Genomic DNA, 288358 nt, shown 5'->3' on the forward strand with positions numbered 1-288358 from the left:
TTCGAACCATCTTCTGCATGTCCTATCAGAAACTGTACCTTCACCAAATACTTTCAATAAATTTCTACATGCTTCTGTAGCATTTCTTCCTTGTTGAAATTCGTTTCAAAATACAGTGGCGTAAATGAACTTTATCAGTAGCCATGGGTACACTATCGCTTCACACATAAGACTAACGTGAATCAACTTTGTTTTAGTTAATTTGCTACATCAGTATGTATACATTAAGTGATAAAAATAGAGAAGCACACATGTGCCAAATAAACATGTGCTTACGTGTCGAAACTTGTTGTGATAGAAACGGACAGAACTTTCCGGTAGACCTTATATATATATATATATATAGGCATTCACTGTTTGATACTGATAGTAATAGTGATAAGACTGATTAATTTGGAGGTCAAAAACAACATGGACAAAAACCTGTAAGGTGAGGAGTAATTGCAGTTACATTATTCTCATTATTACATAGAGGGAATGTAGAAATTTTACTTATTTTTGTTAATTATGTATATGAAAAATTTAAGTCTATTTATGAAAATGATAGAAAGATAATGCATAACTTCCAAACCAATGAAAGTTGAGGAAAAATGGAGTAAAGAAAACTTGACTAGTCAAATGGAGGGTGGAAGAGGAGAAAAGAGATGGACAGAAAAAACAATATAAAATGAGATGGTCAAAATCATTCAAAACATACCATTGAACATAATTAACACATGATTAAAAGCTGAAAATTGTAAGATTTAAAAAAATCTAGCTATACATATTATCCAGCAGAAGCACACCTAAATGTAGAAGACATAGGAAGGATAAAAGGAAAATGATGAAAAAATATATATGAGGTCAATACTCACACAAAAAAGTGCTGTGGTTATATTACTTATTGGGAAAAAATAAAACATAAGGCAAAAAGCATTATTAGGGCTAAAAAGGAGTACCATTTAATGATAAAAAGAACAATTTATCAGGAAGCTATAATAATCCTAAACACCTCAGCTTTTAAAAATAAAGTCCCAGCCTGGCCTGTGGGTGTGCAGTGGATAAAGCATCGGCATGGAAAGCTGAGGGGTGGGTTTAAATCCCTGGTCAAGGCACATACAAGAAGCAACTACTGGCCCCGGTCGGTTGGCTCAGCGGTAGAGCGTTGGCCTGGCGTGCGGGGGACCCGGGTTCGATTCCCGGCCAGGGCACATAGGAGAAGCGCCCATTTGCTTCTCTACCCCCCACTCCTTCCGCTCTGTCTCTCTCTTCCCCTCCCGCAGCCAAGGCTCCATTGGAGCAAAGATGGCCTGGGTGCTGGGGATGGCTCCTTGGCCTCTGCCCCAGGCGCTAGAGTGGCTCTGGTCGCGGCAGAGCGAGCCCCTGAGGGCAGAGCGTCGCCCCTGGTGGGCGTGCCGGGTGGATCCCAGTCTGGCGCATGCGGGAGTGTCTGACTGTCTCTCCCCGTTTCCAGCTTCAGAAAAATACAAAAAAAAAAAAAAAAAAAAAAAAAAAAAAAGCAGCAACTACTATAAGCTGATGCTGTCCGTTCCTCCCTTCCCCCACTCCTCTCTTTAAAACCAATAAATAAAATCTTTAAAAATAAATAAATAAAAACAAAGTCCCAAAATATATAAAACCAAAATTGGGAAAATTTCACAGAGAGACTGCTAAAGCCACTATCACAGGAGTGGGATTTTGACCTACCTCTCTTGGTAATTTGTAAATCAAGCAGGAGGAAAACTTGAAAGGGCACAGAATATTTGAATAATACAATTAACAAGCTTGATACACACACACACACACACACACACACACATATTATACATTATTGTTAATGTGTATCTATAAAGCTATATATATATATAAAACAATACCTAATAGGAAAGCTTTAAAAAAAAATAGACCATGCCTATGGCTACAAAACAGTTGTCACAAAACCCCCAAAGATTGGTATTATTCAGTTTACCTTCTCTGACCATAATGCAATAAAATAAGAAATCAGTATCCAAGGGTTAGTCATCCTTCCAAAAAACAAAACAAAACAAAACCTAGTATACTTTTGAAAATATGAATAAGTATACTTTTCAGTAATTCCCAAGCTAAAAAAATATAACTGATATTAGAAAATCAGAACGGGATAAAATTTAAAATACTACTTATCAAAACTTAAGGGACAGAACTAAAGTAGCATTTGGAAATTTGTAGCCTTAAATGCTTATTGTTAGAAAAGACAAAGACTAAAAATAGAGGTAAGTATCCATTGAAGAAATCAGAAAAGGGATCACAGTAAAATAAAAGAAAAACAGAGAAAAATGAACAGAACAGAATAAAATAGAAAACAGAGATGATTAACCAGATGAAAAGCTGATTCTTTAGAAATAGATTTGTATTCCTAGAAAAATAAAATTTAACAAACTAGACTCAGGATGAAGTAGAACCTAAATATACTGATAGATATTAATAACTAGGAGCAAAAAAAAAAAAAAAGACGAAACCAAAAAAACCCCCACAACAACAACAAAAAATTGCCTACAGAAAACACACCTGATCCAGACAGTTTTATAAATAACCGAACCTTCAAGGATTCCTGCCTCATACAAACTGCTCTTGAGTTTGGGAGACGTCTGACCTGAAGGAAGGTGGGTGTGAACAGCCTAGAAATGAAGGTTGAAGCTTTGATTTATCCACTCAGCAAATATATGTTGAGCACATACTGTGCACCACGCACTACTTCAAAGCTTTGGACACGTTGGTGTACCAGGCAGGTCAAGCTCCCTCTCCAGAGACCCTACATTACAGTGATAAGACAGACACTAAACAATAAACACTAAACAAAGGGAGTCAGAGAGCACGTTTAGGAGACAGTTGGTGCTGCAGAAGCAAGAGAAGTAGGCGGAAGTGAGCAGTGGAGGATCGTGAGGGAGGGGGAGGAGGGACCACCTGGGGAGAAGTGTGTAGACTGGGGAGAAAGGAAAGGCAGACAGGAGAAAAGAAAGCCTATTGCAGAAGCCCCTATCCCCATGGGACATCGTGGAAACCAAGGGGGTAGGGATTCAAGGGGGAGTCAGGTGAGAAGGGAGAGAAAGCTTATAGGGTTAGCCTGGGGGCACTGTGGCTGAGGCTTAAGAGAGGGTAGGGTTGAGATTCAGTGAAAAAGTAGGTCCCTTGCCTGACCTGTGGTGGCGCAGTGGGTAAAGCGTCAACCTGGAACCCTGAGGTCGCCGGTTCAAAACCCCAGGCTTGCCTGGTCAAGGCACATATGGGAGTTGATGCTTCCTGCTCCTCCGTTCGTTCTCTCTCTCTCTCTCTCTCCTCTCTCTCTAATAATAAAAATGAATAAATAAAATAAAAAAAAAGTAGGTCCCAGGGTGGTAAGAAGAGGGATCAAGAGAAAAAGGGACACCCCTGAGCTGCAGTGAGGCTCAGACGAGGCAAACACCTCGCCACAGAGGCACTTGGGGCATCAAGTGGCAAAAGTGGCGATGGAGTAAGTGCTGGAGCAGTGAGAGGCATTGCTGCAGGTGGTGGGCAAGTCCATCAAGGGCTGGGTTTGCCCTGTGCCAGGCACTATTCTGGGTGTTTAGCCTACATGAACTCCCCCAAGCTCAGTCTGTGATGGAAGAATGTGGGGAGGAAGGGGGATGGAGAAAACAATGGATCTTTTGGAATGCTGGTCCTGATGGAAGGAGGGAGGCCATGGTCAAGTGAATCCACACCTTCAAGGGCAGACTAGGGGTCTGAGGGGGCAGGGCTGGGCCAGGAAGGTAGACAGGGACAGGGAAGCGGTGGGGGGGTGGTGGTGGCCAGGAGCCTGGGATCTTTTAATCTGAGCAAAATTAAAAGCAAGAAACCCCTGTCCCTTGGCTTCCTCCTCCATAAACTCACCACACACTGCAGGGACAGTGCAGGGACGGAGGCCGTGAATGGTTGTGTGCTTCTGGGTGTGTTATTTTTGCTGTTGCCAGGGTGGTAGAGGAGCCGGGGGAGTGCAGACCTCGATTTTTGTGTGTTATGTGCTATCCTGTGTGCTAGGCATTTTGTGGAACCAGCACTGAGCTCTGGTATCACCCTGGGCTGTGCTGGGCCACCAAGCCTGAAGACCATGAGTCCAATAGGTTCTGTCCCAAGGGTCTGGGCATGTGTGTGCAGGACTCGAGTGGGGGATGCCTGGTTAGGCTGAGGGGGTCCCCACGAGGTCCAGACTAGGTGGGCAGGTGGTCTTGTGGCCATCAGGCCCAGGGCAGGTTTGCAGGGAGATGGCAGAGGCCTAGGGCTACTCTGAATCTGGGTCTGGAGCCTCCTCCTGGCCTCTTCCCTGCAGCCCCATCAGTCAATGACTCTGTTGAGATTGTCCATGGCCTTTCAGTGGCCACAGTGGGAGTAAAGGCTGGGAGCTGGGAGCAAAAGCAGGTGGAGATGGTGGTGGGATGGATGGGAGGTTGCAGGGTGGCTCTGGGGTAGGTATAGAGTTGGGGGCCTGGGTGACTTGGGGAGGGAGGAAGCGGGAAGGGGCAGGAAGATGGAGACACAGAGCACCGGAAGCAGTAGTTTCCTCTCTCCAGGGCTGGGCCAGGAAATCCAGCCCTCATGCTTCCCAAGGTGCTTCCTGCAGATAAGTGAGCTTCCAACCGCCCCTTCCTGCTCCCCGCTTTCCCCACCCCTCCCATCCTGCTCCAGCCCCCAAGGGACCCTCAGCTCCCTCACTCAGGCCGGGCCAGTGGCCTTGGGAAGAGCCTGGATAGGGGGGTGGAAGGTCTGGGCATCCTGCAGCCACACTTCCAGGCAGCAAGGGTCCACAGAGAAAGCAGGACCAGACCCACAGACAGTGCTGGAGACTCGGCTCTGTGGGGTCAGTGGAATCCTGGTAGGCAGAGATTTTCCCTGAAGTATGGTGGATGTGGGGTGGAGAAAGCCAGGGGTCCCCTCAAGGGTCAGGGCTGGTCCTTGGGAAGAGGCCCCTGCTCTGGGGTGGACCAGAGGCTGTCCTGGAGACAGAGGGATGAGTAGGGAGGGGGTTGTGGTGGGCAGAGAGTGGTCAAGGCAGCTCTGTGGGGAGCAGGTTGTTCTTGGAGGGGGTGTCAAATACTTCCGTGTGGAGTTAAGGTATTTCTAGGTTGTCCTGGGGAGGGGCAGGGAGGTTTTCTGTGTGTGGGTTCATTCAAGTTTATTCCTGGGAGGCTCAGGGAATCCAGGGCTGCTCCTGGAGAAGGCAAGGGAGTCTGAGGTCAACGCTGTTTACCAGGCGCCAGAGGGTGTCCCATGCTGGGCTATTCCTGTGAAGGTTATCAAATGTGCCCTGTGAGAGGGTGAATGGCTCTGCTATAGGGGTCAGGGACTGTTTCTTGGAGAGAAATGAAAGCGTGTTGGGAGAGTTCTGTGGGAGTCAGGAGCTGTTTCTCTGGAGTTCAGGGATATTTCGACGTTAAGTTACTGCAGTTTGCTCTCGGGAGCCCTAGGGGCACAGTGTTTCGCGGCACTGGGGTAGTTCCATGAGGCTGATCAGGGTGGGGGGCCTGGCGTGCTCCAATGGGGCGGTGGTGCCTGAGCTAGTTTCTTGACTGCGCTCTCATCTCCTCCGCCCACTCATCACCCCCTCCCGCGTTGCCACGACAACGGGTAAAACTAAAATTCACTTCCTGCTGCTGGTGGAGTCTAGTAGCGCCCCCTCCCCTAAGCCCTTCCTCATAGGTCGCGCCCCCATCTTGTCGTCGCTAAGGTGACGGGGAGAGGGCGACAAACGTTGGTCTAGAACCGGGGCCAGGAGAGGGATGGGGGAGGATCAGAGGCGGGTCTCAGAGTCGGGAGCGAACTCCCAAAAGTCGGCTGGGGTGGGAGAGCCGCGCGGACCACTGTGGCCGTCAGGGTTAAGTCGCGGGGTTAACTGGCTCTGGCAGTGGGAGAACACTAGGCCCGTCTCGGCCCCGAGGTCTCCGCCATCCTGACCTCAGGGCTGGGGCAGGTTCAGTCACTGTCATGTTACCCCCGGCCTTGAGTGGGGTGAGGTGGGATGGGAGATCGGTAGAGTGGGGGAGAAGCTGCCGTTCCTGGAAACTAAAGCTCCCGATTTTCTCTCCCCTTCCTGCCCTTCCTCTGGTCCTTGCGTCCGACGCGGCCCCATCCCAGGTCCAGGACCGCTCCTCGCCTCGTCTTCCGCGGTTGTCCGCGGACGCTCGCCCGCAGCAGAAGGGCGGCGCGGCGCTAGCTGCTCAGCCACTCCCCCGCGAGGCCTAGGGCTCCCCACACCCCCCCTCCGTGCAACCCCACGGCCCCCACCCGGTAGCGCGGCCCCTACCCTCCTCACGAACCCTCTCACCTCACCCCGGGACCCCCACAGGCCCTCTGGCACCCATCCCAGGGGTGGCCCTGAGCCCTCCCGGCCCCCGCCTTCGGCGCAGCCCCCTGGCCACCCCCGCTTCCCTCCCGGCGCAGGCCCCCTCCCCGCGCCGCCCCCGCCCCCGGGGAAGGCAGGCGCCGAGCTGAGTCGGGGCCCATGCAGTTGAGCCGCGCTGCTGCCGCCGCCGCCGCCGCCACCCCTGCGGAGCCCTCGGCGCCGCTATCCCCCGCGCCGGCCCCGGCCCCGGCCCCCCCCAGCCCCCTCCCGCACAGCGAGGCCGACGGGGCTCTGGCGGGGGGCGGGGGGGGCCCGGGGAACTGCGCGGAACCCCCGTGCTCCCTGCTCCCGGCCGCGAGCAGCCCCAGCCCCGGCGCGGTGATGGACGGCCCCGGGGCCAGCGCCGTGATCGTGCGCGTAGGCATCCCGGACCTTCAGCAGACGGTGAGCCCCGCGGCCCCGGTCCGGGCAGCTACCCGGCCTTCACCATCCACCCCCTCCCCCCCACCACCGGCGCGCTCGGAGCTGGGTGCGGGAGACCCCAGGCCCGCGGCTACTCACCCCTCCCCCGCCACCTCCGCGGGGACCCTCTCCATCGCCCGCGGGGGCGGGGCCCGGGGAAGCACCGCCCTCCAGGCGGTGCCTCGCCCGCTGGCCGCGGAGGCGCGAGGTTCGCGGCTTGGGCTCCCGAGCCCCGCATTTCTGCGGGGACCCTGGGGCTCTGTGCTCTGCGCGCTGCAGGGCAGAGCCAGCCCACACTCATGAGCCCGCTTCGCCGCAGAAGTGTCTGCGCCTGGACCCGGCCGCGCCCGTGTGGGCCGCCAAGCAGCGCGTGCTCTGCGCCCTCAATCACAGCCTCCAGGACGCGCTCAACTACGGGCTTTTCCAGCCACCCTCCCGGGGCCGCGCCGGCAAGTTCCTGGACGAGGAGCGGCTCCTGCAAGACTACCCACCTAACCTGGACACGCCCCTGCCCTACCTGGAGGTGAGCAGCGGGAGCGCGGCCGGGGGTAGGAGGAGGGCGCGCATGGTGGACCACCGAGCTCCGAGGCATCAGCAGTGAAGGGCTTGGCCGTGAGGAATACGGACGGGAGGAGTTCGTGTGGAAGCAGGGGGGTCTGTGCGCGGCGAGTGCAGTGAGCAATGTGTATTGTGTGTGCGGTGTATGCAGCGAGCCGTGTGTGTGGTGTGAGTGAGCAGCGTGCCTGGCCTGCGGTCAGCAGCGTGTGCGGTGGGTTCCTGAGAGTGGTTCTGCGGGGTTGGGTGTGAGCAGGAGTGCGTCCAGAGCGTGTGTGGAGTAAGCCAACGTGTTATGTGTGTCCATCAACCCCATCCCCGGGAGTCTCTGAAGGCAAATCGAAGCCTTGCTCATTTGCTTACCCATTTATGATGTAAGTTAGGGCCATGGAGTGCCCTGTTAGACATGGGACACAGACCTGGGGTTTGGATGGAGGGATGTCAAGTGTTTGAGCAATGAAATAAGCATTATGGTAGCTGAGCTAAAACTTGGCTTGGCTTCTATGGCAGTTCAGGGAAGTGGGGTCAGTTCTACTCAAGAGAGAGTGAGGTAAACCTGAAACCAGGTCTTGGAAGAGGAGTGGGATTTTCCAGGGAATTCTAGGGGTGGGAATGAGACAGACAGGCCATTGCAGACCATGGACAGTTAGGCACGAGCCCCCTCTAAGCTTAGTGTTGGCTCTGTGTCCATGGTAGTGTGGTTGGGGATTGTGTGACTGATGGGGAGGGGTATGTGACTGCAGGTGGGTGATCAGTGTGAGGCCTGACTGCAGAGGTAAGCAGGACTCGTTTTTTGTGCATGCATTCACTCAGCCCAGGTGGGTGCCTTTTCCCTGCTTTTTCTTTACCTGAGCAGTTTCGATACAAGAGGCGAGTTTATGCCCAGAACCTCATCGATAATAAGCAGTTTGCAAAGCTTCACACGAAGGTAAGCAGGCAGCCACCGGGAAGGGACTCTAGAAGTTACCTTTTGCACCCAGGGGCTGTATTTCCTTGCTTCAGCCTTGACTGGGTTTTGTGATGTCAAAATGTCATTTAAAAGCTCCTTATTGAGGCCCTCCCCTGTCTCCCAGCGCCCCCACCCCAGCCTGGGGTTGACCACAGTCCCTCCAGGTTTGGCTCAGTCTGTTTGATCCTGTTGTCAGGGGGCCAGAGCAGTGTTGGGGTGGCTGGAGGGCTGGGCACAGACTGCGGGCATTGTGGCTATGAGGTAGATGGTCTGGTTCCGGTCATATCAGACTCTTGCTGACTCCTCTGCTCCACTCCTGGCTTAGTGGGAGTGGAGTGTGATAGGGCATGTGTCTTGGTGAGAACCTGGGTGGGAGAGAAGTGAACAATCACCTGATATGGTCATTGGCGGAGAACAAAGAGACCAGCACTTAGTGGTCACCAGCACTGGGCACTTGGAATCAGGCATCTTCTTAGTTTCCTCCTGGGTGGGACTGTTATCGCCTTTGGCACATGAAGATACTGAGCAGTTAAGTGACTTGCTTACAGATGTGCAGCCAGTGAAGCTGGGGCTGAACCCAGATCTGTCTGACTCTGGGGCCCTGTGCCTGAGGCACACCTTTGGGTTACTGCTGGGCACCATTGCTAGGTGGGCCTGACCCCAAATGCTCTTTGGGGGGGTACCTCACTGTTCTCTCTGAACATAGAAAGGGCAGTGTAGGTGCTATGGGTCCTCCCCACAGGTAGACCCCCTGAGCTCTCACCTCAGGCTCCCATGGACCAGGGGACATTTGCTTGCTGGACACTTCTCTGGAGCCTAGAAAAGGGATCTGACCACTGTTACCCCTGTTCCACAGTGACCCCTCTGTGACCTTGGAGCCTCCATGCCAGACTTCTCTGCTGCCCTAGAGTATAGGGTGGTCAGTGGACATGACTTTGGGACTGTGGAGACTGTTGTGGAAAGGTCACTCTCTCTCTCCACTGGCCCCTGTGTGTCTATGTTACCTTGTGTTCTTCCCATGGTTACCTCTCCTCCAAAACTGTCCCCAGGTACCCACAGGACATTGGTGACCCTTGACCTTTAATGAGTCTCACTTGTTTTTAGGATGAATTTCAACCTCTTATCACTGCCCCATGTCTGCCTGCCTGGGCCCCAGCTGCCCCACCATCACACCACCCACCCTGGGTCCAGCTGAGGTCTCTCCCTTAGTTGTCCTGACCCACCTCAGGAGGCCACCTTTTGTGGCATGGTCCCCATGGCGCTCTCTCCTATTTCTGGTGTGCCTTGGGTGTTTCTAAAAGGCCTAGGGCCTCTGGTCAGGGCACCTTGCCTGAACATGAAGTGTCTGTAGCACCAGCAGGGCTAAGTGAGGCTCTACTGAGTGAATTCATATATGGCTGAGTGAATGAATGGAAGGCAGGCAAAGTCCTCAACGGAGGGACCACCTGGGGGTAGAGAAGGGCCCCTGGGGTAGGGGTTTGCCATGGGGTGAACACATGAAGAAGATGGACCAGAGAGGGAACAGGTCACCTTGAGAGTGATAAGCTTATAGGGCTGGTCTCTGCCTGGGTAGCTTTGGGCTCTTCCAGGCTGGGCACGTTGGAGCACTAGGGCCAGGCAGAGGAGCTGGGGCAGTGCAGTAGATGCTCTACAGGTGGTCTGAGGCTGGCTGATGGAAGGTGGGTGATCGTCAGATGATGGTGGCCGTGATGCAGGCTGACAGGATGGTCGGGTATTCTAGGCGAACCTGAAGAAGTTTATGGAATACATCCAGCTGCACAGCACAGACAAGGTGGCCCGCCTGCTGGACAAGGGGCTGGACCCCAATTTCCACGATCCTGACTCAGGAGGTGAGAAGTAGAGCAGGAAGGGGCATGGTCTTGAAGTGACTGGGCCATAACCTTTCTCTGTCTCTTGAACCCAGAGTGTCCTCTGAGCCTTGCGGCCCAGCTGGACAACCCCACAGACCTGCTGAAGGTGCTGAGGAATGGCGGTGCTCACCTGGACTTCCGCACTCGCGATGGACTCACTGCAGTGCACTGTGCCACACGCCAGCGAAATGCGGCAGCTTTGACGGTCAGCGCCAGTGGGATCCTGGCCTGGAGAGGCATATGGACCAGGATGGGGAGGAAGTTGGGCTAAGCATGAACACTGAGGTTCCTCACCCTCAGACCCTGTTGGACCTGGGCGCTTCACCTGACTATAAGGACAGCCGTGGCCTGACGCCGCTATACCACAGTGCCCTGGGCGGCGGGGATGCCCTCTGCTGTGAGCTGCTCCTCCATGACCATGCTCAGCTGGGGACCACTGATGAGAATGGCTGGCAAGAGATCCACCAGGTAGGGCATCCTGCCTCTGTTGGAGGAAGGGGGAGGTCCTAGGCTCTGTAGGAGTAGGGGGATTCCTGGCTTTCTCTGCAGAAGCGGGGATTCCTAGCTCTATCTGCAAGAGTACGGGTCTCAGGCTCTGTTGGGGGAGCCAGCAGCATCTCCCTCCTCCCCTAGGCCTGCCGCTTTGGGCACGTGCAGCACCTGGAGCACCTGCTGTTCTATGGAGCTGACATGGGGGCCCAGAATGCCTCAGGGAACACGGCCCTGCACATCTGTGCTCTCTATAACCAGGTGTGACTATAGGTGTATATGTGTGTGCACACAGGTGACCCTGTGCAATGATTGCATGTTTGTGCATGTTTGACTCTGTGTCCCTCCGTGCATGCATGTTATGTATCCTATAGCAAGTGGTAACCATGTAGGGCTATGTGTGGATGTCTGTTCCCTAAACACACGTGTTCTGAACAACCAGGTATGAACTGTGCACGTCTGGGTCCTCTGGGCCAGGCAGGACCTGATGTGTACACCTGGACTGCTCACCCTGTGCATGTGCCCCTTATGTGCATGTACCACACCCTGACCCCCAATCCAACCCTACCAACAGGAGAGCTGTGCTCGTGTCTTGCTTTTCCGTGGAGCCAACAAGGATGTCCGCAACTACAACAGCCAGACGGCCTTCCAGGTACAAGAGTGGTCTACAGCAGTGAGAGGCTGCTCCAGGGTGTATCTGTCTCTCTTTGTGGCTGGACCTCTGTGGACTTTGGTTCTTTCCTGAGGCGATTGCCCCTGGGTGAGGGGCAGGGGACAGGGTGGCCAGCAGTGGCTTGCTCATGGAGGTGGTCACTTGGATGGTGAGCTCTTTCACTTCCTGGGAGAAAGGAGGGTCAGAGGGCTCTGGGGCCAGGGGTGGAGATTGGTGGGGTACAGAGGTGAACCAGGGGTCCAGGGGGTGGTCCCAACTCCTGACTTAATTTAGGTGATGTTTCTGAGCCCTTTCTCTGGCCTAGTTTGATCCTTGGCACCAGTATGGCTAGATGATGGGTGGCCATGTGGCCTAGAATGTGTGGGAGGAATTGGGGACTATGTCCTGGGGACTTTTGGACCACAGAGGGATCTGGGGCCCACAGGGGAGATGTGGGGAGAACGTGTCTGGCACTGTGCTGTCCAGCAGGTACAAAGACTGTGGAGAGCCTGCTGGAGGAGCAGATGCTGGGACGAGGGAAGGGTTGAGGGAGGGGGAGGGGAAGACAGTGGGGGCCATGGCTGAGATCTGGGAAAGGTGGTGGGTGGGGGGGGGAGGGCCATTGAGAGAATAGGGGTGGTGACCAGCATACCCCAGTGTGTCCAGGACTGTCCTGGTTTTAGCTCTGAAAGTCCTTGTCCCAAGAGATCCCTTAGTCCTGGGAAGACTGGTGTGGTGGGTTAGACAGGGGCAGGTTCCAAGCCTGGGGCCACCAACCACAGAAGACAGGAGCCTGAAGAGCTATCAGGGTGATGAGTGTCATGTAGCTCAGTCTACCATCCTGGTCCTCCCACCATAGGTAGCCATCATCGCAGGGAACTTTGAACTGGCGGAGGTCATCAAGACCCACAAAGACTCAGATGTTGGTGAGTTCTACACCCCAAGTTCACACTGAATGTTGGTTTGTGAGGGTTGTCAGGGGTCAGTGGGGATGTTACAAGGGAGCCACTATGCTCTAAGCCTCTTCTTCCAGCTCTGGTTGCCAGCTGCACTCCGTTTTGTCAGTCCATCCGTGGCCCCTGCAGGGATGGAGAACGTGCTGATGCAAGGGCTTGTGCAGAGGGGACAAAGGGTCAGGATCAAAGTCAAAGGCATGGTTAGGTTAGGGCTGTTGGTTGGAGCCAGTGCTGGGTTTAGATATTGGCTGAGATTGAGAGGGGTTGAAGTTAGGGTCAAAGCACATTTCCCAGTAGGTCATGTGAAGGGCCAGCAGGGGATATGGGTCAGTGGATATCAGCCCCTGTCCCTCAGCATATTACTCCAGAGCAAGAACTAGGTCCAGTGGCCACAGCATGCCTCCCCAGAAAAGGTCGTATCAGTGTGCATGCAAGGAAACACAGTGATGGGAGTGATCTCCTCAGGGTCAGGTATGTGAGTGACTTGTGGTCCCAGAAGAAACACCAGGCCATGCCATGTAGTCTCAGCTCCACGACAGGCAGGAGGATGGGCTCAGCTGTCACCTGTAGCCTCAAGGAGGTCCCTACCCACTCCCAGGTCACTGGGTATAGGGCTGGTCTGGGGCCTGTCCTCAGAACTGTGCCATCCTTTTCCAGTGTGGGGTGACAGGGGCTCTAGGAGTGGGGGGCCTCCCCATCTAAAAAGAGTATTTCTGCCAGAAACCACTCTCCAGCCACCTAGCACATAAGGGGCTTCCTTCTTAGCTTCCCCGTGTCCTGATTGGCCCAGACCGTTCTGCCCATGACTCTGGAACAGACTCCCAGGTTCCCCTTTCTGCCCTGAGTGACAGTGAATAGCAGAGAGCTGGTGCTGGTCTTAGGGTTAGGACCCTTTCTTCTTAGTTATAATGTGAGGTTACTATCAGGGCTGGGATTGAATTTTGGATGGGTGTTGAGATTATGGCCAAGTTCATGGTTAAGGACCTTTTTCCCTAGGGTCTCCTCTGAGTAGACCTCACCCAAATAAGGCTCAGTGCCCCTGACACCCCAAGTGGGGTCAGGACCATGATAATGGATAGCAGGTCCAGGGCGTAAGGGGTTCTAGGGCAGCAGTGTTAGCTGAGTGAAATGGTGTGGGATTGAGGTCCAGGTTCTGGCTGGACAGAGCTGTTATTCTGTCTGGACAGAGGTTTGAGGTTTGTATCAGGGGCAGGAGACAGTCTTGGTCTGGGTGGGCCTGAGTGCTTGCAGGTGGTTGTTAGCCTGGGGCTACCTGAGTTTGTAGATGTATGGGGTCTTTCTTCTACCTGTGGTAGTCTAACCATGGGAAAGCTGTTCAGGGTCTCTGTGCCTCAGTTTCTCTTAAGAAAAAAATAGTCTTTTATGGTTATTTGCATCCACTTCTCACCTCTGACCATGTGTGGGATTCAGTTCTGTGGGTTTGTACTCTGGCGGTGACATCGGTCCAGCTGACCTAGGCTGAGTGAGGAAGGCCCAGCTGCATCTCACAATTGTGGCGTGGACAGAGATGCTTGGGCTCCTGGGGGAACTGTTATCACAGCTTACTGCCTGGCTGACCCAGGGTGCATTCACCTGGTTGGGGTTAGATGTGCCATAGCTGGGCCAGGGTGGAGTGGGCATCCACTCTGCTGGCCATGCACCGTACCTGCTCACTTGTCACATACACTCTGATGATGCAGCCAGATGTCCCTGAGCCATGGGGTAATGTAGTCATGAGCATTTACTATAAACCCTGTTATCTTAGCTCCCCTTCTCAGCACTCCCCATGAGTAATTATTAGTCCACATTTATAGAGGAGGAGGCAGGCACAGTGGGCTAATGGCAGAGCCTGCCTTCAAACCTAGGCCGCCTGGGGTTCATTCTGTCACCCCCACTCCCTCTGCACACATTCACTCCAAGGACACTCCCTCAGTGACAGGCACAAATTGCCATGTCCCACCCCAGCTCTAGGACCCTGGGTGGGGCCTATGCACAGAGGAGGAGCTGGAGGAGGCTTTGCCCACCTACCCCCTTCCTATTCCTCAGAGAAGGAGCCCAACTGCAGGGGTCTGCTAGGCTGGGACCTGTCACCTTCAGGGGACAGGATACTTGAAGCCGCAGGGTAAGGATACTTGATACTTGTCACCCTCAGGTGTAACTGGGACCTGTCACCCTCAGGGGCAGCTTCACCCACTCCTCTAGACTGACAGGCCTGAAGTAGGGCCTTTCCACCTGGGAGTGGCCACCTTGGGTCGCCTTTGACCCACATTACCCCACTCACTTCCCCCACAATGCACATTCAAGCACTTGTTCTTGTGGACTTATATCCCACAGTGCTTTGACCATGAACTAGGGAAGTGCTTCTCACATCTGAGTCACATCTGACTCAGCAGGTCTGGGTGGAGCCCGAGACTCTGTATTTCTAAACAGTCTCCAGCTGAAGGTGAGGCTGCTGGTCTGTGGCTCACACTTTGCGCAACAGGAGTCTAGAATAAGGCTTGGCAAACAATGTCCTGCCGGCCAAATCCAGCCCCCAGTCCGCTTTTTTGTTTGTTTGCTTTTAAACTGGGGCTTTAAAATTGAGGATTTAAATTTCATTTAAAATTAAATTCACATAAAATTAACTATTTAAAATGGAATAATTCAGTGGTATTTAGTACATTCATAATGTACAACCAACTCTATTGAATTCCAAAACATGTTTCTCCTCACAAAAGAAAACCCTATATAATTAAGCAATTATTCCACATTCCCCTCACTCAAACGATGGCAGCCATTACCATACTGCTGTCTGTATGGACTTGCCGTATAAATAGAGTCACACAATATGTGACCCTTGGTGTCTGGCTTCTTTTAACTCAACATATGTTCAGGCTTCATTTAGATTATAGGAGGTTTCACTACTTTATTCCCTTTTATGGCTGAGTGAGGTTCTATTGTTTGTAGATATGACATCTTGTTTATCCATTAATCCTACGGACATGGGTTGTTTCTACCTTTTGGCTATTGTGAATACTGCTGCTATGAACATGTGTGAAATGTATTTGCTCGAATACCTGTTTTCAGTTATTTTGGGTATATACTTAGGAGTGGAATTGTTGGGTCATATCATTCTTTATTTAACTTTTTGAGGAACAATCAAATTGTTTCCCACCATTTTATACTTCCACCAGCAATGTAGAAGGGTTCTAAATTCTTCACCTCACCAATATTTGTTCTTAATTAGTTTTTATTTTTTAAATATATAGCTATTCTAGTTAGTGTGAAGCAATATCTCATGGTAGTTTTCAAATTGCATTTCCCTGATGGCTAATGATGTTGAGCATCTTTTCATGTGCTTGTTGGCCACTTGTATTCTTCTTTGGAGAAGTGTCTGCTCATATCCTTGGCTCAGTTTTTAATTACTTATAGAATGAATTAGATAGTATTTCTTTCTCTCCTATTCTTTGGAAGAGTTTTAGAAGGATTGGTGTTAGTTCTTTAAATGTTGGTAGAATTTATCAATAATGCTATCTGATGGGTGATTTGTGATTACTGATCTTTGCTTGTTATAGGCTTGTTTAGATTTTCTATTTCTTCTTGAGTCAGTTTCAGAAATTTGGCCCTTGCGTCTAGCTTATCTAATCTGTTGGCATATAACTGTTCACAGTATTCTCTCATATTTCTTTCTAATTCTATAAAATTGGTAGTAATGCCATATATTTCATTTCTGATTTTAGTTGTATGTGTCCATCTTTCCTTTTTTCTTTGTCAGTCTTGCTAAAAGTTTGTCAATTTTGTAGATATTTTCAAAGAAACAACTTTGGTTTCATGAATTCTCTGTAGTTCTATTCTGTATTTCACTTATCTCTAACTTTTATTTCTTTCCTTCTCCCAACTTTAGGTTTGGTTTGCTTCTCCTTTTCTAGTTTCTTAAGCTGTGTAATTAAGATCTTGATTTGAGACCTCTGTCATTTTTTTTTTTTTGTATTTTTTTGAAGTGAGAAGTGGGGTGGAGGCAGACAGATTCCTGCATGCACTCCACTGGGATCCACCCGGCATGCCCACCAGGGGCGATACTGTGCCCATTTGGGCCATTGCTTTGCTGCATTTGCTGCTTTGGAGCCATTCTAGTGCCTGAGGCGGAGGCCATGGAGCCATCCTCTGCATCTGGGCCAACTTTGCTCACATGGAGCCTTAGCTGCAGGAGGGGAAGAGAGAGACAGAGAGAAAGGAGAGGGGGAGGGGTGGAGAAGCAGATGGGTGCTTCTCCTGTGTGCCCTGGCCAGGAATTGAACCCAGGATTTTCATATGCTGAGCTGATGCTGTACTGCTGAGCCAACTGGCCAGGACTGAGACCTCTGTCTTTTTAAAACATAGATGTCTACAGCTATAAATTTACCTCTTAGAATTGCTTTGGCTGCATCTCATGTTTTGCTATGTTGTATTTTTGTTTTCTCAAAGTGTTTGCTAATTTTCTTTGTGAATTCTGTTTTGACACATTGGTTGTTTAAAATTGTGTTGTTTAATTTTCACATATTTGTGAATTTTCCAGATTGTTTTTTTCTGTACCTGATTTTAAATTTCATCCTATTGTGAGTGGAGAAGATATTTTGTATGATTTCAGACTTTTAAACTTTATTGAGACTTGCTTTGGTCTATTCTGGGGAATGTTCCATGGGCATTTGAGAAAAATGTGTATTTTGCTCTTGTTTTCCGGAGTGTAGTCTCTTTCTCCCCCTCTCCCTCCATATATATGTCTTTTAGATCTATTGGTTCAAGTCTTCTATGTCCTTATTGATCTTCTTTTTAAATGTTCTATCCATTATTGGAAGTGGGGTGTTGAAGTTTTACGTATTATCATAGAACTATTTCTCAAATGTGTCAATGTTTGTTTCATATTTTTGTTTGATCCATTATTGTTTGATAAATATATGTTAAGAATTGTTAACCCATTTATGAACTGACCCTTTTATTAATATATAATGTCCTCTGACTTTTGTAATACTTTTTACCTTTAAGTCTATTTTGTCTAATAATTAATATAGCTACTTAGCTCACTTTTGGTTGCTATTTATTTGAAATATCTTTCCTTATCCTTTTATTGTAAACTTACCTGTGTCTTTCATTCTAAGGTCATTCATTTGTAAATAGCATATACTTGGATCAAGTTTTCTTAATATTCATCTGCTTTTTAAATAAAGCTTTATTGGGGCTCAGCCACACCCATTTGCTTCTATATTGTTTGTGGCTATTTCTGTGCTCTCATGGCAGTGCTGGGTCCTGCAACAGAGACGATGTGACTTACAAAGCCTGAAATAGTGACTCTCTGATTCTTTGCAGAACTTTGTCTGCCCCTGGTCCAGATGTTCTTGTATGGTTTTTCCAGCCATAGTTAAGTACAAGTGGTCTCATACAGCAGCAGTCTGGTGAGATCTGTCACCATATTTGCAGCCTGTTCTGTCTCTCCTGAAATGAGCAGTTCCAAGAGCAGAGCTGAGCATCCCCAAGACCTCATCTTCTGACAGGAGGTGCAGGCTTCTACCCCTGAAGCTACAGTTAGAGACACTTTGGAATGTGATCCCAGAAGTAGCTTCCTGTCCTGGTTTTCTTAGGACTGAGGCAGCTCCTGGGACATAGGATTTTAGTTTTAAAATATGGAAAGCCTGGGAAAGCCAGGACAAGTAGGTCACCTTATCCAGCTACCCTGAACCTCACCTATGTGCCACCTCCCTCAGTACCATTCAGGGAAACTCCCAGCTATGCAAAGCGACGGCGGCTGGCTGGCCCCAGTGGCTTGGCCTCCCCACGGCCCCTGCAGCGCTCAGCCAGTGACATCAACCTGAAGGGTGAGGTGCAGCCGGCAGCTTCTCCTGGACCCTCACTTCGAAGCCTCCCCCACCAGCTGCTACTCCAGCGGCTGCAGGAGGAAAAAGACCGGGACCGGGATGGTGACCAAGAGAACGACATCAGTGGCTCTGCAGCAGGCAGGGGCAGCCAGAGCAACCTCAGGTAGGAGGGGCAGGGCATCCCTGGCAGGGTCTGGGTGGGTTGGGTGCCGGGATGCAAGCTGGAGGAGCCAGCATGGGGAGGCAGGGAGAGGTCTATGGTGTCTAGTACCTCTGCAGTGGTGGGCTAAGGCTTGGGGTGGGGCACTCCAAGCCCTCCAGATGGACCTCCCTGGATGAGGAAGGGAAGGAGGTGAGGTCCTCTAGCCTGGGACAGGCTCCCCCATACTGATCTCTGGTTGGGACTGGACTTGCCCTGAGGACAACAGGCAGCTGAGGGAGCATGTTGGGAGGGGAGGGTCTGGTTAGACCTGTGGTTTAGAAAGTTTCCTGCCGTGCCAGGGAGGAGGGCTGGATGGTAGGTAATAGGGGTTATGAAAGGAAGCTTCCTCTCCAGGAGGGCTTGAAACTTGAAGGTGACCCTTAGTCTTGTCCCCAAAGGGGAGTCTTCATCTTTCTCCCACTTCTTCAACCCAGGACTATGTGGTTCTACTCTTTACTTTTGACCATAAGTGATGGGACCCTGAGAACCAGGGACATGTGAGGGCCTTGGCATCCTCAGAACACAGAGCAGGAAGCCTGGCTGGAAACCCGCTGCTGCTGTTGACTGTGCAGTAGGGAGTGTGAGGGAGGCACTGGCTCCACAGACAGTCAGCTGGGGTCCAGTGCAGTCCTTGCATCTGCTGACTGTAGCCTTGGACAGGTCAGCTGACCCCTCAATGCCTGGGTTCTCTTCAGTAAGGTAGGACTAATCCCACCTAAGTCGTTTCCTTCTGGAAGCCTTCCAGAACAGGAGCAGATGAGGGGTCCCTGTTGGGAGCCCCTATCCCACAGTATTGGCCAGCTGCCACTGGTTGAGGCATTTCTCCTCCCCGCACCTTGAGGGCAGCAGCCATCATTCTTGCTTTCTAGTTTTCCCAGAGCCAGTTACATGGAAGGTTCTTGGGAGACATTGTTGAGTGAGAGTGGCACAAACAGCCCTGTTTCATGATGACAGCTGGGTTGCACTGTCTCACTTAACCTTGATCCCACATTGGGCTGTGCTCTATTAGCACCATTTTACAGATGAGGGTCCTGACGGTCACGTGGGATAAGTTACTTGTCCAAAGTCTGAGAGCTAGGACTCAGTGTATTTGGAGCCCCAGGTAGATCTAATTCCCAAACTTTTTAAGCCTGTGTTTAGCATAAGGCCTGAGGTGCAGCAGGAGCTTATAAAATCCACTTTATTTCTGCTCATGTAGCCTTGATTTGTGATGTCTCCTCTGTCTGTCTTTGCCCAGACTCCAAGGCTGTCCCTCTAACCCCATATCATCTCAATTGTCCCCAAAGCTTGTGGATGTCCCATGGCTTTTTCTAAGAGTGGAATGGTCCAGTGGCTGAAAGATCAAACTTTAGGATGTTTCAATTTTGCAGAGGATCACTCCTGTGCTGGAGCTATGTGGATGCCCTGCTTTCATTTATTTTTTGTATATTCATTCACCTTTCAGCAAACACAAAACAAAGACCTGCTATGTGCAGGGCTCCAGCTCACTGCTCCGTGGGGACGGCAGATTGATTATCAGTATTATTTTTTTACAAACATTTAGTTGATGCCTAGGATGCCGGAAGTGGTGGGAGCTAATAGCTGGAGGTCCTGAAAGTCTCAGAAGGACATTGACAGCTGGGTGCAAGGCTTAGAATCAGTTAGGTGGGTAGGAATCCAGGTAAGGGGGCCGTCCTGTAAGTGTCCAGGCAGGGGCTGAGGAGGTTTGGTGCATCTGGAGGGAGAGGGTCTCTGGAGGAGAGATCACCTTTGGTCCAGGGAGAGATTGCCTTTGGTCCAAGGAAAGTGGCATTTGAACTGAGATAGGGGAGGAGGCGGTCTCCCCTTGCGCCCCCTGTTGGTAGAGCCTGGCATGGAGCTCTTACCCCCAGAAATGTGGTCCCAGAATTCCCACCAGCATCACAGAGCATGGCAGAGAAAAGTGAGTTTGTGGCTGAGAGACAGCAGCCACTGGCTGGAATAGCGTGATTAGAATAGTTGTGTTGGGAACGCTATCATGAACAACCCAGAGGAGGGAAAGGAAGGTACCCAAGCGTGTGACTGGATTCTATTTAATTCTCAGTCCCAGAGAGATTCGCTAGTTGTTGAGAATGTGGACCTGGTATACATAGGTACTAGGGAGCAGTGCAGGCTTTTAAGGATGATGAAGGTGGAGGACCGAGGCCTCAGGCTTGGTGTCCAGGTGGGGACAGCAGTGCAGGTTAGCTGGTCAGCACGAGTGTGCATGGGCCTCAGGGGCAGGTGTTCAAGGAGAGGACATAGGTCTGGAGGAGGATTCAGGCGCCCAACACATGACAGCGGTCAGGATGTGAAGAGGCCAAGGCCAGAGCAGGGGACGGTAGTTGGGTGGGCGGACCTGCTGGGGGAACTCCTTCTGGCCAGGAGGTAACCTTCGCTATGGCTTTTCCTTTGAAGCGCACCAATGCCCTCCTCAGTTCCCACCTGGCCGCTCCGACCCTGTCCCGCCTCCCCCTCCCCCGCCCTCCTCTGCCCGACCCCCCTGCTCTCTCGGTACACCGCAGTCCCCTCGCCCCGTGGCCTCTCCCCCCGTGGGGGCGCGCGAGGGGCCACGGAGGAGAGCGGGGGAGGGCCGGCCCGCCGCCGCCCGCAGAGGGAGGAGCCGGGCCGCGGAGGAGGCGGGGCGCGCGGAGAGCCGCGGCATGGAGCGAGCCCGGCGCGCCCGGGAGCGCAGCCCCGCGGCCCCGGAGCCCTGAGCGGGCGCGGCTCGTGCGCTGGCGGGAGCGGGCCGGGCGCGGCGGCGCGGCCCATGGAGCGGCCCCGGGCCGGGCCCCCGGCGGGCGGGCGGGCGGCGGGCTGGCGGCGGGCGCTGCGGCGGCGGCTGCGGTGAGGCCGGCGGCGGGGCCGGGCCGAGCGCCATGGAGGCCCCGGGCGCCGGCTTCGCGTGCCCGCTGCCCCCCGGCATCGCGTCCGTCACCTACGTGTTCGTCTACAGCCCCAGCGGGCCCGGCGGCCCCGGCCCCGCGCCCGGCCCCGGCCCAGCGGCCCCCGCGCCCCCCGCGCCGCCGCCCCGGGGCCCGAAGCGGAAACTTTACAGCGCCGTCCCCGGCCGCAAGTTCATCGCGGTGAAGGCGCACATCCCGCAGGGCGAGGGCGAGATCCCGCTTCACCGCGGCGAGGCCGTGAAGGGTGAGGGTCGCGGGGGGCGGGGTCGGGGGGGTGCGCCCGGCCGGTGCTCTGCGATCGCGGAGGGGCTGATGCCATTTTGGGGTCCCCCTGGGAACTTGAGCCAGGGTGTCATTATGGGATGCATCTGCCGCTGGGGATTCCTCCGTGTCAGGGAGGGTGTCTGTGTTTATGGGGTTTCTGCCTATCTTCTATCGTTTTGTGTTCCTTGTGTCACCACAGAGGCTTCTCTGTCAGGGGGGTGTTTCTGTGTCATGGGAGATGGTGTCATTGGGGTTCTGTGTGTTTGAAGGACCCTATCCCGTTATAGAGTTCCATATGTTGTGGGGTTCCTACACCCCTTCTGGGACTTTTTCATTGGAAATTCTTGTGCTCTGTGGAGACCCTGTGCCATTGTGGGCGATGTCAGTGGCAATATGTGGGTGTCTGTATAAGGAGGGTTCCTGTTACTGGGGCTTCCTCTGTTCTTGGGGACCCTGTGCCATGACAAGGTCCTCTCAGTCTGGGCTTCTCTGCTTTCATCGGGGCCCTATCTTCATGATGTCTTGTTTTCATGGGAGCCTGTGGAAGAAACAGTTTTGAGGGTCAGACCTCCGTGGTCCATCTGTGGCCTAATCCCCAGGCCACAGCACAGTGGCCCCTGGGACAGGCAATAGTAAGGGTGGGATGAGTTTCAGAGGCAGGAGAAGGGTCACCTGGGAGAGCTGGAGCAGGATGGTGGCCCCTGCCTCTGCCTCCTGCCCGCCTCGAGTGTGTCCATCTGTGTGTCTCTCTGTCCCACACATGCCCATCCTGTGCTGTGCCCATCTGTTCTTTCATCTTCCATGTGGATCCCGAAATCTTTCCAGGGAAAAAGCCAGGAGGATGAAGGAAGGGAAGGGAAGAGGGTGACGGGTGGGTGGGCAGAACCTGAGCCTGAATTAGTGGTGAGGGGAGATGGTGGGAAGGGGCATTCCTGCTGCCCTACTCTGCCCTGACACAGTCTTTCTGTCTTCTCTCCCCTCAGTGCTCAGCATTGGGGAGGGCGGTTTCTGGGAGGGGACCGTGAAAGGCCGCACGGGCTGGTTCCCAGCCGACTGCGTGGAGGAGGTGCAGATGAGACAGTATGACACACGGCATGGTGAGTGACCCCCACATTCCCTGGGCTGCTCCCTAGCTCACCTTTAGACTTGCGTGAAGCTGAATACATGTGGATATTCAGAGAAAGGATGAGGGTAAAGTCAAACACACATTCAAAGTGGATGCAAACTTGTGTGCATGACAGACATACAGCATGCACACACCCTACAAGGACTAACAGATGCTTCACAGCAGCAGAGACACGTGTGATGTGCCCACAGGACATGCAGGTATGAATGTGCATCTGTGTGGATCCCACATATGCTTCCTACTGACTATACACCCCCCAGCACATGGTCCTCACAGAGATACTGGGTGCTTGGAGTGCATGATTCCTGCATGGCTAGCAGACAAGTAATGAGGTCAGTATGAGGAAAGAGATGTCTTTCCAAAGCGGACAGATTGTCCAGGTGGGCAGTGCAGGGAGGCCTGGATCCGCCAAGAGGAAATGAGGCCAGTTGGGTCTGGAGGGGCCGTTGTGGGCGCCTCGGGATCGTGACGGTCTGAGGGCAGCAGGTGGGGATGGCCTTGGCTTCCAGGAAGGACCCCTCTGGGTGTTGGGACCCGAGGTGGTCCTGCCAGTGGGAAGGAGTGGCTGGTCCTTTTGAGGTCTCAGGCCAGAGCTGACTACACGTCTGGGAGATGAGTCTCCCATAGCCACGAGTGTTATTTCTGGCCTGGTGAGCTGGTGGGACGAGGAAGTCCTCTCCTGAGTGGTGGCTAGTGGACCAGTGCTATCTCTGGAACAAGGGGTTCAGGGCCCCTTCTGCTGTACAGGGCTTGGGCCCAAGATTGCTGTGCCCTCTTCACCTGGGTTGAGAGTTTCCTGTGTGGCCCGGACCTCTGCCCCATGTGACATGTGGCCACTGACCAGGTCCTGAGCAGGTGCCTTTATCTGTTTGCTTGGCTGTTCCCTGCCTCGTCCTGATGGCTCTCTAGGTGGTGACTGGGAGTGTGGCAGGAACATAGTCCCCTATTGTGGGCCTATGGAAGATTAGTGGGGAATGATTTCAGAGTTTTGGGCCTTGGTGCCAACCTGAAGGAGGAGGGGAGAGGGAGGAAGGACCTCCAGACCTGGTGAGTTGGGAGTGGTTCTGTGCTTCCCTCATGGGGGGCGTGCAGTGAAAGTTCTGGTTTGAGAACTGTGTGGCTCCGGGACAGTTGAACCTAAATCTGAGGCTGGGGAGGGTGGCAGGGAGGTCTGGACTGGAGTCAGAATTTGAGAATAGCATATGTTGATGAGGTGTTTGATGTGTGTTGGGCCCTGTTGTGGGAGCTGGGATCACAGAGGCTGGCTCTGTGCCTGGAGAAGAACAGGCAGCACAGTGGTTATAACAGATGCGTTTGTGTACGGCTGTGACGCAGGCGTGAACACAGGATGCTCCCTGGTTGGCCCGAAGCGTCAGAGGGAGCTTCAAAGCAGAGGCGTTTGAGCTGAACCCTGATGGATGACCAGGAGTCATCTAGGTGGTCAGCTGATGGTGGCGGGGGGCAGAGTCTTTGTACAGAGTGATGTGGCATTCCAACTGCATGTGCTGGCACCTGGCGTGCTCTGAGCAGTGTCCCGGTGCCTGGTATGGTTTTAAGTATTTCATATATAGGAATCGACTCACTCTTCCTAGCCGGTCTAGAAGGAGGACAGTGGATATTGGTCCATTTTTAGGAGGGCTGGTTCAACTGCCCAAGGGGCAGAGTCTTGTTTGTGATGTAGGCAGTGGCTGCAAGGTCTGGGCTGTGGCTGACACAGTTCACAGGCCCTGGATGAGTGAAACTCGTGTGTGCAGTCAGGGGCGGCATAGCTGGAGTGGGTGTGTAAGGCCCGTCACATGGCTGTGAATCCAGGGGGAAGACAGTGGGACAGGAGGAGACGGGAGTGCTGTCTTGAGTGTACAGATTGTTCAGGGTTAGAGTGAGGGCCAGGCAGGGCAGATGGAGGTGGAGGCCAGGGGGTGGGTACAGGTGGACTGAAGTCTTGGAGAAGGGAGAGAGTGCAGAGTACAGTGATACTGGACCTCCAGATCTCTGGGCAATCGCAGGACTGTTAGACAAGGTTGGCTTTGGGGTTTGTCACCTGAAGGAATGTCAGAAGGTACCTGGGTAGACAGAAGTGTGTCATGGGTAGGTAGAGGGAGAGAGGCCTGTGGAGTCTGCCTGCTGGGAGGGGTGGGAGTAACCTCTGTCCTCAGTGCAGGCCTGGCCTGCCAGCTACTCTGGGCAGAGTCTGATCTTGGACCCAGGGGCTGGGTGGTGCCAGCGACCGGGGGGCAGCCTAGGAATGATAACCTGCTTCCAACAGGCCCAGATCCAAAGAAAAATCTATTTCTGAGACTGGAGTGGGGACAGAGAGGGAGTTAGGGCCAAGGAGGGAGCACTGCCAGCACATGCAGGCCAGACTGATGCCCGGGGTTAGCAGAGAGGGTGCCTCCCATAGCCCGTCTGGAGTGTGATGGTGAAAGGAGCCATTGCAGCAGAGAAAGCTGAGGAGTGAGGGAAACGATGAGGTGAAGCCCTGTGTGTTCCAGAGCCTGGTTCGTAGGACACCTGGACAGCTGTGGCTCTGGCAGCTGTCCTCCCCCTTCCCCACTGCCCCCTCCCTCTCTCCATCCTTCCCTCCCTTTCTTTCCAGTATTGGGAGACTGGGGGAGGGGTGTGTGTGTGTGTGTCATGCTGTGCGTTTTCACTTCAGCTGGATTTTATGTGTCTGATTAATGAAACTGGAAAATGAATTTATGTTATGTAATAAATACAGTTTGTTTAGTTGACAAAATCTAAAAATGGGAGGCTAGTGAACTGCGGAGTTTATGGTCCTTTTTGCAGGCAGGCGTTGTGAACGTGTCTACAGTTGGGTCAACGTGAGAAGGGTGTGGTGGAGGCAAGGAGGGGTCTGGTGCCTGACCTGAGCAGTGATGAGGTCTGGCCTGCTCGGCCATGGGATGGTAGGATGGTGAGTGCAAGGGTGTCACAGAGGGTCTTGGTCATGATGGCACCGTGTGGCTAGGGGAGAGAAGGGAATAGATCAGAGCTTGAGAGTGTGCCAGGGTGATAAAATTACAGGCCATCAGAATCTAGGGGACCCTCCAAGGTGAATTTTCCTATTCCATAAGGGGAGGCTCAAAGGAGACCATGAACTTCCTGAGAGTCACACAAAGTAGTGGCAGGATCTTGAAATCCAGACCAATTCTTTTCCTGACATCTGTGTCTGCTGGTATTACAAGGAGCATCTTCTTCCTCCCATCCAGCCTCTGCTTTGTCTACTTTGATATCCATTTATCCTTGACTCACCTACCCAGTCTGCTATTACCTACTCATCCATCAACCCATCCAGACAACTCAACCCCTCTTTCCTTTTATCCACCCACTCACCCACACATCCTTTCATCCATCGATCCATTTGTCCTTCTGTCCATCTATCTTTTCCTCTCTCCCTCTGTCTGTCGATCCATCCATCCATCTATCCATCCATCCATCCATCTCTCCTTCCCTCCCTCTCTCCATCCATCCATCCATCCATCCATCCCTCCATCCTTCCATCCATTTATCCACCCCCTATCCATCTATCCAGCTATCCACCCCCATCCATCCATCCACCCCCCTCCATCCATCCACTCCCATCCATCCATCCACCTACCCATCCACCCAGCCATCTCTTAGTCCATCTGTACATCTATCCATTTGTCCATCCCTCCATCCATCTGCCCATCCATCCATTCATTTCTTTTTCTATCCTTCTATCTGTCTGTCTATCCATCTGTTATTCATCTGTCCATCCATCCATCCATCAATCCCTCCATCCTTCCATTCATTTATCCACCCCCTATCCATCCATCTATCCATCTATCCACCCCATCCACCCACCCATCCACCCATCCATCGTCCATCTGTACATCCATCCATCTGCCCATCCATCCATTCATTTCTTCTTCCATCCTTCTGTCTGTCCATCCATCTGTTATTCATCTGTCCATCCATCCATCTATCCATCCATCCATCTATCCATCTTTCCACCCACCCACCAATCTAGTTATCTCCTCTCCATCAAACCACTTGGTCCACCTATCCATTTGTTTCTATATCTACCACTGTCCATGGATGGATCCCTTCATCCACCCATCCTGCTCTTTGTCCCTCCCTCCATCTATCTTGTTCTGTTCATTCTTTCCTTCATCCATCATATATTTATTTATTCATCCATCCATCCAGCCACCCACCCACCCAGCCAGCCAGTTCTCTGGCCATCTATCTTTCTAATTAGCATTTGCAGTGCCCTGTATGTGCCAGGTGCTATGCTAGGTGCTAAGATCACAGAAATAAGTGAGATGTGGTTCTTACCCACAGGGAGCTCACAATTAGTGAGAGAGTCAGGTCATCAAAAATCATAGGTTCTCATCTGATCTCATTTCCTACCTCTCTCTCTCACTCCTGCTCCAGTGGCACAGACTGCTTCCTGTCCCTTGAACACCCAGGCCGATGCCTGCCATGCGGGCTTTGCCTTGCGTGCTCACCCCTGGGAAGTCCTTTACCAATGTCATCCATGGCAGCTGCCTCATGGCCTGTGCCTTTGCTCAACTCTTTCTTTCTGGGAGGCTTCCACATGACCAGCCTAGAATTGTGAACTTTCTCTGTACCACACTGTCCTGCTTCCTCATAGCATTCATCAGCATTTGATATATTATGTATGTACTTAATCCTCTCTCTCTTCCAATATATTGTAAACTCTATAGGATAGGATAGGGGCTTTGTTCAGTTCTCTGCTGTATTTTCAGTGCCTAAAACAAACAGTGGTACATGGTAGGAGTGTCATAATACTTGTTGAATGAAGAAAGTAATCTTGAGAAATGCTAAAATGATAGAGAATGAGGGCAGAGTTAAGGATTGAAATGCAAGTGGTGGTGGAACCATCTTGGGGAAACCACCTTGGAGACAGAGGTGCTGGGAGAATCTGGTTCATGGGCAGCTGCAGAAGTGAGCCTGGAGCAGGAGGATCATGCTGGTGGCGTGCATCAGACAGAATCTGCCTGCTTATAGGAAATGAGGGAAGCCAAGGGTGGGGCAGCAGGCAGACAGCTGGCTAGCTCTGCAGTGGCTGCTAGGGACTTTGAGTTAGAGCAGGGGTCGGGAATCTTTTTGGCTGAGAGAGCCATGAACACCACATATTTTAAAATGTAATTCCGTGAGAGCCATATAACAACCCATGTATGGTAAGCATTATCCGATAAAAATTTGGTGTTGTCCTGGAGGACAGCTGTGATTGGCTCCAGCCACCCGCAACCATGAGCGTTAGGAAATGAATGGATTGTAATACATGAGAATGTTTTATATTTTTAACATTATTATTTTTATTAAAGATTTGTCTGCGAGCCAGATGTAGCCATCAAAAGAGCCACATCTGGCTCGTGAGCCATAGGTTCCCGACCCCTGAGTTAGAGTATAGATGGGACAAAGCTCTGTGCGATGCAGTGACATCAGGGAAGGGGAGACTCAGCCCCTCACACTAGGATTCCCTGTGCACTCAGAGGCAAGACCTGGAGCAAGGGACCCCATGATGTTGAGCATCAGTGGGCTGTGTGCAGGGTTGTGAAGACACAGTGCCACTTCCATGGCAGTGCACGTGGGCACGTAGCATGACATTGGCACATGACTGGTCACGTACAGGCAGACATGCACATGCATAAGCACATGTGTGAGCACAGCACTTACATGTGTCAGTGGGTCACACATGCATGCCTCATACATGCACATCTTTTCTGGTAGCTCTGGGGCTCTGGCTCTCTAAGGATGATGATAGCCTTGTCGGGTCTGCTGTGTGCATCATGGAGAGATGACCCACAGCTCCTGCCCTGTTCTGGACCCTGACACCAGAAGCCAGAATTTCCCCCACATGGTTCCCTCAGCCCTCTGACCTCAGGACCCAGGATTTGCTCTCCCCCACTTCCATGTGCCAAAACCAGGGCAGGGGTGTGTGTATGGGCAGAGGAGGGTGAGCACTATGGTTGAAGGGCAGTTCAGGCCACTTAGAGGACATGGCCCTTCATCAACAACTGAAACTCCCCACAGAAACCCGAGAGGACCGGACAAAGCGCCTTTTCCGTCACTACACAGTGGGCTCCTATGACAGCCTCACCTCACACAGGTATGGCAGGGGTAGGTGGCAGGTGGGCACGCATGCAGATGGGACATCAGATGTGGACGGAGGCTGATAGCTGGTCAAGGAGGTTTGGGAGGGAGAGCTGGTGCCCATTCCTCCTCCCAGGTCAGTCCAAGGACAACTCTGGTGGGTCATGCCTGAGGGATCCTTTCTGAGGCATACATGGGGTTCGGACTGGTCAGCTGTGCTCTCCAACAGACTTCTCCTGACCCTTTCCTACTTTCTTCCTTTATCAGTGATTATGTCATTGATGACAAGGTGGCCGTCCTGCAGAAACGGGATCACGAGGGCTTTGGTTTTGTGCTTCGGGGGGCCAAAGGTAATGCAGGGTGGGGGCGGCGTGAGTGTGTCTGAGGCGGGCGGCAGGCTGGCAGGGGCTGCAAGCTGTTCATGGCATCTTCTGTCTTACCTGTGTTCTACCCCTCTGCTCTTCTCCCTGCCTCGCCCTGTCTCCTGTTCCACCCCTGCCTGGCCCTGTCCCTTGCCCCCTGTGTCACTTTATCCGCTACCCTGGCCCTGTCCCCTGCCTTGTCTGCTGCGTTGCCCTTGCTGCTCTCTTTCTGGCTCCACCCCTCCTTGTCCCTCTGCTGTGACTGTATTCTCAGTTGGGAATGTTTCAATACAGAAGGCAATGACTCCTCCTCCTGGAAGTCCAGGGTCTCTACTGTAGTGTGTCTAACCAAGTGGGGGGCCTCTCTGGGTGGTGAGTGGGAAGTTTCTCAGAGGGATGTGTCCTGGATTCCTGGGCTGGGTCTTCTTGCCCTGGGCAGCCTCTAGCTGCTGCCCCAGCCTCAGCCCCAGGTCACTCTGTCCTGGTTGTCATCTGCTCAGCATGTTGAACCACTCTTGGGTGGTTGCTGCGTGGCAGCTGCCTCCACCCGGACACGCTGGTGAAGCACCTTCCTAATGTCCCGCCCACCCCTGCAGCAGAGACCCCCATCGAGGAGTTCACGCCCACACCAGCCTTCCCCGCGCTTCAGTACCTGGAGTCCGTGGATGTGGAGGGCGTGGCCTGGAGGGCTGGGCTGCGCACAGGAGACTTCCTCATCGAGGTGAGGCTCATCCTTACCTGTGTAGCTAGGTGGGGTACTGACCTCTGAGCCCTAAAGAGGACACACCTGGACCGTCCTCACCCACTTGCCTGTCTGTCCCAGGTGAATGGGGTGAATGTGGTGAAGGTTGGACACAAGCAGGTGGTGGCTCTGATCCGCCAAGGCGGAAACCGTCTGGTCATGAAGGTTGTGTCAGTGACAAGGAAGCCGGAAGAAGATGGCGCTCGGCGCAGAGGTGAGGGGTCAGGCTTCAGACATCAGCCCAGACTCTCCCTTCTGGCTCCTGACCTTAGACCTTTGATTCTAGGCCCATGTTCCTCTGCCCACCCCCTGACCCCAGACTGCTGACATCAGATGTCTGACTGAGCCTAGGCGAACTGTGCCCATTCATGGCCTCAGTCCCTTCCTAGTCCCTGATGTTAGACTGCCACCCTGGCCTCCAGCCTCTGACCCCTGACCCCAGGTTGCCCCTCCTCAGATCCCCGTCCCCTGCTTCCTGGCGTCCCCCCAGCCCCTGGTGTGGAAGAGCCCTCCTTCCCTGCACTGCCAGCAGCTGCCTGGAGGCCGGGGTTGCCATAGCAACTGTGAGGTTGATGCTGCCTTCCGCTCATTGTCGGAGGGAAGGGGGAGGCGGCACCTGAGGGAAGAGGAAGAGCGTCTTCCCCGCGGCGCGATGTTGCGGCTCAGCCTGGGCCCAGGAGGCTTTGCTGACTGGGCCCAGCCCAGGCCCTGACTTGGCTGACCATACCCTGGTCCCCTGAGGGGCAGTGGCCACCAGGGCCTAGGGAAGCCCTGGAGCAGCAAGAGCCCAGCCTGCTGGGGACCCCTCCCAGCCCCCACCCCATGGCTCTGGTACCCCTTGCTCAGCCTTTGGAGTCTACAAGGTGGGCACTCAGGCTGGAGCTGGTCAGCACTGTTACCCCCAGTGGGGCTTTTGACCACCTCCCGAGGCCCCGCCTGCCCTGGCCCAGCCCTTCCTCGGCACCCCCTGAGCTCCCAGCGCCATGAAGAAGTTTGCATCCAGCCGCAGCCTGAACAAGATCCTGGCCCAGTGCGACGCGTCCTCACGGGAGTACGAGGAGATCCAGGCGGTGGAGCGCAAGTGGCACCTGCACCTGGCCACGCCGCGCTGCCCGCTGCTGGACAGGAGGGCCAAGGCCTCCCTCTTCTTTGCAGCCCCACCACCGCCCAAGAGGGCCCCCAGCACCACACTGACCCTGCGCTCCAAGTCCATGACGGCTGAGCTTGAGGAGCTTGGTGAGCAATGGAGGCAGGAGGTGGCGGGCAGCCCAGGGTGGGAGGCCGGGTGGAGTGAGCTGGGGCCAAAGCCAGGCAGAGGCAGAGGTCAGGAAGGACCGACAGACAGATGTTTGAACAGGTCAAAGTAAATGGGTGGGTGCTGGAGGTGATGTGAAGATAGAGCGAGGGCCAAGGGGCTGGGTGACAGGGCTGGAGATGATCAGCGGGACCACCAGGATGGTGGTGGGAGCTGGGCCTGACCCACCAGTGTGTTTGTATGCACGTGTGCCTACTGCCTGTGGCTCAGTCTGACTTGACTCCTTCATTTCATCCGAGTGAGAAAAGGGCAGGAGTCAGGGGCTCTGGGCCCTCTCCCAGCTCTGCCAGGCACGAGCTGCGTGACTTTTGCATTTATTTTAGCCTTTCAGCACCTGCTCACTCACTGGCTAAGCAGGGTGATCACAGTGAGTGGCTGACCTCACGACTGTGTGAACCTCACTGGTGCAGTGACAGCACAAGCCTTCATGGGCTTCAGGAGGCACACAGAGTATATCAAGGCTTTGATGGGCATGTTGTGGGCATGATTGCAGAGTGACTATCAGTAGCCTCATTGTGAGCATGTCTTGAGAAATGTGACTGTTAATAGCTTCATCATAGGCGTGTCCAGATACACATAGCCACGTCCTAACATTTGTTACTATCAGCGTCCTTGTCATGAGCGTGTCCTGGTACATGTGACTGTTAATGTGCTCTGTTCTTGTACAGTCCAAACCCTGTTCTGGTCCCAGACTTTACTCTGGCTTCAGCTACACAAGGAGCATTGACATTGGTCCCGGGCTGGGAGCTGACCTAGTTCTGACCTTGACCCTGGTTGTAGACTGAGCTTCAGCTCTGGCTTCTGGCTTTGTTCTTCTACAGCCATAGAAAGAACCCTTGCCTGTCCCCTAACATCATTCCTGACCTTAGTCGCTGCTGAGTCCTGACCCTGTTCTGGCCACAGGCTGAGCCACCCTGGCCAAGCAGGTCCTCTGGACTGCAGTTTAGTTTGGTGTGGAGGACAGCCACCAAAATCAAGTGGGCTGACATGGTCAGAGTTTCCTTCCCCATAAATATTATGAATAGAATTAAAGTTTAAAAATACATAGCCATCTCAAAACAAAGAAACAGGAATTCCCTAGGTCTCAAAAATGAAGAAAGAAATCAATGCCAAGGAGTGAGGGGAAGCTGATGCCTCTAGAGGCTGTGAGGGCTTGGGGTAGGATGTGGGTTCTCAGGGCAAAGGTTGGGGTTCTCATGCTCCCACAAAGCCAAGTGATATAGTGTGGGCCACTGAGAAGTGGGAAAGCTAGAACCAAGCCCAGGAACTGTAATTAGCATAAAAATTACTGAAAATCATAGAAAAATATTAAAGAGATAAAATAGGGTGATTAAATACCAAATTTAAGAGAAAAAACAATTCATAGTGAAAGAATAGGACAGTACCAAAAGAAAAAGAAAAGGCTGATTTTAAAAGGATCTTAAAGAACTGTTATTGAAACAGAAAGTATAGCCACTGAGATTTAAAAAACAAAATCTCTGTCTGGGATAAACAGGACTCCCTCTGCTGCCATGGGACAGGGTTGTTCTGCAGACCCAGCTGAAGAAAAAAAACCAGTGAATTAGAAGATAAGTTTGAGATCACCCAAATGCAGCACAGGAGACAGGGAGATACAGGCTGTTAAAGGGCAGATGAGACATAGAGAATAAATGAGAAAACCCCCAAAGAATAAAAAGGTCAGGGAAGATGCGATATTTGAAGAGTAAATGGTAATAATTTTCCAAAATTGAAAAAAGGGGTTGAGACTCCAATTTGAAGAAATATAAGACCCAAGCAAGGAAACACAAAATGAATCCATACCTAGACTTGTCATAGTAACACTTCACAATGCCATAGACAAATAGACAAGTTGTAACGACCAGACAAAGAAGCTGGATGACTGAGGAGGAACAGGAAGACCGACAGCTGACTTATGGTCAGCAATAGTAACTGCTAGAAGACAATGGAACTGTAATTTCAAAGCCCTGTATGAAAATGCTTTCCCACCTAGAATTTTATATCTAGATAAACACACTCCTTCAAGAGTGAGGCAGATAAACTAGCAGACTTCTGGCCCCAAGGTTACAAGAGCCTGAGGTAGTCATGGGAAGTTGATCTATCACATTGAGGATCCAAACTGATCAATAAACCAGTGCCGCTAGGCAGCTGGGTCTGGCCAGACACCATAATAGCCATGCTCAGTGCATGTTCAGAAGGGACCCTGCCAAATCTCTGCAAAGATGTGCTTGGGCAGTCTGAGTCCTGTAATCCAAGGACCCAGGGACTCTGGGCTGCGTCTGTCTGAAGAAACTCGTGAACAGCAGAGCCTCCTTCCTCTCTGCTCTGGCCCTTGTCTTCCAGGGGCTCGGTCTTTCAGCTTCGGGTCAGCCTTGTCTGCCCACTTTTCCTGAGTAGAGTTTGGGGAGGGATGATGAGGGTATGTCTTAGTACAGAACTTCTGTCCACACTGCTGGGTGAGGGGTCACAGCTTTGACTGAAGCTGGACACAGGCTCTTTATGTCTCTGCATTGGGAGGAGAAGCAACTCCTGCCCTCAGAGGACTGCTGTCCTGGGAGGCAGCCCGGTTGCTGACCTCTAGAAACAATGGTTTGAAGAAGTCAGGCTAACATCAGGGTCTTCTCATGTACCACAGGGCTCAGCCCATGATCCAGAATTTGTGCTTTTGAAAGAAATAAGACCTGGTGGCTCATTGCCAACATTAACGTGTCAGTTCTGTGTCAATTTGTTGAGAACTGATGGGACCCTGTAGGGTCCTGCAGTCTCTTGAGAAGATGACATAAACAGCTGGGAAGAAAGGAAAATGTGAGGTGACAGGAAAGGCAGGTGGCAAGGGTGGGGGCTCATGCCCAGGTGACTGCTTGCTGCTCAGAGGGTCTGGGGGAGAAACAAAGTCCTACAGGGTGGAGGTGGGAGGCAGAAATGGGGCGGAGAGGGTGGGATGGGGTAGGGACCTTTCCCTGAGGTAGGTGGTAGGAGAAGCAAGAGCAGGACACCCTCAGTGTCCTTCAGCAATGGGTGCATCAAGGTTCCCATGTGCCCATCTACTCAGCATGAACCAAGGATGTGGTAGGGCTGCAGAGGTCAGGGGGGAGGGGACCCAGGTCAGGGATGGACCTGGCAGGTCTGAGCTCCCTCCTGTTCATCCACTTTCCCTATGATAAATCTGGGGCTTCTGGGTCCCTTTTTCTTTGTGATTAGAATGTTGAGGCAGATGCCATGCCAGTGTGTGGTCTCTGACTGGCCGTGGTCAGACGCACACAGACTTGCCCTTTATTGGAAACACATTGCATAGAAGCTCACAGGTGACCAGTGCAGCCATCAGCAGCCTCCAAACTTGGTTTTCATGGGATTTTTCCCTTTCCCTGAAAAAAATCTGATTTACTTGTCCGTGGATGTTTCCACATATATGTGCATATTTGCGTGTTTATGTGTGTGCAGATGTGCATGAGCATGCATGGGTGCACATGTGTGAGTGGATTGTATAGAGGTACACAGGCATGTATGAGTATCAGATGTGTGAGTGGATGTGCAGAAGCATGTGACTGGGTGTGCACAAGTGTGTTGTATGTGAGTGGTCATGTGTGAGTGGATGTGTGTGGACATGTACAAGTGTTTACATAAATGAGTGGCTATGCATGGGCATCATATTTGCACATGTGTGAGTGGATGTGCATGAACATGTGAGCATAATGTATGTAGACATGCACAAGCATGTGCACATATGTGAGTGGACTGCATTAACATGTGTGAGCTGATGTATGTGGATGTGCACATGCATGTGTGAGCATCGTGTGTGTGAGCATGAACAAGCATGTATGGGCATGTGTGTGAATGGACATGTACAAGTATGTGTGTGTGCATGCACATAAAAGCATATGTCTCTGTTTGTACTTGTTTCTACCTTGAGTTTCAAGCCATGTACTGACTTGGCATTGGGCAGATTTGCCCCTTCGTTCTGGTAGGGAGCGTAGATTGGGGTTATGGAAATCTGGGAGGGCCTGATTGTTGGGAAGGGTTTGGGGGGAGAGATGGGGCAAAGGGAGTGGGGAATGGGGGCTGGATAGCAAGAATGAAGCCTACCTCTTACCCCCTTGCTCTGTTTCTTGATTCCAAGCCTCCATTCGGAGAAGGAAAGGGGGTGAGTCATCTGCTGTGTCCCCAGGGCCTGCTTTGCCTGACCCCTGTCCAGGGAAGTGCCGGTGTGTAAGGAGGCTCCAGTTCAAGTCAGGGTGGTCTGGAATCCTGGGCTGCACCTTCCGATGGCCTTCTCTCTGGGATCTGGTGGGGGCACAGTAGAAGGACCTGTAAAGGGACAGATAGGGTGTTCCCAGGGTGTGGCCACCTGGGGATGTGATAAGCTGGGTCACAGGCCTTGGGGCTCTGGTGAGCTGGGGCAGCCTGGTGAGGCAGAGCTGAAAAACTCCCATGGTGGAGGCCTGGAGCCAGGGAGGGAGGGTTCAGAGGGTCCAGCTGTGGCACTTTGCGGGCGGGAGCATCTGTCATTGACTTGGCCTATGTTGCTTCTTTCTGTCTGCACTGGAAGCTCCCTTGTTCCTGGCATGCGGGTCCTATTTCTGTGTTGATCTGTTTTGGGGTCAGCCCAGTGCTTTAGAGCCAGGGTCTGGGCCCCACAGCATTGGGGAGGAAGTTTGGAGCACCCCTGCCCAACATTGCCCAGCTGTTGGCTTCACTACCCTTTGCTCCTACCTTCAGTGTCGCCTAAGGCTCCGTCCTCTTGTGTTCTGTGTGTCCAGCCTGGTTGCCAGGGACACAGCATCCGTGTGGGGACAGCATCTGGGCCTGGACACTGAGGTCCAGCATCTGGTCAGATCTCAGGGCCTGGTTTCTGCCAGGTTCCTCCATCTCTCGGGTGAACTGGAGTCCGGGTCAGTCGGAAGCCAGAGGTGTCTCTGCCCTCTCATTGTTCGTGTGCATGGTGTCCACTGGTCTCTCACTCTGGGACCTGGGGCCTCCCTGTGCCAGCACACATGTGCCCACCTGCAGCTCAGGCTCTCGCACACAACCTGCAGCTTTTCCCTCTTGAGTTCCCGCCGCCCTTTCCCCAGCCCAGAGGACGTGCTTTCCTTGGCATCTCTTCAGGCAGGGAAACAGGTGACACTTTTGTGCACACCTTTGAGGCTGACACACAAGCTATTTCTGGAGCACATCGGTTCTGTCCTCTGCTCATTAGCGGGGCTCCCAGGGTGCTGTGCTGTGGCCTGCCCGCTTCCACCAGTTGTAGGGGCAGTGACCGCAATTCATCGCCCCCGCAGGCCCGCTTGTTCAAACAGCCGCGTCCTGGCTGCAGCCACCACGCAGTGCATCCCAGCAGCTGCGTCTGTGAGGCCGATTGGGGGTGAGCCATTCCAGTGACCCAGACCCGCTTCCTGAGGGGCTTTGTTTCCTTATTTAAGTGTCTAAAATGACTTATTTAAGGCTATATCTTCTGATTTTGTTGGGGATTAGTATCAATCTCACCAGCTTGTAGTGTGCAGAACTCGATTCTTTCCCACTGGAAAATAATTCTCGTCTGGCAACAGCCCCAGAGCCCTTGCCCAGCAGTTATGCTCGGCTACCTCTATGAGCATGTCACAGTGGGTCTCGGACTGAGTTCTGGACCTGGATATTCAGCCTCTAGATTCACAGCTCAGGTGAGCAGGTGCCCATGATCCCCATGGAATGTTTCTCTCCACTCTTCTTTCTTTCTTTCTCTCTCTCTCTCTCTTTTTCTCTCTCTCTCCCTCCCTCCCTCCCTTTTTTGTAAGTGAGAGGAGGGGAGATAGACAGATTCCTGTATGTGCCCCCTACCAGGACCCACCCAGCAACTCCCATTTTGGACCGATGCTTGAATCAGTCGAGCTATTTTTAGCACCTGAGGCCTATACTTGGGCCAATCGAGCCACTGGTTGCAGGAGGGGGAGAGGGAGAGAAGGGGGAAAGAAGCAGATGGTTGCTTCTCTAGTGTGGGAATCAAACCTGGGACATCCATACGCCAGGCTGATGCTCTACTGCTGAGCTAACCGGCCAGGGCCCACTCTTCTCTTTCTGTCTGTGGTTTCTGGACAGCCTGGCAGCTAAGTCTGACCTTTCACTTATTGCATGTATGATCTGGTCACGCTTTTCTTTCAGAGCTTGTTTCTTGGGTGGAATGAGGGCAGTGACAACATCTCCATTTAGTTGTGGATGAGAGGAGAGGGTTCAGGTAAAGCTCTTCTAACTCTGCACCGTCACCTAGGACGTGATGATGGTGATCTCTGCTCCGAAGGGAGTTACTCACTTCATCTCAAACACAAGAGGGCCTCTACAGGCCAGCTGTGGTCAGAACCTGGCAGCACTGGGAGCTGGTCCTCGTGGGGGCGTGTTTGCTGGTGAATTAAAACATTGGTTGACCTGTGCCAGGACCAGGATGGGTGCCCTGGGCCTGTGGGGAAGGGCACTTGCTCTTCTGGGAGACTGTAAACAGTTTGGGAGCTGAGGCGTGTAGACAGGAAGGATTGTAGCGAATGTGAGCTCAGTACCTGCTCAGAGCCAGACACTTCTTAGGTAGATGTTAGTTCTCAACACTCAAGCAGATGCCGTTTGTATGCTGTTTTCTCAGGTGAGGAAACTGAGTCTGGGTTGGGTACTGGACATCTCAGGAATTTATTTACTCTGCACGATGGGGTGCAGAGGCGGAATGGCAGGTGCTGGTAGGAGGTGTGAAGGCTGACCACAGACGTCCTCCAGTGGGGGCACTCGGGTAACCTGACGCCGGGTGTCCAGGGTTGGCACAGTCCCTGAGTCAGGAAGCGCTTGGAGATCTCGAGCCTGAGCTAATAAGGGTGGAGTGAGTGGGGCTCCTGAGTGAGTAAGAATGTCCCTCTGACAGCAGATAAATACCCTGCTGTGCCCCACTTACTGGCTCTGACCAGGCCCACCCCAGCCCTCCACCCAGAATTCTTGGAGTTTAACAAAACTTCCAAGTCGTGTTGATAATGAAAAAACACCTTTAAAAGCATCAAATAACTTGGCCCTGGCCGGTTGGCTCAGCGGTAGAGCGTCGGCCTGGTGTGCGGGGGACCCAGGTTCGACTTCCAGCCAGGGCACATAGGGGAGGCGCCCATTTGCTTCTCCACCCCCCCCCTCCTTCCTCTCTGTCTCTCTCTTCCCCTCCTGCAGCCGAGGCTCCATTGGAGCAGAGATGGCCCGGGTGCTGGGGATGGCTCCTTGGCCTCTGCCCCAGGCGCTGGAGTGGCTCTGGTCGCGGCAGAGCGGTGCCCCGGAGGGGCAGAGCATCGCCCCCTGGTGGGCAGAGCATCGCCCCTGGTGTGCGTGCCGGGTGGATCCCGGTCGGGCGCATGCGGGAGTCTGTCTGACTGTCTCTCCCCGTTTCCAGCTTCAGAAAAATACAAAAAAAAAAAAAAAAGCATCAAATAACTTTAATAAAAACAAAAGAAGCTTTTCTTTGGTCATAGATTTGAGAACAGTGCCTGAGGCTTCCAGGTGCCTTTCTGCCTGGGCCTTTTCTGGTGTCAACCCCCTGGGGGGTCCTCCTTGCCCCACTCCCAACTGCCTCCCACACCCTTTTCCCACACCTCCTACCCCAGATGATATTAGTGGCCTCCTAACCAGCCTTGGGCTGGGTGATGAGTTGTTTTCCGAAAGTGCCACCATTCACTCTTTTTTTTTTTTAAACAGAGAGTTAGAGGGACAGATAGGGACAGACAGGAAGGGAGAGAGATGAGAAGCATCAATTCTTCCTTATAGCACCTTAGTTGTTCACGGATTGATTTCTCATATGTGCCTTGACCTGGGGGCTACAGCAGAGCAAGTGACCCCTTGCTCAAGCCAGTGACCTTTGGTTCAAGCCAGCAACCATGAGGTCATGTCTATGATTCCATGCTCAAGCCGGTGACCTCAGGGTTTCGAACCTGGGTCCTCTGCGTCCCAGTCTGAAGCTCCACCCACTGTGCCACTGCCTGGTCAGACTGTTCACTCATTCTTGATTGACTCCCATCTTTTGTGAGCACTGCTGCTCCTCAGGGCCTGTCCTGGTGCAATGAGGCCTGGACAGGGAGACCTTGTGCTGAGGGGGAAATGAGAGGCAAAGGAAGCAGGGAAACTCGGGGGGACTCCAGGTTCTTATAGCATGTCCGGGTCCTCTCCCTAATGGTCAGTTAGCCTTTTTCCAGGGTCTCCGGGGTCCCCTGGAGCCTCCCCGAGGATGGAGCGGCAGGCTGGAGCAGGGCCTGGGCTAGGTGTGTAAGGCCCGTCCCAGGTCTGAAAGCATGCCCTGGGAGTGCGGGTCTGAGGTGGCCTCAGCAGCACAGGGGACGGAACAGGGAAGCTACTCAAGGTCTTGGCAGCTGAAATAGCACCTGCTTGGCTGTGCAGAGAAACTAGACGAGATCCTGGCAGCCGCGGCCGAGCCCACACTGAGGCCTGACATCGCGGATGCTGACTCAAGAGCGGCCACCGTCAAACAGCGGCCCACCAGTCGGAGAATCACCCCCGCCGAGATCAGCGTAAGCCAGCTGGATGTGAGGGGGGTGCTGGTGATGGAGGGTTCTGGGGGTGGGGGTGCTGGGCATGGGTTTTTTTGGGGGGAGAGGGTACTGGGAGGTGGAGGTACTGGGGACCGGGCAGAGCATGGGCGTTTGTGCATCTTCTGGGGTAGGGGCCCATCATTTGGACCTCACTCTCCAGGGGTGGTTGTGAAGGTCCCCACGGCCCATCCCAGAGGTACTTGGGACCACTTCAGCTCCCAGAATGGCCACAGTTGACCACGTGCTGAGTGGCTTTCAGTGCCTGAGTCAGGTTCTGTGACAGCCCTGTTCACCCCAGAAATGATGTCTTTGTCCTCCAGCCCATGTCTTCCACTGGGCACCTGCACCGCTCCCCCAGCTTCACCTGGGCCACACCCAGGGCCACTGTCTGCTTTGGACACCCTTGCATCAGCCCTGCCCAACACTCTCTGTGGCCGGGCCCTGCTGGCTGGCCCTGCTGGCTGGCCCTACTCTGGACGCAGGCACCTGGGCACTAGCATGTTGGAAATAGTGCACGGGGTGTGTGATCTTAGGCTTAGGAAGAGCATGGGTGGGGCTGGGTTCATGCTTGGGGGCTCCAGTGTCCTGTAACCTCCATGGACCCTCCCTGACTCCAACAGTCATTGTTTGAGCGCCAGGGCCTTCCAGGCCCAGAGAAGCTGCCTGGCTCCCTGCGGAAGGGGATTCCACGGACCAAGTCTGTAGGTACGGCTGGGCTGGGGTCTGCATGGGGCAGGGCTGGGTTGGGGCCGGGGTGGGTGCAGGGCTGGAGGACCCCTCTCACCACCTTCAACTAGGGTTTCCCTCTGAGTCCTGCCTCTCCCTGGTCCCAGCCCAGAAATCTCATGTTTGTGGATATAATGTGGGGGTCAGTCCTTCATCAAACCCAGAGATAGTTTGCTAAAACAGACCCTTGAGACTCCCCCATACCCATCCGTGGCTTCTCATCCCATGGCTCTCCCTCATATACCTCCCATAAGTGCAAGCATCTAATCCCTGGGTCTTCTTCTATTCTAGATGCCTGAGTACATGTCATGTTTCTGATCCTAAAATGACTCTCCCCTTGAACCTGCCCCCCACCCTACCCCCTGTATCACTCAGTGCCTCTCTTCTTCAAGGCCAGTTTTATCCAAAAGTCACCTATACTTGCTGTCTCCCATCCCTTACCTGCTCTTCAGCCTGAGGAAGGCTAGCCCTATTTGTACTTAAAACTGAAATTGCTCTCACCATGGTCACCAGTATTTCCCAGGGCATTCCTCCCAGTGGACATTTGACCACCCCTTCCCTTTCTGATTTCAGTTAAAGTTTTTCTGCTCCCTCATCCATGAAACTCCTCTCACAGTTTTAGGACAACACTTCCTGGTTTTCCAATCGGTTATCAGCTGCACCTGTTCAGTCCTCCTCCAGCACCGCACTGCACCACACCACACCACACCGCACCGCACCACACCACACCACACCACACCACACCGCACCGCACCGCACCACACCACACCACACCACACCGTACCACACCACACCGCACCGCACCGCACCGCACTGCACCACACCACACCACACCACACCACACCACACCACACCACACCACACCAATGTGGGTCCTTCTTAAGGTTGTGTCCTTGGTCTGGCTGCCTCTGCACCTGTTCCCTTGGGACCTCATCGCAGCCCAGCTGCTGTCATGCCTCACATTTGGCATGTCTTCTCTAGCCCCGGTCATCTAACAACTCCGGCCCACTGCTTGTCCCTTTAGACATCCAATGCCTTTTTCTTGCTTACTTGTTCATCCATCGACCCCTAGACCTGTCCACTCGTCCATTTATTTGTCCTGTACAACTCCCCACACCCATCATCTGTTAACCAGGAAATGCCCATGTAGAACTCCAACACTGTTTTGTGCTCACTGCTTCATGTAGTACTTAGTTACTTCCCTGTGGAAGTAACACTACTAGGATCCCTGTGTTACAGGCGATGAACTGAGGTAAAGAGGTCAAATGACTCACCCAAGGTCACACAGCTGCCTTCTCTGTCTTCTGTTCACCTGTCTGGCCAACCAGCTACCCCAACCCCAATCCCTCATTCACCCTAGGACCTCTGATGATTGATCCTACTCTAGGCTGACCCTGGGACAGGTGTGGGGCTCAGTTGGGGGAGGTGACACGTGTGCAGACAGCTCAGCTTGGAAGTTACATGGTGAGTGTGAAGGAGCACGTACAGTTGGAGACATGACTAGCCATACCTGGGAATAATGGAAGACCGGAGGGGGAAGTGTCTGAGCTTAGACATGTAGGATGAGTGGGGGTTTCTGGGAGACCATGTGGTGAATTGGTAATAAAGGCCATCCATCGTGTGTGGCATGGCCCTTCAGGGACTGCTATGGGTCATTTCTGTAGGGGGGAAGGTGGGGAAGAGTGTAGGTAAGACTGCAGCCACTTTGGAGCTCAGAGGCACACCCCCTACCCCCTTGGCCTAAGCCCTGGGTGTCCTCCATGGCTTCCTCCTTATTCTGTGCTCCCCCTGACAAATTAGGGTGGACTGCCTCCTTAAATACCTTCCTCCTGACTCCTCGCCGTCCTTGCAGCCCTGCCCAGCCAGGCCTGTGTCTTGTTCTTGGACCACAGCTTTGCTCTCCTCCTGACCTTCTGCCCCAGCTCCACCCTCTGATCAAATGGGACCTTCTGCAGAGCAGATATTACCTTGCCCCTGCAGCTGACCCTTTGTGGCCTCCTCATTGCCTTGGGGTCCTGGGAACCAGTCCAGCTCTCTCCTGCTTCATCCAGGGACTTCTGTGTCTGCTGCCCTCTGATCCGGGTCTACCAGACTCACTGTTCTCCATCTGCCCTCACTGCCAGAGGCCTATCCTCACATCTGTCCTCACTTTGCCAGAGGCCTGTCCCTCAGCCACACCCAGTCCCAGGATTGACAGGTTCAGATCTTAAGTGCATGCCCATCGTTACATAAGCCCAGGTGGCAGCTCTTCCCCACTCACCCCTCCCAGGCCCTCTGGTGCTCAGGACTGGTCCACAAGTGAACTGAGAGGAGCTTGTCTTTAACCTCCTCTCCTTGGCCTGCTGCATAAGTTATCTGATTGCTAGGGCGCTCACCCTTTGTTCTGGCTGTGTGGCCCTGGGCACAGAATTCAATCCTTGAAACCTCAGGGTCCTTATCCATAAACATGGGGACCACCTAGGACTTACCTGCCTCGAGTGCCACTCTGAGGCCCCCGCAGTGGGCTGCACTCACAGCTGAGTACCAAGCGCGATGGCCACTGCTAGCATTAGCAGCTTCAGCCCAGCATCTTGAGGCTGGCGCTCAAGTGCTAGGGAGATGCTTGCTGCTACTGTTGGGCAGAGGGCCCTGCCCACCCTAGATGGCATCAGAACAGGCTCCCCGTTTCATCCTGAGGCAAGTGACTTTTGTTCTCCTGAAGTTAGAACTTGGCATGCCAGACCCCCTGCAGCGTCTAGGAGCACTGCCCTCCACCCCCCACCCCATAGATCTGTTTCATGCACTTATGGGGGTTTACACACAGCGTTCTCATGTCCAGCAGTGGGACCTAAAAACGATGATGATGATGATGAACTTGACTTCCCACCTGGGTCACCTTCAGGCACTTAGCCCTGTGCTATGAGCTTTAAATGACTCCAGCTCACAGCCCCACAGGGGCAGCAGGCAGTGCCAAGAGGTTAAGAAATGTCAGTAAAGCCTTTTCACACAGAAGCCCGCCCTTTTTGGGCCAGGGATACAAGAGCTGTTCTGCAGGACAAGATGCAAACAAGGCGTGGGTGGCTTGGCGAGAGCGTAGTGGTGGTGAACGGAGGAGGTGGCTGGGGACAGGCAAGCTGCCTCGTGGTGGGTTCATAAAAATATCACTTAGCCCAGAGGGAGGCCAGGTGTAGATCCCCAAGGCACTCCACCAGAGACCTGCGTGTGAACATGGAGGAACCAACCGTTCATCCACTCTCCTTGGGTTGGGTTGTCTGCTCCTGCAGCCTAAGTGAACACACTTGCAGCACAGGTGTCCACACTGTCTACAAGGAGGGTCTGCCAGGTTCTAGGCAGGCAGCAGGAAGATGAGGTCCCTGAGCACTCCGCCCTACTCTTGCTCAGATCCTAATTACGTCTGAGGCAGGCAAAGGGGTTCATTCTAGCCTGTGCTTCTCATAAGAGAACTGAGGCTCAGAGGGGCTCAGTGCTTGGCTTGCGGTCACATAGCCAATAGGGAATAAAATTGAGACAGGTGAGGTGGTCAGCCTGCAGATCTATTTTTATCTTTTCTCCTGTCCTCCCTTCCACCCAAACTTACCAAATTTTAACCACTAGGGTAGTATCAGTGACTGGCGGCCTCTCCTAGTTCAGTCTGTCCATGTGGCTCTGCACTGGATGTGCACAAAGCAGCCCCTCTCTTCCTACCAGAGGCTTAGCTCCACTGGCCACAGCCCTGCTGTCCCCTTGTCTACTGTATATCAGTTCTGCTCAGGGACAGCGTCCCTCTCATTTCTGACCATCTCCCTCCTGCGGCTGGCTGCCACCAGGGCCTCCCAGTGAAACCTACCTGTTCCACAGCTGGTGGTTCTGATGTGCTCAGTCTCCAGTGGGAAGCCCCCCTACCCTACCCCTCTGACTAGCGGGCTGCCCGTACCCTCTTTGGGCAGGTCTTGGCCCCAAGTCGTGGTCAGTTTGGGTCGTTTCTCAGAGCTTCTGCTGATGGGCCCCCCTACCCTATATATCTCTCCCCAGCCTTCACAAGAACCCCCCTGAACCAGCAGTGGTCTTGTGCAGATCGTGGGCCTTGCTCAGAATCCCTGCTCTGGGTTCCCCCAGCCTCCCCTGCTCTCCAACCCCAGACCCCATGCCCGCCCTGATTCCATCCTCCTGGTCAGGTTAGCACCTCCTGCTGACTTCTAAGGGGCATCCCCATACTCTGGGACCCGGGCTGCACTGGGATGGAGTTGGGACAGGGTCGCCTCTGCGTAGGGCGGGCGCTGGGTTGCAGAAGGGCCTCCTCCAAGTCTCCAGCTACCAGCGCCTGTGCTGACCGGGCCCCTCTGTCCGCAGGGGAGGATGAGAAGCTGGCGTCCCTGCTGGAGGGGCGCTTCCCGCGGAGCACATCCATGCAGGATTCGGTGCGCGAGGGTCGCGGCATCCCACCCCCGCCGCAGACCGCGCCGCCACCCCCGCCCGCTCCCTATTACTTCGATTCTGGTCCTCCCCCCGCCTTCTCACCACCTCCTCCGCCTGGCCGGGCCTACGACACGGTGCGCTCCAGCTTCAAACCCGGCTTGGAGGCGCGCCTGGGTGTGGGGGCCGCTGGCCTGTACGAATCCGGGGCGCCGCTAGGTCCGCTGCCCTACACCGAGCGGCAGAAACGCGCACGCTCCATGATCATCCTGCAAGACTCGGCGCCTGAGGCGGGCGACGTCCCCCGGCCCCCGCAAGCGGCCACCCCGCCAGAGCGCCCCAAGCGCCGGCCGAGGCCTCCGGGCCCCGACAGCCCCTATGCTAACCTGGGCGCCTTCAGCGCCAGCCTCTTCGCGCCGTCCAAGCCTCAGCGCAGGAAGAGTCCGCTGGTGAAGCAGCTGCAGGTGGAGGATGCCCAGGAGCGCGCGGCCCTGGCTGTGGGCAGCCCTGGCCCAGGAGGCGGCAGCTTCGCGCGTGAGCCCTCCCCAACGCACCGCGGGCCTCGGCCGAGCGGCCTTGATTACGGCCCTGGGGACAGCCCCGGGCTGGCATTCAGCGGCCCAGGCCCAGGCCCAGCCAAGGATCGGAGGCTGGAGGAGCGGCGCCGCTCCACCGTTTTCCTGTCGGTGGGAGCCATCGAGGGCAGCCCCCCCAGCGCAGACCTGCCTTCTCTGCAGCCCTCCCGTTCCATCGATGAGCGCCTTCTGGGGGCCAGCGCCACCACTGGCCGCGACCTGCTGCTGCCCTCCCCTGTCTCTGCTCTGAAGCCATTGGTCAGCGGCCCCAGCCTTGGGCCTTCCGGCTCCACCTTCATCCACCCGCTCACTGGCAAACCCCTGGACCCTAGCTCACCACTGGCCCTTGCGCTGGCTGCCCGGGAGCGGGCTCTGGCCTCCCAGACACCCTCCCGGTCCCCCACGCCTGTGCACAGTCCTGACACTGACCGCTCTGGGCCCCTGTTTGTGGACGTTCAAGCCAGAGACACTGAGCGAGGAGCCCTGGCCTCCCCAGCCTTCTCTCCCAGGAGCCCAGCCTGGGTTCCTGTGCCTGCTCGTAGGGAGCCGGAGAAAGCCCCCCGGGAGGAGCGGAAGTCACCCGAGGACAAGAAGTCCATGATCCTCAGTGTCCTGGATACGTCTCTGCAGCGTCCAGCTGGCCTCATTGTTGTCCATGCCACCAGCAATGGGCAGGAGCCCAGTGGGCTGGGGGCTGAAGAGGAGCGCCTGGGTACCCCAGAGTTGGCCCCAGCACCCGCACAATCTGCAGTGGTGGCAGAGCCCCTGCCCAGTCCCCAGGCCCAGCCCCCTGGCAGCACCCCAAAAGACCCCGGGCCAGGCCAGGGCAGCTCAGAGGAAGAGCCAGAGCTTGTCTTTGCTGTGAATCTGCCACCTGCCCAGTTGTCCTCTAGTGACGAGGAAACCAGAGAGGAGCTGGCTCGCATTGGGCTGGTGCCACCCCCTGAAGAATTTGCCAACGGGCTCCTTCTGGCCACCCCACTGCCTGGCCCAGGTCCCTCACCCACCACGGTGCCAGGCCCGGCCTCAGGGAAGCCAAGCAGTGAGCTGCCCCCAGCCCCCGAGTCTGCAGCTGACTCTGGGGTGGAGGAGGCAGACACACGCAGCTCCAGCGACCCCCACCTGGAGACCACAAGCACGATCTCCACAGTGTCCAGCATGTCCACCCTGAGCTCTGAGAGCGGGGAACTCACTGACACCCACACCTCCTTCGCTGATGGACACACTTTTCTACTCGAGAAGCCACCAGTGCCTCCCAAGCCCAAGCTCAAGTCCCCGCTGGGGAAGGGGCCGGTGACCTTCAGGGACCCTCTGCTGAAGCAGTCCTCGGACAGTGAGCTCATAGCCCAGCAGCACCACGCCACCTCCGCTGGGTTGGCTTCTGCTGCCGGGCCTGCTCGTCCTCGCTACCTCTTCCAGAGAAGGTCCAAGCTGTGGGGGGACCCCTTGGAGAGCCGGGGGCTCCCTGGGCCCGAAGACGACAAACCAACTGTGATCAGTGAGCTCAGCTCCCGCTTGCAGCAGCTGAACAAAGACACGCGCTCCCTGGGGGAGGAACCAGTCGGCGGCCTGGGCGGCCTGCTGGACCCTTCCAAGAAGTCGCCCATCGCGGCAGCTCGGTGAGCAGGGCAGTTGGGGAGGGTCCTGTCCCATCTCCACGGGCCTCCCTGTTTTCCTGTTGCCCATATGGTTCTTCTGTCCTCCCCTTGCCTGTCCTCCCCCATCTGCCCCTCTGTTCTTCATCTGGCCTTGCCTTGTCTGTCTGAATCAGAAGGCTTCTCAGGGATTTGAAATGTCAGGGCTGCTGTTTTCTTGATCCTGCTGGTGCTGAGAGTGAGAGCTGCGCAACTGCCAGAGGTCCAGGCTGGGCATGAGCACCTCCATAGCCCTCTGGAGGCTCCCTGCCTGGGGGGCAGCTTTCTCTTGCTCTGGACCAAAGCAGCCTCTACCATTAAGGGTCATCTGTGGTCCACCCTAAGTCGCACCCTGCCTGCCCAGTTGTTTGACTTCCCTGTGGCCTGGTGTACTCCCCCCATCCTCATGTGTTCACGTGGCTGCTGTCCACCTTCCTGTAGCTACCTCTTGCCTCTTGCCCTTTTCTTTTGGGACCCACACCAACTTTTCGTTTTCTGCCACAGAAACATTTCTGTCTCTCAGCACTGCCTCAGAGCCCCTCAGACACAGACTTCTGTGTGTGATCTTGATAGGACACGAAGAAGCCATTCTTAGATGGAGTCATACCATCTCTGCGCCCTGCATCGGCCCTCTTGCCTTCTCCGTACTTTCCCTCGTCCCTCTGTCTATCCTCCCTCCCACCTCCTGCCCAAGGTGGGGACTTGTGTCTGGAAAAGGGGCAGGGGTTGCTTTGGCTGGGCAGAAGCTGCCGGAGCACTTGGCTCGAGCCCATTCCCACGGCTCCTCCTCCACGGGGACCCGTGTCTCCAAGGGTGCTGCTCTGAGGTACAGTGGTTAACCCCTGGCTGGCCCTTCTGTGCCCCTTAGGGGCTCCTCCCCTTTCAGACTTCTTGTTATCTTGACCAATGTTGCAGGCCCTTGACTGTCCACTTGGAAGGCAGAGTTCAAGTCTTCCTCACAAGGGCTTGTTTGATCTGCCCTCTTCCAGTTCAGGGTTCAAAGGATGAGTGGGAGCTTGGGGAGCTCACGGTGCCAGATGGAGGTCCTGGAGTGTGTCCCCAGCTCCTGAGTCCCCAGTAGCTTGTTCTGGGGCCCTCTCTTTTTCTTCCTCTTCCAACTCCCAGTGGGATGTCTGCTCCCTTCCCAGCAGGGCAGTGTCAAATGTGCCCTTAGAGCATGGCTGTGGTCCAGCTGGGCTGAGCAGCCAGGGTCCTAGGCCTTTGCAGGCCCAAACTCTGGAAAGTGGGCTTTCCTGACCAACCTCACCTAGCTCCTTCCTCTCCACTTCTCTGCCCTCTGTTCCCTTTGATCTCAATGAAAAGTAAAGCCCTTAAAAGTGGGTAGCACAATGCTTAGTACAGTGCAGACCCTCAATAAACATTTGACAAGTGGATGAAAGAATGAAGCCAAATGCAAGTGCTGTCTTTGTGGTTTGAGATCCGGGGAGGTGGCTCAGGACAGATCCCACAGAAAGACAGGTACGTCGTTCAGTTTTACTGGTTGTCGAGCCAGACACTGTCATTTGCTGTGCTGGCTCCTGTGGGCTGGCTGGGACAGTTACAGGGCAGGACAGAGGGGATCGCTCAGCTGGCCTCTTCCAACATCCCCTCTCTGAACTCATGGTCCCACGGTCGTCTTCAGCATTTCTTCTCTGTCAGAGTAAGGGGTTCTTGACCCTGACTCTGGGCTGTACCAGGATCCTAAGCCCGTTTCCTTTCTTGGAGTTCACGATCTTTATATTCTGTTTGTCTGCACCCACTGGAAAGGGAGCCTGTTTCACTGAGCTCTCCCCTGATTCAGTCCCTGGGATCAGGGAGACACAGGTGTTGTCAGCCGGGCCTAAGTCATGTGCTCTCCGGGGAACCTGGGCATGGGGTCCTCTCACCTAGTGAACGGACATTGAAAGGGAGGGAGGGAGGTTCTCCAGGGAAAATCAGGTGCTGTTACAGGGATGCAGGCACCAGACAGCCTAAAACAACATCCTCATGACATGGCCCTCACCAACTTTGGCAACTTACTTCGTTGCCAGACATCAGCTTGGGGTCAGATGGCTCTGGGTTTCAGCCCTCAGCAGGTCATGGCTGAGCTCTCTAGTCTTGGGGAAGCCACTTAAACTTTGTGAACTTTAGTCCCTTCCCTGTGAAATGGTGGGGGTAACAGGCAGCGTCACCCACGAAGCACCAAGCCAAGGGCTGCAGCAGTGAGCTGTGGTCTTCGCTGTCGTCATCACCCAGCGCTCAGCCAGGTTCGCTCTTGAAGTCCTTGGGGGACAATGAGTGTTGGGTGTGACCCCAGATGCTCTACTTCATACTCACAGCCATGCTGCCAGTGGACACCAACACTCTTTATTTCCAGGCAATAAAACTGATATTCTGTTTAAGTACCGCGCGCTAACTGATTGCGCCACTGGAGCTCCAAAAACTGATATTCTAAAGAGATCCAGTCCAGCTAGTAAGTGGTAGCATCCGTCTGACTCCAAGTACTGCTCTCTGTCCAACGTCTGGAGCCTCTGTCCCCCAAACCTTCTGATGGCTGACCTGGGGTTTATGTGCAGCTGTCTCATGCAGAGTGTGTGCTCGCTCTGTAGACAACTCTTATTTATCTGTGGTGTGTACCCAGTGCTCCCCACTCCATGCCCTGACCAACCTTCCCTCTTCATTTCCCGTGGCTCCTGCTCATACTTCCTCCCTCTCCCTGTGTTTCTGATCCCCACCTCAGACCCAGAGAAACCACGGCCTTCTGAGCAGAGGCACCGCATGAGCAGTGGCTTTGGCCACAGCGACTCCCTCTATGGCCAGCAATGGCTGGTCCCATTGGGGCTGCCCTTGTCCTCCATCCAGTGGTAGCTAGAATCTGGCAGTCACTTTTCATTTTGTGACGAAACTTCTGATACTGCCTTTTAGGGAACTGTCCAAAGTGTGGGAAGTTATGATGTCCGGAGGAAGCCATTTCCTTCCCAGAGCTGTTCCTGGCCGAGGCCCCAGTGCAGTGGCCATAGCCCCCTGGAACACCACACTTCTGCCCCTCGTCCCCAGTCCCCTACGTGTTCCAGCCCCACCTTACTCCTCACCTCTGACACGCCCCTCTCTGCCCACCTTCCCCCCAATGGCTCAGTCCAGACTCTGATGTCCTTTAGCCACAAGATACTTAGTGGCTGGAAATCTTTCTGGGGAGTTAAGCTGCCCATGTGTCATGGATTCGAAGCTCAGTAACTTATGAAGATGATCGGCTCATCTGCTTGGGGCATTCTTCGTTTTTTGGATAAAGCTGGAGGGCGCAGCAGCCGGGTGCCACCACTGGAAGGTCCAGGACCTTTAGCTTTTGGGGACATTGGTCCCAGGCCATCCACCTGCTCTGTGCTTCCAGCATTGGGTCAAGCCCTGGGGGACAGAACTTACACTGTCTCTGAGCCCCCCATCTGTTCTGAGCTCCATTTGTCTTTCGGGCTCCATGGTTAGATCTGAGCCCAGAAGTGGTGTGAGGTTGTGTCTCTGAGCCCCACCGCAACACTCCCTTCTGCTGTGGCCCTGCGTTTCACAGCTGTGCAGGCCTCACATCTGGTTTTATGAGAAAGTTTGTAGTGACACAGCTTTGGACATACAAAGTTAAAAGGTTTCTTTCCCTGCAGTACTTCCCAGTGCCTTTGTGTGCTGCGTGCTGTGGCCTCACACCCGTCAGCTTCTTCAGTGCCTCACAGAAGTTCCTGTGACACCGGAGAAGCCCTGTCCTGCTCAAATGCTTGACAGGGACTCGTGAGTGCAAGTGCCTCAAGGCCAGCAGGGCTAGTTCTTCTGAAACCTGGACTGCCGCCTGCTGTGTGCTGGCTGGTGTGGGGGCACTGGCTCTAGGGTGTCCTTTCAGGACACATGGGGTTGGGACACGTGCAGGTATGTCCCCAGGAGATGTGATCAGGGGGCAGGAAGGATCAGGAAGAGGAGGAGGTGCAGGGGTGTTTGTAGGCCATCAAGGTTGGAGACGTCAGCAGGTATGGACGCGGTGACCAGAGGGTATGGAGCTCACAAGCCTGTGTCTAGTTTTTTTGCTCCTATTCAGGATTATCTTCCTAAACAAGGCTCCCAAATGACAGGCCTTGGGCCCTAACCTGTCCTGTTTGACCACCACAGCCAAACCCCGAGGCAGAGGCCAGGCCAGGGTTTGGACCTTTTCTTGCCTGTTGGTACCAATAAGCTGACAAGTGGTCAAGCCTGGAAGTCACGTGTCATGTTACTTTTGCTTGATGATGTCTTGTCAATGCTTCTGGGTTCTTGGCTCTGTGATACGTACCAGGAGAATAGCAAGGCAGTGAGGTCCTGGGTGAGACCTTGAAAGCTCTGGATGCAAGGTGGCTGAGGCCGAGCAAGGGGGCAGGGCTACTGCCGGAGCTGGCTACCCGTCAGCCACAAGACAGAAAACACGGGATGCTGATGGTGGCTCCCAGGCCCCTAGTACAGGAATGACTGGGGCAGTAGGAGCTTGTTGGAGACCCAGTAAAGGTCTGGTGCTCAGGAGAGACTGGCTGGGCCTCCATGTGGCATTCTCGGACACATTGGTTGTACAAAAGGGGGTGGGGTAAGAAAGTGCCAACTAAGAGGGCAGCTTGGGAAACCTGTATAGGGCGGAAGTTTGGAGGAAAGGGTACCTTGAAGGGAAATGGGTGGATACGTCATCAAGGGGGTCCTGCTGGCAGCCTGGCAACTGCAGGGCAGTGGGGCAAGGCCAGACCTCACTGGCCAAGGCGTCAGGAGGATGCAGGACAGTACAGCATTCAGACATTGGTGGAAGAGACACCATGGGCAGAGGGCCTTGCTGAGCTGCCTGGAGGAGGTGTCAGGGGTGGTAGTGTCATGTGTTAAAGGGTGGGAGGCTGGTGGGTGCTGTGATGTGGCCACACATGGTTGGGGCCTGGCTGGGGGGCAGTCAGACAGCTGAGAGGGGTGATGGACAGTGATGGTGATGGGTGTGTAGACACAGCTGGGACTGTTGCCCTCGGTACGATGTGGGCAGTTCTCTGTCCCCAAGAGGAAAAGGCAGGACAAGCAGACACTTGGGCATGGGTGACCCCGACCACTCCCTGCTGTGCCCCGGGTCATTCCTTAGGCTCTCCTAGGCCTCCTGCCATCACCAGCATACTTTGGTGGCCTTGGGAGTATGGCCTGGTAGAACACAGATAGCCCTCAATCCTAGCACTTCCTGGCCCAGCCCCATTCTCTGGCTGATACCCACCTCCCCACACCCAGCACTTCTCCAAAGGAGAGTCTCTTTGGATGCTCTGGAGACTACCCACCTTTACCCCCAGTCTCCTGATCACCCCTGTTGGACAGGAGGGCTCCAGGGCTGCCCAGACGGGCCTCCTGGATCCCAGACCCTACTCTGGTCTCAGGCCAAGCCTCTCCAACATGTGACCCAGTGCCCATCCTATTCTCTCCACCTTTGCGGCTTGGCTGTGGTCCTACCAACTCATCAATACAGTCACACCTCAGACTCCAGCTACACCTCAGATGGCTCCACTGAAACGTAATCTTTGGAGCGGGGCCAGGCTGGATTCCACGCTAGTGCAGGTCTCAGGCTGGGGTTGCTGTATGAGGGCCCTAGTGGGGTGCTTGTGTTGGCCCAATCCCACAGGTCCTTCACTCAGCATCTTCCCAGCACTGTCCTCTCATCATCACTGCCCCTGACGCCTACTACCCCGGGTACCCACCAGTCCCTGGCACCCATCATCCCTGCCATGCCCCCTTGGTCATCTCCTGCCATGCCACTCCATGGTGCCATGTGGCTGGGCAGGCGTTTCTTCTGGTTGGTGTCTATTCCCTGGGCCCACTCAGGTGTCCTTCGAACTCCTCTCCACCAGGATTGGGAGCATAGTCTGGCTTCTTCAAGAGGCTCCACTCTGGATCTGAGCAATTGAGAGGAGACAGTAGGGAAAGGGGTTGAGAGGAGAGAGCCAGAAATCAGTGGAAACAGGTCTGGTGGAGGAACAGAGCTGGGTCTTCAGGGAGAGGCTCCCCTGCATGGTTGGGAGATGAAAAAACAAAACCTGTGTGAAGGGGAGGAAGGATGCTGAAGACACCCTGTGCTGTGTGGGATGCGCGCCAGTCAGGATGGCCCAGAGATGGATAGGGGAACCCAGAGCAGGGCTCTCAGCCCAGCCTAGGCAGGGGCACAGAGAGGCAGGTGGGATGAGAGCTGGAGAGGGGCCCATCAGACAGCAGAGAGCTTTGGGGGTCACTAAATGTCCCCAGGTGCCTGCCGACACTCAGTGTGGCACAGCATGGCGTTCCAGTGCAGCCCATGGGTGGGCTCTGTGGTCTGCTTCTTACAAACCAGAGAACAGGTGGCCCTCAGGCGAGGAACCACCTAGATCTGACCCAGTCTGGCCTTACCCCCTGCCCCCAACAGCTCCAGATTTGCTCCCTCCAATCACTCCTGGGCCCACTGCACCCGAGTTCCTCCCACTAGGTATCCAGCCAGGGGTCCCTGCACCTGGTTGCCCTTACTGTGGTCGTGACTGTGGGCCGTGTGCCTGCTGTGTGGGCCGGGCTGCTAACACTCTCTCTCATTGCTCTCTCCTGCCCATCTGCATGTGGCTGCTCTGTCTAGCTGCGCGGCGGTCCTGAACGCCGGCTGTGTAAGTGAGCATGCTCATCCCATGCCTCTGTCCATGCGCTGCACCTGGCCATCGGGTCTCTGCTCTGCTCAGCTTTGCGGGGCTCCTGGCCACTGACAGGCTCCTGAGGCTTCCTGCGGCCACAGGAGCAGATGGGGTGGGGGGCATGAGGGGCTTTCTCTGGAGGAGATCCCAGGCAGGCCTCCTGCCACCACCATGCTGGCGAGAGACTGGAGAGTTCTGCCAGGTGATGTTGGGAAGCACCATCTGTAGATTTGTCTGTGTGTGTGCGTGCATGCGTGTGCATGCCTGCACACATGTGCTGTGTCCCTGTCATGAGCAGGTCCCGGCCATTCCTGCCACGCTGCTGCATGTCTGTGACATGTGTGGGTGCTGCTGCTGTTGCTGCGTGCTGTCCTGTGCAGGGAGGCTGAGTGTCGTGGTGTGCCACTGCCTCACGCCTGCCTTGCATGTGCTGCTTGTAGTGTGGTCTGTCTTTTGTCATGAACTTGTTCAGTCTTATGCTGCAGCAGCCTGTACATGACCCAGCCGTCCCTGAAGCCAGCCCAGGTTTCTCTGGGTCCCCTTCTGAGAGCAGAACTGTGTGTGGGGACTGGTGAGGGTACTGCCAGAGTCTCGCCCTCCAGGGCCTGGGTAGCTGGGCAGTGCTCAGAGCCAGTGGCTGTGGCTGTCAGGGATGGGCAGTCACCCTGTGCCATGAGACGCTGTCTCTCCTTTGGTGGGCTGGCTGGTCATGAAGCCCCTGTGGGGTGGAGGGGCTGCTGGCTTTAGTCCTCCTTATGCCATTCAGTCTAGAAGTCAACCCCTACACCAGCAGGGCACTGGTTCGCACCCAGGGGCCAAATAGCGAATAGCAGAATCCCACCCTCTTTCTTCCTCTGGCCTCAGCGCTACCCCATGAACCCAGCTCCCTGAGTGTCCTGGCCACCGGCCCCGCTCCCCTGAGCCCTCTCCCACCCTGCCTGGCGTCCCTCACCTGGCCTTGAACCCCTCTCCCTCCGCAGGCTCTTCAGCAGCCTCGGTGAGCTAAGCTCCATCTCAGCGCAGCGCAGCCCTGGGGGCCCGGGCGGCGGGGCCTCCTACCCGGTGCGGCCCGGCGGCCGCTACCCCATGGCGCGGCGCGCCCCGAGCCCAGTGAAGCCCGCGTCGCTGGAGCGGGTGGAGGGGCTAGGGTCGGGCGCGGGGGGCGCGGGGCGGCCCTTCGGCCTCACGCCTCCCACCATCCTCAAGTCGTCCAGCCTCTCCATCCCGCACGAGCCGAAGGAGGTGCGCTTTGTGGTGCGCAGTGTGAGCGCGCGCAGCCGCTCGCCCTCGCCGTCGCCACTGCCCTCGCCAACACCTGGCCCCGGCCCTGGCCCCAGCCCCGGGGCCCCCGGCCCGCGCCGGCCCTTCCAGCAAAAGCCGCTGCAGCTCTGGAGCAAGTTCGACGTGGGCGACTGGCTGGAGAGCATCCACCTGGGCGAGCACCGCGACCGCTTCGAAGATCATGAGATCGAGGGCGCACACCTACCGGCCCTCACCAAGGACGACTTCGTGGAGCTGGGCGTCACGCGCGTGGGCCACCGCATGAACATCGAGCGCGCGCTCAGGCAGCTGGACGGCAGCTGACGCCCCACCCTCACCCACGCCCCGGCTGCGCCCTGCGGGCAGGGCAGGGCCACCCACCCCACCCCCACCCTCGGGCCGCGGGCTCGGCCTGCTCCCTACTACGGCGCCCGGGCCAGGAATGTTGCATGAATCGTCCTGTGTGCTGTTGCTCGGAGACTTGCCCTGTACATTGCTTAGTGCCCTCCCCGGCCGGCGGGCCCCACCCCAGCACACGGTCAGGAAGGGCCGGGCCCGGGAAGCTGGAGCCAGAGGGGTTGGGGGCAGGGCTCTCCACCCGGCCGTCTCCTACACAGCTCCCGGAGGCTGCTCTCCCAGAGGGGATCTAGTTCAGCATGCGAGGTCAGGACACACCTTGGTGACTCGGGGGGAGGGGGGAGACATTGGGGTTCTCGGTTGGGGGCCAAGGAGCCCTCTTGTTTTGCATATTTTAATCCACTCTATATTTGGAACGAGAAAAGGAACAAATATCTCTGTCCTTAATAGCTTCCCTTCCCCTCCCCCCAACCCCCTACTGGTTACGCTGTGGCTGCCCAGTCTTCCATCTCTGGCCCCTCACTGCCACTGCCACCCCACGTGGGGCGGGGGACGCTCCAGCTGGTCTGGGGTTGGCTAGGATCCTAGTATAGCCGCCCTGGGGCCCTGCCTCAGCCTTCTCCCCTCGCTGAGCTATAGTGTGCCCCGCGACCCTTCAGGTGCTGCGTGGAGGAGGGGCGGCAGGCAGCCAGGCCTGCTGGGCACTAGCAAAGTCTGGTGGTCTGGGAGACCATTGCCCTGAGGGAGGGGGCAGGGCCCTGGCACCTGCCCCCCAGCCATCTCCCTCACAGGGTTCCTTGCCCAGGAGGGGGTCTATCCTCCTCCCCACACTGTTGGGCAATTACAGCAGAGAAGCCTCTGCCTCAGACCCCAAAGTCTCCCGTTCCCGCCCTGTGTGTGCACACAAGTGCGCGTGTGTGAAACTCTGGGTGCAACCGAGTGCACCGGAGCCCTGTGTGTGCCTGAGAGGAGAGCTGTCCCATGGGGCCGCTCTGGTCTAGTGTGAGGGCTTCGGGAGCATGCACAGGGTGCGTGCCTGTGAAAGCACCCCACCTCCACTTCCAAAGAAAGTCAGAGGCCCCCCTGTCCCCTGGGACCTGCTGTTTGTCCAGCCTGCCCTTCCAGAGCATCACCTTGCCTGAGCAGGCCACCCTGGTGAGCTCTGCTGCTTGGGAGGGCCCTGAGGGCTCTCAGAGGCAGTGCCGCCCACCCCATCAGACTTCTGGGGGCATCCTAGGGAGACCCCCTAAAGTCAGGCTACTGCAAGCCCTGGGGAGAAGCAGAGACCCCAGAGGGCACCCCAGCCCCCCTTACTGTGACTCCTCACACTCAGCAATGACCTGTGGGGTGGGGGGCCCTGGGACGTTTTTAAACCTAGGGTTTGGAGTCTGGACTAAGCTCCATCCACGTCACTCACAAGTTTCTGTTTATATTTCTAGCTTTTTTTAATAAAAATATAAAAATCCAGAAAACAGAAGTTTTCACAGCCCAGGGGCCTGGCACACCGGTCTGTGCCCACCCGCCTGTCCCAGCCCACTGGCCCCATTCCCTGGGCAGAGTCACACCCAGTTACCCTTTCACTAACAGACCAGGTCACACTACAGCAGTCACTGTAACAGACTGTCACATACACTCAGTCTCACACTCACCTGTGGGTTTTTGGTTCCGTTCAATTTGGGTTTTTAACTTTACAGGGTCAGTACCGCTTCACCCTCCTTTTGTATGGAGTTCCATCCAGGGGATTTCACCCCTGCTCCAGTCCTGAGGCCTCCTGACCCTGATGTTGTGATACACCCCACAGAGATCTATGTTTCTTATATTATTATTATTATTGATAATAATTATTATAATATTATGTAATAAATTTATAAGAAAGGAATCTATTTCTCAGTTGCCTGCTTGAGGAGATATTGGGAGCACATATCCTGCTGTGGCTTCGACAGGTCACAGGGACCACCCCGCCTGGACATGAGCCTTCAGCCACAAGCGCTGCTGACTCTTGGGTCCCTATGTCTGACTCCTGTCTCTCTGTTGACCTCCAAGCCCACTCGCCTGGCTTGTTGCATTTTTCTGACTCCTGCTGGATCCCAGGCTGTGCAGAGTGATTCTCTGCTCCCTGAGTAATCTTTTCTGAGCTGGAAGTCTGGTTGTCCTCTGGCCCTGTCCTCTTTCCTCCCAGTATCTAGTCTCTAAATCCTGCTGCTCCTGTCTGTGAGCCCTCTCATGTCTACCCCGGTTGTCCTGCCCCCACAGTGGCTGCCCGTGTTCGGGCCTCACTTCTTCTCCCTGAGCTGACAGTCACATGAGCAGCCAGCTGCCACTGGCTGGCGACGTGGCTGGTTCTGCGTGGCCCCTGGTGGTGGGTGGCCAGCCTGGTGAGTGGAAGGAGGGTGAACAGAGGTGAGTGGGGGGACACCTCCCTCGTAGCGAGAGGCGGAGACTGCGGGGTCCAGGGCTAAGAGAGGGCGGGGCCTGCAGAGGTGCGACAGCAGCTGAAGTTGGGCCACCAGTCAACTGGTAGGGTCACAGGAAGGACAGTGGGTGCAGAGCCTGGCCACCCGGCTCGGTGCAACACGATGTGACACAGTGAGAAACGCAGACTTTGACTCAGGTTCCCATTGCTGGGCGAGGCCAGTGGGGGATGAGACCCCAGAGGGAGTAGGGGTGGGGGGTGCAGAGAAGCCTGCAGAGGAGTGGACTTGGGTGTCCTCGCCCAGAGGCAGTGCAGTGGCGGATGTGCTGGGAGCCAGTAAAGGTCTGGATGGCTGGGTAGGGGGTGGGAAGGGAGGCCCTGGGGAGGCAGTGGCACCTTGAGAGGCTCACTGTCTAGAAAGTCCCACAATTTCAAATTTTCAACAATTTGTTTGATTTTCAAGTTAGAAATTGTGATCATCATACTGAAGGGGCCATGAAGGAAGTCCAGGAGTGGGGCCCTGGCAGGTCTGGATATGGGGTGGGGGGACCTGGCTCAGTCTGGGACCGAGCGCTGTGGCACCAAGGGGCTGGTCTCTGAGCTGCACCTGGAACCCTGGCCGAGCTGGGGAGGGGCCCGCAGCAGCGAGGGAAGGAGAGCAAGAACAAAGAGGCAGCTCCCTCGATGAGGGTGTGGCCCCTGACCCCCCTCCTCCGCCCCGCCATCTCTGGGAGAACATAAATCTCCTCAAGACTGAAGCCACCCCATTCCTCACAAGATGAGGCAGAACCCCCAAGGCTTGCAGCAAGGTGTGCGAGAGGAGCTGGAGAAGTGGCAAGCTTGGCACCCAGTGAGTGAAGCCCTGGTGCGTTAGGGCGGAGCTTCTCACTCTGGGCCAGGACTCCCCTGCCCCTTCTGGGCTCCCCTTGACCTCAGAATGTCCCAGCTCTGCCTTCTCAGGGTCCTAAGCGACTAACTGACACCCTCTCTGGAACCTAGAACAGAGGCTATAGCCCCTCCGCCACCACCAGTCACCCACAAGGCCCCGGCACCAACTCGGGGGTGGACCTGGATGTGAGGCTAGGTGGACAGGCTAGGTGGACAGGCAAGGTGTCTGCTCTGCAGAGGGCTGTGCTGGAGGATGGGTGGGTGGGGTGGGGAGCAGGAATGGAAGAGGCCAGACCTTCTGACCCGCAGTGAGAATACAGTTCAGGATGCTCGTGTAGAGAAAAGGATCGCTTCCTGACAATCAGGCTTGTGAGGTGAGTCTCAAGACCCTCCTCTAGAGTGAGATGCGCTGACAATTAGCTAGTAGACTGGAAATGCCCGTCACTCAGGTAGGGAAGATAAGACCCTGTGATGCTCAAATAGGGAAGACGAGGTCATGCTTATACACAGAATGGGAGATGAGATCCTTCGATCACTCAGGGAGAAGAGACTGAAGCTCCAGCCATAAGCAGAAGAGGCCAGGCCTATCAGAGACGAGATCCCCTGACACCAGGTAGAGGAGACAGCGTGGTGACACCCAGGTAGGGCATAGATCTTCTTGCACTCAAATAGGGGCAAGAGATTTCATGACCTCAGGTAGGGGAGATGAGACCTTAAGACACCCAGGAAGGGGAGAGAAAACCTTTAGACAGAGAACTTCAGGCAAAATTTATCTCCAGGGTGAGGCAAAAAGAGGTTTACAGTTGTGAGTACATGAAACACAGAGTTTATTCTTGTATCACAATTTATTATTATACTTTTTTTTTTTTTTTTTTTTTTTTTTTGCGAGAGAGACAGAGAGAGGGACAGATAGTGACAGACAGACAGGAAGGGAGAGAGATGAGAAGCACCAAGTCTTCGTTGCGGCTCCTTAGTTGTATATTGATGCTTTCTCATACGTGCCTTGACCTGGGGGCTACAGCAGAGCAAGTGACCCCTTGCTCAAGCCAGTGACCTTGGGCTCACGCCAGTGACCATGGCGTCATGTCTATGACCCCACACTCAAGACAGCGACCTCATGCTCAAGCCGGCAACCTCGGGGTTTCGAACCTGGGTCCTCTGAGTCCCAGTCTGACACTCTATCCACTGTGCCACTGCCTGGTCAGGCTTCTGGTCACTTTCAAAATCCCACAGCATATGAAGGTCTAGTTTGTGGAGGTTTAGGGCCTTCCCATCCCACTAACTACAACCATAGGCCCACTCCAGGTGATGGACTGAGGGACAGCTCAGCTCCTCTGTGACAAGCAGTTAAAGGGAGTGGGGCTCCGCAGAGTGACCTGAATACTATGTTGTACCGGCAAACTGTCCCCCTCTTCCAAGTGTCCCCCTCTTCCTCCAGGGAAGCCTGTGCAGGATTGTGACCCAGTTGACCTAAAGGGCTCCCACAGGCCTGGCTGCTGGTGGGTGGGGTGGGAAGTGGCCTTGCTGATTGGTCAGGATGCCACGGAGCTTTGTGAGGTCAGCAGTTCCGGGCAGGAGGGCAGGCTGGGGTAGGACTATGATGGAGATGCTGCCAACTGCCGTTCTGCTGGTCTTGGCAGTGTGTGTAGTTGCCAAAGATAACAGCACGTGTGAGTAAGTGTCCAGGACCCTGGTGGGGGATGGTGCCTTCTGAGGAAGACTCTGACGGCCTCTGTCCAGGGCTAGAGGGCCTGTCAGGCTGGACCTTAGGAGCCCCCTGGGTCTCACAGCCTCAACTCAGACCCTCCCTGCTCCCAGAATCCTCAACCCAGAGACCCCAGGCCCCAGGTGTCCAAGGTGTCCTCCTGAGACAGACCCCTCAGCTCCCAGGATGCGCACAGTACATAGATCTGTGTGCCCTGCCAATGCGTGTAAGACTTGATGCTCAGGAGTCCCTGTCTTCCCACAGATGTGAGCTACCCCAACCTGTGGCTGACCCTCAAAGCCCCAGGGTCTTGTCCTCTGTAGTTCTAGGGCCTTCTTAGACCCTCTCTGCCTCTCATACCTGGGCCCTGCATCTGCCTTCGGTCCTTCTCTCTCCTGTCGCTGTTCAAGCCAACCCTGCAGCCCCAAGACTGGTTCTGAAGACCTCAGGCCGTGACACCCTGCACTCCCATGTCAGCTTCCCCCAGCCCAGGGGTCCCCACACTTCCCAGATGCCTGTGGCTCCCTCTTTCCCTGCCTGTGACTAAACCCGCAAGACCCAAGAAATCATACCCCTCCCAACCTTTCCTGGAGCTTCTTGCTTCCTGTCTTGTCACAGCCTCACAGCCGGGCTCTCACAACTCCCCCTTTGACCCCACCTCCAGGCTGCCCAGAAATTGCTCACTTTTACCAAACCCCATGTCCCTGTACTTGGTTGAGGCACAAGGACAGGCTGTGCCGCTCTCCGTTCGATCGTGCTCGTGGTCTCTCCTCAGCTCCTGTGGGCGGCGGTTCAAGCACACCCTCTCCCTGCAAAAGAGCACACGCATCGTTGGAGGCCATGACGCGGCTCTCGGGGCCTGGCCCTGGATGGTCAGCCTGCAGGCCTTCAACTACCGCGACAGCCGCAAGTATCACTCCTGTGGAGGAACCTTGCTGAACTCCCAGTGGGTGCTCACTGCTGCTCACTGCTTCAGGGTCAGAAAGTACGTGGGGGATGCGCGGGGAGTCTTCAGAGGGCTCTAGTCAGGATTCTCTGTGCAGGGGTCTCTGCATTGCAGGAGTCTGTGTGCAGAGGGGCCCTGGAGCTCTGGGGCTAGTGGTCACCAGACTGAGCGTGCTGACCCAGACCCCTATTAGGGAAGGGCTTTGAGGATCATGGCCACCAGCCAGCGCACAGTGAGAATGACTGGTTCCCTCTGTGCCCACAGAAGAGCGTATAGTTGGAGACTGATTATCGGAGCTAAGGAAATTATGTATGGCAGCAGTAAGCCAGTGAAACCACCTGTCCAGGAGAGATTTGTTGAGCAAATCATCCTTCATGAGAAATACGTCCCCATCACCGAGATCAACGACGTTGCTCTCTTGAAGATCACCCCTCCCGTGGCCTGTGGGGACAATATCGGACTAGGCTGCCTGCCACCACTGAAGTCAGGCCCACCTAATGCATCCCAGATCTGTTGGGTGGCCGGCTGGGGGTACTTAGCTGAGAAAGGTGAGTACGGAGGAGTATCTGGGGGGCATAGCAGCCATTCCCCTGGTGCAGTTTGAGGTGGAAGGGGAATGTGTGGGTGCCGGCTGAGGGTCTGTCCTTGTCACTGTGCCTAGGCAGGTCCATCACTGCCCTTTTTCTGCTGCAGAAACTGTGGGTGAAAACTGAGTATCCTGTCCAAGGTCACACCTGGTGGAGGCTGAATGCCAGGCATAAGGACCACCTGGCATTTTTAGAATGGGGTCAAGACTGGCTGCCCTTGGGGTGTGGAGCACAGATGCTGCATTCTGGAAATGAGAAAGCTCTAGATGGGGTTTTGGGGCTGTAGGTCAGTCCTTTCTCTCTCTAGGCCTCAGTTTCCCTCCCTGTGAGTGGAAGGGCCAGAGCCAAACCCTTCCACCCCCCACCCTCGGCAGTAATAGCACCAAATTCACTCCACCCATTTTAGCTACTCCAGGGCTTCTTTGCGGACCGAGAGAGGGGCAGAGGTGTGGTTTCTGCTGGGCACAGTGCAGTGGCAGCAAGGTTTGGCCAGCAGGGCAAGACCAAGTTGGGCAGACCTCACGTGTGAGCTGCCCTCTTAGCTTTGCACAGGTGGTCGTGAGAATTGTTCCTGGGGATGTGAAGATATGATTGAAATTAACTTAGTGCTCAGTCTCTTCTGTTATCTGATAATGGCAGATTTAGGCTTCCTAATTCGAGTCAGTTCAGTCATGTGGGACTTGAAACTCAGCCTTTTTTGGTAACCCCAAAATCAGTAATTTCAGAATCCTTCCCTACCTTTTCTTTCCTTCTCTGGAGCTTGCTCTCATTTTCTGATAGGGTTGCCACCTGCCCACCCACCAGCAAGGGTGTCTCTCACAGGTACCCTTCCTTTGACTAGCTTTTGCTGGCCTGGGTTTCGGCCTCTGGCCTGCTGTTGATGTCAACGCTCTGCTATGTGAGTGCGTGTCTATGGTACCACTCCCTGGCCTGCCCTGCTCTGCCCACCTGCCCAACCATGTCCAGTTGCTGGGCATTCTTGCAGTTTCTGGGAGGCTGACGTTAGGGGTCCCCTCTAGACAAGTCACCCCAGCCTCACTGTCACATCGTGTGGCTCAGGAGGAATGCAGGCTCCCAGCTGCATCCTGGACATCATGCAAGATGTCTTTTTTTCCAGAGTTCCTTACATTTAATGGGATTTCTATCATTTTTTTGGCACACACATTCCCACACCCCCACCATGAATTTTAAACCTTAAAGAAATCTCAGGCTCCCAGACCTCCCTTTCCTGTCTGCTCCTTGAACCATGTGCTCTGGGACCACCCTCTCCTTTCCCCTGGAGGCTGAGCTCCTGCAGTAATTAGCAGGTGTCATTTAGAACAGGTTGTTGGGCTGAAGAAACCTTTCTCTGTTTGAGGACACCTGGCTCTTAACAAGACTGCAGACTGCCATAGATGGAGACGGTCACCTGAGTGACTAGCCAGCCAGGCTGTGGCCATACATATCCTCAGTGTCACGGCCACCTCCAGGGCAATGTATGTACAAACAGTCACTGCTGCTTGGATGGCAGGGAAGGTGGGGGCTAACACGACTGGAAACCATCAAAGCTTCCCGCTGTGTGCCTGGCCCTGCCTACATGCTGCACGGTGTCCTGTCTTCCCGATGGGCCATGCAGTATGCTCCAGACGCACCTTGTGCCAGGCCTGACCTGTTCACTCCCTGTCTGCACTGCACACGGTGTTCAAACCCACTCACTGGGCTGTGGGGCCGGAGCAGCGGCTGCTGGCATGACCCCTCTGCCTGTGGGACCACTTGACCAGGAGGAGCCAGCTGTGTCGGCTCTTGGCTCTGTTTCAGCCACTCGCTATGGCCTGCTCAGGCCCAGCACAGGTGTAACCTTCTTAGCCCAGAGGCCGTGATGGAGCAAATGGGCTATAAGGGACGTTCTGACCCGGTCCGACAGGTGTGCCTGGGTATGGAGGCACGGCCACAGCTCTTCTCTTTCCATGACCTTCTCAGAACAGGTAGGGGCACCTGGGGAAGGACCTGCCAGTCCCAACCCAGCATCCTGTTCATGGAGGGCGGAGACGTCCTGACGGGGATAACAGGGAGGGGGGCTTACAGCCATGGGGAATGAGAGGTGTGCTGTGCACTTGGTTCTGGAGAGGAAAATCTGAGTCTGAATGCAGCCACACCACATGCCTGCTGTGATGTTGAGTGGGCAGCACTCCAGTCTCCCGACTGGAGCGCAGGGAACTCACAGAGTCTAAGTCATGAGGTTTGTGCGGGGACTAAGTCAGATGACGCCTGTGTGACTCATAGTGCTCAATACATCCTGGTTATAATTGCTAATATTACAGTAACCTCCATAATCAACCACTAAGCACTAACACATGCATCTTTGCAGCTACACCCCTCCACCCCCATGTCCCATCCGTCCATGGTCCAGAGTCTCCCTCTGTCCTTCCTCTATACACCTGATGACCTCTTCCCAACCTCTATCTCTTGTCTGTGGTGCAGAAGGACAGGCCAGGACCTCTGACTTTCATAGGTCTTGGTTTGAATAGAGCATCATAGGATGATGTGGGGCCAGTGGAGGGGAGGCGGGGCTTTCCCAGGACTTGTCTTCTGTAATCACTGACCACTGAAATCCTGGTTACAGCAAACAAAATGTCACCTGTGCTGCAGGAGGCGGCTGTGAAGATCATTGACCCCGAGATGTGTAACTCGTCCCGGTGGTACCGCGGGCTCATCCTCCCAACCCACCTGTGTGCAGGCTATATTGAAGGCGGCATTGACGCCTGCCAGGTAACTGTCCCTGGAGTGCCCAGGCCCTGGCGAACACCTCTTTCTTGAATCTCTTAGCTCCACTTGCTTCAGGGCCCTGCTCTAGTGACCCTTCTCCTGGTCCCGTTTCTACAGTCACAATCAGCATGGGAGGTGACACCCACCAGGTGCCCCTACAAAGAACAGCATCCCCCCCATCCTAACACAGAGATTACATGGCGCAAACACAGCCCCTCAAGAGAGCATTTACTTTCACATCTGCTTGTACGCACAAGCTCCCGTGAACCCTCCTCACTGCGAGGGAGCCCACACTGCCCTCACCCTGCACAGGCAGCTGGCCCTTTCCCACAGCCAGCTGGGCTTCTGGAGCAGGAAACCCATGATCGCCAAAGTTGTCCTCCCAGAGCCTGGAGCCCTCTGGGCAGATGAAAGGTGGCTCAGACACAGAGTGACTCCGGTGTCCTCCCTACAGGGGGACAGTGGCGGGCCTCTCATGTGCAGAGGCAGCCCACAAGAGCCCTACGTGGTCGTAGGGGTCACCAGCTGGGGGATAGGCTGTGCTCGAGCAATGCGCCCGGGGATCTACACGGCCACCTGGCCCTATCTAGACTGGATTGCTTCCAAGATCGGTCTCAAGGCCTTCAAGGTGATTCAGCCAACCACCACTCCCTCACGCCTTATTTCCCCAGCCGTCTCTAAACACACCTCTGTTTACCCTGTTTGGTACAAACACTTTCATCGAAGACCTCGACCTCAACGACCTCCGCTCCGAACAGGAGCAGACCAATTCGGACCCTTTGCCCCTCGCCAACCCCCACTTTCCACTAACCTTCCCCAAGCTCCTTCTTTTGCCCAACGACTACAGCAACTCATAGAGACCCTCAAGAAGAAAAACTTTTATAACGAAAGGAGCAATAATGAAAATGAGACCACAGACCTCCCAGAGCCGACCCCACTGTCAACATACCCAGCGAACCCTTCATCCCTGAGGGCAGAGGGAAAGATTAAATAAATAAATAAATAAATAAATAAATAAATAAATAAATAACTATTTCTATACGAAGAGATGCGCTCTGGACTTCTTATCTGTCCTCCCCAACTCGACCCAAACCCACATCAACTCTATGCTCCCTCCTTTACCCTCCAACAGGTGGAATCATTGTCAGTTGTGATTTTTAATCTTGATGTTTATTTTATTTATTTTTTATTTTAAAGATTTTATTTATTTATTTGGGAAGGACAGAGAGAAAAAGGGAGGAACAGACAGAAAAGGAGAGAGATGAGAAGCATCAACTCATAGTTGCTGCACCTTAGTTATTAATTGATTGCTTTCTCATATGTGCCTTGACCCAGGGGGTTCCAGCTAAGCCAGTAACCCCTTACTCAAGCCAGCAACCTTGAGGTCATGTCTATGATCCCATGGTCAAGCTGGTGACCCTATGCTCAAACCTGAGTCATCAGCATCCTAGGTTGATGCTCTATCCACTGTGCCATCATCTGGCCAGGCTTAAATCTTTATTTTAGAGAGAAGAACAGAGAGAGATAGAAAGAGACAGAGAGAGCAATATCAATCTGTTCTTGTATGTGCCCTGACCGGGGATTGATGCAGTAACATCTGTGCTTTGGTATGATGCCTAACTAACCGAGCTATCTGGCCAGGGCTAATCTTAATTTATTTTTTAATTTTTCTTTTATTAATTTTTAGAGAGGAGATAGATAGATAGATAGAGAGAGAGAGAGAGAGAGAGAGAGAGAGAGAGAAGGGGGAGGGAGGAGCAGGAAGCATCAACTCCCATATGTGCCTTGACTAGGCAAGCCCAGGGTTTTGAACCGGTGACCTCAGCGTTCCAGGTCAATGTTTTATCCACTGTGCCACCACAGGTCAGGCCTAATCTTAATTTTTAAAATGAACAAATTGACCTGAACATGTGGGCCAGGTATAGTCTTTATTTCACATATAGCCCTTTGCCCATTAAGTGAGTGAAGATGGGCCCAGAAGCAGCTCCTGTGAGGTCGACTGACTGGGAAGAAGGGTGTGGGGGAAGCCCACAGGGGATATGCTGTCCAGGTGGTATAAAGATAAGGACCCATGAGAGGACTTTGTGGGGAAGCTTGGGTTCTCTAAACACAAAAGGTAACAGGTAACTGGGTAGTCAAACAACAAATGTCCACTATTAGACACATTTTACTTGTGGCTCTGGTGGTAGGCTGAACGTTGTTCAAGCTCATTTCTATCCTGTGGATTAACCCTATTACTTCCTGGATTCAAGCAAAACAGAAAAGTTATTTGCCAAAGCCTTGAAGGAATTGCAATGGGGAGTAATTTTTGGATGCCTGTGAGTGAGCTTTTAATGGTTTCCTTTCCACTTGGGAGTTCATATTTTAAAATCTTCCACTTCAAGGAACAGAAACCAACGTAAGCTATTTTAGTGAGAAGGGGCAATCACCTATATATTTTGAGGGTACAAATGTGCCACACAGAACCAATAGGAAAGGCTAGCTGCAGACACCAAGGATGGTGAGGAACCTGACAGGGAGTGACCGTAGTCTAGAGTTTTTGTGGAGTGGCCAGCCCAACAGGAGTCTGCACTCAACCAGAGTTTTATGTCCATCTGCAGATTCCTGGGAAAGAAATCCTAATTGGTCCAGGTCAGCTGCCCACTCTGGTTGGGGTGGAAACCAGACACCTCATTAACACCTGGCGGGGCTGAAGGGAACGCCTGGGTGCTGGCGGGGCAGTTGCTGCTGCAGGCACCCACACTGTTCCTGGGAAGCGAAATGTGTGCGCCAAGTGCAGGGTGGTCCTCGGAGGACAGTGCAGGAGCAGGCGGGCCAACCCTGGGCAAGAAAGGCTAAGAGCCAGTCCTTTCCTGGCCCTGGCCTGTTGGCTCAGCGGTAGAGCATCGGCCTGGCGTGCGGGGGACCCGGGTTCGATTCCCGGCCAGGGCACATAAGGAGAAGCGCCCATTTGCTTCTCCACCCCCACCCCCTCCTTCCTTTCTGTCTCTCTCTTCCCCTCCCGCAGCCAAGGCTCCATTGGAGCAAAGATGGCCCGGGCGCTGGGGATGGCTCCTTGGCCTCTGCCCCAGGCGCTAGAGTGGCTCTGGTCGCGGCAGAGAGACCCCCGGAGGGGCAGAGCATCGCCCCCTGGTGGGCAGAGCATCGCCCCTGGTGGGCGTGCCGGGTGGATCCCGGTCGGGCGCATGCGGGAGTCTGTCTGACTGTCTCTCCCCGTTTCCAGCATCAGAAAAATACAAAAAAAAAAAAAAAAAAAAGAGCCAGTCCTTTCCTGGAAGGTGTACTGAGGAAACAGCCATGAATCTTCTTTTTGGGGACTCACCCATCTGCCTGGGCTCAAACCAATTCCCTGCTCTCCCCTCATCAGCTCTGTGGCCTTGGGACGATGGCCAGGTGCAGAGCAGTCAGAGCAGCACTGGCTCCCTGCAGGTGTGCAGACCTGTGGGCTGAAGTTTGAGATGAGATGAGATGAGATCAAACTGGTGATGAGATGTGGCTAGATATCTGCTCCCCTGCAAGGGGCATTTGGGTGCCCACTGTTTGTTCACTAGGATTCCGTAAATGCTAAGACCACATAGGAAGGCTTGCATATCAGTCTGAGTGGGCCATAGCTCTTCAGTGTAGTGACATTTGCTTAAACTAAACAAACAAACAAACAAAAAAACAAAAAAAAAAAGAAAGAAAAATTTTATCTGCCTTGGCTAAAAGCTGCCATTACTAAAATTGGAGCTGGCATGATAATTCATTTTCTAAAGTCCATTTCTTAAAGAAGACCTGGTACCACAAGTTCTCCTCACCCCTTCTCTGCTGAGCCTTCTGGGGTCTAGAACGGATTCTGCAGCACTCTCTCCCCCCTCACACACTTGAACCCTTGTCCTTAATTCACCCCACCCCTCATGGAGACAGTCGTTGTAGTGGACGCTTGGGTCTCCTCCCTGGAGGGCTACCTATGCTCAGGGAACGCTGTGATGGGGTCCATACATCTGCGCACCTACAGGGAGCCAGGTCTGGACTGCTCTGCACCTGGCCATCGTCCCAAGGCCACGGAGCTGACAAGGGTAGAGGGTACATCAGGGCATTGGTCTGAATCCAGGCAGATGGATGAGCCTTCCCTCAAATGTGCCTACTCCTCACACCTATGCCAACTCTGGTTTATATCAAATCCATCAATCTTGCCAGTCTAATAGATGTTATAATTTTCATCTTTAAAAATGATGAATAAAACTGTTTATAAGTGGAGAGGTTCTGATCTGCCCTCATGTCCCTGTGGATAGTCGAACTAACTTTGAAAATGGCTCTCAGGTCCCAGAATAGGTTTTCTCGATCCCAGGGACAGGCAAGATGGAGAAGAAAGGACAGGCATGCAGTAAACTCATCAAAAGGCATGTAGGTACCTGAGGGATATGCTCAATGCCTCCTTGTAAAATGTTGTAGGGAAAACAGCTGTGTTAGGCTTGCTCGCTTGCATTTTGCATGATTAGTGTGTGAGCATGTGCAGAGCCACATGTGTGTAGCCTAGTAAGGCTAGGGTGCTCTCCCTCAGCGGGGACTGTTTGCCTGCCACTGCAAGGGACTGGGACGAGGGGTCGAGGGGTCGGGCTGTTTTCGTGTTCTCAGGCCTGCCACTGCAGAGGTGATTTTGCTCTTTGCTTACCTGCTGCTGTGAGAAAGTTTTCCCCTGTTTGCTTCCCACCATTGGAAGATGCATTTAAACGGGAATTGGCCACCGCTTTCTGGCTCCGCAGTTCCTCTACTGTCTGCCTGAATCCAGTGTGAACGTGCCTGGCTTAGACCACCGGCATTACAAATGTTTAGGCAGGCAAGTGAATAAGTATTTGTTTAAATAGATCTCATAATTAGTCTTACCTGCTAGGAAAAATAAAATGATTGACAGCAACTGAAAATGCATATGGTAGAACTCTGACACCCAAAAAGGTGGGTGTATCATGAATAACAGACAATAATGACAGGGATTTCTGATCGTGTATTTGATTGATATATAAAATCTTATGTTTTCCAGGAATAAGCATCCTAATGAGCATAATTTTAGTAGTATTTATTTTTATTTTTTAATTGAATTATTGGAGTACAGGTTTCAAGTGTGCAACTCAACAAAATATTATCTGCACACTGCATGGTGCACCCATCGCCCCAAGCAAGGCCTCTTTTGTCCTAAACACACCCTCACCTTGTGCCACTTCCACCTACCTCCCACCCACACAACGTTAGTAATTTTTAAATGGCAGTGGGAAAATGAAGCTAGTTCATCTTTAATGCATAGAAAACTGATCAAGAAACAGGTTACCGCGTGAGGCTTCCTGCAGAAACTGTATTCTTGGTAACAAATCATCAAGGAACTACCTACCTACCCTTGGTCTCCGTACAGGAGCCCTGGAATGGGCATGTGCTTCCATTTCTCCGGAAGATGCTCAGAAGTGGAATGTCATCACCAGCTCCCATGTGGGAACATCCCCGCCACTCCCAGCTCCCTGTGGCCCTTGGTAAGCCCTCCAGCCCCAGGCAGTCTCTGATTTGCTCTCACTACGATTCCTTTGCATTTCTAAGAATTCACTCTAAAGGAATCACACTGCTCGCACTGGGCAGTCGTTCTGCGGTCTGTCCCTGTGGAGTGTGTTCAGCAGTTCCTTCCTCTGTGCTGCTCAGCATCTCACTCTGTGGCTGCACCACTGTTTGTCTCCTGTCCAGCTGTGGCTGGGTGCTGGTTTGTTCCCAGTGTGGGCTCACACAAGGACAGTGGCCAGGAGGCTCTCATACAAATCATACTTTAGAATATTTAGGCTAAGTGCTTGCATGCAGAATGGTCGGATCGTATGGTAGATGTGTGTTTAGCATTTAAAAAAAACTGCTCAAATGTTGTTGTTGTTTTTCCCCAAAGAGGGTGCAACATACTGCATTCCGACCTGCTTGTATGAGAGTTCTGGTTCCTCAGGTTCCTCACCAACACTCAGTATGGTCAGTCTTTTCCATTTTACCCCCACTGTTAAGTATGTGGTCATATTTCACCCGTGGGTTTTTCCCATAAACAAATGTGGCTTATGAATAATGTTTAAAGCATTCTGAATGAATACAGTTAAGATTTCTATCGGTGAGGTAATAGGGCAATAACTTTTGACAGTAACAAAATGAGGAGGGCACCTAGGGAAAGAGGGAGGTAGAGGGAAAAACATATAAAGTTAAATTTATCCAAGCGGCATTTGGATTTTTCCAGCCTCACAAACATCAGTGGCAAACATCTGGAAGAAATTCCACTTTATCCCGCCAGGCACGCTGTATACGCTATGCCCAGTTCATGCCCAGTTTGCTCAGACACTTGTTAGCTTGGCCAGAATCAAAGGCTTCCTCAGTCTGTATACTTCAGGAACATTTGTAATATTTAGCTAATTTGATTGTGTATTTTTAAATTTTTGAGATAGGAATCCAAGATTCAATAAGTTTTCATGTTAATTAAGATGACTTAAATGTCGCATTATATTAAAGCAGTCAGATAAAACCATTCCCGTTGCATAGAATGACCACCATGACCCAGCTCTGGTGCTTATCTGAGAGTGAAGTTCCACACGGAGGACTGATAGGCTCTGTAAATGCAGAAAGACTGTTCCCCTACTTCCCAGGAGGTCTTTACCTGACTTCCAATCTGGCGATGTTTCTTTAAAATGAAATTTTTCTTTTGCCCTTGACCAAGGAGATGTATCCAAAACAATATTACTAAGAGCAGTGTAAGAGAGTTCACTGCCTATGTTTTCTTCTAGGAAACATGTTTTCTTTTGATGGTTTCAGGTTTTACATTTAAGTCTTTAATCCATTTTGAGTGTATTATTTGTATATGGTATAAGAACGTGGTTCACTTTCTTTTCTTCTTTTTTTTTTTTTTTTGCATGTATCTGTCCAGTTTTCCCAACACCATTTATTGAAGAGACTGTCTTTACCCCATTGTATGTTCTTGCCTCCTTTTGTCATAGATTAATTTACCATATAAATGTGGGTTTATTTCTGGGCTCTCTATTCTGTTCTATTGATTGCTATGTCTGTTTTTATGCCAGTACTAGGTTGTTCCAATCACTATGGCCTTGTAATAGAGTTTGATACCTACAACTTTCATTTTCTTTGTCAAAATTGCTTTGGCTTTCTGGAGTCTTTTGTGGTCCACATGTTAGGATTGTTCTAGTTTTGTGAAAAATGCTGTTGGTATTTTGATAGGGATTGCGTTGACTCTACAGATGGCTTTGGGTAGTATAGACATTTTTATGATGTTAATTCTTCCTATCCATAAGCACAGTATATGCTTCCATTTATTTGTGTCTTCTTAAATTTTTTTCTTCAAGGTCTATGGCTTTCCAAGTACATGTATTTTACATCCTTAGTTAAATTTTAGAGAGAGAGGAAAGGAGAGACCGGGGAAGGGAGAGAGACTGATAGAGAAACATCAATTTGTTGTTCCACTTATTCTTGTATGTATTGGTTGTGTCTTGTATGTGCCCTGACTGGAGATCGAACCCGCAACTTTGGTGTATCAGGATGATGCTCCAACCAACTATGCTACCTGGCTAGGGCATTTTTACTTTCTTGATAATGTCTTTGATGCACAAAAGTAACTTTAAGTACAATTTATTGTTTTGTTTTCTTTTGTTGCTCATGCTATTAGTATCATATCTAAAAATTTGTTGCCAAATCCAAGGTCATGAAGACTTACCTTTTGTTCTCTTCTGTTAGTTTTATAGTTTAACTCTTACATTTAGGTCATTAATCTATTTTGAATTAATTTTTGTAGATGGTGTAAAGTAGGGGTCCAGCTTCAAACCTTTGTATGTGGGCGTCCAGTTGTCCCCACACTGTTTGTTGAATGGTTTTCTACCCTTGTCATAGATACACATGTTTATTCTGGTCCAGAAGTTCTATCCCACTGGTCTGGATGCCTGTGCATGTCCCAACACTACACACACTGCTTTAATTGGTGTAGCTCTGCAACATAGCTCTGAAATTGGGAAGTGCCCATCCTTTACCATGGTTCCTTCTTTTTTATTTTTTTTACCATTTAAAAAAATTTTAATCATTTTGACGGGGGGGGGGGGAGGGGGAGGAGCAGGAAGTATTAATCAACTCCAGATGTGCCTTGACCAGGCAAGCCCAGGATTTCGAACCAGCGACCTAAGCATTCTAGGTCGATGCTTTATCCACTTCACCACCACAGGTCAGGCCTTACCTTTGTTCTTTTTAAGGATTCTTTTGACCTCTAAACAATACAAAATCTTCCAATCCATGAGCACTGGCTAACAAGCACATGAAGAGATGTTCAACATCATTCATCATGAATGAAATGCAATTCAAAACCATGAGGTAACATTTACAACCACTAAAATGGCTAAATTGTTCTTTAGAAATGACTAATAAATGCTAGCTAGAATGCAGGGAAATTGGAAACCTTGCACATTGTGTGTAGGGCTATAAAGTGGTTGTTCCACTTTGAAAAACTGGCAGTTTCTCAAAAGTGTGAACATGTCACCAATGACCCTGTGACTGTTCTGTGCCATGGACTGAGTTATGTACCCTTAATGTGACTGTATGTGGGAACAGGCTCTTTAGGAGTAGTTAAGGTTAAATAAGGTCCTAATCCAGATGTCAATATGGGGTCATAGGATATGTGAGGTTTGGGGCGTGGAGAGAAGAAGAGCATCAATTCGTAGTTGCTTCACTTCAGTTGTCTTCTGCTCGGGCTCAGGCAGTCAGTGATCCCGAAATCTTGGACTTTCAGGCCTTTGGGATCATCAGGATCATGCTGATCCTATGCTCAAGCCAGGAGGTTTCAAACTAGTAACCTCAGTGTTCTGAGTTGAGGCTGTATTCCTGTGCCACCACCAGTCAGGTTAGGATGTATGGTCTTTTAAGAAGAAACCACTCTCTCTCCCTCCAACACAGAGAGGTCATGTGAGTGCACAATGAGTTAAGAGAGAGGTTCAGAGTGAGATGTACCGCACTGGTACCTTAGAGTCTCCACCTGCAGAGTAGGGAGAAATAAATGTTGTAAACTGTCCAGTCAGTGGTGTTCTGTCACAGCAGCCTGAGCTGAGACCCTGAAGAACTGAAAACTGAGGCTCATATACGTACATGTATAAGAGTGCTCACAGCAGCACTGGTCACAATAGCTAAAAGGGAGAAACAGCCCAAATGTCCATCCACCATCCATGGCATGAATACACACAAATTGTTATGTATAAATACAATGGGTCATTATTCAGCCACAGAAAGGAATGAAGGACAGGCTAGCTGGATAAGCCTAGAAAGCATCCTGCTAAGTGAGGGAGAGATACAGAAGGTGACATACTGCACTATTCCATTTATAGGAAATGTCCAGAAGAGATAAACCCATTGACACTACTGCAGACTGGTATTTGCCAGGGGCTGAAGGAAGAAAGTGCTTAATGAGGACTGGTGCTACTTATAAGTGACAGAAAGGTTTTTGAACTGTATAAATGGCATTGTATTGTTTACTTTTAAATGGTTAATTTTTCATGTAAATTCCACTATAATAAATTATGATATAACAGCCTGACCAGGCGGTGGCATAGCAGACGGAGTGTCAGCCTGGGACGCTGAGGACTCAGGTTCAAAACCCCAAGGTTGCTGGCTTGAAGCCCAAGGTTGCTGCCTTAAGTAAGGGGTCACTGGCTCAGCTGGAACCCCCTAGTCAAGGCACATATGAGAAAGCAATCAATGAAAAACTAAGGTGTCACAATTATGAGTTGATGCTTCTCATCTCTCCCTTCCTGTCTGTCCCTGTCTGACCATCCCTGTGTGTCCGTGTGTCCCTCTGTCTCTTAGTCTTGCAAAAAAAAAAAAAAAAAAAGACAACAGATTTGGTGTGGCACTCCTTGTATCCTTCAGGATAGAGTGAATTTTAAGCAGTAGGCGAATGTGAGCAATGTAGGGGAGGTGGCTATGCATGTTGGCATCCTGAGCACCAGCTCAACTGTTTTGTGCTGACAGGTAACACTTGTAACCACCCTGTCCTGAGTGCCGCCCTTGCCACAACAGGAGCCCCTTTGCCCTGGAGGCTATGAGCTGCCCCTCCACTCCTGCTCTCACACTTGGCTGAATGCACGAAAACCCGGGGCTCACCGCGGGACCAACTCTGCGGGGCAGCTTGTCCTCCAGAGCTTTGGGGTGGGGTGGGGGGACCGACGCTGGAGTGGCTGAGACCACACCTTGCTTAGCTTCTGCTCCTGCTCTGTCTTGGTCCCCTGTCCACGCATCTTCTGAGACCTGCCCCAGTAAGTTATGTGTGCAAGAATTGCCTTCTCAGGCTCTGCCTCTAGAAATCATGACACGGAATTGTTGTGTGAAACCAATACTAATGGTGAATTTTAGGGTATTTGAATTATGTCAAAAAACCATTATATTTAAAAAATACTGACTTGTTCTTTACAGTAACTCGGGTGTTTTGTTTTTGTTGTTTCTAAAAGCCCACCTCACCAGGGTAACACATTCCTGAAAATCCATAGTCAGATTTAATCTCTTAAATTGAAATTGTAATCACTGGTAGTTTAAAGGGAAAAAAGTTTGTTCTTGCCTCCCAAAACTCATTTAAACACTAAAACACATTAAAACACCAAATTGCAGTGAAATGGTCTCTGCTGAAGTGAATGGAGAGCTAACCTGGGTGGTCCCTGTGTGACATCAAGGCTATCTCCCCCTATTAATGTAGCTGGTGACCTGCAAGTTCCTTTGTGCTGTTTGTCCAGTGAATTCCAGACCCACAAAACATGCACGTGACTCAGTATTTATGTAATTCAACCTTTACTGTGTGAGAGAAAACAGAAAAATAAATAAGCACCGTGCAAATGACATACAAGATGATGATGAAAGCACACGGTGAGCCCAGGTACTGGAGAGAAGCGGGAGGGGCAGCGGGACTCGGGCCCTTGCTGCCTGGCACCATCTCCACACTGACCCTCGGAACGTGAAGAAACGCCTCAGGCTGAAGATGTGGTTTTAAGGAAGCTCTCCTTAGTGTTTCTCATTGAAACTGGTGTGTGCAGGCTGCACTGACCCTTGATGTCTACCAACAGTTGTGTATCCCCAAGTATGACAACCTGTGCCTGTGACGGGCCCCAGCGTGCAGAGGTACTGGCTGTACCTAGAATTGCTCCTGACACACCTGTGGAATGAACAGCTGTCTGCTCAAAACCATTCTTAAAAAGGTGTTTGGGAGACTGATGAAAAGGGTGGAGCCCCAAAATTCTGCAGGGATGGGGGTGGGGGCAGTCAGGGTTAGAAATCATGCCCTTGATAGACATGCAACAAATAGGCCCTGAGGTCAGTTCTGGGAGACAGAAAACCTAAATTTCCTTTTATTTGAGAGACACACAGCATGTTCCCTGATTCTCTTCATTGTCCAACCCTGAGAGGATTACAATCCCTAATTCTGCTCCAGTGTCTGGCGTGTCAAGGCTGCTTGCTGGTGCTGGCCCAGTCAGGGGCCCACTGTGGAAGGGTCGGGCATCATGGGCCAGGAAGTTTCTCTGTTCAGAGCTGGAAGGCTGCAGGAGGGAGGGAGGGGCCTGCTCGGGCTCAGGGGGGACACGGGCTCTCGGTGCCGCCGTGCTGTTCTTGGTCTGGCAGGTCCTTCTCCTTCTGCTCCAAGTCAAAGTTCTGTGGACAAGGCTGCAGGTGAGGCCTGGCCCTGCGCCTACCTACCTACAGGTACTGCCTGCATGAGCCACTATATTGGCTTGTTTTACACTCTCTGAAGAGAAGCCTGACCTACCTCAAGCTCCTGCAAAACCTCATCCATGAAGTCCTGGGAATTCTGTTTGTAAGACACAGCTGATCGAATTGCATCATTGAAGAGCTGGGGTGGGGGGTGGGAGTAGGGAGGAAAACATGGCTGTGGGTGTCAGTGACCCGGGTGCTGCCTGCCTTGGACCCACCACTGGTCCGATCCTAAGTCCACACAACACTGCGCCCCTAAAATGAGCAAGGTCATCCTTCAACTCACCTTTTCCCCCTCACCCTGACTCCAATATGACCCATGGGCCCAACAGATCCCCTACTGTCCATACCATGCCCTGCTCATTGCAGCCCCACTCACAGCTCACAGACCACAAACCCTGTAGCCAGCTCCACCACCACCTGGCTGTCCCCCCTCATGGCTGCCTCTGTAGCTGGCCATTACCTTCACAACGTTGGTGCCGTCAGCAGCTGAGACGAAGTACAGGGGTAGGGAGTACTTCTTGGTAAAAGCGAAGCTTTTTTGGGTCATCTTTATGTCTGCTGTAGAGAGAAGGGAGGATATTGGCCTGTCCATATAGGGAGAGAGGGGCTAGCAGGGTGGGTCACTGGAGGCCCCACTCCAGAAAGTGGGATCTGTCTGGGACGGAGTGATGGCATATAACCAAGGGCTATGTGCTGGGAAGGAGGGTGGATCACTGAAGGTTCCTGTCCCAGAAACGGGTAGACGTGTGGCAGTGGGCTCCCCAGGCACTGCTGACACCAGAGGCAGGGATGGCCCACCATCAATTTTGTTGGCCACCACAAGGCATGGGATCTCTGGTCTGAACTCCCGAAGCTCTGTGTACCAGGTGGGCAGGTTCCTGTAGGTGACTTTCCTCTGCACATCAAACACCTGCACCAAGCAGAGAAGACAACTCAGATGTCTGTGTCTCCGCACATCACCCAGGTGACTCACCCACACGGGCAGTGAACCTGGACTAGGCCTCTGCTCTGAGCAGCAGCTGTTCTGACCACAGGCTGTATCTGTGCCCGCCCTTCTCAAGGGGCCCACAGAACCGCCAGTTCCAAGAGTGTTTTAAAAATCTTTATTTTTTGTCACTTAATTTACCTACTTTAACCAAGTTGTATCTTACTAATCAATAGTTTGTAAACCTTTTGCCTATTATTTTTATTTAAGTTGTTTTAAAATTCATTTGTAATAATTTTAAATGTTTCTATCTAGAATTTCCCTTTAGTTACTATTATTCACTTCAATTGTTTTTTAATTTATTGATCTGAGAGAGAAAGGGGAGGAGGAACAGGAACATTGATTTGTTGTTCCACTTATTTCTGCATTCATTGGTTGACTCTTCTAAGTGCCCTGACCCAGGATAGAACCTACAACCCTAGAGCATCAGGTCAATGCTCTAACCAACTGAGCACCTGACCAGGGCCACTATTATTTACTTTTAATCCTAAACTTTTAAATTTTCTGTTCAATTTGTATTTTAAACTTTTAAAAAGTAATTGATATATATATACATTTTAACTTTTCCATTGATTTGAGAGCTGGAGAGAGGAACGGAGGAGGGAGTCGGAGGGAAGGGGGGAAGCGGAAGGGGGCACCACTTAGTTGTGCACTCATTGGTTGCTTCCCATATGTGCCCTGACTAGGGACCGAACCCATGACCTCAGCGTGCCGGGACAGTGCTCCATCCACTGAGCCACCAAGTCAGGGCTATATTTTATTATTTTTTAGATTATAATTTCATTAACTTCTTGAAACTTTTACTCTACACTTATTTTAAAATATCAGCAGGAAGCATGAGCACCTTTGACTTCCTCTAAGGGCAGGGAGGCCAGAAGTCCTGACACCTCAAGTTGCTGCTGCAGGGACGCCTCAAGCCCCTCACAACAGCTCCTCAAAGGCTGGCTTGCTTCCAAGCTGTCTTCCAGAATAAACTCACAGGCACCACCCACCCCGCAGACAGTGGACTGAGATGAAAGCCTGTTATCTGCTGGAATGGTTGCTATTACTTCTAGATAACCCAGCCCTTTGTGAGAGGAACACGGACCAGGCCCAGGGCCTTGCGTGCATGCAGTAGGCCTGGGTCAACAGCTGTCACACGTCACACCCGAGGCAGCAGGAGGACACCTGGAAGGCTCATTTGTTTACTTCCCAGGCCCAATGTCAACAGATGACCAGGTTGTCTTGAATTCCCAATAAAGACTTTTTTTTCTTTTTTGAGGAGGGGGAATAGTGAGACATATTCCCACATGTACCTCAACCTGGATCTACCCCACATCTGTCTGGGGCTGATACTCGAATCAACCAAGCTATTTTTAACACCTGACACTGATGCACTCAGACAAACTGAGCTATGCTCAGCGCCCAGGGCCAATGCTGAAACCAATAGAGCCATAGGCTGAAGGAAGGGAAGAGGGTGAGAAGGGGGAGAGGGAGAGAAGCAGATGGCCACTTCTCATGTGTGCCCTGACCAGGAATCAAACGCAGAATGTCCATATGCCAGGCTGACGCTGTATTCACTGAGCCAACCAACCAGGGCATAAAGACTTCTTATAAAGCATTCTTGAAATGAAACTTCTGGAAACTGCTTCACACCAGGCTTCCTCCTATGATCACTATCCAACAGTTGCTTCTGCCCATGTCTGGTTTCCGGAGCTTCCTCCCTGTTCTGAAAGAGCTGAGGAGCCAGCTGGGATGAGGAGAATCTCCATCAGGCTCTCAAGGTGGAGGGTGGAAGCCAGGCTCCCTCTGGGATTGTTGGATCCTCACGGGCTTTCCACCTGCCCAGCCCCACACAGCTGGCTGGCGCTGGCGGCTGGCAGCCACAGATACAGGCCTTAGAAGACGGTCCAAAACAAGCCCGGAGAGATCTGTCGAGCCAGGAGGTCACTCCCAGAGAGAAAAGAGGCGTTTAAATCTCTGAATGCCAGTGCAGAACTGAGTCCCAAGTGGTGGGCCCCACTTTCCCAGTTCTCAGGGGTCACAGAGGCTGGAAACGCAGGACTTGAAGTTGTCTTCTGGAACGACATGGCCGTCACTCTGTCACCCTCTTTTGTTCTGTCCACTTCTAAGTATCAGTTAAAAATTTGAAAAATTTCTAGGGTTTTGTGCTTAAGGGATAGTAGGGTCTTAGAATGGAGCCGTGGGTTCATGTGCAGGTCCTACAGGACACAGGCTGACACGAATCTTGTCTCCTGTCCGGACTCTCCTCATGGCCGAGCTTCATGTCCCGTCATGGCACCACTACCCCCAGCTGTGGGTGCACCATGGATGCCTGTGTTCTAATCAGCAAGGTGAATGCTAGGAGGGAGGAGGGGCTGGTCTGGGAGGAAAAGTCCCTTGAGAACTGCAGGGTCCTCTCGGCCCCAGCACATGTACCTAGCAAGCAGCACCAGGGGACAGTCATGGGAAGTCTGTGGGGCCCTCAGTACTGTGTGTCCCTTCATCTCCTCCTCCCTCAGGCCTGACTTGCCCGTGCCTTCTCTACCCGCCTCCCAGCTGGTCCCGTACCAGGATGCAGGCGTGGGCCTTGTGGTAGTAGGAGGCGTGCATACTCTGGAACCGCTCCTGGCCTGCTGTGTCCCAAAAGTCTGCAATGTGAACACAGCTCTGACTGCCTGATGGGGCGAAGGGCAGAGGCCCAGAGCCCCCCCCACGCAGGTCTCTGTGCAGAAACAGAGAGGGTATAGAGACCACACACTCACATGTGCATGTCACCAGGACCCAGGGAGTCTGGGCATGCGCCTGTGTGCCCGCAGTAGTGAGAAGAGACACAGGGCAAGGAGGACATGAATGCAGACAGGAAGCCCCATGAGGAGAAGGCAGGTGCTCCCCTTCCCTCACCCACAGATGCAGGCCCTCCAAGGTGAAAACTAGGCTGACTTCCCCCCTACGGTGACTGCAGATGCTGAACAGTCAGGATGCGAGGCCTGGCCAAGGGGAAGGCTGTCACTTCATGGAAAGGCAGAAGAACCCTCTGGGGAATGTAATATTCAGACCACAGTTGTTACTTCTGGACTGGCTCTATCAGAACACCAGGTCAGACACGAGCTGTGCCCTGTGACCTCCCCCCCACTCCCAGACCTCCTCCCTACCACCTTGTCCCTGCCGGGGTCTCACTACCCCCACCTGGCTCTCTCCCATGGCCCTAGTCTCTCCCTTCCCTTCTCCCTGCCTGAGAGTTGGCGTAATTGGCCTTGTGCTGCTTACCCACAAGCACGGTCTTGCCGTCCACCATGGCCGTGTGCTTGAACAGGTTCAGGGCGTACGTGGACAGCTGCTGGGGCTGACTGTGGTCAGGTTAAGGAGCGAAGATGAAAAAAAGGGAGGGGAGGAGGGTACTTGGTGGGCGGTGCTCCTTTCCTTTTTGGCGTTATTTAGACTTTAAATTGAATGTATGTTGTGGCAGAGGATCTACCTTAGATATCCCTGGCGCACGCTCCATGGAAGGCAAGGGGTAGAGTCTGGCAGTGTGTCCTGACCACCTAGGTCCGAGGAGCCCTTGGAATGGAATTTTACAGGCCGGCCGTCATAAATGGCAACACATGTTTGGAAAATGCAACTTTAGCAATATAAGTTTTCCACATAAGAAAGCCAGATGGCTCTTCAGCTGTGAACTGGAGTTTACCGGTGTGTGAAACCTCAATGAAACCACTGGGGACAACCCTTCCTGCAGTTGCAAGATGCTAGCGGTTTACCTGCAAAGCCGGAGACACATAGGTGTGAGCGAGTGAGACCTGCTGAAAGGTGAGGCAAGACACTGTCCGGCTCCCCGGGAGGCTCTGGGGCTCTCCTTTCCCCAGCTCTCAGTAGGTTCTCCTGGGAAGCCCTGCACACCACTCTGGTTGCCAGGCAGATCTCACTCCAACCCCGCAGCGTGGTACAATTCATGGAAGTGGGAGGGGCTGGCAGCTCATATTTTACAAAGTTCACTAACACCAGAGAATTTTTAGGTATTAGGGAGCCCGAGCTTTGAGGTTAGAGAGGTTAAGTGATTTGCATAAGGTTCCAAGCATTTGACCAGGTGCTATTAGCCATTCTGCCGCCCTGCTAATATAATGCAAATCTAACTACAAGTAAGATCCAAAATACGTAGCAATGATTACGTGTGGTGCATGTTGTCAGTGAGAAACTGGCAGGAGTGAAACCTATGCACTCCCTCACCTGTCCCTCGTCCCTTGACTCTAGCGCAAGGGGTGGATGGGCTGGGAGGAGGTGGGGGAGGCCACAGGACAGGAGCCTTTCCAACCTTGAAGGATACAATCCATCCATGAGAAATCTCTCCATGAGTCTGTGAGGAGAACGTGCACAGTGGTCAGGAGCATCCCCCCAGGTCCGCCAGCTGACGTCACCTGTGGCTTCCCCTCCCATTCACCACACAGCCACAGATTCCTTGTAAGGGCAATGCCCAGGACCTCCCTCTTCCTGACTCCCCGAAAGTACCCAGTACCCATAGCTGCTCTGCCCGCAGGCAGGCACCACAGCAGCTGGTCACCAACATTAGTTGAAATAAAGATCTGTTGTCTGAACTCTGTTGTATGTCTACACTGGAGAACTGTGTGAACATAACAAACTCAATAGATGTACAACTGAGTTTGTGTAAGGAGCTAACCCTGATCCTGCCTATGAATTGTCTAGTTAGTGCCGTCAGCTCATTCCCATGCCTGGAACCTGGGATCACCATGACTAATCCTCATAACAAAACAGCCCACTTTGTGACAAGTATGTGCACCAGCCAAGTGAGGTTCTGAGATCCATCATCCCTACTCTGCACACTGTGGACACCATGGTCACCCCTGCTTTATACATGGGAAACAGCTGTATCCCCAACATTTTGCAGGTCTTCCAGGGCTTTGGTCAAATGACCCCTGAGCAATAAAACTCTCCCTGATGATGTCATCTATAACAAGCAGGCAAACTTTATTTCATCTTGTGCTGTATTGCTGCCCTGTGGGTAACACCAATGGAAACATAGGGCTTCTACTTATTGACTCTCTCAGATAGAGTGGAATGCTCACGAAAGCAGTTTTTGAGTTTTTAGTATATTACTCCATCCCCAGGGCCTAGGTCAAAAAACATTTAGACTATAACCATCATCCAAATGGAAAACTGCAGCCACGCCTTCACCCCCATGAGCAAAGGCTAAAGAGAAGCCTAGATTTCCATGCTTTGGAGACTTAACGAGGCTCCCACAACTTCCCCAAGGCAAGCTAGTGTCAAACAAAGCCAAGGAGGGAGCCGGCTTCCTTCCCTCCCTCACAGCGTCAGCTGAGACCACATAGGCAGAGGTGGTGGGTGTGGGTGGTGCAGCCTCTCCTTCCTTAGATGAAGCAGCGCCACAGAAAGCCAACTTAGAGGTTTAAATAACATGATAATCAGAATGTCCAAGTTTCAGCAGAAAATCATTCATCATACCAAGAACCAGGAAATCTTCCAACAGAATGCAAAATGACAATCAGCAGACGCCAACACTGATAGTCCAGATGTTTCAATCATCTAACAAGGCTGTTCAAGCAGCTTTCTAAAAATGCAGCACTGAGCAAGTGCAGATGTGCTTGGAGTGAATAAATACGCAGAAAGTCTCAACAATAGACTCTTCTTCGGCACAGAAAGAGAAGATATAAATAAGGACTCAATAATAGGAAGAATTAACATCGTTAAAATGTCCATTGTGCCCAAAGCAATCTACAGATTCAGTGCAATTCCTATCAATATACCAATGGTCTATTTCACAGAACTAGAACAAATAACTCTAAAGTTTACTTGGAACCAGAAAAAACCCCCAAGGGCCACAGCAATCTTGAGAAAAAAGAACAAAGCTGCAGGATTTGTGCTACTTGACATCACACTATACTACAAGGCCATAGTAATTAAACAGCATGGTACTGACATAAAAACAGACACAAAGATCAATCAAACAGAAAGAGAACTCAGAAATAAATGACCAGGACTTTATGGTCAATTAATCTATGACAAAGGAGGCAAGAATATGCAATGGGGTAAAGACGTTCTATTCAATAAATGTTGTTGAGAAAATTTAACAGATATGTGCAAAAACATGAAAGTGGACCCTTTCTTACACCATATGCAAAAATAAACTAAAAATGGATTAAAGACTTTAAAATCTGAAACCAGAAAACTCCTAGAAGAAAACATAGGCAGTGAACTCTTTGATTTTGATCTTAGTAATATGTTTTGAATATGTCTCTTTGGGCAAGGGCAATCAGAGATAAAGTAAGCAAATGGGATCCCATCCAACCAAACCAAAGCTGCACTGGGTGCTGTGGGCATAACTTCATGAGCATGGCCTGAAAAGGCAAAGCCTTAAAGAATCAGTCACCGCTACCTCAGTCCAAGAACACGTCAGTGAAAGTGAAGGCAGAAATGGAGCTGTGCCCTCACTAGCCCAAGACAGGTGAGGAATAGGAGAAAGCTCCTGAGGACAAGCTGCCAGCCCTGCAGAGCCTCCATTCAACTGTCCACGTGTGGCGTTCCACACCTGTGCACATGGGTAACAAAGTCAGTTAAAGGAATGAGCCAATCTTCACATGGAGTATGGTCAGTCTGCACTTCTAGTCACTCTTTTCAATCTCAATGGGTCCCTCTAGGAAAAAGCATTTTTACCACCTTTACTTAATTTGTCACTGGTTGTGTTAGTCACACCTGTCACATGTTCCTGTCTGCATTCCCACTGTCTCCACTTTCAATCTCTCAGCCCATAACCACAAACAGGAACATCCCAGTTCTCACATCACCCTAGACTGCTTCAGTACTCTTCAAGGTGACCTGCCCACACCTCTGCCAGGGCTCATAGGAAAAGCTCAATTTCCTCAGTCCTATGACTACCCCACACTCAAGGTGCTGATGTGATCCCCTCCTCTCGCTGTTCCCCCAGTGCACACCTGGGCTCCAGCCAAGACTACTCTCATGACTCCCACAGAAGACTCCCACAGAAGCCATGCTCCTGTGTCTCTCGAGAATGTTTCTGAAAGCCTAGACCCACTGTGGGCCTGGTCTTTCCTCCCTCATCTCCCAACATACTTGGACTTGCCCACAGCACTGTCTCCCAGGCAGATGATCTTCACATTGTCATCAGCATCATATTTCTCTTGGTCCAGCTCACAGGGTCTGGCTTTATCCCCAGCCATTGGTTTTTGGCTCAGCTCTCGGGAGGGGCTCTTGTCAGTCTGGACAGGGAAGAGAATGGGCAGGTGAGAGAGGCCCAAGAACACACTTACATCCTTCCCTATTCACCACTACCTGGCCACCACCTGCTGAACCACAGTTGTAATCTTGTCCCCAACAAGATCACCTTGGGGTGGTCCACTCTGCTCATTACAACCATGCTCAGTGCACACTGCCCACTCCCATCTGAAGAGACAGTTCGAGCTTTACAACCAAATTTTCTCACTTGTAAAACAGGGACACCAAACTGCCCATGTCATACGATCAACGTGAGACACTGTCTGGCAAAGACACCCTCTATAAGCCTGAGCTGTCATCAATGAATGGCAATGACAGACCACGCAGCCAAAGACGTCTCCTCGCCCTCTTGGTCCTGTCTCGTGCACCCCACCCCGCCGGCAGCACTGCATCCCCTCTCAACCCCGCTCCTGCGGCCCCTTCTCCGGGCTTTTCCACTTCCACTAGTTTCCAGTGTCTCCCAAAGGCGGAAGCCAACGTGGCGGTCCACCGCGGTGGCTCCTCTCAGGGCTGGACCTGGACACAGAACTCCCACCGAACTTGGACCCGGACACCACGCACAGTAACGGACGGCGCGCACAGCACAGACCCCGAGGTCCTGCTCACCTGCGCGTCCTGTCCACAGCAGTCCCCGCCGGCCACCCCGAGCGACCCGATATCTTCACCTGCAGCTCCGTCCCCCGTGCTCACGCCCGCGTGTCCCCGTGCAAACGCAACTGAGCACGCGCCGCCCGGTTGCCGCTCGCGGGCTTAGGGCGGGGACCTGCGAGTCTGTCGCCGGCCCCGCGTTCCAGGGCGACGCTCCACATCCGACAAATACCCGGGATCAGCGAACAAGCCGGGGGCCGTCCCCGCCGCCCAGCCCCCTGCGAGGACCCGCAGACTAGGGGCGTCCCCCCCGCCGCCCTCGTACCTCGCCCCGCAGCCCAGATTCCGTACCGACCGGGCGATGCCGCGCTCAACTCCCCACGCACCGCGTCCCCGCAGCTGCTACGCAACCGCGCCAGGACCCTGGGGCTGCCTGGCCGGCGCCTGAAGGACCCACAAGAGCGCGGCTGCCCCGCGCGGTGCCGGCGCACCTCCGAGAGGCGGGGGTCTGGGTGGGCGCCGGTCGCGTCAGAGCTGCTGCGCCGCACGCCTCGTCCGGTGGCGGGGCTCGGGCCTCAGGCGTAGGGGGCAGGACCTCAGGTGAAGGAGGGCAGGACCCAGGTGAGGAAGGGCAGGACCCAGGTGAGGAAGGGCAGGACCCAGGTGAGGAAGGGCAGGACCCCGGAGAGGAGGGGCGGGACCTCAGGTGAGGCCTCCTGCGGGATTTAGGGCACAGGTACGAAGGCCACTGCTACTGACCCCTTGCTCAAGCCGGCAACCTTTTTGGGTTATAGCTGTCGAGCTTTGGGATGTGGATGATTACCCCGCTTAAGCCAGCGACCCCGTGCTGACGTGCCTGCGCTCACAGCTAGCGAGCTCGGGGTTTTGAACCCTCGACCTCAGTGTTTCCAGTCGACCCTTTACCCACCGGTGGGGCATGTACTTTTGTCACTTTTTTCTTTTTCTTTTTTGTATTTTTCTGAAGTGATAAGCGGGGAGGCAGAGACAGACTCCCACATGCGCCCCACCGGGATCCACCCGGCATGCCCACCAGGGGGCGATGCTCTGACCATCTGGGGCATCGCTCTGTTGCAACTAGAGCCATTCTAGCGCCTGAGGCAGAGGCCACAGAACCATCCTCAGCGCCCAGGCCAACTTGGCTCCAACGGAGCCTTGGCTGCAGGAGGGGAAAAGAGAGAGACACAGAGGAAGGAGAGGGAGAGGGGTGGAGAAGCAGATGGGCCCCTCTCCTGTGTGCCCTGGCTGGGAATCCAACCCGGAATGTACTTTTGTCTTTTTGAAGACACTTTAAACTTTTTTTATGCGGAAGCTGCAGTAATTTACATTCCCATCAACAAAGTAAGAAAGTTCCAGTTTCCCCACATACTAGTCAAAACTTATTTTCAATTTTTAAATTATATTCCTTGTGGTTTTTCTCTTCATTTCAATCATCATTATTAATGTAGGGTTTTTTTTTTCAGGTGATTGTTGTCATTTGTGTGTCTTCTCTGGACAAGTGTCTATCAAGTCCTTTGCTCATTTTTAAATTGGCTGTGTGTCTTTTGGTTGTTCATTTGTAAAAATTCTTTATTAGGGCTAAACTTAGGGGTTAGGGGTAAAAGTAGGGATCAGGGTTAGAGGATCAGGGTCAGGGTTTAGAGTTTAAAGGGTATTGTCAGGGGTCTAGGGGCCCAAGGTTAGGGCTATAGGGTTTGAGGTTATTATAGGTTAGGTGTTAGGATAGAGGTTTGGGGTTTAGGGTGAGCTTCACTGGTCCACTCTCCCCCTTTTCATCTCTTTAAGGCTTTTGGGATGGACAGGACTTGCCCAGGGTCACACATGAGTCTGGGGTTGAGAGGATCATTGGTTGCCTGCCCCCAATCCATCCCGTACATCCTGGACTCTGACAGTAGAAGAATAAAATGTCAGTCTAGGATTGTGCACGGCCTCAGAGGTCACGAAGGGTTTCCTTCCCCTTGAACCTGGGAAGGGTGGTGTGATCCCACTGTGCCTGGGAAGCCTCAGGTTCCAGCTCAGCCCTGACACACAAGGCCACTCAGTAGACATGTATATATACAGGAATGGGTGCAATGACCAGCCAGGCCCCAGGTGCAGCCTTCATAAGTCTGGATCCTTTTTCCTGTCTGGTGGGTGGGGTATGAACAGACACCTGGGCAGAGTAGACAGCCCCTTGGGAGTTTTCAATTCCAACAATCCATGTGGGTGACAAGTGACTCCTCCCTCACAGCCTCAGCCTGCCAAGAGAAGAAATAACCTTACAAGCATTGAAAGTGGCTCTGGCCACAACCACACAGCAGACTGTAATTCTTTTCCTTCTGGTTGTAACAAACCTCTGACATTTATAATTGGTGATAATCAAAGATATGGGAGTGACTGTCTCTCTCAATGGGCATTTTCACACTGAATGCCACTTGTGCCCGTGGTCCAGCCCCTGCGGCCTCCAGAAAGTGGCCCTCTGTGGATTCCACGGTATGGAGTAACCCCTGAGCCTCTACTGCTTCACTGAGCAGGAATTCCCTTGCCAGCCTCGCCTTTTTCTCTGATATCTGTAAAGGAGGGAGAAGAGACTGGAATGAGCCAGTCTTTGTGGATGGCTGGTTAGTGTGGCTGGGGCAGGTGTGACTCCTGGACTCCCTCCTCCTAGGGACACGAATGGATCTGCCTTCTAAGGGCAAACTGAGCCATTCAAACTTTAAGGGCATTCTGGGCCAGTCTCTGGAATGCAAGGACCCAATGCCCCAGGCAGGAGCCTTGTGTTTTCCACCAGCAGCAATGTTGAGTTTTCATCAAGTTGAAGGGCTTCTTGCTATTGTGGAATGGTGGCTGTGCCCCTGACCCTGTGAACCCCACCCTTCTGTGCCTGTAGATCCCACGGCTGTGCACGCGCCTTTAGTGATGAGGTTCCTTTGCTTTCCCTGACCCACGTTGTTCATGCCCAAGTCTGGCACCTTAGCTTTCCTTTGGGAACTCATCTCACCTGCTTCTAGTCCACAGAGTTCCCAAGGCCTGACCCTATATCTAGCCAATCCCATGTCCAGCCTCTTAGGTGTTCTGGTGTGTTCAAAAATGAGAATGTGACTAAAGCCAGGTCAACGTCATTTAAAGCTGTGACTTTTAGGAAACCCAAGGGGAGGAGAAACCCCAGGAAAAAGGACAATGCGGTGGTGTCAGCCTGGAGGTGCTAGGGCCCTGATTCAGTGAGAGAGACAATGCCTGTGAAGGGGGCCTCCCAAAGGCCCTTGGCAGGACGGAGGGCTGGAAGGGACCCAGTCTCCTGCGAGAATGTGAGAACTTGGAACTGCCAGGTCCAACGCATTATTTAAAAAAAATTTTTTTTTATATATTCATGTTAGAGAGGTGGGTGGCGGGGCAGAGAAAGAGAGAGAAAGAAGAGCAGAGGGAGGAGCAGGAAGCATCAACTCCCATATGTGCCTAGACCAGGAAAGCCCAGGGTTTTGAACCTGCGACCTCAGCATTCCAGGTCGACACTTTACCCACTGTGCCACCACAGGCCAGGCCTCTGACCCAATCTTAAATTCACCTATTGCATGTATTAATTTTTTTCTGCCATTAAAATTATTAATTTATTTTGCTTCAGTCATTGTGTCCAGTTCCTTGCAATCAAAGGGCCTCAGTGACACATCAGAATCAGTATTCCCTGAGACTGCCTGGCGTCCTCACTGAGTGGGGCACAGCTCAGGGAGATGAAGACAGGATGGGGGCAGATCTCAGGGGAGCTGCTGGCAGCTCTGTCCCTGTCCCTTCCTGTCCTAGGAGAGGAAAACCCAGGATAATGTCTGGAGAAGCAGCAGGGGGAAGCAGACCCTGGTTGGCTAATTTATCTGTTTGTATTTTCCCTATTTTAGGAAGTTTATTAATGTGCATTTTCACTAGGAAATTCTCCACTTCCCTTAAGTTTCCAGTTTGGTGCAATAGGTTTCTCTTATTAGACTGTTACTTTCTAATCCTTTTCTATCTTTTGCATAGAATTGTTACAATTAATAAATATTGATATATTTTGTTAACTAAAGTTTATATTTTATCCAGTTTCCTGCATTCAAGGCTCAGTCTCAGTGCTGCTGCCTTTGTCTGTTAAAGCACTCACCGCTCTGTTGAGTGACAGGGTGATGCTGACACAGGCATTCCTGGGGACTGCAGGGGGTGATCTGACAGGAAGTGAGACCAGCAGAAGAAATGAGCCTGATAGAGCTTCAGCACTGGGCTGAGGATAGAGATTTTATTCTCTAGGCTGGGGGAAGCTGTTGGTAGTTTTTACACATGGGAAGTGATTAGATCCCTGATGTAGAAAGATCAAACTTGTCACAATGTGAAGGTTGAACTATACAGCAGAGGGACAGAAAGCAGAGAGACCAGTGAGAAGACTGGTGAGAGGTGGTGCTGGCCTGGGCTGAGACAGGGACAGTGAGGTTGGAGAGAAGAAGGGGTATAAAGGTCAGAGAGTGAGGGTGTGGTCAATGCTAGCCTGAGGCCTGACCAGGTGGTGCCGCAGAGGATAGAGCATTGGACTAGGATGCAGAGGACCCAGGTTTGAAACCCTGAAGTTGCCAGCTTGAGTGCGGGCTCGCCAGCTTGAGCGCAGGGTCACTGGCTTGTGTGTGGGATCATAGACATGACCCCCTGGTTGCTGGCTTGAGCCCAAAGATCACTGGCTTAAATTAAACCCCAAGGTCGCTGGCTTGAGCCCAAGGTCGCTGGCTTGAGCAAAGGGTCGCTCATTCTGCTGTAGTCAAGGCACATATGAGAAAGCAATCAATGAACAATTAAGGAGACTAAGGAGCTGCAACGAAGAATTGATGCTTCTCATCTCTCTCCCTTCCTGTCTGTCTGTCCCTATTTGCCCCTCTGTCTCTTTCACAAAAAAAAAAAAAAAAAAGAAAGAAAGAAAAAGAAAAAGAAAAAAAGCTCTCCTGAGGATAAAGGCAGCACAGTGGCAAGACTTTGGCTGTTTGGACACAAATATAAGACGTAATTCTGCTAAAAGGAGACTACTTGCTAAGCTCCTGATTTATCTGACCCAGAGAAGGTAGGAAAGGACTAAGAAGGGAAGGAGGGAGAGTGAGTGATCACTTACTTGTTGGGCAGGAGCTAGATGCACTATCTCACTGAATCCTCACACCCACCGTGAGAGGGAGTGGTATCCCCATCTGACAGGAGGAGACTGAATTTCCATTTCTTTTTCTAAAGTCACACAGCTGGTAAGTGGTGCCACCAGAAATCAGTTCTGTTCCTGGTAGGGGCTCAGGCACCCCGCATAAGCAAACCGCTACCCTGGACTCCAGTCTAAGCTGGTGGGAAGCTCTTTTCAGTTGAGACCTCAGAGGAAGGGAACATGGACAGAAGCAGGCCAGTGATGAGAAAACAGATGTTAAAAGGCTGGAGGACAAGCAGGGAGTAGAAGTGGGCAAGTTGCTGATATAGGGATCTCCATTGGTGGTGCTTCTGTGAAGGACCAGGCCACATCCTCCCATCCCACCTGTCCTTTTCCCCGAGCTGCTTGCCCGTCCCACCCCAAGCGCCAGCTGGACCACGGTGCATGGCAAGCTGGACCACTAGGTTATGTACATGTTTTCTCCAAACAGAATAACCAAGATTCAGCCCAAACCTGCAATGACTTTAGTATTACTGTATTAGTCCAGTGAACCAGGTGTGCATACTCTGCTGGTCCATCTTGGCCCATTTAGGGCTTAGTTCTACACTCAAAACTGTTAGACTCAGTCTTCAGTCTAAATACCTACAAAATAAAAATAATAATTGCCCCTGACCCACCTGGCAAACGGAAATAGTAGGTGAGATGAGGCATGTGAAGAGCCTAAAACATGAATGATTGATTATCATTTTTAAACACAGTGAGTGGTGCCCTGGCTGGATAGCTCTATTGGTTGCAGGCGTCCCCAAACTATTGCCCGTGGGCCGCATGCAGCCCACTGAGGCCATTTATCCGGCCCCCCGCCGCACTTCCGGAAGGGACACCTCTTTCATTGGTGGTCAGTGAGAGGAGCACTGTATGTGGCGGCCCTCCAACGGTCTGAGGGACAGTGAACTGGTCCCCTGTGTAAAAAGTTTGGGGACCCCTGGTAGAGCATTGTCCTGAAGTGCAGAGGTTGCCAGTTCGATTCCCAGTCAGGGCACAAACAGGAGTGGCTCGATGTTCCCGTCTCTCTTCTCCCCCTTCCCCTTTCGCTGAAGTCAATAAATACAAAAAATTATAGTGAGAGAAGCCGTTGAAGCAGGGAACTGTTCTTCATTGCCATCTCGTGTGCAATTTGGGAATAACACCTGAATGAAAATGATTAGAAAACACATCTCTCTGCTGCCATCTAGTGTGCATCTTGGAAATAATTCCCGAGTGGAGATCACCAGGGTTAGTTTCTTTCTTCTCCCTTCCTCCCTTCCTTCTTTCCTTTCCTTTTATCTCCCCTCCCCTCCCCCCTTCCCCCTCCCCTCCCCTCCTTTCCTTTTCTCTTTCCTTTCCTTTCCTTCCAGTTCTGTCTTCATGGTTCCAGCAAGGGTGTGATGGGCACACGGCATTCTGAGGGAAAGGGTGAGGAGAGACCTGGAAGCGACTTCTCCATATTGGGGGTTCCTGGGGTAAGGGGTGCACCCCAGCCGGCTGCGGTTCTGCTATGCCGCTGCCAGGCAGCCCTCAACTAGCACAGCTGCTCAGCCAGGCCTCACGTGGTCCTGAAGCCGCTCCCCGCCGGCCAGGTTCCAGAGGCACTTCTCAGATCGCAGCCCCTCCCACCCTTTGCCTCCCTCTCCCCCATCTTGCCCTCCCAGCAGTGGCGGGAGCCTGAGATCCCCAGTGTGGATGAATCCCACAGGGTACTGGTGTGGTGGCAGAAGTTGCTAGGGTGTCAAACCAGACAGGGCGCCTTCTGCCGAGGTCCTAGGGGAGGCAAGTTGAAGGGAAGGGTGATGATGTTGAGATCAAGAACCCGAGAGAAGGAAAAGACTAGGACGCTGCCAGGTGGGGGAGGGGAGGGGCCAGGCAGTGGGCGAAGGCTGCAGCACTGGTAGGAGGTGAGAGAAGGGTCTATGCTGGGCCAGGTGAGGGGTGTAGTGTAGGCGGGGGTGGAAGCCCGGGGAGGGGGGCGATCCCCTCACTTTGGGGCTGAAGAAACCCAGGGTAAGAAAGGGAGGGGCCGTGGCCTGTGGCTGGAGGGAGGATGGGGCAGCTGTGAGGGGTGTCATGAAGAGGTGAGTAAAGGAGAGGATTGGACTGAAGACCTTAGGGAGGAGGTTTTGAAAGTGTGCCATTGGAGGTGGGAGGGGTAAGTGCCTATGTGCGAACTTGGGTGGAATAAGAGAGAACTGAGGTTTTCAGAACAGAGAGCCTGTCAGTTTGACGCGGTAATGGAGGAGGAGAGAATAGGAGGAAGGAAAATGGGATGGAAGCCAGGACAGTGGAGCTGCCAGGGGATAAAGGTTTCTGGGCTCACGCTCCCCTGCAGAGAGGAAGAGAGAGCAGAGTCCAGCAGCATCAGTTGTAACCAATTCTAATTGCCAGTACTTTTTCTTTTTCTTTTTTTAATGTTTATTTATTGATGAGAGAGAGAGAGAAACATTGATTTGTTGTTCCATTTGTTTAAGTATTTATTGGTTACCACACTAGCAGAACTCAGACCTGACATGACAGGACCCCTAGTATCTCAGTTGGGACCTCTGCCAACAGTCATGGGGCCCAGGTCTGATAGGTCAGGGCTTCATACTCTCTCAGGGAAGACCCTTGCCTCCAACACTCAGAGGAGGCAGAGCTGATGTGACAGGACCCTCTACGATGTCTGAGGGGACCCCTCCACACACTCAGATGCTCACTGCCAGGAAATGCTCTTCTCTTCTGCCATCTAGTGGACATCTTGGGAACAGCACCTATTTACTAACCATCTGCTGTTGTCATTTTGCAAGGACGTAATGAATGTCCAAAGCATCCTCCATCGTCCCCAACACCAGATGTGCTAGAGATCCATAATGGTAGGGACCAAAGCGCATGTGAGAAAAACCAATACTCTCCCAGGAGGAACTCCTCTCCCTGGAGACAAAAATGCAAAGCTCACGCGGCCCCTCTTAGGTGGCGCCCCTCCACATAGTAATAAGACCCAGCAGTGATGGAACAATCCTGACTCTCACAAGTAGAACCCTGTGCTAACATCACTGGATCCAGACTTGATACTTTCAGTTATGAGTCTTCCACACCATCACAGACAGGATGCCCTACGGTCTCAGGGAAAGTCTTTTTTGTGCTCACTGTTGGAATCCATGGGAGTCCGAAAAGACTAGAGTAACAGGTTTTTATTGAAAGGAAAAAAGGAACCCTGCTGGGCACTTCTCCAGGGAGAAGAGCACCAGTTACAGGCTATGAGCATATTTTATAGGGCTTGGGAGAGCCTGAGGGGGTACTGAGTCAAAAGTTCTGGTATGTTCCCTTTTACAATTTTAGGATTTCAGCTTTCTGGAATGCTCCTTTTTGGGGCAGGTTGACCAGCTTTCTGGAATTCCTCTGTCTCAGGGGAGATAGTCCAGTAAGGGTGAGGTCTGACAGATAAGCAGAACATCAAGAGGGCAGTTTGGAATTCACGGATCTATCATTTCTCAACTCTGTGGTTACATATAAAAGAAAGGCAGTTATTAACTTTATAATATATGGTGAGGAGTGATGAGGAGAAAGAGGAGAAAAATTGGAAAATTATTGCTTCTTCTGGAGAGAACTCAAGAAAAGAACCTTGCTAAGCCAAGTTCCCCATTCAGTTAAGGAGGTAATCAATTTCAGTGTTGTAAGGTCTGAACCAGGCGATGTCTTCGAAGACCTGAGTGAGGAAGTAAAAAAAATCTTGCGAGGTAATAATTGTGAATTGCTTGCTGCGAGTGCTGAGTGGATAGAGTGACATGGTGATACATGTTCTCCTGGATGAGCCTCATGAGACGTGCTGGTCTGGTTCCTCTCGAATGGGAGGACATGTGGAGATTTTTAGAGACAGGGAACCTGTTGGTGTAAGTTTTAGAAGGACTGAGTATGTGTGGTTTAAAAGGAAGGAGGGAACTTCTCGGGTTGAGGGGCGGCTTCTTCCTGCTGTCATTCCTACCTATTTGATATTTCCCTCGTGAAGTTCTCCTTGGGGTATTGGGGAATAGGAGTGTAGGAGTATTTGATTGTAGGTAATCCTAGAGATTTCTCTCATCCAGGCCTATAGGAACTTGATAAAGAAGGGGGCAAGTATTTGGAGATCAGGACTGCAGAGATAAGGAGGGTTGTATAGCAGGGGGTGAAAGTTCTTCCATGGTAAAGTTAGAGATATTTTTTTTTTCCTGGCAGCCCTGGAGAGAGCAGTTAGCTTGAGCTAAAAGAAATGTTTCATGTCCATTTGTAGGCTCTTCTTCAGCCAAGAAGACCCAGCGATCTTGTCTCCTTACTATGTGAAGGGTAAAAAGACTGAGAAACTTTAAGAGGTGAATGCTATTTATTCTCCTAGTTCTTCAGGGATATGGGAGAGCTTTAGGGTTAGGGGACCTGTAAGGGTTGAAAGATAGGATTTAGGAGATTTGCTTATATAGGGTTTCAGATTTTTCTGTTTCACGAGGGCAGGTTTCACAGTTGGTGTGTAGGGTTAGGTAGATTTTTCCAATTTTCTGATTGGCAAAGGTCTGTATGTGGTTCTGTAAGAAACTAGTGAGCAAACATAAGAGGTAGGGTCCAAAAGTTATAAAAATAAATAGGAGAGTGAGTGGACCAATGAAAGGCAATAGTCAAGACACCCAGTTTGTGTGAAGCCACTGATTCCATGTTTACGAATTCGCTGGGCTTCAGAGAGAGAGAGAGAGAGAGAGAGAGAGAGAGAGAGAGAGAAGGAATAAAACAGGGTAGTGGCCAGTCCCCCTGCCCCTAGACCTACTTTTATAGAAATTTTTAAAGCAACAAGAAGAGAAATTACCTGTATAGCTTGTTTGGTCCTTAGATTGATGGGTAGTATACTAGGAATTGAAAGAGGCTCATGGGGTGGGATTAGGTTGATATTTGGGGTGAGATAGACTAGGGTACATGTTTATGTCCAATTAGTAGGGAGACACATATAGGTGTTTGTCCCACTCAAGTAGAAGGCCCCTGATTGGGTGAGGCAGGCTGAGAGGTGAATAGAGAATAGAAGGACAAAGGGTCGGTTTTGTTTCTCTGTTTCTGAGCTCTAGATGGTCAGGGTGGAGGAAAGAGCTGCCCTAATAAGTGGGGAGAGTAGAGGATTGTTAGCTAGGGTGACTGATTAAACATTCTTTGTAAACTAGTTTTCTGACTGTACAAATTCTTTTCTCTCTGTACAAACTTCCTACAATCTGCACAAACCTTCTACAACTTACATAAACCTTCAGCTTTCATACACTTTCTTATCCAGAAATAACTGGCCTTCATAACAACTTGCTTTCTCCATTTTCTTTCAAAATTATTTCCATACCTCATACCTTCTATTATCAAAAACGTACAATTCCTTTCTAGTCAGAATTCTTGATTTAAAAATCTTTAACCTTTAGTGACAATTAAGTTGACTTTCTTTTTACCCTAGTTTCCCTTTTCCCAAAGTCTGATTAAAAGAGTCCTTAAGGCCCTGGTCGGTTGGCTCAGTGGTAGAGCGTCGGCCTAGCGTGCGGAGGACCCAGGTTCGATTCCCGGCCAGGGCACACAGGAGAAGCGCCCATTTGCTTCTCCACCCCTCCACCGCGCTTTCCTCTCTGTCTCTCTCTTCCCCTACCGCAGCCAAGGTTCCATTGGAGCAAAGATGGCCCGGGCACTGGGGATGGCTCTGTGGCCTCTGCCTCAGGCGCTAGAGTGGCTCTGGTCGCAACATGGCGACGCCCAGGATGGGCAGAGCATCGCCCCCTGGTGGGCAGAGCGTCGCCTCATGGTGGGCGTGCCGGGTGGATCCCGGTCGGGCGCATGCGGGAGTCTGTCTGACTGTCTCTCCCTGTTTCCAGCTTAAGAAAAATGAAAAGAAAAAAAAAAAAAATAAAAGAGTCCTTAGTTTTTCATATATTTTCCATACATAGACCAACCAGCTTCAGGTTTGTGGTTGGAGTAGGGCACACTGTTTTCTATTTTAGCAGCAGTGGGAGTTGTCAAGATTATGGTGTGTGGACCTGTACATGTGAAAGTCAGTCCTTGGGTGATGTAATGCTGGAAGCGCCTCTTGGACAGTCTTTGAACAGTTTTTTTGAGTAACCTGTAAATCCTGCAAGTGCTTAGGGAAAGGGTGGTTACATTTCTACACTTTGCAGTTAGAGTTTAAGTCCTAATGACCACTGCTTCTAGCTGGAATTAGCAGCAGGTCCCAGCCTACAATAGGCATGGGGCATTGAGACAAGAGGAATAAAGGAGATACTATACATTAAATAAATTAATAAAATCAGACTGTCAATACCCACAGTAGAGATCTTTGAGGGATAAATAAAACTTAAATATTCAGGCAAGGCATAGTAGATGGCCCTTGTGTTTACAAGAAATGATATTAGTTTATCTGCTACTTGGAAAAAATACCTTAGGCTCATGAACGATATCCTTGGACCTTCAATGGCAATTCCCAGCATGCTGGGCAAGGTCAGGTCACAGGTAGCTGGAGCAGAGGTAGAAGAGACTGAACCCTCCTTCCATGGAGCAAAGGGGCAGTTTACCTTCTCGTGTCTCTCTTCCACAGCACAGATGTGTAAACCGGTGGGGCCGGGAAGCCTGGCAGGCTTCAGGTCAATGACCTTTCTTTCCACTCTGGAGCAGGGCCCTGATGGAATCCTATGAAGCCCTTTAGGGTGCTGGAACCTTTAAGAGCATATGCCAAAAGCTGGTATTTCCTGACTTCTTTTGGGCCTTATTTGCCTTTTCTGTTACTTCCTTGGCTATTATAGACCTTAAAAGCCATGCTCAGAAGATCTCACTGAGGGGCTTGACTAAGAGAGCAAAATTGGGAATTCAGTGTCTAAGGAAGCCTATTAGACTGAGGAAAGAAAAGATTTGATCTGCAGTGGTAGCTGGTTGGAGACTGCAGAGAGTCTGAGTTTGATTTAGGGTGAGACCTCAGGTGATGGGGGTTAAGGCGATGCCCAAATAAGCTATGGACTGAGAGTGAAGTTGAATCTTAGCAGAGAAGACATGATATCCCTTTACAGTGAGGAAGTTAAGAAGGGTGGTGGTGAGTCTCCTTGAGGCAGGCAGGGAGGGGCTGCAGAGGAGTAGGTTATTTACATATTGTAAGAGAGTACTAGTTTTGAGATTACATGCTGCTAAATCCTGAGCTAGTGCTTGCCCAAACAGGTGTAGGCTGTTTTTGATCCCCTGGGGTAAAATAGTCTATGTAAGTTGCTGGGCTGCATTAGTGTCCGGGTCAGTCTAGGTGAATGCAAACAGAAAGTAAGAGTCAGGGTGTAGAGGAATGGTAAAGAAGGCATTCTTGAGGTCTAGGACTGTGAAGTGAGTGGTGTTTGAGGGAATGTGTGACAGTAACTTGTAGAGATTAGGGACTACTGGATGGAGGGGAACTACTGCCTCATTGATTAGGTGTAAGTCTTGTACGAGGCGATAAGCTCCTGAAGGTTTTTGAACAGGAAGGATGGGAGTATTGCAGGGAGAGTCCATGGGGATGAGTAAGCCTTGATTTATGAGGTGGGTAATTACTGGTTTAAGGCCTTAGAAACAGACACAGTTACACATTAAACAAAGATTTTTTACAAATTATGAAATAAGGAATTTAAATGAGTGCGCTTTACTTGTTTCAATTAAAATTATACTAGAGATGTTTTCTGACAAAGAGACAAAACAGATTACTCACTCACATAGCTTAATATACAATTCTGCTTTTTTAAGTTTTTTGAGATGGCAGGGAGTTGCCAGCATAGAGGTGAGGAAGAGAGAAAGCGGACGGAGGGACAGCGTGAATAGCTGGATGGAAAAGAAAGAGGGTCAGAATCTGCAGGAGGAGGAGGGAGAGGTTGAAGTACTGGTGTGACACCATGTGGTCAGAGGAGTCAAAGGATTTAGAGCTCTGAAGAGAGGGGAGAGGATGTGGGGTAGTGGAAGACACAGTCAGTCTCTGAGGAGGGGTAAGGATGGGTCAAAGAAGAAAAAAGTACAGCTGAAGCTGGTGGGGTGGGGGATGGGTCAAAGAAGAAAAAGAGACAGAGCTGCCAGTCTATAAGGAGGGAGGAGGGGTTTAAGAACACTGTGGAGAAGGGAGGGGCCCCTGGCCAGCAGGGGAGGAGAAAGACTGGTATTTGCGGGTGAATGAGAAAGAGGTTTCTGCAAAGGGAGGGGGCTCTTGGAGGGAAGAGACTCGAGCGAAAGAGATTTGCAGAGGGACCAGAGAGGGGTACCAAGAGAGAGGTGCTCCGGGGGTCAGGCAGGAGGGGAAGAGAGTTGGGAACCCATGGAGAAGGAAAGATTAGGAGAGGAGGTTTTAGGTGAGGTTTCTTTGGCCAAAACCGGCCTGTGTTTAGAACAGAAGGCACAGATATTAAGGACAGGAGTGAAAGTAAAAGGAAGCCTGCACGTAAGGAATCTCTGATGCTTTCCCTGTTTGGTGGCAAAGATTGTCAAGATTTCTTAGGATATTGTAATTGAATGTCCCGTTTTCAGGCCAATGGGAGTCATTGTCTAGTTTATATTGTGGCCAGGCAGTATGGCAAAAGAAAATGAGTAGAAGACAGCCCAATGGGGTTTGGTCAGATGGCTTTGACTCCAAAGAGCCCAATGTGGAGATTAGTGATCTAGAGAGGGCGTCCCCAGCTCCAATCACAATCTCAAAGGAGAAAGCTCTCCTGGGAATGTGGAGTCATCCTACTTAGGGGTTGTCACCACCTAAGAAGGAGCTCAAAGAGAATGTGGAGGGATTTGGCTAAGTGCTTAGACTTTTGGAATGTGCTGTCCCTGGGACAGAAAAATGGCAAACCCCTCAAAATGTGAGGCTGACTGGAGAAAGCCGTCTGACAATGGATTAGGGACTTATGGGTCAAATTAAAGCCAACCGGGAGAGGGAAGGGAAAAACGTCTTACCTTTCTGATCTGGCAGAGGTTCAGGATAGGGTTAGACTGCCAGCCAATCAACCTACAATTACACGTCCAAACAGAATCAGGGAGTAATCCCGGGACAAGCTGCCGCTGTCCATTGCTTCCCTGGTTGTAAGTTTGGATGGCAAAGAGGGATCGTCCAGGCAGTTAGTACCCTGACCCAGATTTCAGCACCAAATGTTGGAATCCATGGGAGTCCGAAAAGACCAGAGTAACAGGCTATTATTGAAAGGAAGAAAGGAACCCTGCCGGGCACTTCTCCGGGGAGAAGAGCGCCGGTTACAGGCTATGAGTATATTTTATAGGGCTTGGGAGAGCCTGAGGGGGTACTGAGTCAAAAGTTCTGGTATGTTCCCTTTTACAGTTTTAAGATTTCAGCTTTCTGGAATGCTCCTTCTTGGGGCAGGTTGATCAGCTTTTTGGAATTCCTCTGTCTCAGGGGCGATAGTCCAGTAAGGGTGAGGTCTGACAGATAAGTGGAACCTCAAGAGGGCAGTTTGGCATTCACGTATCACTCACAAGAACCAAAAGTGATATGACATCCTCCCAACTATCTCAGGAAGTGACTGACCTCTCACGCTTACAGGTTTCAGAGCTGAGGTGATAAGAACCCCTGTTCTCCCTGTTAGAAACATTTCCCATGCTCACAGGAAACAGAACCTATGTGACAGGACTCCCTAGTATTTTTAGTGGGACCCTTTTCTGAGATGGCAGGACCCAGGGCTTATGGGCACAACTCCTTCCTTTCATAAATCAGAGCCTTCTTCCCTGTGAGGAAACCCCCTACTCCTGTTATCTCACTGTCTTTTATTCTATGGAATATGAAGTTGCCTTGAGCATGTATTATACTTTGAGTGTCTAGTTCATGTGATTAAGTTCATTTGATTGTTAGCCCAGTGTTAGAACTTAGGAGGTAAAGGCAAAAGAAATTATTTTCAGCCCACACAGTGGGTGAGCTTGCCATGTGTGAGGTGTGGGGTGGTCAGCAATGGGGGATGGTCACGTGAGGAACCCAGACACGGGAACTTTGGCTAGAACCGCCCACATCCAGGTGCACCAAAAGAACTTCCCAGGAGTCCTTTGGAAAAGAGCGACTGTCCATCAGCCAGTGAGATTTCACCACATCATATTAGCTTGACCACCCTAGAGACCCTCTAAATATCCCCCACGCGGGTCACCCTATGCGACTTCCCTAGCCTCTGTCCCCGGGATTAGGGAACCTTGTCGGGCGAGATGCCCGACATTATATTTGTTCATTGGCAGCTTTTTGGTTTATTTCTGTAGGGTTTAGTAGAATGTGGTAGTGCTGTGAGTTATGTTTCTCTCTCCTTCCATTAAACTGGCATTAAAATGTGTTGGAGAAGCTGCCTGCTTGGACTCAGAGAGTCATGAGTTTCCTTTAGGGAGTCCTGGCTGTGTTCACATTGCAAGCATGTGGTTCAGCATCTGTCATGCAGCAGCTGGGGTTTGTTGTCCTGCTTCATGTCTGAAGTTTGGCTGTGGGGCTTTTGGTTACAGATCCGGATTCTGTCTTCAGGGTCTGTGGAAAAATCTGCATTTTGCTGAGCATCTGGGGTGTTATTTTCATCCCACACAGTGGGTGAGCTTTAGTGGGACCCCTTTCCTTTGCATGTAGCCTCGTGTCCTAGTTTCAAGCGTGGGGCCCATGAGCAGCTCCAGTTCTAGGGTGTGATGTATGGACTCTGGTGTCCAAGGTCCCGTGTTGGTCTCCATGTTTGTTAGTCTTGCTTGGGTCCAGATACCAGGGTTCAGTGTTTGGCCCAGAGTCCCCCTTTTGGTTTGGGGATCAGTCCAGTGTTCAGGTTGAGTCACCTAGGGCCTGTGGGGTCCTGTTCTGTCTGTGCCCTCTGGGGTCTGTCCAGTAATGGTTGTTGTGTTCATTTTGGCAGGAAGCAGATACTGATGGGGAAAGAGAGCCAAGGGAGTCGGACATTCTATTGTATAAAACTTGGGATGCCTGCTCCTGATCGAAACCTCAAGGCTCCATTATAGTCTAATCTGATAGAAGGCTCCAGTATTTATAAGCTTGATGGCACATTTGAGGAATCTATTGCTTCCTCAGGAACCCATTGTTCCCTGAGGCCTCCAGACTCAGGATTGGGAGGAGATTCCCCAAGGCACAGCCAGTCAGGTGTAGGGGAATGCAAGGGGGAGATAGTCCCATTGTGGAAGAGGTACCAGGGAAGTCTAAAGTGGGTGGGAAACACTGTGAGGTTCAGAACTGAGATTGTTTATGGTAAGAAAAGGAAGTCCTTCCTAGGTGAAAGATAAAAATATGGTCTTAAAAGAGATCTGGGTCTTTTTTATTATGTTTGTTTTTTGTTGTTTTGTTATTTTTTCTGCCTTTCTGTTGAGAAAAATGCACTAGTTATGTCGCAGATTTTTTTTTGTTGTTTTTTTCTGAAGCTAGAAACGGGGAGAGACAGTCAGACAGACTCCCGCATGTGCCCGACCGGGATCCACCCAGCACGCCCACCAGGGGGCGACGCTCTGCCCACCAGGGGGCGATGCTCTGCCCCTCCGGGGCATCGCTCTGTTGCGACCAGAGCCACTCTAGCGCCTGGGGCAGAGGCCAAGGAGCCATCCCCAGCACCCGGGCCATCTTTGTTCCAATGGAGCCTCGGCTTCGGGAGGGGAAAAGAGAGACAGAGAGGAAAGAGAGGGGGAGGGGTGGAGAAGCAGATGGGCGCTTCCCCTGTGTGCCCTGGCTGGGAATCGAACCCGGGACCCCTGCACGCCAGGCCGACACTCTGCCACTGAGCCAACCGGCCAGGGCCTATGTCGCAGATTTAATACACCTATTTCCATTGGATTTACATTTTTTCCATTGATTTGAGAGAGAGAGAGAGGGAGGGAAAGAGTGAGCGTGAGAGAGAGAGAGACGGAGAGAGAGAGAAAAGCATCAGCTCATTGTTCCATTTAGTTGTTCCATTTAGTTGTTCATTTATTGGTTACTTCTTGTTTTCTTTGTGCCCTGATGGTGGATCAAACCTGCGACCTCAGCATGCCAGGACAACATTCTATCTACTAAGCCACCCAGCCAAGGCCAGTATGCTGGTTCTTTCGTTTATTGGTATAGTGCTTGGATCATGGAAGGTATTTAATACATACTTCTGAATGAATAAATGAAATATTTATTCATAAATCTTATTTGGGCTATATGCCCAGTGACTCTCTTTGACTCTAATAAGTTGATTTTGCTGATGTTAACATTATTTTTGTGGGTTTTTTTTGTGTGACAGAGAGATAGAGACAGATAGGGACAGACAGACAGGAAGGGAGAGACGAGAAGCACCAATTCCTCACCGCAGCTCCTTGGTCTCCTTAGTTGTTCATTGATTGCCCCCCCAACATGTGCCTTGATGGAGGTGGGGCTACAGCAGAGCTAGTGACTTCCCGCTCAATCTAGTGATCCTGGTCTCAAGCCAGCGACCTTGGGCTTCAAGCCAGCAACTTTTGGGCTCAAGTCAGCGACCATGGGGTCACATCTATGATCCCACGCTCAAGCTAGCAACCCCGCGTTCAAGCTAGTGAGCCCGCGCTCAAGTTGGCGACCTTGGGGCTTCAACCTGGGTCCTCTGCATCCCAGTTCAGTGCTCCATCTACTGTGCCACCATCTGGTCAGGCTTAATATTGTTTTTTGATGGTTAATTTTATGTGTCCACTTGGAGGGCATTTTTGGTTGAGATGAACATTTAGATCAGTGAAGTCTGAATAATGCAAATTGCCTTCTATAATGTGGGTGGGCTTCGGCAAGTCACTTGAAGGCCTAAATAGAATGAAAAGAATAGCAGGAGGGAATTCTTCTGCAGGTTGCCTTTAGACTGCATCTGCACCATCCACTCTCCTGAGTGTCCAACCTGCCCACCCACACTACAGATTTTAAATTGGACAGTCTCTATAATCACATGAGCTCCTTTTTTTTTTTGTAATAAATCTTTATCTATGTATGCATACTACTGGTTTGTTTCTTTGGAGAACCCTGACTAATATATATAACAATACCAGATATTTTTAGTTAGTATTTATTAGGTATATCTTTTTTTCCCATTTCCTCTTGGAAATGGTGGTCTCCTAGAAATGGTTGTCTCTAGGAAACAGCAAGTAGCTGTTTTGTTTTACCTTTTCATACAATCTAAGACCTCTGTCTTTTAATCACTGCATTTACTTTGTTTATATTTTCTGTGACTATAGCTATGGATGTATTTAGACTTCTTTCTACTCTCTCTCTCTCTCTCTCTCTCTATATATATATATATACATACATATATATATGTGTAATATTTATTTTGTTGATTTTAGAGAGAGAGAGTAAGGGAGAGGGACAAAGATAGGAACATCAATCTGTTCCTGTATGTGCCCTGACTGGGGACCGAACCGGGAAATCCTGGGAAGAAAAAAATTTATAAGTGACAATCTATAGTAGCATTCTTCCAGCGCCTATGCTCTGTGGTGAACAGTGACCAGCATGGGGAGTGATGCCCACCTTGGGGCCCACTGGGGACTCCTTCCCCTGCACATAAACTCCAGACTTGGTGCCCACAGGACATTGGAAGTAATTTATGTGGAGCAACAGCTTAGGGAGTGGTGATGATAACAGGGACTGAAATGCTAGCTTCTGTCTAGCAGTGGGCAACTTGACATTCTGAGTGGTATAGGGAGGCCAAGAAAGGTTGGAGCATTTCTAGTTGAAGCCAGCTTGCAAAGGGTTGGGCATAGCCCAGATTGGCATTCCTTGGGAGCTTTGACCTCTCCACCTTGTTGCCAGATTGATTAGGTCTCATCTGAACCAAGTGGATAGGAAGTCTACACTGAGCCTGTTGCACCACCAGCACAAATGACTGATAGCTGCAGATTAGAACTGATTTAGGATGACATTGGCAGGGAACACCCATGGCAGCCACCATCTGCCACCATCTGCCCCTAAATAGACTGGATGGGGAGGTGAGACTCTCCTCCTTTGGACCAGCCAACATACATTATGACCATACCTGTGCCTTTCATGTCAGGAAACACCTTGCCTCCCTGAGGAAGAAGCTGTGAAAGTCCAAGTTCTTTGCTTCTGTCTTATTGTGGCATCATCTTGGTACTGCTTATATTCAAGAAGAGAAAATTTCCTCATCTTTTCATTGTCAGTGTGTTATCCAGACTCATAATCACACACATGGGTTAATTCATTCATGTTTCCATTGCTCAAATTTCTGTTTTGCCTTGGCTTGTGCTCAACTTCTATGTGGAGCTGACAAATATGATCTCCCCCAACTGATTTCCTTAAAATTCGTTTCTTTCACACTTTGTCGGTATTGTCAAGGTTTTTGCAACACAAAGTCAGTCTGTGGATTTCCCAATAGGGTCTGTCTTCACCTTGACACTTCAGCATTGTACCAAATAAACTAAAATATCTTCCCCAAGAGTTCAACTTTGTATTAGGTGCTGTGGTAAGTAGGGGAATATAAGACACAAGACAAGACAGAGTGAGGTCCTACCTTTTTGAAGTTACCTAGCAGGAGAGACAATCAATCTATGGTTAAGTCAATTCCAAGGAGGAAAATATGTATTCTGCTTTTGCATTTGTTTGACTTTATTACTCTTTAGCTCTGACATATGAAAATAGTATAATATTTCAACAGTTCATGTATCTGAAAAACAAATGTACCAAAACCAGGATGATGTTTATTTTAAGAACCATGCAAATCCCCCATCTGCTCCACAGGACAGTGATAAAACTGAATGAAGGTCAAGGAAGTGGCTTCGTACAACTTTGGAGGACTAGAGGCAGGGGATGGTGATACCCGGAAAGTCTCTCCAGGAACTCGGGGGTACGCCCAGGCGTGGCATGGCTTTCCGCGCATACTGCACTACCCGGTTTCTGCGCTGCCGACCAAGAAGTCACCGGCGTGCCCAGCAGGGTCCGCCCGAGTCGTACAGCTGGGCCCGCTCGGAACTACGGTTCCCGGAAGGCCGTGCGAGGCCAGGCGGGAAGAACCGCGGCAGATGGAAGAGCTCGAGGCGCGGCGGTGCGGGTGTTCCTTCGGTGGTCGGTCCGGCCACCCCCCGAGATCCGGACGGAGGACGCGGCACGGAGCGGTCCTCGCAGCCCCAGATGCTGGCGGGGTCGGGGCGGGCTGTAGGGCGCCGGGCGCGGAGGCTGCCGGCGCGGCTGCGGGAGTGCGGAGCGCGCGCGGAGGATGGAGAGAGCGATGGAGCGGCTCACCTGCCTGACTCGCTGCCCCGCCGCGGGGCGGGGGCGGGGGCGGAGGAGGTCGGCCCTGGGGAGGGCGGTGGGAAAACTCAATGACAGATGACAAAATGCCCAGGCGGGGACCTCCGACTCTCTGTCACCCGCCACTGCCGCCCAGGCAGTTGGGAGTTTCTGGGAGGGGCCGGGGCGTGCGAGTTCTGCTGGTGGAAGAAGCAAAAGAAACAGAAGTCTCTCTCGACGGATGGCTGAGTTCCCGATTCCGCAAACATTCCAGCTGTGGGCATTTTATTGTCGCTGCTTTCTGGGGATAGAGAGATGCTCCAAAAATGGTATGATTTACTTCAGGCTGCAGAGGGGCGTTAAAGCAATCTTTTATTTATTTATTTATATTTATTTATTTATTTTTACTTTATTGATTTTAATTTATTGTGTTTACATAGACTGAAGTGTCCCACTGAATACATCCCCCCACCCCCGTGTCCCCCTAACATCCCCCTTGCCCCCTCCCACAATGCCCTCCCCCCTTTCCTCCAGGATTTGCTTTTCTGCCTCTATAACGCTGTGTTATGTATATATAATTTCACCAATCTCTTTCCCTTCTCTGATCCCATCCTCTCATCCCCTCTCCCTCTGCCCTCTTTTCCTCTGGTCCCTTTGATTCCTCCTCTGCCTCTATTCCATTCCTCAGTTCACATTGTTCATTGGATTCCTCAAATGAGTGAGGTCATATGGTATTTTTCTTTCTCTGCCTGGCTTATTTCACTTAACATAATAGTTTCCAGGTCCATCCATGTTGTCACAAAAGGTAAGATTTCCTTCTTTTTCATGGCCCTATAGTATTCTATTGTGTGTATGTACCACTGCTTTTTAATCTACTCATCTACTGATGGACACTTGGGCTGTTTCCAGATCTTGGCTATTGTAAACAATATTGCCATAAACATGAGGGTGCATTTCTTCTTTTGAATCATTGATGTGGTGTTCTTGGGATATATTTCTAAAAGTGGGATGGCTAGGTCAAAAAGCAGTACCATTTTTAATTTTTTGAGGAATCTCCGTACTGTTTTCCACAGTGGCTGCACCAGTCTGCATTCCCACCAGCAGTGCAGGAGGGTTCCCTTTTCTCCACATCCTTGCCAGCACTTATTCTGTGTTGTTTTGTTAATGAGCACCATTCTGACTGGTGTGAGGTGATATCTCATTGTGGTTTTAATTTGCATTTCTCTAATGATTAGTGATGTTGAGCATTTTTTCATCTGCTTATTGGCTATCTGTATGTCTTCTTTGGAGAAGTGTCTATTCATTTTTTTTGGTCCATATTTGGATTGGATTGTTTATCTTCCTGGTATTGAGTTTTACAAGTTCTTTATAAATTTTGGTTATTAACCCCTTATCAGACGTATTGGCGAATATATTCTCCCATTGTGTGGTTTGTCTTTTTATTTTGCTCTTATTGTCTCTTGCTGTGCAAAAGCGTTTTAGTTTGATAGAGTCCCATTTGTTTATCTTGTCCTTTATTTCACTCACCTGTAGAGATAAATCAGCTAATATATTGCTGCGAGAGATGTCAGAGAGCTTACTGCCTATGTTTTCTTCTAAGATGCTTATGGTTTCCCGACTTACATTTAGGTCTTTTATCCATTTTGAGTTTATTTTTGTGAATGGTGTAAGTTGGTGGTCTAGTTTCATTTTTTGCAGGTAGTTGTCCAGTTTTCCCAACACCATTGGTTAAAGAGACTGTCTTTACTTCATTGTATGCTCTTACCTCCTGTGTCAAATATCAATTGTCCATAAAGGTGTGGGTTTATTTCTGGGTTCTCTGTTCTGTTCCATTGATCTGTATGCCTGTTCTTATGCCAGTACCAAGCTGTTTTGAGTACAATGGCCTTGTAGTATAACTTGATATGAGGAAATGTGATACCCTTCGCTTTATTCTTCTTTTTCAGGATTGCTGAGGCTATTCGTGTTTTTTTTGGTTCCATATAAATTTTTGGAATATTTGTTCTATATCTTTGAAGTATGTCATTGGTATTTTAATAGGAATTGCATTGAATTTATAAATCACTTTGGGTAATATAAGCAGTCTTTTCTTTTTGAAAGTGTAGAGCGCTGTTGTATTTTGACAATAGATATATAAAAGGCTGTCAGATATCAAACCTGTACTCTTAAAATACTGTGTGTATACATATTTACACTTTCCTTTGATATGCCTGCCTGCCTTAATTTTATCTATTTGTCAGACATAGGTGGGGGCTGGGGAGCTTCCACAAAGGAACAAGGTGTGATTTCTGAAGTTTAGAAATTTCCGTTCAGTGTGCCAGGGTTTCTTCCTTCAGGACAGGTAAAGTGCTAAAAGGAGAAAGAAAGTCATTTTGTTGGCAGCCTCATGAATTCAGACTTTTCTTGTGTGTGTGACTGAGACAGAGACAGAGGGACAGATAGGGACAGACAGGCAGTAAGGGAGAGAGGTGAGAAGCATTAATTCTTCATTGTAGCATTTTAATTGTTCATTGATTGCTTTATCATATGTACCTTGATGGGGGGGGGGGCTACAGCAGAGCGAGTGATCCCTTGCTCAAGCCAGCGACCTTGGGCTTCAAACCAGCCATGTTTGGGTTCAAGCCAGTGACCAAGGGGTCATGTCCATGATCGCACACTCAAGCCAGTGACTTCGTACTCAAGCCAGATGAGTGAGTGCTCAAGCCAGTGACCTGGGAGTTTCAAACCTGGGTTCTCTGTGCCCCAGTCTGACACTTTATTCACTGCACCACCACCTGGTCAGGCTCAATTCAGACATTTTAATGGCAGTAGGAGTTGGCAGCTTTTCAGAGGCTTCCTTTATGTATGCCCAAGTGTGGTAGTGGTCAGGGGATTATGGTTGGTGTTTTTTTTAATGCATTGCATTAGTTTATCTAATTTTCTTTTTGGTAAACTTTACTTGAATTGCTGCTGGAGAGGTGATTTTAGGTTAGGGAAGGAGACCTTCAGAGGGAGCCATCAAAGAAATGTGGGTCAGTGTATTTTGGGGATAATTTTCTTGAAAAAACTTTCCTTAGTTTCTACTTACAGTTCAGAATAGAGATGGATGATTTGTGGTCACTGTTTCTCAATAATTTTGTACTTGATACTTTGCTAGTGAAGTAGTTGACTGAAAATAATCCTGATTTTAGTAACTAGAATTCCAGCTTCAACTTTGTTTTCTTTCCAGGTTCCACCTTTCAGTTTGTTTCTTAAGTTTTGCTCTCACTCATTTTCCAGTCATATTGTTGCTATAGATTGGTGAAGAAGGCTGCTTGTGTAGGTTTATTGACACAGCAATGTGTATTGCCTAGTTTTTAAAAAAATTTATTTTAAATTTATTGATATTTAGAAAGAGAAGTAGGGAAAGAGACAGAGAGAGAAACATTGATTTGTTGTTCCCCTTATTCATGCCGTCATTGGTTGATTCTTGTATGTGTCCTGACGGGATCAAGAGATTGAACCTGCACTTGGCATAACACGACAACTCACCAACTGAGTTACCAGCCGAAGGCCTGCATTGGCTAATTTAAATCCCAACGCTTTTTAATATAAGTGTGATTTAGAATTTGAATAATGTTTCCTGGTTTTGAATGTAGTAATATATGTGCATTGTAGAAAATTTTGAAAAGAGAGAAAAATAAAAAGTTCTGTATTCTGCCACCCAGTACTCAACAATGTTAGTATTTTCTGTATTTCCATCCATTATCTCTTTCTCTACCAAATTAAGATCATACTGCATATATAGTCTTTTATTTTGCTTTTAGAAAACATGTCACTTTCTTTTTGTATCTTTAAACATGCTTAATGACTTTGTAGGGTCTTATAGGATATACCGTATTTCCCATGTATAAGACACAGCTTTTTTGGGAAAAATTTGAGGTCTAAAAACTGGGTGCGGCTTATACAGTGGTGGTAGATTTTTTTACTTGCCTTTCCCACTTCTTCGAGCTTGTTGTCTTTGCGCTCATTGTTTCGCACTTGTTACCGGTTTATTATTGTAGTTTACATTTTGCCATGTTCTGCCCAGAAATGGCTCAGAAAAGATTTTTGTATAGTGCAGAATTCAAGTTAAAAGTGATCCAGTTTGCAAAAGTGAATGGAGATCACGCTGCTGAACATAAGTTTGGTCCTACTCCAACTGAGAAATCAGTCCAAGACTGGCTACAGGAAGAAGAAACCCTACTGAAAACGCCACGGCAGAAGAAAGCCATGAGAGGCAAGTCAGCAAAATGGCCTGATTTAGAGAGGGTATTGAAGATATGGATTGAAGAGCAAAGGGCAATCGGAATTCCTTTGTCCACAAAGGTGGTTCAGCATGAGGCAAGAAGAATTGCTGATGAAAAAGAAGTTACTAATTTCAAGGGAGGACACAATTGGTGCTTCAGGTTCATGAAACGGAATGGACTAAGCATGCGTACATGTGCTAGACTTGCCCAAAAGATGCCTGAAAGCCAGGAGCAGAAGGTCCTTGAATTTTATCATTTGTTATTCAATGTTGGAAGACAGATCAGTTTGAGTTGGGACAGATTGCAAGCATGGATGACATCGCCCTTCAATTTGATGTCCCAAGTTAACAGAACTACTGAGAAGAAGGGGGTGAAAACTGTAACTGTGAAGACAAGTGGACATGAAAAGAGCCATTATACAGTTGTTCTAGCTTGTCATGCTGACGGAAGCACCATGTGAGCTGAGGCCAAAAGGACAAGTAGAAGTTAGCATGTTGAAAGTGGTGCTTGTGGGAGTGGGAGCGGATAAGAGAGTTCTAGTTCTGTGGGTAGATTGGCAAAGACTTGGAAATGAAGGAGAGCATGCTACATTATAGCAGTGAACTTAACTGGTATTCAGATACCCTGGGACTTCATAAATACTTCCAAAGGCCTCTGGCATGGATGGTTAAGAGGATCACTTTACAGATCATCAGCTTCTGTATATATGTGCTCTTTCTCAGGATGATCTGCTCAAGAACATCCTGTGGTAGAGAGCCAGCCCTTCCCACCTTCACCTTCAGAATCACTCTTCCCACACTTTTTGAACAAGGTACATTTTTTACTCATCCGTTCTGAATATTGCCAAGACACATCGTCTAGGATGGGCTGGGGATTGGTCAAACACACACACATAAAAAAAAAACAACACTTCAAAATACTGGTGTCTGCAAAGGCTCCATCATTCGGCACCCTTAGGCTTTGTAGACTGACTTTTCCCTGCCTCGTTTGTATTGCTTTTAAGGGTGAGGTATTTAGACTTGAGTTACTTTGTTCTGAATTTAGTAAAATTAGAAAAATGATGCAGTAGGAGTGATGTAATATTTGTTTGGTTCGTTGCCAATACCATCCCCCAACTACTGTCAAAGAATTTATTGCCTCTAAGAGAAAGTTTTGTGAGAACAGAGCAAAAGAAAGTCACTTAAATACTGAAGTTGCCCTGGCTGGTTAGCCCACAGTTGTTTAAGAGCGTTGTTTCCAAAGAACAAGGTTGGGGATTCCATCCCCAGTCAGGACACACATGAGAAGCAACCAAAAACTGCATGACTGAGTGGAACAACAAATGCTCCCCCCCCACCGTCTTTCTGGAAAAAAAAAATTAAGCGTTGGCTGGATGTTCAGTTAGTTGTCATCCCAGAGCGTTCTGGAGCGATTCCTCAGTCAGGGCACATACAGGAGCAGCCTGATGTTCCTGTCTTTCTCCCTGCCTCTCTTGGGGAAAAAAGAAAGAAAGAAAGAAAGAAAGAAAGACTGAAGTCAGTGATGACTTGTTTCACCCAGGTGGCAAAGACGGGGTGACTTCCTCTTTCCTCTCCCCCATCTTCCCTCTCCTCTCCCCCTCCCTCCCTCCCTTCTTTCCTTCTTTCCTTCCATCTTTATTCATGTTTATATCTATTTATATTTTTCTGTATTTTTTATCTACCTCAGGAAATGGGCAGTGACTGCTAATGCGTACAGTTTTTTTTTGGGGGGGGATAAAAATATTTTAAGATTGATAGTGATGATGAATGCACAGCTCTGAATAAACAAAAAACCTACAGGTTGTGTACTTTACATAAGTGAATTGTATGGCATTATACCTCAAGTAAAGATACATATACCTTATGACACCCCCATCCTCCCCCAAATAAAACATCTTCTTGCTCTTCCTCCCAACCCTCAAAATTCTCATTCCATAGTCAACTCCTCTCAATTATTTTTAATGATTTAAAATTTTTGTTTTCATGTATCTGAATAACATGCTAACATATTGTTATAACAACATGCTAGTTTTTCTTTCTTTTTTCTTCAGCTTTATGCATCACCTACTGACTTTCTGGAAGATAGGGTTATTTCTCTCTTTTTTAGCCTGTCTTTCCCATATCCCATCATGTACAAGCACATTTTCCTCATTACCTTACATTATAGTTGTAATTTTAGTTATATCATTTTTCAGTATTATAGTTTTTGATATATAAAAACTATTCAGTTATGCTGAATTGTTTTCTACAGTTACTTTTCTTTCTTACAAAGCATTTTATTTTGTTTTACTAATTTTTTTATTTTATTTATTATTATTTTTTTTGTATTTTCTAAAGTTGGAAATGGGGAGGCAGTCAGACTCCCACATGCACCCTACCGGGATCTACCCAGCATGCCCACCAGGGGGCGATGCTCTGCCCATCTGGGGCGTTGCTCTGTTGCAACCAGAACCATTCTAGTGCCTGAGGCAGAGGCCATGGAGCCATCCTCAGCTCCTGGGCCAACTTTGCTCCAATGGAGCCTTGGCTGCAGGAGGGGAAGAGAGAGACAGAGAGGAAGGAGAGGGGGAGGGGTGGAGAAGCAGATGGGCGCTTCTCCTGTGTGCCCTGGCCGGGAATTGAACCTGGGACTCCTTCATGCCAGGCCAATGCTCTACCACTGAGCCAACTGGCCAGGGCCTGTTTTACTATTTTTTTTTTTACAGTTTATTGATTTTGGAGAGAGGGATGAGAGAGAGAGAGAGAGAAAGAGAGGGAGAGTGAGAAAGAGGGAGGAGAAGCAGGAAGCATCTACTCGTAGTAGTTGCTTTCTGTATGTTCCTTGACCGGACAAGCCCAGGGATTTGAACCGGCGACCTCAGAGTTCCAGGTTGATGGTTTATCCACTGTGCCACCACAGATCAGGCTCATTTTATTATTATTTTTTGTGCAGTTAATAATTGCATTTAAAAAATTGTGATAATAGTAGATTCATATGCTGTTGTAAGAAATGATACCAAAGAATTCCATTATTTTGCCTACAGTTTACAGAGCCACAGTATAATATCATGACCAGAATATTGACTTTGATACAATCTTATTCATTTCCCCAGTTTTACTTGTTTGCTTGTACCCAATTTTATCTGTGTGTGTATGTAGGTATATTAATTCTATACAGTTTTATTACCTGTGTAGGTCCATGTGTCCACTTCTGTAGTTGGTATTCTAATCATTTCCAATTCTACAAAGATGTCATGTGTTGCTCTTCTTTTATAAACACATGTTCCCCTTAACCTCCATGTCTAACTTCTGGCAACCATTAATCTATTTTCCTTTACTTAAATTTTGTTATTTCAAGAATATTATATAAATGGATTCACACTGTGTGGAACATTTTGGGATTGACTTTTGTATGCTCATCATATTATCTGGAAATTGATTTCAATTTCTGTGTGTATCAATAGGTCATTCTTTTATGCTACTGACTAGTGTTCCTTGGTATAGTGTACCACTGTTTGTCTAAACATTCACCTTTTAAAAATTAAAAATTTTTTTAAATTTAGTGAGAAGAGGGGAGGCACAGACAGACTCCCACATGCATCAGGACTAGGAACCACCCCGCAAGCCCACTAGGGGCGATGCTCTTCTCATCTGGGGCCTTTGCTCCGTTGGGAGCCATCCTCAGCACCTGGGGCCAACTCGCTCCACTGAGCAGGGGGGGAGGAGAAGAAAGAGAGATAGAGAGAGAAAGAAAAGCGAGAGGGGGAAGGGTGGAGAAACAAATGGGTGCTTCTTCTGTGTGACCTGATCGGAAATTGATCCTGACACTTCCACATGCTGGGCCGGTGCTCTACCACTGAGCCAACTGGCCAGGACCTTTAACATTCACATTTTGAAAGGACATCTGGGTTATTTTCCTTTTTGGAACTATTGTGAATAAAGCTACTATAAACATGAACATTAGGCTCCCTTGGGATTTTAAAAGCATTGCTTTGTTGTCTTTTAGCTTTCAGTTTTGAAATTTGGTGTCATTTTGATTCTGATTCTTTTTGTGAAACCTGATTTGTTTTTTGCTCTCTAGAAACTTAGAGAATCTACTTTGTCTTTAGAGTTCTAAAATTTCATGATTATATGTCTTGGTTTGGGTTAATTTTATTCATTTGACTGGTTAATACTGATGTTCTGTCAACCTGAAACTCATGTAATGGGAGAGTATGAGATATTTTCATAAATGGTTTTTTGATGATTTCCACTCCTCTGTTTTCCCTGCTCCTTTTTGACTTCCTGTTAATTAAATATTAGAACCTCTTCAGGAAGCCTTTTAATTTTCTTACCCTTTTCCCTCCCTCCCTCCTTCTCTCCTTCCCTCCCTCCCTCCTTTGTTTTGTGCTTTCTGGGAGACTTTTTCAGTGTTTTAAATTTTCTTTTGAGTTTGCATGTTTCTAATTATAGTATTAATTTCTGAGAGGGTTTGTGTGTGTCTGTGTGTGTGTATATGTGTGTTTTGAAATACTCATTTAAAAAATACATAGTATTCTAGTATTGATATAATGAAGTAGTCAGCATGTTCTCTTTCTGAGAATATTAAATATAGTTTATTCTTTTGGAGTTTTTTTCTTCAGTATTTATGGTTCTTTTTCTTCTCTATTTTGCTTTTTGTTTGTTTATTTTGTATTTTGTGTTACAAATTAGATGAATTTGTCAAATGTTTGTTGGAACAGGAAAAGCTATTCAAAAGCTGTGAATGGGTGAGGGTTGTTCACTGTGAGCTTCAGGTTAGGGTGATCTGCATGGGCATTTGCCGTTAGAATTATTCATGATGTAGTTTCTTTAGGCATTACTCTTTAGCTGGTTAGCGTTCTGGATGTTGGGTAGAGGAGAATGCTTTGGGATATCAGTATTCGGTGTGTAAACTTGTACTTCATCTCCCTTTTTCAGTATGTTATTCTTGCTTCAATGTACCTGGTGTCTTTTATCTAGACATTTTTGTTTTTAAGCCTCTTGTGTGTTGTCAGATTGGAGAGGGGCATTTACTGGCCACATGGAGTGCAGGAGGGATGGGGATCTAAGTGTCTAAATCTTATTAAGTAATCTTTCAATTGATCAGGTTTTTAGTACATATTCACTTCGGCTTCAAGAGGTAATTACTACAGATTCTTAAGGCTTTGCGAGTTCTGTGATCTGCATCACCATCCTTAGCCTTTTCTGCTGCTTGTTTAGGATTCAGCTTTGGTTCTGACACGTGAAACAAAAGCTTCCAGCTTCCAAAATTAGTTACTGTTGTATTTTGTTTATTGTAGTGAGTTTATCCTTTAAGATAAAGTACTTTTTACTGTCATTTCAGTGGCATTTGGGGGGATGCGTCTGTTTAAGCTGCTGTTTTAAAACAGAAGTTTCATGATATATATAATATATATATTTAAAAAATTTAATATCAAGCAAGAGGAAATTTTTGTTAGCACCGCAGAACATTTCAAGGCTTGAGTTACAGAAGAATACCATATTATTTGCACTTGTAATGGGCATCTCTTTTTACACATTTTGGCAAGAGAAAAAAAAATTTAGCACACGGCTAAAAGATAAAATAAATTCTATGGAACCATTAACATATCAGTACAAGGTGAGGCTTGTATTAAGGATAAATTAACATATTTAGTAAACCTATTATTTTGTTTAATGTTAGTTAATTGAAGTTATTACTTTTGTTTTGATGACCTATCTCTTCACAGACAGGCTGGAAACAACAAAAATTTTATGTGTTTTTTTTTTCTTTCCAGGTTGATGTTTCTACAAAGTAGTTTTAAGTTCCATCCATTTGGATTTTAAGCATTTTGATTTATTTAAAAAAAAATTATTGGGCCCTGGCCGGTTGGCTCAGTGGTAGAGCGTCGGCCTGGCGTGCGGGAGTCCCCGGTTCGATTCCCGGCCAGGGCACACAGGAGAAGCGCCCATCTGCTTCTCCACCCCTCCCCCTCTCCTTCCTCTCTGTCTCTCTCTTCCCCTCCCACAGCCAAGGCTCCATTAGAGCAAAGTTTGCCCGGGCACTGAGGATGGCTCTGTGGCCTCTGCCTCAGGTGCTAGAATGGCTCTGGTTGCAACAGAGCGCCGCCCCTTGGTGGGCATGCTGGGTGGATCCCGGTTGGGCGCATGCGGGAGTCTGTCTGACGCCTCCCCGTTTCCAATTTCAGAAAAAAAAACGACAAAAAAAACAAAACCTTTGGCCCTGTCCAGTTGGCTCTGCAGTAGAGCATTGACCCAACATGTGGATGTCCCCAGTTTGATTCCCGGTCAGGGTACACAGGAGAAGTGACCATTTGCTTCTCCCCCTTCTCTTTCTCTCTCTTCTCTTCCCGCAGCCTGGCTTGATTGATTCAAGTGTGTTGGCCCTGGGCACTGAGGATGGCTCTGTGGAGTCTCCTCCTCAGGTGCTAAAAATAGCTTGGTTGCAAGCCTGTTTCCAGATGGGCAGAGCACTGGCTCCAGGTGGGATTTATTGGCTGGATCCCAGTTGGGGCAAATGCAGAACTCTGTCTCTGTATCTCCCCTCCTCTCACATAAAAAAAAAAGAAGAAATTATTTATAGAAAAAAATTTTGATCTACAGGACTGGTGGAGATAGGCTACTTTACAATATCAGATAGTACAGTTGGTGTCAGCCATGTGGCGTCTCTGTTGATGTCTTTTGCTCTCCTTGCTGAAGGTGCCTTGTGTCTTGAGTTAGTCCACTCTTCTTGTCTATAGGAATCGTATGTCTCATCCCTGAGTCCATGTCCATAATCATTATGATATATTTTTTAACTGAAAAATGTCAGATGAAAATGTATGATTAGTATAGTCCAAAGTTTTAACATTGACTATCTTTCAATAGTATACTTATTGGTGTTTTGTGCTTTTTTTAATCCTCCCTATATGTTTTATTATTTTATAAAACATGCATTACTTGTAAAATACAGAAGTCAAGAATGTGACACCTATTGTGTTAATTACTCTATATTTAAGTTCTGTTTGCTTCTGGGGAAGGAAAAATATTCAGTTCCTTTTCTCTAGAGACAAGCTATACACAGAGTCCAGGATCATTTAAAAAGCAGAGTATTTGGTGATCTTAAATCTTAACCACTTTGAACCATGAAATACTTGATTTTAAAATGCATGGTTATAGGCTTAAGTTTTAATTTTAGTCTTTAGTGTGTATTATGCCCACAGTTAGGAAATAATAGCATTATTTATCTGCTGTTTTATATGAAACTCTCTTGCGTAGATGTTAAATAAGTAAATGGCTGCACAGATACACTGGCTGGCTGTGAGTAGGTGGACAGAACTACTCCTTGACCTTGTACAGCACGTTAGTGACGTTGATGTTGAGGATGCAATGGGGCAGATAGCACTGCATGTGGCTGGCCTGCCAGAATGGTCACAAGATGGTAAATTCAGCTCTGAGACTTTTAAGTTGCATGTGTTTATTTTTGAATCCTTGGAATCATGACAAGTTCTTCACTGTGCATAACCGAGAACATGAAGCATCATGGCAATATCTTGTTATAACATTTTCTGTATCATACAGACTTCTGATTAATGTATTTTATGTGGAAAAAAGGAATAGAAAATAATACTTTTAAATCTGTACAAAATATTTATTTGGATTTTAATTGTATTTTTGATTCATGGATTTTAATAGCTGAATATATTAAAATTCTGAATGTATTATGTTCACATATATATTTTTATTTAGTTCCATTTATTTTTTAATTTTTTATTCTTAGAGTTGTGATTTTTTATTATTATTAATTTTACTAGGGTGACATCAATAAATCAGGGTACATATGTTCAAAGAAAACATGTCCAGGTTATCTTGTCAATCATGTTGCTTACCCATCACCCAAAGTCAGATTGTCCTCTGTCACCTTCTATCTAGTTTTCTTTGTGCCCCTTCCCCTCCCCCTTTCCCTCTCCCTCTCCCCCCACCCCCCGTAACCACCACACTCTTATCAACGTCTCTTAGTCTCGCTTTTATATCCCACCTACGTATGGAATAATGCAGTTACTGGTTTTTTTCTGATTTACTTATTTCACTTCGTATAATGTTCTCAAGATCCCACCATTTTGCTGTAAAAGATCCGGTGTCATCATTTCTTATGGCTGAGTAGTATTCCATAGTGTATATGTGCCACACATCTTCTTTATCCAGTCATCTACTGAAGGGCTTTTTGGTTGTTTCCATTCCTGGCCACTGTGAACAATGCTGCAATGAACATGGGGCTGCATGTGTCTTTACGTATCAGTGTTTCTGAGTTTTTGGAGTATATACTCAGTAGAGGGATTGCTGGGTCATAAGGTAGTTCTATTTTCAGTTTTTTGAGGAACCACCATACTTTCTTCCATAATGGTTGTACTACTTTACAGTCCCACCAACAGTGAATGAGGGTTCCTTTTTCTCCACAGCCTCTCCAACACTTGTTGTTACCTGTCTTGTTGATAATAGCTAATCTAACAGGTGTGAGGTGGTATCTCATTGTAGTTTTGATTTGCATTTCTCTAATAACTAAAGATGATGAGCATCTTTTCATATATCTGTTGGCCATTTGTATTTCTTTCTGGGAGAAGTGTCTGTTCATGTCCTCTTCCCATTTTTTTATTGGATTGTTTGTTTGTTTGTTGTTGAGTTTTATGAGTTCTTTGTATATTTTGGATATTAGGCCCTTATCTGAGCAGTTGTTTGAAAATATCATTTCCCATTTAGTTGGCTGTCTGTTTATTTTGTTATCAGTTTCTCTTGCTGAGAAAAACTTCTTAGTCTGATGTAGTCCCATTCATTAATTTTGCCTTCACTTCTCTTGCCTTTGGAGTCAAATTCATAAAATGCTCTTTAAAACCAAGGTCCATGAGTTTAGAACTTAGGTCTTCTTCTATGTACTTTATTGTTTCAGGTCTTATATTTAGATCTTTGATCCATTTTGAATTAATTTTAGTATAAGGGGACAAACTGTAGTCGAGTTTCATTCTTTTGCATGTGGCTCTCCAGTTTTTCCAGCACCATTTATTGAAGAGGCTTTCTTTTCTCCATTGTGTGTTGTTGGCCCCTTTATCAAAAATTACTTGACCATATATGTGTGGTTTTATTTCTGGACTTTCTATTCTGTTCCATTGGTCTGAGTGTCTATTTTTCTGCCAACACCATGCTGTTTTGATTGTTGTGGCCCTATAATATAGTTTGAAGTCAGGTATTGTAATGCCCCTAGCTTCATTCTTTTTCTTTAGGATTGCTTTGGCTATTCGGAGGTTTTTATAGTTCCATATAAATCTGATGATTTTTTGTTCCATTTCTTTAAAAAATGTCATTGGAATTTTGATGGGAATTGCATTAAATTTATGTATTGCTTTGGATAATATGGCCATCTTGATTATATTTATTCTTCCTAACCAAGAACAAGGAATATTCTTCCATCTCATTGTATCTTTTTTGATTTCCCTTAACAATGGTTTGTAATTCCTTAACAAAGGAATTATATATTCCTTTACATTCTTTGTTATGTTTATTCCTAGGTATTTTATTTTTTTTGTTGCAATCGTGAAGGGGATTATTTTTTGAGTTTGTTCTCAAATGTTTCATTGTTGGCATATAGAAAGGCTATGGACTTTTGTACGTTAATTTTGTATCCTGCGACCTTACTGTATTGGCTTATTGTTTCTATTAGTCTTTTTGTGGATTCTTTGGGGTTTTCAATGTATAGGATCATATCATCTGCAAAAAGTGATACCTTTACTTCTTCTTTTCCGATATGGATGCCTTTTATTTCTTTGTCTTGTCTGATTGCTCTGGCTAGAACCTCTAGTACCACATTAAATAAGAGTGGAGAGAGTGGACAACCCTGCCTTGTTCCTGATTTAAGGTGGAAAGTCCTCAGTTTTATGTCATTTAATATGATGTTAGCTGATGGTTTATCATATATGGCCTTTATCATGTTGAGATATTTTCCTTCTATACCCATTTTGTTGAGAGTCTTTTTTTTTTTTTTTTTTGTATTTCTCTGAAGCTAGAAACGGGGAGAGAAGGTCAGACAGACTCCCGCATGTGCCCCACCGGGATCCACCTGGCACGCCCACCAGGGGGCGACGCTCTGCCCACCAGGGGGCGATGCTCTGCCCCTCTAGGGCATCGCTCTGTCGCGACCAGAGCCACTCTAGCGCCTGGGGCAGAGGCCAAGGAGCCATCCCCAGTGCCCGACCATCTTTGCTCCAATGGAGCCTCGGCTGCGGGAGGGGAAGAGAGAGACAGAGAGGAAGGAGAGGGGGAGGGGTGGAGAAGCAGATGGGCGCTTCTCCTGTGTGCCCTGGCCGGGAATCGAACCCGGGACTTCTGCATGCCAGGCCAACGCTCTACCACTGAGCCACTGGCCAGGGCTTCTTTTGCTACTATTAATCTTTGTCTTCTCCCCTTTTTTGTTTTTGTTGTCACAGATTAATCTTGTTTTCATTGTGATCTTGTTGGAGCTTTTACTTGTGATTTTATTTTCTTTTGTCTTTGTATCTGGTTGGATAACCCCCTTTAGTATTTCCTGAAGTGGGGGTTTTCTGGTGATAAATTCCCTCATCTTTTCTATATCTGAATGTTTTTTATTTCCCCTTCATATTTGAAGGGTAGCTTTGATGGATATAGTATTCTTGGCTGGAAGTTCCTCTCTTTCAGTACTTTAAATATTGGGGTCCACTGTCTTCGGGCTTGTAGAGTTAATGCTGAGAAATATGATGATAGTATAATGGGCCTTCCTTTATGTGTTGTATTCTTCTTTTCCCTGGCTGCCTTGAGGATTCTTTCTTTGTCATTGGTTTATGATAATTTCATTACATTGTGCCTTGGAGTAGGTTTGTTAGGGTTAAGGTAACTCGGTGTTCTGTTTGCTTCTTGAATTTGAGGCTCTAATTTTTTCCACAGGCTTGGGAAGTTCTCATTGATTATTTGTTTAAATATGTTCTCCTTTGCATTTTCTCTCTCTTCCTCTTCTGAGATACCCATTATTCTTATGTTGCTCTTTCTGATGGAGTCAATTTCTGTAAGGCTTTCTAATTTTTTAAAATTCGTGAGTTTCTCTCCTCTTCTCTCTGTAGTATCTCTTGTTGTGTGTCTTCTATGTCACGAATTCTCTCCTCTATCTGATCTGTTCTATTAGCTAAGCTTGTTACCTCGTTTTTCAATTCATGTATTGAGTTTTTCATCTCTGTTTAGTTCCTTTTTATAGTTTCAATTTCCTTGGTGAAGTATTCTTTTGGTTCATTAAATTGTTTTTGAGCTCTCTAAATTGCCGTTTTGTGCTTTCTTATATTTCCCTGAGTATATTTAGGACTTCAGTTTTTAATTCTCTGTCATTTAACTCCAAGGTTTCCAAGCAATTGAAATTTTTTTCTAGAGATTTTTTGTCATCTATCTGAGCTACATCTCTGTCTTTTGTGTCTATGATACTTGATTTCTTTTTCCTTAATGGCATTTGAGAGTGGTATTATTAACACCAATAAGAGGTAATTAAAAAATAAAATAAAATCTGAAAAGATACAGTGAAAAAATGAAAATTCTATAATGATAAGTGGAACAAAAACTACAGAAAACAAGGAGTAGGAACTGAGGAAAGATGACAAAAGAGATAAAAAATGATGTAAAAAATACGCAAAATGCCATAAAGAAAAATATGAATCCAAAATAAAATAATTTGTTTATAAATGACAATCAAATGAGAGGAAAAGAAAAAGTAAAAAAAAAGTAAAGGTTTTTGAAATGAAACCCTCATAGAAAACAAGAATGAAAAATATAACAACTATGGATAATGAAATTCAAAAGGAAAAGAAAAGAGTAAAAAGGAAAGAAGATAAAATGACAAAAATGAAAAAAAAAGTTATAAAAATGTAATTTTTGTTCTAGTTTTGAGAGGTAGTTTCTTTCTTTTTTTCGTCAGGTGGCACTGCACTACAGGTTTTGCCCCTGTGGGTCCCTTGGGCAGAGGTTTACTGTTGTGTCACCATGGTGATTAGGTAGGCTGGGTCTCAGTCCCTCTTGGTAGGTGGGGCTTGTTAGGGCTTGGAGGCTCTGACAATGGGAGTCTCAGTTTTCCAGGTGCCTCTGCCCACATATCTCCCACCTGAGCTAGCAGCATGGGGACTTAGCTGTGAGGTTTGCCCCAGCCACTGCTTGCAGAGCAAGAGGATGTAAGAACAGTCAGGTCCTTCCCCCACTACTGCTCAAGCACAGTTCTGGGGAAGAGTATGCCAACCAGAGCCACCTGTGAAAGCAGGCAGGGCTGGGAGCCGATTGCAGATCAGGTACCTTTCTAAGGGCCCCCAGGCATGTCTAGTATGCCTCAGTGCTTCAGGGGGCTAATCTCCGCAGGCTTCTCCCTTGTGCACTGTTTGGTAGCCCACAACAAGCCACGTGTGCCCAGCCCCCATGACTTCCTCAGTGCACACAGAGGCCTGCACCCGCCCACTTAGGCGCACAGCGCCTCTGATCTCAGTCAGAGCCAGGAATGCAGGAATGCACTTTGAAGCCTGTATCAGCCCTGTGCGTAGGCGCCCCGTCTGGGCAGTCCCAGGCCCTGGGATCCTGGCCTTTGCGCATGTACAGTGCTGGTGGTTGTGGAGCTCAGAATGCACAAAGATGCTGGCAACAGCCCACGTGGATGTCTATTGTTGATAATCTTGGGCCAAGCGCTCCAGCCTGCGAGTGCACGCGCCCACGCCAGAGGTGCCAGGTGGAGCCACTCGCACACCACCCGTAACCGCGGAACTGGGGGCACGCAAAGCTGTTGGCGCCAGCACCGGCTCCCGCAAGCACCCCGCACCAGTAACTTTTGTCACAGCCTGCTGCCGTGCGTGCCCCTAGTCCATGATCTCAGGCAGAGTTGGCATGTTCTTTCTTCTGCTTGATCATTCACCCTAGCTCTGCTCCTTCCCTCTGCCCCAGACCCTCCACTTCGCTCAGCTTCAGATGAAAGTGCCCCTTCCTCAGATCAGTGAGGAAAGCGAAATACCCCATTCTAAGTCTTACTTCCTTCAGAGTGGGTTATATATTCAGCCACCTTCTCGCCCAATCATACCTTTGTCTGGTGTGTTTATATTTCAGATACTCCTTAGATTTTTTTCTTTGTCTTTAGTTGTTGAAATTTCAAGGGGAGATATCAGGAGCATCCCTCATGGCGCCATTTCTCTGACGTCACTCTCCAGGTTTTTTTTTACATTTATTATTATTGATAATAGAATGTTATTTACTTACTAATCAAAACAATAACAACACAGACCAACACCAAACAAAGATACCACTTCCAACTACAAAGATAAAAAATTTGTTTGTTTATTTTTTTGTATATTGTCTTTTGGTGGGAGAATTTTTACTGGGACCTTAGATTTCCATCTCTGCAAACACTTTTACTCACATGGGTTCCTATATGTTTAGATGCTTTTATGTATGACCTCAATTCACAGAACATTTCACTTCTTTAAGCCTGACCAGGCAGTGGATAGAGCATTGAACAGGGATGCAGAGGACTCAGGTTTGAAACCCGAGGTTGTTGCAGGATCACTAGTTTGCCTGTGGGGTCACTGGCTTGAGTGTGGGATCATAGATAATGACCCCATAGTTGCTGGCTTGAGCCCAGAGGTTGCTGGCTTGAAGCCCAAGGTTGGTCTCTGGCTTGAGACCAAGGTTACTGGCTTGAGCAAAGTGTCACTAGCTCTGCTGGAGCCTCCTGATCAAGGCACATATGAGAAGCAATCAATGAAAAACTAAGGTTCAATGAAGAATTGATGCTTCTCATCTCTCTCCCTTCCTCTCCCTATCTGTTCCTCTTTTTATCTGTGTCTTTTTCACACACACACACACGATAGTGAGACTAACTTTGACATTATGTTATATTTAATAAGAGTTTGATGAAAGGAGGGATATAGGATTTTTCCCCTGGAATTTCTTCTGAACATCAATGTTCATTTTGATTTTTTTGTCTTTTATTATCTGAAAACTAACCTAGTGTTTTCAAGTAGTATTTCTCTCATTAGTTTTTACTTTTTTCAGAGTCCTCACTATTAAATTTAAAAAAATGTTCTGTATGCAAAATATTACCTGAAATGTTCTAATCTTGAGTGGGCCAGGTTTTTAAGCAACTCTTGCATATTAGAGAATGAGTCCTACTGGTAGCTCTCATAGGACAGAAATTACCTACTTTAATATAAACACTGTTTGCTGTAACAGGTAAGTGGAGTGTCATTTACTGAGATGGCAAACCCTACCTGTTGCCCAGGAACTTGTATAGGAAAAGACTGGAATTCAGGTTAGAAATGATCTACAAAAACTAATTTTAGCTGCCTTGAATCACTGAAGAAGAAAGAATGACATAGAAAATCTTGTTTCAAAACATGTGCATTACAGGCTGCATTAGAACTTTAGAATTGCCTTCTGAAGTTATTGAAAGGTAGTTAGTGGGTGTATAATATATTCCATATGGTTTGCAACCTAAAGCAGGTGTGGTAAAGTAAGGGGGAATTCTTCATAGCCAAATGCCTTTGAAGAATTGTACTTTCAGAAGATTTATAGGGAGCCTGACTTCACTGTGGTGATAAGTTTTGCAGGGTGAGATTTTGCAGATATAGTAAAGGAGGAAGTTTACAAAAAACTAGGTTGACTTGTGCTTGACTGTATTAGTGAGTGAGATTCTGTTCTGTCATAATTGATCAATTATAATTATCTGCAAGGATCATATACAGATAATGTTTAAAACTGGCTGTTTTCTGAATCATTGTTTTCATTTTTAATCCTTCAATTAGGGCCAGAAGGAATCTTGAAAAATTAGTCTATCTTTTAGCTTCCAGGCTGAATTGTACCTCTAAAAATCTGTGTCAATAATTGTGTTAATATTACCTGTGTTTTATAATTGCTCATATATTTCTGTGCCAAGTTCAGATTTCAGTAGATAAGCATATCCTTTTATCTTGAGTTGGATATGATTTATTGAGTTATTAGTTATTACAGGATAGGGATTATTGATCTTTTTTAACTCTTTGTATATCTTTCCATGAGTTGAATACTGAGTCCAAAATGCTTTGTCAAGTATCATAGTAACTTATTTTAGTGGCAAGTGAAATGGTCTTTTCTTTTTTTAAAATTTTAACAATATTGTTACTTTTTATTTTAATTTATTCATTTGAGAGAGAGAGTGTGTGTGAGAAAGAGTGAGAGAGAGAGAAAGAGTGAGAGAGAGAGAGAGAGAGAGAGAGAGAGAAAAGGGATCAGGGGGAGGAGTAGGAACCATCAACTCCCATATGTGCCTTGACCGAGCAAGCCCGGGGTTTTGAACCAGTAACCTCAGCTTTCTAGGTCAATGCTTTATCCACTGAGCCACCACAGGCCAGGCTGAAATGGCCTTTTCATTGTCTCAGAGTAACCAGTTCTTGCATAAAATTATTAAAAGGTATTCAAAACTGGTATCCATAGGTTTCTAGAATTCAGTTTATGTTTAAGCTTAAAGCTTGAATATTGATTATAAAATGAAATATAAAACTTGAAAGGGGGAAGGAAACTATTTAAAAACACAATTTATTTTAAGATTATAGAGACATATGATAAATCCTCTGAAGTGTCTAGCTAACCTAATTTTGAGGTAAATCTCAAAGGTGCATGATAAGATTTTGAATAACGGTCTAAGAGTTCTAAAACTTTGTAGAATTTGTTATTGAATACTGTATTCTTGTTTTAAAGACAAAAATGTGTTTCAGATTTACATAACTTTTAAAATGAAAAGATTTGAAATATTCATTTTTGTCATAACTAAGAAATTGAGTAATTTTTGCTATGATTTCATATAGACACATCTGTTTCATTAGCGGTAAGCCAAGATAGAGGTCTCATCATTCTCTTTTATTATTATTTTTAAATACTTTATGTATTCAATTTAGAGAGAAGAGAGAGAGAAGGGGCGAAGGAACAGGAAGCATCAACTCCCATATGTGCCTTGACCAGGCAAGCCCAGGATTTTGAACCAGTGACCTCAGTGTTCTAAGTCGATGCTTTATCCACTGCACCATCACAGGTCAGGCTCTCATCATTCTCTTATTGGAAGGAAGTTGTTTGGGCAGTTGAAGAGTACACACTGATCTTTATTTGTCCTTGCAACATCATAGTACTATGATTTTCAACTACTTCTATTCCTATTTATAAGTGACCAGGTGTAAGTAATCATCATAACAATTCCTTAATATAAATGTAATTCTTTATAACTTTCCTTAGGTCAGTTGTTATTAGCTGTACAATACTAAAACTATGATTTGTCTTGGAATATTGATTTTAATCATTACAAAGTTTAATTATACAGCTGGATTATTACATAGTCATTGGCAACGTTTTCTCCCCCTGCCTTATGTACCTGTTAAGGTATATTCTGTTTACTGATTACATAATTAAGAAAAGTGTTGTGAACATGTTGGAAGACACTTAAGAGCAATAATAATATTGGTATTACTGTCTATATTACTGTGTTACTATCACTACCATTAATACTATGGATGAGATTACTCTGCAAGTGAAGGATAGAGAGCACTGTCCCGATCCTGAATTCATTTCCTCTTGTGCAATCAGCCAGGCCTCATGGTGGTTTGACTTTTAATCTCATTTTTAGAAAGAAGAGTGAAACCTAATATTATTCTACATAGGTATAATTGATTCCCATTATTTTGGCCATAAGTTGGATTTACTTTTTGGTAACTTTTCCCTTTATCATTAGTTAAAATTTATTGTTTTGCATTTCCACAAATAGTTGCTTACTGTTTTTCTGGAAAAACTTAGATTTAGAAACCTGAGAGAACTGTCAGATGGTTCAGTCTCAAATTTATAAATATGTGGCATGATTAGTTTATAGATGAGTTTCAATTTACTTATAAAAGAAATTTTTATATTTATCAGAATAGATTTTATATACTAAATTTATATAGCTGAATATGAAGCTTCATAACGGTAGCTGAACCCTGCTTAGAGTAGATTTAAGCTCCTGAAACTTAAAAGCAGTCCTTTGACACTGTATTATAGACTATCTTTGATAGAGCTGACTGCATTTTTTGCTGAAAGGTAGGCTTATTAAGGAATAGTGCTCACCTATTTTCAGTCAGCTCTCTTTATATCTTTAGCTAGCTTCCAAACTTTTAAAATTTTTTATTTTTTTCATCCAGAGATTATAGGACAGCCATGCTTACTTGAAAGAAATATTAATTAGATCAGCCTCAAGGAACAAAGGTAGATAGACTAACATTTTAACATTTTTTATAATTTTATTTATTCTAATGTAAGAATTCTCCTTTATTACTTTTGGGAAATGTGAGCAATAATAGAAAGTTTTCTTATTATTCTGATTTTTCTCACACAACTGGATAATTGGCTTTTTGCTAGATATTACATAAGAGTTCAAAGTCTCTATAGTGTTATATGGACAGATTGCAGAGAAGACCTATATAAACCAGTCATTGATTTGTGAGTTGGCCATTTTTCTTAGCACTTAAGTTATTTGTGCATTGCTCTCAAGTCATGTCATCAGAATTTTTTTCTGATGTTCATAATTTAAAAATTTTAATTAAATTTATTGGGGCAACATTGGTTAATAGCCAGAATTATTTTTAATAAGAGATAAAACAAAAATGTGTGATTTTTGTTGTTGTTTGGTCTTTCAGCGAATGATAATTCCATAATAGATTTTTTTTTTTTTTACAGAGACAGAGAGAGAGAGTCAGAGAGAGGGATAGATAGGGACAGAGAGAGATGAGAAGCATCAATTATTAATTTTTCGTTGTGACACCTTAGTTGTTCATTGATTGCTTTCTCTATGTGTCTTGACTGTGGACCTTCAGCAGACCGAGTAACCCCTTACTCGAGCCAGCGACCTTGGGCTCAAGCTGGTGAACCTTGCTCAAACCAGATGAGCCCATGCTCAAGCTGGTGACCTCGGGGTCTCGAACCTGGGTCCTCCGCATCCCAGTCGGACACTCTATCCACTGCGCTACCGCCTGGTCAGGCCCATAATAGATTTTTAATTGTAGTTTTAATATTGAATTTTTTTTTTTACTTTGATCAGTGTTGTTTAGAGAGTTGACATTGATAAAGTAGGGCTGCCTTGGATTTCTTACTTTGTAATTTATCAGTGTATTGAACACAGGTGGTCTTTGTTAGTCACTGCCAATTAAATGACTTTTGTGATTGACCCAAACATTAGCTTTGCACATTAGTTTTCTACTCAGGGTATTGTTTTATCACTTGAAAGGTCATGAAGTCTGTTGAAAATGTGTTTCTTCCTAAGGATTTCTTGAAGGCCATATGAAAAGCCCCTTTCAATGCTTTTCCTTCAAGGTTCTTTCCCAGCACTTTCTTATTCTGTGAGGAAGAAGACCCCCCCCCCCCCCATTGTAGATTATTTAAGAATAAGAAAATGATATTTTTAAGGATGAGGGGAATTTCAAGTTCTGAATTATTTTAACTATTTTAATATTTTGGTGACTAAATTAGGCACATAAAATCATTTCAGTGTAGCTCTTAAAATTATATGTTGTGATAACTTGAAAAATGTAGGTAATCAGCTATCAGTCACAATATTTACATTGGTATACTTTTACATGTATACACTTACTAAATTGTATGCTGCTGAGCTTAATTTTTACAAGTAAATGAGAAGCCATAAAATCTTGAAAACAGAACTTATGACCATTGTAAATCACAGTTATGTTTTTTTTTTGAATTAGTGGTTTTTAGTCTGTTAAGCAGACACAATGCGGTTTTCACTGAAGTATTTGTGTATAGGGGTTTAGAGGTGAAATATTTGCTGAAACAAATTGAATTCAAATCTGTCATTCAAATTCTATCAATTTTCCTGGGTGGGTTTATCACCATCTAGCACACTACATATTTTATTTCTTTTGCCTCTTGGTCCTTTTCCACTAGTATGTAGTCTTCATAGAGGCAGAGATTTTTGTCCCTTTTGTTCATTGCTCCAGCTTCTAGAGTTGTCCCTACCACATAATAGACATTGAAATTTTATTTGAAAGGTGTAATGAACTAGTCAAATGCTGTATCATTCCTACCAGTTTTTTTCTGCTGTTTCCTTTACATTTCTGAATCTCACTTTTTCCTATCGTACCTTTAAGTGTAGGGACTGTTGACAGTGCTGATCCTTATAAAAGGTCATACCTGATTTGTTTTTTAATTTATTGCTGAAAATCTTTGCTTTTGAGAAATCTCAGAGATTTTAGTTGAATCCAGAATTTATTCTGTTCAATTATGTTTTTGCCTTATTCTGTATAGTTTAAAATCTAGTATTGTTTCTTCAAATGCTGTTATGTATTTAATTTAAGAAATATTCAATTTCATCCACCTGAGTTTTACTAGTTACTAAGTTAGTTTATCCTTTTTGTATATATAAATCATTTACATAGGCTGGACATTTAAAAAAATTGTGATTTAGGTTCTTTGTGACTTTCTTGCTCCTTGCCCCATTATGCCATTTAATTGATAATTGAACTCTGCATTAGACTTTCTCCTCCTGTTTCAGAGCTTTTACAGAAAGAAATCTGCAAACAAACATTTTTTTCCTCACAAAGATTATGACTTTTCACTCATTTTTGTGCTTCATGGAGATTTTTTATTTTTCATAATCAAATCCCTTTATTTTTTTCTGTACTCTGAGGGAAATGGGTTTTTCTCCCTGTCTTCAGGTATCATTTTATCTACAATTTACTAGTGAAGCTATTGAAAAAAATTTTAAAATTCATTTTAGTGAGAGAGGAAGGGAGAGAGAGACAGGAACATAGCTGTTCCTCTATGTGCCCTGACCGGGGATTGAACTGGTGGCCTCTGTGCTTCAGGACAATGCTGTCTAAACCATCCGAGCTATCCAGCCAGGGCTACAAGTGAAGCTATTAAAAACGTTTAAAAATTTTTTTTAGTAGTTGAGTACTTTGAGGATCTTAATTGTTATAATTTTGTTAAAACAGAAAAGCAGAAAGATTTATAATGGAAAAAAAATACTGGAATAAGCTATTTCCACTTTCTTAAGTGTTTTCCCTCTCAAAAGAACAGAAAGGATTTCTACTGTCTTTGTAGAGTATTTTCTATATACAAGGGTATGACAGGAACATATAACAATTCATGTTGTAAATCATGCTTTCTTGCTATGATTTGCCCCAAGTTTGTCTCACTGCTATGTTGAAGAGAACAGCAGAGGAATTTGTTAGTCTAATGGCTAAATTATTTTTATTCAGTAAGCTCTGCAATATAAATAAAAGTAGAAAAGTATTATAAAAAGCATATGGTTTTAGCATTATTTAAAAACTACACACAAAAGCTGTTTAGGCAGTTATTTAATAGGGAATTAGTAGATCATCTGTGATTAATATAGCTTATAGAGATAGGCCAAATGAGTCATAATATATTTAGTAATGTGAATTCAGAAAATTAGAATTCCTATTTTTTGGTAAGTAACATCATGGTTATAAACATAGACTTAGATTTTAATTACTGCTTCCCTGTTTATTTGTGTGTTGGAGTGTACATTATTTGACCTCTTTAAGACTCAGTTTCCTGCTTGTACAGTGGAGAGAATACTGACTTGTCATAGACTGGATTAAATGAAATGATAATGTTTATTAGCAGCACAGTGTTCAGGCATATGTTAAGGTTATTCATATTATTTTATCATTATATAGTTTTAACAACTATATCATTTTTATGAATTTATAGTATGTTTAATTAATAATTATTTTATTTCAGTTTTTCTCTGGATAGCTAGGTTTTAATTGCATATTGATATATATGCTTTCATCTCTCTTGAGCCTTTGAGAGGTAGTTTATTATTTATAATTTCTATAATAACTAGTAAATATTATCCTGTTTCAGGACCATACAGAGAACTTCTAGGTCAAACAACAAAAAGGGGGAATCCAGCCATGATTAAAAGGCTAAAACAGACTTTATCTTATAAAATGACCCAAATGTTTATTTATTTTATTTTATTTTATTTATTTTTTGTATTTTTTTGTATTTTTCTGAAGCTGGAAACGGGGAGAGACAGTCAGACAGACTCCCGCATGCGCCCGACCGGGATCCACCCGGCACGCCCACCAGGGGTGAGGCTCTGCCCACCAGGGGGCGATGCTCTGCCCCTCCGGGGCGTCGCTCTGCCGCGACCAGAGCCACTCTAGCGCCTGGGGCAGAGGCCAAGGAGCCATCCCCAGCGCCCGGGCCATCTTTGCTCCAATGGAGCCTTGGCTGCGGGAAGGGAAGAGAGAGACAGAGAGGAAGGAGGGAGGGGGTGGAGAAGCAAATGGGCGCTTCCCCTATGTGCCCTGGCCGGGAATCGAACCCCGGTCCCCCGCACGCCAGGCCGACGCTCTACCGCTGAGCCAACCGGCCAGGGCCAATGTTTATTTTTTTTGAAAGCTGTACCAGACCACTTGTACTCAGCTTAAAAGAATTGTATAGCTGATAATAAAGTTCTATGTAATATATCTATTATGTTATATAGATTATATAGATTTTAGAATTCCTCTTGCGATAGAAGTAAATTCAAGAAGCAGTACCTGAATAGTATATCTTAAAATATTTTTATTAAAACCTTTGTAATAAAATAATAGTCCCTTAAACCATCATTCTTCTTTGTCAAGTCATGATCGCCAAGTAACAGTATTCAACTCTTTTAGCTTTTCTTTGTGTGTGTGTGTGTGTGTGTGTGTGTGTGTGTTTGTGACAGAGACAGAGAGAGAGGGACAGAGAGATAGAAAGGGAGAGAGATGAGAAGCATCAATTCTTCATAGAGGAACCTTAGTTGTTCATTGATTCCTTTCTCATATATGCCTTGACCAGGGGGGCTCCAGCAGAGTGATTGACCCCTTACTCAAGCCAGCAACCTTGGGCTCAAGCCAGACACTTTGGACTTCAAGCCAGTGACCTTTGGGCTCAAGCCAGCGACCATGGGGTCATGTCTATGATCCCATGTTCAAGTCAGTGACACTGCACTCAAGCTGGATGAGCCCTCACTCAAGCTGGCGACCTTGGGGTTTCAGACCTGGGTCCTCCAAGGCCCCGCCCGATGCTCTATCCACTGTGCCACGGCCTGGTCAGGCTTTCTTAACTTTATTATTGTAAATATTGTAATATCTATAAGGTAAATATTATGTATAATAATATAATAAATATATTATAACTATTTCAATAGTTATAATAAATTTGCTTATCTGAATTATAGGATAAGTATGGATTATATAATAATTATAAACTTTATGCTAATACTTGGTCCTATGAATCTTCTTTTCTCAGGGATTTTGATCTCTCCTAAAGATAATCCTGGCCTGACCTGTGGTGGCGCAGTGGATAAAGCATCGACCTGGAATGCTGAGGTCACCAGTTCAAAACCCTGAGCTTGCCTGGTCAAGGCACATATGGGAGTTGATGCTTTCTGCTCCTCCCTTCTCTCTCTTTCTCTCTCTCTCTCTCCTCTCTAAAATGAATAAATGAAGTCTTTTAAAAAATTTATTAAAAAAAAAGAATATTCCCCATAGGTAGAGGAAAAGAATCTAAGGATAAATATCATATTATGATTGATAATTAATAGTTTACTGAGCTCTATATTTAGAATAGCTCTACTCTTAGAAAAATTACAGCATTTAAATTTCTCTTAAACTTTAGAATTAAATTTCTATAAATAAATGTGGTGATTTCTCTTCTGTTTATATTTTTTACTGTTTTCTTACTTGGGGATTTTGAACAAAGATTTTATATCATATCTCTACATTAGCTTTTTTTTTTTTTTTCTTTTTTTCAAAGCTGGAAACGGGGAGGCAGTCAGACAGACTCCCACATGCGCCCGACCGGGATCCACCCGGCATGCCCACCAGGGGGCGATGCTCTGCCCCTCTGGGGCGTTGCTCTGCTGCATCCAGAGCCATTCTAGCGCCTGAGGCAGAGGCCACAGAGCCATCCTCAGCGCCCGGGCCATCTTTGCTCCAATGGAGCCTCAGCTGCGGGAGGGGAAGAGAGAGACAGAGAGGAAGGAGAGGGGCAGGAGTGGAGAAGCAGATGGGCGCCTCCCCTGTGTGCCCCAGCCAGGAATCGAACCCGGGACTCCTGCACACCAGGCCGATGCTCTACCACTGAGCCAACCGGCCAGGGCCTACATTAGCTTTTGAATTTATGCAGGACAGAATAATTTTAAAGGATTTGATTTCAGCTAATCAGCTTTGGAATACTTATTAAATTAATAGAAACATAATTTCTTGATAAAATTTAATGGATTATTACATCATCACATTTTTTTATTGTAAAAATTTAGTTACAGCAAGTTCTAGAACATTTGTCTCAGCAAGTGAAAGCCAGTACCTAAAGATTTTTACAAGCCTTGCTGAAGTTGCTACAGAAATGGCTATAAACTGCTTAGGTGTTTGAAAATATAAACAGATTAGTAGGTAGCTGTATTTGTCAGCTTTTGTCTCCTCTAAGGCTTTTCTAGTAATAATTTAATTTTGTTGGGTGTCTTTTGTCCATGGTAAATGTTTAAACATTTGCTGACATGTCATTATATGTTTTGTTTTAAAGGACCGGAGCAATTAACTTTTACAGAGGATACTTTAGTCTCCTCAAGAGACTAAAATTACTTAAGTGTATATGGGCATATGTGTCTAGAATTTTATGAAATGATTGTTCAGAACAGTCTTGTAAGTAAAATGTACATAAAGAAGAACCAAGAAATTAGATTAAGAGCCTTTATCGCTAATATATAAAACTAGGTATGATTCCCTATAAAATTTTCTCCTTGAACTCTCTCCCCTTTGTAGTTCTTTTCTCTTTCCAGAAATTACCTGGTTTTAATTGCTCATCACTAAGTTCATGGAGTTAATGCCTTTGTAATATTTGCATTTATATATTCAATATATTACATTTTCCAGCAACTACACTTTTTGTATGTGGTTAGCTACTCCAATCAGGAATAAACAGCCATTTAGAAATGGTTCGTGTGTTATTTCGTATCTTACAGATTTAGCCCATTATTAATTTGGAAACTTTCTGCATTGTAGTAGTCTTTGCACTTCTTAATACACTGACAGTCTTTTTTTTTTTTTTTGTATTTTTCTGAAGTTGGAAACGGGGAGGCAGTCAGACAGACTCCTGCATGTGCCCGACCGGGATCCACCCGGCATGCCCACCAGGGGGCGATGCTCTGCCCATCTGGGGTGTTGCTCTGCTGCAACCAGGGCCATTCTAGCACCTGAGGCAGAGGCCATGGAGCCATCCTTAGCGCTCGAGCCAACTTTGCTCCAACGGAGCCTTGGCTGCGGGAGGGGAAGAGAGAGACAGAGAGGAAGGAGAGGGGGAGGGGTGGAGAAGCAGATGGGCACCTCTCCTGTGTGCCCTGGCCGGGAATTGAACCTGGGACTCCCACATGCCAGGCCGACGCTCTACCACTGAGCCAACCGGCCTGGGCTGACAGTCTTTTTTTAAATTAAACTTTTTATATTTATTTATTTCTTAATTTTTATTTTTAATTTATTGTGTTGACATGGTTTTAAGTGTCCCACTCCATATAACACCCTCAACCCCCCCACATTGTGCACCCCCATACCCCATGCAAAGTCTCTTTCCATTCCCATTTTATCCCTTTGCTCCTCCCCCCCCTCCATCCCCCCCTTTTCTCTGGGAATACATTGACAGCCTTTACTAGGTCATAGTCTTCTCTTCTGTTAGCTGCAACTGGACTTTTCCAACTACATGCTGCTTCCATAAGTCAGCTACATTGTCAAATCCATTATTTTAGCCTTTTTTCTATCTCCCTTTGGACTTTTCATATACATATTTCAGACCAGAATCACATTTTGTACTATTTACTTAGAAGGATCTTGGCTAGTCCCCTCATACTTAATGGTATCAAGGTCACCTTCTTATGTGCTTTTAGCCATAAAGTCTTTCTTCATTAGTTTTTTTCAATATATCATTTGCTAATTTTTAAAATTTATTTCTACCTCTGAGTCTTCTTTAGACTCTGTCTATTAAGTGTCATTGAATTCCAGCTTGACATAATGCTTTCCTTTTATTTAGTTGTTTCCATTAATCCATTTACTTGCTGAGGACTTTCAAGATTCAGACATACTAAGTAAAAATATTTACACCAGACTCAGGTGTAAATCCAGACACCATTTCCTGTATGACTTCAGCATGTAACTTTCCAGAATTTCCCTTCATCATTCATCCATCCATGCAATACTTATTTTTGAGTGCCTACTCTTCACCAGGCTATCTGCTAGGTGCTCATGGTTAATACAGATAAGCTCTCTCCCTGTTTAATTTACAGTTTAATCAGGATTTTATTTCCTTGTTGGAAAATGATAGTAAATATCTCAATGAATTGTTGTAAGAATGAAATAATAAGGTGCTTTAAAGTGCCAATCACAGTGTCTGGCACATAGAAGCAGAGATGATAACTATGAAGGTGATGATAATATAAATGAATAACGCTAAAGATAATGATAGTTATTTTAAATACCGCCATAATACTTTTAACCTGTTTTCCTACATTAGACAACTTGGTTTTTCTACTTAAATCTGTTCCATATTCTGCTCTTCCAAGTAATCAGAAAGATTTATGTTTTTATGTATGTATGTTTTTATTTTAAGTTTACTTTTAACGCTTATTAAGCTAAGGAACATTCACATATATTGTTTTATTTATACCTCATAGTAACTTTGTGATTTAGATAGTTATCTCTGTTTCAGGGGTCCCCAAACTTTTTACACAGGGGGCCAGTTTACTGCCCCTCAGACCGTTGGAGGGCCGGACTATAAAAAAAACTATGAGCAAATCCCTATGCACACTGCACATATCTTATTTTAAAGTAAAAAACCAAAACGGGAACAAATACAGTATTTAAAATAAAGAACAAGTAAATTTAAATCAACAAACTGACCAGTATTTCAATGGGAACTATGGGACTGCCTTTGGCTAATGAGATGGCCAATGTCTGGTTTTATATTTGTCACTGCTAGCCATAACAAGTGATATGACGCGCTTCCGGAGCCAAGAGGCGTGCGTCCGGCATCACCGGAAGTAGTACTGTATGTAAGCGCCACCGTGTGCCACCACATACAGTACTCCTCTCACTGACCACCAATGAAAGAGGTGCCCCTTCCGGAAGTGCAGCGGGGGCCGGATAAATGGCCTCAGGGGCCACATGCGGCCCGCAGGCCGTAGTTTGGGGACCCCTGCTCTATTTTATATATAAGAAAATTGAAGTTCAATGATTTGCCAAACTAAAACATTGAAGAACCAGCAGATCCTAGGTTCTATTCTAGCTCTTAAAAATTATAGATTAAGCCCTGGCTGAATAGCTTGGTGGATAAGAGCATCGTCCCAAAGCACAGAGATTGCTGGTTCAATCCTTGGTCAGGCCACATACAGGAACAGATCAGTGTTCCTGTTTTTCTCTCTCCTTTTCTTCCTCTCCCTCTAAAATTAGTAAAATAAACACTTAAAAAAATGACAGGTCAGTGGAACAGGAGAAACAGGGTAGGAAAAAGGGATCTATTGCCAGTACAAGTTTTAAAGATACTTTGCTAAACTGTACAGTCTTGTCGCTTACAATGCTGTTATTCAAGTGCTTTATTGAATCTGTTATGGCCTTTTTGTTCTGTACAAACCTTTTTGTTGGGATCAATATTAAGTATTGGTTGTTAGTATTGATAGAATTTATTGTACTGTTACTGTTTGAGAAAACCTAGTCCTCCTCCTGAGTTTCTCCTTTACTCTCAAATCTCTACCACACTCACAATACTTCTGACACCAGCTGTGTGGTCTTTTATTCCTTACACCATGCAATTCTGCAACACCAGCTGTGTGTCCTACAATTTAAGTCAATCTGACACTGTCTACTTTGGAGATAGCATCAGATCCCACAGGTTAAGGGCTCAATCCCATGAGATTGCCCCACCACACTTTATTTTTATTTTTTTAATTTTTATTTATTTTATTTTATTTTTTACAGAGACAGAGAGAGAGTCAGAGAGAGGGATAGACAGGGACAGACAGACAGAAACGGAGAGAGATGAGAAGCATCAATCATTAGTTTTTCATTGCGCATTGCAACACCTTAGTTGTTCCTTGATTGCTCTCTCATACGTGCCTTGACCGCAGGCCTTCAGCAGACCGAGTAACCCCTTGCTGGAGCCAGCGACCTTGGGTTCAAGCTGGTGGGCTTTTCCTCAAACCAGATGAGCCCGCGCTCAAGCTGGCGACCTCGGAGTCTCGAACCCGGGTCCTCTGCATCCTAGTCTGACGCTCTATCCACTGCGCCACCGCCTGGTCAGGTGCCCCGCCACACTTTAGATGTCAACTGCAAGTACCGGGTTCCCAGGTTACCCATAACTTTTGACTTGACTACAAAGTGGGAGTCCTGATGACCTCCTCCGTGTTGGTATTGAGTATTTCCTAGAACAGCTCACAAAATTCAGGGAAACACATTTACCAATTTATTAAAGGTTAGGATAAAGGATAAAGATGAACCTCCTGATAAAGAGACACTTAAAGCAAGGTCTGGGAGCGTCCTGAGCACAGGAGCTTCTGTCCCCGAGAGTTGGGGTACATCACCCTCCAAGGGCATGGATCTGTTCACTAACCTGAAAGCTCCCTAAACCCTGTATTTTTTTTACTTGTTATGGAGGGTTCATTACATAGGCATGTTGCATTGATACCATTTCCACCTTCCTCTCTCTGAAGAATGGTGTGTGTGCGGTGGGCATTGACCTAAAATTTCCAATCTTCTAATCATGCCTTGGCTTTTCTGGTGACTAGCTTCCATTCTCGGAGCCCACCGAGAGTCAGTCACATCAGTAGAACAAAAGACACTGCTATCACCCAGGAAATTCTAAGGGATTTAGGAGCACTGTGTTAGAAGTTGACATCAGTGACCAAATATTAGAACAAAAGATGCTCCCAGTGCTTTAATCACTTAGGAGATTATAAGGATTTTAGGAGCTCTGTGCCAGGAACTGGGGGCAGAGACCGATAGGTAAATTTTTATTATCTCCCAGCTAGCAGGGTAAATGCTTAAGAGGATCTTAAATACAAATTATTTCCCCCTTCCAAATTATGTTTAATGGTCAAGTCCCCTCTATCACCGTTACCATCTAACCCTTCTCTACCCTCCTCTACTTCCCCATCCCCTTTATCCTCCTTCAAGCCCCACACTATTGTCTGTGCCTTTCTTTTCTTTGTTCAATCCCTTCACCTTTTTCACCCAGCCTCCCAATAAAAATTTTTTTTTAAAATTACAACTAACATTCAGTATTATATTAGTTTATATTTAATGGTATTTTTGCAGATTGTCTTTTGTTCATTTATTTGTGAATCATTTTATGTTTCTTAACACACAATGTGATGTAATTTTGGCTGTTTACTTTAATAGAAATTTTAGCTAAGAAAATAACTGATTTATACATATTTATTAGTGACAATTGTGATGTTGTTTCTCACACTTTGGGAAAAACAAATAGCCTTTTTGTCTGACTGATTTTTGAATATTTGATAAAGATAATACATATTTGCTGAGGACCTATTTGCACATATTTTGTTTCATTGAGTGAGTTATCTTTCTTTCTGTATATTTACAATTAAAGGTAAAGATAGTTAACAATGTGCAATTGAACAAAGAAATCACAGCCTTTGCTAAGTAGGACACAGAATGGAAGTGTACTCTCATATAAAAACCAAGGGTGGTAGGTAGGTACATCAATAGGGCTTTAAATTAGGAAACTAATATTTAAACTTTTATATTGAGACCTGGTGGCTTAGAATAAATTATTTTATAATTAACTGGGAACGGTATGGTGAGGTTTGGATTTTATGATTTTTTTAGTATAATACAAAAGAAATGTTTCATTACTTGGAAAGTGGAAAATGACTTTTTTTAGATCAACCAATCAGCCTGGGAGAAGTTTAAACTGGGTAAAGTAATATAAAATTGTTAGGCTATGCTAATAGTTGATAATTTTAAGATTCCATTGTAAGAACATACTTCTTACCTTAAGATAACTCCAGATCAGGTACTTTTTTTCCTTCTTATATATTGATTTTATTTAGAAATTAAATTTAATGGGATGACATTGATCAATAAAAGTACATAGGTTTCAGGTGAAACATCTATATAGCATTTGGACTGTTGATTGAGTTGTGTGCCCATCACCAAACAGATCAGGCACTTAAAACAAATATTTATATATATGTAGTACTTTTGCAGAGGAAAATCAAATCACACATTTCTGATGGAGAAGAATTGAGTCATTGTAGTTAATCGTTCCAAGACCTGCAATACAGTAAAAGAAGGCCATAGTTTCAACCAAACAACTTTTCTATTTTGTCAGTCTCAACAATCTTATAAAGTTAGAAATACTTAGTAAGACAAATATGTAAAAAGCGCAAACAAAACTAGTGATTCTATACACATTTGACTCAAAGTTACTAAAACAAAAAAAAAGTTTTGCTAATGTGCTGTAGCTTTCCCAGTCAATAGCTATTATATTTTACTAGCACTTGTAACTGATAGCTAATTTTTATTGACTTTTTAACAATTAATAATTCTAGAATGAGAAGACAACATGCATATTGAGGTGAAAAATGTCAGGAAATTTTTGGCCAACATGTCAAATTAGAGGGATAGGAAATACCCTCTGATTTGGTGTTTACCAAACTGAAATACTTAACAATAGGTATTTGCTATTTCTACATTTCTAGTCTATGAGTATTGTTTTTAAATGTTAAAAGAGACCAAAAAATATCATAGAGAAACATTTTAATGAACTGGATAAAATGCACTTAGGGGAAGATAAGATAAGCTTTGATAATTAAATTATACAAAGACAAGCATACCATTTTGCCCAAAATCTTATGCAACTCTTTACTCTGCTTTTGTGCAGCCGTTGTAATACAAAATAACTGATGTTAGAGATTTTGAAATAAAACCACTCTCTAAACAACAACAATAAAATGTTTTAAAATATCTAACGTTAGATTAAATACAAATTTAGACTGCCCCTACAGTTTCTCTGTGGAAGAGTAACGATTGATATTTATAATGATGACCAATCCCCAAGCACTGTGGGATTCTGAAGGGCTTTATGATTTTTCAGCAAGAGTTTGTATTATATTTAATATGGTTTTGTGGCCTGACCAGGCGGTGGCGCAGTGGATAGAGCATCGGACTGGGATGTGGAGGACCCAGGTTCGAGACCCCAAGGTTGCCAGCTTGAGCACGGCTCATCTGGTTTGAGCAAGGCTCACCAGCTTGAGCCCAAAATCGCTGGCTCGAGCAAGGGGTCACTTGGTTGCTGTAGCCCCCCAGTCAAGGCACATATGAGAAATCAACCAGTGAACAACTAAGGAGCTGCAATGAAGAATTGATGTTTCTCATCTCTCTCCCTTCCTGTCTGTCTATCCCTCTCTCTCACTCTCTCTGTCTCTGCCACAAAATAAATAAATAAATAATATGGTTTTGTGTTAATTGGATTTGAATCTTTTTATTTATTTATTTATTAAATGAGAGGCAGGGAGGCAAGAGAGACAGACTCCTGGATGTGCCCTGACCGGGATCCACCCAGGAAGCCCTCTACCTTGCAGTGTTCTGCCCATCTGGGGCTGCTGCTCTGTTGCTCAGCAACCAAGCTATTTTAGCGCCTGAGGTGAGGCCATGGAGCTGTCCTCAGTACCCAGGGCTAACTTTACTCAAATCACTCAGGCCATGACTGCAGGAGAGGAAGAGTGAGATGGAGAGATGGGGTGAGGGGTAGAGAAGCAGATGGTTACTTCTCCTGTGTGCCCTGACCGGGAATTGAACCCACGACTGCCACACGCTGGGCCGACGCTCTACCACTAAGCCAACTGGCCAGGGCCTGAGTCTTTTTAAAAATTTTTTATAGTGAGGTATAGTTCCTATATTATGTAGAGCCACAAGACAACCCAGTATCACCCCAACACAGTAACTTTAAGGCTATTCAATTTTTGAATGTTTTGTATGTGAAAAATTGTTTATTATTCTGGGGGAGAGGAAGTGGGGTTATAGATAGTAGAGTAGAGAGTTCAGCCTGTACAATTGAATTTTGGGTTGGCCTAAACAATTTCTACTATTGCTTCCCTGTGAAATGTTCTCAGAGTTTTAAAGAATAAATTTAATTTACAAATATACTTTTGGATATAAAGGTTGGAGATTGCCTTTTGGTTGGTGTTTTAAGAAGCCAATTGTCCTATAGTGGTGATTTTCTTCATATTTTATGCTTTGATCATTGGTTATATTCTGGTGGCTTAAAAATTAGTAATTTATTCACATGTAATACAAGTACTATATATTTAGTGACTTTCTGTTAAACAAGATATTCTGTGCTCTATTATGATGGGATGAAAATGTTCTAAAATAAATATTTTAAGATGTAGTTTGTTTTATTCTATCTAACATGTTCTTACTTTAATTTTAACTTTTAGCCTATCTAGTAATTATGATGCTCAAAAGAAGAGCCTTTTAAGGATTGTGAGGATATTTTGTCATGTCTTTCGAATTGGTCCATCCTCTCCAAGTAATGGAATTGATATGAGCTACAATAAGAATAAAACTTGAAGAATCCAGGTTTTCAAGTCAGAAAAGTATATGATGTTGTTATGAAAATAGAGATGTAAAAGAGATGAATTTGACAAAGCATGCATTCTTTAATCAGAAACTTCATACACGGGAAATAAGTTTGGTTCATACCCATATCACTTTTTAAGTTAGGCACACACCTTCCTCCTTTAACCTCTGTTTAATCAACAGCAAGTCTTAATTGGTGAGCTTTTATATTTTTTATTAGAAGTAAAAATTTAATTTTAGCCTGACCAGGTGGTTGTACAGTGAATAGAGCATTGGATTGGGGCGTGGAGGACCCAGGTTTGAAACACTGAGTTTGCTGGTGTGAGCATGGGCTCATCCGGCTTGAGCACGGGCTCATCAGCTTGAGCACAGGGTCACTGGCTTGAGTGTGGGGTCATAGACATGACCCCATGGTCGCTAGTTCAAGTCCTAAGGTCGCTGGCTTGAAGCCCAAGTTTGCTGGCTTGAGCCCAAGGTCACTGGCTTGAGCAAGGGGTCACTCACTCTGCTGTAGCCCCCTGGTCAAGGCACACATGAGAAAGCAATCAATGAACAACTAAGGTGTCACAAGAAAGACTTGATGCTTCTCATCTCTCTCCTTTCCTGTCTGTCTGTTCCTATCACTCTCTCTCTGATTCTCTCTCTCTCTCTCTCTCTCTCTCTCTCTCAAAAAACAATTCTATTAGTGTTTTATTCAAAGGGTAAGGATATTTAAAATTTTTTTTTCTATTTATTTGAGAGAGAGAGAGAAGAATGGAGAGAAGAAGGGAGGGAGAGAGTGAGTGAGAGTGAGAGAGAAAAGTGAGAGAAAAGCATCAAGTCATTGTTTCACTTAGTTGTTTCATTTAGTTGTATACTCATTGATTGCTTCTTGTACCTGCCCTGCATCTGGAACACCAGATTGACACTTGATCTACTGAGCAACCTGTCCAGGGCCACTGTCATGCTTTTTAAAAAAGATTTCTTATTCAGAAAGAAAGAACACATTCATTTTATTTAGATTTTAAAATCATGTGTGTGTTATGTATTGTATCTATGTATGTTTTAAAAAATAAAGTTACTTTCAGTTACTGGTTTTGCCAACAGTTATTTCCTGGGATCACTTCAAGGAAGAATCATTGAGATATGTATTTTGTTAGAACATTTTTTAATGCTTCAGCTGTATAAGCACATTTATGGATGGAATCCTTGAAAGAATGATTACATATAAAACCCAAAGCAGTGTTGCTACTCATGTTAAATTATAATTTTATCAATTAAACAAAATCAACATGGCTATAATTGCTATTATTAATGCTTTTCAAGGTATTATATTTTCAAGTAAGTCAGATTTTGAACAAATGTGTAATATAGTAACTTTTTCCAAGTTAATTTTTTAAATCTAATTTATCTTAGGAAATTTTCATAGTATAAATTTTGCTTTTGGGTTCATAAATATGTGTTTCTTTAAACAGTCTTTTGAGTATAAGTAGAGGTTATCTATCCAAATAGGGATATAACTGCTTTCATGTACCACTTCCTCCAAAACTAGTTATGATTGAGAGCTTTACTGTGTATAAAAATTCAAATTTAATTTAGTGAGTTATGCTAAATGATTTTTATATGTAAAATTTTTGGCAGACACTAATAAATGATTTGCAAGTATTTTGACATAAGAAGATTCTTTAATTCTTAGAGTAAGTATGATAACCTTTTGGGAAGGTATGAATAAGTATCTCTGCCTCTGCTGTCTGCTTCACACACTCTCTTTTCTTTGGAAAAGAAATCAGTGTAGGAAAGAGTGTTCACTGACTTTTTTTTCCTTCTTTTTTCTTCCCCTCTTGTGCCACCTCCTGGAAGAAGGGAAGTTATGCATCTTGTAATTTAAATTTTGGCTTTTCACATACATGTACCACTTCTTGAACATTAGTTAGGAGTGATAACTTGCTGTCTGTGTGAAATTCTAATCTAAATTATTGTGTTTTTTTTCAGTGCTGTTTTAAGTGAGTTTTACTGCGCAAACATTCACATTACACAAAGTTGTTCTTTATGTGCTTTGGTGTGGTTCATGCTGTTAGTTACTGAATCAACCCTGGATATGATTTTCTACTCATTTATAATGATGAATAGAGAAATCAAATCAGGTATAGATATGGTTACCATTATTTATATTTACAGTTGTCTGATACTTTTTGTTAAAAGTTGAATTTGCTATATATTTGCTGATGATATCAGAAAATAAGTATGTGCTGAGTAGCTTGTCTATAAGCATTTAACGCTTAATGTTAGTGTTCTACCTATCCAGTTATACAGATATAACTGAATGGAAAAGAATATCACTGTTTTACTTTTAGCTTTTCTTTTATGAAATCTTAACTGCTTTGAATATCACATATCTATTTATATATATATTTATATATGTACATATATACCCATATATATTTATTTTATCTCACTTGTTAATATTTGTATTCTTTTTAAGGCATCATTTCCTGCATTATTGACAACTTTTGCCTCTGATCACTTAACTATCTTTTAAATTCTGATCAGTCACTTTGTTAAAACATTTTTATTATAAAACTCAGCTAATTTTTAAAAACAACAGTTTTGTTCTTAAGGAATTTATTAATCTCTTTCCATATAATTTTATGAATTAAGTGTGGACTCTTTAGAGCAGTGGTAGTTAACTGTAAAGCCAGCAGCCAGGGCCAGGGCCACCATCACAGCAGCCCGGCTCATGCAGGTTCACATTGGATTCGGACAGTCGGTAAAGAAACAATGGAGCCAAAAGCTGGTGGGCCATTGTCTTTAATTCTAGCTTGCACCCGGTGGGCAAGTAAAAAAAATACACACTGGGCTCCAAAACCCACTCACATTCAGTGCTCACAAAGCTACTGATTTATCCGAGTTTCCTAGAATCAAAGGTTTCTAGCTCACCAGACTTATTCACCTCTGTTCCCCATCTCCTTCCTTCTCTATACACAAACTCTGCACTAACTGGCTTCTCACTTAGCACTCCGCCATCTTGGCTGCTTCTCCTGGCCACACAGCCTCTTTCTGCTCTCTGCTCTGCTCCCTCTGCTCTCTCATGCTAATCATCCCAGGAACCAAGAGAGCAAGCTCCCGTTCTGCCCCTATTTTATAGTGTAGCTTCACAACCTCTAATCCAATATACAAAATAGGGAAGTCTCTAATACAAAGTCACTTCTCTGAGGCATGATTGGATTGTACCACCCCACATCAAAAAGGGTGGGAAAGGCTTAATCCCAAAACCAAGCCCCAGGCTACAAGGATTCTCAACACACATTAATATCACCTGGGCGATGGCCTCACGTGGGCAGTGCCATTTTTAACAAAGTGAGCATAATACATTTTATCTGCCCAACATTAACCTGGTCCCTACCACCCACTAGTGGGCATTCCAGCTTTCATGGTGGGTGGTAGTGGAACAACCAAAGTATAAATAAAAAGATAGATTTAACTATAGTAAGTTGTTTTATATTCTGCCAAACTCAGTGAAAATCCGACATAAAGTACTTGGTAAGTAATGATTATTATATGCTTTAACTTGCTGTAACTCTGCTTTATAAATTTTATAAAGTAAAGTTACTTCCCTACTTTATAAATCACCATTACTGTGGAACCGGTGAGCGGTTAGAAAATTTTACTACTAACAGAGATACAAAAGTGGGCAGTAGGTGTAAAAAGGTTGACTATCCCTGCTTTAGAGAATGGCAAAATGACCTGCCCTTTGAATTATAAGGATAAAAAGAGAAATTACATTGTCATCTATGTATATAAGGTGTTCTGTTTATTGTGGGATGATTCAAATTGTAAAAATCTTAAACATTTGCTGAGTTTCTGTAATGTTAGTTTGGAAATATCATTTTAATTTTTACCTCATTTGTCCAAGGTAGCAATATTTTTTTAAGTGAGAGAGACAGAGACTGAGAGACAGAGAGAGGGACAGGTAGGAATAGACAGGAAGGGAGTTGAGAAGCATCAGTTTTTTGTTGCAGCACCTTAGTTGTTCATTGATTGCTTCTTATATGTGCCTTGATCAGGGAGGCTCCAGTTAGGCTAGTGACCCCTTGCTCAAACTAGTGACCTTGGGCTCAAGCCAGCGACCATGAGGTCATGTCTATGATCCTACGCTCAAGCTAGCAATCCTGTGCTCAAGCTGGCAACCTCAGAATTTTGAATCTGGGTCCTCAGTATCCTAGGCAGATGCTCTTTCCACTGTGCCACTGCCTGGTCAGGCTCCAAGGTAGCAATTGATCCCTGCTTTTCATTTTATTAACTAGGTACTGTAACATGTTGCTCAATTAAGATTAACTAATAGGTTTTCCATTAAAACTAATAGGTTTTTAGGTCATGTGTTTTTAGTAGGTGAAATTATTTAACATCTTTGTTAGTCAAATAATGATATATATGTTTGTAAATATGATATATATGTTTGCTCGCTTATAGTTTGCTTTAGGTGTGGGAGATAGGCTGTAAGCTCACAACCTCCTTATAGTCTAAGGCAGGGGTCTCAAACTCGCGGTCGTGCGGTCCGCCCACCAATTTTGTGTGGCTCGCAGACTAATCAAACTTCGTGGATTAATCTGCGGGCCAGTCTGCGGGCCGCACAAAATTGGTGGGCGGGCTGCATGCGGCCCGTGGGCTGCGAGTTTGAGACCCCTGGTAAGGCTTAGTTTCAAGACTAAGCCTTTCCCACCCTTTTAATACTAAGATCTTTTCAACATCCTTCTAATACTAAGATATTCTCAAAACTAAGCTTTTCCCCACACCCTTAACTGTTGCATGATAGGAGGTGGTGCACTCTTATGAGGAATCCCATTTATGCCTCAGGTAAGTGGTTTTGTATCAGAGACTTTCTTATTTGTATATTGGCTTAAAGGATTTAATTTCTACACTATAAAATGGGGCAGAACAGAGGCGCTGTCTCTCAGATCCTACCATCAGCATTGCAGAAGAGAGGCAGCCAAGATGGCGGAGTGCTGAAGGAGAAGCCAGTTTGTGCAGTTTGTGCAGAGAGAAGGAGATGGGGAACAGAAGTGAATAAGGCTGGTGGGGCCTTTGATTCTAGGAATATTTGGATGAGCCAGTGGCTTTGGGAGCCCTGAATGGAAAGGGAAGTGTTTTCCCACTGTGTGTATTTTCTTGCCCGCTGGGTGTGAGCTAGGATTAAAGGTAATGGCCCACCATCCTCCGACTCCGCCATTTCTTTACCATTTGTCTGAATTCAATGAGAACCTCCATGTGAATGGCCATGATGGCGGCCTGTGGCCATACAATCTTGTTATTAGTTTTCTCATTTATCTTAGAAGTTATCTGAACATTTAGCCATTTTTTCAGTGTTAAGAGATTTTTACCTAGTGCCTTGGAAACCTCAGCTTGCCTGAAGTAGGAGGAAGTTCTGTGTAGTACTCCAGCCTGCTGGGAACTACCAGTGTCATGTGGAAAAAACATACTCAAGGAAAAAACCTGCTCAAGACATAAACTATGTCAAGAGGAAGAGAGTGGGAGGCCTGCCAAAGGGAAGCAAAAGAGAGACCTGAATCTCCCTCTCCCTTAGCTTTTATTATCAGAAGCAGAACAGAGGTAACAGGATTACAAGGGAGGGAGATCAGGTGACAAGGGGAAGAATGATTAATGGCCATTTTGCTGACATGGAGAAAGGGCTAAAATGATCAGAATATTCTTTTTCTTTTGCTAATTAACAAGCACAAAGAAAGGGGCAATCCAGAACCTCTAGGTTAATTTTCTAAAGCCCATTCACATGCATTCTGTTGGGCTGATAAAATATATTATGCTCACTTTGTTAAAGATGGCACTGCCCAAATAGAAGCCTGTCGCCCAGGTGATAATATTAGTTGCCCTTCTTGCTTGGGATGGGCGTGATTATATTAATGTGTGTTGGGGGAGGGCTTTTGCACATAAAGGTTTTAAAAGGAGAGATCACTTTGTTCCTGGGAAGAGTGATTATGTTCTAGGAAGAGCCCATGGAGGGAGAGCAGAGAAAGGCCATGTGGAGGAGAGAAGCAGCCAAGATGGCGGAATGCTGAAGGAAAAGCCAGTTTGTGCAGAGTTTGTGCAGATAGAAGGAGATGGTGAAAAAGGCTGGTGAGCTAGAAACTTTTGATTCTAGGAAACTCGGATAAGTCAGTGGCTTTTGAAGCTCTGAATGGAAAGGAAAGTGTTTTCCCACTGTGTGTATTTCTTGCCCTCTGGGTGCAAGCTAGGATTAAAGGTAATGGCCTGGCCCTGGCCGGTTGGCTCAGTGGTAGAGCGTCGGCCTGGCTTGCAGAAGTCCCGGGTTCAATTCCCGGCCAGGGCACACAGAAGAGGCGCCCATCTGCCTCTCCACCCCTCCCCCTCTCCTTCCTCTCTGTCTCTCTCTTCCCCTCCCGCAGCGAGGCTCCATTGGAGCAAAGATGGCCCGGGCGCTGGGGATGGCTCCTTGGCCTCTGCCCCAGGCGCTGGAGTGGCTCTGGTCGCGACAGAGCGATGCCCTGGAGGGGCAGAGAATCGCCCCCTGGTGGGCAGAGCGTTGCCCCTGGTGGGCGTGCCGGGTGGATCCCAGTTGGGCGCATACGGGAGTCTGTCTGACTGTCTCTCCCCGTTTCCAGCTTCAGAAAAATACAAAAAAAAATAAATAAATAAAAAGGTAAGGGCCCACCAGTTCTTGGCTCTGTTGTTTCATTACCATCCGAATCTAATGCGAACCTGCATGGGCCAGCTGGCTGTGATGGTGGCCGTGGCTACTGGCTTTACACATTCCTTTGTGTCTGCACAAAGGTCACCCACACACACTTTCTTGGTGTTTGCATCCAAGAGACATTTACTCAGGGCTTTTAACCAAAGTTCCCCAGTCCAAGTCATAGAGGATTCAAGATTAGATGGGTGATTTCTTATAGTTCTGGTTTCAAATCAGAGTGAGCATTGGGAGGATAGTTTGGGCTTTCTGAATCTTGACATACTAATTTTTGTGAATAGTAAGCTGTGACTATCAACAGTTTCATAAAAATATAATTGGGAAAATTTGGAAGCCAGGAAAGATTGAGAAACTTTTAACTTTAAGATCTGATCTTTTGGGCCTGACCTGGCGGTGGCCCTGTGGTTAGAGCATCGGCCTGGGATGCAGATCAGCCAGGTTTGAAACCCTGAGGTTGCCGGCTTGAGCGTGGGCTCATTCGGCTTGAGTGCGGGCTCACCAGCTTACAGCATGAGGTTGCTGGCTTGAGTGTGGGATCATAGACATGATCCCATGATCGCTGGCCTGAGAAAGGGGTCACTTGCTCTGTTGTAGTCCCCTGGTCAAGGCATATATGAGAAAGCAATCAATGAACAACCAGGGTGCCACAACGAAGAATTGATGCTTCACATCTCTCTCCCTTTCCTATCTGTACCTTTCTGTTCCTCTCTCTTGTTTCTGTCAAAAACAAAAAAAACCCTTATCTTTTGGATTGTGGTAATTGACATTATCAAGTTGAGAATAGTCAGACTGACAGGATTTTAAGATACTGTTAATGAAGTTAAGTTAGGAATGGTTTCCTGTTAAATTTGTATCTCACTTTGGCACATGGATCTTGAAAATTTTCTGATTTTTCAACGAGTTAGGATTATATATCATAGCTTTGAAATATGACTTGAAATGTTTTCAAAATCATATATGATCATCATTTTTTACATTTTGTAGAATATAAATCTGTGGTGATTAACACTCAGTAATATGAAGTGAAGCAATATTTGCAGAGTGCCAAGAAGCCAGTGCATATTTTGCATAGTCACTGATTCACTTTTCAGTAGCAGTTGATACGTACAGTGCTTTGTATCTTATCAAATGTTTTTATCATTATTTATGAATATAGAAGGCATCATAGATATGGATTACAGTGATTTATTTTTAATTTTTAAAATGTATTATAATCTTTTTTGTCTGTGGGTGCTTGTACAGCCAGTAGTCGCTGCCATCGTGACCATTCACATGCAGATCCTCATTGGATTCAGGCAGATGGTAAAGAAACAGTGGAGCCAAAAAATGGTGGGCCATTCTTTTAATCAAGTTTCATACTGGCTGATGAGCAAACACACAGGGAAAAGCACTTCCCTTTCACTCAGAGCTCACAAAGCTACTGACACATTCTCTGGTTCCACAACCAGGATAATCTCCAGTTTTTCCTAGAATCAAAGGCCCCAATAGTCTCAGCAGAGCTCACAAAAGCCCTCAACTCTGTTCCCCATCTCCTCTCCATACAAACTCTGCAAAAATATGGCTTACCACTCTCTGCAAAAGTAACTTTTTTTCTCTCCCTACCATCTTGGCTGCTTCTCCTTTTCCTTTTTCCTCTCCTTTAAAACTTCTCTGGCACCGAAACCTCTCCTCCAGCAACTTAGCATAATAATGGCACTTCCCAAGCAGGAAGGTAATTAGCAATTTCACAGATCACATACCTGGCACTGCCCAGAGCCATTTTTTGATTTAATTTATTGTGTTTACATAGATTCTAGTGCCCCCCCAAATGCATCCCCCCTTCCGTATTTCCCTCAACATCCCTCTTGCCCTCCTCCCCCCAACGCCCTCTCCCCCATCCCTCCAGGATTTGCTTTTCTGCTCTCTGTAACGCTGTGTTATGTGTATATAATTTTACCAATCTCTTTCCCTTCTCTGATCCCATCCTTTCATCCCCTTTCCCTCTGTCTGCTTTCCCTCTGGTCCCTTTGATCCCTCCTCTGCCTCTATTCTGTTCCTCAGTTCACATTATTCATTGGGTTTCTCAAATGAGTGAGGTCATATGATATTTTTCCTTCTCTGCCTGGCTTATTTCATTTAACATACTAGTTTCCGGGTCCATCCATGTTGTCACAAAAGGTAAGGTTTCCTTCTTTTTCATGGCTCCATAGTATTCCATTGTGTATATGTACCACTGCTTTTTATTCCACTCGTACACTGACAGACACTTGGGCTGTTTTCAGATCTTGGCTATTGTAAACAATGCTGCCATAAACATGGGGGTGCATTTCTTCTTTTGGATCAGTGATGTGGTGTTCTTCAGATATATTCCTAAAATACCTTGGGATGGCTGGGTCAAAAGGCAGTTCCATTTTTAATTTTTTGAGGAATCTCCATACTGTTTTCCACAGTGGCTGTACCAGTCTGCATTCCCACCAGCAGTGCAGGAGGGTTCCCTTTTCTTCACATCCTCGCCAGCATTTATGATGTGTTGTTTTGTTAATAAGCGCCATTCTGACTGGTATGAGGTGATATCTCATTGTGGTTTTAATTTGCATTTCTCTAATGATTAGTGATATTGAACATTTTTTCATTTGCCTACTGGCCATCTATATGTCCTCTTTGCAGAAGTGTTTATTCATTTCTTTTACCCATTTTTTGATTGGATTGTTTGTCTTCCTGGTGTTGAGTTTTACAAGTTCTTTATAAATTTTGGTTATTAACCCTTTATCAGATGTATTGTTGAATATGTTCTCTCATTGTGTGGTTTATCTTTTTATTTTTTTCATATTGTCTTTAGCTGTGCAAAAGTTTTTTAGTTTGATACAGTCCTATTTGTTCTTCCTGTCCTTTATTTCACTTGCCCGTAGAGATAAACCAGCAAATATATTGCTGCGAGAGATGTCGGAGAGCTTACTGCCTATGTTTTCTTCTAAGATGCTTATGGTTTTCTGACTTACATTTAAGTCTTTTATCCATTTTGAGTTAATTTTTGTGAATGGTGTAAGTTGGTGGTCTAGTTTCATTTTTTTGCAGGTAGCTGTCCAACTTTCCCAACAGCATTTTTTTAAAAACACTATCTTTACTCCATTGCATGCTCTTAACCTCCTTTGTCAAATATCAATTGTCCATAAAGGTGTAGGTTTATTTCTGGATTCTCTGTACTGTTCCATTGTTCTGTATGCCTGTTCTTATGCCAGTACCAAGCTGTTTTGAGTATGGTGGCCTTGTAGTATAACTTGATATCAGGAAGTGTGATGCCACTCACTTTATTCTTCTTTTTCCAGATTGCTAAGGTTATTGGTGTTCTTTTTTGGTTCCATATAAATTTTTGGAATATGTGTTCTATATCTTTGAAGTAGGTCATTGGTATTTTAATAGGAATTGCATTGAATTTATAAATTGCTTTGGATAATATAGACATTTTAATGATGTTTATTCTTCCTATCTATGAACATAGTATATGCTTCCACTTGTTTCTATCTTCCTTGATTTCTTTTTTCAATGTTTTATAATTTTTTAAGTACAAGTCTTTAACCTCCTTGGTTGAATTTACTCCTAGATACTTTATTTTTTTGTTGCAATAGTAAAGGGGATTGTTTTCTTTCTTTTTTTCTTTTTTCTTTTCCCAAAAGGAAAGTTTATTTTAAAAACACCTGGGTGCAGGTGGGCTGAGACCAGCAAAGGGTGTCGGCCAAGGGGATTGTTTTCTTAATTTCTCTTTCAGACAGTTCATTGTTGGTGTATAAAATGCCTCTGATTTCTGAATATTAATTTTATATCCTGCCACCTTGCTAAATTCATTTATCAGATCCAGTAGTTTTTTGACTGAGACATTAGGGTTTTCTGTGTATAGTATCATATCATCAGCAAATAATGATAGTTTTACTTCTACTTTTCCAATTTGGATGACGTTTATTTCTTCTTCTTGTCTGGACTTCCAGAACTATGCTGAATAAGAGTGGTGAAAAGGGGCATCCCTGCCTTGTTCCTCATCTTAAGGGGATTGCTTTTAATTTTTTCCCATTGAGTATGATGTTGGCTGTGGGTTTGTCATAGATGGCCTTTATCATTTTGAGGTATGTTCCCTGTATTCCCACTATGCTGAGAGTTTTGATCGTAAATGGGCACTTTATTTTATCAAATGCTTTTTCTGCATCTATTGATATTATCATGTGATTTTTATCCTTCCTTTTATTTATGTGATGAATCACATTAATTGATTTGCAAATATTGCACCATCCTTGCCTCCTCAGAATAAATCCCACTTGATCATGATGTATGACTTTTTTTCATGTATTCCTGGATCTGATTTGCAACTATTTTATTGAGAATTTTAGCATCTAAATTCATCAGGGATATTGGCCTATAGTTTTCTTTCTTTGCATTGTTTTTGCCTAGTTTTGGAATCAGAATTATGCTTGCCTCATAAAAGGAGCTTTGAAGTTTTCCCTCCTCTAGAATTTTTTTGAAATAGCTTGAGAAGGATAGGAGTGATTTTTTCTTTGAATATTTGGTAGAATTCACCTGTGAAGCCATCTGGCCCAGGGTTTTTGTTTGTTGGGAGTTTTTTGATAACTGTTTTGATCTCATTTGTTGTAATCGGTCCGTTTAGGTTTTCTGATTCTTCTAGATTGATTTTTGAAAGATTATATGTTTCATGGAATTTTTCCATTTCATCTAGGTTGTCAAATTTTTTGGCGTACAGTTCTTCATAGTATTTTCTTACAATCCTTTGTATTTCTGCTGTGTCAGTGGTTACTTCTTCACTCTCATATTAAATTTTATTTATTTGAATCCTCTCTCTTTTCTTCTTGGTGAGTCTGGTTAAAGGTTCATTAATCTTGTTTACCTTTTCAAAGAACCAGCTCTTGGTTTCATTGATCCTCTGTATTGTATTTTTAGCCTCTATGTCATTATTTCTGCTCTGATCTTTATTTCCTTCCTTCTAGTTCCTCTGGGCTTTACTTGCTGTTCTTTTTCTAGTTCTTTTAGATGCAGGTTTAAATGGTTTATTTGAGCTTTTTCTAGCTTCTTAAGGTATGCCTGTAGTGCTATGAACTTCCCTCTCAGTACTGCTTTTGCTGTGTTCCATAAATTTTGAGTTTTTATATGTTAACTTTCATTTGTTTCAAGAAAATTTTTGATTTCTTTCTTGATCTCATTGTTAACCCATTCATTATTTAATAACATGCTATTTAGTTGCCAAGTCTTTGAGTGTTTTTTCAGTTTTTCTATTGTAGTTGATTTCTAGTTTCATGCCATTGTGATCCGAGAGGATGCTTGATATGATTTCAATCTTCTTAAATTTATTGAGACTCGTTTTGTTTCATAACATGTGGTCTATCCTAGAGAATGTGCCATGAGCACTTGGAAAGAATGTATGTTTTGCTGCTTTAGGGTGAAAGGTTCTGAAGATATCTAATAAATCCAGTTGATCTATTGTGTCCTTTAAGTCTGCTGTTTCTTTGTTAAATTTCTTTTTTGAAGATCTATCCAGTGCTGTCAGTGGGGTATTGAAATTCCCTAGTATTATAGTATTGCTGTTGATCTCGCCCGTTATATCCATCAAAATCTGCTTTATATATTTAAGTGCTCCTATATTAGGTGCATAGATATTTATAATGGTTATATCTTCCTGTTGGATTGCTCCTTTTATCACTATGTATTGACCTTCTTTATCCATTATTAAAGCTTTTGTTTTGAAGTCTATTTTGTCAGATATAAGTGTTGCTACCCCAAGATTTTTTTCATTTCCATTTTCATGAAGTATTTTTTTCCATCCTTTCATTTCAGTCTATGTGTATCTTTTGTTTTGATGTGGGTCTCTTGTAGACAGCATATGTATGGGTCTTGTTTTTTTATCCATGCTGCTACCCTATGTCTTTTGATTGGAGCATTTAATTCATTTACATTTAAGGTTATTATTGATATGTAGTTGTTTATTGCCATTTTATTCTTTAATTCTACATTCCTCTTTTACTAGATTCCCCCCCTTCTGTTTACAACAGGCCCCTTAACATTTTTTGCAGCATTGGTTTAGTTGTAATGAATTCCTTGAGGTTTTTTTTTTTTTTTGTCTGGGAAGCTTTTTATTTCTCCTTCAATTTTAAACAATAGCCTTTCTAGATAAAGAAGTCTTTGTTGTAGGTTCTTGTTCTGCATTACTTTGAATATTTCTTGCCATTCCCTTCTGGCCTCAAGTGTTTCTGTTGAGAAGTTGGATGCCATCCTTATGGGGGCTCCTTTGTAGGTGATTGACTGCTTTTCTCTTGCAGCTTTTAGTATTTTTTTTTTATCTCTTAACTGGTATTTTAATTATCATGTGTCTTGGTGTAGGTCTTTGTGGGTTCCATTTTAATGGGATTCTCTGTGCTTCTTGAACTTGTGTGACTTTTTCCTACATCAGTTTAGGCAAATTTTCAGCTGTGATTTCTTCAATCAGGTTCTCTATTCCTTGTTCTTTCTCTTCTCCTTCAGGAACCCCGATTATATGGATGTTGTTTCTCTTCATGTTGTCACAAAGCTCTCTTAGAGTTTCCTCAGACTTTTTGGTCCTCTTTTCTTTTTGCTCTTCTGCTTCTGTGCTCTTGCTTATCTTGTCCTCTAAATCACTGATTTGGTTCTCTGCTTTGTCCAGCCTGCTTTTTTTTTTTTTTTTTTTTTTTTTTTTGTGTGTGTGTGTGTGTGTGTGTGTGTGTGACAGAGACAGAGAGAGTCAGAGAGAGGTAAAGATAGGGACAGACAGACAGGAAAGGAGAGAGATGGGAAGCATCAATTCTTTGTTGCAGCACTGTAGTTGTTAATTGATTGTCTTCTCATATATGCCTTGACGGGGTGGGGGGGGAACTACAGAAGACTGAGTGAACCCTTGCTTGAGCCAGAAATGTTAAGCTGTGCTTAATGTTTGAGCTTTGCTCAAACCAAATGAGCCCATGCCAAAGTTGGCAACCTTGGGGTCTTTAACCAGGGTCCTTGGCATCCCAGTCTGATGCTCTATCTACTGCACCACCACCTGGTCTGGCTTGTCCAGCCTGCTTTTAATTCCTTCTAGTGTAGTCTTCATTTCTGATATTGTGTTTATCATTTCTGTCTGATTCTTTTTTATGATTTTAATGTCCTTTTTGATGTCAGCTATCTCTTTGTTTAGGTGCTTGTTTTGTCCATCTATTGTTGCTCTAAGATCTTTGAGCATCCTAACAATCATTATTCTAAACTCTATATGCAGTATCTTGTTTATTTCCATTTCATTCAGTTCTTTTTCTGGGGATTTCTTTGTTGATTCATTTGAATTGCACTTCTCTGTCTTCTCATTTTGTCTCTGTATTGACTAGATACCACTCTAACTATGGTTGTTATATCAGTCCTGAGCTAATGCTGTCCATATCTGGCCACTGGATGTACCAGTCCTGGACCTCCCTGGCCAGAATTTATTGCAGACTGGATGTCACTGCTTTTGACTGGCCTTTAGCAACCTTCTTGGAGCTGCAGGTGATCCAGAATTTGTGGCTGCCTCTGCTGGGCCCTGATGCCATTGTAACTATCATCTGTACTCCTAGGCTGGCTTTTATCCACTCTTGGCCAGTGTGACCTTTGAAGTGAAGTTTTTTCATTGGCCCCCCTCTGCCTCCACCTCCTCAGGCATTCGGGCACCAGCACGGGCTTGCAGGCCACAGTTTGGGTTTTACTATGAGTGCGGGGGCTTCCTTGCCTCCCTGGGCTCTGCCCCCTGCAGGTGTGTAGGCTGCCTCTCCCGGCTCTATCCCCACAGGCATGAGGGATGACTCTTAGGGCTCTATCCCTCTTTTTCACAACAACATGGGCTGCTGGGCTCTGCCCTTCGTGGGTGCTTGGGCTGCCTCTCCAGGCTCTTCCTCTTGCTGTTGCTGTGTGGCCACCTGGCTCTGCCCCCTGTGCCCGGGATGCTTCACCCTGCTGGGGTCCAGCCTGCACCAGCGCAGGGGATGCCTCACCCTGCAGGGTTCTATCCCCACGGGCACGTGGGACTCCTCTCCAGACTCCACTTCCCACCACTGCCATGTGGGCTGCATCGCTGAGCTCTACTCCTGAATGCTGCGCAGGCCAAATTCTGCAGCTGCTGCTGCTGCCAGGCCCTCCTGCCCTTTGGAGGGTACTCAGCAGGTTGGGGGGACTGTGTAGCCCAGACCTCAGCACTCAAAACTTGTGTTCCTGATATGCCCCCTGCTTCTAAGCAACTCTGCACTGACTGGAGTAGGAAAGCCTTCGGTGGATGGGGTAATTGCTTCCCTTTGCTGGTGCCTCTTCTTCTGGGAAAAATGGCCACTTTAGATTTGGGGAGTGAGTCAGCGCAGGGGTTAGAGTGGCCAGTCTCTCCCTGTGCCTCTGAGATTACACTCTCCTCTTGCAACTTCAGTCCTCTCAGCGCTATTCACTCCCAGAGCCCCAGGTAAGTGGCTGTGAATGAAGTTTTGTGCGTGGTTCCTTTAAGACGGAACCCGGGTCTGAGAGTTCTGTCTCCCTCTCGCAAACAGTAACCTTGCTTTTCTTTCAGCTAAATACTGTCTATATGCTTCCTCTAGTCTCTGGGACTCCAAGCTGGAGTTCCAGTCCTGTGGCTGAGGGCCCACAACTCTCCAAGAAACTTACCCCACTGTGGAGAACCTCCAGGCTGCCTCTTGCTCCTGGGAGTGGGGCAGCCCTTTCCGTGTCTCTTTCCTACCTGCTCAGTGTAGTTTCTTCGGTGTTGCTTGGTTATAGATTCCTTTTAGTTTAGTCCAAAGTTGGTTTTTCAAGATGATTGTTCCTAAGTTAAGTTGTAATCCACTTTGGTCTGGGAGGTGGGAGTTGTAACATTCGCCTACTCATTTTCCTATCTCTGACATAAATATTATATAAGTTTAAGATAGACAATGTGATGATTTGATACATATATATTGCAAAATGTCTACCACAATAAGGTTAGTTAATGCATCCTCACCACACAGGATTACCATTTTGTTATTGTTATGTTGATAACATTAAAGCTTTACTCTCATAGCAACTTTCAATTATATCATACAGTATTGGTAACTATAGTTATGCTATTGTGCATTAGCTTCCTGGTAGGTCTTTTAATAGTAGTTGGGCATTTATATTTCTGTTTGTGTTACAAACTACTAATTATAAAAGAAAATGTATATATTTCATCTTCTCTAGTACTTAGTCCTGTGATAGCATTTGAAATCACATAATATTTAAAAAATAAAACTTTATATGCTGTTAATTTACAAGAGATATTTTATTTTTTGAAAAGGAATATTTTAAATAGTGTAGAAATAAACAGTTAACTTACTGTCTTTTTCATTTTTAGCTGTTAGTCTCTACTTGGAATTAAGAATTTACCAGTCAATATTTGATATTTTTATTAGAGATAAATTTTGTGTGTGTTGGTAAGCATATATGTGTTATGTATATATATGTAAATGTCATCTTTAAAAATTTTTTGTCACAAATTTTCAAAATTCTAGGAATTTGATGTAAAGAAAAGAGCACAGTAAACTAACCTGTCTATTAATCTATTTAGAAATTCTCATTTTTTAAATTAAAAAAGACAATTGAAAATTATTGACACATTAATGCAGTAAAGGTTAAGGGGATTATATGTATGTAAGTAATGTATGCTTTTAAAAGTAAATATTTGAAAAATTAAAAAAGGAGATTGCTTATACATTTATTGTTAGGTTTTAGTTTTCCTTTTTTATTTCAGGAAATGCATAAGTGCAAATTAAGTTTTCATTATAAATGAAGAAATTGTCAGGTATATAACATTCATATCTTTCTGTTACTTACCTGTAGGCATTGCTGTCACATTAACTTGGGAAAATAGAAATATCTAGAGTAAATTTTCTCTTTTATAATATTTGTTTGGCTGGAGTTTCAGAATGATATTTTAAAAAAACTTTTCTTTTTCTCTTAGCCTCTCAAATTGCTTTGGCACTCATTAGATGAATGGCTACTTTTAATAGCTACAGAACTGAACTGATGAAAAACCAAAAGGACTCAACAGACATCACATCTACTTTACTAAGACAAAAAGGCCAAGATCAAGATGGTGCTTCCATTCCTCCATTTGAACCTCCAGAACTTGGGACCTATGAAAATCTATCTATAGGCACCAGAGGTTCTAAACCAGATAGATGCTCTAGGAGGGAAACAGGAAGCCACTGCAGTCGGTAAGGATGCTATTTCTGTGACAGCTAACCGGCTAAGTGCTGTCCTTCAAGCTTTTACATGTGCTGTTCTTGTCAGGTGCCTCCAGGGTAAGAGGGTTTCTGCTTTGTTTTGTGTACAGGTCTCAGCCTATCAATAACCAATCTTGTGGCTGGACCAGCCCTTGTGGTTCTTACTATCATTGCAAGGCACCATTCAGCAATAACCATCAGGAAACTTAAAAAAAAAGCTTTATTCCTTACAAGGTCTGGAAATTACATGGCACACGTGGGGCCACACAGCAAGGTTGCAGGGAGAGAGCAAGACCGAGAGCATGGCCCACGACAGAGCTAGCGCACCAGCAGTATGGGTATGGTCCTAGTGATCTGCTTTTTGGGGTGTCAAAGGTGGCAGGTTTCTGGTGCTTAGTCTTTATTGGTGAATTTAAAACATAAAAATGGGAATTTAAAGCGTGGGAAGAGAAAAAAACAACTGGCCTGAGTGAGTGGTCAGTTCTCAAAATCAACCAAAGTCTCTAAAGTAAAGGAGCCTCAGTGAGGGGGAGGTGACCTGTCTCTTATCTAGTTGGGTGGCTGGCAATGTGTTTATTAAAGACAGCCATCTTTGAAGTGTATGCCTCTTTGAAGCAGAAGCTTGGCAACCAAAACTTAAGTCAGGAGCTTTCTTTGTAAGAAAGAAAAACCCAACTGTCAGGGCTTTTACACTACATGCTTATTATTTCTTCTCTAATAGATAAAGAAATGCTATGATTTTTGTTGCTTTTTTTTTATACATAAAGTTTTATTAATTTTAATGGGGTGACATAAATAAATCAGGATATATATATTCAAAGAAAACATGTCCAGGTTATCTTGTCATTCAATTATGTTGCATACCCATCACCCAAAGTCAGATTGTCCTCCGTCACCTTCTATCTAGTTTTTTGTGTGCCCCTCCCCCTCCCCCTCCCCCTCCCCATCTCCCTTCCCCACCCCTCTCCCTCCTTCCCTCCCCCCCATAACCACCACACTCTTGTCCATATCTCTTAGTCTTGTTTTTATGTCCCACCAATGTATGGAATCATGCAGTTCTTGTTTTTTTCTGATTTATTTATTTCACTCCGTATAATGTTATCAAGATCCCACCATTTTGTTGTAGATGATCTGATGTCATCATTTCTTATAGCTGAGTAGTATACCATAGTGTATATATGCCACATCTTCTTTATCCAGTCATATATATATGTGTGTATATATATTACTGCGATTAAAGCCTTTAAGCAAACTCTTGGCCAATACAACAAGAATCCATAAAAGAGTAGTGTCCTTAACATGTTCACCAAGTCCAAGTTGGCACCAACACCATTCCAGATCCCTGCGAATGCAACCCAACCTCAGTTCAGTCCGTTAGGAGCTATCACAAGGAGCAGGAGTCCAGAAAAAGTCCACATCCAGGAAAAGTCCGCATGGCACTGGAATTGTCACAATTCTATACTTTGCAGCTCACGTCCAAGTGTTGCTGTTGTTTTTGTAATTTCAGTAAAAACAAAGTTTTGTTGATTTAAGGTTCTATTCTGATCTCATTTTAGGATACTCATTGTATTGTTCTAGAATTAGTTCAAAATATTTGATAAGCATTATATGTATATAAGTTATTAGCATGTAGAATGGTGAATACCACTTTGTATAAGATCACTTGATTATGTATTAGAAATATATAGACCAGAGATGCTTAAAATTACAAGATTTAAAAAAAATTACTTGTTTATATTATCTGTTAATGAAAATTATATATTTTTTATCTTACAGATTGACTAGGCATGCCTTGCTTTCTTAAATTTGTAAAGATGAACCATACCCTAATTTTTTTTGTCTAGAAGCCAGTCCAGTTTAATGCACAGTTTTCAGATTTGCTATATCACCAACCTTTGTCTATATATTCTAATTTTTTTTACTCTTCACAGAATGAGTTCTCCTCATTTCATTGAATTTGTCTGCAAACATGATTAAGTTTTATAATGCTTTGTTAAGAGGTAAGGCTTTCTTGAATTTATGGACTGCCCTTGTAGCCTTTTCTTTCTTTACTTATAGTTTTCATCTCAGCAGAAAAAATATTGCTTCCGATAAACTATTAAAAAAATGCTCAATGACAAGTGAAAGTATAATAGGTGTGTTATTCTTCTGTTTCAGTATTTATATATCTGAATCTGCATTTCACTTAATGTTATTTATCCTTTCTGTGCATTTAAACAAAAATGTATTTTTCTTTTAGAAACCCCCAAATTGTATTTGATCACTTTCACTTCCTCCTTGAATGTCCTGAGTTGATGTCAAGATTCATGCATATCATAAAAACACAGGTAGACATTTCTCTTAATCTTGATTTTAGTCTGTCTAATGAAAATTAACTCTAAATTTGAGTACTGTTTAGTGAAGTAATTATTATACATGAGACCTACTGCCGTAAGAGGAGTGAAATTACCTTATTCTTTATTTTAGTGTATGGAGTTAATGTTAGTATGTTATTTTAGGATGAGGAGTAATTTTTCTTCATCAAGAAATGTTTATTGAGGTCCTACTATGTCCAGAGGCTGTTCTAAGACACTGGAACACATTGCCACATTTCCAGAAATTAGTATCAGGGATTAGTTATTCTACGAGGATCATGGTCCTTGAGAAAAAGATTTTATCCCTAACTACATTTAGGAAATGTGCTCTGTTAGAGATTTGTAAAGTTTCTCAGCAGCTTGTTAAAGGTGTTGAGAGCTCTTTGCTAAAAATAATGACTTAATTTTTTTAAACCTCCAAATTTGTTTGACCTGAATACCTACCCCTGCTCCAGGGTTCATTCCACATATCTCATGTTTTGTGAAATGTGCTAAGAAAAGCTTGTTTTGCTACTTAACAACTCTGTGACTTTGGGAACATATCCAGCATCCTCAGCATCCTTGAACTTTGGTTTCTTTATGTATAAAATAGAGATAAGCCTTATAAGACTATTATGAAGAGTAAGTTTTAGTGATTGGCATGTATGTTCAATTAATAGTAGTTGTTTTGTTGGTAGAAGACATACATTCTTTTTCCAAGAGGATCTTAATTCAGTCTAGTAGAGGAGATAATAAATGTACCTGTAAGACAGTAATTACAGTTTTACTTGGTTCTTCAGGAGTTTAAGGGATGAAACTCTCTTCTGGCTGCTATAGTCAAGGGAAATTTTAAAGAGAAGGTGGATTTTAAACCGGACCTTGAAAAACATGCAAAATTTTGATGTGAGTGGATGGAGAGGATGAACATTCTGGCCAAGATATGGACATGTAGGTGGAAAAGTGTGTAAAACTACAGTTGTTGAAGTAGAAATTTTGTGGAGGTGAGGAATGAGATATAATTTTGGAAACGCAGATTTGAGTTTTCCTGTGTTTAGCCTTGATTGCTAGATTAAAGAATCACTGTTTGTTAGGGTGGCAGGAACCACTGATAGCTTTCCTTCAGGAGAATGCCATGATCCTGGCAAAATTTTAGTAAACAATTTGTCAGAAATGTAGAGTAGGCTAGTGACTATGGTTTAGTTAGTAGTCACGGGATAAATAATATAGCAGTTTTTGAATGTCTTTAACTTCCAGAAGTTAAAGAAAGCTAAGAACTAATTTGTATCCTTTGATATCTATTTAATAATGGTAATGTAAAAGAGAAGGTAGTAATAAATGCATTATTGAATGCTATCTTTATGTCAGTTACCATACATTTGATTTATGTGGATTATTTTCATAACAATCATATGAGATGGGTACTCTTACTGAAACTGAAGAAGTTAAAGTAAGTTGTTTCAGTCATTCAGCTACTGAGAGAACTGGAATTTAAAAATCTGTCTAGTTCTTAGGTTGTTTATTTATTTATTTGGTGAGGGGAGGGGAGATAGGTAGGTTCCTGCATGTGCCCCTACTGGGATCCACCTGGCAACCCCATCTCGGGATGATGCTTGAATACTGAGCTATTTTTAGTGCCTGAGGTTGATGTGCTCTAAGGGAGCTAGCCTCAGCACCTGGAGTCAAATTCAAACTAATCAAGCCACTGGCTGTGGGAGAGGAAGAGGGAGAGAAGGTGGTAGTGGTGGGGAGAAGCAGATGGTCACTTCTCCCATGTGCCCTGAGTGGGAATCATACCCAGGACGTCTATATGCTAGGCCAACACTCTATCCACTGGGCCACTAGCCAGGGCCTAAGTTCATTTTCCTAATGTACATTATTGACTCCATTGTAGGGCAAATGAGATTAGGGGTGAAAGAAACTTACCTTTTAAAAAAGGTAGTTTGCTATTTTTTAATACTGTCTCTGCTTTTCATTTCCTTTTCCTCTTCCCATCCTGAACAATTCAGTCAAAAAGCAACTGCATCAGCTATTCACCTTATCCCCCTTTTGACCCACAGAGGGGATTTTGTTGCCTGACCAGGGTGAGGAAAGTATTCACAAGTATCATGGTCCATTGTGGGCTTTGGAGCTCGGGCATGATAAGGAGGGTCTGTCTGTGTAGCAGAGGAGCTCAGCATGGAGTATGAGTTGGAGTGGCACATGGAGGACATCTGTTGTGGAGGGTGGTGACACTTGCTCAGAGTAGTTTGACACAGCCCAAGAAGGGATGGAGGTCATCCATGCAGTGAAGGGTTTATGTTAGCAATAAGATGTTGGCTATATAAAGGTTGAACAAATAAGTAAGTATAATAAAGATTATGGGAGTTTAGTTTCTCATTGTCAAAGAATTTACAAAATGGAGGAAAATAGAATAGAATGAACCATGTACCATTGGATTGGATTGGAGATAGCAGTGTGAACTACAATTTTTCATGTATGTAAGATATAGCAAACCTGGCACCCAGTTCTTGGTGTCTAAATACCATTCCCAATGAACTAGGATTCTTTGGAGAAATGGCTAATTTCAAGGCTGGGTCAGGGAAAGCACAAGTGAGCCTGAAACATCCTGTTGTGCAAAAAGTTGTTTAAAGAATTATGTTATACCTGACCAGGCAGAGACGCAGTGGATAGAACGTCAGACTGGGATGCAGAGGACCCAGGTTCAAAACCCTGAGATTGCCACTTTGAGCATGGTCTCATCTGGTTTGAGCACAGCTTACCAGCTTGAACCCAAGATCGCTGGCTTGAGCAAGGGGTCACTTAGTCTGCTATGGCCCCCCGGTTAAGGCACATATGAGAAAGCAATCAATGAACAATTAAGGTGCCGCAATGAAGACTTGATGCTTTTCATCTCTCTCCCTTCCTGTCTGTTTGTCCTATCTGTCCCTCTCTCTGTCTCTCTCTGTCTCTGTCACACACACACAAAAGAATTGTGTTATATTAAAAGTTACTCAGAACAAGGTTGATGGACTCCACTGGCCCAATCTGTAACAATTTGATAATCAAAATAAATATTGATGGCAAAATATTATAAATAAAATCAACTCATGAGTCTATATTAGAAAAAAAAGAATGAATAAATGGGAAGTTAAATGATGTAGGATATTTTTACTGTCTCACAGTATCTTCCCATGGAATAACTCATTACAAAGATAAAAAAAATAACTTTACATTGGACATATTTGGCAGTGATCAAAGCAGACATATCAGTGTGCCAGCTGATAAGATGTGTGGAGAGTAGGGCATCGCTTCTTCAATGTTTCTGCCAAAGATGCGCACCCTGAATTTAATCATGAGAAGATGCCAGATTAACTCCAGTTGGGGCATTCTAACAAAATAACTGACTTGCAATCTTTAAAAGTATCGAGGTCATGACAATTAAGAAAACATGGAAGAACTCTATCAGAATGAGACAAGACAACTAAATATAATTTGTGAGTCATTACGCTATAAAGGACATTGTTAGGAAACTGGCAAAACTTGAGTCGGGTCCAAGGTCAGATATAGTAATGTATCAGTGTTAATTTTTTTTTTATTTTGATGGTTGTTTTTTGGTTATGTAGAACAATTCTTTTGTTTGTAGGAAATACTGAAGTTTTTAATAGTAGCTGGATGTCTTATTGGCAACTTAATTCTCACATCAGAAAAAAGAAATACTTTGTATTCTACTATAGTTAGAAATTTTCTGTAACTTGAAGGCTGTCCCCTCTGCACCCCCCCCCCAAAAAAAAAACCCAAACAAAAAACAGTTAAAAACTGTCTTTGCTAAGGGATTGACTTTTTGTTCTGTTGGTTTTCAAGTGGCCTGTAGTTAAAGGGAGAAACATTTTTTATTGCTGCACAAGTACTATTAAGAGGAACATCTGCAATCAGTCCTGTTTTGTGTATTATTTTATGGAAATACAGATACTCAGAAAGCTTACATAAAATTATCTACTCTTTGGCTTCGTAGGTTTACCTATCTGTACATGGATGTTTTGTTCTTACAGAGATGTCTTATTAGCTTTTTTTTTTTAAAGTCTATACTCATCTCTTTATTTTAACATTTAAAATAATCACATACCATCCTGTCAATTCTACCAGTTGTGGCTACCCAATAAGTCACACATACACTCATATACTTGGAAAGTTACTGTACAGCTACTGCACTGATTGGCAGCATTTTGTACCTTTTATGTTCCATTTGAATTACTTTATTTTTTTTAATTTTAATTTTTTTTTTTTGACAAAGACAGGGAGAGAGAGTCAGAGAGAGGGACAGATAGGGACAGATAGGGACAGACAGACAGGAAGGGAGAGAGATGAGAAGCAGCAATTCTTCATTGCAGCTCCTTAGTTCACTAATTGCTTTCTCATATGTGCCTTGACTGGGGGGCGCTACAGCAGAGCGAGTGACCCCTTGCTCAAGCCAGCAACCTTGGGCTTTAAGCCAGCGACCTTTGGGCTCACACCAGCAACCATGGGGTCATGTTTATGATCCCATGCTCAAGCCAGCAACCCTGCACTCAAGCTGGTGAGCCTTCACTCAAGCTGGATGAACCTGCGCTCAAGCCCGGCAACCTCAGGGTTTCAAACGCGTCCAGTCTGACGCTCTATCCACTGCGCCACTGCCTGGTCAGGCCATTTGAATTACTTTAAAAAATTGCCATTTGCTTTTATTTTTTAGTTCACATTTTATAGATCAAGGATGTAGTTTAATATCTAATATATAATATTATAATGGCAAGGACATTTACTGTCTCTAAATATTCACAATAATTTTAACATTGTTATGACTGATGATTTCAGCATTCTGAGTACTGAGTATTTCTATAAGTTAACCTCTTGTGTATTTTTCTCTTCTGTGAAATGAGGATAATGAATCCCTTTTTCTCATAGTGTTGTGAGGATTACGTGTCAAAATGAGATTAAAGTGCTTAAAGCAGTACCTGGCTTATAAGTGCTTTGATAAATGTTAGCTTATTTATGATTATAATTATTGTAATGCATTTATATAATTATTATTTGCATTATTTCACTTAATTCTCATAATTAGCTCTTGAAGTATTACTTATTTTACAGGTGGGAAAACTAAAGTTCTGAGAGGATTCTTAATATCTCTAAATTCTTAATGCACTTCACTATTTAGAACTTAACATTATGTAGGTATTGTGCTGTTCTAATGCTTGTCTCCTCTTTAACTGTATTAAATAAATTTTTATCAAAGAAATTGAGAATTTTACAGCTTTTACGTTACCTGAAGTGTTGGCACAATCTTAGTACTTAGTAATACTTTCTGAGTAATAAAAGACTGCCAGTCAGCCTGACCAGGCGGTGGCACAGTGGATAGAGCATTGCACTGGGATGTGGAGGACCCAGGTTCAAAATCCCGAGGTTGCCGGCTTAAGCACAGGTTTATCAGCTTGAGTGCGGGGTTGCTAGCTTGAGCATGGGATTGTAGACATGACCCCATGGTCACTGGCTTGAGCCCCAAGGTCGCTGGCTTGAAGCCCAAGGTCGTTGGCTTAAGCCCAAGGTCGTTTGCTTGAGCCCAAGGTTGCTGGCTTGAGCAAGGGGTCACTCGCTCTGCTGTAGCCCCACAGTCAAGGCACATATGAGAAAACAATCAATGAACAACTAAGGTGCTGCAGTTATGAGTTAATGCTTCTCATCTCTCTCCCTTCTTGTCTGTCTGTCCCTCTTTCTGACTTTCTCTCTGTATCGGTCAAAAAAAAATTGCAAATCGCATATATTTGTATTCCTGGCAAATGAACAAAGGTAGAGACAACCATTTAAGAGATCTTATTATTTAATTTTTACGGCAAAGGAAGGAAAAGAGGAAGGAAAGAAAAGGGGGTTACAGGTTCTTTTGGTTGCTGCATATATTCAAAGGACAGAAATAAGAATAAAGTTTTGTGTAAAATATTATTTTTATGAAAAACTAAGTGGAATATGTGATGTGTCTTTTTCTGGATGTGAAAATTCATTTTTATAAGCCTGGTTGGGTTTAAAAGAAATTGAGAGTAAATGTGTTTAATTACATATATAACACTAAGTTCTTAGATATAATCTTCTAATTTATCAAGTCTTTTTTTGTTGAAAATGTAGGAAATTAAAAAAAATACACTCTCTGGATAGTCAAAGTATTTCAGGTAAGCTCTGCCTTTTGCGAATAGTTGTTGAAATGTCAGGACATTATCTAGAACTACTTATCATAAATAAAGGTCTAAGGGTGATTATTTGTAGGTAGGGCATTTAGTATGCTAGTTAAGTAAATTTAATGGGTGTCTGAAATACTGCTAACATATTTTACCGTTATTTGTTGGGGTAGCCATTTAAAGGTCGCTGTGAATGGTTCTATGAACATTTGCATTCAGGACAACCAGATTCAGACACGGTGCACAGGCCAGTGAATGAAAACGATATCCTGCTGGTTCACAGAGGTATGTTTAACAAAAAAGTGGATGTGTATGTGAGGCACAAAATACAAATTATTGTAAATTTTGATATGTTAAATTAACCAATGCTACATATTTAGAATTTTTTTTAGGAGTAGCTGTGAAGTAGTGTCAAAAGCAAATTGTGCAAAGTTAAAGCAAGGAATTGCTGTGCGGTTCCATGGAGAAGAAGGCATGGTGGGTGTAAAAACAAGTGCTGTGAAGATCAATATGTATAAAAGATTGAAATGCACTTGAATAAAATGTAATAATTGATAATTGAAGAAATTGAAATTTAATATGATTTACATTTTATTATTTATAAAAAATTTCCCCAGCTTAAATATTTTTATTGATAATTTTATTTTCTTGAACTCAGGGGTCAAGGTGTTGTGCGTGAGTGGTTTGATATAGTCAATCCTGATTATGCATTCTTTATTCTGTCAGCTGATGGTAAGTTGTGCAGTCTAGATATCTTTTTCTGTGCCTTGTCACATGTTCAAACTACTTCAGTATATTTTCTTTGATTCCCATAGTAGTCCAATGAAATAGGTGGAATATTTTCATTCATAGAAGAGAAAACCAAAATTCAGAGTTTTTGACTACATTGACGCAGTTAATGGGTGGAAACTGACTCAGTGTAGCAGTCTTTTCTCTAAACAGGTAATTCTTTTTTTTTTTTTTTGTGACACAGAGAGAGAGACAGAGAGAGGGACAGATAGGTATAGACAGACAGGAAGGGAGAGAGGTGAGAGGCATCAAGTCTTTGTGTGGCTCCTTAATTGTTCATTGATTGCTTTCTCATATGTGCCTTGACTGGGTGGCTACAGCAGAGCGGGTGACCCCTTGCTCAAGCCAGTGACCTTGGGCTTCAAGCCAGCTACCTTTGGGCTCAAGCCAGTGACAATGGGGTCATGTCTATGATCCCATGCTCAAACCAGCGACCCTGTGCTCAAGCTGGTGAGTCTGCACTCAAGCTGGCGACCTCAGGGTTTCAAACCTGGGTCCTCTGTGTCCCAGTCCAATGCTCTATCCACTGCACCACCGCCTGGCCAGGCAACAGTTGATTCTTAAATGCTTGTCTCAAGTACTAGTGCTGGCCCCAAGAAACTTTTCAGTAGTCTTTTGTAAACTAAAACTAAATTTATTAATTTAATTAATTTATTTTTTAGCAAGAGAGACAGAGAGAGGGACAGATAGGAACAGACAGACAGGCATGAAGGGAGAGAGATGAGAAGCATCAGTTCTTTGTTGAGGCACCTTAGTTGTTCATCGATTGCTTTCTCAAATGTGTCTTGACTGGGGGAAGGAGGGTTTCTAGCAGAGTGAGTGACCCCTTGCTCAAGCCAGTGACCTTGGGCTCAAGCCAGCGACCTTTGGGCTCAAACCAGCAACCACGGGGTCATGTCTATGATCCCATGTTCAAACCAGTGACCCTGTGCTCAAGCCTACAACCTTGGGGTTTTGAACCTGGTCTTCTGCATCCCAGGCTGATGCTCTATCCACTGCGCTACCACCTGGTCAGACTAAATTTATCAATTTTAAAGATTGTCCTTTAGTCTACTTTTTTGAGTTAAAATTTCCTTTAATGAATTGCAGTAGTAGATGGACTCAAAAATAATACAGGACTTTATTTAGAAAAGTTAAAATTTGCTAACCTTATTTGAGTTTCCAAGTCTCAAAATTTATTGGTCATTAAAAATAAAATCTAGAAATTATGGTGTCAAATCTTAACTTATAAACTATGTATACTAACTTAGTGTTTAGTATTTTTAAAATATCAAGACCTGACAACTAAAAGGTTCTTATTTAACTGTATAATTCAGATAAAGAACTCTTTCTTGAAATGATGGTTGTGACCTACAGAATTGTAATTTCATACTGTAGGTTAAATAGCAATAGTTAATACCGTCTTATTTGTGTGAGGTATAATTGAGAGTTTTGTAACTTAATAGAGACATATCCAAGTGAAGGTAGGGTTTCAGCTTTTAAATGCTGTGTACAGTTGCTTTTATTTCCTGAAAATCTTTTCTTCCCAGTGTTGCAATTCTTTTTTATAAGGATAGAGTGCTTCATTAATTGTAGTTCCTGCTTGCACCTAACCAAATGAGTAGCAAATCACCTTTGAACAGGGAGGATGACTAAGAGAGGCAGGTGGGGGTAGGCTGCAGTAAATCCAGGCAGATGATGTAGATATTCCCCTAAGCGCTGGGCTCCTCAGATGCACTTGGTGTATTTGAAATTATTTAAGAATGTGGAGCTGCCTGCTTTAACGCTGTTACTTTTGATTGGTTGCTATGAGATGAGTTTGTTGAATTTGACAAGATTGATGAGGCATTAAGTTTAGTTATTTAGGCCTAATCTTTGATATAAGATTTAGCATTAAAACATTGTGGTTTAGATTATTTCTTTTTTTATACCTCCTTATTCTAAATCTATTTAGTTTTATACCTGAGAAACAGATTTGGTTTGGAAACATAAATTGAGGTACTTCCTCACACTGCAGATTTATAACAGAGCATATATTGAAGCACATAGACTATAGAGGTTGTCATTTGTCCTTTTTGTAATCTATATGATTGTGCTCTTAGGGGCCATGGAGTTAACAGATTAAAATATAGATGAAATTGCTCTTATATTAAAAATTCTTAAATGTGGGAAATATTTGAATTGACATAATGTCTATAATAATTTTTTAAAACTTGCTTTCTAATTAAGATGCTTACATTAGAGAAGTGATATAGCATAGTGGCTAAGAGTTTGACTCTGGTGTTACACTGGCTGTGAATCTTGGCTCTGCCCCTCTTTAGGCTATGATCTTGGCCAGTACATGTAACCTTTTGGAACTCAATTTGCTGATTTGAAGTGGTGATAAAATATGTTTTGTAATGTAGTGAGAAATCAATGAGCTGTTATGTGAAAATGCTTGGTCCAGTATATGACACATAGAAAGCAGAAATAACCAATAAATGCAATTATTATTCTGTGAAATGGTATTTTCTTGTGCATTACAATCTTTCTAAAGTGCTGAAAATAGCTGGGAGTATCACAGTTACTTTTATTTTGAATTTACAACATAAAATTTATATTGTTTTCTCTCTGCACAGAAACTTACTATGACATGTATGTGTGAATTAATGATTATTTTTTGTACTTCCAGGTCCATTGCCCATTATATATTTCACAAGGAGCATTCCTGTGGAAGTTTATACATACATAACTTCAGCTTGGCTGAAGTTTTATATGAACTAATTTATCTGCATTAAAATGATCTCTCTTCTGCATATAGATTCTTTAAATAAATTATCTTGTATTTATTTTAATAGGAACAGCTTTTCAGCCTAATAGTAATTCCTATGTAAATTCTGATTGCCTGAACTGTTTTCAGTTTGCTGGACAGATCTTGGGATTAGCTTTGAATCATAGGCAGCTGATCAATATTTACTTCACAAGATCATTCTACAAGCACATTCTTGGTATGGCTTTAATATAATTTCCATAGACATTTATGTAACATGATTTTCCTAGTCTTTAGGGAAATCTGTTTCAATAAGTGATGGCATTTTGAATGAGATAATTTTATTTATTTATTTTTTAAAATTTTATTTAGACAATTAATTTTAATGGGGTGACATTGATCAATTAGAGTACTTAGATTCAGAGAAAACATCTCCAGATCATTTTGGCGTTTGATTATGTTGTATACCCATCATCCAAAGTCAGATTGTCCTCCGTCACCTTTTATTTGGTTTTCTTTATGCCCCTCCTCTCCCCCTAACCCCCCTTTCCTCCCTTCCCCTCCCCCTCGTAACCACCACACTCTTGTCCATGTCCATGAGTTGAAGGAGATAATTTTAATTTTGGTTGGAGACTATCTGTATACATAAGGCATTTAAATAGGGGCCTAAGGGAAAGAAAAAACACTTTTTTTTTGCTACAATATTTTTTTCATTTTAGTGTGCGTATATTTATGTTAATGCATTTTGATGACTGTACTTAAGAAAATTGGCACTTTTTGAAGTTTATAATAATTTTCTAAATAGCCATTTCAAAGAAAGGTTACATTGTTTTTTTTGTTTTTTTTTTTTCCTTCAGAGAGAGAGAGGGATAGACAGAGACAGACAGACAGGAACGGAGAGAGATGAGAAGCATCAATCATTAGTTTTTCATTGCGTGTTGCAACACCTTAGTTGTTCATTGATTGCTTTCTCATATGTGCCTTGACCGCGGGCCTTCAGCAGACCGAGTAACCCCCTGCTGGGCCTAGCAAGCTGGTTCAAGCTGGTGGGCTTTTTGCTCAAACCAGATGAGCCCACGCTCAATCTGACGACCTTGGGGTCTCGAACCTGGGTCCTCTGCATCCCAGTCCAATGCTCTATCCACTGCGCCACCGCCTGGTCAGGCAAAGAAAGATTACATTGTAAAAATGTAGAAGAAAACATAGTTTACATGAACAGATCTTCAAATTCAGGAATTGGCATCAGTTTAAGCCATGCTGAGAATTTGAATATATTTTGCAGTTTTACATAGCATCTGTAGAGGGCAGTATTTTACCATTAAACAGATATGGAAAGGCAGAAAAATGTAGACTACAACTGTTGTATGTTTATATTTTTAGACATTCCTGTAAATTACCAAGATGTGGCATCTATTGATCCAGAATATGCCAAAAATTTGCAGTGGATTTTAGATAATGATATTAGTGATTTGGACCTAGAACTAACTTTTTCTGACAGATATATTTGGAGCAATGGAAGAGATGCCTTTGAAACCTGGATGTGGAAGTATTCTGGTGACACAAAATAACAAAGTAAGTATTTTAATTTTTGCCTTAGACATTGTTTGTAATTCGGCCCTGATACTCTAAAGTCTCCTGGCTAATTATTGTAAAGTTTCCTGGCACTAGCTAAAAACAGTTTTACTGTTACAGTTTAATAACATTTTATAAAAGAAAATATCTAAGTTAACTAAACCATCAAATATCAAATTTATGGTTAAATATGATTAAAACCTTTTTTCCTTTCCTATACTTGGATTGTAATTCCAAGATAGCTTCAGAATCACCTACCTATAAAAAATAATGTATATTGAACAATTTTGTAAACCAGCTATTTAGTACAATGCCAATTTTTAAAGAAGAAGAAGCTGCCTGATGAGGCGGTGGCACAGTGGATAGAGCAGTGGACTGGGATGTGGAGGACCCAGGTTCAAAACCCTGAGGTTGCTTGTTTGAGTGCAGGCTTATCCAGCTTGAGTGAGAGCTCACCAGTTTTAGTGCAGGGTTGCTGGCTTGAGCATGGGATTATAGACATAACCCCATGGTCACTGGCTTGAGCCAAAGGTCATTGGCTTGAAGCTCAAGGTCGCTGGCTTGAACTGAAGGTTGCTGGCTTGAGCAAGGGGTCATTAGCTCTGCTGTAGCACCCCCCACACCCCTCATCAAGGCTCATAGGAGAAAGCAATCAATGAACAACTAAGGTACCACAATGAAGAACTGATGCTTCTCATCTCTTTCCTTTCCTGTCTGTCCCTCCCTCTGTCTCTTTGTGTCTGTCACAAAAAATAAAGTTTTGACCATTTTTTAAAACTATCTCCTCTTATTAATTAATTAATTAATTAATTTTAGTGAGGAGAGAGAGAGAGAATGGGGGGAGGAGCAGGAAGCATCAACTTCCACATGTGCCTTGACCAGGCAAGCCTGGGATTTCGAACTGGTGACCTCAGCATTCCTGGTTGATGCTCTATCTGCTGTGCTACCACAGGTCAGGCAACTTGGCCATGGTTTTAACTAAACTCTTTGAGCCTCAGTTTTCTATTCTGTAAAACTGGGATAATTATATCTCCCATAAAGAATTTTATTGTAAATCTAAAAGCAAATTACAAAAGTTAGTCATTATTGGATGTTTTCTATAAAAATAGGCTTTTAGTTTCAGATATATATAGGGAATTGGAGAACTATATTAAGCTATAATTTTACTTTTTGAAACTTAGATACAGTTCATATAATAGAGCATGAAGTTTAATTTTGGTAAGTAGAATCAGGAGCTGAGTTTTTCTACATTTATACTTAGAATTTTTTAGTTCCCCTCTCATTTTACACATGAGGATCTTTTAGCCTAAAACTGGGGCCAGAACCCATGTCTCCTAGTTTCAAGTCTAATGTTCTTTGTACTGTTTGCAGAATCAATCATGTTGAGGAAGAGCTTACTTGACTTTTAATATAATGAGTCATGTGAAGCTCTAGAAAATTAAAATAGTGCTTCTTAAAGTCTGAGAATTTTAAAAACAATTTCTTTAAAAAATTTTAAAATTTTTTGATAATTTATTGATTTGAGGAGAGAGAGGAAGGCAGGGAGGGTGGGAAGGAGAGGGGCCAGAGAGAGAGAGAGAGAAACATCAATTTGTTGATTCACTCATTCATGAATTCATGTTGCTCTCTGACCTGGGATAGAATCTGCAGCCTTTGCATGTTAGGATGGTGCTCCAAGTAACTAAGCTACTCAGCCAGGGCTTAAACTAATTTTTAAAATCTATATGAGCTTACTAGTGAATGAAAGTATTTTTAAAATTCTTCTAATTATTAGATTGTCTACTTTTTAGTGCATTTGTTACTTTATTTTACTCTGGAGACATACTCTCAATTAAGGGTAATGAAGTCATAGAATCTTTATTATAAACAAGTGATTGCTTTTCATGAGAGAACCTCAGACTTGATTCTGGTCTGTGAATACTGTATCTGATGGGTGGATTAGTCAGTTCTCTCAGATATGTTATATATGACAAAGTAGAAAGACCCATTAACAATTGCATGATAGATAGCTGTATTTTTATACTTGTTTCTTTTAATATCTTCCCTCTCACTATGGTGTGATTTTTTTTTAAGTTTGTATTTTATTCTTTTGCATGTTTGTCATTTACTGAAATCTAAAAATAAGGAAGATACTGAAAAAATAATAACAAGTGAGAATATATATTGAAGGTATACCCTTCATCTTGAATTAGTCTGAGGCTGAAATACTATTGTAGTATTAAAGAACTTGAGACTTTTGTTTCTAAGTTTAATACATTTTTTATTAGATCATGAGCTCTTTTTTATTTTATTTTTTAAAAATTTTATTTAGACAATTAATTTTAACAGGGTGACACTGATCAATTAGAGTACATAGATTCAGAGAAAACATCTCCAGATCATTTTGACATTTGATTATTTTTTTTAATTTACCTAAATTAATTGGTTGTTTACAGGCTAACCTTTTTTAGTAATTAGTTTGGTAATAGAGGTAAAGGCAGGATCTCAATCACTAATATGTTAATTCTTCTCAGCCTTTATTTTTCAGATATAACCATTTCTCACAATAAACTGAGCTGGTTCATTTGTTAATATTATCAATAAGAGTAAAGTATAATTTTATATCTAATTATTGAAGCTTAAAATTCTAATGCTTATTCAGTAAACAACTTGATTAATTTTTAAATATTAAAAATCTTTAGAAACATATCTATAGCTTAAATTGATTACAAACTTTAAAATTGTTAAAGTATTCAATTTACAAATAAAAATTTCAAACCATGATCTTTAAAAGTGTTATTTTTTAACATATACTTTAACTTTTCTGTCATAAACTTTTTTGTTACTTTAGGGCCAGCCTTTTATCTACTTATCTTTATAGGTATAAAATTATAATTGTTACGTTTGGACTTCAACTTTAAAATTTATAAGCATATTGAAGCTTAAATGACTTGCCAAGCTTGTTAGTAATACAAAGTCTATGTAAGTGGTCTCCACATGGGGGAGTAATTTATTCCTAAATTTTATTGAAAGGCTTTGGTAATTATAGAATGAAACCAAATAGATGAAAATGCTTTTGTTTAAAAAGCAATACATTAAAAAATACAAATAACGTAAGGCAGAAGAATACATATCTGTTACACGTTTGACTTTGTATCTGTCTCTTTTATCTCTTTTTGTGTGTGTGACAGAGACAGTGAGTGAGACAGAGAGAGGTACAGATAGGAACAGACAGACAGGAAGGGAGAGAGATGAGAAGCATCAATTCTTTGTTGCGGCTCCTTAGTTGTTCATTGACTGCTTTTTTATATGTGCCTTGACTGGGGGGGGGTTACAGTAGAGCGAGTGACCCCTTACTCAATCAAGCCATTGACCTTGGGCTTCAAGCCAGTGACCATGGGGTCATGTCTATGATCCCACGCTCAAGCCAGTGACTCTGTGCTCAAGCTGGTGAGCCCATGCTCAAGCGGGCGACCTTGGAGTTTTGAACCTGGGTCCTCTCTGTCCCAGTCTGGCGCTCTATCCACTACGCCACCACCTGGTCAGGTTGTATCTGTCCCTTTTAAATTTAATTTTGTGTCTGTCAATGATTTGTTTTAAAATCTAGGAAAAAACCTCTTGGTTTTACTTTTGAAAAAGGCTGAATTAACCGAGCTGAATATTTACATTTAAGTAGTACTTTCATCTTCGATTTAAGTTTTGCTTTCACTTTTCACTTTCACTTTCACTTTTAAAATCTTGGTGAATAGCAGAAATCATAAAACCATGAAATCTGGAGTTAAAAGTGGTTTTATTTTCCCTTAAACTTTGAGTTCTAGCTGTTATAACTGAAGAGTAAGCTACTTGGATTTTAAATGTTAACACTTTTACAATACTAATCATCAGGTTCATTCTGGCTGGGAGGGAAAAAATGGGGGTGGGGTGGGACAGGATGTCAGGGAATGGAAGTTGAATTGCAGAGGAGAAGGATTAAGTGGTCAGAGAAGAGGAAGGGAGTAGGAAGTGAGCTGGGTTTACCAGAAAGCACAGTTGACTGAGCCTGTGTTTGGGAACCACAATTGATGAGAATTGTAGGTCTTAGGTTAGATTGCAAAGTAATGAGTGGGAAAAGATGAGGGAGGTAGAAAGGGGCCAAATTCTGAGACTTTAAGCCACAGCAATTATGAGTTTGAAAATTATTCTGTGAGGATGATTGCAGATGCTATAGAGGGGAGTGACATGATCAAATTTCTGTATTTTAAGGAAAACGTAAGCGCAGCTTGGAGTGTGGGGAATGGATTGAAATGGGCAATAAGGGAGTCGAGTCATCTGCTAGGTTGTGACATTGGTCTGTGGAGCATGTGTGGGGATTTTATGATGGGTGGTGAGGATGGAGAAAATGAGATAGCTTTCAAGGATATAGAATTTATAGAACTTAGTAATTGTTCGGTAAGGTGAAAAAGAATGACTCAAAGATGACTGCTCCTTACGTGAATTGGCCCCAGAATGACTATTTTTGTTTCCATCCTCCGCTTCATCAGTCTCGTTACCATCAGTTCTGTTTTCTAGTGATGATAACAGCTACTGCCTATTGAGTGCTTTATATGTATTTCATGTATTTGAGATATGTTCTTTGTGCATGTCTCATTTACTGTAACAGCCATTTGAGATAGTTATTTCTATTTACTGAATGTGAAAACAGCTTTAATATTAAAAGCATCTGACGTTTATCAGGTGCTTATCATGTGTTAGGCACTGTTCAAAGTACTTTACGTGTATTAACGTAAACAATCCTGTAAAGTGTAGATATTCTTTTCTACAGGTCAGGAAACTGAAGCGTAAAGGGTTTAAGTAGCTTTCCTCCAAATCTCATGGTTAGTAAGTGTTGGAGCTAGGATTTGAATCCAGGCAAACTATAAATTTCAAGCCTGACCCTGTAACTATGACACTATATATTTCTTTAGAAGTTAAATAACTGTCTAAGGGCTCAAAATTAGTAAGTAGTGAACCCTCAGTTTAAGTCAAGATCTGTGTGACTGTGTAACTGCTAGGCATCTCATTTACTAAGTCAGTGAATATGAACAAGGTTGCAAATACAAATTTAGTATGTTTCCCTCCACTTCATTTTTAAATGATTAATACTTTGTATTTTATTGCTCATTTCACTTGATTTATTTCACACACAAACACCTATGATATGTGTATAAGCACAAAATACAGCTTGATGTATATAGATCTTTGACTTAAAGTGGATTTGTTATTTTTATATTCAGAAAAGTGTACTGTAGGAAATTTTTTTATTACTCTGAAACCTTTTAAAACAGTTCAGGTGTGAGGTTCTCCATATTGAGTGGTTGTGTATTTTTAGATTGGATTTTAAATTCTCTTTAATATCTTCCTGTTGTCTAGAAGAACATACTTTTCATTGCATTTTACTTGGCATATTCTAAAATTTTATCAAATCTGTGAACTGGTAACCTAAAGAATCACTATCTTCAATGCTAAATTTTTTTTCCCAAGGAAACTGAAGTTCAGATTATCAATTTTTGTGAGTTTAAAAATAAGAATATACTGGTAAAAAAGCTATTGAAAAATATTATATTGTAAGAATGTGCCTGTCCTTTTTCCTGTATTTACTTATTCTTATAAAAAAATATGGTATTCTTTTGAGTTCTAGGTAGATCAATTTTCAGTTAGAACTCTTATATATAATAGTAGAGCAATAATAATCAAGTGGAAAACCCAGGAAGGAAGCTTTTATTACCAAGGAATTTCTATTCAAACAGTGAATTGAATTATGCCAATAATAATGCCATTGAAACTGTTAATTACTAAAAATAAATAAATAAATAAATAAAAATAAGAAAAATAACTGTGCCAGGCAGTTTTAGAAATATGGCCAAGTTTATTAGTCTACTTAGAGGGGAGAAAAGGAACCTCTTGTTTTCATTATTAAAAGTTGATTGGCCCTGGCTGGTTGGCTCAGTGGTAGAGCGTCAGCCTGGCGTGCGGAAGTCCCGGGTTCGATTCCCGGCCAGGGCACACAGGAGAGGCGCCCATCTGCTTCTCCACCCCTCCCCATCTCCTTCCTCTCTGTCTCTCTCTTCCCCTCCTGCAGCCGAGGCTTCATTGGAGCAAAAGATGGCCCGGGCGCTGGGGATGGCTCCTTGGCTTCTGCCCCAGGCGCTAGAATGGCTCTGGTTGCGGCAGAGCGACGCCCCGGATGGGCAGAGCATCGCCCCCTGGTGGGCGTGCCGGGTGGATCCCGGTTGGGCGAATGCGCCTCCCCGTTTCCAGCTTCAGAAAAATACAAAAAAAAAAAAAAAGTTGATTGTTATTTATATAAATATTATTTACTTAGATATTTTCTAGATGTAGTAAAAAAGATTTTCAAGAAGAAAAATAGCTTCAAAAAATATGTCAAGTTTCAGCATCACCGGTGATAAGAACACATAATTTAGGTCCAAAACCTGAAAAGAAGTTGGAATTTTAAGAAACATTTTTAAGGGTGATATTATTCATCCCACACTTTCAGAAAATGAGATTATTGAAACAATATGTTTCTGTAACTAGACTGTAATTTAACTGGAACATAATGTCACAAATTGCATCTCCTTAATCTCAGTGTTATTTTTCCTTTGTAGTTATTTTTTTCATACTTATGTTGTATCAGTTACCAGGCTCAGATGTTGAACTAGAAAACAGTTGCTAGGGCTTTTGTTGTTATCTCCGTGCTGAGACGAAGGTGGAAACTTTCTCTATGTTTACATAACTATTTCAGTACTAACTCAGAGTCCAGTATGTAGTTAGTTCTTGCATTTAAGTCTCTGGCATTTGGTATTATTTTATGCCCTCAAAGAAATAAGCAACAAGACTCAGATGGAAGCAAATATGCCATCTACTGGGAATAAAAGATACCCCTTTGCCCCCACTTATATAATTTCTTTTAATGCCTTAGAAAAAAGTGAGATTTTAGGCTTGGTTTATATTTAATGTTTGATTTTGCAACTCTTTATGCCAGTGTTTTGTATCATCTGTGTGTCTACTGTTTCCTTAAGACATATAAGATATTTATTGAATCTTATGCAGGGCATACAGTGTGGAGGCAAGTCACTTGGCTGCCTTAATAGGTAGTAGGAATGCAGCCAGTGTATTTCTATAACACAGTATGAGCAGTCAAAATATTAGTGCCTAGTAACAGTGAACATACATACTAATAATTGTATCATCAAAAAACGTTAACGTGTGTTACTCTGAGGGTGTGCTGTTTAAGGAGGCAGAACGACGTATTTTAGAAGCAGATTTATATTTTTCTATGTTTTCTGAAGATTGTAACTGTTAAACACAGTTAGCTTTCGACTACCTGGAAACCTCTTATTTTATTACACTCGAGAGGATTTGTGATGGCTAGGCTTTTATTATTTTACTGAGAAATAATTTAGACCAAGATCCATTCACATTTAAATTAACTTAAGATGGAGGAGGGTGGTATATGAAGGAGCTGATTTTCACAAATTGGTATCCAGTAACTGAATATTTATATCTGAGTTATAGAAATAAATATGGAAAATAGTTAATATTAGATGGAATAGAAGGAAACATGCTAGCATTAAGATTGGTATACTTGGCCCTGGACGGTTGGCTCAGTGGTAGAGCGTCGGCCTGGTGTGCAGGAGTCCCCCGGGTTCGATTCCTGGCCAGGGCACACAGGAGAAGTGCCCATCTGCTTCTCCACCCCTCCCCCTCTCCTTCCTCTCTGTCTCTCTCTTCCCCTCCTGCAGCCAAGGCTCCATTGCAGCCAAGTTGGCCCGGGCGCTGAGGATGGCTCTATGGCCTCTACCTCAGGTGCTAGAATGGCTCTGGTTGCAACAGAGCAAAGCCCCAGATGGGCAGAACATTGCCCCCTGGTGGGCATGTCGGGTGGATCCTGGTCGGGCGCATGCGGGAGTCTGTCTGCCTCCCCGTTTCCAACTTCAGAAAAAGAAAAAAAAAAGAAAAAAAGAAAAAAGATTACTATACTTGTGAAAGTTAATTTCTAAAAATCAAGTGTATGAGGAAATAATAGGAATTAATTGATAAAAGAGAATGTGTACTATTCTGGTAAATATGGACTACAATAGCAAATTAAAGTAGTGTTAAGTGTGTTTGAGTGATTCACATATTCTTTACTTCACGCTTCATAATTTATTAAGGTCTTGAGCAATGACTATTGAATGGTACATTAAGATTGTAAAATTCTCTTGGGAAAAAGCTGTTCTTATAAAGGAAAGATAGGATCTCATATAACACCTTAAACATATAATTAATAGCAGAATGGAAAACTTGTAGTGTTCTGTAAGCAGTTTTAGTTAAATGCTGAAATTACTCTGGTTATCACTTAGAAGTGTTTTATTATACATTATTTCTTGATTGTACCCTGAAAATTCAGTTTTATGTTTCTGTTTGTTAGTTTGGCTCACATTTCTGTCTACCTCTAGTAACTATCTGATACAACTTGCAGTAACTGATTAATTCCTATATAGTGGAGAAAAACTTTCAGGTGGTACTTAGTAGGATTTGGGAGTAAGAATAGATTAAATGGCAGGGATGGCAGTCTTCCCTGTGCCAGATTATACAAGGAGCCATGTTGGGTTTGGGGAGAGTTGTGAGGGATTCACTGTGACACTCCTGTAGTTCTGAGCTATGTGAAGAATTCATAGCCAGTAGTCATATATATAACTTGCTGGTGCCTATGGTTTTAGGCAGGCTGGGGTGCAGAGCATCAGCTTAGTGTCCCCAAAAATAATAATGAGAAGGTCCTGAAACAGGCTTTCTCCCCTTTGTGTTTAGAGCATTCATTCCTGCGAGGTGAGAATTACATGAAACATACTGCTTTTAACTCACAGTTTCACTTAGACATAATTTAAAACTTATAAAAGATAATGCATAATTGAGAAAGAGAGCATGCGCGCACACACATGGTGTGGCAAAAGTAGGTTTACAGTTGTTTGTATGGAAAATAATACAATAATTAATAAATACTAATACAAGAATAAAATAAGTTCTGTGTTTCACGTACTCACAACTGTAAACCTGCTTTTGCCCCACCCTGTATGTATCTAATAATTCATTCTGGTCCGAGCTAAAATGTACTTTTATTACCAGTTACATTTTAAGTGATACTATTTTCTGTGATGACGGTAATGTATTTTAAAATAAAATGTGTGAAAATAGCTTACTTTAACTCAGAATCAAATTTGTTATACTTAAACGTGCCATTTTATCAAGTTCTAAGTATGTATTAAATGAATTTTTTGACTTATTTATTACATATTTTTTGAACACTTACAAAGTGGCCGTCACTGTTTGTAGGAGAGGAGGATATATACTGGTAAAGCAGGCAGTGCCGCTGCCTGCAGAGAGATTACTTCTTTTTTTTTCACACAGTTTATATTCCTTATTTTAAAAATATTTTGACTTATTATTATTTTTATTTAATTTATTGTGTTTACATAGATTCTAGTGTCACCCCAATTGCATCCCCCCTCCCCCCATTCCCCTCAACATCTCCCTTGCCCCCCTCCTTAGAGCTCCCTCCTCCCTTCCCTTCAGGTTTAATTCCATTCCTCAGTTCACATTGTTCCTTGGATTCCTCAAATGAGTGAGGTCATATGATATTTTTCTTTCTCTGCCTGGCTTTTTTCACTTAACATAATAGTTGCCAGGTCCATCCATGTTGTTGCAAAAGATAATATTTCCTTTTTTTTTCATGGCCCCATAGTATTCCATTGTGTATATGTACCATGCTTTTTAATCCACTCGTCCACTGACAGACACTTGGGCTGTTTCCAGATCTTGGCTATTGTAAACAATGCTGCCATAAACATGAGGGTGCATTTCTTTCTTTGAATCAGTGATATGATGTTTTTGAGATATATTCCTAAAAGTAAGATGGCTGGGTCAAAAGGCAGTTCCACTTTTAATTTTTTGAGGAATCTCCATGCTGTTTTCCACAGTGGCTGCACCAGTCTGCATTCCCACCAGCAGTGCAGGAGGGTTCCCCTTTCTACACATCCTCGCCAACACTTATTATGTGTTGTTTTGTTAATGAGCACCATTCTGACTGGTGTGAGGTGATATCTCATTGTGGTTTTAATTTGCATTTCTCTAATGATTAGTGATGTTGAACATTTTTTCATCTGTCTGTTGGCTATCTGTATGTCCTCTTGGGAGAAGTGTCTATTCATTTCTTTTGCCTATTTTTTGATTGGATTGTTTGTCTTGCTGGTGTTGAGTTTTACAAGTTCTTTATAAATTTTGGTTATTAACCCCTTATCAGATATATTATCGAATAATTTCTCCCACTGTGTGGTTTGTCTTTTTATTCTGTTCATAATTGTTTTTAGCTGTACAAATGCTTTTTAGTTTATCTGATAGAGTCCCATTTGTTTATCCTGTCTTTTATTTCACTTGCCCATGGAGATAATCAGCAAATATATTGTTGCAAGAGATGTCGGAGAGCTTACTGCCTATGTTTTCTTCTAAGATGCTTATGGTTTCACGACTTATATTTAAGTCTTTTATCCATTTTGAATTTATTTTTGTGAATGGTATAAGTTGGTGGTCTAGTTTCATTTTTTTGCAGGTATCTGTCCAATTTTCCCAACACCATTTGTTAAAAAGACTGTCTTTACTCCATTGTTTGCTCTTAAACTCCTTTGTCAAATATCAATTGTCCATAAAGGTGTGGGTTTATTTCTGGGTTCTCTGTTCTGTTCCATTGATCTATATGCCTGTTCTTATGCCAGTACCAAGCTGTTTTGAGTACAATGTCCTTGTAGTATAATTTGATATCAGGAAGTGTGATACCTCCCACTTTATTCTTTTTTTTCAAGATTGCTGAGACTATTCGTATTCTTTTTTGGTCCCATATAAATTTTTGGAATATATTTTGTATATCTTTAAAGTATGTCATTGGTATTTTTATAGGAACTGTATTGAATTTTTAGATTGCTTGGGGTAATATAGATATTTTAATGCTGTTTATTCTTTCTATTCATGAACACAGTATATGCTTCAACTTGTTTGTATCTTCCTTGATTTCCTTTATCAATATTTTGTAAGTTTCCGAGTATAAGTCTTGGTTAAATTTACTCCTAGGTACTTTATTTTTTTTGTTGCAACAGTGAAGGGGATTGTTTCCTTAATTTCTCTTTCTGACAGTTCTTTGTTGGTGTATAAAAATGCCTCTAATTTCTGTGTATTAATTTTATAACCTGCCACCTTGCTGAATTCATTTATCAGGTCCAGTAGTTTTTTGACTGAGACTTTAGGGTTTTCTATGTACAGTATCTGCAAATAATGATAGTTTTACTTCTTTTCCAATTTGTACTTCTTTTATTTCTTCTTGTCTGATTGCTGTAGCTAGGACTTCCATTACTATGTTGAATAAGAGTGGTGAAATGGGGCACCCCTGTCTTGTTCCTCATATTAGGGGAATTGCTTTTAATTTTGCCCATTAATTATGATGTTGGCTGTGGGTTTTTCATAGATGGCCTTTATCATGTTGAGGTATGTTCTCTGTATTCCCACTTTGCTGAGAGTTTTGATCATGAATGGCTGCTGATTTTATCAAATGCTTTTTCTGCATCCATTGAAATTATCATGTGGTGTTTCTCCTTCCTTTTGTTTATGTGATGAATCACATTGATTGATTTACGAATATTGTACCATCCTTGCCTCCCCAGAATAAATCCCACTTGATCATGATGTATGATGTTTTTCATGTATTGCTGGATCCGGTTTGCTAATATTTTGTTGAGGATTTTAGCATCTAAACTCATCAGGGAAATTGGCCTATACTTTTCTTTCTTTGTGTTGTCTTTGCCTGGTTTTGGAATCAGAATTATACTCACCTCATAGAAGAAGCTTGGAAGTCAACCTTCCTCTTGAATTTTTTGAAATAGCTTGAGAAGGATAGGAGTTAGTTCTTCTTTGAGACTTTGGTAGAATTCACCAGTGAAGCCATCTGGCCCAGGGCTTTGTTTATTGGGATTTTTTTGATAACTGTTTCGATCTCATTTGTTGTAATTGGTCTGTTTAGATTTTCTGATTCTCCCAAATTGAGTTTTGAAAGATTATGTTTCAAGGAATTTGTCCATTTCACCTAGGTTGTTTAATTTTTTGGCATACAGTTCTTTATAGTATTTTCTTACAATATTTTGTATTTCTGTTGTATCAGTTATAATTTCTCCACTCTCATTTCTAATTTTATTTATTTGAGTCCTCTCTCTTTTTTTCTTGGTGAGTCTGGTTAATGGTTCATCGATCTTGTTTACCCTTTTGAAGAACCAGCTCCTGGTTTCATTGATCCTCTGTACTGTTTCTTTAGCCTCTATGTCATTTATTTCTACTCTGATTTTTATTATTTCCTTCCTTCTACTATCTCTGGGCTTTACTTGCTGTTCTTTTTCTAGTTCTTTTAGATGCAGGATTAAGTTGTTTATTTGAGCTTTTTCTAGCTTTTTTAGGTATGCCTGTAGTGCTACGAACTTTTCTCTCAAGACTGCTTTTGCTGTGTCCAATAATTTTGGGTTGTTATGCTCATTATCATTCATTTTTAGGAATTTTTTAATTTCTTCTTTGATCTCATTGTTAATTCATTTGTTATTTAATAACATGCTATTTAGTTTCCAAATGTTTGAGAATTTTTCAGTTTTTCCATTGTGGTTGATTTCTAGTTTCATGACATTGTGATCTGAGAAAATGCTTGATATGATTTCAATCTTCTTAAATTTGTTGAGATTGCTTTTGTGCCCTAACATGTCTATCCTAGAGAATGTACCATGAGCACTTGAAAAAGAATGTATATTCTGATGCTTTAAGGTGAAAGGTTCTGAAGATATTAAATCCAGTTGATCTAGTGTTTCCTTTAAGTCTGCTGTTTCTTTGTTAATTTTCTTTCTTGAAGATCTATCTAGTGATGTTAGTGGTGTATTGAAATTCCCTACTATTATAGTATTGCTGTTGATTGCGCCCTTTATATGCATCAAAGTCTGCTTTATATATTTAGGTGCTCCTATATTAGGTGCATAGATATTTATAATGGTTATATCTTCCTGTTGGATTGCTCCCTTTATCATTATGTAGTGACCTTCTTTATCTTTTACTATAGTCTTTGTTTTAAAGTCCATTTGGTCTGATATAAGTATTGCTACCCCAGCTTTTTTTTCATTTCCATTTTAATGAAGTATTTTTTTCCATCCTTTCATTTCAGTCTATGTGTATCTTTTGTTTTGAGGTGGGTTATGCTCTTGTAGACAGCATATGTATGGGTCTTGTTTTTTTATCCACACTGCTACCCTATGTCTTTTGATTGGAGCATTTAATTCATTTACATTTAAGGTTATTATTGATATGTAGTTGTTTATTGCCATTTTATTCTTTAAAGCTATTTTCCTCTTTGACTATATTCTTTTTCCCCTTTGATCTGTTTACAACAGGCCCCTTAACATTTCTTGCAGCATTGGTTTGGTTGTAATGAATTCCTTGAGTTTTTTTTGTCTGGTAAGCTTTTTAGTTCTCCTTTAATTTAATTTAATTTTATTATTATTATTTTTTTGTATTTTTCTGAAGCTGGAAATGGGGAGAGATAGTCAGACAGACTCCTGCATGCGCCCGACTGGGATCCACCCGGCACGCCCACCAGGGGGCGACGCTCTGCCCACCACGGGGTGATGCTCTGCCCCTCCGGGCGTCACTCTGTTGTGACCAGAGCCACTCCAGCGCCTGGGCCAGAGGCCAAGGAGCCATCCCTAGTGCCCGGGCCATCTTTGCTCCAATGGAGCCTCGGCTGCGGGAGGGGAAGAGAGAGACAGAGAGGAAGGAGAGGGGGAGGGGTGGAGAAGCAGATGGGTGCTTCTCCTGTGTGCCTTGGCCGGGAATTGAACCCGGGACTTCTGCACGCCAGGCCGACGCTCTACCACTGAGCCAACCGGCCAGGGCCCTCCTTCAATTTTAAACAATAGACTTGCTGGATAAAGTAGTCTTGGTTGTAGGCTCTTTTTCTGCATTACTTTGAATATTTCTTGCCATTTCCTTCTTGCTTCAAGTGTTTCTTTTGAGAAGTCACATCCCATCTTTATGGAGGCTTCTTTGTAGGTGATAGCCTTTTCTTCTCTAGCAGCTTTTAATATTTTTTTTATCACTTAGCTTTGGCATTTTAATTATGATGTGTCTTGGTGTGTATTTCTTTGGGTTTCTCTTTAATAGAATTCTCTGTGCATCTTGAACTTGTGTGACTTTTTCCAGCATCAATTTAGGGAAGTTTTCAGCTATGATTTGATTGAACAAGGTTTCTATCCCTTGTTCTTTCTCTTCTTCTTCAGGAACCCTTATGATGTGGATGTTATTTCTCTTCATGTTGTCACAGAGCTCTCTTAGAGTTTCATCAGACTTTTTGAGTCTCTTTTCTTTTTGCTGCTCTGCTTCCATGCCTTTATTTATCTTGTCCTCTAACTCGCTGATTTGATCCTCAGTTTCATCCATCCTGATTTTAATTTTTTCAATTGTGGTCTTCATTTCTGATATTGTATTTGTCATTTCTTACTGATTCTTTTTTATTATTTCAATGTCCTTTTTTATATTTGCTATCTCTTTATTTAGGTGCTCATTATGTCCATCAATTGCTGTTCTAAGATCTCTGAGCATCCTAACAATCATTATTTTAAACTCTGCATTTAATAATTTGTCTATATCTGACTCAATCAGGTTCTTTTCTGGGAATTTCTCCTGATTCATTTGGGTTGCATTTTTCTGCCTTCCCATTTTGTCTGTGTATAAGTAGGGTGTGGCCACAGGAGTCCTCTGTATTCCCTAGATGTGGTCTGTCTACAGGCCCGCCACCCCCTCTGCTCAGCCGCAGGTCTCTGCCCGTTTTCGGCTTTTTGCCACCCTTGCAGGTGGGGCTGTGCTTGTGACAGCTGCAAGACCCAGCTCCAGGGATGGGGCTGCACACCCTCGCTCAGCAGCTGGTCTCTGCCTGCTCCCCCTGGCTTTTGCCCCACCCCCGATGGCAGGGCTGCGCTCACATGCCAGGCTGCAAGCCCTGGCTCCGGGGTGGGGCTGCACCCCCCTGCTCAGCCATGGCTGTCCGCTGGTTCGCTGGCTTTCGCCTGGCTTTTGTCTTGCTCCTGTGGGCAGGATTGCAGGCGGGACCGCTCTTGCTTACCCGGCCTGCAGCTGGGTCGGACTGCTTTTGTGTGCCCCTTTTGCCCTGCCAGGTGGGACTGAGCTCACTCTGGGCCTCAGTTGTGACTGGCCCAGCTTCTGCCCCCTCTGATCAGACTGCGCTTCCACGTCCTGTTGCCGCCCGCTCTCCGGCGAGCCCTCAGCAGTGTGGGTGGGAGTGCTGCAGCTCAGACCTTAGCTCTCAATACTGTATCCCTGATGGCTCCCTTCTAAGCGACTCTGCTATGAGGGCCATGGGAGAGCTTGTTTGGCTGGTATCCTGCTTCCCTTTGCTGGTATTGCTGGTTCCAGGGGAAATATTCACTTTAGATTTGGGGAGTGACTCAACCCAGGGGTTAGGGTGCCTGTCCCTCAAAGTGTTTCTCCCTGTGCCTTCCAGATTACTTTCTCTTCCTGCTACTTTGGTCCTCTCCTCTCTCCCCATCCCGCAGAGTCCCAGGTGAGTGTGAAAGAGATTTTCTGCGCTGTCCTTTTAGGAAGAATCCTGGGTCTGAGAAATCAGTCTCTTTCTCACAAACAGTATCCTGGCTTGTTTTGCAGCTAAATACTGTCCATATGCTTCTTCTAGTCTCTGGGGCTATAGGCTGGGGCTTTGGTCCTGGGCTCATGACACTCCCCTCTCTGCTAAACTCACTTCCTGCCATGCAAGTCCCTCTGGGTTGCTATTCATGTCCAGGAGCTGGGCAGCCCTCTCTGCATTTCTGCTTTTCTTACCAGTCTCAGTGTAGCTTCTTCAGTGTTCCTTGATCAAAGAGTCCTCTTAGTTTAGTCCAAAGTTGGTTTTTCTAGATGATGGTTCTTAAAATTAAGTTGTAATTCACTTTGGTTCTGGGAGGTGGAAGTTGGAACGTCTGCCTACTCCATTGCCATCTTGCTGCCCCCTGAGAGATTACTTCTTAAAGAGACATTTCAGACAGAGACACCAAGAAGTGGAAAGACACTGAGACACAAACAAGTTGTGCTTGGGGAACAGAGTGAGCAAGCAAGGGGGAGAGTGGAAGGAAATGAGATGAAAAAGCAAGGCAGAGAGAATAGAAAGGAATTTGGATTTTATTCTAAGTGTTGTGGTTAGTCAGTGTAGGATTTTGAGCAGGAACGTTGTGTGATATGAATTATATATTGATGTATTAAAAACATCACTCTGTGGTATGGACAAGAAGCAGCACAAAGGCAAAATAGACACAGTGACACCAGACATTGCAGTGTTCAAGGTGAGAGATGATGATGACTTGGACCAGCATGCTAAAAGTGGAGGTGGATATTTTTTTGGAAGTAGGGCTGATAGCACTTGCTGACAGGTGTGCGAGAAATTGTGGATGGTTAGGAGTTTGGCCTAAATATTTTAGTGAGTGGTATGGTGCTGGTTTGCTGAGATGTACGAATCTTGGTGCCAAATTAATTCTAAACCTTTACCTCTTAAATGAGAAGTGATTATATCAACATTAACTTAAGTATGTTGAATTAAAAAAAAGTCATCATAAAACTTTTTTTTTTATAGGCAGAGTATGTCCAGCTTGTTACTGAATTTCAAATGACAAGAGCCATTCAGCCTCAGATCAATGCTTTTTTACAGGGCTTTCATATGTCATCCCACCTTTCTTCATACAGCTTTTTGATGAATTCTTTCATACAGTTTTTTGATGAATTTGAATTGGAAGGTAGAACATCAGCTCCTGTGCTGTTTCACAAAACAAAACTCCAGTTGATGTAATTCAGAAATAATTGATGAATGGAATACTATAATGTTCATGTTTAGAGATTTGTTACATCATTTGTGATTGTGCTTTTCTTAAGCTTACTAACCAGATTAACAATTTCTTAATGTGAAATGGAGTACAGTGTTGATAGCCAAAAACAGAATAGTATATTATTTCTAATGTACTGTTCTTTGGAGATGCTGAAGGTCAGCTTTCCCAAAAGCAAAATTTTTATTATTTCTGAATTTTTTTATTTGGCCATCTGTGGTAAAAAGCATACTAGTACAGACATCTTGTACTTCCAAAAAGAAGAATCGATTAAGCGGGTTATTCTTGTTGTGTTTAGTTTCCTCTCCAGCGTCTTATTTCATCACATGTATTTTGTAATTTTCCATTTCAGACTTCTGTGGAGTCCACTATTTTTGCTGGCCCCCATTCTAGTGAATGTTTTGTTATACTTTGTAAATTTGCCTGCCTTTTGCTGTGTTCTAATGGGATTTTTAGTTTTATATGATTTATGCCTGCATTTTCCCTTATTTCCTTTTTCTTTTTGGTAATAAATTACATATTTTCAAACTCTGAGCTTCTAATTCCTTAATAAAACATAGTATTTAAACAGAGTATAGCTTTTAAAAAGTATAATTTAGAATAGTAAATTTTGGCTCAGTGAAAGTATCCTTTGGTTTTTATTTTGTTTAATAAAATTAGTTTTACCCTATGCCATTTATTTTAATTAATACAAATAAGTACAATGGTGTATACCTTTAATTTTACATGGATATCAGTATTTCCAATTTTTTTTACTCATATCTTAGTATAGTAGTGGACAGAATTTATTAATTTGGAAGTCCCTTGTGACTTACTTTCATTAAATAGTCATCAGTTTTGCATGTTTTGGTTCTGTTTTTAGGTTTAGGATTAATGGTTTTGGTTAGCCAAACCATTAACTAGACTTGTCTAGTTTTTGCATAACCATAAAAATTATTTTTAGCATTTAAAAATGGAAGAATACTTATGAACTGTTAAACAGAGATTAAACCTATGGTGCAAAAAACAAATAGTAACAACAAAAATAATTGACAAAAATTTTTCTCTGCCCATCTGGGGTATTGATCTGTTGCTCAACAGCTGAGCTCTTCTTAGCACCTGAGGTGGAAGCCATGGAGCCATCCTCAGCACCCTGGGCCAACTTGTTCCAATTGAGCCATGACATCAGGAAGGGAAGAGAGAGAGAGAGAGAGAGAGAGAGAAAGAGAGAGAGAGAAAGAGAGAGAGAGAGACATGAGAGGGGGAGGGATGGAGAAGCAGATGGGTGCTTCTCCTCTGTGCCCTGACCAGGAATTGAACCTGGGGCATCCACGTGCTGGGCTGATGCTCTGTCACTGAGCCAACCGGCCAGGTCAGAAACCATTTCTTATTCTGAGGTCCTGAAGGTCTTTTCCTATATTTTCTTCTAAAAGCTTTATTTCTTTGTGTTTCACATTTAGGTCTGCTACTGACAGGTTTTTAATTGTGGTTCTTAGAAGTTAGTGTGTCTTAGACTTTGGCTTTAAAACTAAATTAAGCTGATTCAGATTGTAGGATTATTTGGAAAGAGCAGAGTTAAATAGGTTAATAAAGATCTTTCATCCTTTTCATAAAAAGTTATAATGTGATATTCATAAAATAGTTCAAATTTCTTAAGAAAATAAGGTCTCATCTGACCAGGTGTGGTGCAGCAGATAGAGCATCAGACTGGGACACAGAGGACCCAGGTTCAAAACCCCGAGGTCACTGGCTTGAGCCTGGCTCATTCAGCTTGAGCACAGGCTCACCAGCTTGAGTGCAGGGTCTCTGGTTTAAGTGTGGTATCATAGACATGACCCCATTGCTGGCTTGAGCCCAAAAGTCGCTGACTTGAGCCCAAGGTCACTGGCTTGAGCAAGGGGTCACTCGCTCTGCTGTAGCACCCTGGTCAAGGCACATATGAGAAAGCAATCAATGAGCAACTAAGGTGCTGCAGTGAAGAATTAATGCTTCTCATCTCTCTCCCTTCCTGTCTCTGTCACACACACACACACACACACACACACACACACAAAAAAAAAAAAAAAAAAATAAAAATAAAAAAAGGTCTCGGTCATTTTTATTCATAATTATTAACAATGAGACCATACTTTATATTATTAAAAGCTTACTTCAGCTTAGAAGGGAAGAAGATTAAATTCAGATTGTAAGAAATATGTAATATTTATGCTCACTCCCTTTTGACAGTCTGTATCGGTCCTGCCACAAAACAGAATTTTCCCAGATGGTTCAAATAAAGATAACAAAGGGTCTAGTACAGGGCTGTAGGCAGTGTTAAGAATAAACAAGATTCTGTGAGGTATCCAGAGACTGGCAACAGTGGAAAACCTTTATCACCTCTAGAATTGAAGAGACAGGTAGAGGTTTTACTGTAAGGAGCCCTGTGGCTACTGAAAAGATGTGCGAAAGCAGGGAGGGAGCAGAAAATACTCTCACCTCCAGGCGTTTGCCTGTTCTCAGTGACATTCAACCTGAAGCCAACAGACCAGAGAGCTAGTTTGCCAGGATCAGCCTCCTAGGACACAGAACAGGGCAAAGAAAGGTAGAGAATGTATTCATGGTTGGTAAGTGGATACTAACCAGACACCTTCATCTAATAATAGTATTGTGCCATGGCAAGGATAACTAAAACATGAGCTGTTCTCAAACTTTTTGGTCTTAGGACTCTCTTACAACAAAAACCTTTTTTGTTTATGTGAGTTATTTATCTAATTGATATTTATTTGAAATTAAAACAGAAGTGTAGACTATTTTATTAGTATAAAAATAATTCATTACTGATATTTTAAAATTTTTTTATTGTTTTGAGAGGAAGAAAGGAAGGGATAGGGGAGCAGGGGTGGGGGAGGGAAAGAAGTAACAATTCATTGTTCCACTTAGTTTTTTCCATTTTTAGTTGTGCACTCATTGGTTGCTTCTTGCATGTGCCTTGACCAGGGATCAAACCCATGACCTTTGCATGCAAGGGATGATATGATACTCTATCCACTGAGCAACCCGGCCCAGGCTTTATTACTTATTAACACAATAACATGTTAAAATTCTGCATTTTTCCAGAATGGAACAAAAATAATGGGAAGAGTGGTATCATTTTATATTTTTGCAAGTTTCTTTAATGTCTAGCTTAATAGAAGACAACTGGGTATTCATCTCTGCTTCTGCATATTGTCTGTAGTGATATGTTGTTTGGTTGAGCTATAAGGAGAAGATTCAGCCTTAGATAAGTTGGAAAAGAGAGACCTTTGCAGACTCCTTGAATAGATCTCAGAAACATCCAAGAGTTCTCAGACACCACCTTATATTTATATTAACCTTCATTAGCCTTCAAAGCATAACTATAGTAGTTTGGTGTATATTATGAGTGGTTGCACAGGACATGTGGTTTTGAACAACATTATGTCTGTGTCTCTGTAATAATAAATCCTGCTATTCTGGCAATTTGGTGTTTTCTTTAGTTAAGTGTAGGCTAGTTATTTCCTCCCCTGACTGTAAATACATCCAACTGTGAGAAATGGACTAATTCAGAGATGTGGACAAACTCTTCTTCACATTTTCTTTTCTCTCGGAAAAAAAAAAAGATAAATACTTCTGCTATTTTTCTTTTCTGAAGTGAGAAGTGGGGAGGCAGAGAGACAGACTCCTGCATGCGCCTGACTGGGATCCACCCGGCTAGCCTACTAGAGGGTGATGCTCTGCATAGCCGGGGTGTCATTCTGTTGCAACTGCAGCCATTCTAGCACCTAAGGTGGAGACCATGGAGCCATCCTCAGTGCCCGGGCCAAATTTGCTCCAGTGGAGCCTTGGCTGCAGGAAGGGAAGAGAGAGAGAGGAAGGAGAGGGGGAACGGTGGAGAAGCAGATGGGTAGTTCTCCTGTGTGCCCTGACCGAGATTTCCACACACTGGGCTGATACTTTACCACTGAGTCAGCCAGCCAGGACACTTTTGCCATTCTTAATTTAAATTTTTAGTTATTTTATTCTATTTTGTTTATTTGATGATCTTCCTGGGAAAAAGAAGGCTACCAAAAGTCATTAGGGAAATTACATTTCTTTTTTCACCTTGGGGAAAATTGATATGAAAGCATATGAATTATTTCACAATGTTCTTCAAAGCCTCAGGGCTGAATCTGTTTTGTTTTTGTTTTTACTTTAAAATATAACTATTTTTATTTTTTAATTTTTTCCTAATAATTAGAGTTTCTGAGATCCTTTTCTTTTGCTTAACCCAGGCTTTATTTTGGTCTTTGTTGTTACTTTCATATTGAGAGTATGGTCTCTTTATAGAATTTTTAAAATTCATAAAATAAAAATAAACAAAGATAATAACATTCATAAAATTATTGTACATGTAAACTGTTGCTTAAATGTTTATATATAAACAAAGTATTATCTCTTCTTATGTTTTAGTTAAATTGTATTAACGTAGAGATATCTCCACATCTCACAGTATTTGAGATTATCGGTATCAAGGGTTCTCTCCCATATAGTACTTGTTATTGATGATATGCAGAAGCTGTTACAAAGAAATCAGTTTTACATGGAATTAGTTTCTAATTATTAAGGCAAGTTTACTCTTTAAATGTAATGTGGTTTTTTATCTCAAAGAAGATTAATGAAATATTTTTTTCTTTCCCGAAGGAGCTACTGCTTTCTGGCATGCCAGAAATTGATGTGAGTGACTGGATAAAAAATACAGAATACACAAGTGGCTATGAAAGAGGAGATCCAGTTATTCAGGTAAAATTTCTCCAGAGCTTAGAATGAAGTTAAATTTTGCAATTTAATTTTGCAATATTTTCAGCACTATTGGATGAACACCTACATTAATTAACAAATTAAAGTTTTTCCCTAAATTTCTCTCATGGGAATTGCATATGAAAGCTTTGTATGAACTCAGTTTTTTAAAATTATGTGAGAGTCAGGAGGCAGGGAGACAGAGAGGCAGAGACAGACTCCCACATACGCCTTGACTGGGATCTACCCGGCAAGCCCACTATAGGGCAATGCTCTGTGCATCTGGGGCTGCTGCTCCATTGCTCAGCAACCGAGCTATTTCAGTGCCAGAAATTTCAGAGCTATCCTCAGCATCAGGGGCCAAATTGCTCAAACCATTCAGGCCTGGCTGTGGGATAGGAGAGGTCAGAGAGAGATATAGAGAGAGAAAGGGGGAAGAGAGAGAGAGAGAGAGAGAGAGAGAGAGAGGCAGAAGGTTGCTTCTCCTGTGTGCATTGACTGGGAATTGAACCTGGTACTTCCAAACTCTGGGCCAATGCTCTACTGCTGAGCCAACTGGTCAGGGCCATGAACTCATTTTTGATAAATGAGTTTCTTAGAATAAAATACACTTTATGAATTCTGCATATTTCATTGGTATTAAGTCTATGATTGATCCAAAATATGAGCTAAGTTTTTTTTGTTGTTGTTAGTGAATCTAGGAAGTTGTGGAAGATATTACTCCAGAGGAGAGAGTTCTTCTCCTGCAGTTTGTTACTGGCAGGTAAGAAGTGTTTTTATAATAATGTGAAAAGAATTTAATGTATTCCATTTCTAATCACTTACAGGTAGGTAAACAACCAAAATGAGTTATTACTCTGAATTGTCAGTTTCCTACTTCCCTTTCACTTTTTGATATTAATCAAAGATTTATTTAGGCATTTAAAATGAAATATATATAGTAGTGCTCAACAAATGTTTATTTATTTATTTTTTATTTATTTTATTTATTTTATTTTTTTATTTTTCTGAAGCTGGAAACGGGGAGAGACAGTCAGACAGACTCCCGCATGCGCCCGACCGGGATCCACCTGGCACGCCCACCAGGGGGCGACGCTCTGCCCACCAGGGGGCGATGCTTTGCCCCTCCGGGGCGTCGCTCTGTTGTGACCAGAGCCACTCTAGCGACTGGGGCAGAGACCAAGGAGACATCCCCAGCGCCCGGGCCATCTTTGCTCCAATGGAGCCTCGCTGCGGGAGGGGAAGAGAGAGACAGAGAGGAAGGAGAGGGGGAGGGGTGGAGAAGCAGATGGGCGCTTCTCCTGTGTGCCCTGGCCGGGAATCGAACCCGGGACCTCCACATGCCAGGCCGATGCTCTACCACTGAGCCAACCGGCCAGGGCCAACAAATGTTTATTTAATGTATAAAAAAATAAACTGTGGCCTGACCTGTGGTGGTGCAGTGGATAAAGCGTCAACCTGGAAATGCTGAGGTCGCCGGTTCGAAACCTGGGCTTGCCTGGTCAAGGCACATATGGGAGTTGATGCTTCCAGCTCCTCCCCCCTTCTCTCTCTCTGTCTCTCCTCTCTCTCTCTCCCTCTGTCTCTCCCTCTCCTCTCTAAAATGAATAAATAAAAAAATAAAAATAAAATAAAATGGTGCCGCCAATAATAAGTTTAAAAAAACAAACAAACTGTGTTCCAGCCAGGACTATCAGTGTATATATTGTATTTCATAATTTGATAATCTTTCTGCAGATTGGCCAATGGTAGTAGCCAAATTTTTAATATTTGTATGTTGCTAGACAACACAGACACACAACACATACAATACCCATACATAGCAATTTTTCTCCAGTTCTTATCAAACTTTAAATTCTCAAGATTCATATCCTAAAAAATAATGGGATACCACTTCTTTGAATAGTCTACTTTTTCAACCTAAATATCATAGATGAGAAAACTAGATTTAAACTTCTTTTATTGATAGCTTATATTTCTGAAAGATGTTTAAAAGAAGTTCAATTTCATTATTTATAACTTAGAATTTTATCAGTGTCTTTTGTTTGTGGAAAATATAATTTTGTTGTTCCATTATAAATGTACATAGTTCTCATAGAGAAGTTGTAGCACTGAAAATTAGAATGAGAAAAACTACCCTCTGCCAGCAATAACTACTATAAACAAACTTGATATATTTACTTCTGTTTTTTTCTGCTTTTTAAAAAATATAATTGTGAGCATATATTTATAGAAGATTTATATATGGTCCTTACTGTGTAGCTTAGTAGGTTAGAGCATTGCCCCATATGCCAAGGTTGTGGGTTCAATATCTAGTCAGGGCACATACAGGAATCAACCAATGAATGTATAAATAAGTGGAGCAACAAATTGATGTTTCTCTCTCTTCCTTCCTCTCTCTCTAAAATCAACCAATAAATAAAAATTTTAAGATCTATATGTATGACTTGACCAGGCAGTGGCACAGTGGATAGAGCACTGGACTGGAATGTGGAGGACCCAGGTTTGAAATCCTGAGGTCTCTGGCTTGAGCATGAGCTCACCAGCTTGAGCGCAGGGTTGCTGGCTTGAGTGCAGGGTCGCTGGCTTGAGTGTGAATTCATAGACAAGACTCCATGGTTGCTGGCTTGAGCCCAAGATCACTGTCTTGAGCAAGGTGTCACTTGCTGTGCTGTGGGCCCCGTCCTTCAGTCAAGGCACATATGAGAAAGCAATCAGTGAACAACTAAGGTACTGCAATGAAAAATTGGTGTGTCTCATTTCTTTCTCTCCGTGTATGTCTGTCCCTATCTGTCTCTCTCTCTCTCTGTCAAAAAAATGTATATATGTGTATGTATGTATGACACATAGATACAGATAACAGGACAGCAAATCTCAGAAGGAAAGGGAGGAGGGAGTCAGAGATAAGGGGGCAAAGGAGTATAATGGGGGCATGTGGTTGGGGGTGAGGGTGTTTGTTATATTGAGTGGGACACTTGAATCCATATTAACATAATAAATTTAAAATATTAATAAAAATAATTTAAAAAATGTGCTGACTGGAAAGGTTTGGGCAAGTTGCAGTGTTAAATTTTCCAAGCATCTATTTTTTTAATTTATATAAATGGTATTACTACATAAAAAAAAATATATATATATATATATATGTGTGTGTGTGTGTGTGTGTGTGTGTGTGTAATTTAAAGTTCACTATTGTCTTATTTTAAAAGTAGTAAACCATTATAAAAAGCTTGGATAATGGAGAATATAGATAGAACAAAATGAAAATCCCATTAACTGTTTGAGTAGTGAGTTTTTTTCATGCTTGCTGACCCCCAGGAGTGAGTTTTTTCAACAAATGAAATTAGTTCTGGTTACAGTTTTATTAACTTAAAATCATGTTTGTTTGATAACCAACTTATGGAAATAAGAAGAACATACATTTGCCTTTTTTAACGTTGCCTTACACATTTTAAAAATAAAAATGTTTGTACAATTATACTCTGGATGGTCAGGAGGCATGAGGACGTACATGAACGTTTGTACTGCTCAAAGGGTTAAGTAATTCCACTATACAGAGATAACACTATTACCATTTTGCTTTATTTTCTTAGTCTTTTAACTATATAATTATAAACAAATAGATGGTCATGTTATATATTTTATTTTAAAGAATAAATAAAATATGAATATTCATAAACTATAAACTGAAGTTATGAAACTTCATGCTGAGAAATACCCAGAGATTTAGGTAATTTAATAAAAATAGCCTGACCAGGCGGTGGCGCAGTGGATAGAGCGTCGGAATGGGATGCGGAGGACCCAGGTTCGAGACCCCGAGGTTGCCAGCTTGAGCGCAGGCTCATCTGGTTTGAGCAAAAGCCCACCAGCTTGAACCCAAGGTTGCTGGCTCCAGCAAGGGGTTACTCGGTCTGCTGAAGGCTCGCGGTCTAGGCACATATGAGAAAGCAATCAATGATCAACTAAGGTGTTGCAACACGCAATGAAAAACTAATGATTGATGCTTCTCATCTCTCTTTGTTCCTGTCTGTCTGTCCCTGTCTATCCCTCTCTCTGACTCACTCTCTGTCTCTGTAATAAATAAATAAATAAATAAAAAAAAATAATTAAACAAAAATTAAATTTTCTGTCTAGGAAGGTTAGACAATTCAAATATAAAAAGCACTCAAATCTTAATCACTAAAGGTAATCACTGTTAATATCTTGGTTATTCTTCCAGAATATTTCTCACATATATAAATTTTTGCTTTTTAAAACATTGTCCTAGCCCTGGCTGGGTGGCTCAGTAGATAAAACATCGTCCCATGCACCAAGGTTGTGGGTTCAATCCTTGGTTAGGGCACAAATGAGAAGCAGTCAATGAATACACAACTAAATGAAACAGCTAAGTAGAACAACAAGTTGATGCTTTCTCTCTCTCTCCCTCTCTCTCTTTCTCTCTCACCATTCCCTTCTTCTCTCTCTCCCTTCCTCTCTCTCTCAAATCAATGGAAAAATTAAAAAAAATAAAACATTGTCCCTGTTTTATAACTTTTGAATTTTGCAATATATCATTAAAAAATATTCCATTTATAGACCTAATTTTTTAAATGGATGCCTGCTCATTGATTTATAGATGTCCTTTAATGGATACTGTCTTTCATTGCTAAGTTTTCCTAATTCTAAATAACATTGAATAAGGAATTTTTGTGCTGTATACTCGGTGAGCCAATATCCTACATTACTTATATATAATGTATTATATATACAAAAGTATATGCATTTTCATAGCCTTGATATGTATTGCGCATTTACCCTTCAGAAGGCCTCAGTATTCACATCAGCAGGGAATAAGAGGGCCTGTGCCTTTTATTCTATCAATAAAGGAGCTAACCTTTTTTATTTCATGTAACTTGTTTATATAATTATTTTGAGTAGTGTGAATTACCTGTCTTTATTTTCTGTGCATTATTCTACTGTCATGTTCAAAAATTCAGTTTAAAATGTTCTTTATATATTAGGGACATATGTAAAGAATTTTTCCCAGTTTATTACTTGCCTTTTAACTTTATTAAGTTAAATAGAGATTTTCATGTAATATAAATTATAAATTTAATTTATAAAACTTATAAAACAGAAGTTTTGAACTATGTTGTAAGTTGATTATCAGTACATTCCTTTATGGTTTGTATAAATCCTTTCCTGTATTCAAGATTTTATATATATGTTTATATATTTTTTTCTGTAACTTTTTATAGGGTCTGTTTTACATTCTGATTTTAAACTGACTGGACTTATCTTGGTTGATTGTGTGAAATGCTCTTTTATTATTTTTCTAAGTGGTTTATATCTAGACACCATTTAATGCATTATTATATTACCCCACTCTTACCCTGTGATTGGTTAGTGTGAATCATTTTTTTTTTTTTTTAGCAAGAGAAACAGACAGAGAGACAGAGAGAGGGACAGACAGGGACGGGCAGACAGGAAGGGAGAGAGATTAGACACATCAATTTTATTTTGTTGTGTCACCTTAGTTGTTCATTGATTGCTTTCTCATATGTGCCTTGACTGGGGGCTACAGCAGAGTGAGTGACCCCTTGCTCAAGCCAGAGACCTCTGGGCTCAAGCCAGTGACTTTGGGCTCAAGCCAGCCACCATGGGGTCATGTCTATGATCTCACGCTCAAGCCTCAACCCTGTGCTCAAGCTGATGAGCCCGTGCTCAAGCTGGCGACGTTGGGGTTTTGAACCTGGGTCCTCTGCATCCCAGGCCGACTCTCTATCTACTGTGCCACTGCCTTTGAGTCCTTAAAATGCGGAAAAAAATTACTCAAGATTTTTGGTATGAAAAATGTCTGTAAAATTGTTGCTCTTGTAGAATTAAAAATCACTTGGATTAGTAATACACAGTGACCCTCTCGTGTCAATAGCACAGTTATTGTTAGCAATGCTAGAAAGAACTGTACTGCTTATTGTTTAACTGGCCCTGAAGTATAGCACGTCCATCCTTTTAGACTGAAGTGAAGGATGTGGGTAAAGAGTAGGAGCCAAGGAATCTGAGGGGAGACAATACAGAAGTAAGCTTTACCTTCATATTGAAGAATCCACCTTTCAACACTTAGTTTATATAGAGTCCTTGTTTTGAATTCAAACAGTAAGGCTTAACTTCTTTTAAACCTTAACTTTCCTTACATTAGACCCCAGCATTAGTATAGGCATACCATTTTTTTTTTAGCACTTTTAAGGAGTATTCTGGTTATCCATCGGTTTATATTTAGAAGCTGAAACGTGTTTCTCCATGACCATATGTAAGTTAGTGCAATCTTACTGAAAAGTTAAATGTGTTCAATTGTTGAATCAGCATAACATGTACTTTTAAAATATTTTTATGGTAGTGATAATATATTCTTGATCTATAAAACTTTAAAAAATTTTTAAAATTAATTTTAATTTATTGTGTTAACATGGATTCAAGTGTCCCACTCAATATAACTCTTTCACCCCCACCCCCTTGTCTCCTATTACCCCACTTTGCCCCTCCCCCAAACTCCCTTCCCTCTTTCCTCTGGGATTTGCTGTCCTGTTATCTGTGTCTATGTGTTATGTATGTGTAGTTTCACTAATCCCTTCACCTTCTCTGATCCCGTCCCGTCATCCTCCTTCCCTTTGACAGCTGTCCCTCTGCTCCCTGTGACCCCACCTCTGCCTCTATTCCAGGCGTCCCCAAACTACTGCCTGCGGGCCGCATGCAGCCCCCTGAGGCCATTTATCCGGCCCCCCACCGCACTTCCGGAAGGGCCACCTCTTTCATTGGTGGTCAGTGAGAGGAGCACTGTATGTGGCGGCCCTCCAATGGTCTGAGGGACAGTGACTTGGCCCTCTGTGTAAAAAGTTTGGGAACCCCTGCACGGTCCGTTCCTCAGTTTACTGTGTTCATTAGATTCCCCTATAAGTGAGATCATATGATATTGGTCTTTCTCTGCCTGGCTTACTTCACTTAGCATAATATATAAAATTGTCTTAATTGTACTACTTAGGCTTGATTTCTCTGTGTATGAAATAGAAGTACAGTCAGCTTCTGTACCTGTAGATTGAACCATACTCAGATTGTAAATTGAAGAAAAGTTAGGTTGCTGATGTGTACTATGTAATTAGGCCTATAATTGCTGCTGGTTGTGTCTATACTGAAGATATACAGACTTTTTTTCTTGTCATTATTTCCTAAACAGCATAACAACTATTTATGTAACATTCATATTGTATTAGGTATTATAAATAATCTAGAGGTGATTTTTTAAATGTATTTTTTAATTAATTTTAAATTTATTATGTTAACATAGATTCAAGTGTCCCACTCACTATAACACCTTCAACCCCTAACAATGTGCTACCCATTACACCCCTCCCCCCCTCTGGGATTTGCTGTCCTGTTATCTGTATCTATGTGTTATGTATATATAATTTCACTAATCCCTTCACCTTCTCTGATCCCGTCCCTTCATGCTCTTCCCCTCTGACAGCTGTTCTTTGCTTTCCGTGACCCCTCCTCTGCCTCTGTTCCATTCCTCAGTTCACCTTGTTCTTCTATTCCACATATAAGTGAGATCATATGATATTTGTCTTTTTCTTCCTTGCTTATTTCACTTAGTATAATAATCTCCAGGTCCATCCATGCCATTGCAAAAAGTAAGATTTCCTTCTTTTTCTTGGCTGTTTAGTATTTCATTGTGTATATGTACAACAGCTTTTTTTTATCTATTCATCCGCTGATGGACACTTGGGCTGTTTCCAGATCTTGGCTATTGTAGACAATGCTGCAATAAACACAGGGGTACATATCTTCTTTTGAATCAGTGTTTTGGGATTCTTAGGATATATTTCTAAAAGTGGGATAGTTGGGTCAAAAGGCAGTTCCATTTTTAATATTTTGAGGAATCTCCATACTGTTTTCCACAGTGGCTGCACAAGTCTGCATTTCCACCGGCAGTGCAGGAGGGTTTCCTTTTCTCCACACCCTCGCCAGCACTTATGGTTTGTTGAAATTTTTGATTTCTTCCTTGATCTCATTGTTAACCCATTTGTTATTTAATAACATGCTATTTAGCCTCCAAGTGTTTGAATGTTTTTCAGTTTTACTATTGTAGTTGATTTCTAGTTTCATGTCACTTTGATCAGAGAAGATGCTTGATATGATTGCAGTCTTCTTAAATATATTGAGATTTGCTTTGTGTCCTAACATGTGATCTATCCATGAAATCTACCATGAGCACTTGAAAAGAATGTATATTTTGCTGCTTTGGGATGAATGGTTCTGAAGATATTAAATCCAGTTGATTTAGTGTGTCATTTAAGGCCGCTGTTTCTTTGTTAATCTTTTGTCTGGAGGATCTATCCATTGATGTTGTGGGGTATTAAAATCCCCTACTATTATAGTATTGCTGTCAGTCTTGCCCATTATGTCCATCAAAATCTGTGTTATATATTTAGGTGCTCCTATTTTAGGCGCATAAATATTTACAATGGTTATATCCTCCTGATGGATTGCTCTGTTTATCATTGTGTAGTGATCTTCTTTATCCCTTACTGTACCCTTTGTTTTAAAGTCTATTTTGTCAGATATAAGTATTGCTATCTCAGCTTTTTCTTCATTTCCATTGGCATGAAATACTTTTTTCCATCCCTTCACTTTCAGTTTATGTGTATCTTTTGTTCTGAGGTGTGTCTCTTGTAGACAGCATATGTATGGGTCCTGTTTTCTTATCAATGCAGCTACCCTATGTCTTTTGATTGGAGCATTTAATCCATTTACATTTAAGGTTATTATTGATATGTACTTATTTATTATCATTTCATTCTTTAAATCTACATTCGTTTTTTTCTTGATTTCTTTTTCTTTTCCTTTGCTCTTTTTACAGCAGGCCCCTTAACATTTCTTGCAGTACTGGTTTGGTTTAATGAATTCCTGGGAAACTTTTTATTTCTCCTTCAATTTTAAATGATAGCCTTGCTGGATAAAGTAGTCTTGGTTGTAGGTTCTTATTTTGCATCACTTTGAATATTTCTTGCCAATTTCTTCTTGCCTCAAATGTTTCTGTTGAGAAGTCATGTCATTTTTATGGGGGCTCCTATGTGGGTAGCAGTTAATTACTGCTTTTCTCTTGCAGCCTTTAGTATTCTTTCTTTATCTCTTAACTTTGGCATTTTTATTATGATGTGTCTTGGTGTAGGCCTCCTTGGATTCCTCTTTCATGGGACTCTCTGTGCTTCTTGAATTTGTGTGACTTTTTCCTCATCAATTTAGGGATATTTTCAGCTATGATTTCTTCAAACAGGTTCTCTATCCCTTGTTCATTCTCTTCTCCTTCCGGAACCCCTATGATGCAGATGTTGTTTCTCTTCATGTTGTCATAAAGGTCTCTTAGAGTTTCCTCAGTCTTTTTGAGCCTCTTTTTATTTTGCTACTCTATTTTTGTGCTTAAGTTTATCTTGTCTTCTAAATTACTGATTCAGTCCTTTGCTTCTTCTAGCCTGCTGTTGATTCCTTCTAGTACAGTCTTCATTTCTGATATTGTATTTGTCATTTCTGACTGATTCTTTATTATGATTACAATGTGCTTTTGATGCTTGCTATCTCTTTATTTAGGTGCTATTATGTCCATCAACTGTTGCTCTAAGATCCTTGAGCATCCTAAAAATCATTATTTTAAACTCTGCATCTGGTAGTTTGGTTACTTCCAATTCATTTAGTTTTTTTTAGGGGGGGATTTCTCTTGTTGATTCATTTGGGTTGTATTTCTTTGCTGGCCCTTTGTATCTGTGTATTAGGTAGCACTATCTGACTTTGAAATTTGTTGTGGTGTCTTTATGAGGAAGATGGGCTCAGTGGTACTGACCTCCATTCAGGCCACCTGAGTTCCTTGTTCTAGAAATGCTTCTTGAGGGTAACATTTACCCTCCTATTGTATGTGAGTATTGAATGTAGTTGGTCCTTTTGTAGGTGCGGTTATCCCTTCAGGGTGGCTGGTTCCAAGGGTCAACCTTGATCATGTGTATTAGACACTGTGCGGTGTCTGTCCTGTTGGCCATATTTATTCTCCAGTGTCTGGTGCCTGCAGGACTCCTCCTTTGGGCGTGCTGCTTGTGTAGCAAGCTGAGTCTAGCATTGGTGCTATCTGGTGGCCACCAACTACTGGTTGTGTTTGTTTTGGGTCTTCTTGGGTTGGCATCAGCTGTTGTTTTGTTGTTTGTAACCTTCCATGGGCTACCTGTCTGGAGCTTCTGCTCTCTTTGCTGTTTGTGTCTGTGTTTTCTGTGCCTGGGTAGTGTGGGAGGGGCCAACTATGTATAAGGATCAGTCCTCCTGCATAGAGATACAGCAGCTCCATAAAAGACCCAAGCTTCATAAGATTTGCCTCCACTTTTCAGCTGCTCTGCCTCCTCTTACAGGTCTTCCCACAGAATCTTCTGTATAAAGACTTGTGTGGGCTCAGAATGGCTTCATCCCACCAACCCCTCTACATGTTGCTAGCTTGATGGGTTAGGGCAGCTGAGATTGGGAATACAGTGTTGGTGGGACCTCCTACTTGATCAGGAGCTCAGTACAGGGGAAAAGCCCCTACTCCAGAGCCTAATTCCTCAGACGCTGCTGCATACTCCAATTCTATTTCTCCCCAGCCAGATGAGCAGCAGGTTCAGATTGAGTGGGGCTAACAGTTCTCTCTGCAAAAGTTCTTCCAGCTGGTGAGTCCCTGATCTCAGGGAGAAAGACTGAGAGAATCCTCCTCTGGGGCTGACTGTGTCCCCCCAGAAAGTGGTGAAGCTCCTCAACCAGACCCAACAATAGACTGACAGGGCCCCACACTTTAAATGTCTGTGCTCCAAGCCTCTTTCCCTTTCCTCTGTGGAACCTAGCCCAGTGAGGCAGGATATCTAGCACCTGGGCCAGCTGACTGAAGCTCCACCCTATCCAATGCACATGAGCTGCTGTGCTGGTGCTGATCACAGAGACTGGAACTTGCCTCAGCTGGGCCAGGTGTGAGGAACCCTTCCTTAAGACACACTACCCGGAAGGGTTGTTAGGTCCTGAACCAATGCTTTCTGCAGATGATCACTGGATGTGCTGGCCCTGGACCTCCCTGGAGGGAACCTGGCACAAACCAGTTGGGGACATTGCCCATGTCTGGCCCTCAGCAACATTCTTGGAGCTACAAGCAATCCAGGGCTTGTGGCTGCCTTTGCTGGGCCCATGTGCACATGCAAATACCAAGCTGCACACCTAGGCTGACTTTTACCCACTCTGGGCCTGGCAGAAGGTCCACAAAAGGCCAAGGTTCCCTGAACCTTGCCTCCTGTAGCCTCTGGCTGCTTGTTGGGTTTTGCCACCGAAAAAACCTCTGGTAGAGTCTAGAGCCCGGGGCAGTTCAAGAATTAGGAAGGGTGGTGGGTATGGCTCCGCCCCTTGGCCCCAGGTATCAGTCTGTCCAGACGTTTTTTACAGACCTCAGGAGTGTGTGGCCACCAGGAGTGTGGTGGGTGTGACCTCTGAGACCCAGAGATGTGGTCTGCCTATAGTCCAGACAGTTTCTACTAAGTCTCCCATGAGGCTGAACTACTAGTTATAGTCTCTGGAACATGTGGGAAAGCTCCACCTCCAATGCCAGAAAACTGAGTCACTGATGCACCCCCTGCTTCCCGGCTGACTTCTCAGAACAGGCTGGTCTTCATAGGGCGGGCAGAAGAGGCTCCCAAGGGTGGGGCAGTTGCTTTCTCCCAGGCTGATGACATATGTAGGGGACTGCTCCATCTGAGAAAGATGGCAACTACAGTATTAAAGAGTGACTCAGCACAGGGGATCCTATGGCTGTCCCCACAGTGTCTCTCCCTGGACCATCAATTTCACATTCTACTACTCAACTCTAGTCCTCTCAGCTCTGCTTCTGTCAAAACCCTGATGAAGTGGTTGTGAATGAGATTCTCTGTGCTGGCCCTTTAAGACAGAGCCTGCATCTCTGAGAGCTCTTGTTTTTTTCTCGCAGACAAAAACTTTGGCTCTTTTTACTGCCAGATGCTATGTGGGCACCTCTTTTAGTCTCTGGGGCTCTAGGTTGGGGCACCCAGCCTCAGGCTGAGGACCCTCCTCTCTTAGGGTGACCCTCCCTATAGTGAGAGTCCCTCTGGACCCTCTGCCACTAGCTCCTGGGAGCAGGGCAGCCCTTTCTGCATCTCCACCCTTCCTTCCAGTCTTGGTGTGGCTTCTGTGATCCTTGGTTATAGACTCCTCTTCATTTAGTTCAGAGTTGGTTTTTCAAGATGATTGTTATTATTATTTTTTTTTTTTGCATTTTTCTGAAGTGAGAATCAGGGAGGCTGAGAGACAGACTCCCACATGCACCCAACCAGGATCTACCCGGCATGCCCACTAGGGGGTGATGCTTGGCCCATCTGGGGCATTGCTCTTTTGCAACTGGAGCCATTCTATTGCCTGAGGCAGAGGTCATGATGCCATCTTCAGTGCCCGGGCCAACTTTGCTTTAATGGAGCCTTGGCTGTGGGAGGGGAAGAGAGAGATAGAGAGAAGGGAGAGGGGAAAGGGTGGAGAAGCAGATGGGCGCCTTGCCTGTGTGCTCTAGCTGGGAATCAAACCTGGGACTTCCATACGCTGTGCTGATGCTCTACCACTGAGCCAACCAGCCAGGGCCAAGATGATTGTTCTTATATTAAGTTGTAATTCAGTTCTTCCTGGGAGGTGACAGTTGGAATGCCTGCCTACTCCATCACCATCTTGGAATCTTAGAGATGATTTCAAGTATATGAAAGAATATGTGTAGGTTATATGCAAATACTGCATCAATTCAAATAAGGGATGTGAGCATTAGTGGATTTTGGTATCATCTGAGGATCCTGGAACCAATCCCCTGCAGAGACCAATGGGCAATTGTATATTATTTTTTTTATTAACTGTAATTTTACATTGTCTAACCCAGGTGTCATAATATTTGCCAGACTATTTATTTTTCTCATACATGCTTCAGTTTGATGAGTAATGATCTTAGCATAAGATCCACTGATTATTCAAGTATAGAGCCCAGTTATATTTATTTGTAGTTTAAAGAAGAGGAGTAAGGTTTTGGGGATTGTTTGTGAATATCACTTTACAGAACAATTTCAATTTAGGTATTAAAATTGGGGAATCTTTGATTTTTTAAAAGCTTACATTTCAAAATTTAGTTACATGAAGATATCAGATTGATATCTTGTTACTGAAATACTGTGTTGTAATTTGTGTAAAAACCAGTGTCAAGACTTATTTCCTCACCTTGTCCTGATAGAGTGGTATATGTGTTTTTAAATTTTGCCTCTATAGGAAGTTGAGAACAGCTTGTTTTTTTATACCTTTTCATTTTTGGTTGCCTTTGTTATTTTTTTTTAGGCAAGGTTAACATGTATAGATTAACTAATGTTGAATTTTTTTTGGTTTACAGACATATTCAGATCTTCTTTAGATATTCTTTTGCCCTAAGTAGGAATTGTTCATGCAATAACATTTTATTAGTAAGATTCAGGCATACTTTTAATATTCATTTATATCTCTAACATAAGCTCAGACATTTTATCATGAAAACATTTAATAATGACCAAACTACTTCCCAGCTAGAGAAGAAAACTGCTGTTTTTAGAGATTCATTTATAGTGGGTTGCTTTTTTTTCTCTGTGAATATATATATACACATCCGTGACTTCAAATAGAAAAATTTGGTACATTTTCAACAACTTTTATAGTGTGTGTGCTAAAAAATACATAACATTTACCATTTTAAAGTGTACAATTCTATGACATTAAGTACTTTTGCACTGTGCAACCATCACCACCATCCTTCTCCTAAAATTTTTTGTCTTCCTCAGTTGAAACTGTACCCATTAAACACTAACTATTCATTCCTACTCCTCCAGCCCCTGACAACCACCTTCTCCTGTCTGTCTCTCTGAATTTGACTATTCTAAGTACCTTGTATAAGTGAAACCATACATTATTTGTCTTTTTGTGACTGGCTTATTTCACTTACCACATGTCCTCAAGGTTCATGTGTATTGTGGCATATGTCAGAATTTTCTTCCTTTTTAAGGCTAAATAATATTTCATTGTGTGCATATCACATTTTGTTTATCTCTTTATTCATAGACGGATGGTCACTGGGTTGTTTCACCTTTCGGCTGTTGTGAGGAATGATGTTATGAACAGGGGTGTTCAAATATCTCTTTGATTCTCTGCTTTCAGTTCTTTTGGATATATACTGTAAGTCTCTGTTTCATTATTTTGAGAAACTGCTAGACTGTTTTCTACAGTGGCTGCATCATTATCCATCCCCACCAATAGTGCATGAGGGTTCCAGTTTCTGCATGTCCTTTCAATTCTTTTTTCTTTTCTTTTCTTTACTCTTCTCTTCTCTTCCCTTCTCTTCTCTTCTCTTCTCTTCTCTTCTCTTCTCTTCTCTTCTCTTCTCTTCTCTCTCTCTTTCTTTCTTTTCTTTCTTTCTTTCGTGGTGGGGGTTGGTGGGTTTTATTTTTTGTTTGTTTTCTTAAAACTCACCCTAGGCCTGACCTTTGGTGGCACAGTGGATAAAGCAGACCTGGAACGCTGAGATTGGAGATTCGAAACGCTGACTTTCCTGGTCAAGGCACATATGGGAGTTGATGTTTCCTGCTCTTCCCCGCTTCTCTCTCTCTCTCTTCTCTCTAAAATGAATAAAAAAAATATATTATTTGGTGATAGAGACAGAGTGACAGATAGAGAGAGGGACAGATAGGGACAGACAGACAGGAACGGAAAGAGATGAGAAGCATTAATTATCAGTTTTTTGTTGCAACACCTTAGTTGTTCATTGATTGCTTTTTCATATGTGCCTTGACCGTGGTGCTACAGCTGACCGAGTAACCCTTTGCTCGAGCCAGTGACCTTGGGCTCAAGCTGGTGAGCTTTTTTATTTTTATTTTTTTTTCCAAACCAGATGAGCCCGCGCTCAAGCTGGTGACCTCACGGTCTCGAACCTGGGTCCTCCACATCCCAGTCCGACTCTCTATCCACTGCGCCACTGCCTGGTCAGGCGAGAAGCATCAATTCTTTGTTGTGGCTTCTTAGTCCCCTTAGTTGTTCATTGATTGTTTGCTCATGTGTGCCTTGACCAGGGATGGGGGCTACAACAGAGTGAGTGACCCCTTGCTCAAGCCAGTGACCTTGGGCTCAAGCCAGTGACCATGGGGTCATGTATATGATCCCATGCTCAAGCCAATGACCTTGCACTCAAGCTGGTGAGCTCCTGCTCAAGCCAGATGAGCCAGTGCTCAAGCTGGTGACCTCGGAGCTTTGAACCTGGGTCCTCCATGTCCCAGGCTGATGCTCTATCCACTGTGCCACCGCCTGGTCAGGCAATAAATAAAATCTTAAAAAAATTATCCTAATTTGTATGAAGTCGTTATCTCATTGTGGTTTTGATTTTCATTTCCCTAATAAGAGATTTTTTGATTAAGCATCTTTTCATGTGCTTATAGGCTGTTGTGTATCTTCTTTGGAGAAATGTCAATTCAAGCAAGTCCTTTACTATTTTTAATTGTTTTTTGTTGTTGTTGCTGTTGTTGAATTGGAGTTCTGTGTAGTTTTTGGATATCAATTGCTTATGACTTATGATTTGTAAATATTTTCACCCATTTTGTGTGTTACCTTTTCCCTCTGTTTCTGCTATCTTTGGCATATAAGTTTTAATTTGGATAAAGTTCAGTTAATCTATTTGTCTTCTGTTGCCTGTGCTTTTAGTGTCATATTCAAGAAATCATTGCCAAATTCAGTGTCGTGAAGCTTTTCCTATTTTCTTTTAGAATTTTGTAGTTTTATCTCTGAAGTTTAGGTCTTTGATTCATTTTGAGTTAATATTTGTAAATGGTATTAGATAAGAGTCTACCTTCATATTTTTGTGGTGGATATCCAGTTTTCCCAGCACAATTTGTTGAAAAGACTGACTTTTCCCCATTGAATGTTCTTAGCACAGTTGTTGAAACTCATTTGGCTGTATATGTGAGGAGAGTTTAATTTTGGGTTCTCTGTTCTTTTCCATTGGTCTGTGTTTCTGTTTTTATGCCAGTGCCACACTGTTTTGATACTGTAGCTTTGTAGTTTAAGTTTTGAAATCAGGAACAGTGAGCCCCCTGACCCTGTTCTTTTTCAAGATTATTTTGGTAATTTGAGTTTCAACAGTTTTTTTTTTTTTTTTTATATAATTTTATTTTTTTAATGGGGTGACATCAACAGTTTTTTTTTTAAATGAACTGAATAATGCTTTGTACTATGAATCATGTTAGAAAATATTTTTAATATTAATCTACTGCCTTTGAGTATGCATATGCATATGCATTTAATATTTAATACTTATACATTAAATGTTTATCATCATTCTAATTTATCCAAAAAGCACTACTACTTATTTTAAAAACAAAATTTATTCCAGGATCAGTGTGATTAATTATGATATATATACAAAGGCTAATTTGAAATACTAATTTTTTTTTCAAATGTTAACAATAGAATTTCAGAAGTGGTAATTACATCCTCTACAGCCAGATACCCAAGATCAAGTTTTCTAATATTTATGTGTTGTGTTAGCCTTTCTGTGGTTTTATTATGTTAGGTGTCATTTAAAAAAAGAAATGCATCTAATGTTGTGAATCCCTGGAAAGAGACATGTAAAGAATTTCCTAGTTTTTCCTCCGTGAAAAACAAAACAAAATCCCTTTAACCTAGATATTTTTCAAACAGGAACATTATTTGGATTATTTGTAAGAGCCTCTATTGCTTTAATCAAGCAGACATTCATGTATTTAGCAATTTTTTTTTTCTTAAGTGAGGAGCAGGGAGGCAGAGAGACAGATTCCCGCATGCGCCCTAACTGGGATCCACCTGGCAAGCCCCCTACCAGGTATGCTCTGCCCATATGGGGCTGTTGCTTCATTGCTGAGCAACCAAGCTATTTTAGTACCTAAGGTAAGGCCATTGAGCTATCCTCAGCACCTAGGGGAAACTTGCTCCATCCAAGCCATGGCTGCATGTTGGGCAGATAAAATATATTATGCTCACTTTGTTAAAGATGGCGCTGCCCATGTGGAAGCCCATCGCCCAGGTGATGGTATTGGTTGTCCTTCTTGCTTGGGATGGGCGTGATTATATTAATATGTGTTGGGATGGGCTGTGGGCAGGCAGGATCCTTGTATCCTGGGGCTTGGTTTTGGGACTAAGCCTTTCCCACTCTTTTTGATGTGGGGTGGTGCACTCTCATGAGGCATCCCATTATGCCAGATAAGCGACTTTGTATCAGAGACTTCCTTGTTGTATATTGGATTAAAGGTTTGGATTTCTACACTATAAAGTGGGGCAGACCGGGAGCTTACTCTCTCTCAGTCCCTGAGATTAGCATTAGAGGAGAGAGCAGAGAGGAGAGCAGAGAGAGGCAACGTGGAGTAGGCCAGGAGAAGCAGCCAAGATGGCAGAGTGATAAAGGAGAAGCCAGTTTGGGGAACAGAGGTGAATAAGGCTAGTGAGCTAGAAACCTTTGATTCTAGGAAACTTGTATAAATCAGTAGCTTTGTGAGCACTGAATGAGTGGGTTTTGGAGCCCAGCTTGTGTTTTTACTTGCCCGCCAGGTGCAAGCTAGGATTAAAGGTAATGGCCCACCAGTTCTTGGCTCCATTGTTTCATTACTATCTGTCCGAATCTAATGCGAACCTGCATGGGCCAGGCAGATGTGATGGTGGCCGTGAATACTGGCTTTACACTGCGGGAGGGGAAGAGAGAGACAGAGAGAGAGAATGAGAGGAGGAGGGTGGAGAAGCAGATGGTAGCTTCTACTGTGTGCCCTGACTGGGAATTGAACCTAGGACATCCATATGCTGGCTGATGTTCTACCACTGAACCAACTGGCCAGGGCCAACTTAGCCAATATTTAATAACTGTCTACTAGATACCAGGAATTTTGCTAACCCCATGGTTACAAGTACAGATATGACATACTTAGGCCCTCAAATTAGTCCCAGTTTAGTAGGAAGACACATAAAAGAAAATAATTCTACATGCAGTATGCTAAATGCAGTAGTGGAGCTATGTGATGTGGCCAATTGAAAGCATAGTAGTAGCTCATAGAAATGAAGAGGGATAACTCCATGGGAGCTTGCTAATTGGAGTGTTTCAGATACAAAAATGTTATTTTGTCAGTGATCTAGAGTTGAATATATTCTTACCCTAATTTAGAATTTGAAATATATCTATGACAAACATTTTCCTTTTGTGATTACAACTTTGTATGGCCAATAGTCGTGGTTGTCACAGCCACGCACATTCAGGTTGCCATTAGATTTGGGCAGATGGTAAAGAAACAGTGGAGCCAAAAAATGGTGGGCCATTTCTTTACTCAGGTCTTGTACTGGCTGATGAGCAAACACACACAGGGAAAAATGCTTTCCTTTCACTCTGAGCTCACAAAGCCCTGACACATTCATTCTCCGGTTCCACAACCAGGAGAATCTTCTCCAGTTTTTTCTAGAATCAAAGGCCCCACCAGTCTCAAAGCCCCTCACCTTTGGTTCTCCATCTGCACATCTCTCTCTCTGCACAAACTGGCTTCTTCTTTCCCTGCCATCATGGCTTCCTTCTCTTTCCCTCTTCTTCTTCTTCCTTTTAAAACTTTTCTGGCATGAAAACCCCTCCTCCAGCAAACAATGGCCCTTCCCAAGTAGGAAGGAAATTTGCAATTTCACAGACAATATACCTGGTGCTTCCCAGTGCCATTTTTAAAACTAAAAGTGAGAAAACTAAAAAAACATAAATTTTAGAAACTTATTAAGATACGAATGTAGCATCCACCGGGTATGAGAACAAACGTCGGAGACTTTCAGGAGTTAAGATGTTACTTTATTGGCCAGTTTAACCTGTGCAGGGGCGAACTCCCGAGATGTCCAGAGACACGGTGCTCACAAGGAGCTGCAAATGGGAGCCGCACCTGGAGCTTACAGCCAGGCTCTTATATATCCTAAGTGAGCAAGCATAATACAGAAGCAAATGTGGCAGTTTAGCTATTGGCTAGGGAGGTCGCACGCAGCATAGCAACAGGGGCCGGCATAGCAACAGGGGCCAGTTTTAGCTTAGTGGCGAATTTCAAACCTAAACTTCTGATAAGGGTCTCTGATCTTCTTTGTTCCCAGTCTCACAGGAGCCATATCAGCACTTACTGTTCCTTCCATAGTTACACTCTTTGGCAGCCCCAGTACTCCCTGAATCTAACAACGAACTGTTAGTTCCAGGGTGGTGGATTTGCTAATATCATGGGCAGAAGCAGATCGCAGAATTTTACAATCGCTGCTGTGCCATACATTCTAAATCTTCTGACTTCAAGCACATGGTATGTTAAACTTTTTAATTTAAATGCATTTTGAATTTTTGATTAATTTTGAATGATCAAAAGTCTACATTAGGCACTGACCATTTGGCTCAGTGGTAGAGCATTGGCCTGGTGTGTGGATGTCCCTGGTTCAATTCCTGGTCAAGGCACACAGGAGAAGTGACCATCTTCTTCTCTATCCCTTCCCCTCTCTCTTCTCTCTCTCTATCTCTCTCTTGCTCTCCCAAAGCCATGGCTCAGTTGGAGCAAGTTTGCCCTGGGTGCTGAGAATGGCTTAATGGCCTTGCCTCAGGCACTAAAATAGCTCAGTTGCTGAGCAATGGAGCAATGGTTCCCGATGGGCAGAGTATTACCAGGTAGGGGGCTTGCCAGGTGCATCCTGGTTGGGGCATATGAGGGAGTCTGTCTCTCTGCCTTCCCACTTCTCACTTTTAAAAAAAGGGTCTACATTATTGCTACAAGGAGAGGAAAACCTGAACAGTGATTTCTGCCAGCATTTTGGATTTATTGATAAATAAATAGCTACAAAGTTTCTTGCTTCCCCTTTTCTTGGTAGAGAATATGTTTGAGAAAACTACCTAAAATTTAATTGCCTATAGTTCAACTATCACTAAAGTTAAATTGTTGTAGTATCACTGAGTTTTACGATCATTTCAAACTGAATTGCTCTTGCTAATTTATTTTTGGCTCAAGGAACTTATTTTCTTCCACTGCATTTGAATGCTAAAGAAAACTGCAGTGCAGCAGGATTTTTGTTTTCATTTTTACTTTTTAAATACTACTCTCCAGGGTTTTCCAATTTGAATGCAAATTTGAGATGGTGGCTTTATGTTAATTTACATAGTGTTTTCACTGCTAGACAAAACAATCAGAAGTTTCATAGATTTCCTATTTAATGATGGTTTATTTTTCTTTTAAAGCATCAACATGCTCAAGTTACCTGAATACCCAAGTAAAGAAATACTCAAAGACAGACTTCCTGTGGTACTACATTGTGGCAGCTATGGTTACACAATAGCATAATGAAGTCTGGGAAACTCATCTGACTGCTGATGCGCAATTCAGAGTGGCAGAAGTAATTTAGGAAACTGTCAACAGAAAAGCAGCCTAAACGCAGCCCATAGGCAGCACTGATGTTTAAAATTCATAAAGGATCAGGTTGTCTCTCCTGACCCCTTTTCCCTTTTATGTTTTCTCAGTTTTGAAGAATTAGAAAACTGAAATCACAGTGGCATTCATTTTTAAAAATTGCTAATTGAAAGTAGTAGAAACTCTTATTGATATTTCTTTAATCTTATCCAAGATTGTATTAAGGCAAAATCTTATTCTACATTCCACCTGTACTATGTAACTGTCTTGTTAAAAGTATGTTTTCTCTTATTTTCCTGTATATTAAAATATACCAGGACGTCCAACCTGGCATATTCTATTGCCTGTAAAGTGCCATTCATATTTTGGAAAACTATTGTATAGAATGGATTGAGATTGTGTATAAAACCATAAATATATATTTTCCCATATTGACTTTATATTGCAATGATCTTTTATAGCTCTTTAATATTTTAATATATGGTGTAAAATTTAGACTGACATGACTAACAGCTGATGAAGTGATACCTAATTTATATATTAAATCTTATACTGTATTGTATGAATTATTTGCATCTTCCAATGGTCTGTTTTCCATATATATTGTCTCAAAGTTTTTCTTATGGCTTAATTTATATTTTAGGGAAAACTAAAATATATTCTATCATATTTTTAACTATATTGTGTTCTGAGGACACATTTAAAGAAGTAATCTGATGTGCAGATTATAATTTAAAGATGTAATTTTTTCTTAAATTTCTTTTTATGATAAAGTGTTGAGTTCCAGTGAAATATGCTTAATATAGAGCTTTTATTTTATTTTTTTAAAAAAATGTTATGGTGATCTAATCAGTTTTTATTTTGAAAAAAAGCACTTAGTATTTTTAGCATAAAGAAACACTTGAGTAGTTTCAGCATACCTTTTCAGGGGAAGTAAGAACATGTATATATTTAGAAATGCTAATGGAGGAATTTGTAATGTTTTGGACCATGCATCTGGAAACTAAAAGTAGACTACCCAATGGCATATGTATGGATATGTATATCCGTGTATATTATTTTCTTATATGAACAATTGGTATATTTGTCACTGACAAATATAGATTGATAAGTATGTTAATACTAATATATTATGTATACATATATATGGACATATACATCGAAAGCTTTGCTAAGTTATAAAGATTCTTGAATCCATGCTTTTTGGTCCTCTTTTGTTATTGTGGGTTTTTTTATATTAAGAAAATATCTCCTTAATCCCTTCACTTTTTTCACCAGGCCCCTCTGACAACTGTCAGTCTATCTATGAGATTTTCTATTTTGTTTGTTCATTAGGGGTTAATTTTAAGAAAACCTCATAGACACAGACTAACAGCATGGTGATTAACAGAGAGGAAAGAGGGTGAAGGGAAGTAGAAGAGGGTAAAGGGTGGATAAATGGTGCTTGAAGGAGCCCTGACTTGAGGTGGTGAACACACAATAAAATATACAGATGATGTATTATAGAATTGTACACCTGAAACCTATATAATTTTACTAACCAATGTCACCCCTATTAATTCAGTTAAAATTAAAAAAAAATCTCAACAGGTTATGTTATAAACTAGAAATTCTTTAAAAGCTAAAGTTCTAAAATTAAGTCGTATGTTTTATTTATAATAAATAAAGCTAATACTTTTTTTTTGAAGCTAATACTTTTTAAATTTTGGTTTTCAAAATTGTAGAAGAGGTCTTCTTTCTTTTCAAATAAGTAACAGACTTTAATATTAAATTGCTTATAATTTTCAAACAATTAATTTCTGTTTGTAACTATACAATCCATTTGCTTTGTCAGATTGGTCCTTTTGCAAGTATTTATGTACAAGAGATAATGAAACATTAAAAATACCATGGTATTTTATCCATGAATATGAATATTTTTGATATAGATATAACAATTTCAGAGTTTATTCTCTTATATTGTCTTTATTTTTTTAAACTATAAGGATGTACTAAATATGAAAATATTTTACATGGATTGTAAATACTATGAAAACTAGAGGCAGCAAGTCTTTTTAATTTATTCCACAATTTCTTCTGTAAGAAGGTGGATATGTTGAGTGGAAGGTAGTATAGCAAAATGATTAGAGATTTTCTTTCCCTTTGGGTAAATGAAGATTACACTAATAGGACAATGGCTTAAGTTTTAAAACATGTAGTAGTTCCATAAAAGGAGGAAAACAAACCCAGCCCTCTAAAGGACTAACAAAGTAAGTCAAAGGAATGCACTGTTGGAAACTGATTAATAAAAACCTCTGGGAAAGAGTTAAGTCATTGTAATAATTTGAGTGGATAGTGACTATGTAGTTGATAAAATCCATCTTCTAGTTCATGAAAAAACCAAAATTAATGTAGGCCATGGCAGTAGCTCATTTGGTTAGAGCATCACCTCAAAACACCAAGGTGGCAGGTTTGATCTCCAGTCAGAGCACATATAAGAATCAACCAATGAAACAGCATATCTAATTCTCTCTCTTTCCTCTCTGACCCCGTACCCCTCTCTCTAAAAATCAATCAATAAAAAATATGTAATATAAACTAAGGAAATTGCAGATTTATAACTATATGTTGAATACAGCCTATTGCCATGGCAGTCTTTGTCAGATGTGGTGGGGAAGGGGAGGGGTCACAGGTTGGAGGTCCAACAGATTCCCTCTTGTGGAGGTAATTAAGAGCACTCGACCATCAGTTGACCTTTGAACTGGACCTGGGCAGTTAGAGGCTCTTCACCTCCTCCCCTGTCCTTGGAATATATGTTCTACCCACCATTCCCACTGTGGGAACCATTTCCAAGGACATTGCCCTGAGAGAGCAGCATGTTAAGACCATCTATAAGGTATATGTGACTGAGCCAGTTAAGGCCTCAAAACTTTCAGGATGTGGCAGGTGGCTGCAAATATGTATATACTAATCTTATAGCTACCCAAGACAAGCCTTATAACTAGGTGCTTGTTAAAACTGGCACCTATCAATCTGGAGTGCCCTGCCTCTCTCTGGTCTCTCCCTGCCCTCTGTGTGTGCGGGCTGGCTTCAGATTTTACCGGGGATGCTTCCAAGGTTGTATACCAGCATTCCCACTCACATATGTTTTGTTAGTCATGCCAACTCTAGAATTTTAATGGGGTGTCAGTGATTTAAAAATGTGGAGATTTCATGCAGAAATACAGAATTTTGACTTTTGAGAAATAGACCATCTAACAACATTGAGAATTGATTCCTAGAAGGCATTATTAGGCTGGGCTTAAATAGAAGCTGCCTCTTGCAATGTTTGAATATGCTCTCCAGTCTGTCATTTTTGTACCCCAGCCTGCTTCCTAGTTTATGTTACCTTCCTGGTCATTGATAGCATTGCAGTTTGCTTTTAAAAATCTATGCTGCCCTGCTGGTTTGCACAGTGGATCGAGTGTCAGCATGGTGTGTGGACTTCCCGGGTTTGATCCCTGGTCAGGGCACACAGGAAAAGTGACCATCTGCTTTTCTTCCCCTCCTTTTCCCCTTTCTCTCTTTCTTCCTCTCTCAGCCAGTGGCTCTATTGGTTTGAGTGTGGCCCTCGGTGCTGAGGATAGCGGGTACTTGAACATCGGCTCCAGATGGGGTTGCTGGGTGGATCCCAGTCGGGGTGCATGAGGGAGTCTGTCTCACTATCTCCCCACCTCTCACTTAAAAAAAAAATCTATGTTGATGGGAAATGTTTCCCTGGAGTGTTAATTGGTACAAATACAGCAGTCCCTTGTCTATTGTGGGGATTAGGTTCTAACTCTCCCCATAGGTGAAAATCTGCGAAGTAGCGACCTAGTGTTATTTTATTGTTTATATATATATTAAGGCTTTCTAAACCCTCTCCGCACTCTTATAAACCTTTCCCACACTGTTAACTTTTCCCACACTCTTAGAAACACTTCCTATGCTCTTAAACACTTTCTAAATAATTAAGATAATAAATATATAAAAATACCTATATACCACAAAATCCCATGATATAGTGAAAAACTCCACAATACAAAATTAGATCTATACAATTTAAAAATCTGTGGTACAGTAAGACTGCGAAAAGTGAACCGCAATATGGCAAGGGACGATTGTACTTTGGAAGGCAATTTGGCAATATCATTTTTAAAAAGTACATATATTCTTTCTACTTCCAAGAATTTATCCTACAATATACTTGTTGCTGTACATTAAGATACTTGCACAAGATTTTCACAGAAACCTTGTTTGTCATAGAGAAAAACTGGAAATAATTTCTCTTATCAGTAAGCAGTTACCAATGAATTGTGTTACATTCATGCAATAGAATATTAGTTAGTATTTATGAAGAAGGACATGGGTTTATAAATAGTGATGTGTGTTTCTAAGGTATGTTAGATGAAATAAGTCAGAAGAGTGATTAGGGTGTAAATACAAAGTACATAGGGTTATAGTCAAGAAAAATTCTTTGGCCAGGGACTAGTTGTATATTTGGGAAAGCATTATGAAGTGGGATAAAGTTTTTTTCACTATATAATTTCATATATAATATGTGAAACATCTGGTCAAGGGAAACAAATATCAGTAATGGGTACTATTGAATCTATAAAATGCAGTAGCAGTGGTGATAAGCAACATTTTCATAATCACAGAACTTATTTTACAATATAGTTAATTTAAAATCAGTCCCTTAAAGTCTTTTGCACGCAAAGTGAAAAAAGAATGCCTGATAATTAGCACTGTTTATGGTTTCTAAAATTCTACTAGAGATTTATTTGCATTTGCACTCTCCCCCCAATTTTCTCTCTCTCTTTTTCAATAATTAAGGTACATATTTAATATGGGAAAATCTGGTAAGCATGGATTTGCTATAAGTTATAATTCTACTCCCCAACAATTCTTTTCTTCTAATCTTTCTTAATGCATTTTTCCATAGTTGAGTTTATGAAGAACATAACATTTAGTATCTTCCTTATTTTTTCAGTATTATGTTTTAAACATTTTTCATTTCATTACAGCTTATTTGTAAATATATATTTTTTTCATAGGTGTGTGAACCTCGCTGCACAAGAGCAATAGACAGGACTCTGTAAATATTTTTTTAAATGGTGACATAGTCTGTTCTATTGTGTGGATATATCATAATATACTTGACCATGTCTCTAAAATTTTTAACACTTAAATTTCTAATATTTTTGCTTTTATAAATAACCAATAGTCTAGGAGTGGGAATGTTTTCTGGGTTATTTGTTGAAATGCTCATCAGTTGCTCTGTGGTTGTGGAATTACTGTTGGAAGCTCCAGAGCGAGCTGTTGGAACACAATAGGACTACTTTTGGTAGGTAGGACTAGAACCCCCTAGCCTACATTTATAAAGTTTTTAAAAAATGGGCGTACAAGCTTTTGGAGGAGTGCAACCTTTTGTCTGTTGGGCAATGTAAGTGTAACCGCTATCTCCATGAATGGGTATTTAGCTAATATTAAAATTTAGTTTAGGCCCTGGCCGGTTGGCTCAGCAGTAGAGCGTCGGCCTGGCGTGCGGGGGACCCGGGTTCGATTCTCGGCCAGGGCACATAGGAGAAGCGCCCATTTGCTTCTCCACCCCCCCCTTCCTCTCTGTCCCCCCCCCCCCCGCAGCCAAGGCTCCATTGGAGCAAGGATGGCCCGGGCGCTGGGGATGGCTCCTTGGCCTCTGCCCCAGGCGCTAGAGTGGCTCTGGTCGCGGCAGAGCGACGCGCCAGAGGGCAGAGCATCGCCCCCTGGTGGGCAGAGCGTCGCCCCTGGTGGGCGTGCCGGGTGGATCCTGGTCGGGCGCATGCGGGAGTCTGTCTGACTGTCTCTCCCCGTTTCCAGCTTCAGAAAAATACAAAAAAAAAAAAATTTAGTTTATTTTTACCACAATTTAGGTATATCAGTACAAATCAGTAGTCATGATTTTTTTTCATGTGAAACATGCTTCTCTGTTCTTGTGCACTTCCACTGTTGTTAGTCAACAAAATTTGCTTTTAATGTTGACAATAGTAACAGAAATCCCAATTTTATGGTTTGGTTTAAGCTATTTTAATGTGGACAGATTTCTGTTAATATGTCCTCTGTGAAATTTTTAAGTTCTAGGTTATGGTTACCTGCCTATTGTTCTGGTGCAATTTGACACAAATTTATTTGTTTAATTTATAATCAGTCCTTTTGACTTATAAATCAGAAAATTGGAGACCAATGAGTTGGTATCTTACTTAAAGGTTTCAAGGCTCCTTAATCAAACTAGAATTTAGAACGTAGATTTTCTGATTCATAGTCCACGAGGTTTTCTTTTACTCCAGGCTGTCTCTTCATGACATTACTGCATTATAAAAAGACTCTTTTAGAGAAACACCTGCAGCCTATTGACAGTCATGTAAGATAAGCCTTTTGGGAAACTGTAACTTAATAAGCTTTTGGTTAAGAGTGATTAACAGGACTATATTTCTTCTTTCCCACTGTGCAACAGTAAGCGAGTTACCATCTCCAAATGAAAAAGAACAGGTGTATTTTTAGATCATAGGTCATGGATAGTCATTAATTTTTATTATTTTTATAAAAATGCTCAGTTTTAAGCATACTTGGTGCTTTCTTAGAAATACATTGTGCATCTAATGTTGCAAAGCCATAAACAATATAATGACTATTACTGTATACTTGTGTGAGTGAATCGAGTCCTGAGTGCAATGTAGGGGAAGTAATCCCACGTGGTGCTTGTATATACAGTTAGTGGGAACAACTTCAACTCAGCAAATTCCCTTAAATGCTTGCTATGTATTCAACACTGGTTTAGGGACTATGACCTAGTCCCTGCCCTCAAAGGAAATAAAATTCAGTTGGGCCTGACCAGGTGGTGGCACAGTGGATAGAGCATCGGACTGGGATGCCGAGGACCCAGGTTCGAGACCCCGAGGTCACCAGCTTGAGCGCGGGCTCATCTGGTTTGAGCAAAAACTCACCAGCTTGGACCCAAGGTTGCTGGCTTGAGCAAGGGGTTACTCAGTCTGCTGAAGGCCCGCGGTCAAGGCACATATGAGAAGGCAATCAATGAACAACTAAGGTGTTGCAATGCACAACGAAAAACTAATGATTGATGCTTCTCATCTCTTCATTCCTGTCTGTCTGTCCCTGTCTATCCCTCTCTCTGACTCTCGCTCTATCTCTGTACAACCAACCAACCAACAAACAAACAAACAAAAATTCAGTTGGGCAGATGAAAGTTAAATCTGAAACAGGTTTTAAAACTCTGCAGTATAACATACGATTAAGTATAAAAGCCAACTCCAGAAGTGTATTCATGTATGGGGAAGAAGGTTTTAATGGAAACTGAGTGTCCAAGGCAGCTTCCAATATTTGACCCAACTGCCTGACCAGGCGGTGGCGCAGTGGATAGAGCGTTGGACTGGGATGCAGAGGACCCAGGTTCGAGACCCCGAGGTTGCCAGCTTGAGCGCGGGCTCATCTGATTTGAGCAAAAGCCCACCAGCTTGAACCCAAGGTTGCTGGCTCCAGCAAGGGGTTGCTCGGTCTGCTGAAGGCTCGTGGTCAAGGCACGTATGAGAAAGCAATCAATGAACAACTAAGGTGTTGCAACGCACAATGAAAAACTAATGATTGATGCTTCTCATCTCTCTCCATTCCTGTCTGTCTGTCCCTGTCTATCCCTCTCTCTGACTCACTCTGTCTCTGTAAAAAAAAAAAAAAAAAAAAAAAAAATTAAAAAAAAATTTGACCCAACTAAATTTTTGAATTTCCCTTTATATTTCAAGGCTAATAAATTGACCAACTTCTTGGTTGAACAAATAACTGGAAAGGTTAAAAATGATAAGCTTACAGTAAAATAAGGCTAATGTGTGGCAGTTATTGAGTTCTCAAATTTTTAATGAACGTATTGTTAGCTTGCTTAGTTCTAGGTTCTGGTTATTCTTTGAGAATTCTTATCTGGTAGTTTCCATTTGTAAACTCATCATATACTAACCATATTTGAGAGAGGCTCTCCATTTTTCTCAGAAGAGTGGCAATATCTGACTCTTTTTGGGAGATTCTTTTTGGAAATTGTAAGAGTAAATAGGAGTGCTTAAAGTGGTGTCTGTGCAGTATTCTCTTATACAGTATTTCTCTTTTCCTAGGAAAATATCTAGGAAAAGAGAAAAAAAGTAAAATGGATATGCTCATTCAAATTCCAAAATTCTATGTGCAGTGACCTATTTGACATCTTTAGTTGGATGGTTATTAAGAATCTCAAACCTTAATATGTCCAGAGAGGATCTCTTGTTTCCCCATATTCCCTTGCCACCTGTCACCCTACCTCAATTTCCTGCCTTAGTAAACAGGGACCACCATCTACCTTGTTGTAATATGCAAATTAAGAAGTCTTCCTGTATTCTTCTCATTCTCTCATTTTCTATATCCAGGCCATCTCTAATCTTGTTGAGTTTACCTATCTAATTATCTTAGCTTCTGTTGCCCTGTCCAAGTCGCCATCCTTGGACTGTTTTAACACAAAAGAAGGCAGAAGGGCAGAAGAGCGTCATGTTTGGTTTATAGACTTAGAGTTAGACTGCCTAGGTTTGAATTCCAGCTGTTCCACCATTAGCTGTTGTCAGGAGCTCAGCTGAGTTGGGCGAGTGAGAGCTGAGCTAGCAGGTGTGTCAGGTGTTGGAGTAGCTGATTACTATAAGAAACCAAAAATGAAAAAGTTAAGCCTTTCATCACCTATGGCGATGGTGTAAGTGATAGTCTAAAATTGGAGAAGGTACTGACAACCCTGTTCTAGTTCCCCATGGAAGGGTGAACTGATCAGGGTGAGGTGTGTCAGCGCAGACATGGGGATTGTCTCACTGCTGAGGAAGCTCGAACTAAAGGCTCCAGCAATTCACAGACCCTGCAGTTGGGGGGGGGGGGAGGATAAGGGAGGGTTAGGAGTGGAAAAGTATTGGAAAAAAAGTCAAGAGTGCGGCAAGGTGTTTTCAAGGTTTCTTCCACTTCGCCTCATAAGGAAGCCTCAGCAGAGATGTTTGAAGATGTGTCTGTCCAAGGCCTCAGATAAAGACCCAGGAGTCAAGGCATCAGGGCTAGGAATGCAGATATGCAAAGAGCATAATCAGCCCCCAGGGGGCCTGACTGCAACTGCAACTGCCTTCAGAGACTGCAGTGTGTGGCCTGGGCACCAAGTCTGTGGGGGCCAGGCGGGGTTGGGGGGAGGTTCCCCAGGAGGCCTGCCAGGTGAAGCCTTTGTAATTGTAGAGAGATCTGAAAAGTCACATACGGGTTTTTAACCAGAAGCTGGAATCCTCTGCTGCGTGACCTTGGGCAAGTGTCTTAATCTTTGTATACTACAATTTATAAAGAAATGTAAACTTATGAGAATTACATACTGTGTTAGTTTCTTTTTGAGGCTGTAATAAATTATCACAAACTTAATTACTTAAAACTGCACAAAAAAAATAACAGTTCTGGAAGTTAGAACATTATTGGAATAAGAAAATATCATGATTACATCGATAGATGTAGAAATAAACGCTTGATAAAATTCAACCACTACTGATGATAAAAACTTTCATAAAATTAAAAATTTTAAGAACTTCTTTGATTTGATAAAATAAATATACCAAAAATTCTACAGCAACTATTGTGTTTGTGGGGAAACTTTCATTCTAAGATCCGCCCCAAGACAAGAATACTCACTCTTAATATTTGACATAACACTGAAGGTTTGGCCAATGCTGTGATGTAAGGAAAAGAAGTCTTATTAGGATTGGAGAGAAAGAAACAAATGCTGCAAATATTGCAAATATTTACAGATATTATGATTATATACATAAGAAATAAATGGGTTGCACAGAATGGCTATTATAACTAATAGGGGATAAGGATGATAGTATTCATCTTTATTGGCATTAACCAATCAAAAATTTAATTAGAAATTATCATAGATACTACTTATAATAGCTGCCAAAACTTTTTAAGAAATAACCTTTCAAAAGAATGCAGATACAACTTTAAAACTATTCAAAGTATTGATAGTGCAAAAATGGTGAAAAATTTGAATAGGACCCCAAAAGCAAAAACTTTAAGGTGAAAAATTGCTTACTAAAAAATTAAGAATTTCTTTGATTTGAAGGACAGCAAAGAGAAAGTTAACAGATGACAGACTGGAAAAAGATATCCATAATATCCAACAAGGGATTGACATATAGAATATACAAACATATCCTGCATTTTAGAAAAAAAAAATGACAGGAAATCCAATAGCCAAATGGGCAAAGAAGTGGTTAGATAATTTACAGAAGTCTGGCTGGCTAAAACGTCTATGAAGAGATACAAATCAAAAAAGGCAAATGTAAAATAAAAATTTGGTCCCACATCAGAATAACAAATATTAGAAAACAGAAAATAACAAACTTTAGTTAGGAGTCTCTGCTAAAATTTAGAGTGTTAACTGGTAGGATTATCCTGCAAAGAGTTCTGGGAAATCTTAGTAAAATTAAATACATATACCTATGACCCAGTCAGCTCATGCTTTGTATTTCCCAGAGGAGTTTCATGCATAGCCATAGGGGAATGTTATTATTTGTTTGTTGTGCCCTTGTGTAGGGTAGACTTTTGGATTGTTTACAGTTTTTGTTATTAAAGCAATACTGCTCTGAATATTCTTGTTCATCTGTGTATGTGCCAAAGTTTTCTTTTTTTTTTGTATTTTTCTGAAGCTAGAAACGGGGAGAGACAGTCAGACTCCCGCATGCGCCCGACCGGGATCCACCCAGCACGCCCACCAGGGGGCGATGCTCTGCCCCTCCCGGGCGTCGCTCTGTCGCGACCAGAGCCACTCTAGCGCCTGGGGCAGAGGCCAAGGAGCCATCCCCAGCGCCCGGGCCATCTTTGCTCCAATGGAGCCTCGGCTGCGGGAGGGGAAGAGAGAGACAGAGAGGAAGGAGAGGGGGAGGGGTGGAGAAGCAGATGGGTGCTTCTCCTGTGTGCCCTGGCCGGGAATTGAACCCGGGACCTCTGAACGCCAGGCCAATGCTCTACCACTGAGCCAACTGGCCAGGGCCTTGCCAAAGTTTTCACTGCAGAATTGCTGGATGATGGGGAATGCCAATAGCCAAATCTCTGCTTTACTAGATTATATATCACATATATATATATCTTTATATATAAGTATATATCATATATCTACATATAATATACAAGTAATATATATTATATAATAATCAGGTAAAGCTTATTACTAGTGTTATTTAAATCTTTTATATTCTTATTTTTTTTGTATTTTTCTGAAGTCAGAAGCCAGAAGGCAAACAGACAGACTCTCTCATGTGACTGATGGCAATCCACCTGGAAAGCCCAATAGGGGGCAATGCTCTGCCCATCTGGAGTATTGCTCTGTTGCAACCAGAACCATTCTAGCACCTGAGGCAGATGCCATGGAGCCATCCTCAGCGCCCAGGCCAACTCTGCTCCAATGGAGCCTTGGCTGCAGGAGGGGAAGAGAGAGATAGAGAGGAAGGAGAGGGGGAAGGGTGGAGAAGCCGATGGGTGCTTCTTCTGTGTGCCCTGGCTGGGAATCGAACCCAGGACTTCGACACGCCTGGCTGATGCTCTACCACTGAGCCAACTGGCCAGGTCCTAAATCTTTTATATTCTTAATGATATTTTTTGGTTTGGTTTTGTGAGCTATCAACCACTGAGCTGTGTTAAAATCTTCAGCTCGGTGACGTCACGGAAATGGCGCCGTGAGCAGCGCGTCTGACAGATCTCCCCAAAATCACAACAAATTTATCAACTAGAAACAGGAAAATTTATCTTCGGAGCAAACTGAAAGCAAAAGGACTGTTATCACTCGAATCTGAGAGACGAGGGTGTGGAGGAAGCTACCACAGGGACGTTCATTCAAGCCGCGAGAAAGTGCGCCTGTGGTAAGTCATCCCGCACTCGGAAGCCACCGCCGGCCGCCGCCGCCGCCGCAGGCCGCCGCCAGCCGCCGCCGCCAGCCGCCGCAAGCAGCGCCCGGGTCGGTTGCAGGGCAAGCGGCAAGCAGCCGCTGGCGCGCTCCCGGTCTGGTTGCAGACCGAGCATTGCAGACCGAGCACCGCTAACGTTCCCAGCGGCCCGCGCACGGGGAGCGGGAGAGGCCCCAGGGCGGTATTCCCTACTTGGGAGATTCTCTCCGCGGGCGGGGCACCTCACCCAGCCATTCAAGCTAACAATCAAGCGTTGGGGGAGGGGCGCGCGCAGGCAGCCTGAAATACCTTCGGGAGCACAGCTGCGACCCAATTACTAAAATTAACTTAACCCGTGAAATCTGCGCACCCTCGGTTCTAATTGATAAGATCTCTCTCAGTTCACCAACCCAAGACAAGAGGCGTGATATTTTTTGGTGCCTCTCGCTAAAGGGGCGGGGGCAACTTCTGATTGATAGAGCCTCCATATTCAGGGATAAACGCTAACAAGAAGGACTTGGCAGATAATAAGATCTATACCACACTAGTCGCAAGCAGAGACTAGTGCCTCTTCTTACCGGCCAAAACAGGCTACGAAGTGTGGAAAGCCTGGGTTGAGAGGTCCAACGGAATGCTAGGCGCTGAACAATCACCTTGACAACAATTGACTCCCACCCCCGCCTGATTACACTGGAGGCCCTGACTGTCAGAGCCCTTCCCAGAGCCTTGCACTGAGTGGGGATAGAGTGGGGATTTCCCAGCTCTTTGAGCCTCTTACTCCCCAGGCAGAAGCAGTGGCAGCCTTGTGGCTGGATCGCCAGGCTGCTGGTTCGGGAGGGGGGGACTGGGAGAGAGAATCCACGAAGGCGAACTCTCTCGTCATTAGACCCTGCAGACGCCGGCAGGCCTTGACTACCAACAAGACTAAAGCCAATTGTGTGACATTGCCGTAGAACCCCATCAACTGCAAGTCCCTGCCTGGGTGTGGCGCAGGGGCAGGGCCTGGGGTGCAGAGTCGCCGACCGGGAAGAGGGAGAGAGGAGAAGGAGGAAGAGGTTGACATCTCAAAATCAGGAAAAATCCACAGACTTTGCAGCTTGTTCCACTGTTTTTTTTGTTTTTGTTTTTGTTTTGTTGTTGTTGTTTGTTCCTTCTATCTTATTGCCTTTATTTCCTCCACCTCAGTCCTTCTATTCTCTGCCCATCTTATGCTTCCCTTTTCTTGAACTACACTACCCATAAGTGTTACATTTTATTTCTCTTCTTCATCCTCACCCTCCTTTGGGGTTATACTCCAGGACACTTAATTCTCACTCTCTCCTCTTTTGTTTTTTTTTGCCTTATTTTGTTTTTTTCTCTTCCTTTTTTATTTCTTCCTTCGTTTTTCTCTTTTTCTTATTTTTTCCTTTCTATTCGTTTTTTCTTTTCCCGTTTTACTTTCCTCCCATTTAATCCTCAATCACGAACAAATTAGTTAATTTGGGACTCAAGGTTTTTTTTGGCTTTGTTTTTCTTTTTCGGTTTTGTTTTTGTTTTTTTCTGGTTGGTTTGTTTTTGTGGCATTTTGGGTCCTCCCAACCCAAGGTCTCCATTGTATTTGGTCTTTGCTCCACTTAATACAACGTATTTTTACTTATTATTTTTATTTTTTCTTCTTGATTATTACTTTTTTTGTCCTTTTTTCTGGTTCCCTCTTGTCCCTCTCATTATATCTCTTGGTTGACCGTCACCCGCAGGCAGATCAACTTATGCTTGTCTAAGATTTTCTTCCTTTTTTTTTTTTTTATTATTTTTTTTTATTTTTTTTTTTATTTTTTTATTTTTTTATTTTTTGCCCCCTTGAACTCTTCACCACAAACCAGGCCCTCCATTATAGGCACGATATTTCCCTGAGGAGGGGAGAGGAGGGAAGGAGAACAAAGAAAAAAAAAAGGGGGAAATAATAAATTATTACTGCTTTTTTTTGTGGGGTGTTTTACCCTTTGTTTTTTTTTTTTTTTTTTTTTTTTGGTTGTTGTTTGTTTTTTTTTGTTTGTTTTGTTTTTTTTTCTTTTTTTTTGTTGTTTTTTACTTTTTACTCTTTATTAATTCTAATTAGTGCTATCAACAAGACCACCCTCAGATGCCAATAAGAAAGAGGAAATCGAATATTATGGATACAAAAGAAAGAGAGGTAACACAAATAGATGTGGAAAAATCTATGGAGAAAAGACTTAACATATTGGAAGCCTTGGAGCTAAATGACAGAGAATTTAAAATAGAAATCTTAAAAATACTCAGAGATATACAAGAAAACACGGAAAGGCAATATAGGGAGATCAGAAAACAACTCAATGAACACAAAGAATATATTACCAAGGAAATTGAAACTATAAAAACAAATCAAACAGAAATGAAAAACTCAATTCACGAACTGAAAAACGAGGTAACAAGCTTAGCTAGCAGAACAACCCAGATTGAAGATAGGATTAGTGAAATAGAAGACAAACAACTTGAGGCACAACAGAGAGAAGAAGAAAGAGACTCAAAAATAATAAAAAACGAGAAAGCCCTACAGGAATTATCTGACTCCATCAGAAAGAATAACATAAGAATAATAGGTATATCAGAGGGAGAAGAGAAAGAAAATGGAATGGAGAATATACTCAAACAAATAATAGACGAGAACTTCCCAAGCCTGTGGAAAGAACTAAAGCCTCAAATTCAAGAAGCAAACAGAACACCGAGTTTTCTTAACCCCAACAAACCCACTCCAAGGCACATCATAATAAAGATGACACAAACCAATGACAAAGAAAAAATTCTCAAGGCAGCCAGGGAAAAGAAGAGTACAACATATAAAGGAAGGCCTATTAGATTATCATCAGATTTCTCAGCAGAAACTCTACAAGCTAGAAGAGAGTGGACCCCAATATTTAAAGCCCTGAAAGAGAGGAACTTTCAGCCAAGAATACTATACCCATCAAAGCTATCCTTCAAGTATGAAGGAGATATAAAAACATTCACAAATACAGAAAAGATGAGAGAATTTATCACCAGAAAGCCCCCACTCCAGGAAATACTAAAGGGGGTTTTCCAACCAGATTCAAAGAACAAAAGAAAACAACACCACAAGTAACAGCTCCACCAAGAACACAATAAAACCAAACTTAAACTGTGACAACAAAGGAAAAAAAAAAGGGGGGGGAGAGAATGGAGATTAACAGTAGCAAAGGATGATGAAGTGCAGAAATACTTATAAGATAGGGTACTACAATGAATATGGTCGGTACCCTTTTCATTACTTAATGGTAACCACCCTAGAAAAAACCACCACAAAAACACATGACTTAAAAAAGGTAGCAACAGAGGAAAGAAGTATGGAACACAAACAAACAGAAACAAATGATAGAAAAACAAAAGAGAAGAATCAAACTAGATACAAAACTAACAGAAAGCAATTTATAAAATGGCAGTAGGGAACCCACAAGTGTCAATAATTACACTAAATGTAAATGGATTAAACTTACCAATAAAAAGACACAGAGTAGCAGAATGGATTAAAAAAGAAAATCCAACTATATGCTGCCTACAAGAAACACATCTAAGCAACAAGGATAAAAACAAATTCAAAGTGAAAGGCTGGAAAACAATACTCCAAGCAAACAACACCCCAAAAAAAGCAGGTGTAGCAATACTCATATCTGATAATGCTGACTACAAGACAGAAAAAGTACTCAGAGACAAAAATGGTCACTTCATAATGATTAAGGGGACACTGAATCAAGAAGACATAACAATCCTTAATATATATGCACCAAACCAAGGAGCACCAAAATATATAAGACAGCTACTTATTGACCTTAAAACAAAAACTAACAAAAATACAATCATACTTGGAGACCTCAATACTCCGCTGACGGCTCTAGATCGGTCATCCAAACAGAGAATCAATAAAGATATAGTGGCCTTGAACAAAATACTAGAGCACCTGGATATGATAGACATCTACAGGACACTTCATCCCAAAGCGACAGAGTATACATTTTTCTCTAGTGTACATGGAACATTCTCAAGAATTGACCATATGTTGGGCCACAAAGACAATATCAGCAAATTTAGAAAAATTGAAATTGTACCAAGCATATTTTCTGATCATAAAGCCTTGAAACTAGATTTCAACTGCAAAAAAGAGGGGGAAAAACCCACAAAAATGTGGAAACTAAACAACATACTTCTAAAAAATGAATGGGTCAAAGAAGAAATAAGCGCAGAGATCAAAAGATACATACAGACAAATGAAAATGAAAATACGACATATCAGAATCTCTGGGATGCAGCAAAAGCAGTAATAAGAGGAAAGTTCATATCACTTCAGGCCTATATGAACAAACAAGAGAGAGCCGAAGTAAACCACTTAACTTCACACCTTAAGGAACTAGAAAAAGAAGAACAAAGACAACCCAAAACCAGCCGAAGAAAGGAGATAATAAAAATCAGAGCAGAAATAAATGAAATAGAGAACAGAAAAACTATAGAAAAAATCAATAAAACAAGGAGCTGGTTCTTTGAAAAGGTCAACAAAATTGACAAACCCTTGGCAAGACTCACCAAGGAAAAAAGGCACAGGACTCAAATAAATAAAATCCAAAATGAAAGAGGAGAGATCACCACAGACATCATAGATATACAAAGAATTATTGTAGAATACTATGAAAAATTATATGCCACCAAATACAACAATCTAGAAGAAATGGATAAATTCCTAGAACAATACAACCTTCCTAGACTGAGTCATGAAGAAGCAGAAAGCCTAAACAGACCAATCAGCAGGGAGGAAATAGAAAAAACTATTAAAAACCTCCCCAAAAATAAAAGTCCAGGCCCAGACGGTTATACTAGTGAATTCTATCAAACATTCAAAGAAGACTTGGTTCCTATTCTACTCAAAGTCTTCCAAAAAATTGAAGAAGAAGCAATACTTCCAAACACATTTTATGAGGCCAACATAACCCTCATACCAAAACCTGGCAAGGATGGCACAAAGAAAGAAAACTACAGACCAATATCTCTAATGAATACAGATGCTAAAATTCTAAACAAAATACTGGCAAACCGAATACAACAACATATTAAAAAAATAATACATCATGATCAAGTGGGATTCATCCCAGAATCTCAAGGATGGTTCAACATACGCAAAACGGTTAACGTAATACACCATATCAACAAAACAAAGAACAAAAACCACATGATCTTATCAATAGATGCAGAAAAGGCTTTTGATAAAATACAACACAATTTTATGTTTAAGACTCTCAACAAAATGGGTATAGAAGGAAAATATCTCAACATGATAAAGGCCATATATGATAAACCATCAGCTAACATCATATTAAATGGCACTAAACTGAAGGCTTTCCCCCTTAAATCAGGAACAAGACAGGGTTGTCCACTCTCTCCACTCTTATTTAACGTGGTGCTAGAAGTTCTGGCCAGAGCAATCAGACAAGACAAAGAAATAAAAGGCATCCATATTGGAAAAGAAGAAGTAAAGGTATCACTTTTTGCTGATGATATGATCCTATACATCGAAAACCCGAAGGACTCCACAAAAAGATTATTAGAAACAATAAACCAATACAGTAAGGTCGCAGGATACAAAATTAACATACAGAAGTCCATAGCCTTTCTCTATGCCAACAATGAAATATTAGAAAACGAACTCAAAAAAATAATCCCATTCACGATTGCAACAAAAAAAAATAAAATACCTAGGAATAAATATAACAAAGAATGTAAAGGACCTATATAATGAAAATTACAAAGCATTGTTAAGGGAAATCGAAAAAGATACAATGAGATGGAAAAATATTCCTTGTTCTTGGATAGGAAGAATAAATATAATCAAAATGGCCATATTACCCAAAGCAATATACAAATTTAATGCAATTCCCATCAAAATTCCTATGAGATTTTTTAAAGAAATGGAACAAAAAATCATCAGATTTATATGGAACTATAAAAAACCCCGAATAGCCAAAACAATCCTAAGGAAAAAGAATGAAGCTGGGGGCATTACAATACCTGACTTTAAACTATATTATAGGGCCACAATAATCAAAACAGCATGGTATTGGCAGAAAAATAGACACTCAGACCAATGGAACAGAATAGAAAGCCCAGAAATAAAACCACATATATATGGTCAAATAATCTTTGATAAAGGGGCCAACAACACACAATGGAGAAAAGAAAGCCTCTTCAACAAATGGTGTTGGGAAAACTGGAAAGCCACATGCAAAAGAATGAAACTCGACTACAGCCTGTCCCCGTGTACTAAAATTAATTCAAAATGGATCAAAGACCTAAATATAAGACCTGAAACAATAAAGTACATAGAAGAAGACATAGGTACTAAACTCATGGACCTGGGTTTTAAAGAACATTTTATGAACTTGACTCCAATGGCAAGAGAAGTGAAGGCAAAGATAAATGAATGGGACTACATCAGAATAAAAAGTTTTTGCTCAGCAAGAGAAACTGATATAAAAATAAACAGACAGCCAACTAAATGGGAAATGATATTTTCAAACAACAGCTCAGATAAGGGCCTAATTTCCAAAATTTACAAAGAACTCATAAAACTCAACAACAAACAAACAAACAATCCAATAAAAAAATGGGAAGAAGACATGAATAGACACTTCTCCCAGGAAGAGATACAAATGGCCAACAGATATATGAAAAAATGCTCAGCTTCATTAGTTATTAGGGAAATGCAAATCAAAACTACAATGAGATACCACCTCACCCCTGTTAGATTAGCTATGATCAACAAGACGGGTAATAGCAAATGTTGGAGAGGCTGTGGAGAAAAAGGAACCCTCATTCACTGTTGGTGGGACTGTAAAGTAGTACAACCATTATGGAGGAAAGTATGGTGGTTCCTCAAAAAACTGCAAATAGAACTACCTTATGACCCAGCAATCCCTCTACTGGGTATATACCCCAAAAACTCAGAAACATTGATACGTGAAGACACATGTAGCCCCATGTTCATTGCAGCACTGTTCACAGTGGCCAAGACATGGAAACAACCAAAAAGCCCTTCAATAGAAGACTGGATAAAGAAGATGTGGCACATATACACTATGGAATACTACTCAGCCATAAGAAACGATGACATCAGATCATTTACAGCAAAATGGTGGGATCTTGATAACATTATAAGGAGTGAAATAAGTAAATCAGAAAAAAACAAGAACTACATGATTCCATACATTGGTGGAACATAAAAATGAGACTAAGAGACATGGACAAGAGTGTGGTGGTTACCAGGGGTGGGGGGAGGGAGGACAGGGGGAGAGTTAGGGGGAGGGGGAGGGGCACAGAGAACTAGATAGAGGGTGGCGAAGGACAATCTGACTTTGGGCGAGGGGTATGCAACATAATTTAATGACAAAATAACCTAGACATGTTTTCTTTGAATATATGTACCCTGATTTATTAATGTCATCCCATTACCATTAATAAAAATTTATTTAAAAAAAAAAAAAAATCTTCAGCTCTTCTGTTATGTGTATATATTTCCTCTTGTAATTCTTTTTAAGATTTGCTTTATATAGACTGCTTACAAAATTAGGGGATATTTTATCGTTTTATGTTTATTTTGAAATAATCTCTTAATTTTTGTGAGCAGTATAGTTTCAAGCTATATTATATGGACTTTAGTTTAGAATTTTTATATCTGACTGGTGAATTAACCTTTACTCATTATGTAGTTTGTTTCAATGCCTTTTGCCTTAAAGTCTATTTTGTCTGATTTTAATATAGCAATATCAGCTTTATTTTGGTTGTTTGATATATTATATTTCCATCCATCTAATGTCAAGTAGTTGTTATCCTTATGTTACAGGCTTCTTTCTTTTTTTAAATTTTTTTTATTTTTTATTTTTTACAGAGACAGAGAGAGAGTCAGAGAGAGTGATAGACAGGGACAGACAGACAGGAACGGAGAGAGATGAGAAGCATCAATCATTAGTTTTTTGTTGCGCATTGTGACACCTTAGTTGTTCATTGATTGCTTTCTCATGTGTGCCTTGACCGTGGTTCTTCAGCAGACCGAGTAACCCCTTGCTAGAGCCAGCAACCTTGGGTTCAAGCTGGTGGGCTTTTGCTCAAACCAGATGAGCCCGTGCTCAAGCTGGTGACCTCGGGGTCTCAAACCTGGGTCCTTGGCATCCCAGTCCAACGCTCTATCCACTGCGCCACCACCTGGTAAGGGGCAGGCTTCTTTCTAAAATACCTTATAAATGGATTTTACTTATTTGTATCCAGTCTACTAACCTTCACTTTTAAACAGGTTTATTTTTCAATTTAGATTTATGTAATAATTCATATTCTGTATTTACAATATTTCTATGTATTAATGTTTATTAAAACATTATTTTATGTTTTTTTATTGGTTCAACTTTTTTGTTTTTCTCTTCTACAGTTTAGGACTTTCTGAATTTTAAGATTTAAATCATTCATTCTGGAAAACTCAACTATTATTTTTTTGAATATTGTCTTCCCAAATTTTCTCTATTCTGTCCTTCAGGAATTTCCACTTGACTTTTATAGATATTTCCACTCTCCCATCTCTTTCAGATTTTTCTTAATCTTGTATCTCTGTTCTGCATTATGCTTTATCTTTCAGTTTATTCTTTCTTATGCTACGTTTATTCTTTTGTTTAACCACTCTTTGAATTTTAAATTAAAATTATTTTATTTTTTTCTACAAGTTCTATTTGGTCCCCCCCCCCCCCCCAGTATTCCATCTCATGGTTTTTTTCTTTTGTTCCTTATTTATATTTTAAATTCTGTGGCAAGTGGTTTATTGTGGGAACTGGACTCAGTGAACAGAAATTGGAGATTGCAGGAAGTGAAATAAGTGAAGAGGGAAAGCCAATACGAGGGTGCCCTATGAATTGATCTGCTCTGTGGGCAACCAGGAATCAAATCCATCAGGAACTTTAGAAGAGCTGGCATCTCAGAATTGTCCACCAGAAGAGTGAAGGATGAGAGTATTTATTTATTACACCATCTGTCAAAGGTTGCTGTAGGGATGGCAACTTCCTTGTACTTCCGGATAGGCATGCTAGAGTACTTCACTGGTTTCTGAAGACATTCTGAATGATATCAGAGAAGTTCAGGTGCAAGAAGCAAGAAATAAGTGGTACAGCAGAAGAAAACACTACCAGATTACACCCCTCACTCTCTTTTGCATAATTGCACTATCTGGTGTCTTTGGGGTCTGATTCTCAAGACTGTAGTTTCTGCTGGCTCTAACATTCTACCCTCAAGCACAAATGGTGATTTTGCTCTGAGCTTTTATTCTTTGGTAGTTTATCTATGGAGAATCTTTGAGAATTGATTTTAAGGTTTTAACCCCTTTATGGTGGTGTGGTTTCTTCTGATTCTACTAGGCATCTAAGTATATTTTCAACCCAGAATCATTTACCATATTCTTCATTTAAAGTTTCTTTGGTACCACTCTAATAGTGTGAATTTGTATTAGAAACCCAAATGAAGGTCTGTTTTGTGGTTTGGAAATCTTTGGAGAGATTTTTCCACCCTCCTCTGCCAGCAATAGGGATTGATAATTATTTTTCCTTATTATTTCTAATGTACCTCTTGTTGCCTCAGTTCTCTCATCAGAAGTGGGTCATAAGGTCTACTATTAGACTCCCACCTTGAGCAAACCATGGACTTTGATTTGTATCTCAATGCCCCCCAACCCTATGAAAATCAAAGGTCAAGGTCACCAGGATCAGTGAATATCAGAGTAAAAACTGATGTCAGGCCTGACCTATGGAGGCTCAGTGAATGAAGCGACGACCTGGGATGTTGAGGTTACCAGTTTGAAACTGTGGGCTTGCCTGGTCAAGGCACATATGGGAGTTGATGCTTCCTGCTCCTCCCCCATTATCTCTTTCTCCTCTAAAATGAGTAAATAAAAAACAAAACAAAACTGACTTCAAAGTTCAGCTCACCCTTCTGGGTCCAGATTTTCATGTAATTTTAAGTACATTAGTTTTCTTCCCTACTTGCCAGCCTATTAGCATGTTTTAAAGTTTGTTTTCCTTTTTTTAAAATTAATTTTAATTGGGTGACATTAATTAATCAGGGTACATAGGTTCAGAGAAAACATCTCCAGGTTATTTTGACATTTGATTATGTTGTATACCCATCACCCAAAGTCATATATAATCTTCCGTCACTTTCTATCTGGTTTTATTTGTGCCCCTCTTCTCCCCCCACTACCTCCCTTCCCCTCCCTACCCCTGGTAACCACCACACTCTTGTCCATGTCCCTGAGTCTCATTTTTATGTCCCACCTATGTATGGAATCATATAGTTCTTAGTTTATTCTGATTTACTTATTTCACTCAGTATAATGTTATCAAGGTCCATCCATGTCGTTGTAAATATGAAAAGATGCTCATCTTCATTAGCTATTAGAGAAATGCAAATCAAAACTACAATGAGATACCACCTCACACCTGTTAGATTAGCTATTATCAATAAAACAGGTAATAGCAAGTGTTGGAGAGGCTGTGGAGAAAAAGAAACCCTCATCCACTGTTGTTGGGAATGTAAAGTAGTACAGCCACTATGGAAAAAAGTATAGTGGTTCCTCAAAAAATTAAAAATAGAACTAGCTTATGACCCAGTAATCCCTCTACTGGGAATATACCCCCATAACTCAAAAACACTGGTATGTAAAGACACATGCAGCCCCATGTTCATTGCAGCATTGTTCACAGTGGCCAAGACATGGAAACAACCAAAAAACCCTTCAATAGATGATTGGATAAAGAAGAAGTGGTACATATATACTATGGAATACTACTCAGCCATAAGAAATGATGACATTGGATCATTTACATAACCCTCATACCAAAACCTGGCAAGGACAACACAAAAAAAGAAAACTACAGACCAATATCACTAATGAATACAGATGCTAAAATTCCTTTTAATTTTATGCATCAATTTTGGGTGTTTTCAAAGGGACAGTAGGCTGCAATATGGCCTGAAATGAAAATATTCCTTAATGCTTTTAAGCCAGAAAAACTAATACAATTTCTAATAATTCAGGAAGTCTCCAAATTCATCATTACTGCCACTCAGTAATCAGAGCACATGTTGGAGGAGCAGGTTGCCTAGGTTGGAATCTTGGTTCTAACATTTACTTGCTGTATGGTCACAGGTAAGTTTACCAACTTCCCGTTGCCTCAGTTCTGTCATCAGAATAACAGTACTTGTTTCATAGGGTTGTGATGAGAATTTAATAAATTAACATACATAAAGCACTTAGAATGGTGGAAAATATTAAGTGCTTAAAATACATAGCTATTGTTGTTATTCTTTCAAACTTACCTTCTAGCCAATCTACTCTTTTCATTACCCTTTGATTGAATTAAGTGTGTGTTATTTGTCTTAAAGTTCTTCTACTGTTAATAAGAGGAAGTCTTTCTCAAAGAATACATGTTCATAACTTGGAGAGAATTTTCAGCTTTGCTGACCACCATACTCCACTCATCCTTGCTGTCTGCGTATCTGCTCTGTTTCCTTATCTGAAGTGTGGTAGGGTTCTCTGTGGGGGTTCCCTGACAGTGCTGCCCTACTCAAGGGTGGCACTGTCAACATTGCTATCCCACCCTACTCCACCGACACTTGTAATCCTAACACTAGAGCAATAACAAGCTTCAACAAGATTTGCAGCATTAAGAAGACCTCAAAATCTAAAACCTTCAAGTCTTGGTTTGAGTCTCAGTTCTCAGTTCTGTGACTTACTAATGATGCAAATGAAGTTTCCATCTCTACTGACCTCTCAGTGTTGTTGAGACAATTAAACAAGATGAAGTACTTAAAGATCTTGCTAACTATAAAGCCCCACATTGGTATGGGCATTATTAAGAATGGGAACCCTTGTTTAAAAGATAGGAAGTGATTAAAAAACAACAAACCTTTCTTTCATTTGGAGGAATCAAGCACACCATTGATAAATGTTTGTGAGGACAGCGGGTTATAATGGCATGAAGCCTAGTTGATGTAACATGGTTAAACATGAATTGACATCACACCACACCCAGCAGTGTGCTTCCTCCACCAGACCAAATGCAGTGATCATTAACTGACACAATACAGGCTAGAGTTTGTGCGTTAACACAGAGTTCAGCTGTGTGTACTTATTCTTCTAAGTACTTGTGACACGCTATGTCAAGAGTTCAGCAGCTGAGTTTCATATAGAGCAGTGTGATTCATCGAGATTATTGGGATCCTCCTGGAGTAACTTCCCTGAGTTGATTGCCTTTGACACCTCAGTTTGCTTAGATTAAAAAGCAATTGCTGCTGTCTAGTCAAATTTAAACACTTTGGCTAGAAGAAGCTGAACTCTAACTCTGTCCAGTCTATACAAATATCTTGATGTGAAAATTACCTTGAATGTTGTAAAGAGAAAACTGAGATAGCAATACACCAGAGTATGGTTTTGTAATAATGTGAAGGACTGTAAATGCCAAACAAAAGTGACCTCAGGCATATGTGAGAGAGAAGAGTACATTGCTATTAATAGTGACTTTATCTGTGCCCAGTGTATTGCTAAATCACTAGCAGTGTTTGAAGTACCACTCTGCTCCACATTCATACCTGTCTGACCACCATTAGAACTGAAGTAGACCCTGACCAGGCAGTGATGCAGTGGGTAGAGTGTCAGACTGGGATGCAGAGGACTCAAGTTTTAAACCCCGAGGTCGCTGGCTTGAGCATGGGCTCATCTGGCTTAAGTGCAGGCTCACCAGTTTGAGTGCAGCATTGCCAGCTTGAGCATGGGATGATAGATGTGGCCCCATGGTCACTGGCTTGAGCCCAAGGTTGCTGGCTTGAGGAAGGGGTCACTTGCTCTGCTGTAGCTCCCTTGCTCAAGGCACATATAATAAAGCAATCAATGAACAACTAAGGTGCTTTCTCTCCCTTCCCATCTGTCTGTCCCTCTCTCTGTCTCTGTTGAAAAAAAAAAAAAAGGATTAGAAAGGCTTTGTCTTCTGAGCTGAACAATGGAAAGTGCTTTGGAATGTAGGTATCTCATTCTTCCTCCTTTCAGAATGAGCCCAGGAATTCAATAGAATAATAGCATCAAGGGGACTGAAATAGAAGTATATTCAAGTTTAAAACATTTTTTTAAAAAAAATGAATGGAATATCTAATTTAAGTGAAATTTAAGCCCAATGCCTGAAATTACATTCCCAGCCTGCATGAGCTATAGATAAAATGGAAGTTGAGCAGCCTGGGATGTTTAAAGTGGAGGAGATGAGAAGCCTGGTTTAATGGGCGACTCTCTTCTTTCTTAGAAGTGTAAGCCTTCTGCGAGTATTATTCTTACATGGACAGAGGCTACAGGAGGCATTACCAATACAATGTTAATTTTAGTGAATTTATAGTAAATTTCTTCTCAAAAAGCATTGTTACCATGTTCATCTATTAGTATATTTAAGTTGTGCAACCATCATGATGCTCTAAGTTTAGACTATTTTTGTCACCCAAAAGAAACCTAGATATTTATTAGTAGCCTGTCCAGCAGGATACGGAATACCAGTAATCAATGCCAGAGAAGCCTGCAAATGATATAAGACCATTGCAATGCCAGCCATCAGGAATAGAAGTCCAAACACTTCTGCCCATTGCACCTTCAGGTCAGAGTCAGCAAGGAAAGCAACACAGTCAAGTGCTGGGTGGAGCAATGCTCCTACTCAAATAGAGAAGAGATGGAGCAAGATTAGCTCTCATAGTATAGACAGTCACTCGTGGCTAGCGGGTGCCCATGCAGCTGACAGGACAGTTGGCCTACGCACATTCCTCTTGTGCCACAGCAGGACCTTGGCCTGTCCCCTGGAGTCTGAAATACCAAAAGCTGGGGGATTCCTAAAGGCCACTGACATATGCACTTAAGCAGAACAAAAGAACACTCATTAAGTCTGAAACAGGAAAAGACATTCCCACACAAGGTGCCAAACCTGGCAGAGGTGGCAAGGGCTCTTTATCTCTCGGTAAGGGAGTGTTCCAGGAGGTTGAGAGACTGCACATGAGACCACCTTTCCCAGTCGAACTAACCTTTTATTTTGTTCATTTGTAAATATAAAAACATTTTAAATTGGAAAAGTACAGTGCACATGTGAAAGATTGGGCTTGGTGAGGATGTTGCTGAGGGTTAGGGTGGGGTTGCTGCCCTGGATCTGGTAGGCGGAGCGAGTGGGATACATGCATTTGGCCAAGTACCACAGTTAGACCTGAATTCTGGCTTGAACATCCTTGTGTTGGTGGGCTGGATGAAGAACATCCAGAGGCGACCTAAAGGCCAGTTTGCCCAGCAAAGTCTTGTGCAGGTAGAGGACTACTGGGTGTATTCCCATGGTGCTGAACTGGACCACTGGCACGAAGACCCCCTGCTAGTCAACAGGGCACCTGCTAGTCAACGGGGAGGACCTGATGTCTGTGGCTGCCAAGTGCTACCCATAGGCCCAGAAGAGCCCAAGATGTCTTCCAGGAACATGAGGGCACGGCAGTTGGTCGGTGCCTGCGCAGTACTTGGTGTGCACAATGTCGTGGAAGAAACGCCGCAGGAGCCGATTCACACACTGGGGTGGGGACAGGAAGAAGCGGTGCAGCTGGAGCCTGACCCCCCACACTCTTTCCTGGGCGAGACAACGCCTCTTTCTCCAGCTGCCACATCTCAGTTGTATTCTTCTCTGCCTCACGCCCCTTGGTTTAATGACTGGCCTCTCATTCCTCATTCTAAAATGCAGACTGATGCACTTTGTATCGTGGGGCTTGAGCTCCACGGCGGCTCGTCCCTGGCTCAGTCCCTTGTCTCTGCCTGACTACATCTGGCTGTTCCTGGGACCCTACACCTGCCTGGGCTTGGGGTCCCAGCAGGGCTGCCAGCTCTTTCTCTGTCCCCTACTACCTCCCACAGCCCCTGTGGTCCTCCTCGTGGCCCCAGAGGCCACTGCACAACAGTTGGGAATAGTGGAAGAAGTGGGCCATGAGCTGCACCAGGTCGTATGTGCTATCAGTTTTCCCCAGGCCCAGGACGCGTTGCGGGAAGCAAGACTTGTTCTGATGCTGCAGCACCAGGTGACTGTTTCAGAGGAAAAAGGCAAACTATTGTAGAACCGTGAGCTCAGTGAAGATGATGGCTGTCAACCAATGCTTGCTGGGCCGCAAGATGAACAGCCTGCCCACAAGAGGACCAGCACGGGCAGCACCAGGGAGGCGGCCAAGACAGTGACCGTGTGGTTGAGGATGATGATGAAGTAGAGAAACAGTTCCGAGGGTGTGGGACCCACTAATACACCCCGTGCAGCAGGCTTAACGCCATGCCCTGCTCGGGCTGCGCTGTCTCGCTGTCTCGAGCCAAGCAGCGGCTTTCTAGCCGTGCACATCCTGTGCTATGGCGGGGCGAGAAGCTCTGAGCAGCCGCGCAGGTAGGTCCAGGACTCGGGGACCATCTCCTCGCTGCTGCTGCTGCTGCTGCTGCTGCTGCTGCTGCTGCTGCTTCTCCTCCTCCTCCTCCTCCTCCTCCTCCTGAGGGTGTTGTAAGCGGGTGGTCATGGGCTGCTGGGGTTGTCGGGCTGCTCAGTGGCTCCTTGGCCCCAGCCCACTGGACGCTGTGCTGGGCGCACAGCGGGCCTCAGCTGAGCCTACCAGCACTGCCTTGCTTGCTGAGGGTCCAGCATCCTCTGCTCCCGTGCCCCTCTCTACCCCAAGGAGATTTCGTGGGAGGAGGCAGCGCTTGGCGTGCAGGGGCCCTTGACACCGGTGTGCAGGAAGGCATGCAGCCAGGGTGGCAGCGGCCCACCCGCGCCTGCCCAGGCCCGCGGGAAGTGCACGGTGCTCAGCACTCGCTGTGTTGTGGGGTTGTGCTCTGCCACGTCATCCTCCCGGCACTCCGCCATTCCTCCTCCTGGCTCAGGGTGGCTCCATGGGCAGCTGCCTCGGCCCCTCCTGCCACCATTGCGGCTTTAGCACCGTTTGCGCGTTGCTCACCCATGCCATCCGGTATGCCACACCATTGGGGGCTCTGTGTGGGCGTCCTGGGGTCCTCAGGCTGGACTTCCGCCTCTTGATCACTGTCAGACTTGAACAGGAAGTATCCTGGGGATGGGTGTGGTGTGAGCTGGCCAGGGTCACCACCACGGACTGGGTGGTGGAAAGAGCCCCCTGAATGCCAGGCCCTGGCTCCTGGCTGAGGTCGGGCGGGGCCTGGAGGCTGCACTGCCTGTGCTCCTCATGCTCGACATGGATGAACTCCCTTGTCTGTCTTTTCAGCTGGGCCAGGGACTTCTCTGCTTTTGTGGAAGAGGTCGATGTTTTTTTTTTTTTTTAATTATTTTTATTTATTCATTTGAGAGAGATAGAGATAGAGTGTGAAAGAGAGAGAGAGAGAGAGAGAGAGAGAGAGAGAGAGAAAAGGGGGGAGGAGCAGTAAGCATCAACTCCCATATGTGCCTTGACTGGGCAAGCCCAGGGTTTTGAACCGGCGACCTCAGCGTTCCAGGTGGACGATTGGTCCACTGCACCACCACAGGTCAGGTAGAGGTTGATGCTTTTGAAGTTGAGACTGTTGCAGAGGGCGAAGCCCCTGGAGGCCTGCAGGGAAGAGGCCTGCAGTTCGGCCCTGAGGTATAGGAAGACGTGGCTGAGGAAGACACGCGCTGCAGCAGAAACAGGCAGCAGGCACTGTCCGGGAGGATGCCGGCCTCCTCCGCTGGCAGCCGGTGGTCCTGGCCCTTGCCTAGCGTTTCCTTGAGGTCATAGCAGCCTTTGACTATGCACATGAGGCTGAAAAGCTGGATGACTCATCAGAAGTTGCTCTACATTTGCTCCATGAAGATGTAGGAAAGCAGCAAAGGAATGTTGTTAGAGATGAAAACAGTGACCTTGTAGAGAAGGCAGCGGCCCCACAGCATGAGGTGGATGCACTGTCCTTCAGCAGCAGGGTTGTGTCGAAGACCAGCAGGTAGAAGCAGCAGATAGCCCAGCATGAAGATGCTGATGTGGGTGGTTCCCTTGATGAATACCACCACGGGCAAAATTTAGAAAAGGTAGCAAATGATATCCACGTTCAGCATATCAAGGTAGGACCTGCAGCTAATGAAGTTGGACACAGGGTTTACATACCCCTGCTCTCAGGCTCTAGGTGGTTGGGGTTGATGCCAGCCATACAGTGCCACTCTTCACTATGCTTAGTGAACACCTGCCACTAATGAATGGCTCAAAGCAGTGGAAGTCACTGGTGAGGCTGGTGGAGTTGGAGGCCCTGAAGAAGTCAGGTAGGTAGAACCACTTGAAGAGAGTGGAGTTCCTGGGGATGGTCTGGCTCCAGTGCCAAGGGTAGTCCATGCACAGGGCAGGGGGGATGCCCAGACACAGTAGGTACCGGTACAGCAGTAAGAATACTAGGAAGAGGCAATAGATGGGCCAGTAGTGGGGGATGGCCCATAGTGCCAGTGGATGAGAATGGCCGCCAGCCAGCAGCTATGCAGGATGACTGTTAAGTTCATGTGCTGCCCAATCATGCTCACAACTATTAGGAAGAAAATCTCCTGCTGGTGAACCCACAGTGGGAGGTGGCCCTGGGCAGGGGGCCGGGCATGTGCCCCAGGTCGGGGCAGCATGAAAGCTGGTGGAAGTAGTGCAGCTGCAGGATGTAGGCCAGCAGGGAGAAACTGGGGTGAGGGTGCTGGAGAAGAGCTCAGACATACTGCACTGCTCCAGGCCCTGGTCCTCCAGCTGCCATCAGTGATGTGCATCAGTTGGGGCGAGTACATGGGGAAATCCTGGCTCTGGACGGTATAGAGGCAATGAGATCCAGCATGGTGTCAGCCATCGCCAGCCACCAAAACACCTTGAGCGTCTTCCACCACAGGCTATCATAGAACTAGATGAGGGTGAGGCAAAGCAGAAAGAAGGACATGATGACAGTTTTATAGATGTTGAAGCTGCCAGTGAGATGACTACCAGGAACATGCTAGCACGTGTGCAAATTCAGCACTTGGCGTGGACACCTCTAACTGGCTCCTTCAGGCATCAGAGCAGCATCGGTGTTGGTGTGGGTTCTGTGTCTGCCCTTGTGACCTCCGTCAGTGCTGCAGGGACCTCCACCCTCTTCAGCAGCTTCTCCCTGATAGACTGGCACAGCAGGAATCAGAAGGTCAAAGTGTACAGAAACATGGCACTGAGGTTTAGGTGGGGAGTGGGTGTGCTCCAGACCCAGGTGGTGCAGGCTGATGGAGCCCAGGGCAGGGGCAGCTGGGCACACAGGCTCGTGGCCCACATACAGTGCAGGCTATGTAACACCAGCCCATAGAGCAGGATGAAGGGTGAGCAGAGCATGGCCAGCTGCACAGAGGGAGGACAGAACAGCAGAACAAAAGTCAGCCAGCAGTGGTAAGTGATGCTCTACACCATCATAGTGGTCAGGGCACACACATAGCTCCAGTGCATTATGACATGGCCCAGGCCAGCAGTGATGTTATCTTAGCCAGCCTGGAGTGCAGGAGCTACTGCTGGGCAGGACTGTGGCCAGTCAGGCCCTGCACTTTTTGGCCTCTGTGTCAGGCACTGTGGGTGTAGGCGTCCTGTGCTGGGAAGCCCCTTCCTCCTTGGAGCAGCAGGCCTGGCTGACCCTGGGGCCAGTGGTCCACCTTGGTCAGCACCACCTCTCACTCCTCACTCCTAGCCACCTCTTTCCTCTGTTCCAAAAGATGGTATGTTTGGAGCTTTAGGAGTGAAGTTCAGAAGCTTGACTATAAGACCTTTAAGATCCTGGAGGAGTTCTTCCAGAGGCTGCAGTTCAAGGTCATGTATTTGGAGTAGATGAACTTGGAGGAAGTTCGTGCCTCAGCTCTCTTTGACATGATGGAGTACTGTGGTCACCACCCCCTCTCCCCCACATCTCCTTCAACAAGCACATTGGCACTGTGGGCCAGCAGGTCGCTGCCCAGGACTGGGGAGGTACACCTGCCAAGTGATAATGCAGGTGTCCAAAAGTGAGCTCAGGAAGGACAGAAACCTCCCATGAAGCAGAAGAGCTCGCTAGATCTTCATTTTCAGTGTGAATACAGACAGTGAAAGTGGGGTCTCAGATCCTTCTGACCTTTTGGGGTTTAAGCAGAAGAATAGTTACCACAGGGATAACTGCCTTGTGGTGGCCACATGTTCACAGTGAGGTTGCTTTATGATACTTTCACATTGGTTCTTCCTATCACTGTGAAGCAGAATTCACTAAGCATTGGGTTGTTCACCCACTGATAGGAAATGTGAGTTGGGATTAGATCATGATGAGACAGGTTAGTTTTACCCGACTGATGATGTGTTGTTGCCATGGTAATCCTGCTCTGTGAAAGAGGAAACAAACTGCCATTTTAAATAATCACAACTCTGGATTTCATTTTAACTTCAGAGAAGTGTTCTTAGCTTCACACTTATGAGTTCTGTTTTGTTAATGCTATTTGAACAAGAACAACAAACTTGCTACAGCCATCTTTAGATTCTCAGAATTTTGTTCCTGGAAGGATTTTGGAGGTTATTTGGTCCAGGGATTAAGCAACAGCTACTCAGAGCCAATCAATTATTGTCAGACTGGAATGAAGGCTCAGTGATGCGAGGTCTTCCAAAAAAAAAAAAAAAAAAAAAAAAAAAAAGCCAGAAATTGGGATATTTATGGAGAGTCTCCAAAATTTTAAGTGGCAGCAGTGAATTCAAAACTCTTAAAACTCTGTTAAGGTCAGGGTCCCTGCTCTTTTACTATATTTGCATCTTGCTTTGTCCTCAGCATGCTGAGGATTGGCAATGTTGTTGAAGAGTTTATTTAAAGGAATTCTAGGAGATTGTAGGTCTGGTAGATTTAAAGACTGACACAGATACAAAAAATGATGTTAGCTTCAGCCTTTTTAATGTAAGTGTTGGATATCTGGAAGCCAATGGGTATTAAGAAGTAATGTCAGTGAACTTTTCTTTCTTCCTTATGCTGTCACACTTGATGAACTAGTCGTTTATAAAGTTGGATCTTCAAAGTCACTTTATGTTAGCCCTGAGAGTTGTCTCTTCTACTCAGCTGGAACTTGACAAAATGCTTTAAAATCAAGTATCTATTCTCCTATTTAGCTCAAGTTTTAAGGACTGGTATCTTTTAGAAGTCAGGCTCTCATAAAGAAGCATCCTGGGCAACATGACATTCAAGGAGAATGGTCTGGGAAACTTGCCCAAAGAGAATCCAGCACCATCACTCAATGCAAAGCTCTCAATATATTTAAAGCCCTACTTGGAGAGGACTAAAGATGATCATACTTTTACAGTTAAATATGGGTGCCATATATTTTTGGGAGATGGTAATAGAATATTTCTTGGGATCTTTTTCTCCTTGGCAGATTTGAGGATTTTATTTCTCCATTCAGAAAAAGAGCTGATTAAACATTCTGCTCCCTGAAATACTTCAAGCTCTTTCCAGATGACTGCTGTAGTCCTTATTTTCCTGTTACCTTTCTTAAGATTTCCTTCCTGAGAAATTGTCTCATGGCAGAAAAATGAACCCGCTGGTTACACCCTGATTTTCTGGTGTATGGTTGATCAGTCTTTTTCAGGTCTCAGGAAAAGGCAAGGTGAAGTAGGTTCCCAACACTTCTCTTTTCTACCTATAAACATTTAGAATTAGAAGCCTTGGAACTAACTCAACTAGATGTCTAAATATGTTTTGCCAAGAAAGGTGATCTTCTGAAAAAAAAATCATTTTATGGTAAAAATGAACATCTTGAACATTCAGCCTAATGATGGAGAACTCTAATAATACAGTATAAGAATATCTTCTGAAAGAAGTGTTTTTGTACACTTTTTTTTGTTGTTTTTACTCTGTTTAGGCAATATAGATTTTCCCTCTTGATGAATAGCAATTGAAGTATACATTTTATATACCAGTAGGCAGCTATGAGATGCTTCTGAATATCAGCCACTGGGAGTACATTTTATGTGTGAAGCAACATTTTGGCAGCTGGGCTTAGCTTAAAAGTGAGTGTTTCCTAAACTGATTTTCAAGATTACAAATTAATTCCCACCAATGGCATTAAATGGAGCATGGTGTAAATGCTTGAAATGTACATCACACTTGCTGAGATGGCTGGCCTTTCTGACAAAAAGTGAGTCTAGTGGCGAGACATATGGTAGTATTGTTTATGAAAAATTTATTGTCAAATTGCAGCATATAGAAAAATAATGATCACCATTATCTTTTGCTGCCATTCCTCGCAGGAGCATTTTATTGTCTGCTTTCCTGTCAAAATTATGTTAAATAGTGTTGATAATTTAAAAATATAAGCTTCATAGTTTCCCAGATGTTCCAGTCCCTGTTGGTTGCTCTTAAAGAATGTGACCCAGGATACCAGATGGCAGTGGAGTAGGTGGACATTCCAACTGCCACCTCCCAGGACCAAATTGGATTACAATTTGATTTAAGAACAGTCATCTTGAAAAACCAATTCTGGACTAACCAAGAATCACAGAAGAAGCCATGTCAGGACTGGGTTTATAGATTTCACCTGGATGATGTAAGAGTAATGCTGTGTGAGAGATATTCCTGATCTCTCCCCTTGAAATTTCAACAAATTGAACACAGTGAAGGAACCCCAGCTGGACTTACAGGCATGTCTGAAAGATCCACACAACTAGTGGACTAAAGTTGTTTTTTGTTAGGGTTCTTTTTTGTTTTGTCTTGTTTTATTTTTGTTAGGGTTCTTAACAATACCACTCTCAAATGCCATCAAGGAACAAGAAATTGAATACTATGGCTATACAAGACAGAGATGTAGTTCAGAAAGAAAATGAAAAATCTCCAGAAAAAAATCTCAATCATATGGAAACCTTGGAGTTAAGTGGTAGAGAATTCAAAATTAAAGTTCTTTTAAAAAATTTTTTTTTAGTGAGAGGAGGGGAGGCAGAGAGACAGACTCCTGCATGCACCCTAACCAGGATCCATGCAGAAAGCCCAGTGGGAGAGATGCTTTGCTTATCTGGGACCATTGCTCCATTGCTCAACAGTCCACCCATTTTTTTTTAGCACCTGAGGTGGAGGCCACCAAGCCATTCTCAGTGCCTGAGGCCAACTCGCTTGAATCATTTGAGCCCTGGCTGTGGGAGGGGAAGAGAGAGAGAGTGTGAGAGAGAAAAAGAGAAGGGGAGAGGAGAAGCAGATTGTCACTTCTCCTGTGTGCCCTTACCAGGAATCAAACTCAGGACATTCACATGCCAGGCTGATGCTCTACCTATGAGCCAACTGGATAGGGCCTCAAAATTGAAGTTCTGAAAATACTCAAAAGTTGCAAGAAGACACCATTAGGTGACTTGATGATTTCAGAAAACAAATTATTGAACAAAATGAATATCTCACCATGGAGATTGAAATTTAAAAAAAAAGAGATGAACTCAGTACATGAACTGAAGACTGACATAGCAAGTTTAGCTAATAGAACAAGCCATATAGTGGAAAGAATCAGTGACATTGAAGACAGGCAACTAGAGATATTACAGAGAGAAAAGGAGGGAGACTCACAAATGAAAAAACTGAGAGAGCTCTGCAAGAATTGTCTGACTCTATCAGAAAGGGCAATATAAGAATAATGGGCATATCAGAAGAAAAGAGGAAGAAGGGAATGGAGAGCTGTTCAAACAAATAATTGATGAGAATTTTCTAAGCCTATGAAAAGAGTTAGAGCCTCGAATTTATGAAGCAAACAGATCACCAAGTTACCACAACCCAAACAGACCTACTCTGAGGCACATCATAATAAAATTGTCAAAAATCAATGACAAAGAAAGAATCTTCAAGGCAGCTAGGGAAAAGAAGACCATAACATATAAGGGAAAGCCCATTAGGTTATCATCAGACTTCTCAACTGAAACTCCACAAGCCAGAAAAGAATAGACCCAAACATTCAAAGTACTGAAAGAGAGAAACTACCAGCCAAGAATACTATATCCATTAAATTTCTCCTTCAAATATGAAGGAGAAATAAAAACTTTTCCAGCCATACAGAAGCTGAGGGAATTAATCCCCAGAAAACCCCCACTGCAGTAAATACTCAAGAGGGTTATTCAACTATATACAAAGAACAAAACAAATAAAAACTACAAGTAAAAGCTCTAACATGGTCACAATAAAAATAAGGATAATTCGTGACAACAATAACATAAAAGGGGAGAGGATAAAGATCTGTATTAGCAAAGGAGGATGGAGTGCAGAAGCACTCATAAGACAAAGGACTCCTGTACATATGAATATTTTTCTCTTAATAACCTAATGGTAACCATCCAAGAAAAAGCCACTACTGAAACACACAGCTTAAAAAAACAAGAAATAGGGGAAAGAAGTATGGAATACCACCAAATAAAAACAACTGACAGAAATAAAAAGAGAAGAACCAAACAAGGCACACAGCTATCAGAAAACAAAACAAAAATGGCTCTAGGAAAACCTCAACTGTCAATAATTACCCTAAATGTAAATGGACTGAACTCACCAATAAAGGGGCATAGAGTAGCAGATTGGATCAAAAAGCAAAACCAAATCATATGCTGCCTTCAAGAGACACATCTAAGCTGAAAGGACAAATTAGATTCAAAGTGAAAGGTTGGAAAACAATTCTTCAAGCAAATAATATCCAAACAACAGCAGGTATAGCAATACTCATATCTGACAATGCTGACTTCAAAACAACAAAGGTAACCAGAGACAAAGAGGGACATTTCATAATGAGAAAGGGGACATTGTATCACAAAGGTATAATACTTTTTAATATATATGCACGGAACCCAGGGAGCATCAAAATATATAAGACATCTACTAACTGATCTAAAAACAAAAATAGAAGCAGACAAAACAAACATAGTTGAAGATTTCAACATGCCATTGATGGCTTTAAATAGATCATCCAAACAGAAAATCAATAAAGAAATATCAGCCTTAAATGACGCTCTGGACCAAATGGACATAATAGACATTTTTAGGACATTCATCCCAAAAAATCAGATTATACATTCTTCTCCAGTGTGCATGGAACATTCTCAAGGATAAACCATATGTTGGGTCACAAAACTAATATCAACAAATTCAAGAAGATTGAAATTACACCAAGAATATTTTCTGACTACAAGGATTTGAAATTAGAATTCAACTGTAAAAGGAAAGTAAAGAAACCCACAAAACTATGGAAATTAAACAGCATACTTCTAAAAATGATTGGGTCAAAGAAGAAATAAAATCAGAGGTCAAAAGATATATACAGACAAATGAAAATGACAACACAACATATCAAAATTTCTGGAATGCAGCAAAAGCAGTAATAAGAGGGAAGATTATATCATTACAGGCTTACATCAAGAAACAAGAGAGATCCTAAGTAAAGAACCTAACATGACAGCTTATGAAACTAGAAAAAGAACAACAAAGGCAATCCAGAGTCAGCAGAAGAAAGGAAATAGTAAAAATTAGAGCAGAAATAAATGAAATAGAGAAACAAATATGTATAGAGAAATTAATACAACAAAGAACTGATTCTTTGAAAAGATCAATAGAATTGACAAACCACTGACTACACTCACTAAAGAGAAAAGAGGGACTCATATAAACAAAATCTGAAATGAAAGAGGAGAAATTAACACAGACATTATAGATATACAAAGGATCATAGTAGAATATTATGAAAGGTTATATGCCACCAAATTCAACAATCTAGAGGAAATGGATAAATTCCTAGAACTATGCAATCTTCCTAGACTGAGTCATGAAGAAGTGGAAAACCTAAATAGATATATAGACAGGGAGGAAATAGAAACAACTATCAAAAACCTCCAGAAAAAAATGTCTAGGACCAGATGGTTACACTACTGAGTTCTACCAAACATTCAAAGAAGATTTGGTAACTATCCTTTTCAAAGTTTTCCAAAAAATAGAAGGAGAAGCAATACTCCCGAATACATTTTATGAGGCCAACATAACCCTTATACCAGAACCTGGCAAGGACAACACAAAAAAGGAAAACTACAGACTAATATCTCTAATGAATACAGATGCAAAATCCTAAATAAAATACTAGCAAATTGAATACCACAACACATTAAAAAAATAATACACCACAATCAAGTGGGATTTATTCCAGGAGCATAAGGATGGTTCAACATACAGAAATCCATCAGCATAATACATCACATCAATAAAACAAAGAACAAAAATTATATGATCCTATCAATAGATGCAGATAAGGCATTTCATAAAATACAACATCCCTTTATGTTTAAAACACTCAATAAAATTGGAATAGAAGGAAAGTACCTCAACATAATAAAGGCCATATATGACAAACCAACAGCCAATATCAAACTAAATGGTGGCAAAATGAAGGCTTTTTCTCTAAAATCAGGAACACTCTCTCCAATCTTATTCAACATAGTTCTGGAAGTTTTTTTTTTTCTTTTTTAATTTATTCATTTTAGAGAGGAGAGAGAGAGAGAGAGAGAGAGAGAGAGAGAGAAGGGGGGAGGAGCTGGAAGCATCAACTCCCATATGTGCCTTGACCAGGCAAGTCCAGGGTTTCGAACTGGCGACCTCAGCATTTCCAGGTCGACGCTTTATCCACTGCGCCACCACAGGTCAGGCAGTTCTGGAAGTTTTAGCCAGAGCGATCAGGCAAGAGAAAGAAATAAAAAGCATCCAGATTGGGAAAGAAGAAGTAAAGGTATCACTTTTTGCAGATGACATGATTCTATACATAGTAAATCCCAAAGACTCACCAAAAAACTATTAGAAACAATAAACCCATACAGTAAAGTCGCATGATACAAAATCAATGTACAAAAGCCCACTGCTTTCCTATACACCAATGATGAAATATCAGAAAATGAAAATTAAAAAAGAGGAGAGGACCTGAACAGACACTTCTCCCAAGAAGACATACAAATGGCCAACAGATATATGAAAAGATGCTCATCTCCACTAGCTATTTGAGAAATACAAATCAAATACCATCTTGCACCTGTAGATTGGCTATTATCAACGAGACAGGTAATATAGCAAGTGTTGGAGAGACTGTTGAGAAAAAGGAACCCTCATTCACTGCTGATGGGAATGCAAATTAATACAACCATTATGGAAGAACCTATGGTAGTTCTTCAAATTCTTAAGAATAGAGTTACCGTATGAACCAGCAATCCCTCTACTGAGTATCTCCCCCCAAAACTTGAAAATATTGGTACGTAAAGACTCATGCACCCTCATATTCATCACAGCATTATTCACAGTGGCCAAGACATGGAAATAAAGTGTCCCTTGATAAAGGACTGGATAAAGAAGATATGGTACATATATACAATGGAATACTACTCAGCCATAAGAAATGATGGCATAGTGACATTTATGACAACATAGAGTATTTCAAACAGAATGATCATGGAAGCTCGAGAACATTATACTGAATGAAATAAGTAAATCAGAAAAAATTAAAAATGGTATGATTTCACACAGAGGTGGGATATAAAACTGAGACTCGTGCATAGGTTAAAGTGAGGTGGTTTCTAAGGGGAAGAGGGTGTAGGGGAGAGGAATGTGGGAGGAGTGGGGAAAGGTGTAAAGAGGGACAAATATAAGGTGACAGAAAATGATTTGACTTTGGGTGATGGGTATACAACATAATCAATAGTTCAAATGCTATAGAAATGTTTACCTGAAACCTATGTACTCTTATTGATCAATGTCACCTTGTTAAAGTTAATTTTCTAAATAAAATTTAAAAATTAAATATATAAAAAATAATGAATGTGACTTAAGACTCCTACTTTGGGATGGATGCATTTTCTTTCTCCCACATATAGGTAAGATCTGTTCAAAGGGTAAAAGTAGGAGGTGGTTTTTCAAATGCTGACTTCTTATTTACCACTTGCTTTTCTTTATAAAAAAGAGCATGCTGTATTTCTTTCTCTTACTAAAGTAATTTATTCAATTTCAGTTTACTTTACAGTTTTGACTAATATTTATTATTTTGAATTCTTCTTTTTTTTTTTTTTTGTATTTTTCTGAAGCTGGAAACGGGGAGAGACAGTCAAACAGACTCCCGCATGCGCCCGACCGGGATCCATCTGGCACGCCCACCAGGGGCGACGCTCTGCCCACCAGGGGGCGATGCTCTGCCCCTCCGGGGCGTCGCTCTGCCGGGACCAGAGCCACTCTAGCACCTGGGGCAGAGGCCAAGGAGCCATCCCCAGCGCCCGGGCCATCTTTGGTCCAATGGAGCCTTGGCTGCGGGAGGGGAAGAGAGAGACAGAGAGGAAGGAGGGGGGGGTGGAGAAGCAAATGGGCGCTTCTCCTATGTGCCCTGGCCGGGAATCGAACCTGGGTCCCCCGCACGCCAGGCCGACACTCTACCGCTGAGCCAACCGGCTAGGGCCTGAATTATTCTTCATATTTATCATATTCTTATTTCTTTTGTAAACTTAAAGGTTTATGACTTCAAATTATTATTATTCCTTTCTCCGCTGTAAATATCTTCTATGTGATTAATCTACTGGAGCTTCAAAATACTTAAATTGATGAGGATAGAATATATAACAGGGGTTTAAGTCTACCATGATCATTCTGTTTGAAATACTCTGAATGTGAAGTTGAAGAGGAAATAGTGGTTTGATCCATATATCTTATCTATTCAAGCCAAGATCTAGAGGTTAGAGTGGGACAGAGATGCTGGTATCCATTCATCTCTCTGCTCTCTGGAATGCTTTCCCCCCATTCCTTTGTACATTTGTCAGATCCTGCTTATCTATCATTCATGCATCTTGGTACGGGTAGAATTAATTATGTGTTCTACAAGCTCCTTACATTGATGCACAATGAAAAGCTTCTTTCATGCAATGTTTCTTTAAATATGGGAAGTTTTAAATGGACCACCTTGAGACCATGCTTTCAATAATGAATTGAAGAGATTTTTCTACTGTCAGAACCTAGACTTGCATTAAAGGAGGCAGTACAAAGCAATTTATGTCCATGGAAAGAAAACCTAAACTTTATTGAAATGACTGTATTGTTCACTGACAAAAAAGGAGACTGTAATTTTGAAGCCCTCTTCCAGTCACTGAACTGCTATTTGGCTGAATTGTCCTGGTCTACTGTGAGTGAGTCTCTGGCCATAAAATGAAATCACTTTGTTGCTTACAGTTATAAGTTTTTGTTCTTTCATAATAAATCTAGCTCAAAGACATTTCTTTCCTGAATATTTGTACTGAAATGCTCTTAAACAGTATCTGCTTCCATTCCTAGTGGTAGACCAAGTTCAAGCACCTTGTAGAGTAAGCATATGCACTAAGAATCAATATGTGTTTTATTAGCATGAAGAGACTCATTGCATTGATTTTTTTTCTTTTTACCTTTATGGGCACTTGCTATAAAAAGGTAAATTAAAAAGTTAACCATCTGCTACCTTATTTTTCATTTAAAATCTTTTATTTGATTACTCTGTTCAGGTAATCAATGCTTTCTATTTTGCTATTATGCTGGCTAGAGAATGAAGGTGGTTTTAATTTATAGCTTTTATTTATCTAACAGTATTGTCAGAGTCACGATCTTTATGCATCCTATTAGTAGTCTGGAAAATATTTCTTACTACATTGAAACAGAACAAAATTCAATTTAGAAATATAATTTCCTGCCATGGAGACACTTGATAACGGGGGGAGATTAATGGAGCCCAGTGACAAAAACTTGATTTAAAGCAGGAGATTAATACTGCTTTATCAGCCTACACTGCAAGTGAATTGGCTTTGAAAGAAAAAAAAATCTATTTGAAGTTGCTGAGTTGTCGGCTTGTTGGTTGGAAAAAGGTCTCTGGACATTTATTTTGTTATTGCTGAGTATTTGCGGCATGCTTGTCTACTTGACAACATAGGAACAAACCTGCACACAACACCAGGCTTGCTTATTTTACAGTAGTAACATGTTTCTTATTATTCCTTTTGATCCCACAGGAAGCCTGAGTGCTGTTGAGGTCAGCTTCTGACTTAAGGGGATTACATTCAGCAAATCATGTCAAAATTAACGAATAGAATTGCGCTGACACTCCAGTTTGGTTGGATTGAAGTAGAATGTTTTAAATGGTATTTTTTAATTGCAAAGTGCCTGCCCCTAAATCCTATTATAATACTTTCTTTTCCTATCCTTAACAGAAGTTATTAATTTCCTTTCCTGACTATAAAAGTATGAATCTTCCAGAAGAATTTAAAGGAAATCTGAAGATTACCCCAATGGGTTGAAATGTCCAATAGATCTATTTTGAAACAAAATATGGAGCTTGGTGAACTGTTAGAATGAGTACCAAAGGAAGTGGGTCTCAATTTTGATTTAAAAATTTTTTTATTCTGCATAAATTAAAATATTTGAATTGCTGAAATTAAATTTTTTGAACTAGTGCTTGAACTGTATGAATTTTTAAACTTGCATTTGTCTAATAAATCCCTCCTGGGAAATAAAATAGAAAGAAGATAAGTTCCTCACCCAGCAGCTTCACAAAAATGGCTACATATTTTATAAAAGCTTGAATTTTTAAGTTAATAGTTTACAGACAAATTAGTTACTTTATTACTGAGGGAGGTGTTTAACAACTTTTATCTGTTTTTACTAACTTAGAAGTCTTGTAGAAGTGAACTGTGAAGATTTGCATTAATTTTCTTAAGTTCTGTAACAGAAAGGGTATTTTGCTAGAAGTGAGAATATCTGGGTTGTAAGTTAAGGTCATTTAACAACTTTCTGTGTTCTTGTGGACATTTTTAAACTGCTTTCTGTTTCCAGGAGATCTGAATGGGAATAATAATATCTGCCTTACTATACCACAGGTTCATTGAGACTATCAAATGAGCTGATTTGTGGAAGATGCTTAGGCATACAAAGTGCTCTAGGAGTATGAGCAATTTTACTTAAAACAATATTAATATGTGCTGATGCATTTAAACATATTGCACTTATGAATTTATTGGAGAAAAATGTATCATTTCACATCTACCTTTATTTTATGTTGATGTAACTGAAACTATCAGTATTTCTTAGATTAACCCACTAAAGTTTGTTTAAATGTTTTTAAATATATGGAGAGTGATGACCTATAGTGCACTTCCCTTTGGAACCAAATACATGGAATAAAGTAAGTAAAATAAATTTAGGGCCAATCTGATCTGCTCATGGCAGGCTCTCCTTACATTAAAAAAAGAATGGTGATAAATAAATGATAGTGAAAATGGTCAGCCTAGTAGGCGTGAGTTCCAGTGGCTTGGAGCCAGGTTTTTACATGGCATTTGGTCACCTGTGTGGTGGTCTACCACTGAGCCAACAGGCCAAGGCTAGATAAAGCATCTTAAAGTGGTTAAGCAGTCACTCAGAAGGAAAGAGTTACTTTCAAAAAGGTAGTTATTTTTAAGCCATAAGAATTTAGCAGAGAGAACAACCTAAAAGAGTTTTAATTTCAGTGAACATGCACGCACTTTTGCTCCCTCTTATTTCACCAATCCAGTGGGACTTCAGCGAGTATGCCCCTTTGGCCTTTTCCTAGTCATCAAATTACCCTCGTCTTCCTTTTTCCCTTTTGCACTTCCTTTCTCAAACGGTCTTTCTTTGGTTGCTGCAGTTTAAATTGTGTAGTGCCTACTTCAAACATTGTCACTTGGGTTAATTTTAATCCCCTCCATTCTGGTTTTACTGGGACAAGGGTGCTGACTTTACTTGGGTGCCAGCTGGGTTTTGCCTGGGGTTCATGACATATCCAAATTTACAGTTTATTTTCCATCCTTGGGAACAAAGTATTGGAGTCTCTCTCTCTTCTTCCTCTTCTCTGTGCTCAGAGTGACACTTGGGAGCAGGAAAGCCGGGTATGAAGATGACTGACTGAGATAGTTTAGCTGCTATTATCAGTCTCAGTTGGCAAATCAGAGAGGAGACACAGGTTTCAATCTAATAGGACTCTTACTGGGCTTTCTGGAAGGAAACTCAGCAGGAGACAGCAAAGAGATACAGAATTGTCAACTCAATTCCAGCAGCTACCCTAGGACAGCATTTTTTTTGCCCCCCTCTCCCACGCAGGGTCAAGGTGTGAGAGCCAAAGCCTTTGGGGTCACCTTGTCACAGAGAAGCCACAGTCCCTTTCCCCCACCAATCTCATGTATGGTTTTTTAAGCTTGAAGTCTTCATGCCAGCTTGCAGATCACCAAAGCAGGTTCTTGTTTCACACAATATGGAGGATGGGGCAACTGTTCCCCATTTATCTTAACTCTACTGTTTCCAAGGAAACAGAGTTGTGGGAGGCAAGGTCATTCTCAGGCAGGCCTGCCTAGCCAGGGTTGATATTAACCCTTTTTTCACATGCACACAGGCTGCTGTAGAAATGATAGCATTAGTATGTGCAATGCAAATGCTAAGCTTCATTGTGCTACTAGAGTGTCTTTAATTCCAACATTTACCACTGTATATATATATTTTTTAATTCTTTTTTTTTTTTAATAATTTTATTTTTTTAATGGGGTGACATCAATAAATCAGGATACATATATTCAAAGATAACAAGTCCAGGTTATCTTGTCATTCAATTATGTTGCATACCCACCACCCAAAGTCAGATTGTCCTCTGTCGCCTTCTATCTTGTTTTCTTTGTGCCCCTCCCCCTCCCCCTTTCCCTCTCTCATTCCCCCCTCCCCCCCGTAACCACCACACTCTTATCAATGTCTCTTAGTTTCACTTTTATGTCCCACCTACGTATGTAATAATGAAGTTCCTGTTTTTTTCTGATTTACTTATTTCGCTTCGTATCATGTTATCAAGATCCCACCATTTTGCTGTAAATGTTCCGATGTCATCATTTCTTATGGCTGAGTAGTATTCCATAGTGTATATGTGCCACATCTTCTTTATCCAGTCTTCTATTGAAGGGCTTTTTGGTTGTTTCCATGTCCTGGCCACTGTGAACAATGCTGCAATAAACATGGGGCTGCATGTGTCTTTACGTATCAATGTTTCTGAGTTTTTGGGATATATACCCAGTAGAGGGATTGCTGGGTCATAAGGTAGTTCTATTTTCAGTTTTTTGAGGAACCACCATACTTTCTTCCATAATGGTTGTACTACTTTACATTCCCACCAACAGTGTATGAGGGTTCCTTTTTCTCCACAGCCTCTCCAACATTTGCTATTACCTGTCTTGCTAATGACAGCTAATCGAACAGGTATGAGGTGGTATCTCATTGCCGTTTTGATTTGCATTTCTCTAATAGCTATAGAAGATGAGCATCTTTTCATATATCTGTTGGCCATTTGTATTTCTTCCTGGGAGAAGTGTCTATTCATATCCTCTTCCCATTTTTTTTATTGGATTGTTTGTTTGTTTGTTGTTGAGTTTTATGAGTTCTTTGTATATTTTGGATATTAGGCCCTTATCTGAGCTGTTGTTTGAAAATATCATTTCCCATTTAGTTGGCTTTCTGTTTATTTTGTTATCAGTTTCTCTTGCTGAGCAAAAACTTCTTAGTCTGATGTAGTCCCATTCATTAATTTTTGCCTTCACTTCTCTTGCCTGTGGAGTCAAATTCATAAAATGCTCTTTAAAACCCAGGTCCATGAGTTGAGTACCTATGTCTTCTTCTATGTACTTAATTGTTTCAGGTCTTATGTTTAGATCTTTGATCCATTTTGAGTTAATTTTTGTACAGGGGGAGAGACTGTAGTCCAGTTTCATTCTTTTGCATGTGGCTTTCCAGTTTTCCCAGCACCATTTATTGAAGAGGCTTTCTTTTCTCCATTGTGTGTTGTTGGCCCCTTTATCAAAAATTATTTGACTATATATATGTGGTTTTATTTCTGGACTTTCTATTCTGTTCCATTGGTCTGAGTGTCTATTTTTCTGCCAATACCATGCTGTTTTGATTGTCGTGGCCCTATAATAGAGTTTGAAGTCAGGTATTGTAATGCCCCCAGCTTCATTCTTTTTCTTTAGGATTGCTTTGGCTATTCGGGGTTTTTTATAGTTCCATATAAATCTGATGATTTTTTGCTCTATTTCTTTAAAAAACGTCATTGGAAGTTTGATGGGAATTGCATTAAATTTGTATATTGCTTTGGGTAATATAGCCATCTTGATTATATTTATTCTTCCTAGCCAAGAACAAGGTATATTCTTCCATCTCATTATATCTTTTTCGATTTCCCTTAACAATGGTTTATAGTTTTCATTATATAAGTCCTTTACATTCTTTGTTATGTTTATTCCTAAGTATTTTATTTTTTTTGTTGCAATCGTGAAGGGGATTATTCTTTTGAGTTCCTTCTCAGTTGTTTCATTGTTGGCATATAGAAAGGCTATTGACTTCTGTATGTTAATTTTGTATCCTGCGACCTTACTGTATTGGCTTATTGTTTCTAGTAGTCTTTTTGTGGATTCTTTGGGGTTTTCGATGTATAGGATCATATCATCTGCAAAAAGTGATACCTTTACTTCTTCTTTTCCGATATGGATGCCTTTTATTTCTTTGTCTTGTCTGATTGCTCTGGCTAGAACCTCTAGTACCACATTAAATAAGAGTGGAGAGAGTGGACAACCCTGTCTTGTTCCTGATTTAAGGGGGAAAGCCTTCAGTTTAGTGCCATTTAATATGATGTTAGCTGATGGTTTATCATATATGGCCTTTATCATGTTGAGATATTTTCCTTCTATACCCATTTTGTTGAGAGTCTTAAACATAAAATTGTGTTGTATTTTATCGAAAGCCTTTTCTGCATCTATTGATAAGATCATGTGGTTTTTGTTCTTTGTTTTGTTGATATGGTGTATTACGTTAACCGTTTTACGTATGTTGAACCATCCTTGAGATTCTGGGATGAATCCCACTTGATCATGATGTATTATTTTTTTAATATGTTGTTGTATTCGATTTGCTAGTATTTTGTTTAGTATTTTAGCATCTGTATTCATTAGAGATATTGGTCTGTAGTTTTCTTTTTTTGTGCCATCCTTGCCTGGTTTTGGTATGAGGGTTATGTTGGCCTCATAAAATGTGTTTGGAAGTATTGCTTCTTCTTCAATTTTTTGGAAGACTTTGAGTAGAATAGGAACCAAGTCTTCTTTGAATGTTTGATAAAATTCGCTGGTATAGCCGTCAGGTCCTGGACTTTTATTTTTGGGGAGGTTTTTAATGGTTTTTTCTATTTCTTCTCTACTGATAGGTCTGTTTAGGCTTTCTGCTTCTTCTTGACTCAGTCTAGGAAGGTTGTATTGTTCTAGGAATTTATCCATTTCTTCTAGGTTGTTGAATTTAGTGGCATAAAGTTTTTCATAGTATTCTACAATAATTCTTTGTGTGTACAATAATATCTGTGGTGTCTGTGGTGATTTCTCCTCTTTCATTTTGGATTTTGTTTATATGAGTTCTTTCTCGTTTTTCCTTGTTAAGTCTTGCCAAGGGTTTGTCAATTTTGTTGATCTTTTTAAAGAACCAGCTCCTTGTTCTATTAATTTTTTCTATAGTTTTTCTGTTCTCTAATTCATTTATTTCTGCTCTGATTTTTATTATCTCCTTTCTTCGGCTGGTTTTGGGTTGTCTTTGTTCTTCTTTTTCTAGTTCCTTAAGGTGGGAAGTTAAGTGGTTCACTTGGGCTCTCTCTTGTTTGTTCATATATGCCTGAAGTGATATGAACTTCCCTCTTATCACTGCTTTTGCTGCATCCCATAGATTCTGATATGTCGTATTGTCATTTTCATTAGTCTGTATATATCTTTTGATCTCTGCACTTATTTCTTCTTTGACCCATTCATTTTTTAAAAGTATGTTGTTTAGTTTCCACATTTTTGTGGGATTTTTTTCCTCTTTTTTTGCAGTTGAATTCTAGTTTTAAGGCTTTATGATCAGAAAATATACTTGGTACAACTTCAATTTTTCTGAATTTGCTGATGTTGTTTTTGTGGCCCAACATATGGTCAATTCTTGAGAATGATCCATGTACACTAGAGAAAAATGTATACTCAGTCACTTTGGGATGAAATGTCCTGTAGATGTCTATCATATCCAGGTGCTCTAGTGTTTTGTTTAAGGCCACTATGTCTTTGTTGATTCTCTGTTTGGATGACTGATCTAGAGCCGTCAGCAGTGTATTGAGGTCTCCAAGTATGATTGTGTTTTTGTCAGTTTTTGTTTTAAGATCAATAAGTAGCTGTCTTATATATTTTGGTGCTCCTTGGTTTGGTGCATATATATTAAGAATTGTTATGTCTTCTTGATTCAGTGTCCCCTTAGCCATTATGAAATGGCCATTTTTGTCTCTGAGTACTTTTCCTGTTTTGTAGTCAGCATTATCCGATATGAGTATTGCTACACCTGCTTTTTTTTTTTATGTTATTTGCTTGGAGTATTGTTTTCCAGCCTTTCACTTTGAATTTGTTTTTATCCTTGTTACTTAGATGAGTTTCCTGTAGGCAGCATACAGTTGGATTTTCTTTTTTAATCCATTCTGCTACTCTGTGCCTTTTTATTGGTGAGTTTAATCCGTTTACATTTAGTGTAATTATTGATACTTGTGAGTTCCCTATTGCCATTTTATATCTTGCTTTCTGTTAGTTTTGTGTCTTGTTTGATCCTTCTCTTTCGTTTTTCTATCTTTTGTTTTATTTGGTTGTATTCCATACATCTTTCCTCTGTTGCTATCTCTTTTATCTCATGTGCTTCTGTGGTGGTTTTTTCAATGGTGGTTACCTTTGAGTAATGAAAAGGGTCCCTACCCTGTTCATTGTAGCGAACTATTTTGTGAGTACTTTTGCACTCCATCGTCCTTTGCTACTGTTAATCTCCATCCTCTCCCCCCCTTTCTTTTAGTTGTTGTCACAGTTTAATTTTGGTTTTATTGTGTTCTTCTTGGAGCTTTTACTTGTGGCTCTGTTTTTTTTGTTCTTTGTATCTGATTGGAGAACCCCCTTTAGTAATTCCTGGAGTGGGGGTTTTCTGATGATAAATTCCCTCATCTTTTCTGTATCTGTGAATGTTTTTATTTCTCCTTCATATTTGAAGGATAGCTTTGATGGGTATAGTATTCGTGGCTGAAAGTTCCTCTCTTTCAGGACTTTACATATTGGGGTCCACTCTCTTCTAGCTTGTAGAGTTTCTGCTGAGAATTCTGATGATAATCTAATGGGCCTTCCTTTATATGTTGTATTCTTCTTTTCCCTGGCTGCCTTGAGAATTTTTTCTTTGCTGTTGGTTTGTGTCAATTTCATTATGATATGCCTTGGAGTAGGTTTGTTGGGGTTAAGAAAACTCGGAGTTCTGTTTGCTTCTTGAACTTGAGGCTTTAGTTCTTTCCACAGGCTTGGGAAGTTCTCATCTATTATTTGTTTGAGTATGTTCTCCATTCCATTTTCTCTCTCTTCTCCCTCTGATATACCTATTATTCTTATGTTATTCTTTTTGATGGAGTCAGATAATTCTTGTAGGGCTATCTCATTTTTTTTTTAATTTTTGAGTCTCTTTCTTCTTCTCTCTGTTGTGCCTCAAGTTGCTTGTCTTCTATTTCACTAATCCTCTCTTCTATCTGACCTGTTCTATTAGCTAAGCTTGTTACTTCGTTTTTCAGCTTGTGAATTGAGTTTTTCATCTCTGTTTGATTTGTTTTTATAGTTTCAATATCCTTGGACATATATTCTTTGTGTTCATTGAGTTGTTTTCTGAGCTCCCTAAATTGCCTTTCTGTGTTTTCTTGTATATCTCGGAGGATTTTTAGGATTTCTATCTTGAATTCTCTGTCATTTAGCTCCAAGGTTTCCAATATATTAAATTTTTTCTCCGTAGATTTTTCCTCATCTAGCTGTGTTACCTCTCTTTCTTTTGTATCCATGATATTCGATTTTCTCTTCCTTAATGGCATCTGAGGGTGGTTTTGTTGGTAGTATTAATGAGATTTAATAAAGAATAAAAAGTTAAAAAAAAATAAAAAAATAATAAAAAAATAAAAAATCGAAAAGTTTTTTTTTAAAAAATTAATAATGAAATAAAGAAAAATAAAATAAAATAAAAATTTTAAAAAAAGGAAATTATTCCCCCCCTCCTTTTTTCCTCTCCTCTCCTCTCCCCTCTTTCTTGAGAAAATCTTGTGGTGAACTGTGAATTATAACAAACAATGCCTGTGATGGAGGGCCTGAATTGGGGAAAAGTAATAAAGGGGCAAAAAAAAAAAAAAAAAAAAAAAAGAAAAAAAAAAAAAAGAGCGTATGGACCCACAAAAAGCAAAGAAGGAAAAAATTTGGGTCAAGAATAAAATGATTTGCTTTTAGGTGTTGGTTGTCTAAGAGTTATGATGAGAGGAATAAGAGGAAAATGGAAAAATGGGGGGACAAGTTAAAAAATTACTATTGTATTTAGTGGAACAAGAACTAGATAAAATGGAGAGCCAGGGATGGGAGCACTGCTAGTGAGTTAAAAAGGTGAAGTAAAAACCCCCCAAAATGCCACAAACATAAGTTTGAGTCCCAGATAAGATAATTTGTTTATTATTGAGGTTTGAATGAGAGGAGATGTAAAGGAGAAAGGAAGAAACTAATATAGAGGGAGAAAAGAAAGAGAGAGAGAGAAAAAAAGAGGGAACCACTAAAAGAAGAAAAAAGAAAGGAGAGAGAGAGAGAGAGTGTTAAGGGTTTTGGAGTGCAGCCCTCATAGAGAGAAAGGAAGAGAAGAGAAAAGATAATGGGAGATGTAACACTTATGGGTAGTGTAGTTCAAGGAGAGGAGAGAGTAAGACAGGCAGAGAGTTAATCGGCCAAATTGGAGGAGGAAAAAAAGTATCAAGAATGAAGATAAGAGAAACAAACGAACAAATATAATAAAATGGGATAGGTTATAAAGTCTGCAGATTATTCTTGATTTTGAGAGGTTATCTTCTTGCTTTTTCTTTTCTCTCCCTCTTCCTGGTTGGTGACTCTGTACCCCGGGTTCTGCCCCTTTGGCACGCTCAGGTAGAGGTTTGCAGTTGATAAGTCTCTATGGCAATGTCATGTATTGTGCTTTAGTCTTGTTGGCAGTCGAGGCTCATTAGCATTTATAGGCTCCAACAGTGAGAGAGTCCGTGTTCCTGGAGCCTTTCTCCTAGTCTTTCCTTCCTCAATTAGTAGCCTGATAATCCAGCTATGGGGTTGCTGCTGCCTCTTCCTGGATAGTAAGAGGCTCAAAGAGCTGGCAACTCCCCACTCTATTTCCACTCAGCACAGGGCTCTGGGTAAGGCTCAGTCAGTCAGAGCTGCTAGCATAATCAGGCGGGCTTTCCGCCCATTCAAAGACCTCTGGCTCTGCCACTCTGTCCTGTAACACAGGCAGGCGCCCACTTCCGGGGCGCTTGGAGGAAACTGTCACTCACTGTCTGTGCGCGCAGACCAGGATATCCGGCCAGCAGTCTCACGCTCTGAGTGAAACCCCCAACCGCAGGGAAAAGTTGCAGCGTTGGAATTGAGTCTCGCTTCGTCCCCGTGCGCGGCCTTTGCAAGGCGCTGGGGCGGCCCGAGATTCCGCTTTGGCCCACACAAAGGCCCCTGACTCTGCCCCTCTGTGCGATAACACGGGCGCGCACTGCCGAGGCACTCGGAGGAATCTCTCATTCACTATCTGTGCGCGCAGACCAGGATATGAGGCCGGCCGCGTTTCCCTCTGAGTGAAACCCCCTCCAGCACGGAAAATCTCCACTGTTGGAATTAGTTCTCACTCCTTCCCGTGCGTGGCTTTCCCAGGGCGCTGGGGCTGCCCAGAGACTCTGCCCTCGGCCCACAGAAAGGCCTCTGACCCTGCCTCTCCGTGGGGCAACACGGGCACCCACTCTCGGGACCTAGGAAGAAATCTCTCGCCCACTAACTGCGCGCACGCCGACCAGGAGACCGGGTAAAATGGCCGCCCCGCTTGTCTTTCTTTGTTTGGGTTTGGCAAGAGTGTTAGCTTGTATTGTCCGGGTTGCCACAGGATCAGTTTTTCCTCGGCTTGGATCTCCATGCCACAGCCTGGTTCAGCCGTTTGTGCCGCGGCCTGAATCTATTCACCCCCTTTGCCCGCCTCAGTTTCTATATTCACAGTTACCAGAGAAAGCCGCCCTGTTTAGGTTAGTGAGGAAGGCGGAGCATTTCTTACTCCCTATTTCCTTCGGGGTTTGGTTATATATTTAGCCAATTTTTCACTCGACCATACCTTTGGGTGTATTGCGAAGCATCTGGAGGCTCCAAGTATAGGTTTTTCTGTTTCTGGTTGAAGATCTTGTTGAGTTTTGGGGGAGATTTATCGGTATCGCTTCCTACCCCGCCATTACTCTGACATCATCTCCACCACTGTATATTTTTTTAGGGCAATAATTAGAAAAGGTAAATCTTTAGATATTCATTCATCTATCTACTGATTCATCAGTCCGTGCATCCATCCATCCATCCATCCATCCATCCATCCATCCACCCATCCATCCAAGGTCCATATTTATTGACTGTACACTGCATACCTCCCTTGATTTTAGGTACTGAGGATGCAAAAATGGACAAGATATGGATCTAGTCACTTCCAGGTGAGACAGTCTGCATTTGGGGTACTACAACACAAATCACCAAGATCCAAACTGAACAGAGTGCTGTGGGAACACAGAGAAGAGAGCAAGTCACTTTTGTCAATATTTTGTGTTTAATAGACCTTGTTGAGCCTTGTTCAGCCTTTTCTTATAAGCAGGACTATATAGAATTATAATTGATGTTCATAATGAGTACTCTGAGTTGTTGTAAGATCATAAAGTGTCCTATGAATCACTGAAAAAAAGTCTTTTGAGTATCTGTATATATATATTATATTCTAGACTACCAATATTAGAATGATGTTAGTATTACTCTCAGCACATTAACACAGTATTGTGAGTCTATGAAGTGAATGATAAAAATTTGTTGAACTAGCCTGACCAGGTGGTGGCACAGCGGATAGAGTGTCGGACTGGGATGCAGAGAACCCAGGTTCTAAACACCGAGGTCGCTAGCTTGAGTGTGGGCTCATCTGGCTTAAGCATGGGCTCACCAACTTGAGCATGGGGTCACTGGCTTGAGCATGGGATCATAGACATGACCCCATGGTCACTGGATTGAGCTCAAAGGTCACTGGCTTGAGCAAGGGGATACTCGCTCTACTGTAGCCCCTCGGTCAAGGCACATATGAGAAAGCAATCAATGAATTACTAAGGAGCTGCAACAAAGAATTGATGCTTCTCATCTCTCTCCCTTCCTGTCTGTCTGTCCCTATCTGTTCCTCTGTCTGTCTCTCTCTCAGTCCCTGGCACACACACAAAATTTTGTTGAATTAGGTTTAAATAATACCACTAGGGGCATTTTACAATACTCAAGACATTAAGTAAGGGAAAAATAAACAAGAGTACATTAAATCTAAACTTTTGGAGTTTATGCCTTCCAAGAGTCGCATTAGATAGTCCATTAACTGTAGTTCCATAATAGGCTATGGGAAGGTAGTGTGTTGATGTATGTTACATCCTTACCCTGGAAGCAGATATCTAGGGGCCTAACTGCCACCATCAGATATAATTCTAAGCACAGGAGGCCATGGATATGACCCAGTCATTCTGATTTCACCTAAAATATATGTGTATAATATTTACATATTTATTTTCATCATTTGAATAGAAAACGAGTTCATGAGTCTTTTGCCTGTTTTGGGAGAGAATCCAGTTTGGATATTAGCTAAGAATGAATGCAATATTCGGATGTACCTACTATATGACAGGCATTTCTGCATGAATATCTACTTTGATTCTCACTATAAGCTTTTTATAATTTTTCACTTTTCAATTGAGGAAATTAAGTTCTGAGAAGCGGGCTAACTTGGCTAGTCACACAACTGGAAAATGGTGAAGTTGGAATTTGAACCTTTGTCTTTTAAGTCAAAGCATAATGTTCTGTTCATTATAACATTACCTACTATAAATTGGGAAGGAAAAACAAGAAAAATTTTATGAAACTGTTTGGAAATCAGAAGGCAAGAAGATGGAAAGATAGAAAGCTATCAAGTCATAGCAGTGTCTTTTTAGTTCCTCAGACAAAGCAAGTTTATCAGATGTGCCTTGCATTTACCTCTTTATTTTCTATTCTAGTGTAATGTTTTGTTTTCTTTATTTATGTTTCTTCAATTTTATTTTGTGTTTACCTCTTAATCTATTTATTATCACCGGGGAACAAAATTTTTGTTGCATCCACAAAAACACTTGTTCTTACCTAATTCGAGTGTGCTGATCTCAAATCTGACATTAGTTTTTCTCTGTAAGCTACAGTTTTTTTTGTAATTCAAGATTTTAGGTTTTCATCTTATTGTAAAATTTTCAACGTTTAGTTTAACACAATGAAGTGGAATATCTTCTTTTTTTTTTTTTTTTTTTCATTTTTCTGAAGCTGGAAACAGGGAGAGACAGTCAGACAGACTCCTGCATGCACCCGACCGGGATCCACCCGGCACGCCCACCATGGGGCGACGCTCTGCCCACCAGGGGGCGATGCTCTGCCCCTCCAGGGCATCGCCATGTTGCGACCAGAGCCACTCTAGCGCCTGAAGCAGAGGCCACAGAGCCATCCCCAGCGCCCGGGCCATCTTTGCTCCAATGGAGCCTTAGCTGCGGGAGGGGAAGAGAGAGACAGAGAGGAAAGCGCGGCGGAGGGGTGGAGAAGCAAATGGGCGCTTCTCCTGTGTGCCCTGGCCGGGAATCGAACCCGGGTCCTCCGCACGCTAGGCCGACGCTCTACCGCTGAGCCAACTGGCCAGGGCTGGAATATCTTCTTGGGCATCATCTTTGTGAAAATATAATAATTTATATAATGCAGTAAATACACTAATACACTAAAAGATATGATTGCATCAGAATTTGTCTACAATTTTGAAATAGAACATATTAAAACTCTTATTTTAATCATAAAATTTGCGTAAAACTTACTTAAAATCTATTCAGGCAAAAATTTGCATTTGTAGCTCTTGTGTTTGTGTACTTGTTGAGGACAATCTCGTCTGATGCTCCAGCAGTAGTCTGATCATCACTAACAGCTCCAAGATTTTCGGGAAACTTATCAAGGTGCTTGTTCAGGAAGTGAATCTTAATGCTCATGTTACATCCAATGTTGCAGAAAGCCAACAGCATCCTTTGAACCAGAAGTTCATAGTTTTCTGCTTTTTTGTTGCCAAGGAAGTTCTTTGTAACTGCCACAAAAGACTGTCATACTGCTTTCTCCTCCTTCTTCATCTTCCTGGCAAATTCTTCGTCATGTATGAGGGTTTGAATTTGAGGTCCATCAAATACACCTGCTTTTTTCTTCTCGAAAGACAAGGCAGAAAAAGCAGAAATAATATGTTGAACGCATCCACTTTCTCTATTCAAAGCCTGAACAAACTGCTTCATTAAGCCAAGTTTGATGTGAAGTGGGGGAAAAATGATCCTGTCTCGATTAACTACAGGTTCATTCACAATATTTTGCATCCCTACTTCCAGAGCTTCACATTTTGGCCACTCCTTCTGTGTCCAGTGTTTCTACCGAGCTTGGCTGTTCCACGAACACAGAAAGCAAGGATACTTCGTGAAACCTCTCTGTTGTCCTAGCAGGAAATTTACCCTTTTAAGATCCACACAAATGATCCAGTTATGCTCCTCACACTTCAGAAAGTTGAGGACAATTTTTATGTCATTCTTACTAAGTCATTCAATTTGGGTTGGCTAAACTGCTGAGGGGTTAATGACTGCTTGGCATCAGAAGAAGACCCTTCAGATTCTACAACCATTTCCTCATGCATCTTATCAAAATATATTTGATCACCATGTTCACTTTCTTTGTCCTTAGAAGAAATAAAACCATTGAAAACTGGAACCGGGATTGTCTCAGAGTGTGGGATAGGTTGTATTGCTGAAGGAATATTAGGATATGTGATTATATGCTGTTTTTTTCTTGCTGATGCTCTTTGTATGGATCAGACAGAAATAACAGTCACTGCTGTGGTCCTTAGGTTCATGCCAAACCATGGGAATACCAAAAGGCATTCCTTTGCATTTTTCTTTTGTCCAGTCATGAAGCATTTCCTTACAATTATGACACACAATATGAGGAGCCCAATTCTTGTCTTGATCGCCAAGGGGAACTTGAAAATAGGCAATATATGCACGTGTCACAAATGATGAAATATTGTGCCTTTGACATTGAAGTGTGTAACAGCCACATATATAACAGAAGATGTCAGGACTATTCTTACATTTACGCCTACTCAAAGAAGCCATGATTCAATCTTAAAACAAAATAAGAGGGTGTTTTATCAGATAATAATTTTTTACATTTAAAAACAACTACAATTATGTAAAAGTGATTTTGTAAAACATTAATTGCCTTGTGGTTATGTTCAATCCGAGAGTTGTTGCCCTTTAACTCCAATTTAAAAACCAATGCATGCCATTAACTGTAACAAAAAGAAATTAAAATTGCATAAAAACTAGAGCATGCACCAAAAAAACCAGATATCAGATTTGGAATCAGCGATGCAGAAATATATATAAACAGTTCTAAAACCTCATGCAACAGAAAATGAAAAACAATTGTTCCCCAGTGTTCTTTCTGGGCTATGAGGTTGATAAAGCCATGTCTCTCCAGAGTCTATCACGATGATTGCCATATAACACTTAATAGATACTTATAGATCGAATAAATGGGTAACTAAAGTTGATCAATGAAAGACCAAAACCAGATGCCTATCACTTTTAATCCCAATTAAAAGTCAGAATTGGTGAAATTGGAATTGTTTAAAATTAGCTGAGTGCACATATTTAACCACCAATTCCTCCCTAAGTCCCTCCCCACTAAAATAAGAGGGAAAGGTTTCCTTAACAAGGAATAAACCTTCAAGGAACAGGAGATAAGAAGACATCAGACATGAAACTGTGGAAGTTGGAGAGCAGATGGATTGTTTACAAATGGCAAAGCAGATTTGAGAATCTGACCCCTGATCCAGAGTTGGGAAAGTTAAAAGAGCTGTTTGATTAGCACTGCAAAATCCCAAGAAAGCCACAGAATTGGTGTCACAGGTTCTTTTAGAGGGGAAGTAGTTGGGGGGGTGGGCAAGAACTGGACCACATGAAAATCTGTTTAAGAAGCTGTGGCAAAGAAAGCTTCCATCCCCAATTCTAATCTCACTTTCTTTGGACTAGAACCCACTCATCACCGAGTTTTAGCTGAGCACATGCTGCCCAGCTGGCTATTACGTGTCTCAGTATTTCTTGCCAGGAGAGAGGGCTACATGAATAATTGTTAGCTAATGGGATGTGACAGGTCGGGTCCTTAGAAAAGAAGCTAATTGCCTTCACTGTCTCTCTCCTCTCTCTCTGTGGGCTGGAATAGAGATTTCATGTGATGACTTAGTTTTGACCATGTAGATCAGGGGTAGTCAACTTTTTTATACCTACTGCCACTTTTGTATCTCTGTTAGTAGTAACATTTTCTAACCGCTTACCGGTTCCAAAGTAATGGTGATTTATAAAGTAGGGAAGTAACTTTACTTTATAAAATTTATAAAGCAGAGTTACAGCAAGTTAAAGCATATAATAATAATTACTTACCAAGTACTTTATGTCAGATTTTCGCTAAGTTTGGCAGAATAAATCTTTATAAAACAATTTACTATAGTTAAATCTATCTTTTTATTTATACTTTGGTTGCTCGGCTACCACCCACCATGAAAGCTGGAAGGCCCACTAGTGGGTGGTAGGGACCAGGTTGACTACCACTGATGTAGATGAATAGGACTTCCCAAGAGAAAGGAGGCAACAATAGAATACACCGCATCTAGGACCATCTGCCTACTTCTAAACAGTTTTTTTTGAAAGAGAAATAAACTATCTTCTTAATTAATATAGGGACAGATCTTAAGATCTTCTCTTCCACTCTGCGCAACCTTGACAAGAGACTAGGTTTATTATACTGAAAACAGAGAGATAAGTGAATGCTTACACACCGACAGCTGTGACTTCACTTCCCCTTCACTTTTTCCACTGGTTCCAGAATATAGAGTTAAGCTGCACCTACATGAAGGAGACTGAAAGAATCTTCTCTGAGAAATTTGACCAGCACAGAATAAAAGACCTTTATCTTTTGACATTAAGTGTTTGCCAGTGAAACAGCCTAGACAGATGACTATACAAAAGAGCTATGTTGCCAAGCCTCAGCCATGCACACAAAGTTTCTAATAAACTTGTTAGTGTGACACTTTTAAGTAGAGGCAGATAACTAGGGATCTTCAGACACTTGAGGAAAGCATCCGATATGGCAGACAGAGACAGAAACAACCCCAAAAGCACCTTGGAGGGAATAAGCACCAGGAAGCAAGAGGAAGAAGAAAATATGACCAAAGAAAGTCATTAATATAGTCAGAGGGATGAAAGAAGATATTGCAGCCACAGAAAAAAATAGTAGCTATAAAAATATAACATTCAGAAAACAAAGAGATCTAGAACAATGAAACACTTAGAGCCTGACCTGTGGTGGCACAGTGGATAAAGCATTGACCTGAAACACTGAAGTCGCTGGTTCAAAACCCTGGGCTTGCTTGGTCAAGGCACATATAGGAGTTGATGCTTCCTGCTTATTCTTCCTCCTTGTCTCCCTCTCTAAAAATTAATAAATACAAAATAAAAAAAGAAACACTGAGAGAAGAAATAAAAATTCATTGGAAGGTTGGGAATATAAAGTTGAAGAAATCAGCCAGAATGTAGACCAAAAATAATTTAAAGTTTTCCAGTATTGAAGAACAAAGGTTTCCAGAATCAAACAGCCCTTGAACTTGTAGGAGTGTAAACAGATCCAACCAATGTGGGAAATAGTTTGGTATTGCCTGTTGAGCAGAAACAAAACTGAAACAGACTCATAGACATAGAGAGCTGGTCTGGTGATGCCAGAGGGGAGGGGTTTAGGGGACTCGGAGAAAGAGGTGAAGGGATTAAGAAGTAAAGATTGGTAGTTGAAAAATAGTCATGAGGATGTAAAGTAGATTATAGGGAATATAATCAATAATACTGCAATAACTATGTATGGTGCCAGATGGGTACTGGAAATAATTGGGGGCAACACTTTATAAACTATATGATATTCTGACCACTATGCTGTACATCTGAAACCAATACAAAATAATATTAAAAGTAAACTATAATTGAAAAATCAAAATTAAAAAGTAAAATACGTTTCATAAAAAAAAGTGGGCATACATAGGGGTGTTATTTTTATAACAGAACTGATAGCTCCATCTGCCCATTAAAAATGTGCATGTATAACTTTGTTAAAAATAAAACTAACATTTTAAAGAAGATATTATACCCATTTCTTTTTGTAACAAAAGCAACAATTGTTTACTGAAGACCTTCTATCTGTTAAGCATGAAAATACATTTTTTTTCAGACATTAGTTCTAATTTTAACATGAACCCTGCAAGTGAGCTATTAGCATCACCATTTACAGAGAAGAAAAGTAACTGTCAAGAGAAATTAAATGACTCAACATCGCATCTGTCTCCAAAGTCCACCCCCTGTGCTCTGGACCGGCATTGACTTCTCTGCAGCAGTTAGTGTCACAGGACCTATCTGGGGATAAGCACATTCCTGACTTTATGGGACTTGTGGGAACTAAAGCTTGCATGGCTTTGCTATGTGACATATATTCATGATGGTGGGAGCAATAACAGGAAGTTCTGAATTTGATCACAAGAAGTGACAATTTTCTTCTCATCTAGCAACCGGAGGCATTCAGAAGCCTTGTCTGATGGCCACTGAAAGCGAGAGAGCCCTCGGATGCTAGGGGCATTACCACAAGAAACATGCTGAGTAGAATTGGAAAGGTGGACGGCAAATGTCAACATGTGAATGAAATACGACTTTTGATTCCCTTTTTTTCTGAGCTAGTTTTAGACTGCTAGGTTCTGTAGAGGCAACTTCTAAGTAAACTAGAACTGACAGATAATAAACAACAGCTAAGGCTGTAGTGTAGCAACAAAAATCGATGCATTTCAAGTTCCACATAAGAGAAAATAGTCAAGATGTTTCAAGTCCTTTTAGAGTGATAAATGCAATTTACACAATAAGCAAGAAACCATGATTGGTAATAGATGGTATGAGATCTTATCTAGGACATGGAGAAGAGGTGTCTGATGGGGTGATGTTGCTAACCTTAGGAACTGACAACATAATCAGCTCTAAAAGTTATAAAAAACTTGTGAACGTAAGCCAGAGAGACAGGAAAGGCTTAGATTCTGTGTTGATGCACATTACCCTTGTAATGGTGATAGGGCCCAGGCTGGACAGGACAGCTGATTGCATTGTTTTAGGAGGTGTTGCCTTGTTCGTCTGAGAGAAGTGGAAGCAAACAATGATCAGGTCTACAGACACACAAAGACATTTCATGTAAGTAGAGGCAAGATGAGCCTGTGTGTTTCCATAGAGCTTTCCCCAGGCCACTGCCAAGTCTTATACTATTTGCTACAGTTAGTCTGAATGGCATACTTAATTGATAGGAGCCCTTGTGGGGCACAAAATGAACTCACTGAAGTTCTATAATGATATCTGTTATAATTTTTTTAAGTGAGAGGAGGGGATATAGTGAGACAGACTCCTGCATGTGCCCAACCAGGATCCACCTGGCAGCCCCCATCTGGGGCTGATGCTCAAATCAGCTGAGCTATCCTCAGCATCTGGGGCCAACGCTTGAACCAGCTGAGCCACTGGCTGTGACAGGGAAAAGAAACAAGGGGAAGAGGGAGAGGAAGAGAAGCAGATGGTTGCTTCTCTTGTATGCCCTGACTGGGGATTGAACCCGGGACTTCTATAAGCTGGGCTGACACATTATCCACTGAGCCAACCTGCCAGGGCTGATATCTGTAATAAAATAGCCTTCATGTGTCTCCCAACTTGTAATGCCCACACATTTCAATAATCTCCTAATAGGGCCAGAGATTTGAGGGAGATGTATCCCCCTCCCTCTCCAAAGACCGTACTGTAGATGCTGAGGCCATTACTTCCCTCTCTTGAAGAAGGAGCTTTACAAGGGGCCACAAGGTGTGCTATGGGGCAGGCCTGGCCTTTGGAGTCACCACAGCAGAGAGGCTCTGAGCTGGGTGTTGAACCAGCATCTCTGCTCTCTCAAGGCCACTCTGTGATTCTCGGCAAGTTACTGAACCTCTCTGACACTAGGGACATCTGTTGCAAAAACAGCGATGACATTATTCCCTATTTAGAGTGCAGCTATGAGCAGTTAGTGGGATAATGCCAATGGAGCAGGCCGCAGAGCCTGCACATAATCAGCACTCAGTAGATGTCAGCTAGATCAGATTGCTTCATTACTCTAAGCTTCCTTTCCTAACGCCTAGAATGGGGGCAATAAAATCCTCCCCATGGAGTTGTTTGCGGAATTAGAGCTAGTGTTGGTTGAGAGTTTGGCTCAGGATGAGTCCTTGATGAACAGTGGCCTCTTTCCCTCAGCCCTGTAGACCCCATTGGAGGATGGAGTTGCAGAGGGCTCAGTAGTGTGAGGGCTGGTCCCAGGAGGTGCACAAAACCAATGTAGATTAGTTAGGTTAATAAGATATGGTCTCTTTTTACTCTCTTTACCTCATTCAATTAGGCTCTTCAGAGTGATTGTACCCCCTGCTCATCAGGCTCCAGGTAAAGGCTTTGTTCCAGGCAGTGACTAGCCAGGATGTGCCTTTTTTCTTGGGTTCCAGGTTCATTTGCTTCACTGAAATAGTTCTTTTCCTGTTTAATGGTTAATAGCTAAAGAAAAACATTTAAAGTTCTGAAGAAAGTGTCTCTTCTCTTACTGAGTTCTTTATCCTTTATTGTTCCTCCAAAGCTAAGAATTTATCGTTGTTGGAAAAACAGCTGTGTTAGGCTTGGCCGTGGGTTTACTGACTGCAAGCACTTTGCCTGATTGGTGCATGGGCTCGGGGCAGCGCTATGAGTGTATGGTTAATATAAGGCTGAGAGCGCTTTCCCTGGGCAGCGATTCTCCCAGATCAATCTCCCACCACTGTGAGGTGCGGTTTTCCCTGCTCCCTTGCCCTTCACTGTGGAAAGCAGATTTTTCTTTATTTATTAACTCTTTTCCTTTTGTTATTTACTTGCTTGCCTGTCTTTGTGAGCCTCCAATAAATGGGTACAGCTCAGCACTTTCAGGCTCCGCAGTTCCTCTACCATCTGCCCGAATCCAACGTGTACCTGCCTGGCCTCGGCCACCATCATTACATCTGGCATAGTGGGCAGCATTTGGAGCAGACTGGTATAGAGCCACTGACACCCTTGAAGGGTAGGGTAGAGGTTGGTCATTGTTCTCCAGCATATGGTTCCCCATGGCTGTCCTTTTGGGGGCTGTGGGCTGGGTGTTTTTTACAGCCCTGTAGGAGGAAACTGAGAGCTCTGTGTGAGAGGTTTCATGAGGCTGAGAGCTCCAGGGTGAGCTGCAGATCGAGTGGCAACAACAGCCACTGGAGAAAGCTGCAGATCTGAGAACTGTAGGTCAGGCTGCAGGCTGAGAACCAGTGATGGTGTGAATTGGAGTGAGTGCTGGAGAGGGAGGCCGACCAGGTTTGAGAGCTGCAGTGTGAGATGTAGGCTGAGCACCAATGGCACCTGGAAGTGGAATAGTCTCTGGAGAAGGAATTATGGGTTCACGAGTTGCAGTTTGCCCTGGAAGCTGAACGTTGGCAGTGAGAGCTTTAAAGAAACAACTGTGGGTTCAAGAACTCAAGTCTCAGCTTCAGGCCAAGTGCTGGCAGCTGCAGGAGCTGAAGCAGGTGTGGAAGATGCAGCTGTATTCATGCCAGCAGAGTGGCTCTGAGTTGGCAGGAGCAGGCGTTTCCAACTCCTCCTCTTCTGAGGAGGAAGTTTGAGCTTCAACTTCCATCTGCAGACTCAGAGCCTGGCAGGTGGTCACCAAGAAAGCAAAAACCCAGCAGCCAAGAGTCCTTCAAGGACAGGCACAGCCCCCTTCCCAGATAGTGGAGCATTCCGTGGTCTGGGCCTACAACCAGGCAGAACTGATGGAATTGAGGGCACAATTCAGGAAGAAACTCACTGAGCCTCTGGCAGCCTGGTTGCTGCAGTTGTGGGACCTAGGGGGTGGATGGCATTATACTCTCCAGAACAGAGATGAAGAAAATGGCCACCATTACCACCCGCTCCTCCTTAAGGCAGCATCTTCAGAACTGCTATGACAACCAGGAAACCATACCCTATTAGAATGGGTGATGGCTGGTATTTGTATAGTCTGGTAGAATGCTGGATACTTCTTGGGGGCAGTGAGTTGATGGCAGTGCTATAGAGAACTGCCCTGGGTCCTTCAGGAACTAGGTATAAAGAATTATGCTTTCAACCTGGGGTCCTGTGGGCCAGATGAGGAAGTATTTACAGCTGGGATGAGGGAACTTATCCTCTGCAGTGCCCCATCAGCCCTTTTTGAGTCACTAATGGCTATCCTGGGCCCCTATGTGGGACAGCCCATCATTGCAGTTACACAGATGATAGCCAATTTGGGGGAGCTGGAGGCAGCATGGAATCACAAAGCTGTGAGGGCTGCTGCCCGTGCTGCCCCCCCAACTAACAAGAAAAATGGGCCTGTGAAAGTTACCCAAACACATATATGGGAAGCTTTGATTGTGGCTGGGATATATAGGAAGAATTTAGATGGCAAGCCTAATAAAGTTCTTTTAGAGCTTTGGCAGCAACTTAAACCAGGACAGAGGTTCCAGCCTCTGAGATGAATGGCCCCAGCAGCTACCAATAAAAAGATTGGTGCATGGGTGGCACGGTTACAAAATTATATGATGAAGTCAGCTGAGGGAGAGGAGGACCCCCAAGACCCGCTGTTCCAGTTTGAATAGGGGGAAGGCCGAGGAACCCATCGAACAGGGTGTTGGGCAGATAAAATATATTATGCTCACTTTGTTAAAGATGGCGCTGCCCATGTGGAAGCCCGTCGCCCAGGTGATAATAGTAGTTGCTCTTCTTGCTTGGGATGGGCATGATTATGTTAATATGTGTTGGGGGAGGGCTTTCGTGCCAAAAGGTTTTAAAATAAAGAGAGATCATGTTGTTCTGGGGAAGAGTGATTATGTTCTAGAAGAAGCCCATGCTGTAGGAGAGCAGAGAAAGGTCACATGGAGGAGGCCAGGAGAAGTAGCCAAGATGGTGGAGTGCTGAGGGAGAAGCCAGTTTGTGCAGAGAGGAGTTGGGGAACAGAGGTGAATGGGGCTGGTAAACTAGAAACTTTGATTCTAGGAAACTCTGATAAGTCGGTGGTTTTGGGAGCCCTGAATGGAAAGGGAAGTGTTTTCTCACTGTGTATTTCTTGCCTGCCGGGTGCAAGCTAGGATTAAAGCTAATGGTTCACCAGTTCTTGGCTCAGTTGTTTCATTACTGTCTGTCCAAATCAAATGTGAACCTGCATGGGCCAGGTGGCTGTGATGCTGGCCGCAGCTACTGGCTTTACACAGGGACAGGTGGGAACTGGAGGCCCCACCTGGAACTGGGTGTCCACTGATCCCCTTCTAATGTACAACAAGTATTGGCCTTGGTGGATACAGGTGCAGAATGTTCCCTCCTCTATGGGAACCCAGAGCAGTTCGCTGGGGCCCCAGTGGCTATTGACAGTTATGGGGGCCAAACTATTTGAATGAAGCCAATAACTATTGGGGATAGGAAGACTGCCTCCTAAGCCATTTAAGATATATGTATCTCCTATTCCTGAATATATTTTGGGGATAGATGTCTTACAAAGACTGTGGTTGGAAACTACAGCCGAGGAGTTCTGCTTGCAAGTCTGGGTTGTGAAGGCAGCATTGCAGAGACACGTAGCACATTCCCCTTACAATTACCTGTCCCCCAGTGTGTGACTAGCATGAACCAATACTGCCTGCCAGGTGGCTATGAAGAAATCACTGGAATGATCTCAAACTAGAAAAGGTGGGGCACACAGCTGACATGGTGGCAAATAGACATCATCGGACCCTTGCCAAAGTCGGACAGGTACCAGTATGCAGTCACTTGTGTAGTTACAGCAACTAGTCTGCTTGCTGCATAACCCAGACCAGAGGGCAGTCATACAGGCTCTGGACCGCCTGAGTGCTGCGTACAGGTGGCCACTGGTTCTTGAAGCTGCAGTGGTACCCATTTCACTGGTTCAATGGTGAGGCAATGGGCTCAAGACCAGGAGTGGACTGGAAGTACCACCCACAGGCTGCTGGAATCACTGAGTGGTATAATGGACTCTTAAAGCAGGGACTGCAACAGGAGGGCGGCACTGGCTCCCTTACTGTATGGACATGCCGCTTGTGGACAGTACTCTGGATTTCGAATGAGAGACCTTGACGGGGGTGCCCAGCTCCAGTGGAGGCCCTCCTGCACCGGGCAGCTGCTCCCATACAGTTGCAGATACTCACCAAGGATGCTTTGCTCAAGCTGGGCTTTGGACAACAGGACAACATGCTTTTGCCTGCCCCAATAGCTCTCCTTAAATGCTAATGGCTGCAATGGACGTGGCCCTGGACTGTACAGCCCCCCCTACAACGGGTGGCCTTGTTGGTGCTGTGGGGTAGGGGGCTAGAGGTGGACCTCCAGTTAACTCCCTGGCCAACCAGAACGTGGCTGCCTAAGATAGAGGTGGATATCCTTTGAGTGCTCAGAGAGACAGCATTATGAAGGGCACTTTTGTAATTTCTTTTTTCTTTTTTTTTTTTTTTTTGCATTTTTCTGAAGCTGGAAACAGGGAGAGACAGTCAGACAGACTCCCGCATGCGCCCGACCAGGATCCACCCGGCACGCCCACCAGGGGGCGACGCTCTGCCCACCAGGGGGCGATGCTCTGCCCATCCTGGGCATCGCCATGTTGCGACCAGAGCCACTCTAGCGCCTGAGGCAGAGGCCACAGAACCATCCCCAGAGCCCGGGCCATCTTTGCTCCAATGGAGCCTTGGCTGCGGGAGGGGAAGAGAGAGACAGAGAGGAAGGCGCAGCGGAGGGGTGGAGAAGCAAATGGGCACTTCTCCTGTGTGCCCTGGCCGGGAATTGAACCCGGGTCCTCCGCACGCTAGGCCAATGCTCTACTGCTGAGCCAACCGGCCAGGGCTGTAATTTCTTTATGGCTAATAACAAGTTCTCCCATTTTGCTGCACATAGAACCAGCAGATCCTGGTGTGAAGGCCAATAAGGTTTAGTATGTCCGCCCAGGGCAGCCTCTGGTACCAGCTACTGTGCGTTTGTGGACAAAACGCTGGCCTGTATTCTGCAAGAGGGGAAGGATTTGCTTCTCTTGGTGCTGCTGACTACACTCTCATTTCATCCGTATCTTGTGTTTTTGTAATTCTGTAGTCTGTACTGTTAGTGTAATGTACCTCACTCCTCGCACAGGGACCATCATGGAAGAAACCAGTCACGTAGATGGTGAGGTGAGCAACCCTAAAGGAATGGAATATGGGGAAAACAGCTGTGTTAGGCTTGCTTGCAGACTTACTGGCTGCAAGCACTTACTTTGCCTAATGGGTATGTGGGCGCAGTGCCACATGTGTGTGGTCTATGTAAAGCCATGGCTGCTTTCCCTTGGTGGCAGTTCTCCCAGATCGCTCTCCCACTACCGTGAGGTGTGGTTTTCCATGCTCCCTTGCCCTTACCATGAATAGCAAATTTTCCTTCTTTATTAGCTCTTTCCCTTTTGTTTATTTGCTTGCCTGTCTTTGCAAGCCTCCAATAAATGGGTGTGACCCTATGCTTTCTGGCTCTGCAGTTCCTCTACCATCTGCCCAAATCCAGTGAGAACCTGCCTGGCCTCAACCACCAGCATTACAATGGTATAATCCAATACTCTACTTAATTATTTATTGTTTTTTAAAAAAAAAAAAAAAAAAAAAGTCAGCCTACAATTTAAAGACTTAGCACATTGACTTCCATTTTAGTGTCTTTCACAGTTTCTGGTCAGGAATTTGCAAAGGGCTCAGCCAGGCAGTTCTGACTCTGGGTCTCTACTGTGCATGCAGACTGGATAGAACTGGGGCATCAGGGGCCTACAACAGCTGGGGTCTGGCCGGACACCTTTCTCTTCATGAAATTTTAGCACCATGGTCCCCTTGGGTGGGATAGTTTGGTTTCCTCACAGCAGTGGCTTCAGGGTAATTTGGAGTGCTCCTGTGGCCTTAGGGCTCTAACGTGTTTTCCAGAGAGTCAGTGGAAGTGGCATTGTCTTTAATGATCCAGGCTCAAAGCAGGACCCACTCTATAATGTGTGGGGCCTAGTGCAATGTTGCCTGGGCCAGATAATTCAATTGGTTAGAACTTTGTCTGGAAGTGTAGAGGTTGCCGGTTTGATCCCCAGTCAGGGCACATACAGAAACAGATCAATGTTTTTCTCTCTCTCTGTCTCCCTTCCTCTCTCTAAAATCAACAACAACAACAACAAAAAACAAAAGGAAAAGAAAGAAGGAAAAAAGAAAATGTGGTCCCTTGTTCAAAAAGTTTTAAGAATTTTAAACTGAAGAGCATAGAATATTTCCAAGCATGGGGCTCTCTATGACTTTATAGGTCCCACAACTATGAAAATCAGTGTCACTCTCACCGTACGCTATTGATGAACCAGTCACTAAGGTCAACCCAGATTCAAGGGGAGGCAACATGGAACCTACCTTTTAATGACAGGTCCAACAATTTGCAGACATGTATTAAAATCCTCCCATCTGGATTCCTCTGATTTCTTCTTTCTTTGACTTTCGTGTTCTGCTGATCATTCTCTTTATTCTTGCTTCATGTATATTATCTTTCCCTTATATTAGGGTCCTAGTACTATTTGCACACTTTATTTAATAGTTTTTATTTGTGGTTAGTTAAATTTAGATTTTAAATAATGTCTTTAACAACTGTATGGAAATAAAACTTTTAAATTTACTTGATGAAATGCTCTGGCCCACCTAAAGGGCATGCCAGTTTTCTACCTTTCAGTGAGCTCTCTGCTGTGTGACCCGCTACTTCTGGGTTGGATCTCTTTGTGTCCAGCATCTGCCAGGGAAGATGAATTCCTTGAAGAAGAAGAAGTTTTTGTTTGGGGCTCAAGCTAAAAAAAAATGTATATGTTCCACCCCCACCCCAACACACATACACAGACACGCAGACACACACCAGTACTCTGAACAAAGATGTGAACAGCATCCTCAGATTGGGTACATTGAACATCTATTTAATCCTCATTGTCATGTGGTCTCATCCCAGTGTTTCAGATTATTGTCTTCTCAGGCTACTGAGTTCTTTAATTCTTAAAATTAATTATTAATTAGCTTGTTTATGTCAGTTTAAGTCGATATGGTACAATATTCTCAGATATTATGTATTTTCCAGTTTTATTGAAAAATAGTTGATATATAGCACTGTATAAGTTTAAATCATAAGCATGATGGTGTGATTTACTCATATTGTGAACTGATTATTACAATAAGTTCAGATAATATCTATTTTCTCATATATACAAAAAAAAGAATAAAAAAAAATGAAGATACTTATTAATTAGATATTAACTAGCATGTATATGTCACTTTAAATTTACACATCACTTTCAATTTTATCATCCCCAATAGGAACCTCACAAGAAATACCATAGTTTGATAGTTAGAAAAATGAGATTTAAAATGTAAGTGCCTTTTTTCCAGATCACACAGGTTTTAAGACATGGAGCTGGAAACTGAACACAGGTCTTCTAACTCCAAATGCTTATGGTGCGTTAGCATTGCATCATGCTATCTCCTATTGAATTTCAGACTTCACTGAATTCAGTGCTCAGTGAATACTAAAAGATTATATACAGACAGTTCTTCATTATCTATGTTAACAACAAAGCTTAGTAGTGCCAGCAATGGTAAATCAAATGTTTCAAGACTTTGCTTGAACATTTTTTTCCCCTGAATTTCTTGAATACATAATTTATGAACATGAAAAAAAATTCAAGTTTTCATCCATCCTTGATCCTATAAGGTACATCTGTAACTATATATATATCTCTTAAAACACTCACAAATGGTAGCATACCATATCTCACTCCTATTAACGACTTCAGAGTATTTCATTGTATGTGTGGTATCACTTAACTGATCTTCAACTGCAGGGTATTTGATTTTTATCTTGTTTTCTATTACAAAAAAGTTACATTTTAATTTTCCTTTACATACTTGTTTGTATACATATGAGAGTATTTTCATAGGATGTATTAGTATTAGAATAGGTACATGTAAATTTTCATGGCTATTTAATTTTGATATAAGTGTAATTTATGTGTCAAAAACTTTTACATTTATATTTTTTGATATTTAGTCCCAAATTTCTCTTTAAAGAGGTTGTTCTACTTACATTCCCACCAACATTGTATAAAAGTAATTGTTTCACCACCCCAATATAATATACAATCAAATTTTTGTTTTTCTCCTGTTAGTTAAAACCTGGAATCATAATGTTATTGCAGTTTCACTTATTTTGAGTAAGGTTGAATATATTTTCTAATATTTTGTAAAGTCATTTATATTTCATTTTCTGTGACTTACTGTTTTTGTCCATTTTTCTCTTTGAGTTGTTGATATTTTCTTATTGATTTATTGGAATTGCTATATGTATTGGAAATATTTCCTCCTGTTTGTTATTTGCAAACTGGAGAAAGTATTTTCAGGTAGAAAATAGTATAACAAGTGAAAATACCCTGAGGTGTGCAAGAAGAATAGTAAGAAGAGTGGGTTATTTTTTCCATTTTGTTATTTCTTTTCAAGTAGAAATGAAAAGTTGTTATATAGTAAAATTTCCTTATTTTTATATCAGAGTTTTGAAGTTATGTTATCACCGCCCTAATCAAAGATGTCAAAATTTACTCTCATGTTTTCTTTGAGCAATTATAATGATTTCAATTTTTTTTGTATGTTTTTGAAGTTAGAAGCAGGGAGGCAGAGAGACAGACTTCCACATGCATCCAACCGAGATCCACCCGGCATGCCCACGAAGGGGTGATGCTCTGCCCATCTAGGGCGTTGCTTCGTTGCAGCCAGAGTCATTCTAGTGCCTGAGGCGGAGACCATGGAGCCATCCTTAGTGCCCGGGCCAACGTTGCTCCAATGGAACCTTGTCTGTGGGAGGAGAAGAGAGAGAGAGAGAAAGAAGAGGGGGAAGGGTAGAGAAGCAGATGGACACTTCTCCTGCATACCCTGGCTGAAAATTGAACCCGGGACTTTCACATGCTGAGCCGACGCTCTACCGCTGAGCCAACTGGCTAGGGCCTGGTTTCAATTTGTATGTTGCAATCTCTTATCCATCCATAATTTATCATCATTGTGAAAGGTACAAAGAAGATATATATATTTCCCCAAATGGCTACTCCAATGTTCTGACGTCATTGGACAATTCATCTTTTACCCACAGATTTAGGACAGTTTTATCATATCTGAAATTCCTGTTTGTATTTGAGCCCATTTCAGGACTCTTTGTTTTGCTCTATTTTTCTATCATTTCAGGCACAGTACCTTACTGCTTTAATTAATATACCTTTATAATATCTCTTTTTTTCTGGTTGGGCTGACTTTCTCATTACTCTTCTTTTTCAGAATATTCTTGACTTTTATTGCAAGCTTATTTCTCCATATTAACTTTAGAATTAACTTGTTTCATTCTATACATTCCAGTTGATGCCTTTTTGGGATATCTTTAATTTAATACTGAGTCTTCCTAACTATTTTTCTGAAAATTTTTAATTAGAAAATTAAATTTAATGGGATAGCAATGTCAATAAGAGTACATAGGTTTCAGGTAAACCTTTTATAGCATTAAAATTTTTTAAAAAAATTTTATTTAGACAATTAAATTTAACAGGGTGACATTGGTCAACCAGAGTACATAGATTTAGAGAAAACATCTCCACATCATTTGGACAGTCAGTTATGCTGTATACCCATCACCCAAAGTCAAATCATCTTCTGTCATCCTATATTTGTTTCTGTTTATGCCCCTCACCCTCACCCCACCCCCTTCCATTTTTCTCTTCCCCTCCCCCTGGTAACCATTGCACTCTTATCTATGTCCATGAGTCTCAATTTTGTATCCCACCTATGTATGGAATCATTTAGTTCTTAGCTTTTTCTAATTTACTTATTTCACTCAGTATAATGTTCTCAAGGTCCATCCATGTTGTTGTAAATGATACTAAGTCATCATTTCTTATGGCTGAGTAGTATTCCATTGTATATATGTACCACATCTTCTTTATGCAATTCTCTAATGAAGAGCATTTTTGTTTCTTTTTTTTTTTGTGTGTGTATTTTTCTGAAGTTGGAAATGGGGAGGCAGTCAGACAGACTCCTGCATGCACCCAACCAAGATCCATCCGGCATGCCCACCAGGTGGTGATGCTCTGCCCATCTGGGGCGTCACTCTGTTGCAACCAGAGCCATTCTAGTGCCTGAGGCAAAGACACAGAGCTATCCTCAGCACCTGGGCAAACTTTGCTCCAGTGGAGCCTTGGCTGCAGGAGGGGAAGAGAGAGACAGAGAGGAAGGAGAGGGGGAGGGGTGGAGAAGCAGATGGGCACTTCTCCTGTGTGCCCTGGCCGGGAATTGAACCCGGGACTCCTGCACGCCAGGCCGACGCTCTACCACTGAGCCAACTGGCCAGGGCTAAAGAGCATTTTGGTTGTTTCCATGTCTTTTATAGCATTTGAACTGTTATTGAGTTGTGTGCCCATCACCAAAACTAAAATTATTTTCTGGCACTGAATATTTGTCCTTCTTTATTCTTCTGAAATTTTTTTTATTTTTAAAAATTTTTTTGTATTTTTTCAAAGTGAGAAGTGGAGGGAAGGCAGACAGACAGACTCCTGTATGTGCCCAACCAGGATCCACCCAGCTTGCCCAGCAGGGGGCATTGCTCTACTGCAATTGGAGCCATTCTAGCGCCTGAGGCAGAGGCCATGGAGCCATCCTCAGTGCCCGGGCCAACTTTGCTCAAATGGAGCCTCGGCTGCGGGAGGGGAAGAGAGAGATAAAGAGAAAGGAGAAGGGGAAGGGTGGAGAAGCAGATGGGTGCTTCTCCTGTGTGCCCTGGCTGGAAATCAAACCTGGGACTTCCACACACTGGGCTGATGCTCTACTGCTGAGCCAACTGTCCAGGGCCTCCTCTGAATTTTAAGGTGAGTTTTCTTTTCTTTTTTTTTTTTTTGTGAGCGAGATAGAGGCAGAGAGAGAGAGAGAGAGAGAGATAGAGAGAAGGACAGACAGGGAAAGACAGGCAGGAAGGGAGAGAGATGAGAAGCATCAGTTCTTTGTTGCAGCACCTTAGTTGTTCATTGATTGCTTTCTTATATATGCCTTGATGGGTGGGGGACTGCAGCAGAATGAGTGACCCCTTGCTCAAGCCAGCGACCTTTGGGCTCAGGCCAGTGACCATGGGTTCATGTCTATGATCTCACGCTCAAGCCAGTGACCCCACGTTCAAGATGGTGAGCCTGGGCTCAAGCCGGTGACCTCTGGGTTTTGAACCAGGGTCTTCTGTGCCCCAGGCCAATGCTCTATCCACTGTGCTACCACCCGGTCAGGCTAAGGTGAGTTTTCTTGAAGTTAGCAAATGTTAGTAATCTCATTAATAATCTCTGATGAAGCAGAGGCTTTCTTAGAGTTTCCAAACATCCTTATTCCTCAAAGTCACAAAAAAGGCTTGACAGGACATCCTTCTTAATACTGTTGACCTTTCTGTCACTGAACACTCAGTCTGTCAATCCCTTTATGACAGGGAGAGGCAGGTTCTGGAGGCCGAGGGTACACTTGTCGTGACATGCAATCTTGCTAAAACATGGTGCAGTAAAAACAGCTTCGGGGTGAGGAAGACTCTATTTTTGATCTGTGAGATCCCAAGAAAAGTATTCAACTTTTTAGAAACTCAGCTTCTTCAGTTAGTGGTGCATGGTACTTAATTTGCAGAGGATTTGTGAGAATGTACCCTATCCCATTTGCCACTTTGGAGGCACTTAATAAATGGTGGGGTTTCCCTCCCTTTTTTAGAGATGTGAAAGACCTTCTCATGTGCCACTGTGATTTTTGGGATCATTTTGTAGTGTAAAGTTTACCGAACTAATGAAGTTTTCCCCCACAGTTGAAGCTTTGGGCTGTAATAAGGGGAAACTCTTTGGCCCAGAGAGGGGAAAGGCTCTGTGGAAGGGGGTCTGGCCTTGCTCACCACAGTTTTCTCTATTCAGCAACTTTTCTCTTCAGGACTCCAGCCTGCTGCTTTGAAGTTCATTTTGTCCTGACTGGAGGTTTCCTCTCACCCTGTCTTTTTTCTAAGGCTAATTTTTACCAGCAAATGGCTATTTAAAATGAATCTGCTTAGAATAGGAACTAAGGCCCTGGCTCAGTAGTAGAGCATCAGCCTGGCTTGTGGATGTCCTGGGTTTGAATTCATAGTCAGGGCATACAAGAGAAGTGACTATTTGCTTCTCTACTCCTCCCCCTTCTCTCTTTCTTTAGTTTGCTCTCTCTCTCTCTCTTCCCCTTTCACAGCCAGGGCTTGATTGGTTTGAGTGCACTGTTGCAGGATGCTGAGAATGGCTCTGTGGAGCCTCCACCTCAAGTGCTAAAAGTAGCTCAGTTGCAAGCATGGCCCCAGATGGACAAAGCATTGGTCCTAGATGGGGGTTGCCAGGTGGATCCCGGTCTGGGCACATGCGGAAGTCTGTCTCTCTATCTCCCCTCCTTTCACTTGGAAAAGAAGAAAAAAACAAAAAAGAATATGAACCAAGACTTTATAATAAATAGTGAGAAAAGGTTTAAATTGGTTATTTTTCTTGAAAAATAAAAAAATAAAAATTATGAAAATGTCTTATTGCAATTAAATTAACATAATATATAATTACAATTATAAAAAAATTGAACAAAAATTAATCAAAATTGGCTCACTTTCGTAAAAATTTTTTTCAAGACAGTTCTATCATTTTATATATGTAATACCATTTATTTCACATTCATTTCATCATAGCAAAAATTTGAGGGCTTCATCAGTTGTCCTAAATTTCTCTCTTAATCAGGTGGTATTTAAATATTTTTTCTTTGCTGTAGCCAGATGTTATTATCTCTGCTGACTTTCTGTTTTTTCAATTGTAAGGGATTCTGTCTCTGCTGAATCATCATTTGTCATAATACTAGCAGTACTCACCCATAACTTTTGTTGACTCTATGAATTCATTTATCTTTTGCAAGCCTGGCAATTTCATTTTGCAATTGTCTTATATTCAATTTGTACTGATTTTTATAAACTTTGTGACATCTGATATTGTAAATAATACCCCACCTCACCCCATGACATTCACATCCTAATCCAGGGGTTGAGAACCTTTTTGGCTGAGAGAGCCATGAACGCCATATATTTTAAAATGTAATTCCATGAGAGCCATACAATATGTTTAACACTAAATACAAGTAAATGTGTGCATTTTATGTAAGACCAACACTTTTAAAGTACAATAAGTCTCTGAATTATTTTTAATAACATTGTTATGCTGTTGCTAACCAATGATGAATAAAGTACTTCTTACCATTAGTGCGACTTCTGGTGCTGCATGGTTTTGCTGATGGCTTTGTAGTCTGGTTGATATGTAGTGAGGTTAAGCTTCATGCAGGCGTTGAGACTTCCATCCGTTAAACATGATTGTAGGTTGGTCTTAATGTTCTTTAGATGTGAGAAAGACTGCTCACATGCATACGTAGAGCCAAACATTGTCAGTACAGCAATACTCACACACTGCAGTGTGTGGTATGTGATGGGAAGCATGTTCCAAGTTTTGACAATCAGCTGGTCCATGGGTTGAAGTTTTTTCATTTCTCCCTACTTGTGTTTGCTCGCCAACTCTGCTTGCTGTCATGCAAGTCTTTCCAAATCTTCATTCAGTGACTTGAACTTATTCACTCACATGTCTGAGGCCTTCAGGTCAGCAGCTTGTAGCTCAAAATCTCTGACAGAGACACCAGGGATGTAACTCAGGTCAGCGCTGTCCACTGCACACTCGTGTGGATGGGTGATGAACTTAAAAAGACAAGTGCGCTCATGAAATTCTCCAAAGTGTGCTTTGAATGAATGCAGGAGATTAGATGTGAAGTCCGCTAGCTGCTGGAGATCAAGATGTTGAGCAGGGTCACTTGCTGTGCATGCATCTTTAAACTCTCCCAGTTTTTCAAAGTGTAGTAAATGACTTGTTTCAATGTCCATGATGAAGAGTTCCAGCTTGTTTTCAAATGCAAATACTGCTTGTTGAAGGGATAAGACTATATTTCCAATGCCTTGCATTTT

The 288358-nt window shown here is 43.9% G+C and overlaps 3 protein-coding genes and 2 pseudogenes across 8 annotated transcripts; 3 read left to right on the forward strand and 2 right to left on the reverse strand.

Annotated features, from left to right (window-relative positions):
* Positions 1 to 4718: 4718 nt before the first annotated feature.
* Positions 4719 to 56992, forward strand: SHANK3 (SH3 and multiple ankyrin repeat domains 3). 2 transcript variants are annotated; one of them, XM_066358803.1, is made up of 23 exons: positions 4719 to 4846; positions 6106 to 6757; positions 7095 to 7298; positions 8187 to 8258; positions 10021 to 10129; positions 10204 to 10355; positions 10451 to 10618; positions 10784 to 10900; positions 11214 to 11291; positions 12151 to 12217; positions 17965 to 18238; positions 21231 to 21424; positions 22428 to 22541; positions 28595 to 28670; positions 28922 to 29004; positions 29613 to 29737; positions 29840 to 29972; positions 30914 to 30994; positions 35188 to 35211; positions 39447 to 39577; positions 40219 to 40303; positions 44654 to 46910; positions 54556 to 56992. In XM_066358803.1, the coding sequence occupies exons 2-23, from the start codon at positions 6473 to 6475 to the stop codon at positions 55157 to 55159; spliced, it is 5433 nt and encodes a 1810-aa protein (XP_066214900.1). In that variant the 5' UTR covers positions 4719 to 4846; positions 6106 to 6472; the 3' UTR covers positions 55160 to 56992. The 2 variants fall into 2 exon arrangements, with proteins under 2 accessions (XP_066214900.1, XP_066214901.1); XM_066358804.1 differs by lacking the exon at positions 35188 to 35211.
* A 3091-nt stretch (positions 56993 to 60083) lies between these two features.
* Positions 60084 to 65333, forward strand: ACR (acrosin). The gene is made up of 6 exons (XM_066360281.1): positions 60084 to 60167; positions 60974 to 61183; positions 61409 to 61692; positions 64334 to 64479; positions 64931 to 65104; positions 65148 to 65333. The coding sequence occupies exons 1-6, from the start codon at positions 60091 to 60093 to the stop codon at positions 65331 to 65333; spliced, it is 1077 nt and encodes a 358-aa protein (XP_066216378.1). The 5' UTR covers positions 60084 to 60090.
* A 9938-nt stretch (positions 65334 to 75271) lies between these two features.
* RABL2B (RAB, member of RAS oncogene family like 2B) lies at positions 75272 to 85448 on the reverse strand. Of its 5 annotated transcripts, none has more exons than XM_066358808.1 (9): positions 85347 to 85448; positions 84272 to 84417; positions 81492 to 81521; positions 80441 to 80520; positions 79742 to 79821; positions 77005 to 77116; positions 76667 to 76761; positions 76259 to 76342; positions 75272 to 76143 (listed from the first exon to the last, which is right to left on the reverse strand). In XM_066358808.1, the coding sequence occupies exons 2-9, from the start codon at positions 84376 to 84378 to the stop codon at positions 76063 to 76065; spliced, it is 669 nt and encodes a 222-aa protein (XP_066214905.1). In that variant the 5' UTR covers positions 84379 to 84417; positions 85347 to 85448; the 3' UTR covers positions 75272 to 76062. The 5 variants fall into 5 exon arrangements, with proteins under 5 accessions (XP_066214905.1, XP_066214902.1, XP_066214904.1 ...); XM_066358805.1 differs by having other exon boundaries at positions 76667 to 76764; XM_066358807.1 differs by having other exon boundaries at positions 76667 to 76764; positions 85373 to 85418.
* Positions 85449 to 121972: 36524 nt separating this feature from the next.
* LOC136388412 (E3 ubiquitin-protein ligase HACE1-like) lies at positions 121973 to 213840 on the forward strand (annotated as a pseudogene).
* A 28028-nt stretch (positions 213841 to 241868) lies between these two features.
* On the reverse strand, positions 241869 to 244406 carry LOC136388413 (piezo-type mechanosensitive ion channel component 1-like; annotated as a pseudogene).
* Positions 244407 to 288358: the final 43952 nt, after the last annotated feature.

This window comes from Saccopteryx leptura, chromosome 1 (genome assembly GCF_036850995.1).
Source record: "Saccopteryx leptura isolate mSacLep1 chromosome 1, mSacLep1_pri_phased_curated, whole genome shotgun sequence".
Lineage (NCBI taxonomy): Eukaryota > Metazoa > Chordata > Mammalia > Chiroptera > Emballonuridae > Saccopteryx > Saccopteryx leptura.

Bases quoted from the DNA above. Each gene is read 5' to 3' on its own strand.
- ACR (XM_066360281.1), top strand. From the start codon at position 60,091: ATGATGGAGATGCTGCCAACTGCCGTTCTGCTGGTCTTGGCAGTGTGT. The intron at 64,480-64,930 runs GTAACTGTCCCT...TCCTCCCTACAG, and splicing joins GCGGCATTGACGCCTGCCAG to GGGGACAGTGGCGGGCCTCT. The intron at 65,105-65,147 runs GTGATTCAGCCA...TTATTTCCCCAG, and splicing joins TCGGTCTCAAGGCCTTCAAG to CCGTCTCTAAACACACCTCT.
- RABL2B (XM_066358805.1), bottom strand. From the start codon at position 84,378: ATGGCTGGGGATAAAGCCAGACCCTGTGAGCTGGACCAAGAGAAATAT. The intron at 76,765-77,004 runs GTGGGCCATCCC...TTCTCTCTACAG, and splicing joins GGTGGCCAACAAAATTGATG to CAGACATAAAGATGACCCAA. The intron at 76,144-76,258 runs GTAGGTCAGGCT...CCTTGTCCACAG, and splicing joins AGGTTTTGCAGGAGCTTGAG to AACTTTGACTTGGAGCAGAA.
- SHANK3 (XM_066358803.1), top strand. From the start codon at position 6,473: ATGCAGTTGAGCCGCGCTGCTGCCGCCGCCGCCGCCGCCACCCCTGCG. The intron at 10,356-10,450 runs GTCAGCGCCAGT...CCTCACCCTCAG, and splicing joins GAAATGCGGCAGCTTTGACG to ACCCTGTTGGACCTGGGCGC. The intron at 18,239-21,230 runs GTAGGAGGGGCA...GTTCGTCTACAG, and splicing joins GGCAGCCAGAGCAACCTCAG to CCCCAGCGGGCCCGGCGGCC.